Source organism: Mus caroli, unplaced genomic scaffold (genome assembly GCF_978045245.1).
Source record: "Mus caroli unplaced genomic scaffold, Mus_caroli_1 scaffold_16, whole genome shotgun sequence".
Classification (NCBI taxonomy): domain Eukaryota; kingdom Metazoa; phylum Chordata; class Mammalia; order Rodentia; family Muridae; genus Mus; species Mus caroli.
Window position 1 is genome coordinate 6,685,611 of NW_028227271.1, and position 288,358 is coordinate 6,973,968.

Here is a 288,358-nt window from a genome sequence, read left to right on the forward strand (position 1 = left end):
GCCTCTGAGTGCTAGGATCAAAGGCTCACACCACCATGCCAGCTGGCTAATTTTTTCACTACCTCAAATAACAGCGTATGCTGCCTGAGTCCAGTCTATATTTAGTTTCTGGTGCAAATGTTTCTAGGGAAATTTTTCCTAGAAGGGGAGTTGCTGAGTCAAAGAGAGAGTGTGTACTCTACATTTTAACAGCTATTGCCAAATGCCTTTAAAAAGGAGTCACAGAAATCTGTATTCTGTTAACAGTCCACGAGAGTTCCATCTCCCACACTTTCCAGTATGGTCAGAACTTTACGTTTGTAATTAAAAGTTGTATCTTGTTCTATCTTAACATTTCCTTGATTATTCAAAAGACCGAAAAGTGTTTTAGTATATTTATTGGCTTTTCTTTGTTGTAATGTTTGTTCTTATTTTATTTATTTATTTGGCCTATTTTTCTATTAGATTATTCTCTTTTTATTATCTCTGTTGCAATCCTTCAGATCTCTTTCTTTACGGGCTAAAGTAATTTAACCCTGCTGTGCAAACTGCAAACTTTTTTTTTTCTATTCTGCGGTTTATTTCTTAATTTTATGCTATTCTTAGCCCTGCCAAAAAATAGTTCCCCGCCCCCCTGCCCCCTTTGAGACTGACTCTTACTATGAAGCCTAGGCTGGCCTGTGACCCACAATCCTCCCACTTCAGCTTCTCAAGAACTGGAATTGCTGTTAGCAGAAAATTTGGGGTGCATTTGGCTGATTGCCAGGTGATACAGGGGAAATTAAGGCTCTCACTCAGGGTTCTTAGTGTCATTAAAACAAGAATTTAAGATGGGACTCAAAAAGAAGCTTGAGGGCTGGTGAGATGGCTCAGTGGGTAAGAGCACCCGACTGCTCTTCCGAAGGTCCAGAGTTCAAATCCCAGCAACCACATGGTGGCTCACAACCATCCGTAATGAGACCTGACGCCCTCTTCTGGTGTGTCTGAAGACAGCTACAGTGTACTTACATATAATAATAAATAAATAAATATTAAAAAAAAAAGAAGAAGAAGAAGAAGAAGCTTGAGCCGGGCGGTGGTGGCGCACGCCTTTAATCCCAGCACTTGGTAGGCAGAGGCAGGCGAATTTCTGAGTTCGAGGTCAGCCTGGTCTACAAAGTGAGTTCCAGGACAGCCAGGGCTATACAGAGAAACCCTGTCTTGAAAAAACAAACAAACAAACAAAATAAAAGCTTGAGGAGAATTTTATTAAAGCTTAAAAGAAAAATACTCAAGGCAGGCAGCAGCTCAGGAGGAGAATGGAGAGAAGGAAACAAAACAAAAGAGGCAGGCGGATTTCTGAGTTCGAGGCCAGCCTGGTCTACAAAGTGAGTTCCAGGACAGCCAGGACTACACAGAGAAACCCTGTCTCAAAAAAACAAACCAAACCAAAAAAAAAAAAAAAAAAAAAAAAAAAAAAGCTCGCTGCTGGGGTTAAGCTTGAGTGGAAGTCTGACAAATGGTGACACTTGTTGTGGGAAATGTTTAATCTCAATCCAGGAATTCTACCTGGTCTTTGGTCACTCAGTTCCCAGATAAAGGACACACACACAACCTTTATATTTATAATAAGCCTTAATCCGCACTAGAGCTGGGCAGATATCTACCCTCTATACTATTAGAATCTATTTCCCATCCATAACCCCAAATTATAATTTGCCATGTTCCATCTGGGCAGCTCGTAACTCTAATTGGCTAGCCCTCGTGGCTACATTTTCCTGATTCACCTACTCCATGGCGGCTTCCTCCTCTCTCCTCTTTCTTCTCCCTCCTTGTAGTTCTCTCCAGACTCCAAACCCCGCCTATGTCTCTTCAGCTCACCTATTGGCTGCCAGCATCTTCATTTAACCAATAGGAGATAACTTAGGGGGGCAAGGTTACATAGCATCCTTTATGCACGTGCAGATTCTCTTGTATTGTAAACACTAATATTTAGCATTATAACACAAGCAAACTTCAACCAGGGCTGACGTGGAGGTCAGTCTTACAGCGGACTGCTGACTGCGAGGTTTTAGAGAACGAGCAAGGAAGCCCAAAGAACAGAGAAAAGTGTACTTGCGTTCTGGCCAGCATTGGGGCAGGAGGGAGTTGCGGTGCAGAGAAGGGAATAGTCACATTGTTCTGAGCCAGGACTCAGCGGGAATAGATCCAAAACAAACCTCGAAGCAGCCTAACTTATAGGAGCTGTACTGAGGGCAGGAAATAGTTATCCTGTCTTATAAGTCTTCGGCCTGGCTTAAGATGGGCTTGCCTTCCTAGGGGCAGGCTGTCCTTCCTGAGGGGTGGTACTGTGACCCCGACGATTGACCCATTGAACTAGAATGGTAGGTCTCCACCTAACCAGAAGTTTTCCTTCAACGTTGCTTTAGCGTTAACAGTCATTGGCCATTACACTTGCCTCAGAAGCTATAGTCTTTTTAAAGGCTGATGACATGATTCACTGGGATAAGGCTGATGCCCTTAATTGGATCTTTTGAAGCCACAGCAGGGAAGAAGAGACCCGGCTAGGCTTGGCTCCTATTGGCTGTTCTCCGAGCTCCAGGTGCACCGCTTCCTCCCCACCCCACCCCTGTTTTAATTTTTATATGACTAAGGGTACCAATCTTGTCCAAGATGTTTCTCAATCTTTCCCAGTTCTAAATTAAGAGAAAAAAGGGGGGGGAGGGGACATTTTTCCCCAGCCCTGTTCTGGTTTTATTTGCATTTCAGCTACCAATCCATGCAGAATTTGGCCGGACACAGGAAGTGAAGCATTTTCGAACTTTTTCTTCTCCCTGAGAGTTTGCTTGCTACATCTCAAGTGTATCTGGGCCCGTTTCTGGGATCCGTGCTCTCTGTTTAAAAGCAACCTTATTTCCTACGACATCTCTGTAATGTTAATCTGCATTTTCTGTACTTTCTGAACCTGGAGATTGTCTTGGTGAGTAAACTGGTTCCCCCTCCTGATTTCGTGCGCAGTGACACTGGCTGTTCTCACTCCTTCCTTATTCCCGGTGAGTTTTGGATAACTTTGTCAGCCTCCAGAGAAAGCCAAGGGTAATTTGGTAGGACAAGCAGCACCGTCTCTCTCATTCATTCCTGTTTTCTTACACGTTCCTGTGTTAATCAGGATGACCCTGTCTACACTGTGAATACAATTAGGCCCTCAAATCTCACTAGATTATCTCAGTGCAGTTTTATTTCTCCTCCATGCTGATTTCAACAAGGAAGGGGATGTACCGTGCAGGTCGCTTTGATCAGACAGCTCTGCTGGACAAGAGATGGCTTCAACATTCTTACATCTTTCTCAAATGTCCAGCCCCCTCTGAGGTGGAGCCCTAAGCCTAACACCGGCCAGAGGGCTTTGAGCAGCTGTGATGTATCAGCTTGGGTCACAGGCTTGGAAATTGGTATCGGTTTTCTCCGGGATCGTGGATTGTTGAGATCATGGGCAGGGTTGACAGAACCAAGGAGAGATACTCATAGGCCCCTTCACCACAGGCTGGCACCTGCCTCGTGTCAGCCCCCCTGGGACGCTGAAGAAAATCTTTACTGTGTCAATTACTGAGCGGTTCTGGAGCTAAGTTGCTACTTCAATGTTAAGGGAAATGTCTACATTAACAAAATAATGTATACAAGAAAATTTCTGGGCTTGGGGAGGGTGAGACTCTCACATATCATACAGAGGGCATTGAGGAATATAATACCAGAAGTAGCCAGAGAGGAGGCTAAAAGGGCTTGGCTTGCAATCGTCTTGACCTTGGAGTTCTGTAGCAAAACACCATCAGACACAATTGACTCGCCAAAAACAAAAAAACAAAAAACAAACAAGCAAAACCCTTAAGTTTCCACTTGGCGGGGGCGGGGTTCAAAGCAAAGAAAGGTGTAGGGCTGAAAATCCACTGGACTGTGAGTAGTCCTAGGCTCTTCATGGGTTCTCCTTGAGATGTCCCTACAGGGTTCAAGTACCTACTCTCGAGACGCCCCGCCCCTCCTCTCCTCCATTGGTTCATGGTTGTGCATGCTACCTTTCTGGCACCAGGATTGGGTGGTCTCATCCTACTCATGTAGTAGCAGAGACGTGGCTGCTGGTAGCTGGGTTCTGCCACCAGCTGAGGTGGGCTCCCAGCACCCCCCCCCCCCCCCCCCCGCATCTTTGTGGTGTAATTGAGAAAGACAACTTGTTGCAAGTGAAGGAAAATGACTTACTCCCCTGCTGCCCCCCCTCCCCCCAGCAGCAGTGGGTACACAGGAGCAGCTCTCTTTTTGTGTTTAAGTTTGATTGCACCAGTTTCCGTTTCTTAAAAATCAAAAGCCCCTTGAGTGAGAAAGTTTCCATACTTTACCACTACAAAACATCTCCAGGAAGCCTCCCTCCACCCCACCCCAGCCCAGCCTGCCGCAGCCCTGCACAGGCTGTGGCCATGAGCACCTGGCTGTGGGATTTTTCAGCATCCTCTGGTTTTACCGGGATTACTGGGGATGAGGTAGCTAGAAATTGGCTTATGCTTTTATCCCCAGCCAAGGCTGGCCAAGCTTAGGGATAGCTGCTTTGAAAACAGCCTTGCAAGTGACAATACTGTTAAAGTCAAATATGGTGATCCCTACTCCAAGGCTAAGGGACCACCACAGAAGACAGCAGAGAGATCATAAGAGGCAGATGTCAGGGAAGCCTGGGAAACTGATGTGACAGGACACAGTCACTGTATTTTTGGGTTCCTAGCAGCTCGACCGTGGAAGTGGGAGGAGCTCCCCCGAGTCTACCGTTAACTAAGAAGCTATTGACAGTTCACGGCTTCTAGTGGGGGAAGAGTCAGTCAGAGGGGAGGGGAGGGGAGGGGAGGGGAGGGGAGAGGAGAGGAGGGCAGTGAGGTGAGGACCTGGAGGAATTAGGAAGAGTGGATATGATCAAAGTACATTGAATTATTAATTCTCAGAGAATTAACAAACTATTTTAAAAGATTATAAAAAAAAGAAGAAGAAGAACCATTGATTCCAATTTTTGCATAATCGGGCCAAGAAAAAGGAAAGCACGCCTTCATGTCCTGCTCTCTGGGAAGGTTCATTTCCCACAACTGACTCTCTTCTCAGACTCACAGCATCCCCTCCCCATCCTCACTCTCAGCTAATGAATTTTCTACCCTTTCCCTAAGCTGCACCCACGCACCTGGCCCTGCTCACTGCCCTCCCAGTGCCTACTGCTTCCCTACCCATGCCTACTAGAACTTTCTGTGACCATATAAGTGTCCTGTATCTCTCTCTCTCTTCTGTACCTTGCCACACAGTGGCTGCAATGATGGGGACCTGAGGATGTAGAGAAGTCTCGAGGTTAGCTGTGAAGGGACCAGAGACGTGGGGTGGAGAGTATAGAGGGAAGAAGTTCTCTCCATTTTGAGGGGGAAAGGATAGGAATGGTATTTTTCACGTGTTATGTAAATGCCCGTTCTGTGTGGAGCCGTGTCGTCCTGAGTCATCAGACCTGCTTGACACCTTCAGGTCATATTCTGACCCGCATAGTAGCTGTCCTTGCTTACCTCCCCAGCGGGGGGGTGGGGGGTGGGGGGGGGGTGGTGTCCTATCGCCTTGTCCCATGGCTCCTGAATATGCATGCTGATCCCTTTCCTGATGCCCTTGCCCATTTTGCTGTTGCTCCAACAGTAGCTGTTTGAGGTAAATGTCTGAGGATTGCCCCTCCGGTGTCTAGCCTTTGCTAACGACCCTGCTTCCACCATCTTGAGTCGGTTATAAGAGCATCATTTCTCATTGACTTCTACTTCCTGCTGTTGTTAAAGCGTCCAAAGCCATCCTTATTGCTGTTCTTTGTACGTTACCGATTTTCCCATGCCTTTGTGCCATGTGATTTCTGGATGGCATGGGGGCAGTATGAGGCATGCTAGGGACCCAGCTGAACTTTTAGTTTAGATTGGGCAGGTTTGCTTGAATTGCTCTTCTGTTTCTTCGCTTCTGTTTCTTTAGCTCCCATGTTCTCCACCTCCTATAATTCAGACACCAGGCCTCTTGGCGGATCACTCACTTTTTCTTTCTTTTCCTCCCCTCCTCCTGTCTCCTTTTTTGTTCTACTGTTTCAGCCGACCTACCTGCCAACCCTGACAGTGAACTTATTGTTTCAGCGACATATTTCCATTTTTTAAGCATTCTCCTTTTGTTTTATTAATGATCTATTTTTCTTATAGCATCTGATTTTGGCTTTCCAGATCAGAGAGCTTCTCTTACTAGCATCCCCTATAAAATCTAAACCTCTAAAGCACTTTTAATAATTTTTATCTTACCCTTTCATGTTAGACTCTTTCTTCAAATAGTCCTTGGCTAACCACGTATAGCCAAGAATGGGGAACTAAAAGGAGATGCCCAGAATCTTAGCATATGTTCAAGAATAGTGCTTGCAGACAGTGACGTCATCATCAAGAAAATGTCAGAGACCTTTTCTCTTGGTCTAGTCATAGCTTCTGACGTGCTATCCAATCTATAGTTCAGAAACTGAGCTGGAGCAGGCCAGCGATAGAAGTGGCGTGATCCCACAAGTCACTGTTAGATTTTTATCCAATACCAGCTCCTCTTCTCTGTGTCTTGTTCTTAGCCATCCCACGATGCCCTGGTTTATCCTGTTCTTATGCCTGGGTGGAAGGGCCAGGGTTCTCCTGAGAGAGATGGGAGGGGAAATGGCTAGTTATGTGCTTTGTAAGCCGTTCTTAGGCCCACCTACCTCTTACTTCCAGCTGAATCCGGATTACACGTGTCTGACCCCTGGGGAACCTGTACTGGCCAAGTTGTTTCCAGGTCTCTGCCAAACAGAGCAGGAAGCAGCTGTCACAGATCTCCACCAGTTGCACTGTCTAGTGGTTTTCCAGCTTCTTGATCGTGTGTGTGTTGGGGTTGGGCAAGCCATTAAAGAGTCTTTTAACTGTTATAGTACACAAGGTTGCAGAGAAAGCAGATCTAAAAGCATAGTGATCAGATAGCAAAACCCAGAAGTGCCCTCTCTCTCTCTGAGGGTAGATGAAAGCCTGGCTTAACCACAGTACCACACGACCCTCCCATTGGCCAGTCTGTGGTTGTGTCTTGGTCCTGATTTCATCTGATCTTTTATTCATATTTCACACTGCAGATGGCCTGAGTTCTGGGTCCCCACGGGGGCCTCATGTCTTCTTCATTTAAGGTTCTCTCTCTCAGTCACTCATGTTTTTAGCATACAAAGTCACAACTCAGAGAGTGGCATGAATGGAATCAGTGCGCACCTCAGGCAGTGCCCCACACCCTGGCAGGATACACAACATTCCATTCCTGCCCTTTTCCACTTGGCATCCTTTCCTGGTCACCAAGTGCTAGTGCTCGCATGGGCTCATCCTTGGGCTTCTCAGCTTTCTCTTTGATTCTGCGGCCACTGCTTCTCATTGTGTCTTTGGGCTGAATAGACCTATGCTGTCTAACACAATGATACCAGCCACACACGCTGTTTCCCCTAAGTGCTGATGACAAGGCTCTAGCCTCAATCTTCAGTGTCACTTGTGTGTGAAATTGCAAAAGTCTTCCTTGGCACTTTTATGCTTTGACATGGTAAAATTATGATATATATATATGGTTAAATAAAACACACTATCAAAATTAACTTTGCCTGCTCTCTCCCTTTTGAGGATAGGAGGGCTACAGGCACACAAGGCTGTATCATACACATACCAGACGGTGTTGGTCTAAGCACTGATGACCTTCCCAATCTCTCTGAGCACAGACTTCTACAAATGCCTGCTTGACAGACTCACACTCGGATGTATGATGAACTTCCCAAGCTTCACAGATCCCGAATGGAATCCCAGAACCTCCCCCAACCCAGTTAGCAGGTGGTTGGGGTCCTCTGGAAGAACATGAAGACTCTTAACTGCTGAGCCATCTCTGTCCAGCTCCAACGTTACTTAAAAAAAAAAAAATTTATTTATTTAATTCTATGTATGTAAGTACAGTGTTGCTCTCTTTAGACACAGCAGAAGAGGGCATCGGATCCCATCACAAATGGCTGTGAGCTACCATGTGGTTGCTGGGAATTGAACCCAGGACCTCTAGAAGAGCAGTCGGTTGCTCTTAACCACTGAGCCATCTCTCTGGCTCCCCAAAGTTACTTTTTAAATGATAAAATAAGTATATGGAGGGACTGAAGATGTTAGAGGGTTGGAAGCATGAACCAGTTTTTCTGTTAGTGGGACAGAGTTTTGAGGGCCCTGCCAGGGAGATGATGGTCAAAGCCTGGTACAGATCCTGTGGTCCTGCCTGCTGTTCTGGGTAGATGGGAGTCAAACCTCTATTTATCATCAGCTGGGTTCCTTCCCATGAGCCCTTAGCACAAAGCAGCTTCTCCTTAATCCTTTAATCTTGTTCCCATTGTGATTACAGCAACATCATCATCCATCGTCATCATTATCATTAGTCATGGATTATCAATTCTTGCCTCAAAGCTCAACTGCCCTGCCCCTGTGCTGGGTCTGTTCTGACTGTTCTGGGTGTGGCAGATAGTGGTCAACAGCCCTGCTCCTTGTTGGAAACAATGGATGTTAGACGACATTCTGTCTCTACCTCCTAATAGACCAGATATGATGCTGAGCAACACTGGCTACTACAGCAGTCTTAACAGTTCATAAAGTCCCATAGGTCTTCTAGGCGGACTCAATTACCAAAATGTTCTGGTTAGAAACATGTGCTGACTATATAGTTCTACTCAGTGATCAATCTTTGTTTTGTTTTGTTTTCCCAACAATGGATACATTCTAGGGTCTGGGTCAAAATGCATTTCTATAGCAACCTCTAGCTCTTTCGAAAATAAACTTTTATTTTCATTCCATAAGCACTATGTTTTAACTTCAGAAACCCGAGAATATATAGTTAAGGAAAAATGTAAAAGCCTATGATTTAGCTTCACATCGATGTGCACAGGCTCCAGGCTCACTTGGCAACACGTCTTTGATGCACACATCACAGTATTGATAAACTAGTGAAGACATAGGGGTTATGTGCAAGTTATGTGCCGACCACACTCAGACCTTCGTCAGGGCGTTCTAACCATCCAGAGCACACTCACGACTCACAGAGCCCCTCCTGTGCCATATCCCTTTGTTCAGACTGGATGAAAAATGTGTGCCACACTACCGGGAATCCGCCCCATTCTTCATAAAACACAGCACCAGCCAGTCCCTACAGCCACGTGTGTGGCTCCCTGAAATATTTACAATTAAGGATGTTCAACTGGAGAGATGGCTCAATGGTTAAGAGCACTGGCTGCTCTTCTAGAGGTCCTGAGTTCAATTCCCAGCAACCACATGGTGGCTCACAACCATCTGTAATGGGATCCGATTCCTTCTTCTGGCGTGTCAGCTGCTTACATACATAAAATAAATAAATCTTTAAAAACAATAAAAGAATGTTCATATCATCCAAAAGGAACTAATGTCCTTTAAGACTAATGGTAGGAATATTCAAGATTAGAGAGAATTAAGCAAAAATCAAATTTCTCAGTATTTGAAAAACAATTTCTTATTGCAAATATATTCTACACTCTCCCTTCTCTCTAACTCTCCTTAAAGTTAAGATATTTTAGGGAGCTGGGTGGTAGTGGTGCACACCTTTAATTCCAGCACTTGGAAGGCAGAGGCAGGCAGGTCTCTTGAGTTCAAGGTTAGCTTGGTCTACAGAGTGAGTTCCAGGCCAGCCATAGCTATAACAGAAAAATCCTGTCTCGAAAAACTAGAGGGAGAAAAAAAAGATATTTTAGGGGCTGGCAAGATGGTTCAGCAGTTAGAGCACTTGCTGCATACGCCTCAGGATGTGAGTTTAATCCCTGGAACCCACGAGAAGTTGGAAAAAAGATGCCACTCCACAGAGCTGCTCTCTGCCCTCCAAATACGGATCCCAGTACACACATACATGACACTAATAGCAAACTCAGTGATTATTTAAAGTATATTTGAAATAAATGAAACTGCAAAACTTAGGGCCGGTGCCTGACAATGACAACCCACACACTACATTATCCATTTACTTATTTTAAGACAGAGTAACATGCAAGCCAGTGCTCTGTCACTGTGCTACGCCCCTGCCTCATCATGGTTGGTTAGTCTATCATCCTATTCATGTTGTCACAAAAAACAATAAAATGTTTCTCCAAGCAGAGGACAAATGGCTTCTTGTCATCTCCCCTTCTTTGGTCTCTGTCTTGGTCTGCCATCACTAATCACACCAGAGGGACACCGAGCAAGAAATAGTTAAATATTTGGGATACAGACGCAAATATTTGGGGTATTGGGTACAGATACAAATGTGGGGGGGGGGCAGGATTTTTGTCTTTGTTTTTTGTTTATTTGTTTGTTTGATTGTTTTTGAGATGAGGTCTCATGCAGCCCAGGCTGGCCTTGAACTCACTATGTAGCCAAGGCTAGCCTCATTCTTGCGATCTTCCTGCCCACCAGCTCTCAGCTTTTTACAGAAGAGCATTTTCTTGGTTACATAGAATCCTCCCTCTGGCAACAGGCAGGGCCAGTGTAGCTGCTGCTGCCTCTTCTGACTCCATGAAAGTTTGCCTCCACCGAGGAGCTGCGTGAGCCACCTGAGCCACCTGAGACAGCTTACCTTGTGTAGGCGCAAAACAATGCTGTCAAGGTCATATTCTCCAGGCAAGAGATGACCTTGCAGTGCACACTCAGCTTTGCCTGGAACTGAGAACTGCTACAGGTCACTAGGCCTGCCTCTTAAGTGTCAGAATTGTTTCCATAGGGAGATGCTATGGTTGTCTTCATATTGTTACTTTAAAAAGAAACTTAGCAGCAACCATAGTGAACCTACTTACTCTGTAATCTAAATGGGATAAGTAGATTCCAGGGAGAGAAAAAGCTGCAATAGTAGCAATCTGGGTTGTCCAGCCATCTAACCGGCTGTCTGGCAAGGTAACAACCTCCCTCCCCGCCTGTACCACACCAGCAACTTGGGCATCCACTCTCAGGTTAGTAGACACTTTGAAGGGATCACACTTCTGGCCGATGCTGAATCAGATGAGTACAGGTGTTCCTTCCAGCTCTGATCGCCTGTTAGCCATTGAGTCAAAGGACAATTACACAAGCTTCCATTTTCGCCTGTTAGCCATTGAGTCAAAGGACAATTACACAAGCTTCCATTTTGCTTGGTTGTGTAGACCTAGACTTGGGATAACAGATGGGGAAACAGACTTTGAAACTAAAAGCCCAAGAACTAGTAGGCTATTTTTATCAGGTGGTTTTGTGTAAGCCTTGGGTTTTAAAAGTTCCCTGAAAAAAAAAAAAAGTTGTTTATAGGACTATGCTTCCTTACTCTAATCTGGTCGGCGGGATAGATCTCAGTAATCTATGGAGAACAGACACCGTGGACGCGTGCCTAGGTAGTCAGTAGCAGATCATTTATCAAAGGTTACTGCAGTTCCACAAAAACACCCCCAGGGGCTTTCGCTCCATTTGCTTTGTAAGGAAATATGGCAGGAATTACAGGAGCCTTCACTCCTACTTGTAAATTAGAGAGAGGCTGCTTCTGAACACGGATGAAATTCTGAACTCAGAATTGAGGTGAGACCTCTGTGGGATCCCCCTCTGCTGCACTTGGAGACTTCCTGGGGCTCAGAGTCCACCCACTTCCTGCTCCTATGCCCATCACCAGCCCTGGTGTGCTTTGGGGCAGTGCCGGTTGCAGATGCAGCCCCTTGCTCTCCTGCTGAGGCAGTCTGCTCAGCTGTGAAGCTGCCTTGAAGACCACCTCTGACCAGGCTGAGAGCTCTGAAGAAAGAGGCTCTGAGAGCTCTGACCTTGCCCCCAACCCTAGTCCCCTGCACTGACAGTGGAATCAGGGTGGAAGCCACTGCATCGGTTTGCCTGTGAAGAGCTTCCCTTGTCATGATTTTTTTGTTTTGTTTTGTTTGGGTTTTCCAAGACAGGGTTTCTCTGTGTAGCCCTGGCTGTCCTGGAACTCACTTTGTAGACCAGGCTGGCCTCGAACTCAGAAATCCGCCTGCCTCTGCCTCCCGAGTGCTGGGATTAAAGGCGTGTGCCACCACGCCAGGCCCTTGTCATGATTTCACCCTAATTATCACAATGATCGACTGTACCTGTTTGCGGTCCCACAACAACGTACACACATCCTTACCAGGATTTCTGGTTATTTGGGGTTTGTTTTTGTTTTTTGTTTTGTTTTTACAAAAGCTATTCTTACTCTAGTTTGAACCACCGGTCACCCAACCATGCTACGTCATTGTTCCTATTACTCTCTCTCACAGCCAAGCCATCAATCTGGGAAAGTAGAGCTCTCTCTCCCATGATTTCCTCAGTGCGCCCCCCCCCCCCCCCCGCCACCACCACCACCGGAATTGAGGGCACCTCACTCACCTATGTCTGCCCGGAGCAAGATGGGTTTTGTTTCTTTTCTCTTTCTTTTTTTTTTTTTTTTTAATGAGGATTTTTTTTTTAATTATTTCTTTGCCTTGATGGATTCAGGTGATGATGTCCAGTAAAGTTTACAATTTCTGTGGAGGGGGAAGTTGCTCTCCATTAAGTCAGCCAGTGTCCAGCAGGAATCCTTCCCATCTGCATATAATTGTGGAGATCTATGCCATTCAAGAATGGGATACTGGGGAGTACATGGGTTCAAGGCAGGGAATCTAGTGACCGCACCCCAGAGTCAGCAGGATCCTAACTCATGGTGTGACCTTGGGCCAACCAGGTTGCTTTCTCAGCTTATTTTTGCTGTTTGTTTTTGTAGAATGAATAGGCTGGTGGTTCCTGGGTTTGGGAGGGATATAGTCACTTCTCAATTTAGAAAAATTCATGGATGCCAATGATAGTGGTATGGAGAAGGGACAGAAAACTCCTGCACATACATCTGAGTCACAAGCCTGTTGACGTAATTTTTGAGCTATTTTATTGGGTGTTGGGAGCCATTAAGACAACACAATTGTCCTGATCTCTGAATTGGGCCTCTCCCCCCGAGAAGAAAAGGGGGTCAAAAGCGGGCCACCGACGCACTGCTCCGAGAACAACCACAGATTGTTCCAGCCCTAAGCCAGCACCGGATGTCCTGACCTCAAGATGTACCCTGTACCGCCTGCTTCCCCGTGTAACTGCCTAAAGAATGTGCAATTCTATTGCCCCACCCCTCCCGCTGATAAGTACCTGTACTTCCCCTTTTGCTTGTGCAATTCTACTGCCCCACCCTTCCTGCTAAAAGGTACTTCCCCTTTTGCTTGTGCATTTAAACCTTGGGTCTGGCTAATACAATGGAACCTTGATGCCACTCAGAATGTTTCTGTGTAGTTCTTGCACAAGGTTCTCGTCTCTCTCTACCCCCCCCCCAATTCGGTTCTTAGGAGAAGGTCCCCTCGAGACCCTCGAGACCTGCTGGGTCCTCATATCTCTGCCTCCCTTTCAACCCTTATTCTACCTGAATCCTTTACAGCCCCCCAACACAAGGTAGAAGAGAAAGAAGGTTAAAGAGGAAAGGAGTCATAGACCTCTATAGGCTACTTCCTGCTGATTGGCGTATCGGGTTCCTTGGGGCAAGTCAAATCTCTTCATAGTTAGAATATACAGCAACCCAGAAACCCAGGAACCCAGGAACCCAGCAAACAACCAGCAACCCAGCAATAGCAAATGGAGCAGCAGGGTGAATCAGCAGCAGCACGGGGAGCAGCTGCCACAGGCCCTCTCCTCGGGGCTCTCTCTCCCATTAGACCCTCTCCAGAGTCCCCAGAATTAAACTCTCTGCAGCTGGCAAAGCTCATGCCCCGGCTAGAGCACAATGCAAATCATAATCACCCACTGTGAAGCTGCAGCCTCTTAGCCCACACCTGGGATTAAAACGAAAACACAGTCACATGACATAACTGGGTCTTTACACTTGATCTTAGCCAAAAGGCTGAGAAGCGATATAACTGGGCTTTTAAAGAAACCAAAGTCTCCCTACAGAAGCCTCTTGTAACAATTTCTGGTGTTCCGCTTCAATCCTTGAGCTGGCTGACTTTGAGGGTCAGTCCTGACTCGGATTATTCTAGAATTCAAGTCACGGGGAATTTGGAGTTCTTAGAGAGAAAAAACCAATCCACTTATGTAAGGGGAAGTGAACAATGGTAGATTCTCAAGACTCAGAATCTGACCTGAGGGAGGAGATGGGACGATCAGTGCTGACCGCACCGGAAAGGTTGTGGTTGGCATCCCTGGGAGAAGGGACACATGAGGCCAGCCAAGAAGATCATCAGATGCTGTTAGTCATCGCAGGAGGAAGGCAGAAGACAAGGTGACCTGGGCTGCTAGGCAAGGTGAGCCAACCTCTCTGCTTATAAATAAACACATAGTAGATTTTCAGACAAAATACTGAAGGACAATAGTGATACACAGTAAATATTAACATCTGAAATCACCCACGTGATGCACCAGCTTTCCTCCCATGGCTTTCAATGAAATGGCACTTGCGGTGTACTGGCAAACCTTGCAAATTTCTCTCAAGACCATCACGAGATAGCAAGAACACACTGTGCTGACTTGGGATGACTGGGCCAATGTTATGTGCAGAAGATATGATCACAGAAAAATGTTTTCCATATCTCATCCCAGCACTGTCCTTGCAATATCTTCCAATATCATAAGCTTATTATGAGCAAGAGATTTATTCTTAAAGACAGTCTGCCTACAGCACTCTTTCTGAACGTATGAGAGAGCCTGAACTTGGCAGCTTCTATTTCCTAAACTTACACTTAGATCTGAGTGTTAGGTGAGAATATAAGGTCAAATGTCCACCCAAACACTATCTTAACTATACTATAAAACTAATTCAGGAATATTCTTGGCGATCCTCTTGCCACAGTTTCCCAAGTGTGTGTGTGGCAGGTGTAGATCAGCACACCCAGCTGGAGATCTGACTTTCTAGAAAGTTCTTTACATGTTCCAACACACTGTGCTGCGTAGCATACCGCTTTAATGTTGTATTGAAATTTCGCCCTTCCCCCTCACATCCCAGATGTGTTCTGTCCAGCAGTTCTGACTCATTGGCCAGTTTTGATCCGTCTCTTACTGTTTGGTTCGTGGTTAGCTTTATACTGTATGGACTGAGGAAGTCCTCTTCGCCTTCATTATTCCACCCTCCCTCACCTCCTTCTTCCCTCCCTCCATCCTTTCTCTTTCCGGTTAGATCACAAACCCTCTAGCCACCTTCCCCCTGTGCAGTGATTCCTCTGAGAGAAAGTTCTAGAGAAAGCATTCTTGCAGCTCCTCCCCTTGCCGGCGCTACTGAGTGCGGTCTCTGTGCCCCTTGGCAATTAGGTCAAGCCAGGCTAGATCACGTGGTATGAAGTTTGCCCACCCCCTTAAAAACCTGTAGACCACGTGGTATGAAGCTTGCCCACCCTCTTGAAAAACTGTCACATCTGAGACTCCCTGTGTGCTCTGGATTTGAAGAGAAGTTCCATTTGAGGCCGGCACTCCTGGTATATCAAGAACTGAAGGTCCTGTCTCCCACTTCAGGCCCCCACTATGCTGTACGCAGTGTTTATCTCCCTGTTCAGGGCCGCATCTCCTTACAAAGCCCCCTGGGGATGACCTCTTATCAGTTCCTTCCCATAGGGCCACCACTATTTTTGGTTAAGCCACCTCCCTCCTTCTGCCCCTCCTCCCTTTATACCGCTGTGTCCAGACATTTTTGTTGTTTGCTTAGTATAAATAAGATCATTTGGATATAAATTCTGTCCCCACTGTTATTATACAAAAACAGCTTTCCTATCTTTGGACTTTTTAAATTTACTGTCTGTATAGCCTTTCCATAACAGAACATAAAACCCTTCCTCTCTGACGTTTCCCATTACGTTTTGAGTGTAAACTTAAAAAAAAAGAGTACCCAGTAAAATTCATTTATTTGGAATCAACCTTTAATAAGATCAGGGAAATCTAGAAATTTGGGCAAAAGTTACATGGACAACAGGGGAGGACTTATACAGGGGGTGAGGCATCTGGATAGTGAGGGCTCTGGGAAAAGGAGGTAGGAAAAGTTTAATCAGAGAAATACTAGAAGAAAACTTGATGAAATCCTGGCTGCGTCTTCAGATTGAAAGGTTGTCTAGGCTGCCTTCCTCGGGGACTAGAACCCATCATCATGAAGCCCTTCTCGGTGAAATCTCGAAAGCCCTGGCTATAAAGAGAAGTTTCTAAAAAGCTTCAACTTCCTGTTTCCCGAAGGTTCACTCTGAGTTTATCTCTGAATTCTCCCATTACGGTTTCTCTTGTTCTTCCTATTGGAGATGGAAGTCTGTCACGTACTCAAAACAATATCTTCTCCAACTTCTGTGTCTCCCTTTTTGAAACAGTCTCTCTAGATAGCCCAAGCTGATCAGGATACTGTGATGTACCCCAGGCTGATTTTGAATATTTCATCCTCCTGCTTCAGACTCTCAAATGCTGGAATCACAGGCTTGTATGGTTGGGTTCCTCCTCTCCGCACCATTTCTAGATCAGTTTGTCTCAGACTGAGTATATATAGACTGTATATGCCGCCCAAAGAGCCATCTCTGCAGTAATCACCTGACCTGGGCAGTAGTCAAGCGTGGATCACATCTGCACTTGCCCACAGCCTGGCTGACCTCTGTTACCAGGCTGTCTGCAGAGACTGGCTCCTACTGGCTCTGGCTGCACTCAACCAGCAGCAGCTTCTGGCTTCCTCCTGCCCATGCTGTCTCAACCCCGGGTGGTGGTAGGAGGTGAGATTAACAGCCAGTCAGCAACTGCCACAATGCACACAAGACATTTTAAAATCGCCAACACCATTGTGAGAATTCTCGGTGATGAGTTCTTGATGGTACAGCCATCCATACTTAGCTACTACAGGGTTGAGACAGAAAAGACACGCAGAGAGAAAGAGAGGGAGAGGGAAGGGGAGGGGGAGGGGGAGAGGAAAGGGGGAGGGGGACAGGGAGAGGGGGGAGGGGAGAGGGAGGGGAGGGGGAGGGGAGAGACTGACAGCAGATGCAGGGACCAGCTATCCTGTCTGATGTTCTGTCTGATTCAATACCTCTCTCCCACCTCCTTTGTGTTGTAATGATGATTGTTGTTGTACTGGTTAGTTTTGTGTCAACTTGACACAGCTGGAGTTATCACAGAGAAAGGAGCTTCAGTTGAGGAAATGCCTCCATGAGATCCAACTATAAGGCATTTTCTCAATTAGTGATCAAGGGGGAAAGGCCCCTTGTGGGTGGGACCATCTCTGGGCTGGTAGTCTTGGGTTCTATAAGAGAGCAGGCTGAGCAAGCCAGGGGAAGCAAGCCAGTAAGTAACATCCCTCCATGGCCTCTGCATCAGCTCCTGCTTTCTGACCTGCTTGAGTTCCAGTCCTGACTTCCTTGGTGATGAACAGCAGTATGGAAGTGTAAGCTGAATAAACCCTTTCCTCCCCAACTTGCTTCTTGGTCCTGACGTTTGTGCAGGACTAGCAACCCTGACTGAGACGGTTGTGTTATGTTCTTCTTGGGGATCATGATAAACTCATACCTCTGGTTCCTACTGGAATTATTTCATTAACCAAGTTCCTGTGTCTTTACAGATCAGAGATGCCAGAAGCTAAGCCAACATTCACCTTTTGGTGCATAACAAATACCCCCCCCCCCAAATTAATGGCTCAAAATAATGACTTGTGGTTCTGCAGTTCTCCTCTTCCAGCAAGTTCTCCTGGGACTGGTCACACAGCGACTGTCTTTTTCCGAAGAAGATGAGAAGCCAGAACCTCTTCAAGCTCCGGCTTAGGCCTTCATTAGCCTTTGACCCGCTGCTATTGATCAAAACTGAGTGAAAGATTAGATTCAAGCGGTCCCTAACTTCTAGGAGGGAAACGTAAAGGTTTATTCTGGCCATTTTAACAATGCCATTGTTACAAGGTTTCAGTGGAGAAAAAAACAGGATTAGAGGAGGAGAGAGAGAAACCTTTGCTTTTCATTTATGCCGTCCTGTTTTTGTTAAGATATGAAAAATGGTGTGTGCTGAAATATACTTCAGCAACAATAATATTAAAACAGAATTCAAAGGATGTCTTGTAATACTTTAGTGAAGCTTAATAATAATCTAACCAGTTTACATTTTAAAGAGCCAAGACACTCCGTCTAGGGTATGTTTTGGGATGTGTTTGTTTATAAAGCCAAACAGATTTTATATGGAAGCCTCCAGCATGGAGCTTGGCCCACAGTGTCTGCTGTGACTGCCGCTTGACTCTGAGTCTGAATGGGAAGTGGGGGAGGGGAGTGTTGAGCGAAAAGACCAGAGTGGCAAAATCTGTCAGAGTGGCAAAATCTGTCCTAATGGCTCAGTGTTTATACACAATGTTCAGCATGGCAGCCTGGCCTTTAACAGTCGAGAGACTTGACGCCCATGTCATACAGGGTAAATTGGGACTTGGAGAAATAGCTGGGCCCCTGCTGCATGGGCAGCTGGAATTATCACCTTGGACAGAACCACCACTGTTCTTAAGCTTTAGTCCCCAAAGCAGCCACTCACTCGAAACTGTGTATCTTTGCTAAGCTTGTTCTTCATCAGAGTCAAGAATCACCCAGAAGAATTGTCTTCTGTTTTGTTTTGTTCAGCTCTTGGAACACAAAGTAGCAAGAGGCTGAGAGCAGCCACTTTATTACTTCTGATGTACTCCACGTTCAGTCTTATCGCTCACCAGTCTTTCCTGACTCCCCAGATTGGACGCTGATAACCTGAAACAATAGAATATGCCACAGATATTCTTACAGATCCATCCATGACTGATTTTTCCATCCGGAATGAGCTTTCCTAAGTCCTGCTTGTTAAACATTGGTAAGAATAAGCTGGCTGTTCATTTAATGGTCATTAGAAGCCACCCTGACCAGGAAGGTCAAAGAGTAGCTGCCATCCGATGGAAGCCTGATTTAACAGAACAAAGGAAATTGCTTTCACCGTTCACTCTGCCTTCTAATTGAACTGAATGTCAACTTTCCACTCCACGTTCCCAGCAAACACTCATGTCGCTAATGCGTCCAGATCATATCATTCTGCATCTGTCTATGCTGTGCCCTGGGACTGCATACACTTCGGATGCATATTTATTCTGTGGATTTCATTTCCATGTTAATTAGAATGCAGGTTCCTGGAATTTTCTTTCTGAGTATAATCACCATTTTCGAGTCAGTCTGACGGAGATGGCTATGTGCTGTTTACTTCATGAGAGATGATGTGCCTGCCTGGCTCTCCTAATCACTGGATATGGACTTTCTAGATCAAAATTGTACCCCCGTTCTTCCTAATAGAATAATAATGTTCATTTGCTGAGGGTTTTCAGACTCTATTGGCCTGCTTCAATGTTTTGACAAAGGCACTAAGCACAACAGGAGTTACTGGTCATCAACCATTGTGACCTCTTGCCAACAACCTCTGCTCTCTGCCTGTGTAGTCTTCTTGAAAAGAACTAGTTTTATTACCGAATTTATACATGTAGAATACCAAGGAGTGGGGAGACAGCTTAGTGATAGAACATGCATGAGGCCCCATGTTCAGCCTGAGGTAGTGGCACACACCTTTGACCCCAGCTCTTGGGAGGCAGCAAAGCAGGCAGATCTCTGAGTTCCATCCTGGTCTATAGAGTGAGCAGGACAGACCTGGATACACAGAGAAACCCTGTCTCTGAAAGACTCCAAAAGGAGCCCCTCGCTCAGGCCTCAGGACAATAGCGGACACCCAAGAACTCACGACAGACCGAGCTTGTTGCAAACCACATGAGGCTTTATTCGGAGAAAGCCAGAGCTCTGGGGACGACTCATATCCCACGCAGGGGTAGAGGAGTCGACACCAAGGGGAAAGAGGTCCCACTTTTTATAGGCCCTCAGGGGGGGAAGGAGAAGGGGGAGAGTAGGGGATTTCCAGATCTAAACAATGTCTATTCTCAAGAAATGGGTATGGGAGGGTACAAGGAAAGAGTCTAATGAAGGTGCAGCAATGGGCACACACCTGGTCAGAACATTGGCAGACACACAGGTTCAAGGAGTGGCCAGAGCATTGTGCACCTCTATTTTTCTAAATCAGTGAAGCTAGTTCTGCTAACACTGACGTCTATCTTGCCAATTTCAGGGCTTCTGTGTCCTTTTACATTCTGCCAGGATCTTTCATCTCAAAACACACACACACATACACACACACACAAAACAAAGGCCCTGTGTTCAATCCCCAGTACTGGAAACAAACTAACTGTGCATAAAATATGGAAATTATCATCACAAACATTTTGATGGCTTTCTCACACACATACATACACAAAGAATAGGTTTAAATTTTTTTCTTTTTATCTATGTGTGTGTGTGTGTGTGTCACACACATATTAGTGCCATACCCAGAGAGGCCAGAAGGGGACATTAGATTCCCTGGAGACGAGTCCCAGGCATCTGTGACCCACCTAGTATAGGTACTGGAAATTGAAGTGAACTTCCCCAGAAAAGCAGCGAATGCTCTTAACCACTGCACCATCTCTGCAGTCCCAAGAATAGATATATTTACTCTGGGAAGCAGGGCAGAGGGAACTCTGCTCAGTTTATCACTGTTGGGGTGCCCCAGGCAGGGGAGAATGAGTGAGAAGCTCTGCTGAGAGTAGGGTATCCGGGGACAGCATCTCTAGTGATGTGATATTTTAGCAGAGATCTGAAGGATCAGAGGACAGAAGGAGCCTGCCGCTGCCTGGAGAGAGGCTGATCCTGGCAAGGAGGGCAAGGGTTAGAACCATGCAGCTGGGGTGTGGCTGGGGTGTTCCAGGACCTTCCAGAAACCACTGACCTGAGCAGGAGGTGGGAAGAAAGTAGGTAGGTCCTGATGAGAGAACTACCAAGTCAGAAGCTACCTCAGGAGAACACAATGGTGGGAGGCTCGGGCTCCTGTTTCTATCCTGTTCCCCTCATGTTGGGTGATACAGGCTCTGGCCTGGAGCCATGACACAGCACATCCGGTTGGAAACTCTTGCTTGGTCCTGACCTTTCCCAGTTACTAGGAAATAGGAAACGGCTTGCTGTGTGGGGAATGAAGGGCTGTTGTGTTAACTGCATGGAATGTGCTGCTGTTTAGGAAAGTATACCGTAGTCCACCAACTACGGACCGGACCGCTATCTCTTGCTGCGACTGCAGGAGAGAAAATCTTCCCTCTGCCCTCCTACCCTCTCCAATTGGAAGTAAACTGACACCAGACATCGGGGCAAGGCGTACAACTGAATACTCTGTGTGTAACGTAGGTGTCTGAAGAAAGAAAATGAAGATCCCAAAACGGTAGGGCCAAAGCTTCTCACACAAAGAATAAACTCCAGAGAGACGACAGGACACTAGGATTTAGGTCAGAGGCTGGAAATTGTGGCAATTCTTGGGTTTCTTGTGCTTGTCTGCTTTGCTGTCATTTCCTAGGTTCTGATGAAAGAGGAGGGCATTTTGTCCTCAAGGAAAAACTACATGGTCTGTTTCTAGGACAGTGGTTTCTCAGCCTTCCTATTGCTGCAACCCTTTAACACCATTCCTCACGTTGTGGTAACCCCCCTGACCATAAAATTATTTTCAAGAAGAAAGCTGGAGGATAGTCTGTCCATCTGTTACTGGTTAAGTGCCATCAGCTGAGCATACTCACTGTGCCCATATTTTGTTATAGCTTCTCTGAGTCCCTTCACTCCTAGGGGAGGCTGGTATCTCGTCACCCAAGAGCTGAAGCAGCAGCAGAGACATTCTGGACTGAAGGCTCCAGATCCTGCAGGTCTTCTTCCTGTTGCTTTTGAGATTTCCATGCTATCTTTCCTGAGGAAGGACTTGGTGAAGGCAGCAGGCAGGCATGCTTCTGTCAGCCCGGCAGGAGGGGCAGTTCCACCCACAGAGAGAGCAGCCACCGAGCTAAACATCATAAGATAAACTTCATTTGCAAATCTGAGGAGTGAAATTACAGGGTTCAACTCTGAGAGACAGAGAAAGCCAGGCTCATGGTCGTCCTTGTGCTATTCCTCATTAGTGACTGGAAAATACAACCCTGCACAATGGCAGTGTTAAAGACACCAGCGAGCTCACTTCAAGACAGCAGAGACTAATCGCATAGTCTAGTTAAGTGGGGACGGCTTGATGATCACCAAAATGCTATCATGACATCATTTGTTGAGACTACAGAGAAAGTTCTTTGGGGGTGGGAGGGATCTGCTAATCAAAAGGAAACATAAACGGTCTTTCTAGTCTTTTTATCTTGCATAGGTCAGAAGAATGGACTCTGCCTGTAAGTCAAGAAGGAAAGAAGAAAGAAACATGAAGTTAGAAGCTGTCCCAGGAGAAATGTCACCTTTCCCTAATATTTCCATGGATGTTGATTTCTGAGCCATGGACATCAAGTCACGGGCGTGTTGGCTGTATTATAAGCCTGTGTTTCATATTCTTACCAGAAGACTTGGGGCAAGTTGATAAGATTCCCAAGTTTCTGTTTACTCTCACTCAGTAAGAGGAGGTAGCCAGAGAGACTGAGAGGCAGGCTGCGGTGAGGGTTAAACGGGTGGCTGTAAGTACGCACCGCACCGTGTTGGAGAAGTGTTAGCTTTGTATTGCTATTGGGAGGAAATGATACAAATAAGGCTTAAGAATCATTCCTAGGGGCTGGGGAACCGGCTCAGCAGTTCAGAGCACTTACTGTTCTTGCAGAGAACCCGAATACAACACTCAGACCGAGCACCTCACAGTCACCTCTAACTCCAGTTCCAGGGCATCCATGGGAATCTGGACACGTGTGTGCACACATACACATAAATGTATGTCTTTACAATAACATTTTTGGATTTCTATAGCTTACCCTGCATGAATCTACTGTAAGTTTTGGTGTACATAAACTTTATTTTCTTACTGGGCATCTTCCCTGAAAACGTTAGGAATATAGGAACAGCATGAATGGCTACAGCTCTCAAATTAAAACCATGGGTGCCAAAAAAAAAAAAAAAGTGGTCCACTCCAAACAAACAAACAAAAACAGGAAACCTATACTTCTATATATGCAGGGAAAAAAATTCCAAGATAATGAAATAAAGGTATTTTCAGATTAAAGAAAACTAGAACTATACTACTCATGGACCCCTATGAAACCTAGGAAGGAAAATGGCAAAGAAGCTCAGATCATTGGAGCTGAAGGAAGAATGATAAGAAGACAAATTTCTTGGTAAATATAATTTAGAGTTGAATTCTTTTTTTTTTTAAATATTGGGCAACTTAACTAGACTTGGTGATACATCCCTGTAATGCCAGCCCTCATGGACTATTAGGAACACTGTAGGTTCCAGTCTAGCCTAGGCTACATAGTAGCAAAATTGTCTCAAGAGAAAAAAAAAAGCTTTATAATTGAAAGTAGAGATTATTGTATGATAGGTTTTTTGAATGTATACATGTTGATACATAAGATAGACTACAATATTAAGGAGGGGGTAAATGGAGCTATAGGGTGGGAAGGTTACTACACCTACAACTATCAATATTCCAAAGTATCTAATTCGACACTGTATTGGTTAAGGTGAAACACAGTAACAGACTGGGATAGTTAGTTCTCCTTGCCAGTGTGACTGGATTTAGAATTGCCGTGGACACACACCTCCAGGAAGGTTTAATGGAGGAGGGAGGACCCGCCTTGAACGTGGATGACACCAACCCCTGGGCAGGGATCAACAGAATCAAAAAGAAACTGAGCAGAGCACCAGCCTTCCATCCGTGTCTCTGCTTCCCATCTGAGGGTGCAGGAGTCGGATTGTGTGTTCTTTAGGGGTGCGGATTCAGATGGTGGAACTCTAATACAAAGCAGGGGACTGTACTGATACATGTATCCATGCCAGGATAAGGAAAGGACTTGCAGTTTTGAGGCAGTAAAGGAGGTGTGGGGCAAGGGCCATCACTTATTTCTTATCCTAAAACTTGGAATTTCTTGGATAGTGTCTCAGTCAGGGTTAACATTACTGTGGTGAAACACCATGACCAAAAGCAAATTTCGGGGAAAGGGCTTAGGCTTCCACACCATTGTTCATCATCAAAGTAGGTCAAGACAGGAATTCAAACAGAGCAGAAACCTGGAGGCAGGAGCTGATGCAGAGGTCATGGAGGCATGCTGCTTACTATCTTGCTCCCCATGGCTTGCCCAGTCTGCTTCCTTATAAAACCCAGGACCACCAGCCCAGGATGGCACCACCCACAATGTGCTCAGCCTTTTCAATCAATCACTAATCAAGAGAATGTCTTACAGGTTTGCCTGAATTCTGATCTTACAGAGACATTTACTTAATAGATGTTCTCTCCTCTCAAGTCTGCTCTCCTCTCTTTAGCTCGTGCCAAGTTGATATAAAACTATCCATCACAGATAGGCACACCACAATGACTTGGTAAGTTGCATGTTATATTGGTTATATGTATTTCCCTACATTTCTGTTACATTTTATATTTTAAAAACTGAAGGAAAAAAGGTTTTGTTTTGTTTTGTTGTCTCTGTGGTATTGGGGACAAAATCCAGTGACCTGTGAATGGTAGGAAGGTACTCTACTAAATTATACCCCAATCCATACTTAAAATTTTTTTTTAAAGTTAGTCTTATGAGAAAAGATAATTTAGGGCTAGAGAGATGGCTCATCAGTTAAGAGCACAGGCTGCTCTTCCAGAGGACCTGGGTTCAGTTCTCACATAGTGGCCCACAACCATCCATAACTCCAGTCCTACGAGATCCTTCACCCCCTCTCTACCACTGGAGATGGGGTATATGCATACATGTGGTACACAAATATCCATGTAGACAAAACACCCACACATAAATTAATTAATTAATTAATTAATAGGGTTTTTTAAAATAGTTTAGTGACCTAGAAAGATGGCTCAGTGGTTAAGAGCACTGACTGCTCTTCCAGAGGTCCTGAGTTCAATTCCCATCAACCACATGGTGGCTCACAGCCATCTGTAATAGGATCTGATGCCCTCTTCTGTCATGCAAACATATAGAGTGCTCAAATAAATAAATACATAAAATAAATACATAAATCTTTAAAAATTGGCTTTGCCTCTTCTCATAATTTCTCATATCTTAATATTAAACTGTCAGTACTGCACAGAGAAATGAACTGCTCTCGAGGGCTTTATTCTAGTGGAAATAAGATTATGGTTCAGATGCTCAGCAGAGGAGAGTGGTCTCAGATGACTCCTAGGTTTTAGCTTTCTCATCTGTGTCGTGAGAAACAGGCTAATGAATGGTCCTGTCTAAGTCAACTGTCAGTTACTCTAACAAGATTTGAAATAATTAACTCTCAAGAGAAGAGGTTTATTTTGGCTTAAAATTCTGGACACTGCATATGTTAGTTTCTGTCAACCTAACACAAACTAGAGTCAGCTGGGAGGAGGGACTGTCAGTTGAGAAATTACCTCATGAAGCTGGCCTGTGGGCATGTCTGTGGGGGCCTTTTCTTGATTGATGATTGATATGGGAGGGCCCAGCCCACTATGAGCAGTACCATCCCTTAGTAGTCTTGGGCCATATAAGAACACAGGCAAAGCAAGACTCAGAAGGGGAGCCAGTAAGCAATGGTTCTCCAGGTTCCTGCCTTGAATTCCTGTCTTGAATTCTGTCAATGATACATTGTCATCTCTGAAGTGGAAACTTCTGGTCTCTTTGGAAAGTCAATTATGACAAATGATGTTTTGCTGGGTCACATGGGTGAAAAGATGTCTTGCTAAAGCAGACACAGGAGGGAATGTTGTTCTGAAGCAGACACAGGTGAAAAGATGTTTTGCTATACCAGACAGGTGAAAGGACCTGGGATGAAGGAAGTATAAATATGACCCCACAGACAGTGGGAGACAAGCACTGAGGATTGGTTTGCTCTGCCTCACTATTCTTTGCTAATGACATTCATGTATTGGTTCACCTTACATATCTTTATTGTGTTCAGCTTGTGGTAACACCAACATTGCTGCTTCCTAGCATTGCCACAAGACAATTGGTGAGCCTTGCAATTTCTTCAGAATTGAACTACAGTTGCTGGTTCTTGCCTGGTGTCTACCTGCCAAGAGGATTGGACTGCAGCTGTTGGTTCATATATGGTGTTTGTCTGCCTGGGAACTGGACTATAGCTGCTGGTTTGTATGAGGTGTCTGCCTGTCTAGAAGACTGGTCTGCAGCTGCTGGTTCATATATGGTGTCTGCTATGGGATGAACTACTGCCAAAGAAGATTGAGCTCACCTGCAAAGAACTATTGTTGAGCAGGTCTGCTTCCCCCATATCCTAATAACTTTTTTCTTCCACTACCTCTGCTAGCTGGTGGGCTAGAGGAGAGGTTGAACCCTTATTAAATTTATGCTATAAAAAAGTATGCCTACAAAATCTAAGAAAAATAAACCCTATCTTCTCCAAGTTGATTTTGGCCATAATGTTTGTCACAGCAACAGAAAGCGAATTAACATACGAGTTCTTTCCGTCTGTGGTTGACTGGCTTCATTGCTTTTGGTCTTCGGCTTGCTTCATCATAACAGAAGTTCATGGCTGAGTAAGGTCTCTGATATCATAAGCCAAGGAACAAAAGGGAAGAAGAAGAATTCAGGATCACATGACTTCCTTCTGGACATGATCTTAATGATCTAAGGGTCTCCCGTGAGATAGCATCCTTTAAATCCCAGGAGTGTCACCGTGAGGACCAGCCCTTTACCGCATGGGTCCCTAGGGACAAACAGCATCTACAATGTAGCGAGGGCTCTGGGTTGGGCCTGCAGCCCATCAGCAATCAGAGAAGCATCAGCTAGTAACCTCTTCAATCAGTTCTCAGCCTCCGTCAAAAATCTTCCCTGATTGAAAAACAATGTCGAAAATTAGCCTTAATTACCTAAAAGCTTTTCAATAGAAATCCCTTTGAAGATTATTTATAGCAGAGCCATTTCGTATCATTAAGATAATTCTATCTACATTTAAAGAAAACTTACTTTAAAATCCAGTAATGGCTCAAAATTCTTTTCCTAATTTTTTTTTTAGGTTTTGTTAACTTAAAATAGTGCTTAAAAATAAAAATTGGATCTAGGAGCTAACGGGAATTTTGAAAATAAGCCTAGATAGCATATTAGAGGTGGTAGGAAAACCTCCAAATTAATACCAACTCACTATGTGGAAAATATAGACCTATGTAGTGAGAGTCAAGCAATTGCAAGTCTGTTACCAGAGCTGGGACAGTGGCTCAGAGCGTGGGTTTTTATTGGGAGCATTGGTCACTCCAAAATTCACAAAGACCTTGCTTGAGGGAGAGTAGAAGCTTTTCCAGGACATTTACTCAGTAGCCTCTGCGTTTTTCTTGTTCATGTGAAAGTTTTCAACTTGTAAATTGGTAAATCTAGAATTCCCTTCTTCAGGGTTGATTCTTAATAAATCTCTATGTAGGTGGCTGGGGAGATGGCTCACAGGTGAAGGGCACATACTGCTCTTGTAAAAAGCCTGAGTCTTGTCATCAGTAACCACACTGGGTAGCTCACAGATGTTTGTAATTCAGCTCTGACCTGACACCCTTTTCTGGATTTCTCAGAATGTGTATGTAACCCCCAACATGTAAGAAAATAATTAAATAACACTTTACAATTTTTTATACTTAGAAGGTAGTTCTCCACTCGTACCGCTCACCTAATCTAATAAAATTACTTAAAGAGAGAATAGACCCCATACACAGACACCATCCTAGGTGTACCTATAGCTGAAAACTGTTTCCTGCTCTTGTAAAATGCATTTGTAGAAGTACGAGACAAAAAAGTGATATATTGTATATTATATTAGATGGTACTAAAGTACACTGGACAAACACAATTAGCATTGTATGGAGAATAGTAACAGCAGGAAGGGGGTTGGGAGGAGGCGGAGGAGTGGTGCAATCAGAAAGAAAACAGTAACACTGATTGTTTGAAGAATATTTAAAAGAGACGAGAGGATGTGACTCGTAGACATTTGGGGAAGACCGTTATAAACAAACAGAACAGCATTGCAAAGACTCTGGTGGCAAAACATGTCTGGATGCTCAAGGAAGTGTCTCATAGAGCTCAAGGAGTGCTCTGTGGCAAATGGACATGAGGTCCATGGTTGGAGTGGCCAACATGGCCTTTCTAATGTTGCAGGGACTCTACCGTTTCCTACATAGATGAGAGCCATTGGAGAGCCCTGGTCTCAGCTGGGTGTTGACAGGAGGATTCTGGCTCTGCAGATGGAGTAGATTATAGGGAGACAAGAACAGAGAGACATGTGAAGAGGATATCACAATAATCCAGGCGAGAGAGCATAGTTTATGCTGGAGACCACGGGATGACAGTGCATGGGGTGTTATATTAAATATAATGAAAGCATAACAGCAAAGGCTTGGCCTGGGAAGGAACCTTACATATAATTCATAATTCCCTTCAGAGATGAGGTTTGATAGAATGAAGACCCCAAGGCCATGTTCAAGGTGGAAGGGAGAGCATTAGAAAGAAACAGTATAGTGCATGAAGAATCTGAGCGTGGGCAGGACTTAAAGAGAATAAGAGGCTTCTGTAGGCTTATATATTTAAAAAACAAACAAACAAACCTATTTTAACAATGGTTCTTAAATGCTTCAACCTCCCTGTTAGCGCAACAACCAAAGATATGGGAGGAAGATGGCGAATAGGACAAGGGAGGCCTGTTTAGAAGGAGCTCTTTGGGGGGCGATTCCAATCCCCACTGTCAGCAATCCAGTCTACTAGTAAAACATCAACCATGAATCAACAGCATCAGCCTAATCCAGGAGAAACCTCGAGGCTCAGCAGGTCGGCACAAGTCCACTGAAGCAGCAAGAAGCAGCTGGAACACCATCAGAAGTTCTGTGGTGCACTTCTCTCTACAAAGTCACAAGAGGTGAAGAAAGCAAGGTGAACCGATGCAAGAGTGTCGTCGATGAAGACCAGCATCAGAGAAGCCCAACAAGGACCAGCAAAGCGAACCAATGCCAGTGCACCATCCACTGTCTGCTGGTTATACTTACACCCTTTCCAAACATCAAGTGTCCTCCCAAACATCCACTCCAGCGAAACATCACATGCCCTTTCATATGACAGCTTCCAGAAAAACATCACACGACACAACAGAGTCCCCAACGAAACCAGAAATTGCCACTTCAGCCTTCCCTTTAAAGCCTGGAGAGGGGATTCATTCAGAGTGAGAATAAGAGAACAAGCTATAGGGATGAGGAGAGAGAGAGAGAAAGAGGGGGTGATCACCACCATGAAGGGGAAGGGAGCAATCACCGGCATGAAGGGGATAGGGCAGAGGAGCCTCCAAAGCCATCTTCAGCAGTCCCCAGGAAGAGTCCCCAAACCAACCCCCAGGAGAAAGAAAAGAGCTAACATTTCATAATCTTTTAGTGGCGGTGGGAAGTTTCACATCACATGATTTAGTTCAGCATAGTTATGCGACAAGGAGCGTAAAACCAGAAACTAGGAGCTGTTGTTAGGGCCACAGAACAGACAACTTTTTAACACTCCTAGAGAGAGCTTCTGGTGAGTCCTGGTTGTGGCCTGAAGGTGTAGAACCAAGTTCTAACAGTAACAAGTGGTCAGATTTGGATACAGGTCAAACGTAGAGGCAAGAGAATACACTCATGGGAGGATAGAGTTCTAATCCACTGAGATGAAGAATACAGGCCCGAGAAGACATGAGCCAGACTGCATCTGTTTTCACATTTGAAATGTCTGATGACTGATGGCGATGTTGGCTAGTGTGCTTGGTCGTGCCCTCCCAAAACTCATGTCCTGAACCCTCGGAATCTGATTTTGTTTGTAAGCAGGGTTAGCATAATAAATTAAATAAATACGAGATTCCTCCTAGACTAGTATGAATTCAAAATTCAGGGACCAGAATGACCCTATGAGGGTCACTCTGAGGAACCATTGAGTTTATTGGACTTCCTTACAAAGCACAGGTGAGGGGGACTGGAGAGATGGCTCAGCGGTTAAGAGCACTGGCTACTCTTCCAGAGGTCCTGAGTTCAATTCCCAGCAACCACATGGTAGCCTTACAACCATCTACAATGGGATCTGATGCCCTCTTCTGGCACACGGGTGTATATGCAGATAAAATATCCATATACATAAAATAACTAAAAATTTTTAAAAATTTTTTAAAAAGCATAGGGGAAGGGTTGTTATGGGGGTGGGGCTCTTCCACAACAAGAGGCCAGACCTGGAAATCCTTTGCTGAGCAGGGATGAGGGCTTCCCTATAGCAGCTTATTTGGAGACTCCTCCTTCCCCTTGTCGTTTATGCCCCATATTCTTTATATATGTCCCATATACTCTACGTGAGGCCATGTACAATTAAAGCAGTTTCATATACGCCTCTGAAAAATCACGTGACCCTCACCTCTCCTCCGTGAGGGGACAGAAACTGTCAGCAAGCTCAGTGCGGACAATTCTTTTACAAAGGAGTGAAGATGAATTCCCCAAGATGGCAGTTGCTTGGATCAGAGGCTGGTCACTCATAACATGTTACATAGCTGAAATCCCAGCACCCTGGGACTTAGCCTGCACTACATAGCAAGCTTGAGACCATCCTGGGCTACAAAGCAATACCTGACTTCAAAATAATAAAATAGAGCCAGTGACACGCACACACACCACGGGGGGAGGGGAGAGGGAGAGGCATGCACACACATGCAAACATAATAACAACATAAAAACCAGTGCGGTGGAAAAAGTGGTTGGAGGGGACACGATCTGCAGTCTGCGCATGCGTAGCCATTCTCGCGGTCTGTGCTTGCATAGCCATACATGGATCTCTGCAGTATACACAGAGCATGCTCGCTTGCTCTGAGGGTAGATTGTTCTGCCTCCTTAGATCTAAAAGCCACCTAGCTGCAGTTTCTAGTGAGGAACTGTCAGCCTTCAACTCCCTGAAAACTAGGTAGGCAGTTGCGATTCTGAGAACCTACAACAGAGCTAGCAGGAGGCTGACGACGCATAGCTTAGCTTCCTGTCCTCCAGAGTTAGGGATTGTAAGAGTACCTTTTATATGCCTGATGTAATTGTTACATTGGAGGCTTACTGCCTCCATCTACTAACAACCTAGGCCGAGTTCTGGAAGCTTCTAGCCTCTGTTCTATTTACCTAGGCCTAGAATGTTTTCAGCCTCTGAGAGTTGGGCATCTCTTATTCTGTCACATCTGTCTCTGATTCCTCCCTTTGTCTGCCACTCAGTTAGACATCACTTGCAAACATGAGTGCTTCCTGCCAAAAACTAACTTTACCTTCACTGTTTGAGATTAAAGGTGAATGCTAAGGCTGAGCCCTACCACAAGTAGAAACAGGATTTTCCAGTAAACAACATAATCTCAGGGTTCCCAGTATGATCAAATATCCTGCAACAAGTGATTTTTTTTTTCAGCTATCAGAGGGAATTAACTAAGGGAGCTGTGCTGATTTGAATGAGCCTCCCCCCCCCCCCCAGGCTTATATAGTTGAAGGTTTGGTTCCCAGTTGGTGGACAGTTGGGGAAGGATTAGGAGGTATGGCCTTGTTGGAGAAATGTGCTGGCTGGTCTTTTGTGTCAACTTGACACAAGCTAGAGTCATCAGAGAGGACGGAGCTTCCGTTGTGGAAATGCCTCCAGAACATTTCCCAATCAGTGATCAATGTGGGAGAGCCCAGCTCATTGAGAGTAGTGCCATCGCTGGGCTGGTGGTCCTGGGTTCTATAAAAACAAAAAGGAAGAAGGAGAAGGAAGAGGAGGAGGAGGAGGAGAGGAAGAGGAGGAGAAGAAGGAGAGGAAGGGGAAGAAAAGAAAGAAAGAAAGAAGAAGAAAAACAAGCCTGTAGTAGCACCCCACATGGCCTCTGCATCCTCTCCTGCCTCCAGGTTCCAGCTCTGCTTGAGCTCCTGTCCTGACTTTTTCCAATGATTGACGATAATCTGGAAGTATAAGCCGAATAAACCCTTTCCTCTCCAACTTGCTTTTTGGTCAGGGGTTTTGTTGCAGCCATAGAAATCCTAACTAAGACAAGGAGGAGACCTGGCCTTGTGGAGAAGATGTGGCTTTACTAGAGGTAGTGTGTTACTAGGGGTGAGTTTTGAGGTTTCAAAAACCCAAGTCAGGGCCAGTTTTTCCCGAACCCCTTCGTGTGTGTGTGCGCGTGTGCGTATGTGTATGTGTGTGTGCGTGCGTGCGTGATTGAAACTTATAGGTGGTACCCATATGTGACAATATATACAGAGATCATCAGCCCAGAATGCTCTCTGAGCCTCAGGGTTCAGGTGTCAGGGCTCCACTCCATAACATGACTGGCTGATCTCTGACTTCAGGTCACTGGTACTGATAACCCAAAGCCCCCACTCAAAATCACATGGCAGGTCTGTCTGGTGAGACCATCCTTATCCATTAGGCTATCATGGAGTGGTCAGTCCCCATCTGGAGTTGTACTGACTATCACTATGACTTGAGACACTCAGGCAAAGAAAGATATCAAAGGTTATCTCCCAGGAGCCAGGGAGAAAGGCCAGACCTCTATTGGAGATTAATGATTCACTGCGGAGTGTAACTGGCCTTCCTTGGCTTCCTGTGTAAGAAGGGAGAGAGGGAACTCACAGCTTCGTTGGCCATTCCGTTTTTTTTTTTTTTTGAAAACCGCTCCCATTGTTCTATAAAATGTCTCCTCTCCATTCTCAAACTGAAAATAGACCCCATCCTTCAGTCGGGAAACAGCTCTTAACCAACCAGCAGCAGACCTAGCTCATCAGCCAGCCCCAGAGATAGCGCTGAGGAAATCACCCTTAATATTTCATCTAAATTTCACATAGACCCAAATGTTTCATTTAAGTGTAAAACAAAGATAACAGGATGTAGTTTAGTAAAATGTGCCTTGCTTCTAATCAAGATGTTCTTTTCAAGGCAGTCAGAATCCTCATCCCACCGACTCGCTACCATTAAATCACCTCCCCAGAATGAAATGTTCCCGGCAGAGAAGGTCAAGTGTCTTTCAAATGCTTCTTCAGTGCATTTCAGAGACCAACACTGGAAGCTACAGTGTCTATCAGCAGTGGGTCCTGCTCTTGGGGGACTCGGGGTCCAAGGGTAGAAAGAAGAGAGGAGGCCTTGCACAGACTTACACATAAAGGAAATGAGAGGTTTACTGTTAACAGCCTGGGGCTCAGGTCTCTGTACTTTGTCTTCTTCACCTTGGAGGAGACATCATGTGACGCGTGACCTGGAACATTGTCTTTGGCAACAGTTTCTTTTCAGAAGTCCTAGCCTCTGCACCCAATGCGGACCATTTCTACTCCCTGGACTGTCTTCCTACCAGATGTCAAGGTTTTGTTTGGTTTTTTTTTGGGTGGGGGTGGTTGTTGTTTTTCAGCCATTCTTTCCTCTGCACCTCTTGGGGATCAACAGCAGCAGGGGTGCATGGCTGGATTCAGTCCCACAACAGGCCTGGGGTTTGACCCGAGTCCTGGAGCTTTCTCTGGGAGCTTTGAGGAACTGTGAGCCACACGCTCTGTCAGATCGATCTTACAAGAAAGGACAGTACAGTGCACATACAAAGTCAGTCACCCCATTCTGGCTAGTCTGTGCTGTTAAATGGATGTCAACACATCCCATTTCCGTGGCCTCAGGCTACCTTACAAGAACAAGCCTACCTCCACACTCAGTTCCTACCACATGAAACAATGTTTCTCTACTCTGTGGCAGGATGGATTCTCATCTACCATCATACCCTCCAGCCCAAGGAACTCCCTTGTATGTGCGGAGTTCGTTACAGCAGAAAAGAACGTGCACCAGGGGATCCTGGAGAGGCTCAGCCTGGAGCATCTCTCCAGGAGGGTACTCTGGGGCTCCCAGGACCCTCTGAATTGGTGAAAACTTCAAAGGAGCAAAGTTTGCTTCTAGAATGGATTCTGTCAGGAGCTGGGGGTGGGGGTGGGGGTGAGTTCTAGGATTCTTATGTTAATAAGTGCTACCCAGGAGTTGGACACACAGAGGGATGCTGGGATGCTGACACTGCCCTCGGTAGTGGTCACTCATTGGTTGGTATTCTGCCCTTTGTTCTTGCTCAGACAATTGCTAAGTGACCTTGGTTCTACCTCCTGCATGGAGACAGCAGAGTCTCCGTGTCTGACAGGATGGCTGTGACTCTGTCTTCCTTAGAAAGAACAACTGAGCTTAGCTACCATTCCAGATCAGCCCACAGTGACACTAAGGCCAACTCTGGGTGTCAGGCTGTCCTCTCCTCTTCCTTCTCTGACCACACTGCTACATGGTCCTTGGAGCTGGGGCCATCGAGGCAAGTAGGAGGCAAACTCCAGGAAGAGCTCACTCTCAGGCACCACCTGTCCTGGGGAGGGGAGGTGTCACCTCAAACTGTATGCATTAGGCCCTTCAAGTGGGTCACCGTCCTGCACCGCAGAATCCTTGCATGTTGTCTCTGGCCCTCTTTCCCATTTCCCTTTCTCTGCCTGTACCACCTGTATACCATCACCACCTTGCCATGCGCTCATTAACGATTCTCCAGACACCTCAGGATTTGTGTGGCTTCTCATTCGCACTGTGGACCATGGTCTACATGACTTGTTGCAGAAAATATTTAAAAAGGCAACCCGCTTAATTCCAGCACTCAGGAGGCAGAGGCCAGCCTGGTCTACAAAGTGAGTTCCAAGACAGCTAGGGTTATACAGAGAAACCCTGTCTCGGGGGGGGGGGGGGGGGGGGGAGGGGGAATGGCAACCCGCCATCTCTCCTGCCTTGCCGATCCATGTGCTCAAGTACCGGCACTGGCGGGCCACAACACTAGGTCCAGTCAGGAGTGGAGTGGAGTGGAGTGGGGTGGGGTGGGGTGGGATGGGGTGGGGTGGGTGGGTGTGTCCAGCTCGGCGTTTTCTCACCACTGAGCTACTCCCAGCTAGCAAGTTCATCTCTCTTCCGCACAACACACACACACCCCACGATCAGCCATCTCAACACCTAGTTACCCAGTAGAAACATGACTCTTAGAGCTTAATTATCCAATCAGATTTATATAACAGTAAGGTCACAATTTACAAGATGCCAATTGATAACGATAGGCTTTAACCCAATTATTCTAACCTTGTGAAAAACCTAGCTATTTGTGGCTGCTTAAAACCACGTGGGGTCAGGATCATCTTTCGATTCGTCTGCCTCCATGTTGGTTTCTCTCCTTCTCCCCCTTAGGTTAACTCCCTGTCTCTCCCTCCTAACTCTGCCTCCCTTTTCCTGTCCAATCACAGGCCTGCCACTGCCCTAATGTGATTGGACAGAGAAAATCCTGCAACAATGTCTTTCTTATCATTCATATCTCCTGTCAAGTGGGACCCTGAAAGAGGCCTCCCCAACCCATTCAAATGAAAGCATCCCGTGGCAGGGCATTTCCTGTCTTTCTTTACCTTGTTTTAGCCTTCATCCATGTATCAGTATTTGAACCCTTTTAATGATTACATGTTATTTTCCATCTTCACCGGCGTCTGGATGTTTGTTATACAACACAGGCACAGGTTTGTCTGCCTTGTTCAGTTCTTGATCTCCAGGGACAAAGTGCAGAATACCAACCATCTTCTATACCAGCTACCAATGAGTGGCAGCTATCTACTGAGTGCAGTGTCAGCATCCCAACATCTGTCTGTGTGGTTACGATTTCATAGGTCAATACACATTTATCATGATCTTATGAAAAATAAGTAAACAAGATGTGTTGTTGCGCACCCGTGCATTCTCAAAATATGTGTTGGCAATAAGAGAAGGATACTGGCCTAGAATAGCAGAATCCTGGTCCTCAGACATAGAGTATAATAACCAACCTTAATTACTATATATTTGATTTGGCCCAGATTAAAAGCCCAGATTCACATATTCCTGCGTATCTATGTATATATATACACACATATATACATTGCTAATGGATGCCCTGATTGCCAATTATTTCAAAAGCTTAGCCTAATAGTTTCATTCAAATAATACAATTAATAATCATATTATACTTTAGAGGAGAAAGTTTGACATTCAGTTATTTTGTTTCCTGATTATTTCAAATCCATGAGATTTTAAAAATTAGAGATCAGCAAGGGTTCTATGCAGGGTTGAATTCCTGACTCAACTGTCCCTGAACCATCTTAGGAATGGGACTGCCATAGGTGATAGTTGGTAGAGGGGCCCTGATAATTGAAACCTGCCATCCCTCTCTCCCCTTGAAATCATTACCTCTGTCCCGGCCTCATTCTGCCACCCGAGCTAGATCACTAGCTGTGGTGGTTTGAATGAAAATGGCCCCCATAGGTTCACAGGGAGTGCGCTGTAAGGAGGTGTGACCTTGTGGGGAGGGGTTGTGGCATTGTTAGAGGAAGTGTGTCACTGGGGAAGGCTCTGAGGTCTCAAGACGGTCAGTCCAAGCCCAGGGTGGCATTCTCTTCCTGCTGTCTGCCAATCTGGATATAGAACTCTCAGCTCCTTCTCTAGCATGGTGTCTGCTTGTGTGCTGCCATGCTGCCCACCATGATGATAATGGTCTGAGCCTCTGAAAGCGTAAGCCAGCTTCCATTAAACGTTTTCCTTTATAAGAGTTGCCATGGCCACGGTGTCTGTTTGGAGCAATAGAAACCCTAAGTAAGATACTAGCTCATTAATTAATATGATTTAAAAATAAGGGCTGAGGGCTTGGGATGATAGCTCAGGAGTTAGAGTACCTCCTGTCTTGGAGATGACCCAGGGTCAGTTCCCAGCACCCACATGGTGGTTCACACTCATCTATAACTTTAGTTCCAGATGATCCAATGCTTCTGTGATCACCAACACATACATGCAAGCAGAGCAGTTATACAGGTAAAATAAAATAAATATTTAAAAAATTGTATTTCCATTCCTTTTTTTTTTCCAAGATAGAGTTTCTCTGTGTGGTTCTGGCTGTCTTGGAACTTGTTCTGTAGATCAGGCTGTCCTTGAACTCAGAGATCCCATGCCTTTGCCTCCTGAGTGCTGGGATTAAAGGTGTGCACTACCGTGCCCTACTTTAACTTTTTTCTTTTTTAATTATGAGTTTAAAGGCTGTGTCCCAGCCAATGAACCAGAACCAGAACAGAACTAATGTATATGCCACCCTCCAAGCAGAACCATTGTTCATTGAAACAGTTGATGAATGACTTCATGGATAGATCATCTTAATACTCACACTATTTCTTAAATGAATGTAACCTGTTCCCTGCAGGCTGAGAATGACGACAATCACTCAAGTCAAACAGCTTTGGCCATAGCAGGAAATATGTATCCAAATAATTGTGCCTACAATTCATTCCTTGGCGCAGCAGAACTGTCAACTCTTAGCTTAGCTACTGTGGAGGTAAAATCCTTTGGTAATGTGAGGGACATTGAAGTACAGCCTTATTACAATGAATTCCAATGTTCAAAACCTGTTCTTATTTTGTGTTTGTACCACAGTAAGAGCCAAGATTTTAAGCTCTACTAAAAACAAAACAAACAAACAAAAAGACCTTATCTATTTATGTTCATTAAAAAAATAATAGTGATATATCATTTTAAAATATCATACAGTTAATATATTTGAAGTTATTTGAAATTTATATTGAGAAAAACATGTATTTTCAGTATTGCTGTAGACAAACATCTACATAATACTGTTCAATTGATTGTTGTTTTATATCAAATAACTTTTATAATACTCATTTTTATTGTTACAATATTTTATAAATTTAAAAAAATATGAAAAAAAATGAAAGGTATTGCAGGTTTTGAAGGGGGGCCTCTCCGAGAGGCGTTGGGGTACAAAAGGGAAAGAAGAATGTGATGTAAGTCTATTTACTCAAAATATGTTTTTAAATGTTAACAAATTCAGATAAATTGAAATTATCTATCTTTTCTCATCTTAATTCAATAAACTTAAATCAAAGGGAAAGTTTTTTAAAAAGTGGCTGTGTCCTATGGCTTACTGCTGTAATCTAGCACTTGGGAGGCTGAGGGAAGGGATCTTTACAAGTTCAAGGCCAGCCTGAGTTATAGAGTAAGTTATCTTCAAATCAAAATAAGTTTGGGAGAATAAATATGTAATGAATATTATATCCTCAGTCTATATCAAGACCTGAAATAGAAAAAAACAAAACAAAACAAAACAGCACAAAACTTAGCTCTCTATATGATTGCATACAATTTTTCTAAGACTCGTGGCCCCAGGGAAAAAAAGAAAGGACCTGATCAAGCCCCCCTGAAGGCCTCTGGGGTCCCTGTGCTCTCAGCAAGTTTCTTACTGCTGGCCTGCCACTCACTCCCAAACTCTCTGTGTTCTCTAGTGAATATCTGTGCGTCTTTCTCTGTGCCCTCCTCCCCTGCCAATACACAACTGGCATCTGTTGTAGCAAAAATTAATTGGGGGTTTCCACCCACCTTTGACCCAGATAAAAGACACAAAACCTTTATATTTATAATCACCCTTAACAGCACTAGAGCTGGTAAGGCGTCAACCCTCTAAGTTATTATGTCTACTTCCCTGTCAATAACCCTGAGATATGACTTGCCATCTTCCACCTGGGCCTCTCTTACTCCAACTGGCCGGGCCTCATGGCCAGTTCTCATGTGCCCTTATTTCTTTTCACGGCCATTAAATGTTCTCAACATCACCAACTGCTGACAAATCAAACCTTAGACACTCTGAAAGGAAACAGATACTCAACAGCTCTTCCAGTGACTCGCCCTGGCTGGACTCCTTAAGTCAAGGGTAACAAATGTCTGCTGGCTGGCTGGCACCTTCTGAAGCACTCTGGCAGAAAAAGCCTTTGTAGATATGGTTATGGTGCCCAGCGGGAATTAGAGAGAAGAATCACCGAGCAGATGGGGAATTTAGTAGGGAAGGCTGTTAAAAATATGCACCGAGAAGGGGGCATTGAAGAAAAGCCTTGACAAACTTGACGTTGAGGGAGCGGCATACACAGACAGGCCAGTGCTAAACAAGAGAGGGAGGGAAGTGGACCAGACATTGTAGGGGAGCAAACACACAGAGGGAAGGTCAAATAGCTTAGCATCTAATCCCCCATCACTCCAGGCTCCGGAGGCTCTGACCTGCTCCAGTCTTGGTCTTGCTCTTCCTTGGTTCCCTGATGTCACAGTGAAAACAACATTACAGTTAAAATGGCAAAGTTGGGAACACCAGGGACCAGAAATACAAGGCCTGACAGCAGCGTTCAGAGAGCCAAGCTTCACAGACAAGGAGAAGGGTGGAGCTTGGAGGAAAACAGAGGATGCTGGTGACCACAGGCTTCATCTGGCTCCCAGGAAACTGTACTGAGGCATGCACACAACTCACTGTTGCTCTTTTGTGTATTCTTGCAGCAGATGCAGCTAATTCCTGCAAAATCATGGCTTAGAAGAAAGCCTTCATCTACTCCAGAAGGGAGACTACCTTGGCCCCTGGCAAGGAGTTTTATGTGAGGTAGCCCAGGAGAACTGTACTGTTCTGTTGTCTTGGCATCTGTGTTTCCTAACGGTCAGAATTTTCCTTTGTGGTTAGACATCCTTGATTCTGCATTAGATTGATTCCACTCTATCAGAAACTACAGTACCAGGGCATTCACCTACACATGTACATCAATGAAGAATCTGTACCCTTAACATAAAACTCAACATCGTGTTGGGCATTGGTAGCACACACATTAAATCCAAGCACTTGGGAGGCAGAGGCAGGCAGATCTCTGCGAGTTTGAGGCCAGCCTGGTCTACAGAGTAAGTTCCAGGACAGCCAGCACTGCACAGAAAAAGCCTGTCACAAACAAAACCAAACAACAACAAACTTCAATGTCATTATAGTATCTTGTAGTGTGACTTTGATAGCCATTTTGTGTGTGTGTGTGAGGAGTGGGGATCATGGAATGAAATGCTCTAAAAAAGAGATCTGGTCCACCATGGCTTGGGACAGAAAAGGCTCACCTTGTTGTGCTTGAAGGGGGTTAGTTCAACTGTCAGCTAAATGGCTGACTGGGAGTACAGATTATTGGAAGAGCTATTTGTAAAATGAATTAGAAATTCTAGCTAGCCCAAATAAAAACCACACAATGGGGCTGGTGAGATGACTCAGTGGGTAAGAGCACCTGACTGCTCTTCTGAAGGTCCGGAGTTCAAATCCCAGCAACCACATGGTGGCTCACAACCATTCGTAATGAGGTCTGACTCCCTCTTCTGGTGTGTCTGAAGACAGCTACAGTGTACTTATATATAATCAATAAATAAATCTAAAAAAGAACCAAAAAACCCACACAATGTAGGTGTTTTATTTACAAGCTGTCCGCCTAGATTGGGCAGGTTTGGGAGCTTTTCTAACTCACTTCCCGGCCATGTGTCCCTTGTTGCTTGCTGTTTCTCCTGGCCACGTGCTCACGGTCCGTGTCTCCTCTCATGGCAGCTTCTGCCTCTCTCCATGTCCTTTCTCCTTTCTCCCTCTCTACCTGAGACCCAACTGAAAACCTGCCTGTCATTGCCTAATCACAGGCTTTAGCCTTTTATTGACCAGTTAACTTGTGGAGCAAGGTTCACACACACAAAAAAAGGCTGGTTAGACATGACAATCCACAATCAGATCTTGGTTGGGGTATGGAATTTAGCACTTAAATACAAGCTACACCAGACCACCCTCCTACAGCTATTAATGCTTACACAGAAAGGCAGTAATACTGGGGGGGGGGATAGGGAGCAGGTTCTGAGGAGAGTTCAGACCCCCAAGGGAGGAGTCTCACAGTCTCTGTGGCAGAAATGGGTCTCTCAGAGCTTTCTGAGGATGGGGGTGGCAAGAGCCTGCCACCAGGCTCTCTGATTCCCAGGCAGGAGGCAGGGAATGGGTGGGAAGGGGGATGAGTGATATCAGTGCCACCTTTGATGCTTACACAAGTCCTCTCCACAGGTGAGAAGCCCTGTACCTGAAATCGGAAGCTGCGCTCTTCCAGCCGGACCAGCACCAGGGTAGCTAGAGCGCAGGGTCGGCTGACACCCGCCAGCCACCCAGGACCCCCGCCACAGGATTTTGAGACTGCTGGTGAGTGGAACACAGCTTCTGCTCCAGTCCAATCACGCGGGACCTGAGACTGCTTTGGTTGGGGAGGCAGAAATCCGGCCTACGTAGGGCCACAAGCCTCTTCCGGTCAGAAAAGCACCGGGGTAGCTAGGGCGCAGGGTCGGCTGACACTCGCCAGCTACCCACAACACCCGCCACAGGATCTTAAGACTTCTGGTGAGTGGAACACAGCTTCTGCTCCAATCCAATTGCGCGCGGGACCTGAGACTGCATTAGTTAGGGAAGCAGAAATCGGCCTCAGTAGGGCCACAGGCCTCATCCGGCCGGACCAGCACCGGAGTAGCTAGAGCGCAGGGTCGGCTGACACCCGCCAGCTACCCACAACCCCCGCCACAAGATTTTGAGACTGCTGGTGAGTGGAACACAGCTTCTGCTCCAATCTTTAAACAGTGACAACGACAACAACTAACCCCAGAGATTACCAGATGGCGAAAGGTAAACGTAATAATCTTACTAACAGAAACCAAGACCACTCACCATCATCAGAACCCAGCACTCCCACTTCGCCCAGTCCAGGGCACCCCAACACACCGGAAAAGCTAGACACGGATCTAAAAGCATATCTCCTGATGATGGTAGAGGACTTCAAGAAGGACTTTAATAACACACTTAAAGAAATACAGGAGAACACTGCTAAACAGGTAGAAGACATTAAAGAGGAAGCACAAAATTCCCTTAAAGAATTGCAGGAAAACACTGCTAAAGAGTTACAAATCCTTAAAGAAAAACAGGATAACATAATCAAACAGGTAGAAGTCCTTAATGAAAAACAGGAAAACATATCCAAACAGATGATGGAAATGAACAAAACCATACTAGACCTAAAAAGGGAAGTAGACACAATAAAGAAAACCCAAAATGAGGCAACACTGGAGATAGAAACCCTAGGAAAGAAATCTGGAACCATAGATACCAGCATCAGCAACAGAATACAAGAGATGGAAGAGAGAATCTCAGGTGCAGAAGATTCCATAGAGAACATCGGCACAACAATCAAGGAAAATGTAAAATGCAAAAAGATCCTAACTCAAAACATCCAAGAAATACAGGACACAATGAGAAGACCAAACCTACGGATAATAGGAGTGGATGAGAATGAAGATTTTCAACTCAAAGGACCAGCAAATATCTTCAACAAAATTATAGAAGAAAACTTCCCAAATCTAAAGAAAGAGATGCCCATGAACATACAAGAAGCCTACAGAACTCCAAATAGACTGGACCAGAAAAGAAATACCTCCCAACACATAATAATCAGAACAACAAATGCTCTAAATAAAGATAGAATACTAAAAGCAGTAAGAGAAAAAGGCCAAGTAACATATAAAGGCAAGCCTATCAGAATTACACCAGATTTTTCACCAGAGACTATGAAAGCCAGAAGATCCTGGACGGATGTTATACAGACACTAAAAGAACACAAATTCCAGCCCAGGCTACTATACCCAGCCAAACTCTCAATTAACATAGATGGAGAAACCAAAGTATTCCACGACAAAACCAAATTCACACATTATCTCTCCACGAATCCAGCCCTTCAAAGGATAATAACAGAAAAAAACCAATACAAGGACAGGAACCACGCCCTAGAAACAACAAGAAGGTAATCCCTCAACAAACCTAAAAGAAGACAGCCACAAGAACAGAATGCCAACTTTAACAACAAAAATAACAGGAAACAACAATTACTTTTCCTTAATATCTCTTAATATCAATGGACTCAACTCCCCGATAAAAAGACATAGACTAACAAACTGGCTACACAAACAAGACCCAACATTTTACTGCTTACAGGAAACTCATCTCAGAGAAAAAGATAGACACTACCTCAGAATGAAAGGCTGGAAAACAATTTTCCAAGCAAATGGTATGAAGAAACAAGCTGGAGTAGCCATTCTAATATCTGATAAGATTGACTTCCAACCCAAAGTCATTAAAAAAGACAGGGAGGGACACTTCATACTCATCAAAGGTAAAATCCTCCAAGAGGAACTATCAATCCTGAATATCTATGCTCCAAATACAAAGGCAGCCACATTCATTAAAGAAACTTTAGTAAATCGCAAAGCACACATTGCACCTCATACAATAATAGTGGGAGACTTCAACACACCACTTTCACCAATGGACAGATCATGGAAACAGAAACTAAACAGGGACACAGTGAAACTAACAGAAATTATGAATCAAATGGATCTGGCAGATATCTACAGAACATTCTATCCTAAAACAAAAGGATATACCTTCTTTTCAGCACCTCATGGTACCTTCTCCAAAATTGACCACATAATTGGTCACAAAACAGGCCTCAACAGATACGAAAATATTGAAATTGTCCCATGCATCCTATCAGATCACCATGGACTAAGGCTGATCTTCAATAACAAAATAAATAATAGAAAGCCAACCTTCACGTGGAAACTGAACAACACTCTTCTCAATGATAACTTGGTCAAGGAAGGAATAAAGAAAGAAATTAAGGACTTTTTAGAGTTCAATGAAAATGAAGCCACAACATACCCAAACTTATGGGACGCAATGAAAGCATTTCTAAGAGGAAAACTCATAGCTCTGAGTGCCTCCAAAAGGAAACTAGAGAGAGCACACATTAGCAGCTTGACAACATACCTAAAAGCACTAGAACAAAAGGAAGCAAATTCACCCAAGAGGAGTAGATGGCAGGAAATAATCAAACTCAGGGGCGAAATCAACCAAGTGGAAACAAGAAGAACTATTCAAAGAATCAACCAATCAAGGAGCTGGTTCTTTGAGAAAATCAACAAGATAGATAAACCCTTAGCCAGACTCACTAGAGGGCACAGGGAAAGCATCCTAATTAACAAAATCAGAAATGAAAAAGGAGACATAACAACAGATCCTGAAGACATCCAAAACACCATCAGATCCTTCTACCAAAGGCTATGCTCAACAAAACTGGAGAACCTGGATGAAATGGAGAAGTTCCTAGACAGATACCAGGTACCAAAGTTGAATCAAGATCAGGTTAATGATCTAAACAGCCCTATATCCACCAAAGAAATAGAAGCAGTCATTAATAGTCTCCCAACTAAAAAAAGCCCAGGACCAGATGGGTTTAGTGCAGAGTTCTATCAGACCTTCAAAGAAGATCTAATCCCAGTTCTTCACAAACTATTCCACAAAATAGAAACAGAAGGTACTCTACCCAACTCATTCTATGAAGCCACAATTACTCTGATACCTAAACCACAAAAAGACCCAACAAAGATAGAAAACTTCAGACCAATATCCCTTATGAATATTGATGCAAAAATCCTCAATAAAGTTCTTGCTAACCGAATCCAAGAACACATCAAAACAATCATCCATCCTGACCAAGTAGGTTTCATCCCAGGGATGCAGGGATGGTTCAATATACGGAAATCCATCAACGTAATCCAGTATATAAACAAACTCAAAGACAAAAACCACATGGTCATCTCGTTAGATGCGGAAAAAGCATTTGACAAGATCCAACACCCATTCATGATAAAAGTCTTGGAAAGATCAGGAATTCAAGGCCCATACCTAAACATGATAAAAGCAATCTACAGCAAACCAGTAGCCAACATCAAAGTAAACGGTGAGAAGCTTGAAGCAATCCCTCTAAAATCAGGGACTAGACAAGGCTGTCCACTTTCTCCATACCTATTCAACATTGTACTTGAAGTCCTAGCCAGAGTAATTCGACAACAAAAGGAGATCAAAGGGATACAAATTGGAAAAGATGAAGTCAAAATATCACTTTTTGCAGATGATATGATAGTATATATAAGTGACCCTAAAAATTCCACCAGAGACCTCCTAAGCCTGATAAACAGCTTCGGTGAAGTAGCTGGATATAAAATTAACTCAAACAAATCAATGGCCTTTCTCTACACAAAGAATAAACAGGCTGAGAAAGAAATTAGGGAAAGAACACCCTTCTCAATAGTCACAAATAATATAAAATATCTTGGTGTGACTCTAACTAAGGAAGTGAAAGATCTGTATAATAAAAACTTCAAGTCTCTGAAGAAAGAAATTATAGAAGATCTCAGAAGATGGAAAGATCTCCCATGCTCATGGATTGGCAGGATCAACATTGTAAAAATGGCTATCTTGCCAAAAGCAATCTACAGACTCAATGCAATCCCCATCAAAATTCCAAATCAATTCTTCAACGAATTAGAAAGCGCAATCTGCAAATTCATCTGGAATAACAAAAAACCTAGGATAGCAAAAACTCTTCTCAAGGATAAAAGAACCTCTGGTGGAATCACCATGCCGGACCTAAAACTCTACTACAGAGCAATTGTGATAAAAACTGCATGGTACTGGTATAGTGACAGACAAATAGACCAATGGAATAGAATTGAAGACCCAGAAATGAACCCACACACCTACGGTCACTTGATCTTCGACAAGGGAGCTAAAAACATCCAGTGGAAGAAAGACAGCATTTTCAACAAATGGTGCTGGCACAACTGGTTGTTAACATGTAGAAGAATGCGAATCGATCCATTCCTATCTCCTTGTACTAAGGTCAAGTCTAAGTGGATCAAGGAACTTCACATAAAACCAGAGACACTGAAACTTATAGAGGAGAAAGTGGGGAAAAGCCTTGAAGATATGGGCACAGGGGAAAAATTCTTGAATAGAACAGTAATGGCTTGTGCTGTAAGATCGAGAATTGACAAGTGGGACCTCATGTAACTGCAAAGCTTCTGCAAGGCTAAAGACACCATCAATAAGACAAAAAAACCACCAACAGATTGGGAAAGGATCTTCACCTATCCTAAATCAGATAAGGGACTAATATCCAATATATATAAAGAACTCAAGAAGGTGGACTCCAGAAAGTCAAATAACCCCATTAAAAAATGGGGCTCAGAACTGAACAAAGAATTCTCACCTGAGGAATACCGAATGGCAGAGAAGCACCTGAAAAAATGTTCAACATCCTTAATCATCAGGGAAATGCTACTCAAAACAACCCTGAGATTCCACCTCACACCAGTCAGAATGGCTAAGATCAAAAATTCAGGTGACAGCAGATGCTGGTGAGGATGTGGAGAAAGAGGAACACTCCTCCATTGTTGGTGGGATTGCAAGCTTGTACAACCACTCTGGAAATCAGTCTGGCAGTTCCTCAGAAAATTGGACATAGTACTACCGGAGGATCCAGCAATACCTCTCCTGGGCATATATCCAGAAGATGTCCCAACCGGTAAAAAGGACACATGCTCCACTATGTTCATAGCTGCCCTATTTATAATAGCCAGAAGCTGGAAAGAACCCAGATGTCCCTCAACAGAGGAATGGATACAGAAATTATGGTACATTTACACAATGGAGTACTACTCAGCTATTAAAAAGAATGAATTTATGAAATTCCTAGCCAAATGGATGGACCTGGAGGGCATCATCTTGAGTGAAGTAACACAATCACAAAAGAACTCACACAATATGTATTCACTGATAAGTGGATATTAGCCCAAAACTTAGGATACCCAAGATATAAGATACAATTTACTAAACGCATGAAACTCAAGAAGAATGAAGACCAAAGTGTGGACACTGTGCCCCTTCTTAGAATTGGGAACAAAACACCCAGGGAAGGAGTTACAGAGACAAAGTTCGTAGCTGTGATGAAAGGATGGACCATTTAGAGACTGCCGTATCCAGGGATCCTTCCCATAAGCAGCTTCTAAACGCTCACACCATTGCATACACTAGCAAGATTTTGCTGAAAGGACCCAAATATAGCTGTCTCTTGTGAGACGATGCCGGGGCCCAACAAACACAGAAGTAGATGCTCACAGTCAGCTATTGGATGTATCACAGGGCTCCCAATGGAGAAGCTAGAGAAAGTACCCAAGGAGCTAAAGGGATCTGCAACCCTACTGTCGGAACAACATGATGTACTAACCAGAACCCCAGAGCTCTTGTCTCTAGCTGCATATGTATCAAAAGATGGCCTAGTCTGCCATCATTGGAAAGAGAGGCCCATTGGACTTGCAAACTTTATATGCCCCAATATAGGGGAATGCCAGGGCCAAAAGAATGGGAATGGGTGGGTAGGGAAGTGGGGGGCGCTATGGGGGACTTTTGGGATAGCATTGGAAATGTAACTGAGGAAAATATGTAATAAAAAAAAAAAAGAAAAAGAAATCGGAAGCTGCACACTCAGGATCTCTGTAGTGCGCCTCTGAGGAGGAAGCCACAGATAGTGCGGGCTGAGCAGACGCTGGAGTTAAACATCACATTCTCACATGCTGCAAATTGTGAATATGCCACTCCAGAAAGCCTCATAAAAACCGTCTTCAGAATCTGCAGCTTAGATCCCCATCCTGGAGCAGCCAACTCCAAGCTCTGCTGCACTTCGCTGATTAAACTTCTGCTTTGATGAAGAAACATCTGCTCAAACTGTCTGTGTCTCTTGATTGACTTCTCTCAACATCTGGACCCGGTCATGGGGCTGGGATACTGCTTTCTCATTTCCAGAGGAACACATGCCAAACATCCTTCCCAGTTTCCTGCTACCCATTCTTACAAAACAGTGCACCCAGTGGATGCCCCTTCAATACAGAAGGTAGAATGGTACTACTCCATCAGTGTACCCTGGTTTGAGTTTTGATCTAGGGTTTGTAAAAAAGAGTATCTTTAAATATCTGGGGCTTGAGATTGCTACAGGAATGAATGATGGCTTATGCAAGCGTTTGGCATGGGTCCTGACAGACTTAGCACCAAGAGAAGCCGATGTCCCTTCTTGTTTTCACTGGTCACTTCCTATCCTGCACAATAAAGCCTACCTATTCACCCCTCTGTCATCATCACCAGTGGTCAAAACTGTCTGCTTCCTGTCTCATAGTCTTGCTATTTGATGGTTTTATGCGCACACATTTAAAAAAGCGGAAGTCATTCTTATCAAAGCTATACACCTAAGTCACCAAGCCAGTATTTGGCCCAGGAAGCCACTGAGGTAGTTCATCTCAGTTGTCAATTTGATGGGGGCATTTAGAATCACCATGGAAACCGATCTTTGAGCATCCCTACAGGGGATTTTTCAGATTAGGTTAATTGAGGTAGAAAGACCTGCCCTAAACTTCAGTGGCATCCTTCCATTTGGTATTGTCCCAGATCTTCATAAAAAGGAGAAAACAGAACAGGCAAGTTTGCTCAGGGGCAATGAAGAGGTCAGCTCAGGGACTTTGGAAAATTCCACTGGGCCTCTCCCCTCCTTGAAGACAAAGGTCATAGAGCACACAGGCACCCTTCCCCACAGGAAGGGAGAGGCTAATTTCATTCCTCAGACCACAGGGGGCATGACTAACTGACCAACCGTAGGCCACCTGCAGAGCTGTAGACACATTCCTCAGGGCAGACTAACCATTGGCCACCCACAAATAAGGGAACCTCTTGCTACCTCATTCCCTAAGGACCAATCAGTTTAAAAGTCACACTGTTCTGCCAATCACATTGTGCCTAGTGGCTGTTGCTCTATTCTATCCCTAAAAACTGTACAAAAACTCACCGAATGGGTTTCCCAGGGTCACCACCTCTCCTTCAGGTGCTCAATGACCCCAATGTGCTGAAACAATAAATTCCTCTTGCTTTTGCATCAATCCCCACCTCCACAGTGTTCACTCAGGGGTTCCCGGTGAGCTAAGGCTCAATAGAGTCTTACACCTGATAACGTAAGTTCAATTCTTGGGACCCACTCAATAGAAGTAGAACTGGTTCTTACACGTTATTGTGATGGCAACACATGGTTGTCAACTTGACTATGTCTGGAATTTACTAAAACCCAAGCAGCTGAGCATACCAGGGAGGGACTTTTTCTTTATAAAACCATTTGAAATTGAAAGACCTGTTTTTAATCCAGTTCTTTTAAAATGGAAGATCCACGTTTATTCTGGACCACACTCTCTGCTGGCGGTCTACATAAAGGACATGGAAGAAGCAAGCTTGCTTTCCTTTACATACTTTCTCCTCTCATTGCAAGTCCACCCCTTCACCGGCATTAGCGCATACTTCTTTCGGATTCCAGCTTATTACCAAAGAGCAGCTGGGACATCCATCCTTGTGGGATGAACGACTACTAGATTCTTGGAACTTCTGTTGGTAGACAGCCATTGTTGGAATAGCTGGACCACAGCTTGTAAGTCATTCTAATAAATCATATGTATACATATATTAATATATTGTGAATGACTATGATGAATAAATATATATATTCTATTGGTTATGTTTGTTGGGATTCAGGAGTCACCTTATAAACGACATGAACACCTATCTCAGTCATGTAAGAATAGTTTATTGAATATGAACACCCTAAGACTGATCCATGAGGGCCACAGCCCACAGGCTCAGGAGCTGGAAGGTGTGACCTTTAACATTTCTCACGGCCAGATTATAAAAGCTAAAACTGCAAAAACCACATTGAGTTCATACGCCAGTGCAGGAAGTACTGCCTGGTGGTCAGCCCTGACTCAAGCTACTTTAGAAGTAACAGTTCATATTGACCTTGAATCTGATGGGTCCTAAATGAAGCTTATGGTTGGGGAATGTCTCAAGATTAACACACTTCCTAACACACAGAATATAACTGGGTATGTTGTCAACAGGACCTTGCTCTGAGTCAAGTTATTTTTATGCATCAATGACTGGCAGGCATATTACAGCAACAATCTGAAATAGCTGGTGGACTTGGAACAAAATGGCTACAGCTATGCTAGAGGGGCAATAATGTTAGAGAACCCAAACTAATACAGTTATCCTTTGATCTCTATATTTTACTGTGGCACATACACACAGTAAGTAAATATGTCAGTCAGTAAATAAATAAATAAATAAAATATGGCAAGCAAGATATCTTAGTGGATAAAGATATTTGCTGCAGCTGGGTACTGGTGGCGCATGCCTTTAATCCCAGAACCTGGGAGGCAGAGGCAGATGGATTTCTGAGTTCTGAGGCCAGCCTGGTCTACAGAGTGAGTTCCAGAACAGCCAGGGCTACACAGAGAAACTCTATCTTGAAAAACAAACAAACAAACAAACAAAACACAAAAACAAAAATAAACACAAATACAAACAAACAAACAAAACCGATGTTGGATGCTATAAGCCCAGTGTCCTGAGATCTATTCCTGGAAACCTATTTGTAATGGTTAGCTTTAACTGCCACTTTGGTATGACCTAGAATCACCTGGGAAGATAGTCTCAATGAGGGATTATCTACATTGGGTTGGCCCTTGGGCTTGTCTGTGGGATAGTGTTTTGATTAAATTAACAGATGTGGGGAAGGGCTGGAGAGATGGCTCAGTGGTTAATAGCACTGACTGCTCTTCCAAAGGTCCTGAGTTCAAATCCCAGCAACCACATGGTGGCTCTCAGCCATCCATAAGGAGATCTGATGCCCTCTTCTGGTGTGTCTGAAGACAGCTACAGTGTGCTTACATAAAACGAATAAATAAATCTTAAAAACAAAAAACAAAACCAAAAACCAGATGTGGGGAAACCTAGTCCACTGTGGGCAGCACTATTCCCTAAGCAGAAAAAGCCAGCTGAGCATAAGCTGTCTCAATTTCCTGACACTGAGCTGAAAGGATGGACTAGATCTTGGAATTAGAAGTTAAATAAACCCATATCCCTAAGTGGCTTTTTATTAGAGTATTCTATTACAGGAACACCACATAAAGATAGAAGGAGAGAGACAAGTCTACAAAGTTGTCTTCTGACCTCTATGTCGCTCTGTAGCACATGAAACCCCACACACATGTTATATACATGCACAACACATACGTGTACACAGACAGCCAAACACAAGCCAGTAATAATACATAAAAATAATTTTTAAATGAAACTAAATAAAGAGAATAATCAGGCCGAGCAGGAGCTCACCGATCCCTGCTTTCTGAGGGCAGAGACGATGTGACTGGCTGTCTCATGCTCCGCTTCCGTGCCTTCCCCATCAAACCAGGAGCCAAAAGAAATCCTTTTTCCCTGAGGTTGTTTCTATGACAGCACTTTGTCACAGCAGTGAGAAAGTAATACATGAGACAGTGGACTGGGATAGAATTGTTACTGTAATGAGCTGTCCTGTGAGCTGATTTGTAGGAGTAACTTGGAATTGTGTGGAATTCTGGGCTAGAAATGCCCTGGATTCCATAAGAAGTCCTGAAATGGCCCACTCTGTTGGGAGAGAGAAATGCAGACAGTGGCAGCCCAGCTATGAGGTTTCAGAGAGGAAGAGGGGCTATCAGGGGGCTGGAGGCATTTTTAGGGCATTCTGGTGGAAAATCTGGTCACATTCCAGCCTTACCCTAAGACTCCAGTGGGGCTCCACTAGACACATTAGGTTGTGAGGTGGCTGCTGCTTACCTCTCTAATCCAGATCTACGGTTAGAGAGGGCAGAAAGTAGATCAGAAAGGATGGAGAATGTACAGCAGGGTGAGGAAAAGGGTAAGTTTAACTTTACAGGCAAGGCAGCCTTGAAAGCAACTGTAATTATGAAATAGTTGAATGTGCTACAGAGGAACATGGCCCTGTGCACTGGGCCAGCAGCACTGCTGCATACACAACCATCGGCTCTGGATGGAGCATTCGTGTCCCCCTTAGACACAGCTGTATCCACTTCTGTGGGGAGATGTGGGGTGAGCCTGGAAAACTCTTCCCCCGGTGGTTTGCTTTGAAGGCTCGGGGATCCCTGACACTGATGGTCTCAGTTTAGAAACCCTCCTTTCAAATACGTTTGCATGTTTACAAGATAGAACCTTTAAAATTATCTTATGTGTATGGGTATTTTGCCTGAATATATGTCTGTGTACCTACCACATGTATGCCTGGGACCCACTGAGGACAAAATAAGGCATCAGATTCCTTGGAACTGACATTACAGTTGTTATATGTTGATGGTGGTGGTGGTGGTGGTGGTGTGTGTGTGTGTGTGTGTGTGTGTGTGTGTGTGAGAGAGAGAGAGAGAGAGAGAGAGAGAGAGAGAGAGAGAGCGCTGGGAATTGAACCTGGGTTCTTTGGGGAAAGCTCCCAGTGCTCTTACCTGCTGAGTCTCTCCCCAGCCCCAACACAGAGCCTGAGTTCGAATCCCCAGCACCCATGTGTGGTGGTTTGGGTGAGAAATGTCCCCTGTATGTTCCAGGATTTAAACACTTGGTTTCCAGTCGGTGGCGCCACTTGAGAAGGACTAGGAGGCGTGGCTTTGCTGGAGGAAGTACGTCACCGGAAGTGGAGTTTGAGATTTTTAAAGACCAGTTCCACTTCCTGTTTGTGCTCTGCTTTGTGTTTGCAGTTGAGAGTGTAAGCTCTCGGCTTCCTGAAGCCACCACACCTGCAGCTTGCCACCATGCTTCCATGGAGGGGTGGGCTCTTATCCTTCTGGAACCATAAGACAAAACAAAGTACGTTCCGTTAGTTGCTTTTCAACAGAGCAGCAGAAAGGAACTAATACAGTAGATAAAAAGCCGGAGAGGACCACGCGTGTCTGCAATTCCAGGGTTCTTACAGTAACACATGCAACAGAGAACATGTGTCCCCACCCCCCACCGCCCCCACCCCCATCTCAAATAGGGTAAAAGGTGAGCGTCTGATATTCAAGGTTGCCCTCTGACCTCCACACATGTCTCATGGCAAGCATAGACTCTTACACACATGAACTCACAGACATCATACACACAACAACTTTAAAAAAGTTGAAAGAGAGTGGCTAGAAGATCATCTTTGGGACCTGTCACCTCGTGCGTTGAGTCATTACGATGTGCACATTAATGAGTTCAGCTATTTCTCACAATTAAATGACCTAGGACAGGGATCAAAGCAAACGACTTTCTTCACCTTTCCATTATTATTCATACACATTTGTACTCCCTCGTCCTCCTCCTCCTCTTCCTCCTCTACCACCTCCTCCTCTACCACCTCCTCCTCCTCTACCTCCTCCTCCTCCTCCTCACACATTTAAGAAATGATATGCTATGGTGGTGGTATATTCTAGAAATGCCAGACTGAGGAAGCTGAAGTAGATTGTGAGGTCATGGCCAGCTTGGGCTATTTGGGGTGGAAGTTGGGGGAGAGAAAAATCCAAAAGAAGACACTTGTGAGTTTCCTGAGATTAAATATGCACAAGGCTCTCTCCACAACCTTAGCTCTTGGCCTCCTTTTCTCAAGACAAGAAGCTACTCTGTTCCGGGAATGAAGGGGCCTGCCTGGGGTTCAGCAAGCTTTTGGTGACTGTCAGGCCTGAGGCAATCCCATCAGGCAGAAGCCATTCTGTAACAGAACCTTCTCTGCTTCTCTAGAACAGCCCTAAGCACATCCTGTTCTTTTGACAGAGAGAGATAGGAGCAAGAATACTCAAACTGACCCAGGCCCCCAAGTTCTCCGCTTATAGTTAGATGCTTCTCTCCCAGAGTCCTCTGCCATCTTTTCCATGACCATCAAGAAGCCATACTTGAACCACTTGCTCTGGACCCAGAACTCGGTCTGCTGTAGACACAGTAGTACAGTGGCTCTCAACCTTCCTAGTGCTGTGGACCTTTAATACAGTCCCTCATGTCGTGGTGACCTCCAACCATAAAATTATTTCATTGCTACTTCATAATGATAATTTTGCTATACCTATAAACCAGAAAGTATATATCTGATATGTGACCCCATGTGAAAGGATCGTTCTGCCCTCCTCCCAAAGGGGTCACGACCCACAGGTTGAGAACCACTGTCAGAGAGTCTCTGCTTTCCCTACTTGGAGAATTCTAGGCTTTTGCTCATTCCTCTCAACCTGGGCATGCTTAGAAATTACTTACTAATTAACTAATTAGTGCAATGATTTGTTAATGTGTCTAACATCTGTCCCCCCACCCCAACAGCAGAAAACAGAAAAGTTCCAACTAGCCCTGGGGCTTCCAAGTTCTGCTTGGTCCCCTCTGCTGATTCATCCTATTCAAATTGTCTTGTATCTGTCCATCTGTCCATCTAGATCTAGTCAGTGCCTTGCTCTACAGATCAACTCAACCCCAAGACCCAGCTCAGTCCAGTGACCCTGTAGCTAGGTTCTGCGCCTCTGGTCGCTCTCAACGGGCTACTTAATGCCTAACTTAATAACCAAGCAGAACACCTTCTGCCTTTATCAGCTTTCCTCCCCTGTCTCTAACAGAGCTAATGTAAACTCCTTGAGCACACACACTTAATTACTGTGTATTGTGGAATGTATGATCAGAGTGTTAATATTAGGAACTAAGGTTGAAAAGGGGAACTTGGCTCTGCTTGTCAGACTATAGTCTATGACACTGACATAGCTTACGAATTTGTTCTTCAAAATCCTGACATTGTCGAAAGATACCAACTGTCTAGGTCACTGGCCTTTGAGCTCAAAACAGTCCCTCCCCTGTTCTGACTAGATACCTGCCGGTTCCCTCTGGCTAAGAACTCTGGAGAGGCCATTTCCACAGAACTCTGTGGCTGACTCTCCTGGGCCTGTTCCAATTGTTTCCTCTGAGTTCCAAGTTTCTCCTGCCTTGAGACCTGCCTGCTGCATACATGTTTGCATCCTGGCTTGCTTCATGAAAATGTCCCCTCGTTTTCCCGGGTTCTCTTTCTGAACAACAAGAAACAGCTCTACGGGTAAATGTGATCCCTGCTCCCTCTAAGAGAATCCCTTCTGGAACGCGCTGGAGTTCCTGGAGATTCTTTGCAGCCTCCTTACGCTCAGCTGCTGTTTACATTTTGTGAATTGAATGTTGGCAATTACAGCGGAAGGATTTTTTTTTCCCCCTAGCATATGCTGAACACGATAAAATATTTAGCATATCTTACTCTGGACTCATAATTACACTCCATTCTTTCAGCCCATTTATGACTAAATTAGAATATTCAGTCGTGTTTGGTGACAACTCCCACACTTTGTAAGCACCAAGGGGGGAAAATAGAATTTATTTAATTGGCTTTCACTTGGGAGGGAAATAACCCCACATGAAACATTGCTGTGCTAGAACAGATATTACTGCATTGCCCACAAAGCTCACAGATGCTCGGAACTTTGGGAAAGTGACATATACCTTCCACGGGTAAGCTTGCAAGGACACTCCAAGTCTCAGCCATCCCTTCCTGGGTTAGCTGTGCAGCTATGTCCACAGCTGTGTCCTGCTCTGTCCCTCACATAGTTACAGAAGCCCCAGGCTTCAGGCAAAAGGATGCAAGCTACTGTTGGCTTCTAGGCTACAAAGGCAGACTGAATGGCATCTGTCATTCTGAAGGTCCTCGAGGGGCACCTGCTCCGTGACAGGCCTACTATGGGCACCTGCTCCGTGACGGGCCTGCTATGGGCACCTGCTCTGTGACTGACGGGCCTGCTATGGGCACCTGCTCCGTGACTGATGGGCCTGCGATGGGCACCTGCTCGATTCTGACATGAACGGAATGTGATCCTTTTATTGAAGAGATCATGGTCTAAGGGCAGGGACCAAAACAGAAAAGCCATGACTGACACTTTTAGAGAAGGGGCGCTTGAGACTGCTTAGCCAACCTGGTAAGAGGGAGAAGGTGAACAGGAAACCATATTGGCAGGAGCTTGCGGTGGGGGTGGGGGGTGGGGGAAACAACGCTGCCATCTTAAAACAGAGGCGAGAGAATATGGAAAGCAGGGGGAGGGAGAGAGAGAGAGGGATCCAGTGAAGGGAGAGGGATCCAGTGAAGGGAGAGGGATCCAGTGTGAGGGAGGAGGGATCTGGACTGGGGGAGAGGGATCCAGTGTGAGGGAGGAGGGATCTGGAGTGAGGGGGAAGGGATCTGGAGTGAGGGGGAGGGATCCAGTATGAGGGGGGATCTGGAGTGATGGGGAGGGATCTGGAGTGAGGGGGAGGGATCTGGAGTGATGGGGAAGGGATCAGGAGTGAGGGGGAGGAATCTGGAGTAATGGGGAGGGATCTGGAGTGATGGGGAGGGATCTGGAGTGATGGGGAAGGGATCAGGAGTGAGGGGGAGGGATCTGGAGTGATGGGGAAGGGATCAGGAGTGAGGGGGAGGAATCTGGAGTAATGGGGAGGGATCTGGAGTGATGGGGAGGGATCTGGAGTGATGGGGAGGGATCTGGAGTGATGGGGAAGGGATCAGGAGTGAGGGGGAGGGATCTGGAGTGGGGGAGAGGGATCCAGTGTGAGTGAGTGCAGCAGTCAGTGCTGAGTTTTGAACTTGAATTTCATTCTGAAGGCAGTAGCAATTCTGTATGTTGCACCTCTAGTATGCAACCCAGGAAAGTAGGCGCGAGGGCGATCAAGGCTGGTGAACCTGGCCAGGACAGTCACGGGAGAGTTTGAGGAGATAAGATATGTTCCAAGTGTATATAACCTTATTTCTTAGAGAGTCCTGGCAGAAAAACTGGGCTCCAACACTGTAAAGTATCAGGCAGTCTGCTCCAGTAACAGGTGATTGTCCCTGTGAACAAATCTGGTGCAGGGGGATCAGAACACACAGCCTTCAGATAGGTCACTTTGGCATAAGGGCTATTTTGAGCTGAAGACAAAGGACAGCGAACATCAAACGAGTTGTTTGCTTTTCTTCCATCTGCTCTAAACGGCAGGCATATTAGACACACACTTTGTTCGGTGAAAGCATTCTCCTGGGGCTAAGAAGGGAAGAACAGACCAGACCAGGAATCTCCCACGGAGTTCATCTAAAGACAGCTTATTAAAACCACTCTTACCGTCCTATTGGTCACTCTTCCGTTGCTGTGACAGAACACCAGGACCAAATCAACTTAAAGATGGCTTACAGTTCCGACAGGATAAGTGTCCATCACTGCAGGGGGCGTGGCTTACAGTTCCAACAGGATACCTGTCCATCACTTCAGGGGGGGGAGTGGGCGTGGCAGTAGACAGCAGGCTTGACGGAACAGGAAGGAACATGGAAGGAACAGGAAGCTGAGAGTTCACATCTTGAACCACGAGCTTGAAGCAGATAGAGCAAACTGAAAATGGCTGTAGTATTTTAACCCTCACAGCCTACCTCCAGACACGTACTTCCCCTAACGAGGCAGAAGCTCCTAAGCCTTCTCAAACAGCATCACCAACTAGGGACCAAGTGCTCACATACAGGAGCCTATGGTGGCTTATATTTTGGGTTGTGAGCTTAGCCTTTAATGGCTGAACTATCTCTCCAGCCAGGGACAATCTCATTCAAACCATCACACCAACCCTTAGTTCCGGGTCACTGACCCTTGATGTCTCTCTCCTGTCGGAACTGGTATATGATATGAGCCTCTAACACTTTATCAGGCTAGGGGACTCCCTTTCTACATGTAAATATTATTGAACGTTCCCGTTTGTCCATTAAGTCTTTTGTTTGTTTCCTTTGCAGCTCCTGGGAACGACACTGAAGAGGCAGGGGAGATGTTCTTTTTCCTCAGTACACAGCATCACCTCACTGAATCCTCAGCTGGCTTAGAACTGATGTTCCTGCTCTTACTCCACACTTGAGATTCAGAAACTAAACCAAGAGATGCTACGAAACCGATTCAAGATCACAGAGCAGAGCTGGGACTTGGACTCGTGCCTTCAAGACCGTACGGCCTAAGTACCTACCAACTATGCTGTAATTCTTTTTTTTTTTTTAAAGATTTATTTATTTTATGTATGTGAGTGCACTGTAGCTGTCTTTAGACACACCAGAAGAGGGCATGGGATCCCATTACAGATGGTTGTGAGCCATCATGTAGTTGCTGAGAATTGAACTCAGAACCTCTGGAAGAGCAGTCAGTGCTGTTAACTGCTGAGCCATCTCTCCAGCCCAATGCCATAATTCTTAACACGTGGAAAAAATATTTCCCAGCAGGGAAAGAAACAAATATCTCTGTCCTACAGTCATGTAGACATTTTCCATGTTCTTTGGTAGTTCAGATAATTAGATAATATATCTAATATAAAGGGTCATTTAACCTTTTTTTTTTCTTTCTTTTAAGACAAAGTCTTGTGTATTCCAGGCTAACCTCAGACTCAAGATGAATTCCAGGCTGACCTTGAACTTCTGTTCTTTCGGCCTCTCCCTCCCTCCTTGGGATTGTAGGTATGTGCCATCGTGTCCAGTTTATGCCGCATTGGGAATCAAACCCAGGGCTTCAGGCATGCTAGGAAGTACTGTTCCAACTGAGCTACGTCTCCAACCCAAGCCCTGTTTTAGCTTGAAGCTCATACTCTTTATCTTACGTCTACTTTGGAAGAGAGATGACCAGCATCGTCTTTAGTGAACCCACAAACTAAATAACGAACACCCCAGTTCTGATGGTCCCCAAGAAAATGAAACAGATAGTCTTTATTTGAATTCTGCTAAGTGCAAAATAAAAACCTATGCAGGCCTGCTGGTGAATGCAGGGACTACAACTGTCATCTGGGCTTTAAGCAGGGTAACTCAGGGGTCCTTGGCTATGATCCTGGGAGGCAGGAGAGTTGATATTTTAAGTACCGGCATACTGAGTATTTTGGGGGTGTGTGTATCACTTGATGAAGCTACACGTCTCTAGTTGCTTGTACAAATACTGTTCACTCAAGAGCCTGCAGGGGTCACTATGATGGTTTGTATATGCCTTGCCCACTATTAGGAGGTGTGTCCCTGTTGGAGTAGGTGTATCACTGTGGGTGTGGGCTTTAAGACCCTCATCCTTGCTGCCTGGAAGTCAGTATTCTGCTAGCAGCCTTCAGATAAAGATGTAGAACTCTCAGCTCCTCCTGCACCATGTCTGCCTGGATGCTGCCATGTTCCCACGTTGATGATAATGGACTGAACCTCTGAACCTGTAAGCCAGCTCCAATTAAATACTGTCCTTATAAGAGTTGCCTTGGTCATGGTGTCTGCTCACAGCAGTAACTAAGATACCATCTTAACTCCTTTAAAGCCTTGGTAATTAACTTCCTATTTAACGCTCGTTTTAAAGGCTAGCATTCATTTTGTTTTCCCAGAGGAACTGTGACTGTCTGGACAGAAATGAAGCTGTTCTAACAAGGTATTTGTGCTCCGCCCCCTCAGCTATTAGACGATTGAAACAATAGACTCCCATACACAAAATTAGAAGTTTCCCATGCCGGGGAAGGCAAAAGGTAGGACCCCAATGTCAGCCAAATCAGGGTCAGTGGATGGGGCGGGGGGTGGTGTTGTCTCCTGGGAAAACATCACAGTTTTGACCATTGGTTAAGCCACCAATCACTGGAGCTGAAACAATGACGTCAGTGATGAGTGTGACCACACCTTAATGCTCAGTTACCGCAATGCTTCCGCTCTATCTAAAGCTAAACGCCACTACACCAAAGGTGGGCTTGAGATGGAGTGAGTGATAGGCGGGCTGGTGGTCATCTCGGCGGAGGTAGGACATGGACAAAACCCTGCTCATTGAGGAAATATAGGAGAGCAAGCTACAGAGGAAGGAAAAGTAACAGCGCGACCCCTGGGATGGGAGACCTAAGGCTGCAACTCGGCCAGACTGACTCTGGCTTGGGCGCTGGGCATGGGGTAGAGGGCAGCCCCATCCATGCCAGGTCCTAGAGAGGAAGTAAGGAGTCAGAAGGAGAACTAGGTTGGACAGTAGAGCTGGGAGACCCTGCAGTTCTTACTAACAGTGCTTCTTCATGTACACAGGTCTCATAAAGCAAAGACTCGGATTTTCCAAGAGATACAGATCATGCCATTTTGTTGTCCCTGGACACGTGTTTGGTTTTTTTCATTGCATGTCCGGAGTCGCAGGTTCAATTACAGTTAGCAAGTATAGATAGAACATTTTGTTTCCGTTATCAGCCCCCCCCCCGTCACCCCATTTCAAAAAATCTACACAATATTTCGGCTAAAGCAAGCATACTTAATACGTGGCAGCCCGTTCACAGGCTGGCAGCATGTACTGGCTATTTTTGTGTCAACTTGACACAGCTGGAGTTATCACAGAGAAAGGAGCTTCAGTTGAGGAAATGCCTCCATGAGATCCAACTGTAAGGCATTTTCTCAATTAGTGATCAAGGGGGAAAGGCCCCTTGTGGGTGGGACTGAAGGTGGAAAATTACTGGCCACCTGAACTCTTCACCCCAGAGTCCACCTGAACTCTTCACCCCAGAGTCTACCTGAACTCTTCACCCCAGAGTCCAACCCCTCCCAACTGAGGACTGTGCCAGGAACATTTTTGAGATAAGGGTTTCCTGGAACAAACCTCAGAATGTTCCAATAGATCGGGTACATTGCCAAATATAGGACACGACCCCATGGTTACGTAAAACTCCCTTGGCAAAAACCCTCAGTTACGCAAACTTGTACTTTCCCCCCTTGGTATTTTCCTATATAAGCCTGTAAAAATTTTGAGCCGTGGTCGATCCTCCTCTACACCATGCTTGGTGTATGAGTTTCGACCCCAGAGCTCTGGTCCATGTGCTTTCTCGTTGTGGCTTTATTAAATCTTCCTTCCTATATTCTGAGTTTGGTCTCAGTGTCTTCTTGGGTTCGCGGCTGTCCCGAGGCTTGAGTGAGGGTCTCCCTCCGGGGGTCTTTCAGGACCATCCCTGGGCTGGTAGTCTTGGGTTCTATAAGAGAGTAGGCTGAGCAAGCCAGGGGAGGCAAGCCAGTAAAGAACATCCCTCCATGGCCTCTGCATCAGCTCCTGCTTTCTGACCTGCTTGAGTTCCAGTCCTGACTTCCTTTGGTGATGAACAGCAGCATGGAAGTGTAAGCTGAATAAACCCTTTCCTCCCCAACTTGCTTCTTGGTCATGATGTTTGTGCAGGAATAGAAACCCTGACTAAGACACAGCATTTGTGATTTCAAAGCACTAGACAAATAGAAAATATCTGAGCCAGTCCAGGTGAATCACCATGCTCTGGGCAATGTATCATTAACCCTTGGTGTTCAAAATGCTACCTGCAAGTCTGACTGCTTTGGGGACACCTGGGTCATCTGGATGATATCTAATCTACTTGAGTGTACGTGGTTTGAGTCTTTTCTCTAGGAGCCCCTAAGTATACCTGTCAGGTGAGAGACTGAGGCTTGGAAGGAAGCAAAAACAATGGTGTGGTTGATCCATGGACACACGTGAGCCCAGCCTGGGGACAGTGGTGTCCCCAAAGTTACCAAGGAAGAGAGTATAGTCCTCAGGCATAAAAACTGTGTAGCTGTCCTTCAGTCTGTGGTACAAATGTGATCTTTGCGTTCATGATCTGTATAAAAATCTATTTATTTAAGAAAATACTTTTGTTCCTAGTTAAATAATGTCACTGTAGCCTGGTGTGAATCAGTCTTTTTTATGAATGGCAAATCCTGTTACCTCTCTTTTTCTTATATCCTTACATCATCTATTCATGCTATTGTGTAGGGAAAGGGCATAATCTGTATGGCCCTCTGTCTTGTAAGCTAGATGTTTCAGGAAGCTCTGAGTGTATTGTGGGATGAAGCCTCCGATCTGTTGCCAATTCTCTTGGTCAACTGGAGCTCGTCAGCTTCTTCTGAGTTGATGCTGTTCTGATTGTCCTGTTTCTGAGTTTGCTTAGGGATAGATGTTCCGAGAGGATCCTGGAGCCATGGCCTCATAAAGAAATGTCTAGGGTCTTTGTGCTTTTCGCAATTCCCAGCGCATAAGGGAGACTCCCAGATAAAGTCAGGTAAGATTATTTCCCTGAAAGCAGACGGGATCGTATGTTTAGGACTTTCCTAAAGAGACTCGGACATGATTTGCTCTGGAAAAGACATAAAATGAATCATAATGCAGAAAGCCTTTCCCCTCCCAAATTTGACAGGCAGAGACTAAAACCAAAAGTGAGAGTCAGCGTGACAGCCATCACAGCCTTCAGCTCAGCTTTGCTGGAACTGGGTCAGACCACCGTGCTGGCTTCACACCTCTCACCAATTCTAGTGGCTATGACTGTTGCCACTTAGGTATTTTACTGCAGCCAGGCCCCCATTAGTCCTGTTAGACACTCATCCCTGTGCCTTCCCTCCATCTTACCTCACAACAGCTTCTGAGAACAAGAAGTCGCCATCTCAGGAATCCAGTCTCACCTTTCTCTGTCTACCTATGTCCCTCTAACCTTTCTTCAAGTTGTTACTGGACTGACTGACTCCTTGGCCACGGCCGCCGCAGACCAGTGGATGCTCGGTTTGATTTTAAGCCTGTCTGTTGGCAGCCCTCTTGACTGTAAGGATCAGCTGTACATTTCCAGCATGTCTCCCGCTGTAGCAAAGGTGGCACCGCCTCTCCTACCTTTGTTTTCTCTCTTCAACTTCTGGGACACCTGTCCAGGGAGAGGAAGGCTTTACATGAGACTTCCCCCTTCAAAGATCTTAGCAGTGCTCGTGAGTGCTCGTGGAGCTCAGTGCCTGCTGTGTCTACAGACAGGAGGAATGGAGAAAGGCTAGAAGACAGGACTAACCAGGCTCCACTGATTAGACTATGCTCTCTTCCTTGGTAACTTTGAGGACACCATCATCCCCAGGCTGGGCTCACGTGTGTCCATGGATCAACCCCGCCATTGTTTTGGCTTCCTTCCCAACTTCAGTCTCTCACCTGACAGGTATACAATGCTGTCTTATCCCTAACGCCATAGCTACTGTGGCCAAAATGAATGTCTGCCAGTACCGAATCCCCTCCCCTCCTCCCAGGTCCTAAGGCTCACACCTGCTCCCTTTGGTGGACCTCCTCCTGGGCTCTCCCTACTCCCAGGTGGTCTGGTTGCTTTGGGGACACCTGGGTCACCTGGATGATATCTAATCTACTCGAGTGTGCGTGGTTTAAGTCTTTTCTCTAGGAGCCCCTAAGCAAACGGAGGATTCAAAAGGTGTGCCAAAGGTTTTCCCTGAAGTAAAACCTCCAGCGGTAGCTGAGTCTTAGTCACGACCTATTTCAACACGCATTTTAAAAAGCTGCGCCTCTGGCGGAATCCTGCCTTCTGGACACCACCCGGACTCTTCCTTCAGCCCCCATGAACTCTCGTCAGCTGCTGCAGCTCTAGCTCTTGGAATGAAGTCAGACAAGAAAAGCTTACAGAAGAGCACATTTCTTCCTGGCTCTGCTGGAGTTCCCCAAGGCGGGCAGGATTCTGGGGTAATAGGTGGTCCCTGCTGTGGAGGAGGGTTTGAACAGCCTGCAGCCTCGTGGACTTGGTGGTCAGATAAAGGTTGTAATAATTCCACACAGCACGACATCGGTGTCCTGAGATTCTATGTGTTTCTAACGAAACTTCAGTGATGGGACAATTCAGCTGTGCGTTCTTCCTTCCATCTGGATCTTCCTCACAGCACCGGGGCCTGGTGCCCAGAAGAGGGGCAGCCTGGGCCCCGTGCACAGCAGAAGGTCAGCCAAAAAGGAGCTGATAAAGAGTGAATGAATGGATCATTTTAAAAAATTGTTTATTCTTCTCTCATAGAATAGATCCTGAGGGCTGGTGAGATGGCTCAGTGGGTAAGAGCACCCGACTGCTCTTCCAAAGGTCCAGAGTTCAAATCCCAGCAACCACATGGTGGCTCACAACCATCCGTAATGAGCTCTGACTCCATCTTCTGGAGTGTCTTAAGACAGCTACAGTGTACTTACATATAATCAATAAATAAATCTAAAAAAAAAGATTTAAAAAAAAAAAAAGTATAGATCCTGAACCCAACTTCCCTTCCCTCAACTCCTCCCAAACCCCCCACCTCCCTTCCCCCCACTCCTCTCAGTCCTCCCACCTCTCTCCCCCCACTCCTCCCAGTCCCCCCCACCTCCCTTCCCTCTACTCCTCCCAGCCCCCCACCTTCCTTCCCCCTCACTCCTCCCAGTCTCCCCACCTCCCTTCCCCCCACCCTTTTCAGTCCCTCCCACCTCTCTTCATCCCCTCCACCCAGTCCCCCCACTCCTCCCAGTCCCCCACCTCCTTACCCTCCATTCACCCCCTTACTTCCCACCTGACAAAAGCAAGCCTCCCAAGGACAGCAACTGCACACAGCAGAAGATGCAAGGAGACCGGGAATGTCCTCTCACAGCAAGGCTGGTAAAGGAAAAGAATTCCAAGAACAGGCAAAAGAGTCAGAGACACCCCCCCCTCACTCTCCCTGTCAAGAGTCCCTCCCCCAAAACACCAAGCCAACAACCATAACATATATGAAGAGTACTTAGCACAGACCCATGCAGCTCTGAACGGGTGATTTTTATATTTATAATTTTTATATGATTGTTTTGCCTGAATATGTGACTGTGTAACACGTGTGTGTAGGGAAGTCCAGAAAGGGCACCAGATCCCCTGGAACTGAATTTATAAATGGTTGTGGGCTGCTATATGGGTACTGGGATCCTGTATCCCACTTAATCTCTGCAGTATCTCTCCAGCCCATGAGTGATGTTGTAAGAATCTCCCGTAGCATCAAGATGCTCTGGTGCAGAAGACACCCAGTCTTGTAGGAACATGGCCATTCATCTGAAAAACGCAGATTCCCTTCCTTCACAAACTCTGATTCTGATACCCTCCTGGCCAATCTTTTTGTCTTCTTACTTTACCTAATTTCTCCCCCTGAAGACTGGTTCTCAACCTTCCTCGTGGTGAGGCTTCGATACAGTTCCTCATGTTATGTTTTGTTGCTACGATGTAACTGTGATTTTGTGAGTCATAGTGTAACTGATATGCAGGTCATCTGATATGCCACCCCCTGCAAGGATTTTGGTTTCCTTAAAAAAAATAATAATAAAGAAAAGAAAAATAAGAATGTGCTTTCGTTTTTTTTTAAATTTATTTATTTATTATATGTAAGTACACTGTAGCTGTCTTCAGACACTCCAGAAGAGGGCGTCAGATCTCATTTCGGGTGGTTGTGAGCCACCATGTGGTTGCTGGGATTTGAACTCTGGACCTTCGGAAGAGCAGTCGGTGCTCTTAACCACTGAGCCATCTCTCCAGCCCTGTGCTTTTGTTTTAATCCAGGTGTGGGAATAGGGTGGGGTTGTTGGCTAGAGCTTAGTAGGTTGTTTGCTGTTGGCTGTTGTTGGTTGTGGCTTGTTAAAAGGTCATGCACAAAGAAGAAACAACAACAACAAGAAATTAGATATCCTGATGGTGAAAATCAAACTTAGCCGGGCAGTAGTGGCGCACGCCTTTAATCCCAGCACTTGGGAGGCAGAGGCAGGCGGATTTCTGAGTTCGAGGCCAGCCTGGTCTACAAAGTGAGTTCCAGGACAGCCAGGGCTATACAGAGAAACCCTGTCTCGAAAAACCAAAAAAAAAAAAAAGAAAATCAAACTTGCTCCAAGATGCCCTCATCAGCAGAAAGTAGTCTAACAGTAATGTGCCCCTTTCCTTTCTATCCTTTTCTCTCTCCTATCTGTTGTTAGGAAGTGTAGAGAAGGGTAGGACAAAGAAGAACTCATGAAGTAGCAAGAGACAGCTACCCTGTTGTGACCCACAGGTTCAAAACCACAGCTCGAGATGCTTGTCATTCTAGAGCAGCAACTGCCTTGTCATTTAATGGAGAGGAGGGACGGGGAGTTCCCTGTCTCTTGGGAATTGGAACCCAGACAGGGTGCGGGGATATTTTTTGCTACTACAATCTACCTGCCTTGGGTAAGTTTCCTAGTGCCTGAACTTAAATTTATCACCTCAAAAAGTTTTCAGTGACAGTAGCTCTATATAGGTTTGTAAGGGCGATAAAGGAGGGGCTGAAAATACAATCTTGAAAGCTTAAGTTGTTTTATTTATTTTTACTTCTTTTGTGGATTGAACGCAGGGCTTAATGTATGCTAGGGAGGTGCTTTACCACCGAGCTGTCTCACCTACTCTGTTTATACTTTTACTCTTGAGATAAAGGCTGGCTAACTTGCCTTGGATGGCCTTGAACTTGTGCCACCTGGCCCAGCTCTAAAGCTCTGGGTTTTATAAGCAATCATTGTTCTGCATGTGACCACAAAGGGCCATCTGATAGCCTAGCACAGTGAGAGGCTTCACTCACTGAGGTCCACGGGTCTGAAGTGGTGTGGAAGCTCATAGATGCTTGCGCATGCTCTCATTTTCAGCGCTTCATACTTAGAGTGTGGGTCAGGAAGACTACCCAAGAGTGTCCGGAGGGTATTTCTGGAAGGGGAGGTAGCTATGGAGAGAAGCATGAGTCTTCTGAAAAGACGTGTGTGGTGTGGCTGTGGCGTTAGGGTGGACAAAGGAAAAAGGGACACTGGAGAAAGACAGGGATGGCTCTCTGTGAGAGTTGGGGAGGTGGTTGTTATGATCAGCCACGATAGCTGGGTTTTGGTGAAGAGCTTAACAACCAGCCAGGGGTTTTGCTTGATGTGTGACGACGTTTGTGACATCTCCCTTATCTCCCAGTGCGCAGGCTCCTGAAGGCTCCTGCAACTAAAGGCAGAGCTGCAACATGGCTAAAACCAGTTTCGACTGCTCCAGCTCAAACGCTAGTGGGCCTCCTCAAGTTGCTGAGGATGCTGGGAGCCAGTCGTCATCAAAAGAAAGAGAGATGAGGAAAAGCTAAAAAAAAAAAAAGATGGAGAGATCAAAATGTGTCCAGTCACTGGGATGTAGGGAAGAATGTTCTTTTTCTACTGTCATGTCTTCATTCCTCGGTGTGAATCTGGTAAGCCTTTGTGCAGTGACTGAATGTAAGATTAAATACTGAGTCCCAGGGACTTTTCTGAGGGTAGAGAAGAGAAAACAAAGAGCTTTGGGTCTGCTCTTTCCCCATGCCTCCCACATCTTGAAAAGAAATGTAAGGAAAGCATTTTGTGGCCCAAGGCGGTAAGATTCGGGTCAGTCATTTGGGAAATACAGCAGGGCAGTTAGCGGTGGTGAAGGGGAGCGGGGTCAGCAGGAAGCTCCTTTTCCCGGGCCTCTGTGAATTCATCTGAACTCTGAACGCTGTTCACCTGGGCAAGGACCCCTAGGGCGTCTTGATGATGCCGTATGACCTGTTATCCTCATCATATTTCTTATTAGCGACTTACCATATACTAGGTGTTGTATAAGAATTGTAGTGGAGAATTGTAATATCAATTTAAGTGACAGGGATGGTGAGTAGGTACAGGAGCCTAGACAGGTCTGCTCCTGCTCTGAATGCACGTCTTCCATGGAGATACAGCTCAATAGTAGAATGCTTCTCTCCAATGTAAAATATCCTGGGTTGGTTTCTATTTTGTCTTGTAATAGGATCTCATGACGGGGCATAAGATGCCCTGGAATTCACACTCCTCCTCCTCGATTCACCTTCTGAGTGCTGGGAACATCGGCATGAATTCCCCAGCCTGGTGGTAAGAACCCATTCCGTTGAAATAACTATAATACAATTACCACACCAAGAGTAGATTAAAAATTATATCAATAATATCAAATTCCCAATCAGTATTCAATTTTCTCCAAGTTGCGTTCTTTTTAAGAAGTTTTGTCAAATCAGTCTCAATAAGATACATACATACACAGTTGCTTTTTTAAATTTTAGGTTAACATAGAATATCACTATGACATTTTCATACATGTGTGCCACTACACTTTGTTCTAGATTACCTGCCAACCCCATTACCTTCCCCCTCTCTCCAGACTCTCTTGCTGGTTCCCACACTTGTGATTTCATGTCACAGGAATCCCATTACCCTTTCCACCTCCCTTATGCTTTCTACACACACAGACACCCACACCCACACACAAACACCCCTAAGTCCCGAATATGAGAGCAAACACAGTCTTTTGAGGGGGGGTTCCTACAAGTTCTCCTGCTGTCAGAGAAACAAATTGCAAGAGGTAAGACAGAACCCTGTTCAGTACAACTTTGTTGGCCTGGCTCATTCAAACTTCTGGAGTCTGACCCCAATCGATTTATTTTTGACATATTTAAATACAGTACAACTTTGGGAAAGGTTTCCTTGTGACAATGATCACAATAAAGCTTCGGGCATGGCTGCATTGAAACTCCTTTGCAAAGTACCTATGACTTCTTCCACAAGAATGGTTTCTATTGACTGGGAAAGGATGCTTAGGATAAGGCCAAGGAGGAAGGGTTTGTAATAAGCATAATAGCAAAACTCTTTTACAAGTGCAAGGGACCTCTTCCATAAAGGTGAGTTCTATTGACAGAAAACCAGTGCTCAGGCTGAGGGAGATTCAGAAAAGACTCTGCCTCCACAGGATAGCAGTAGACCACCAGGTTATTAAACAACATCCGCTTCAGCCTCCTAGGTGAACAGGTGTCAATGTCTTCCCTTGAAGAAAAAAGCCTGCGTGCTCAATAAGTCTGGCTTCTCTAGCGCTGCCTGCAAGCACATGGACTGCATGTCCTCTGTAGCCTTTGTCTGTCTGAGTCTGGCTTATTTTGATGAAATAAGTATTTCCAGTTCCATCCATTTTCCTGTGGGTGTTATAATTTCATTTGCCTCTGTGTCTAAAACAGTCCCATTGTGTCTATGAACCATATTATCTTTATCCATTCATCTATCAACAGACCTCCAAGCTGGTTCTATTTCCTGGCTATTGACTAGTCGGTCCCACAGTAGATACGGATGTGCAAATATCTTACCCTTATGGGTCCTCCAGGTGTGCCCCATTGTTGTACTGCTGGGCCAAACAGCAGGTCTATTTTAGTACTGTTTAGGAATCTCTCCTCATGTCCATGATGACTGTATAAACTTACACCCCTCCAACAGTGAATAGGGGTTCCTATTCCCCTACTGCTTTTTCAGCTTTTGTTAGTTGTTGTTGTTTTAAATGACAGCTGTTCTGACTGGGATGAGACGGAATCTCAGAAGTTTTAATTTGCATTTCTCTTATTGCTAGAGATGTTGAGCATTCTCCTAAGTATTATTGCCCAGTTTTATTTCTTACTAAGATTTGTGCATTCTGGAGGGCTGGAGAGATGGGTCAGCAGCTAAGAGCACTGTCTGCTCTTCCAGAGGTCCTGAGTTCAATTCCCAGCAACCACTTGGTGGCTCACAACCATCTGTAATGGGGATCTGATGCCCTCTTCTGGTGTGTCTGAAGACAGCTACAGTGTACTCATATAAATAAAAATAAATAAATAATATTTAAAAATGAAAGAATTTTGTATTCAGCTTGTTAGCCATTGGCTGATTGATTTGTGTGGGTTTTATATTTAACTTTTGAAGTTACTGATATATTTTAGGTATTAATCCCCTGTCTGGTGTGTGTTCAATAGTAATTTTTCCCATCTGATAGGTTGCAATTAATTTATAAGAACCTTTTGATCTCTGACTCTTTCCTGTCACCATTCTCATCCCCATCCCCAGAGAAATTAGTAAATACAATCTTCAGTTGGTCTGGATTTTTAACCAATCACACCTCTAATATGTAGGCATAAATTCTTCTCAGCCTACTTTAATAAGGGTGAGACCTCTCCTCTAGCTCACCACCCACCAGAGATAGTGGGAGAGAAAAGTTATTAGGACACAGGGGAAGTGGACCTGTTTAGAAATAGTTCTTTGGGGGCGAGTGCAGTCCATTAGCAAACACCAAACACGAATCAGCAGCTGCAGATCAGTCCACTGTGCAGACACCACACACGGACCAGCCAGGGCAGTTCAATGCAGAAGAAACCTCAAGGCTCGCTAACCAGCTGGAGGCAGCAAGGAGCCAAAGGAACCTCACGAGAAGTTCTTTGGCGAGTTCCTCTCGAGGGCGTCACCACCAGTGGAGCTCAGCAATGGATGTAAGGTGAACCAATGCATGCATGCTGTTAGTGAAGAACAGCGAGGTGGAGCAAAGCAAACCAACTCCCACTGGCTCTTATTTATGTTCCTTCATCACATAAAGTGTCCTTTCATGTGTCTGCTATAGCAAAAAATCCTTCACCTGTGTTTGCTTCAGGAAAACAGTCTTTCATGTGTCTGCTTTAGCAAGACATTCTGTCACCTGTGTGCCCCAGCAAAACATCATTTGACATAACTGGCTTTTCAAAGAAACCAGAAGTTTCCACTTCACTAATGTGTTATGGAATAATAGCTCTTGTTTCATCTGAGACGGGTATTTAATTCTAGGAATGTGAATATATTTCTTTAGTAGGATTTTGTTGTTGTTGTTTGAGACAGGGTTTCTCTGTGTAGCCCTGGCTGTCCTGGAACTCACTTTGTACACCAGCCTGGCCTCAAACTCAGAAATTCGCCTGCCTCTGCCTCCCAAGTGCTGGGATTAAAGGCGTGCGCCACCACGCCCGGCTCAATACTTTAGTTCTTGAAACCGTCATGGTGTCATCAAACTGGAGGAGTTTTACAAAATGGCGTGACCAACGCTCACAATAAACCCAATGTGTTTGCCATCATTAGTGATGTTATTTTTAAAAGTGGACCTCAGTGGATTATAGATAATGGCATAGTGTAACAAAATCTCCAAGGAACTCTAATGTGGACCTGGGAAGGGGAAGCAGAAGGTTTGAAGAGATGATGCTTATGGCTGGATTATGCTTTCACGATGGACGGGGGATGCGGCTCTGTTGGAAGGGTGCTTGCCAGCTTACAGGTAGCCAGAGCACCGCAGAAACTAGACACTGCGGAGCAAGTCTGCAATAGCAGCTCTTGGAAAGTGGAGACAGGATGGATACAAGCTCGAGCTTGTGAGGCTAGCTGGGCTATATGGGATCCTGTCCTAGAAGAAAGAAGGAAGATGGCCCAGGGACTGAAGCTTTTCATTTGTTCATCAAGAACACCCTGAGCTTTGTTCCGTCTACACAGCAGCCTCTCAGTGCTTCATTTCTCCATCAGAGCTACGACTGATGGTAGTGCACACCTACTAGATCACTGTCCTGCACAATGCCTGGCACACAGTAGGCAGTCAAATTTTAGTTATACTGAAAATTACAGCTCAGGTCAGAGTCTCATAAGCCCTGATAATCTCTGCCTAAAATTTTCTCTTCCTATAACCAGAACTGTAAACACGGAAATCCAAGGAAACTGTGTTTCACACAAACATTTGTAAGAAAGAGTTATGTGTCTGTTTAGAGTGATAAACAACTGTGCAGGGGCATGTTCCAGGAGCCCACAATATATTTTAAATGATATTTGGTGATCAAATAAACAAAGACCATTTGAAGCGCTGGGCCCATGTCTAAGTGGGTTTTCTAGCCTCTTGCTTCTGGCCTCTTGCAGCAGTCTCGGGTGTACCTTCTGTTCCACAGAGCTCAGGCTTTTGGTGTTCTCTGTATAGTCCAGACAGGGTTTCTCTGTGTAGTCCTGGCTGTCCTGGAACTCACTTTGTAGACCAGGCTGGCCTCGAACTCAGAAATCCGCCTGCCTCTGCCTCCTCTGCTTTTGGTGTTCTTATCTACACATTATAAATTGGGGACATTTCATCTGATATGCTGTGTGCTTTAAAGAGGCAGTATTTTGTCTTCCAGACGTACTGATTTGTCATCCATAAAGACTGCAGACAAGACAGTCTTTAAGAGACAGATGCTATGGAATGAATTATTGATCAAAAACCATGAACAAGTTAGAAGATAAAATGTTTACTAAATCCTTAAAAAAATATGTATTTCCTACCTTCAACTCCAGAGATCTGTCAACAGTAGAGAAATATGTATGTATACAGGTGAACACTGGTAGGGCCAATATGCAAGAGCCTTGAATTTTTTTTTTTGTTTGTTTTTTGTTTTTTGTTTTTTCGAGACAGGGTTTCTCTGTGTAGCCCTGGCTGTCCTGGCACTCACTTTGTAGACCAGGCTGGCCTCGAACTCAGAAATCCGCCTGCCTCTGCCTCCCGAGTGCTGGGATTAAAGGCGTGCGCCACCACGCCCGGTGAGCCTTGAATTTTAGACAGTGGTTCCCAATCTTTCTAATACTGAGATCTCATTATATGATTTCCAAACAGGCTGAACCAAACATCTGTTTGTGTGTGTGTGTGTGTGTGTATTTTTCCTAACCACAGTCATCTTATAACTGTCAATCATGGTGTCCTGGAGAGAATGCATTCTCCAGATACTTTTGCCCCTCCCTTTGGCTATCACACTTTTGAAACAATGATCCCTGTACCGGCTAGTTTTGTGTCAACTTGACACAGCTGGAGTTATCACAGGGAAAGGAGCTTCAGGTGAGGAAATGCCTCCATGAGATCCAGCTGTAAGGCATTTTCTCAACTAGTGATCAAGGGGGAAAGGCCCCTTGTGGGTGGGACCATCTCTGGGCTGGTAGTCTTGGGTTCTATAAGAGAGCAGGCTGAGCAAGCAAGGGGAAGTAAGCCAGTAAAGAACATCCCTCCATGGCCTCTGCATCAGCTCCTGCTTCCTGACCTGCTTGAGTTCCAGTCCTGATTTCCTTGGTGATGAACAGCAGTGTGCTAGTGTACACTGAATAAGCCCTTTCCTCCCCAACTTGCTTCTTGGTCATGATGTTTGTTCAGGAATAGAAACCCTGACTAAGACAGTCCCCAAGGAGTTGAAATTTCCCCCCAGGAAATTTCCTGGGAGAATGGTGTGCAGCAGTTTCTTCTAAGGGCAAAACCTTCCATCTTGGGAGGAAACTTTTTAAGACATAGGATGTGACAAGAGCAGGTTTTAAGCAGGGTGTTTACAGGGAGTGAAACAGGATGGTCTAAGGAGAGGCAAAGCCCTCCCTCTTGCTGGGAAGCTCATTAAGACTGGAAATAGACAATTCAAACAGCTTCAGGAAGTCCCTGAAACTGAACAGATTCACTAGGCTTCTCTCCTCTAGAGTATATAGGCAGTAAAGATTCCTTCAGTCACTCTCTGACAAGCTAAATTGTCTATAAGATCTTCAGACAAGCAGAGCTGCCTGGAAGATACGCAGAGCAACTGAACTCCCTGCTCAGCACACCTCCATCCTGTTGATCTGCCTGCAGGCTACGCAGTGTGCTCCAGATTGCCAGCTTTCATGAGCTGTCATCCATGCAAGCCTGGGCTTTGGTGATGGCAACTGTCTTGAGTCACTTCTGCTTTTGTAAGCCTCTTAGTGTTCTATTGCTGTGAATAGACACAATGACCAAGGCAATGCTTATAAAGGAAAGCATTTGATTTGGGCTGGCTTGGAGTTTCAGAGGCTTAGTCCATTATCATCGTGGCAGGAAGCAATGGTGGCACACAGGCAGGCATGGTCGGGCTGGACTTTGGTGGTATCCTCCCTTTGGACAGCTGTTGGCGCTCTGTTAGGTGTGAGTGGATATCTGTTTTAACCTCCCCACAAACAATGTCACACAACACACTAGGAAAAGGCTGAAGCCTGTTGTCAGCCAGAGGACAAAATTGCCTCCCTGGAAGAGATTTAACACAGTTGACAACTTGTCAGACCACCAGGTGAGAGAGACAGTGGTTGGCTGGACCACACCTTGTTTAGTTATTGGGGTCTCTTGTTATTTATTTTAACTCAAATCTTCAAGAAGGATCTGAAGGCAGAGCACCTGTCATGAGTTCCCCTGGAACCTACAGGCTCCTGAAGGTTGTTCTCTGACCTCTCTACCCCACCCCATCCTTGACACCCATGCGCCAAATAATGAGTAAAAACTTTTATCTCAGGTCAGTGCTTCAATGGTAACCTTGGGTTTGGGAGGGTGTCTTGATTTCCTTATTTGTTCCCCCTCCTAACATGACCACATTGGGCACATCTCCTCTCTCTCTGTTGACTGGCAATTACATCTTTAATTGGCCTATGGAGGACAAGTGGCGGAGCCTAGCTTGTTAGGGCCGCCAGGACCCGGGCTTCAACACTCATCTGGTACAGAATGAGACAGCCAGAATCACTCCCCTGGTGTATCAGAATTCCATAATTTGACTTCAAGAGTGTTTTGTTTTGTTTTTTTAGATGAAACCATCTTTAATTAACAAAGATAGAGTTTTCCCTAGTGGTGGGAAGACTGGGGTCTTGTGTGTGTCGCTCAGGAGTAGTGAGAACCTGGGCTCAACCGAAAGCATCAAAAATGACTGAGAGTGACCATTCTGACATTTCTCAGTTTAAACCCCTGCTTGGCAGAATACTGGCTTTTCAAAGATGCCCCCTCTCCCCACTCTCACTCACTATCACATGTAGTCCCTTCCCAGTGGGCTAGAATCATGAGCCAGGAGAAGCCATTTGTCCTGGTTTGTTCCCAAGCAATTGGTTACTCTGTAGCATGCTTTTCTCTTCTGCCCTACTTCTAAATTCTTGTTTGCATATACCTTCATTAGGATGAGGTCACCTGTGGCAGGAGAGGTTAATCTTGTCTGTTTTTTTTTTTTTTAACAAAGCAGAGCCACAACCTGTACTGTCCCTGCTCCTGCCCTTACATGTCAGCTTCCCCTCCCTAAGATCTGGGTACTGTTGTAGATATTTCTCTCTTCCAGGAGCATTCACTGTGTCGTCTGGATTAAAGGCAGTGTGAGTAGGCTGAATCTCCTCCTCCTCCTCCTCCTCCTCCCTGTATGTGTGTGTGTGTTTCTGAAAACTGGGCTCGAGTACTCACACATGTTAGCCAAGTACTCTACCATTGAGCCATATCCCGAGACCTTTATCATATTTTAAACCCCTGACAAGGATCATCTTTGACCTGTCTCTAAACCTACAGGACACAAGACAGTATATTTCCTACGCACTTATCGAAGTCTGCTGTATATGTGTACACACATGTGTATATAGATATCCAGAATAACCATATGCCTTCACGGGAAGGGATAAGAGAAAGAATACTGGAGGTGTTCCATATCCCATCATCCTCTGGGAGGACTGAGCTCTGGAGCAGTGGCCGAGGGGACTGGGGAGGTGAATCTGAACTGTGGAGAGCTGGAACTCAGACAATCTCTTGGATCCAAGCAAGGAGAACTGCGGACCACAAGCCACCGAAGCCTCGCCCATTTTCCTTTTGTCTGAGATCTAGTCACGAAACATCGATGCGATGTGTTCTCTTTTTTCCTAGGCTCATGTTAAACACCTTTCTGGAAAGAAATCAAGAGTGAAGCAAGCCAGGACATCGGAATGCTGCACGGACGCCTGCTTATGTCTTTCGATTCAAGGCCATCATTTTCAAAAAGCAAGGGAATGTTTTGTCTTCAGGCTAAGCAGCTTTCAGAGCTCTGCGCTTTCTAGGCCTGCGGGGTTAGAAAGCAGCCATTGATCCGGCTTGCTAAGGCGACTGCCCTGGCTGTCCTCTATCCTTGATTTTTCTAAAGCAAACGCCTGACCTTAAAATAATCGAAGGGGCTCTAGCAGGCCTGAGCAAGGTAAGCATAGCTCTGGCAGGTCTTCTCCTCCCTCCTTCTCTTTCCTTTGCTAAGCTGCAGATCCCATTCCTAAAGCTAGCCACCGAGGCTAGCTTTTCCCTTATTTGGCCAATAACCTGTCCAATGAAAATGAACCAGCTCATCCCAACAGGGTTTCCCCTTTCCCCTTATAAACTGCATTTGCCTATGGGCCAGGGCTGCCTCCTCTCTATCCAGAGGCAGTTCTTTGTTCCTCCAGGGCAAGTATCCTCCCTCCAAAACTCTTGTTCCTTTTCCATTCTCCCTTGTCCAGTCTCCTGTCTTTGTCCCTTATTCCTGCCCCCCCCCAACTGGGGTAGGGTGGGGGGGGGGCAATTAAACCTCCTTTGTGCTGAGACCTTGGTTTTGGTGTTTCCTGTGCCAACTCTGGCCCATTCAATAAACAGCCTTTTAAAGATGCTTCCTAGTCCAGGACACTTTGGGTTGCCCTTTTCTCTCTGGGATCTAGAAAAGACAATCCAGGGGTACCCTTTCAAACTGATTATATTTTAGCTGAATGAACCAGTTACTGTATGCTCAGACGTTATGCTAAGTGCTTTCCAGCTATTATACCATTTACAGGGAATAACCCCGGGCTGTAGGGACTTAAGAGTCCTTTTGTTAGTCGTAAAATTGTGTGTCCCTCGAGTACAGGTCTCTGGGGAATCCAGAAGAGGACACACGGTCCTGGGAACTGGAGTTAAAGGCAGGGTCAGGCTCCTGAGGTCGGTGCTGGGAAACAAACTTGAGTCTTCTGTAAGAGCGCTACTTAGCCTTAATGGCTGGGCCCTGGTAGTGTCACTTTAAAGTTTAGGTGTTTGTGCTGGGTAATTTTATGTCAATCTGACACAAGCTAGAGTCATCTGACGGGAGGGAACCCCATTTGAGAAAATGCTTCCATAAGAGCTGGCTATAGGGAAGCTTCTAGGGTTCTTTCTTTCTTTCTCTCTTTCTTTCTTCCTTCCTTTTCTTTTCTTTTTTTTTTTTTTCTTTTGAGACAGGGTTTCTCTGTGTAGTCCTGGCTGTCCTGGAACTCACTTTGTAGACCAGGCTGTCCTGGAACTCAGAAATCCGCCTGCCTCTGCCTCCCAAGTGCTGGGATTAAAGGCGTGCGCCACCACACCCGGCTGGGATTTTCTTAATCAGTGAATCTTGTGTAAGGATGCAGACCACTGTGGGTGGGGCTATCCCTGGGCTGGTGGTCTTGGGTTCTATAAGAATGCATGCTGGGCTATCAAAGCTGGTCTCTGAGTGATTCTCTTTCTTCCATCTCTTGAATGCTATGATTTTGTTTGTTGTTTCTATTATGACTGCTTAGGGTTTTACCGCTGTGAACAGACACCATGACCAAGGCAACTCTTATAAGGACAATGTTTAATTGGGGCTAGCTTACATACAGGTTCAGAGGCTCAGTCCATAATCATTGAGGCATGAACATGGCAACATCCAGATAGACATGGAGCAGGCGGAGCTGAGAGTTCTGCATCTCCATCTGAAGGTTGCTAGTAGAAGACTGTCTTCCAGTCAGCTAGGATGAGGGTCTTAAAGCCCATACCCACAGTGACACACCTACTCCAAAAGGGCCACACCTTCTAATAGTGCCACTCCCTGGGCCGAGCATATACAAGCCATCACAAAGACAGAGAAAATCTTGCTTGTAATCAGGCCACCCTGGAACTCAGCACGTAGCCCAAGTGCATCTCAAACTCTGTACCTGATTCTTCTTCTCAAGTGCTAAGACAGCAGGCAGGTAGCCCTATGCTCAGCTCTGCAGATATTTACAGTGATAACTGTACAGCAACCGAAGCTCTGAGGGCTGTTTTTGTTTGCTGGCATTATGGTTAACTGGGGCCTTGTGCATACTATCAAGCACTGTACCACTGAACGGCGGTGCCCGCAACCCACAACCTGCAACCCACAGAGCTTAGAGTCTTGACTCAAAGCTCATAACACCCCTAGAAGGTCAGTTCCATCATTCTCCTATGTTATAAATGGAAGCCTTGAATCCAACAATATTTTTAAAAATATCTTTTATTACTATGGTTTTTGTGTGTGTGTGTGTAGGTGTGTGTGCCACAAAACACATGTGAGGTAAGATGACAATTTGTCAGTTCTCCCATTTCAACACAAGGGAGCAGGGGATTGAATTCAAGCCACCATGCTTACAAGTCCAATGTTTTCCCCACCGAGCCAGCTCCCATCTCTAATATATTAGACTGTATTCATCCCCCACACTGTATTCATGTAGTACTTACTTCATCCGACATTTGGAGAAAGGTGGTATTATATACAAAGTAAAAGACATTATGTGAATACAGACTTTTAGTTGATATTTTAATGTGGCTTAGAATAAATTTAACCCTTTGGTAGACTATGAGGGTTTAGTGTGCTACGTAGTCATCTACCATGCAGGTTTAGTCTCCTTGTCGATTCCTGTGAGAAGGTTCCAGACCCCAGTGTTAAGGAATCGCTTAGCAGCAGGGTGTGGTGGCTGCCTTTTGGTGGAGGCAGAGACAGGAAGAGCAGTCAGAGTCCTCCTCAGCTACAGGCAGAGCTTGAGGCTTACCACATGAGCCTCTGTCTCAAAAACCCAAAGCCAACACAACCCAAAGGAAATCAAAGGAAAAAATGAAGAAATGCTTTAGGAAGGTAGACTCTTTCTCCCTTAAACACTCTTGTATAATGTAGGTTTCTTATCTAGACTTTACTTATCTGTATATCTTTGTATCTGTAGCCATGAGAATTAAATGTCTTTCTGGATACAAAATAATCTTTTTTTTTTTTAATTGAGTTAACAAATATGCATTGGCCGATAAACTTGTAGAAGACTGGCCCACTAGGATATCATGTGTTAACTCACACAGACATGCCAATAAATACCTTCAGTTGACTATGTAGACAATTGCTGGCTGGTTAGGAAAGATGAAGTCCCACAATGTAGATGATGTCACATGCAAAGGATGCCTCCCGGCTCCCCCTCCCCTGTCAGCATCCATAGTAAGGGATGATTGTTATAGTCTTATCTAATGGCCATCTATTGGCTACTTCTGATATCAAATCAAGAGTACTTACCCTCTATCAGTATTCTCCTTTCTGTGGGGCCAATGTCTTTGTCGCCAATCCGGTGTTGCGCTTACTTCAACCACGTCTGTGTTAACACTGGGACTCCTTCCTGGGTTGTTTCAAAGCCCTAGATTCTATTGAGAACTTCATTTCATACGATCACGATCAAGATGTTCATGTTCAGCGCCTGGCTCTTGTTGGTAGAGGTCAAGCTAACCGGAATGAGGTGTCTGGCCTCACTCATTGTCATACGTCATGGTAGCCAACCTGCTAGGCAATGCAAGGTTACCAGATAGCTCTGGTTAATGGAGGGGAAGATATAAATCACCACTTTTCTGCACACAATGAAATTATTGTTTGACACACGATCACCAGTGGCTGAAAACATTGCTCGAAAACTTACAGGAACTGGGATATTCACAGGGATCAGAGCATCACCTCACAGGACCCTCACTGCTTGTAGGTTCAGAATCACAACTGTAAGAGAGGCTTCCCGCTAGCCTGGCGTATTGATGATTGGTACTACCACCTACTGCTGAGCCAGTCTGCCAAAATGTGTTGCTTGACTCTACCTTGGCCTTTTGCTTGACAGAAAACACAGGCTGGCATGACAGTAAGATGACACAAGGAAGAAACCACTAGACAGACTAAGGGTGGGGCTTCCTGTAGGACACATGATCTCAGTGCATCGTGGCATTGACAGAAGATATTGTCTTGGGCTTTCTTCTAGAAGTACAAGATTTCAACAGCCATGGCAGCCACTCATCATGGGATCCTTTTCTGGCTCCCACTTTGAAAAGTGGCAGAAACCATTTTTTTGAGTGGTGTCTTAGTTAGGGTTTTACTGCTGTGAACAGATACCATGACCAAAGCATCTCTTGTAAGGACGACATTTAACTAGGGCTGGCTTACAGGTTCAGAAGTTCAGTCCATTATCAAGGTGGAAACATGGCAGTGTCCAGGCAGGCCTGGTGCAGGAGTAGCTGAGAGTTCTACATCTTCATCTGAAGGCTGCTAGCCGGGGTCCTGGCTTCCAGGCAGCTAGGATAAAGGTCTTAAAGCCCACACCCATAGTGATACACCTACTCCAACAAGGCCACACCTTCTAATCATACCACTCCCTAGACTAAGCATATACAAACCATTACAAGGGGAGAGGGTTGAATTTCAGATGCTGTCAGCATTGATGCTATTAGACACAGTATTAAACTTGTGCTTATGTAGGAAAACACTCATATTTACATACACATTTATATAACATATTAAAAATGATAAAGAAATGATGTATCTGTTAACAATGGCTAAGCCTGTATTATACCACACAAATTGGGAAACATGCCATGATAACCCAGACCTAGGTGTTTTGTGCGGTGATTTTGAGCACAGTCCTCTTCTGTGAGCTGCCTACCCATCAAAATTCTAGGGTTCCACTCTGAACACATGGAGTTGAAGCTTGGGATCTTGGGAAAGCCTTGTGACACACCAAATAACCTTGAGAACACTGGCATCAAAGATGGTGCAGATCACTGACCGGGACGGTCACTCTGGTGGTGGAACGTCATCGCTGAGGTAGAATACACGACCAAAATTTACTCAAGGGGCTGAAAAGATGGCTCAAGTGGCTAAGAGCACTTGTTGCTCTTACAGAGAACCTAGATTTCATTTCCAGCAGCCACAAGATGGTTCACAGCTATTAATAACTTCTCTTCCAGGGAGTCCAGTGATCTCTGACTTCTGCAGGCACTAAGCACACATGGGGGTGTACTTATATATACAGGCAGGCAAAGGACTCGTACTAGTAAAATAAATAAATCTAAAATCTAAACGACAAACAAACAAACAAACAAACAAGCAAACCAACCACTTGTTCAGACTAGCCCACTATATTTAGACTTGGGAGTAAGAAGTGACAATACCAAGTATCTTCACTAATATACCATGACTCCAAGGTAAAAATTCTTACTGTATCCTACACTGTCCAAACATGACCAAGGTTTTGCCAGCCCCTGCTAGAACAGCCTGCAGGGATAAGGAGATACATACCAAGATGTATAAAGAGACATACCAAATTCAACAAGTCCTGTACCAGCCAAGGCAGAGGCTGATGAGAACATGAGGGGACCTAGTCCAGAGCCCAGGTGGGGCAATCAAACCATATGGGTTTTCCACAAAAGCTCTGGGGTGCTCTTGGTTTATTTAAGATGGGCCCTGGCTCCTAAAATCCTGCTGTCCCGTGTTTAAGGAGGGCATTGTTGCTGATGACTGCTCAGCCTCAGAACATGCTCATTTGCACTCCTCAATACCACGTGCCATTGGGGTGCATCTTGGGACATTCTATGACCCTGATATAGGCATCCAATGCCTGGGACACTGTCATGGTTTGTATATGCTCTGCCCAGGGAGTGGAACTATTTGGAGGTGTGGCCTTGTTGGAGATTAGGTGTGCCACTGTGGGCGTGGGCTTAAGACCCTCATCCTAGCTACCTAGTAGTCTTCCACTAGCAGCCTAGAGCTTCCAGTGGGCTTCAGTAAACTGGAGAGGCTTTGGTAACTGCAGGTGTTAGCAAACTGGAAAGCCTACTCTTTTTTTTTTTGGTTTTTCGAGACAGGGTTTTTCTGTGCAGCCCTGGCTGTCCTGGCACTCACTTTGTAGACCAGGCTGGCCTCGAACTCAGAAATCCGCCTGCCTCTGCCTCCCGAGTGCTGGGATTAAAGGCGTGCACCACCACGCCCGGCAAGCCTACTCTTAATACACTTAAAATATTCATCCTTGCCAGGCGTGGTGGTGCACGCCTTTAATCCCAGCACTCGGGAGGCAGAGTCAGGCAGATTTCTGAGTTCAAGGACAGCCTGGTCCACAAAGTGAGTTCCAGGACAGCCTGGGCTATACAGAGAAACTCTGTCTCAAAAAAAACCAAAATAAATAAATAAATAAATAATAAAAATTAAAAAAAAAAATCATCCTTATGCTCTACGACTTCTGGTACCAAAATCTGTATTAGGGTTCTCTAGAGGAACAGAACCAAAAGAATGGAAAAAAAATATGCATATATACATGTACATTACATTTATTTTCATGTTTATATGTGTTTATACACACATATATACGTAAATAGGAAAAGTGGATTTATTAGAAATGGCTTACAGCATGTGGTCCAGCTAGTCCAACCATGGCTGTCTACCCAGCTGACCAGGTTTTGGTTAATCTCAGACATGGTCGAGGTGACAACTAAGAATAGCTGTCACACATGGATTTTAGACTTGTGGCTCCTCAAGCTGTCAGAGAGCATGGCTGTGTAGGAAAACCCCACCCACTGAGAAACAACTGCCAGTGACCGGCCATGACCGTTTAATCCATACCCCAGGAAAGTCATGCCTGATCCACCGTCTGGCTCTCAGCACTGTATCCAGGAACCTGATTCACGGGCACAGTGAGAGGAATGGGGATGAATACTTACCAATCTAGCTCAGCAGAGACACACTGGAATGCCAGTTTATTGGCTTACCCCTGAGAATACAAAAGCTTAGCATGACTCAGACAGGGAGTCACATGCTGTTTGGGAAAGAAACCCAGAATTAAGGTAACTGGGCATTGTGAGGGTTGACGGTGCCAACCCACTGCCAGTCATTGCCCCCCCATCCGGAATCTGAGGCATTCTAACAAATTCCGATTTTCCCCACATTTCTAGGGTCTTCAAAGGGCATCACCATGCTGCTTCAATGATGCCCCATCAGATGCGCTACGCTGTTTACAGGCTCTGTAGAAACTTGGGGTAGAGCCACATCCACATCTTTGAATATTGTATCACCATATTCATGGAAAACCATTCATCACAGCAGTTCTCGCCACTCCTAGGACCTCAGATACTGGGACCTCTGAGGCAAAGACCCTTCTCCAGGAATGTGTTCTCTGGGGCCAGAGTGCTACCCTATAACTCTGAACCCATCTGGTCTTGATTTCTGGCGTTATCATGAATCCCGAATAATATTATTATACTTAGAGATGGTGGGACCAGGGACCTACAAACCAGTCCAATCCCTCAGTAAACAATTCCCATCACTAAGGTTTTACCCACATCTTAGTTGAGTATTTTATCTGAGAAGGGGCCTAGCACTTAAAACACTTGGCAACTTACACTTAGTCTCACACGTAGAATACTAGATGTGGCGATCTCTCAAAGCTGACCCCGAAAGGGCTTATTTAGGACTGGGAGGGACTCCCTTTCAGTTTGCAGCTTTATTCTACAACGGTAACTCACAGGACCACCGTTGAGTGTGGCTGACCTCTCTCCAATTTCCTCACATCCAGAAACCAGGACTAGTGAAGGGACCGCCAAGCAGAAGGTAAGCCTCCCTGGAACATCCGTGGCTTGTTGTTCATCATAGCTTATTTGGTAGAATGCTTGCTTAGCATGCATGAAGCCCTGGAGTTTGATTCTCCATATCCTATAAACCAGACATAGTAGTGCCTATGTGTAATCCCAGCACGCAGGAAGCAGGAGGCGGAGTGCAAAGGCACGTTCATGAGACTAGCCTTACATGCCTGGGATATCCCCCCTCTGTCTGTGTCTCAGACAGACAGACAGACACACACACACACACACCTTAATGTAATGGTAACAAGTACTGAGTAGGAAAGGCTCAGAGTCATTTGTGTAGACTTCTCTTGCAAATGTTTTAGCTTTTACACCTCTAGCTTTTTCCGGTTCTAAAATGGAATGGTTCTTTGTGAAAATAGAACCCTTTACACCGTCAGCTGTTTTTGAGTAGTCTACTAAGCAGCCCTCAGAACCGCCCATTTAATACATACAGTCCTTGCTGAGCTAACGGCTTAAGAGCAAGGAGAGCCCGCCACCATTAAACACAAACACAAACAGGCACACATGTGCACGCGTCCATACACACCACACACACAACAGCAGAACCGCTTTTGGAAACAATTTCTGTATTTCAATTTTATTTTTACAAAAAGGCAACAAGAATAGCAAGGGGGAGGTAGTAAGAATGCTTGCTTGGTCACTCAGGGGGAAGAGATGGCCTCAGGCAGCAGGAGGGGGCCAGTCTGCTCTTCCCTGCCTCAGTTTCTAACAGCAATAAACAAAGAGAAGTCCAAGACAGGACTAGCTGGGGTTGGGTTAGCAAAGTCACTGTATTAGACCAACAATGAGACAAAAAAAATCCAAACAAACCAAAAACAAAACAGACAGACGTCACACGGCCCCATCCAGAGGTAAGGCTTAGTCGGAACACTACTGGGGCCTTGACTCTAGGCAGGCTGAGGAATGTTTTGGCGGTCGCCTGGGTCTGTCTCTCCAAGGATTATTATAGGGGCCACGAGCAAAATGCCTTGGGAAGCCCCTATGTACTATCGGGGCCTGACGCTGATGACAGGGTGGGCGGAAGTTGGGCACAGGTGGCTGGGGATAAAAGCTAAAGTCGCCCTCAAAGGCATATCCAGTGTGGGTAGGTGGGGGGCTATCGGAATGGATATAGAATTCGTCTGACTGGAAAACAGGGTCTGAGGAAAAATAGGAAACTTGAGGATAGAGTGGGAATGGGGGCATGTGCTGGGGCTGGGGCAGGGGACATCCTAGTAGGGGTGGGGGCCTTATGGGCAAGCCAGGGGATGGGAGAAGGGGAGGTGGCCTAAAAGGACAATGTGGAGACGGGGCAAACACCTGAGGGCCTAGGTTGTCTTGGGGCTGCCTTTCCTCTACCTGGCCTGAACTTTCCCACGCCTCAAAACCAGGCTCCCATGAGTCTCGCTGGGGCAATTCCACACCCCATGCATCGGCCATGTGGGCCAGCAGCAGGTAGGAGAGCTTGCGGTGCGCATGCTCATTCCAGTGCACGCCATCTCCCTGCAGGTGCTTTCTGGCTTGCCGGAAGTGGAAATTTAAGTCCAGCACATCGAAATAGTGCTTTGTGGCTTCCGCATGGCTATAGAAATTGGCTTGGGTCACTTTCTTTTTCAGGGTGGCTACCGAGATCCGGGGGTACTGGCCCTTACACTTCTGTGGGAGGAAGGCCGCCTTGATCTTGTCACCCAAAGGCATAGCAGTGTTCCACACTAGCAGGCACGACTTGGGCAGCACCTGGTCCATGCGCCCAAACAAGTTCTCCAGGTTCTGCCTGTAGCTACTCAAGGAATTCCGCCCATACCTGGAGACGTCCCAGAGGCAAGAGTTCATAATGATCACATCTGGGGCGTGATTGCCGGACTGGAGCTCCTCTAGGACGCTCTCCATGTACTCAGAGTAGACCCGCGTGAGGAAGTAGAAGCGCACCAGATGGTGGTCAGAGCAGAACTCGCGCACCTCGCGGTAGTCCGTGCGGTTGTGCAGGGTATCCAGCTCGCCTCCCATCTTCAGCTGGTCCTTCTCAAAGCTCAGCTCCCCCTTGGTCCTGAGCTGCTTGTTAGTGAGCAGGCAATCCTTCTGCAGCAGGAGCACCAGGTCCTTGTACACCGCCCTATGCACAGAGTCCCCAAGGACGACCACAAACTTGTTGTGGAGTAGCTGCTGTACTTCGGAGGCCAACAGGCGGACCATGGTGCCTGCGGTGTGCCTCTTAGCTCCCTCTTTTGCACAAGCTGGGTCTGGGAACTGCTAGAACAGAAGAGAGAGCGCTGGGAGGGACTCACCCTTAGGCAGAGCAGCAAGCTTTAAGAAAGATAGGGGAAGTACTGTTGGGAGCTGCCGCCTGAGGGTGCCGCCCTTCTCCCCCACCCCGCCCCCCATGGCGAGGAGGGAGGAACACTGCAGGCTTCCCGAAGGCTGAGCCTGAGGGCTGGAAGGAGGAGGTAGGGAGGGAAGAGGGCAGGAGCAAGCGGGAAGCCCTCCTACATCTGCAATCTCATTTAACTATTGGGCAGCTCATGGCTGCCCAGGCTCCATCCAGCCAAGAGGCAGGCACCACCTGTAACCACTTAAGACAAATTAACATGCAGATGCGGTGGCTTACGTTTAGATTCGATCTTCTCTGATGGGCCACATAGTTCCCTGTCACCTCCACCAATTACCATTTCTTGAAGCTCAAACCATATTTAATATGTTAATGATCCAAGCACTTGACTGGGGAGATAGAAGAACTGGGCAGGCTGCTCAAATCCCCAGAACTGACAAGCAGATCCCAGTTTACCTGTCGGCTTGCCTTGCCAAAATGGCAGGCTTCAGATTCAGCAAGAGAACCTATCTCAAAAAGTAAGGCCTTCGTGCAGGCAGCCTTGCCAGGTGATGGCCGTCTTTAATCCTAGCATTTGGGAGGCTGAGGCAGGCAGAACCCTCAGAGGCTAGCCATGTCTAGTACGTTCCAGATGGGCCAATGCTACATGGGGAAGTTTGTCTCAATGAACAAATGAATGTGAAGAAAAAGAGTGGAGACTCCGAAGAGGGAGGGAGACATGCCTCTGGCCCAGAAGGATGAAATTACATCTCCTCTAAAATAAATAAATAGCCAGGCAGTGGTGGCGCACGCCTTTAATCCCAGCGCTTGGGAGGCAGAGGTAGGTGGGTTTCTGAGTTCGAGGCCAGCCTGGTCTACAAAGTGTGTTGTTCCAGGACAGCCAGAGCTACACAGAGAAACCCTGTCTCAAAAAAACAAAAATAAATACATAAATAAATGAATAGGAAGATTCATTTGAGTGTACTTGTGTGTGCACACACCACCCTGCAATGCCACCCACACACCTACAATTAATTAAAGGACTCTTGAAATGTAGGCATCAGAGAGAGAGAGAGAGAGAGCTCTAGTTGAGTCCTCTTTCTTCACAACCAAAGAGAAACCTCCAATGAGTCTCAGTGTCTCACCTTTGTCCTAAGGGTGGTGTGGGTTTTTTTTGGGGGGGGAGGGGGCAGAAATGGGGGAAGACGTAAATATCAAACTTGATTTTCCCTTTCTCCTGTCAATCTAGTTAACCCGCATGTCCCCAGGGACTGAGCTAAGTAGAGAAAAGGTCTTGCCTTATTAAACACTTTGGATGAATGAAATGCTGACGGATGTGGGACTCGGCTTCAAAACCTCAAAATTAAAGTGCGATGGTGCACACGCCTTTAATCCCAGGGCAGCAGAAGCAGAGGCAGGAGGATCTCTGTGAGTTCAAGGCCAGCCTGGTTTACATAGCCAGTTCCAGGTCAGCCATGGCTATGTTATGGGACTGTCTCCAAACACACAAAACTGCAAGTTACCTTCATTCGACTTGCCATCTAGGATTCTTTTCCTGAGACAATTAAAGAGGTAGAAACACACTTCATACTACCAACAAACTGACCAGGAGGGGCACAGAATTCACTTCAAGTACTTAGTGTCGGCCACTTGAGAATGGCAAGATCATATAAGCATGTTAAGTAGGCACAGGTGGATAGCTGGCATGGTACTGTCAATCATTATTTTCTGAGAAAGGTTTTGCTGTATATTCCAGGCTGGCCTTGAACCCCCAATCTTCCCATCTTGGCCTCTGAGAGCTGGTGTTAGAAGTATGCACCACTACATCTGAAACTTCTGGGTCTTACGAGGTGGCCCCTCCTATCCTGGAATTCACTATATAGACCAGGCTGGCCTTAAAGAACTCAAAGAGATCGGCTGCCTCTGCCTCTCAAGTGTTGGTATTAAAGGAAAGAGACAACCGGGCTCAACTAACAAATTAAAATGTTAAGGCTATGCAGCTTGTGGTCCCAAGTATAAATTAAGAAAATAGGGAGAACAGCGAGTTCTCATAGAACAGGTAAAAACACTCACCTGTCTTTACCCATTATCACGTAAACATTATAATCAAAAAAAGTTTTGCAGGGAACCTTTATTCCCAGCACTTGGGAGGCAGGCAGGTATCTATGAGTTAGAGGCCAGCCTGGTCTACTTAGTGAGCTCTGGGGACAGCCAAGGTTACGAAAAGAGACCCTGTCTCAACAAATCCAAAAAGAAAGATCAAAAACATCAGCTCATCATCACGAGGCAGCAAACGAGGCGTTAATGAGGAATCGCACCCACAGGGCTGCAGGTGCTGCTCGGCTGACAGTGCTCACGGAGAACAGGCAGAGCCAAGAGTCCGATCCCCGTTCCCACATCACCAGGGGTGGAGGCAGAAGCTGCAATCTCAGGGCTTGGGAGGTAGAGAGGTAGGAAGATCAGAAGTTCAGGGTCATCTGTGGCTACAGAGTGAGTCTGAGGCCAGCTTGGTGAACACGAGACACTGTCTCAAAAGACACAAACAAGCAAGTCAACAAACAAAAAACCCAAACAAACAAAAACAACAGAGAGAAAGAAAGAAAAGAGAAAAGAAAAGGAAAAAAACAAACCTGAGTTAAACATTATTTGTCCTCTGAGCTCACAATCCCTGAGAAACTGGGCTTGGTATTATATCATAGGACTATGTAATGCTAGCTCTTGGAAGCACGAGGATAACCCTAAGCTCTTAGGCCAGCCTGGTCTACATAGTAAGACCTTGTCTCAAAATACCAAAAAGGAAAAGGAGGTAGGGGGAGGAACCTCACTGATAATTGTAATATAAGCCAGGTGCGGTGGTGCAAACAAACCTGTAATACAATATGGGAGGATCAGTGGTTCAAGGCCAGCCTCAGACAGAAACATACCAGATGACACTTCTTTGGAACCAAGATACTATATGGGGGGGGGGGGGGCGCGCGCAGGTATTGTTTATTCTCCTAAGTCTGCAGGTCTTCATGGAGACCTGAGTGTCAGATCCTGAGGCTGGAGTTCCAGGCAGTTGTGGTAGGTGCTGGGCTCTGAACGGTGGGGCTCTCAATCTGAGCAAACTCTCCAGCCAGGATGTACTTAAAACAACCCTGCCAAGATTGATTCTCAGTGAGCAAGCTACAACAGAACAGCAGTTTAACCATGTGCAATGGTTCATCTGCCATCGGGGTTCTACAAGACCAACGGAGGCGAGATAGCAGGCAAGGGTTTTGAACATAGTGCTGGTATTCACAGAATGGCTCTTGGGTGACCTACAGAAAGCATCATTCTCTCCATTCCTAATCTATAGGAAAGGTTATAGAGAGATTGGAACTAAGATTTACTCATTTTATTCCTAGGCAGCTAACTACCCAGAGCGGATGGTTGTGTGTACCTGGGGGCGGGGCTGGAGAGAATAAATATACCAAATCATTCAAGCTTGAGACACCAATATTGAACAAGGTGTTAGCATAACCCAGGAAGACGAAATGCCACAAGTTGTGACTTCCCTGTGGGAAAGGGTGGCTCCCGGTATCTTCACCAGGGCACCTTGGACCACACACTGCTCCCAAGGATCAGGGCCAAATCAAGCAGAGTTGTCTACAAGAATTCTCCACTGTCCTCCGGGGGAAGAAGGGGGAGATAGCATGGAGGAGGAAGAAAAGGAAGCGTTCCAGTGAGCAACTGAACCCAAAACTCAGAGAGGAGGAGGCAACAACCGGACCAAGTCAGACACCCTCTGCCCTGTGAGACAGAACAGGCTCCGCCGGAATGGCACTCACTCGATACACGGCAAAACCTAAATGCCGCTTTTAGTGGACAGAGAGAACAGTCAGAAAAAGGGTGAATCATCTCAGGTGGTTAACAAAGACCAACCGGTAACTTCCAGTTCCGGGTCTTATTTATAAGAACTGAAACAAAAACAAAAAACAAACAAAAAAAAAAGGGCGGGGGGATTTGCATACAGGCAGGTTAGAGAAATTTGCTAAACTCCCTTAGTAGTTTTTGGATGCTATTTTACACGGACTCACATAATGAGAAGGGAACACACAGTGGGTCAGCTGTTGTCTCAGCCGGTGTGGTGGTCAAACACCTATAATTCCAGCACAAGGCGCAAGGATGAATTTTACTCCAAAAGACTAAAATGAGTTGGCCTCTTCCCTGCAGGGGAGAGATAAGAAAAAGGCTACCAAGGACAGATAAGGTGGGAGCTGGTCCTACAGAGAGATGTGCACAAGTGCCCAAGGCTGTCTGAGGAGAGGGCGGGATTGGAGGCAGAGGGGTAAAAGACTGTCATGGCCACCTACAATTCCACTCTTAAAATGGGGCCCGCTTCCCCAAATCCTAATTACTTTCTGTTTTGCTGCAAGATCTGGGGCTGTAATGCTGTGGGAGCAATATGCATTAATGATGGCTACTGCTATAAAAAAAATGACTTTCAAAGAACTTGCTTGTATTTCTCAATTTGGGGATGATTAATTTTTCAGTAGCTTCATAAGGCATAAATTATAAATCTTTCACTGTTACTTCATAGCGATCCCAAGCCAAACCCAGAGCATTTATTTTTCATTAATCAATGTTTTATAATAATTAGGTTAGTTTTGGAAGACTGACAATGAGCTAGGCCAGTTGCCCTAGGGATGGGACAGAGGTTTTAAATCATACAGACAGACCTGACAAAGGGGTGCTGCCTGCCTGGGCTTCCTGCAGGAAAAACACGTAAGGAGTTTAATAATTTCATGCATCTGACTAAATACCTACTGTGACATTATACTAGGATTAGAAATAGCTCCTTTCTGTTTAAAGGCATTTTGGGAGAATCTAATTTATTATCTATCATATCTATCCATCCATCTATTTTTTTTTAAGACTGGGTCGCACTACGTAGCTTAGAACTCAACGATGTTTAGATCAGGTTGGCCTTGACCATGGGGAGACCTGCCTGCTTCTGCATCCTGAATGCCGAGATTTAAACATACCCATCTCAAATCAGTACTTTTGACTTTTCCAAGATCTCTTTCAATGTTAAGGCATTGCATGTATAGACAAGAAGGTGCTTATTTCTAAGGGTACTCACATACTCGACTTTCCTAGGTTCTGGTATTAGTTTAAAGTTGAACTAAATTTGTCAAAAAAAAAAATCCATGGCCTATAATGGGCCTACATTAGATTGGACCAGGCCTACTAAGACAATTAAGGATCCTAGGGTGGTCCACAAAGCCTGCCTGCCTTCCAACTACGGGCTATGGGTATTCTGGGGGAGGGGCAGTCACTGGACCCTGAACTGGGAAGTCACTAGACTTGATTTGAGGTAAGTTAATATCCACCAAAAATTATAGAAACAATATTTTAAAGGTGGCCTTAGGGTCATATCAAACACATAAAAGTCCTGTGACGAATGTGGTTACATGTGGTTACAACGAAACCACTGCTGGGGAACCACTGGCAGGACCCAGTCTCCTCCTCCCAGGTGGCGCTACCTGCTTACCAGGCCTCAGCGCTTTGGCCTAATTATTAAAAAAAACAAAAAAAACAAAAACCAAAACCTAGTTTCCAGTGTGTGTCAGGGCCTTGACAGCTGTCACCTTGCACATTTAACCTCGTTGACACTTGTGACATAAATGGAAATTTGAACCAGGAAGATGCCTGCCTGCCTTTCAAAGTGAGTTCCAGGTGACCTCAATACTGCTTAGGCAGGAGTTGAGATGGCCTTGCTAGCCTGTGGCTTTATGATACCTCACACTAACGCCTAATACTGCGATTCTTTTGAAAAAAAAAAAATCGATTACATGTTTACAAATTACAAGCTTAAAAACTCTTAAAGCAGTTAGAGCCCAGCCCAGTCTACAGAGTGAGTTCCTGGATAGACAGGGCTACACAGTGACGCCCTCCCTCGAAAAATCAAAAACAACAACAAAAAAAACCCAAAACAACAAAAACCCGACTGTTTCATATGGGCTATATAAAGAAATGTAAGGAATAAATTTAAGAATGAGACAGAAACCCCTAACACTTGATACGCAGACACTTTTTAGGGGAAAATAGATCTTTTGGACAATTTGGAGTGTCTTTTAATTTTTTTCGAGACAGAGTTTCTCTTTGTAGCCCTGGCTGGCCTAGAACTCGGGGAGAATTCCTGCCTCTGCCTCCCGAGGGCTGAAGATTCAAGGTGTGCACACCGCCGTGGATCTTTTAAACAATTCGTGAGAGTTTCATTTCAACCGCATACAGCGATGCGGAATTTTAACCTCACCATCTCGAGTCGTCAGTTCAAGTTCCCCTATAATCTGTCTAACAGGGGAAGGAAAATGCTCCAAGAAACAACAGTGCCATACTGGTCTCAGTCTGGAAACTCATTTCTCAGAGCCTCGGTTTCCCCCTCCAGTAACAGAGGGGATGAGAGGAGACCCGGTGTCTCAAAGGCCTAGTCACGCCTGCGGGACACCGGGCCCCTTTTCAACTCCAGCGCAGCAAGCTGGCCCCACTCTAGAGAAAGCCCGAGGACCCGAAGCCCCCACCCCACCCCCACCCCGGGGTCCCCCTTCCCACCGAGCGCAAAGGCAGACACGTACCTCCTGGGTTAGGTCAGCAGCCGAGTCTCGCCGGGAGCCACCTACATCTCAGGCTACCTCCCCGTGGGCTGACCCTGCGCTCAGCATGCAAGTCACTAGTCCTAAGGTTAGCTCCCACCCTTCTAAAGTCTCGCTGCTCCGAAAAAGAAAGGTAAGTTTCCTTGGCTCCACCTCCAGGCCTGTCCTACCGCCTGGCCTTCAAAGCCACATTTTTAAAGCGCTGTTTGCACAGCCTGTGTCCGGTCCTCTCCCTCCCACTCACTCCTCCTTTGACTTTAATTTGGCTTCCAATCGCATCAAACCCGAAGACGTTTGTCAGTAAGTCACCACTGGCTCCTTGGCTTCCTTTCAAAGGCCGATTCTCGTCCTTCCCAGCTGCTGTTGAACATACGTCTGCAACCTCCTGAGTCCGTGTCACTGGCCCCGCTGGGTCCTGTCCTCCCCTGGAGCCTTTGCCGTACCTCTCTTCTCTCCCAGGAGACTCCCTCAAAGTTGCTCTTTCTCAAGGCCCTCTTCCACCTTGGTCTCAATCACCCTCAAGCCTTGGAGCAGTCCCTACCTTACCCCAGAAAGTTCTGGCTTTGGCCTCAGCCAGATTGTAAATGGCTTCTCTTCCCTAGACTCAGGAGGAAGAAGACAAAGGACCACCCATCACCTTATCGATACTATTTGTATGCAGATAACTCAGAGTTAGGCAATAAAGCCACCAGGCTGAGAGGGAGGGCCCGGGATTTGGCCCTGGGGTTAGATCCAGCTGGAGTTCCCGGCCAGATCTGCACTCTGCCTGCTTTAGGCCTTCTGGCCCAGAGGGGAGGGCAGCCTAGTAAATTACTAGCGATTTCTCAACAGTTGATAGCTAGCAAGATGCTGCCACATTTTAAACCAGCCCATTCTCTACCCCGGAGTCGCCAGCTCCCGGCATTCAGGTGTGTAAAGTTCTTCCGTGGGGGAAGGGAGGAATAACAACAATGGCTTTCCAGACTCTCCAGGGTTCCTGATCCTCTCTCCAAACTGACAATTCCTAAGACCTTTCCCTCCTGACCTTTGGACAATCTTCCTCTAGGTAAATGCTGGCGGTGGACTGGAATGTCTGCTCTTGGTGTTCAGAACTTCACTTCTGGATGGAAATATAGGACTGGGTGGAAGGAAACTCCATCCCCAAGGCTGGTTCGAGTCATTTTAATTTTTCATAAATGGCTTTTCCCACTCTTCTCGAAACATCCAAATCCTTACAATGCTAGCTCAACTCAACTATTTCTATTTATTTCTACTTTATTGGGAGTGCTAAGGATTCAACCCAGGGTCTGACTCATGTTACACAAGACCTGTACATCTTCATTATATACTGTGTAACGGATTGCACGTTAATAATATTAATCAGCATAGTAGATAACATATGGGTATACATTCTCTCATTATATATGTAAGGTAGAACCACCTGCATATTGAAAATATGGTCTAGGATTTTGCAACATTTTCAGGAGGTGGTGGTGGTGGTGGAGGTGGTGGTGGAGGTGGTGGTGGTGGAGGTGGTGGTGGTGGTGGTGGAGGTGGTGGTGGTGGTGGTGGTGGTGGTGGAGGTGGTGGTGGTGGTGGTGGAGGTGGTGGTGGTGGTGGTGGAGGTGGTGGTGGTGGTGGAGGTGGTGGTGGTGGAGGTGGTGGTGGAGGTGGTGGTGGTGGAGGTGGTGGTGGTGGAGGTGGTGGTGGTGGTGGTGGTGGTGGAGGTGGTGGTGGTGGTGGTGGTGGAGGTGGTGGTGGTGGTGGTGGAGGTGGTGGTGGTGGTGGTGGTGGTGGTGGTGGTGGAGGTGGTGGTGGTGGTGGTGGTGGTGGTGGTGGAGGTGGTGGTGGTGGGTGTGTCCCCGATCATCTGGGATCAAACACAGGATCTGTTTAAGATCAGTTTTGTCAGAGATTCTTCCTCTGTCCTTCAGACAGCTGTCTCCTTCCTCCTTAATGCTTGGTTTGCTACTTCAGGTAACTCGCCCTGTCCTGCAGGCTGTCCTCACTTGGGTTCCTCCCGCCTCCACATGCCAACTGGTCTCAGGAGTCCTCTAATCCAGGTCTCCTCCATGTGCCCTGGCTTGCCCATCCATCGCCCTATGCCTCCTCACAGCGGACATTCACAGTGGGTCCTCACAGGCCAGTCAGGTGAAAACTTAGTCTACTTACAGAGAAATCAACAGAGGCTATGCAAAATAGCCCAAGACTGCTCAGCTGGCAAAAGCCAGAACTGAAGAAGTCTTCGGATGAATTAGATAAGATTGGTGCTTAGGTTTCCTTTCTTTGGGTTAAAAAAAATTATATATATATATATATATATATATATATATATAATTTTTTTGAATATATAATTTTTTGAAACCATATATATATATATGGTTTCAAAACCTGAGCTTTTAACCCAGCTATACATATTTGTTCAAATTAAAAGAAGGAAGTAAAATTATCTAGAAAGAAAAATATGCATGTGGTTTCCCTCCTGGTTATTCTCTGCCAGGAAAACTATTTTGCACGCTACTTTAAACGCTTCCACAAGGACACAAAGCAGGCACAGAGCTTCTCTGGTTTGTTATTACTAATTAGCCTTCTTACTTGCGGTGAAATGAAGCATTTCACCGAGGGTTTAGCAACACCAATCTGGTAACATTGTTTCAGGCTCCTCTGGCGATCTTTAAGTGTTTAAACTTGCTTATCCTTGTGTTCCTCTTAAGAAGCCAAGGAAATCGGTACTTTTCTTTTTACACACTCAAAAAACAAGGTTGACAGGGAATGAGCTCCCGGCTTGACAGTCACAGGCTTATGGGACGCAGGGCTGGGGTGCCAAGCCTCTGTGGTCAACCACAACAGACAGGATTGCATAGACAATAAATAGATACCGCACCTCCTTTTCCCTTCAACATGGAACTGGCTGTTTTACTGTATCTTTTTCTTTTTCTTTTCTTTTCTTTTTTTTTTTTTAAGGAGTTTAATTGTTTACCAGTGTAGACCACATAGCTAACAGCTTGTCCTTTGGTGCCACCAAGTCTGGTGCCTGGAGTTCCCCCCCCCCCCACCTGCTCGTTGACTCCTTACAGTAGAGATCTGAGAAACGATGATCGGTCTGAAAATTTAAATGTATATTTAAAAGAGAATGGGGAATCTCCCAAGATCTTACTTCCTTAGTTAGGTAGGGAGGAGGAGGGGGAGGAGAAGGAGGAAGATAGCCTGGGCTACAAGAGACCCATTATCGAAAGAAAAAAAAAAAACAAACCCGAAAACAGAAAGCTGGGGAGTACTTACTTATGGAAACCACTGGTGACTTTTTTAAAAAAGGTGTCTCTCTGTTGATTCTAGATCCTTCCCTAGATAGAGTCCTTTCCTGGCTGTAGATCAGAATGGCCCAGGCTCTGTCTTCGGGGTAAATAAGTTCAGCACTGGGTGCTGCAACTTTCACAAGGCAGTGTCTGGGGAGGTGATGCCATTTCCGGTGGCCTCTGGGGCAAATGACAGGATACTGCATTTGCTCTCTTGCTTTAGGAACAATAATGACCGAAGTTTTAAGACTGCGTCATTAACGTGGACGAAACCTGACGTGGTGGGTAGGCTCTGAATTCATTTTTATGTTGCCTTCCCTCAGTAATTTGAATGTGACCCTTTCTGTTCTCTAAGAGTTTGGGTCCTCCGTTTTTACTATGCCGGGCGTGGTGAATACGAAGCAGAAAGCATTAGGCGTGGGAAAGAGAAGTTGAGGGGAGAGATTTGGGGAGATGAGAGATTTCTCCCTTTACTTCTCATTTAGTAGCCTTGATCCTGTGTTGGGGGAGGGGAAGGCTCTGTTTTTAACCCAGCCTCCCTCTCGGTCTGCACGCAGCTCGGTAGGGGGGATGACTGCCCCTCCACAGCTGGGAGTCGGGATATAGGTCCAAGGTAGTCCAGAAAAAGTCAGAGCTGTGACCAGGAGCCAGGTAAATGCGGGAAAGGTCAGAGTCAGCCCAGTCCCTTCGACTCCCTCTCGCAGACTCCCACTGGAAACTGTCATCTGCTGTGAAAGAAAGGGCCTCTGATTCAGCAGATAAGCTCTGGCCTTGGGTTCTGCTGGGGATGATCTCACTGGGGGGGTGGGGGAGGGAGGGACTCTCACCTCCTACGAATACCGAGATGAAAGAAGGAGGAAATGAATCAGAAAAAAAAAATCAAAACCTAGGAGAAGAGAAACTTAAAAAAACAAAACAAAAAAAACAGCTTTAAAAAAAATAGTAGGGCTTTTTAATAGGTGTTCTAAACACTTCAGAGCAAGCATTAGAATTGAGGTTACTGTTTGGTGTGTCCTTTGTATGTCTGTGTGTAAAACTCCGGCCCTGCCCTCTCTCCCTCTGAGCTCCAGCCCCAGCTTCTAACCTCCATCACAATAAACAGTAGAAAGTATGGAACCAGAAATACTCTGCAGTGAGACCAGTGTAGGCCCAAGCTCACAATCCCCGCACTCGGTAGGGCAGTAGCAGGATCTACACAAAGCCCAGGCCTGTAACCCGACTTTTGTCTGCTTAGTGGGCTCCTTTTTCTTCCACCCTTCTCCAGACCCCTTCTACCCTTTCAACCCCAGAACTCTAGGCTGGAGAGAAAAAGGGGTGGAGGGGAAAGGAGTCTACAATGGCCTTAGACTACTTCCTGCTGGTTAGGGGCGTTCCTTGGGCAAGTTTCATCTTCGCTGTCAAAAGATCTAATTTCTTCTTTCCTCTCTTTGCATACAACTATTATCCAACCACCAGTCAACCAGCCCTTCTACTGGGGCTCTAGTGTTTATACATCCTCTGATTAATCCCCAGAGTTCCAAACGGTCACACACTGGCCAAAAACTATCAAACTATCTGCAGCTGGCAAAATCACCCCCCTCCCTGCCAGTGCACGAGGTAAGCCACAGCGAGCTGCGGTGCACAGTCTGAAGCAGCTCCGTATCCCACGCCTGGGATTAAAACAAAGCATAGTCTTATAATATTTCTGTGTTAAAAAACAAACAAACGGGCTGGTGAGATGGCTCAGTGGGTAAGAGCACCCAATGCTCTTCCAAAGGTCCGAAGTTCAAATCCCAGCAACCACATGGTGGCTCACAACCACCCGTAATGAGATCTGATGCCCTCTTCTGTAGCTGTCTTCAGACAGTGTACTTACATATAATAAATAAATAAATAAATAAATAAATAAATACTTTAAAAACAAACAAACATAGGAGGAACAACACAGTACCCCCAGAGCTCCCTGAGACTAAACCACCAACCAAAGAAAACACATGGTGGGACTCATGGCTCTAGCTGCATATGTAGCAGAGGATGGCCTACTCAGTGGGTCATCAATGGGAGGAGAGGCCCTTGGTCCTGTGAAGGTTCTATGCTACAGTGTGGGGGAATGCCAGGGTCAGGAAGTGGGAGTGAGTGGGTTGGTGAGCAGGGGGAGGGGGAAGACGATGGGGGTTTTTGGAGGGGAAACCAGGAAAGGGGGTAACATTTAAAATGTAAATAAAGAAAATATCTAATAAAAGAAAAGAAAAAAAACAAGGGGGGGAAGGGTATGGGGGACTTTTGGGATAGCATTTGAAATGTAAATGAAGAAAATACCTAATTTAAATAAATAAATAAAAAAGAAAAAGGGAAAAACAAAAAACAAAATAAAACAAATTTCTCATTACACAGACCAGAAACTTAAGGTCATCCTTGACTGTAGGCCTGCGTTTGAAGTGAGTCTGAATTACTTAAGACCCTGCCAGAGGGGAAGGGGGAGCGTAAGGGGGAGGGAGGAGAAGAATGTGCTCCCATCTGAGAGGGGCGGTAGGGAGGGTGGGGGAGGGAGAGAGAGAGAGAGAGAAGACTGTATTCCCAAGACTCTTCTCTAGAAGCACCGCCAGCTACTTTGTCAGAAACATTCTATACAGATATTCCATAGCTGAAGAGATTTCTATATTCTCAAGTCAGGATAGAAAGCAGAAATTATCCTGCTGACAGACAAGGTTTCTCTGTGTAGCCCTGGCTGTCCTGGAATTCACTCTGTAGACCAGGCTGGCCTTGAACTCAGAGATCTACCTGCCTCTGCCTCCCAAGTGCTGGGATTAAAGGCGTGCGCCAACAGTGCCCCGCTTTTTGTTGTTGCTGAAGTTCTTTTCTACGGCAAAGTGAAAATAATCCTGGATTTGCCTAAGCAGAGCTCTCCAAGGCTCAAAGGTCCTGGGGTTGACAATACTGTTCAGTGGTAAAGCCAGTCAAGTGACCTGGAGCAAGAAGGCAGGCAAAGCTATCCTGTGGCGCTGCAGCCAGGCCTTGGAGCACGTGACTTGGTCATGTGACCCGCCCTGGTCTATGGGTCTCCACCCTCCAGCATGGAGAGCTCTGAACTCAAGCTCCCCAGGTTCTTAGTGCACCGGTGGTGGGATGGAGAGTAAAGCTATGGTGTGGGATAGGTGAACCCGAGACCTCTGGCTTTGGCGCCAAGGGACTCACATTTTTTTTTTTTTTTACGACCTAGGTGGTCAGAGAACTCCTCAGAATCTACTCTTTCATTTGCAAAATAATGGCAATAATCACCGCTATGGGAATGCTAAGACTGGGATGAGAACCTGGCACAATATGTCCATAAGACCAAAAAAAAAAAAATTTTTTCTCTATTCTCTCTCTCTCTCCCCCTCTTCCTTCTTCCTCTCCCTCCCTTCCCCGCCCCCCTCAGTCTCAGTCAGTTACAGCCACAGGCTTGTATGCTTTAGGGAATAGCCCAGTAGACAGGGGAAAGATGATACAGAGATGGGGAAAGTTGCCAGAGCCAAGTCCTTGCCCTAGTAAAGAGCCAGGATAGCACGCGCGCGTGCCTCTGTGTGTGTGTGTGTGTGTGTGTGTGTGTGTGTGTGTGTGTGTGTAGCTGCAAGAGACTGGGTGGACACTCCCCCTGGATGAGGAAGAGACTGGCGGCACCTGCCAGGCAACTTGTAGGGCTTGAGTTCTGTTTTTTCTCTGGTCTATCTCAGCAAGGTGGGTGAAGGCATAGCGCAGGCAAGGAGCTATATTTAACCAAGATTGGAGCTAGATTCTATGCTTCGCTATGTATCCCTGACTGACCTGGAACCCCCATATGTAGATCAGGCTATCCTTGAACTCACAGAGATCCACCTGTCTCAGAATCTACTCTTTCATTTGCAAAATAGTGGCGATAATCACCTCTATGGGAATGCTAAGACTGGGATGGGAACCTGGCACAATATGTCCATAAGACAAAAAACAAAAAACAAAACCAAAAAAAAAACCCAAACAAACAAACAAACAAAAAAATCCCTCTGCCCCTGTCTCCTGAGTGTTGGGATTAAAGGCTTGTGCCACCATTCTCAGCCATTTGTTTATTTGGAGACAAGGTCTCACTATGTGGCTCTAGCTTGCCATTTTCCATAAGTAGACTAGGCTGCCCTCCCTCTGCTTCTGCTGGGACTTTAAAGGATGCTGCTGAAGCTGATGATGGTCATTTCATACGCATGCATGTATGTGGAGGTATGGGTCTTTGCACAGGAGTGCAGGTACCTGCAGGGGCCAGCGGAGGCTATCAGACCCCATGGTGCTTGAGTTGCAGGTGGTTATGAGCCGTAAGACGTAGGTTCTGGGAACCCGACTCAGGTTTCGGGCAGAGCAGTGTGTGCTCTTAACTGCGGAACCACCCTTCCAGCTGTGTCTTTGCCTTATTGGTGTTCATTCACGTAAGACTGATATTACAAATTCGTAATTTACTTAAAGTCATGGCTTACTTGAGTCCAAGTACATAAAACCAATTTTTTTTTTTTTTTAGATAGTAGAAAATATTTTTAATGTAATGGCAAAAATAATGTGTTTTCCTCCCTCCTTTTTTTTTTTTTTTTGGTGGTGTTGGATATTAAACTTACAGTCTCAACGATGCTTGGCAAACATCTGTACCCTGTCCAGTAGTGTTCCTTCAACATCAACAACCCTTTATTAGTTCCGGCCACAGCTTATCTTTTTGAAGGGACACCCACCTTCTCTGTTTGAAAGGACAGTTGATTTTTCTTCTCTTCTAGGAATCGAGTGCTCTGAGTGGGCCAGAAATCAGCCCATTCAATATTTACATAAAGATGCATTTACCTCAGTCAGCGGGTGCTTGCATTCAGACTTAGGCTTGGCTACGGTTAAGTAATGGCGGAATTTAGCAAATCAAAAAAAAAAAAGCATGCCTTTTTTTTTTCTTTGCTTGTATGGATATAATGACCTGCATGGTTTTGGTTATTTCTCTTCTAAGAACTTGTGATCTGTGCCTTTAAGTATATATGAGTAAGTCAGCTGTGTATTAACTCAGCATTGGGGAAGCAGAGGCACAAGGGTTGCTGAGAGACTGAGGCCAGCCTGGTCTACATAGTGAGTTTCAGGCCTGCCAAACCTGCATGTTTAGACTCTGACAGGCACAGACACACACACACACACACACACATGAATAATCTATCTCCTCTAATAGCATATTAAGAATTGTGAGGAGGGGCTGGAGAGATGGCTCTGAGGTTAAGAGCACAGGCTGCTCTTCCAGAGGACCCAGGTTCAATTCCCAGCACCCACATGGCAGCTCACAGCTGTCTGTAACTCCTGTTCCAGGGGATCCAATGCCCTCACACAGACATCCTTGCAGTCAAAACACTAATGTACATAAATTAAAAAAAAAAAAAAAAAAAAGAATTGTGAGGAACTGGGGATGTAGCTCAGCTGTAGAATGCACGTGAGGCCCCAGGTTCATAACAAACACCTTCCCTTACATTTAAACCTAACATGGCAGTATACGAGGTTGGCAATTCCAGAACCCAGAGGGCTGACAGAGGACGATCACGGTGAGTTTGAAGCTAGCCTGGACTACTGAGTGAGACCCTGCCTTAGAAAAACAAAACAATAACAAAAGGATTTTGAGGGGCCTGTGTTGGGGGCAGGTTCTGATGTTTTGTCTTAATTCGGTTCCCAAAAATCAACTGGGAATCCACATGTCCAGATGCTGAGGGCTCCTGTCCCCAACTGGGTTTTGATTAGCAATAAAGAGCAGCAGCCAATGGCTCTTTATAGGGTGAAAGAGGCGGGGCTTTTAGGATTCCCAGGCAAGAAATGCATGGGAGAAGAAGAAGGGATTCCACCATGAGAGGGGCACGGGACTGACCATACCATATTGGGGAAGCAGAAAGATCAGAATTAAGAGCCCTCTGACAGGTAAGAACTTGGGAAAGTGGTCCCAAGGGCCAACCCCCCGACTGGGTCTGGGGTAGCAGAGATGAAATGTAGATTTTAAAAGGTGTTAACTAAGGAACATGGGAGGAGAGTGTGTGCTAGCCACAGGGAGGTTCAGGAAGCGCCTAGCCATTGAGCTAGTAAGGTATATTTTTTAAATACCTTAAATTTAATTTTAAGCATATTTTAAGTATAATTTTAAGTATATTTTAAGTATAATTTTAAGTATATTTTAAAATACTCTGTGTGTGTGTGTGTGTGTGTTTTCATTCATGAATCCAGAGAGCTCTGGCTAGAAGCACAGGACCACAGAGTGGATTAACAATTCACTGGAGAGATGATACCTCAATGATTAGATTGTGCACTACTCTTAAGAGAGGATCAGTTCCCTGAACTCTCAGCAAGTAGCTCACAACTCCAGCTCTGAGGGAGTCCAATGTCTCTGGCTACCTTGGGCACCTACACACACACACATACACACACACACACACACACACACACACAAACATGTTAGACAAATCTTTCTTAGAAAACCGAAGACTCTGGAAGCCAGCTGTGGTTGGTGGCAGACACCTGTAACCCTAGTTCTTGGAGAACTAGACCAAAAGGTCATGAGTTCTAACCCAGTCTGGACCAAGACCTTGCCAACACATAAATAAACCTAACTTTGAGATCTGAATCAAAACATCTCCTGAGCTCTGCTTCAGCAAGAGAACTAAGTTTGTACTAAGTCAGTATATGTCAACTTCTCCTTGGTTGTTGCTAAGCAAGGACTTAGGGAGGTTTGAGAATGGACGAATCGAGAGACCCAAGATGCCAGTCTGTTGCTATGCCTTGAATCTGTCCACAAGCTGTCTTGGAATCCTTTTGTGCATGGGCTCTGCAGGTCAACAGAGTCCTCATCTCTTGGGCCACTTGACTCTTCTACACCCATTTCCAGCGTCAGAAACGGAATGTTCGGACTGAGCAGCAGAGCTTTGGATTTGCTCTAGGTCGTGGTATGTGCCGGGGTGCGGCTCCACACAACCACAGGCAGCTTGGCTCAGTTCGCCTATTGGGTAGTTCTGGCAGATATCCCGAGTCCTACAGCAAATAAAGTTGTTAGGATAGTCAGCCGAGCGTGGCGTGCCAACCACTGATGCCTGGATTGTTCTTAACCGATCTTTTGAGAAAGGACAATACATTCCTGTTGGCCTCAGCCCATCTCTGTGTAGCTCAGCATGGAGACACCATCCTCAGGTTTTACAATGTAGGGATCCTCTTGCCTTGTAGCTGCTCAAGACATCCTGTGCCCTTAAGTCTCCAGTAAAGTGGGCTGGAGAGATGGCTCAGCCATTAAGAGCACTCACTGACTACTCTTCCAGAGGTCCAGAGTTCAATTCCCAGCAACCACACGGTGACTTACAACCATCTGCAATAGGGTCTGATGCCCTCTTCTGGTGTGTCTGAAGAGAGCAATAGTGTACTTATGTACGTAAAATGAATGAATAAATAATTTTTTAAAAGTCTCCAGTAAAGTGTGATTTGTGCAGTCTGGGTCATTGGCCCCTTCTCCTTGGTATCTCAGGTCCCTTCTGCCTGTGGCCTCTGGCTCTAAACTAAGTGAGGTTTCAAAACAATATATGTTCATCCATGCCTTCTTCATATATATAAATAATACTCTGAATGATTAGCCATAGGTAAAATACAAAGGCTTATTATAAGCACCCTGTGTTATGGGCTGTGATGGTTTGTATATGCTTGGCCCAGGGAGTGGCACTATTAGGAAGTGTGGCCTTATTGGAGTAGGTGTGTCACTTGTGGGAGTGGGCTTAAGTCCCTCATCCTGGCTGCCTGGAAGTCAGTCTTCCACTAGAAGCCTTTAGATAAAGATGTAGAACTCTCAGCTCCTCCTGCACCATGTCTGTCTGGATGCTGCCATGTTCTTGCCTTGATGATAGTGGACTGAACCTCTGAACCTTTGAGCCAGCCTCAATATAACATTGTCTTTATAAGAGTTGCCTTGGGGGCTGGAGAGATGGTTCAGCTATTATGAGCACTGACTGCTCTTCCAGAGGTCCTGAGTTTAATTCCCAGCAACCACATGGTGGCTCACAACCATCTGTAATGGGGATCCGATGTCCTGCCCTCTTATGGTGTGTGTGAAGCCAGTGACAGTGTATACACACACACACACACAGACACACATTCACACATTTTAAGAGTTGCCTTGGTCATGGTGTCTGTTCACAGTGGTAAAACCCTAACTAAGACAAGCCACAGCTCCAGGCTGTCCTGAGAGCATCCCGTAGGAACAGACTGTGGGTGGACAAGAATGATGTAGGCTGTCTTGAGGCTGGGGAGGTTGAACAGCCTTTCCCATCCCAGCTAGGTTCAGTCGTGAGCTTGGCCGTGCAGCAGGCTCCCTAAAGTTTGTAACCCTTTACACAAACGATACTCAAACGGTGCCTGAGAAAAGAGGCCTTACGTTCTATCAGAAATGCATCTCTCACCTGTAGACAATACAGGGAGACGACAAGCCACTCGCTTAGTGTGTTCTGATTCCCGTTCTCCACACAAGTGAGAGGTTCATCCATATTTGATGTCACATGGTTCTTTCTCTTTCTGCAGACCTGAGCCTACACATCTCATTCCCTCTCCCCGAGGAGGCCCTCACCGCAGGGCCTCTCATTGTTCTCAGCTTGCCCTCAGCTAGTAGCTCTCCCGTGCTCACCACTGCCTCTCTTCCCCAGTCCACCCATATCAGAAGCTTTATCCTAGCCAGGGGCCGGGGCACACGCTTTTGACCCCAGACCCAGGAGTTAGAGGCAAGGCAGGAGGTCAAGGCCAGCCTGGTCTATGTAATGAGTTCCAGGTAATCTAGAACTACATTTTGAGACCCTGTGTTAAACCTCAAAAAACAAAAACACTTCATCCTTAGACCTAAAAGAAGGCCTGGGAGGGCACAGGCAGCAGGAGCTAACGGAGAACATGTCAAGTCTTTCAGAGTCATAACGTGCACTTCAAACTGTTCTCTTAAAAATATTATATTAGCCAAGCGGTGGTGGCAAACACCTTTACTCTCAGCATTGGGGAGGCAGAGGCAGGAAGATCTCGGAGTTTGAGGCCAGCCTCGGCTACAGAGTGAGTTCCAGGACAGCCAGGGCTACACAGAGAAACCCTGTCTTGAAAAACAAAACAAAACAAAACAAAAAAAACAAAACAAAAAAACCCCAAAAACAAGACTTTTAATTTTCATTTTTGTTTTGTACTTGTCAAGCCTTCTACTGACAGTTTTTTGTTTGTTTGTTTTGGTTTTTCTCTGTGTAGCCCTGGCTGTCCTGGAACTTACTCTAGACCAGGCTGGCCTCGAACCCAGAAATCCACCTGCCTCTGCCTCCTGAGTGCTGGGATTAAAGGCTTGCGCCACCACGCCCGGTTTATTTAAATGCTCTTCCCAGCTAAATCCTGGGTTGTGAAGCCGGTTCTGGTCAGGATGAAGACAGCTTGGTGTTCTGTGGCGCTACTCCTCCTTTCTCCTACCAGATAAACACCCCCCACCCCCGCACCCAGGCCCCCTAGGGCCTCTCACCTGTGCACAGTGCTCAGTAGCAGCCTTTAAAAATGCATGATAAAAAAACAGCAAAGAACAAAGAAACATTTCTTTTAAACTCCTCAACTCTAGGAGGACCTGACTTACTGCACATTCTAAACGCATGATCTCACTTTCCAGGTCTGATGTCCACAACCACCAGACTATCTCCAGTCAGAAGCCTCCCAGTCCTCTTAGCCACCCAGCACAGGCAGGGAGAGCATGTGGCAAGCTGCTCTGACTAGTCCAGTTCTCTGGCCACAGCCTCTACCTCCGTTCATAGCAGGAATCACGGTGCACCTGACACCTCCCCTCCCCGTCTCTCCAGTCTGTGTCCTAAGATGCTCATCTTGCCACTTTGCTGCCCTTCACAGACTGAGTGTGTGTGAACCTCAATAGTGTCTGAAGGCCCCGGCCTGCCTCCCTCTGTCAGGCATTTTAGCAGCCTGGGAGCCTGCAGGTCTCAGCCCACAGAATCTCCCTATTCTTTCAGGCTGCAATAGTCATTTTGAATATTCTAGCTCCAGTGCCTCTGATCGACAGAATCAACTATTGCAGCTGCCATTTCCTGAGCAGGACGCCCAGACGCCTCACACCCACTGTTACCTTTAGTGCCACCTACAGACTAGGAAGGAGTGTCCCGGGGAGGAAATATTTCCCAGAGGGCCCTGTTTGTCTCAAGTTGCAAGGTCGGGCCTGCCATAGCATCTAGCAGGAAAACTGAACCCTATTTCCAAGCCTACAGGGTGACGTCTACGAGGACTGAAACACCACAGCAAAGATGAGAGAGGCTGTTTTAACTTTTGATTTGGAGGGGAACAGAGGCTGCCGCCAGTGACTGCCAGTGACTGCCGTGGTTTCCGGTATGTCACGGGCCAGCATGTGTCTAGGGACAGTGGGTTTAGAAATCTAAGAAGGAATGGTGGACTCCAAGAATCAGAATCTTGGGAAACCCATTGACTTAAGGCTGTCTTATGATTCTATTCCCGGGAGACCCTACTAAACCCTGGGGGCTTAGAGAGCTGTGTTAGCCAGCAACGTCTGAGGGAGAAACTGTCTTTTGCAGCATTTGATTGACCACAGACTGATATTTTAGGAGGAAGTAGGCCAAGAAAACTGCAACCCTGGCCGCGCTACAGTGTTTGTTAATGAGAATTAGAGCAGGCGCTTACTATCGCTCTGAACAGAAAGAGGCTCCACACGTTCTGTGTGAGCATCAAGGTGGATATTGCAGGTCCGAGCCCGCTTTGTAGGTGGGGGGCTATGCCTAGTGTGTTCATGTCTGTTGTGGGGAGGGGCGCATACTTACATGTCTGTGCAAGGAAGATCCTATTGTCCGGTCCCTCCATCGCTGGGCGCCGAGAAGGAAAGAGGAAGGAAGGCGAGAGGAGAGAAAGGTGGTGATCTCCGCGTCGCCTCGTTGTTCTCATTGCCAAGTCATCCCGGGCCTGTGGAGAGAGCCAGCACTTCCTTCAGTGTCAGTGGGTGGTGCAGCTCTGGGGCCGCTGGGGCCGTGGTGGGGCTTCCTCTTTGGTGGAGCTCATAAGGTGCAAACTTGGCTCTTCTCTGGATGAGCCCCGGTGCCAGCTCCCAGGCTAGCCATGCCAATACAGATCAGAGCCGCCCGCCTGTTCTACACACGTGGGACGGAGCCCTAAGCTAACTCAGCTCCCCAATCACCTTCAGGCCTTTTTCTTTTCTGGGGGCCTGGACCATAGGCTTCATTAAGGTCCTGCTGACCATTAGGGCTCTCCCCACACTCCTGCCCTACTGAGATGCCAGAGCTGCCAGACTGCCAACAGCAGTTCCAATGCCTGGCAGAGACCTCTGACACCGAAGCCAGGGACACTGCTCCAGCTTCTCAGGATGAGTCTGTGGAGTCCATGATCTTACGAAGCAAACTACTTTTGGGGTCAGCAGACTCCGGATAAACCAGCTAGGATCAGTTTCTGCAGTTTGGGGATGCTAGAGTTTGGAGGAAGGGTGAACTGGAGCAGCATCCCTGCCTACCTCCCACCTGGTTCCTCTATTTCTTTTACAATGACCAAGGGCAGTGCTTTAAATGGGTACATTCCCCCCCCCCCCCCATTTTTGGCTTGATTTTTAAGACAGGGTCTTACTATGTAGCCCTGATTGGTCTGGAACAATCCGTGTAGACCAGACTGTCCTCAAACGCAGAGATCCACATCCCCTGCCTCCTGAATGCTGGGATTAAAGGCTGTGTCACTGTGCCTAGTCTCTTTCCTTTTGTGGTTGAGAACATTTTTGTTCCTGCGTTTGATTCCCAGCACTCACACTTCAGCTCTCCACCATCCATAATTCCAGGATCGTAGGGTCTAACACCTTCTTCTCGCTTCCATGGGTACCAGGCACATACGTGGCACACAGACATACATGTGAATGTAACGTTCATACATAGAAATCTTTCAAACGGTAAAAGAGCTGTTTGTCTCCTGGGTATGAATGTGAGTTAGCTTTGTCTTTCCACCGCGCAAGGTCTCAGGACCAAACTCAGGTCATGGGGCTGGGCAGCAAGTGCTCTTACCCACGGAGCCATCTTGATGACCCCCGAAGCTCACAGTTTTTATTCTATTAGGGCATGCTTGGTTCACGCCTGTTTCCAAGTGTGGACAAGAAGACCATGAGTTCGAGGCTAGCCTGGCATACATAAGATGAGTTGCTGTCTCAAAACATCAACAGACCAAACCCTGATTTTCCCCACAAGCAGAGTTTCATATGGTCCATGTGGAAGTCCCTCAGTAGCCAAGCCTTGAATTCTAATCCTCCTGCCTCCTTCCTACCTAGAGGCAAGAGCTCAGGAAGCTGATGTTGCCTTTGAATTCCTGATCCTCCAGCCTCCAAATCTTGGGATTGTAGTCATGTACCAGCTCATTCTGTCCAAAAATCTATCATCTATCTATCAACTATCTATCTATCATCTATCTGTCTGTCTATCTATCTGTCTATCTATCTATCTGTCTATCTATCTATCAATCATCTGTCTGTCTGTCTGTCTATCTATCTATCCCCTCCCTCCCCTGTTTTGGTGGGGGGTAGGGATTCAAGACAGGGATTTCCTCTGTGTAGCCCCCACCCCACCCACCACATCCTGGAATTTACTCTATAGACCAAGCTGGCCTCAACTCTGCCTCTGGGATTGATTGAAGGTGTGTGCCATTACCACCTGGCCAAATCTCTTATTTTTTAGTGATTAACTCTGATAAAGGAGGCTGAACAAAGGGGAAGAGAACCTTTGCCTCACTCAATAAGGTAAAACAAGTGCAGCTGAGAAGTAAACCAAGCACTAACCAGGCCTGACACTAACTAGGCACTGGTTGCCAGCCACAGCCCTGCCCTGCCCTCCCCCTCCCCTCCCTCCTCTGTTCTCCTCTCTCTCTCTCTCTCTCTCTCTCTCTCTCTCTCTCTCTCTCTCTCTCTCTCTTTCTGTTTCTTTAAGGTAATTGGCTAAATTAGTTCCTGGTTCTACAAGCCATAAGGAGTATGAAATGGGTGTTGGTGAGATGGCTCAGTGGGTAAGAGCACCCGACTGCTCTTCTGTAGGTCCAGAGTTCAAATCCTAGCAACCACATGGTGGCTCACAACCATCCTTAATGAGATCTGATGCCCTCTTCTGGAGTGTCTGAAGACAGCTACAGTGTACTTACATATAATAAATAAATAAATCTTAAAAAAAAAACTTAAAAAAAAAAAAAGGAATATGAAATGGTTAGGGAGCAACCGAGCCGGGGTGTTCTGATGCTTTTAAGTGAAGAATCACAGAGCGCACAGACAGCACTTATTATTGAATTAGAAACAAACACGACGGCCCATGTGTAAACGTCAGAAATCAGGACTGGTGTAGAGAGCGAGGCAGGCATCTCTGGAGAAGCAATTAAGAGCCACCTGGACAAAGCTGGGTGTGGTGGCGCAGGCCTTTAATCCCAGCACTCAGGAGGCAGAGGCAGGCGGATTTCTGAGTTCGAGGCCAGCCTGGTCTACAGAGTAAGTTCCAGGACAGCCAAGGCTATACAGAGAAACCCTGTCTCCAAAAACAAACAAACAAAAAAGAATGCTCTCCTGTCCCTTTAAACAGTTTCCCCGGTAGCCCCTGGCTGGCCTGGTATCCACTGTGTTGGCTTGGAACACATGCAGTCTTCTTTCCTTGGCTTACGTGCTGCTATTACCATGCCTGCCTTGATGTGATGCTTACTAGTATTATGGGTCAAACCCAGGGGTCACGCATGCCAGGCCAGGCAAGCACTCTATGACCCACCTGTACCCATAAACGGATTTTGTACTTTTTATTTTGAGACAGACTCTAAGTTGCCCAAGCTGGCCGTGAATACATCATCCTCTGGGTGCATGAGGTTATGACCCGCTGCTACCATAAAGATTTATTTATTATTATACGTAAGTACACTGTAGCTGTCTTCAGACACACCAGAAGAGGGCGTCAGATCTCATTACAGATGGTTGTGAGCCACCATGTGGTTGCTGGGACTTGAAATCAGGACCTTCTGAAGAACAGTCAGTGCTCTTAACCGCTGAGCCATCATCACTCCAGCCCCTATACCTGCCTTCTTAACCTCATGGGTGGCCTGTCTCCCTTCCCCACTTCTCATCCACACATGGGACAAGAGAACACTTCCTTTCTTATGAAGGCAGAGACATGGGAGGGCAGTGCTGGTGAATGGAAATTAATGCCCTGCTCTGGGAACAGCAGGGAACGGTCCCTGGTTTTGCTTGTACAATGGCCACGGCGCAGTCTCACAATAGAGAACATGTGCCCTGTAAGTGGCAGCAGCAGCAGCTCTGTTCTGACGGATCATGATGATTACCTCATGACGGATCATGACAGCTTCAGTAGCACCAGGGATTTCAGGGGAAAGGCTGAAGATAAAGGTATTGTGAGCAATAACCTGATAAAAAACACCGGCTTCAAAACAAGCATGCGCAAAACACAAAACAGCAAGCGAAAAACTAAGGACTTTAAAGCTTTGCTGATATTGCTTTGTGTGTGTCTGTGTGTATGTATGTGTGTGTATATGTGCATGTCTATGTATGTATGTGTATGTGTTTCTGTGTGTCTGTGTATATACATGTGTGTGTGTCTGTATGCCTTGTGCTGTGTGTGTGTCTGTGCATGACTGTGTATGTATGCATGTGTGTATGTGTGTGTATGTGCATGTCTGTGTGTGTATGTATGTATGTCTATGTCTATGTATGTATGTGTGTATATGTGTATGCATGTGTGTATGTGTATACGTATATATGTGCGTATGTCTGTGTATGTGCATGTCTGTGTATATGTATATGTGTGTGTATGTATGTGTGTATCAGCATGTGTGTATGTGTGTGTACAAGCAGTAGTCCAGACTGTGCAGACCCAGATCAAACTGGAGCAGTGGATAGAAGAGAAGCAAGCAGGAGGCCTGTGAAGCTACAAAAGCCATTAAGAGAGGATTCTGAGATGGCTCTCCACTTACCATTGCTCTTCTTGCTAAAGCAAAACCCAATAATGGTTTCCTAGGTAACAGACAGAGTGGCCCAGACTGACTGGAATCCCATGTGTGTCTCCAGTACAGCATCAATTTGATAGGTGAGTTTGGGCAGGATTTCTCAGGGTCTCTCTCACCAGTGCAGGAATGGATGCTGACAAGGGGTTACCTCCTAAATCTTGGCAAAGGACACTCTTCTATCCACTCGCAGAGTCCCTCATCAATTCTCATTTGCCTTTGTAACACACTGAAAGCATTTCTCCAAGCCCGGGTATCTCCCAAGTACACATTACCATCTACTTGTTAATCAATTTTATGTGTGGTGACTTTGGTGACTATAAATAATTGAGCACTTGTAACCCCAATTAGTGATCTGGTTATTGATCTTGCGGCTTTTAATTTCTGCAGCCGGGCAGAGCTTAGGGATTTAGTTTCATGTTGATACTGGAAACTAAATGTGTGGGTACACATATTACTCTCTAAAGCTGGACTTAAACACCTTGGCTTCCTGATGCTGGGACAGAGGATCATTGGAATTCAAGAAGTCTTGGCTACTGGGGCTAGAAAAAGAGCTCTATGTTTAAAAGCAATTTCTGCTTTCGCAGAGGTCCGGAGTTTGATTCTCAGCACTCAAATGTCAATCCACAACTGGCTATAACTCCAGTTCCAATGGCTCTGATTCCCTTTTCTAGCCTCTGGGGCCACCACACAAACACATGATGTCTAGACTGCTCCATGCATACAGGCAAAACACTCATGCATATAAAATAAATGTAAGGAAAAATTAAACAAGACTTCCAGGCTAGGCGGGATAATGCATTGTGACCCTGTTTCAAAAACAAAACAAGGTTCATATCCTTTGTCAAGGAACGACGACGATACGAGAACTCTGTCAGGACAGCATCAATAACCCGCAGTGTCTATAGCTTTAGAGATCCAGGTTGACATGACTACAGTGTTCATTGTAACTGCCATTCTGCCACCAGGGTAACCTCGACCTCCCCAAGCTTGAAGGACAAACCGATGTTGACATATTCAGAGTTTACATTGGGATTCAGGCTTTGTGCTAGCCCTGTGGTTCTCAACCTTCCTGTCGCTGTGACCCTTTAATATAGTTCTTCATGTTGTGGTGTGGTGACCCCCCCCCCCAACAGTAAAGTTATTTCCATTGCTACTTCATAACTGTAATTTTGCTACGGTTATGAGTCATAGTGTAAATAGTTTTGTTTTGTTTTGTTTTTTGTTTTTGTAGCCCTGGCTGTCCTGGAACTCACTCTGTAGACCAGGCTGGCCTTGAACTCAGAAATCTACCTGCCTCTGCCTCCCGAGTGCTGGGATTAAGGCGTGCGCCATGACTGCTCCACCTTTGGCAGTGCGTAACCAGCTTGCATCACAGTACACTCCAGAACAGTTTCATTCCTAGAAAACCCCTCGTGTTCTACCTACTTCCCTACCTTTCCTCCCTGGGAAATCCTGGCCGCCATTCCTCCTCCTCACCCCAGCCTTGTCAATGACCATACTTGCTGGGTCACATGGTAAGACAGTGTTTGGCTTGGTGGGGAACGGGCCAGTCTGCCTCCTAATGAGGTCATCATCGTCCCGTTGCTCTGCCTCCTCACCAGCGTTTGGTTTGTTAGGGCTTTGGATTTTAACCACTGTGGCAGGCGCGTAGCAGCCTATCAGTGTTCGAGTTTGCAATGTCCTAATGACCTATGGTGCCGGGGCTCTTTGCATGTGCTTGTCTGCTGTCTGTATGTCCTGCTTTCCCCAAATGTCAATTCAGGTCTTTTTCCTTTTTAGAAATCAGAAAGGCAAATTGACCAGTCAGAGAGGGCTTGACTCACATGCACAAAGCTTTGGGATCAATGCCTAGCTCTGTATAAACTGGGGACGTGTCTCATGCAGCCCAGGCTGGTCTTGAACTCACAGCACAGCTGTGTTCTTTCTTTTTTTGTTTTTTTGAGACAGGATTTCTCTGTGTAGCCCTGGCTGTCCTGGAACTCACTTTGTAGACCAGGCTGGCCTCGAACTCAAGAGATCCGCCTGCCTCTGCCTCCCCAGTGCTGGCCCACATCTGCCCCCACCTTTCAAGGGCAGGGATTACAGGCATGTACTATAATTATAATAACATAGTTGATGCTTGGCTCATTACTTGACTTTTGAACAAACTGAACCTGCTTCATGTGGCTGGAATCAAACCTTTTTGACCATGACATATAATTATTTTATACATTTGGAATCAACTTAACTAGTATTTTGCTGAAGACTCTGGCCTCTGAGTTCATAAGAGACACTAGTGTTGGGGTCTTTTTCTCTCACTGTCCTGTTTCTGATAACAGGGTAACAATGCTGGTCTCAGTGTAGGCTGGGACATGGCCCTTTGGCTTCTGTTTTCCGGAAAAAGATGAGAACAGTGGTATGCAGCATATATGACCCAAGAGCATAACCAGGCCTGGTCCTTTCTGCTCTGAAAGGTTGTCAGTGATAATTCAATTTACTTCAATGATGACGGCTGACTCTGTTTACCCTTTTTTTTTTTTACCCCCCACCCCCAATCCCATTTACTCTTGATACTGCCATACAGTAGGGCTATCTTCCAACATGACAAACTTGTTTGTGCACAGAGATCTTCGGCTTCATTATTCTTTTAATGTGCATCAAATAGGCTGTAACGCCCCTCTTTCTGAAATTAGCAATTTACAGCTTCTCTCTTTCTGATATACCACTATGTCTTTATCACATTTTTATTATGTATGAGGGCAAATATGTGCTCCTGTGGCCTATCTGATTTCTTTTGTAAACTGTCAGCTTGTGTGCTTTGTTCTTTTTTCTATTTCACCTAAGGATTAATAAATATTAGACAGATTAACCAGCTGGCCTGTTGTAAATACTGAGAGTGATTTTTTCCCCCAGCTTTTTTTTTTCTTTCTAATCTCATGCTTGAGATTAGAAATCTCCAATCATTTGTATTCACGGGTAAGTTGTACAGAATTCAATTGTTTTCTTTTCTTTTCTTTTTCTTTTTCTTTTTTTGTTTTTTTGAGACAGGGTTTCTCTGTATAGCCCTGGCTGTCCTGGAACTCACTCTGTAGACCAGGCTGGCCTCGAACTCAGAAATCCGCCTGCCTCTGCCTCCTGAGTGCTGGGATCAAAGGCGTGCGCCGCCGCCACCACGCCCAGCTTTATTTTCTTCTTTTGCTATTTTATTAAATAATACTTGGTATTTATTGAGCTCCAACTGTGTATCAAGTAATATCCATAGTGATTTTCTTGTATCATCTAGAGTACATCTCAAGGCCTTTGTTATCTGTTTTATGGATCAGAAAAATGAGGCACAGGTAAGTTGAGGACTGGGCTGGAGTGATGGCTCAGAGGTTAAGAGCACTGTCTGTTCTTCCAGAGGTCCTGAGTTCAATTCCCAGCAACCACATGGTGGCTCACAACCATCTGTCATGGGATCTGGTGACCTCTTATGGGATGTAGCCATACATGCAGGCATGCATGCATACAGAATGCTGTATGCATAAAATAAATAGATAAATCTTAAACAAACAAACAAACAAACAAACAAATAAATAAATAAATGTAAGTCGAGGACCTTGTTTCAGACCCACGTGGGGAGAGGCCAGGATCGGAAACGATTCATTCTGGGCCTGGGACCCAACCCATGAATCCTGGTCAAGTGTCAGTCCCTTCCTTAGACACGCGCGCCTGTCGTCAATATGCTCACAACCACTCTCCTTCACAATGTCAACATTTCCTCATCTGCTGTCACAGTGCTACACAAAAACCCCGTTCATCCGGGAACTGGGCTTGCTATGCTATCTTGTTAAACTGATCTTACAGAATCCTGGACAGACAGAACATTAGAAGATATGGAAGAATTATAAAGGGATTAGAAAAAAACCTACGCAGATTTGAAAAAAATAAATTAGATATATTCCTTTTTATTTTACACGTGTTTTGCCTTGCACGTATGTCTGTGCACCACAGGTGTGCCTGGACCCTGCGGAGCTTAGAAAAGGCAGCAAATGCTCTAGAACTGGAGCACACCATGTGGGTGCTGGGAATTTAACCCTGGTCCTCTGCAAGAGCAACCATTGTCCTTAACCACCGAGCCGTGTCTCCAGTCCCCGAGCAGACATTGAAGGGCAATTCCTGATTGAGTATTCCTTGAGACTAGAGTGTTTTGAACTGGGGTTTTCAAGGTTTGGAGAACTTACATGCTCATAATGAGATGTGTTAGAAGACAGTACTTGACAATAAAGTAAGAAATTCATATGTGTATTATAGCTGTAGCCTAAAGGTAATTTTATACAATATTTTTGATGATTTTGTGCAAGGAGCCAATTCTGCAGTATCTGGCTTGTCTACTGTGGCATTATCTTAGTATTCAAAAGAGTCCTGGAGTTTTGAGTTAGTGATGGCTAATCTATACCATCTACTTGGTGGGAGGGTGATAAATGATTAAAAAAAAAAAAATAGCCGGGTGTGGTGGCCTTTAATCTCAGCACTCTGGAGGCAGAGGCAGGCAGATTTCTGAGTTCGAGGCCAGCCTGGTCTACAAAGTGAGTTCCAGGACAGCCAGGGCTATACAGAGAAACCCTGTCTTGAAAAACAAAAAAACAAAACAAAACAAAAACAAAAAATGAAACCATAAGGCAACTTTAGTGTTTAGCAGCTGTTACTATACACATAGGCATGGTAAAGCGAACAGTGACTAAATACACATGCGTGCGCGTGCGCGCACGCGCACACACACACCCCTTTCATCTTTCATCCCAGCACTTGGGAGATAGAGACAGGAGGACCTGAAATACAATATCATTTTCAGTGACATAGCAGGTTTGAGCTAGCCTGGGCTACTTGAGTCCCTATCTCCAAATAAATAAAACATTCGGGTTGACTCTAGTGGACCGAGATCCATTTTCTGAGCCTTCTCCGCCTTGTCTCGGTATCTGATCCTAGACTACAGTCGCATGACTCTCACGGTAGCCTCTCACTCATGGTAACTATATTTCCCATATGCTCAGCCGCTACCATACTAGCAGGCTCAGAGGGAGTCACTACCTCTGTGTGAATTAGAAAGATACCAGAAGAGGAAACTGACACACAGGATGGAAAGGGAAGAGAAAATGACACACAGCCAGCATTACACCCAATGATTGTGATGATAATCTGAGCAGGAAACTTACTTTCTTTCTTTCTTTCTTTCTTTCTTTCTTTCTTTCTTTCTTTCTTTCTTTCTTTGTTTCCTTCCTCCCTCTCCTCTCCTCCCCTCTCCCTCTCTCTCCCTCTCTCCCTCTCTCCCTCGCCCTCTCTCATGATCCTCAGGCTTCCCTGGGACCAAGCTCTAACTTTTAGAAACCTTTCCCAAGACTATCTGCAGTAGACTGAAACAGGCTTTCCTTTACAGGAACACACTCTTCATTTAACAAGTTAAATATAGAACATGAATAAATAATTCACAGCACTCGAGATGAATTCAATAACTTTAAACAGAATTTCCAAACAGGGCAAGTGGCCAGCGTTGTTTCTGAACACAGCTCCATTTCCTGTCTCATTTCTGCCACGTGGCCACCTTCCTCGTCCTCAATGAACACCCTGGCCATACAGTGCTATTGCTCTTGTGTAAGGTTCATTCTTTAAATAGGACACACAGCTCCCCTGCCAGGGAGACCGTCGTCTTCTTGGCAGCTCATCTGAGAGTCTTCAGCAGAAAACTTTGTCCCAGGGTTCCCAGAAGAGCAGGAAATCTTAATATTCTGAGAAGCCTCACTGCTGAGTCCAAGCAGTCTGCCAAAAATAATTGGCTTTATTTGCTGTGTAAGTAGGCATCCAAGGGCCATTTGTGGTTCTATACTAGTTCTAGAACTTGTGAAGAGACCCAGGCTCACCTACAAGGCCCTGGGGAGACACAGCTAGTTGGCAATAAAGGATGGGGACTATAGGAAGGATGGTCGCAGCCTACTGCAAGCAGCCTGGTCTTCAGGGGCCAGTCCTTGACTTGGGACTGAACCCAAAGTCTCACACCTGCCAGGCAAGTCCTCTATGGCTGAGCTACATCCTCTGCCCCTCCTCCTTCTATATCTGGTCTCCCTGTGCAGCTAAAACTGACCTTGAATTTGGCATCCTCCTGCCTTGTTTGTCTTATAGGCCTGCACCACTAGGTCTGGCTCTCGGGGAAGTTGCAACACAACATGGCCACGTGTCCCTACAAGAGACAGGGCAGAGCCCCGTGCACCAAGAGCACAAGATACTTAATCAAAGTCAAAAGAGGAGAGCAGGGCAGGGTCCCAGCACAGGAAAGACAGCAATGAGCAGAATCAAGACAGAAGCAACAAGAGGGAGAGAGTGTAGTTGTCAGAACTGGGGCCAGCCTGGTATATTCTGAAATAAGCAAGTAAAATGAAATGGAAACAACCAACCAATCAACAACAACAAAACAAAGACCCCGTGAGACTCTCTGACTGCCTAATGTGGTTGGTGGGGCTATAGCAATGTGTGCTCCTTAATCTGCAATTTATGTTAAAGAACAGAAATCCAACTTCCTAATGAACAATGCATGAAGCTACTGTGAGCCAGGGGTGTGAGGTCTGCCTGTACCTTTAAGAAAGGTCAGAAATCAGCCCCAAAGGAGGGACAACAATATGAGCTAGCCAATACCCCCAGAGCTCCCAGGGACTAAACCACCAACCAAAGAGCACACATGGTGGGACTCATGGCTCCAGCTGCATATGCAGCAGAGGATGGCCTAGTCAATCAATGGGAGAAGAGGCCCTTTGTCCTACAAAGGCTCTATGCCCCAGTGTGGGGGAATGCCAGGGTCTCGAAGCGGGAGTGGGTGGGTTGGTGAACAGGGGGAGGGGGAAGGAGATAGGGGAAGGTGATTTTTCGGAGGGGAAACCGGGAAAGGGGATAACGTTTGAAATGTAAATAAAGAAATTATCCAATTTAGGAAAAAAAAGGGGGGGGCTGGCGAGATGGCTCAGCTGGTAAGAGCACTGACTACTCTTCCAGAGGTCCTGAGTTCAAATCCCAGCAACCACATGGTGGCTCACAACCATCTGTAATGAGATTTGATGCCCTCTTCTGGTACGTCTGAAGTGAGTTACAGTGTACCTATGTATAATAATAAATAAATCTTTAAAAAAAAGAAAAAAAGAAAGGTCAGAAATGCTTATAACTTATAATTGTTGGTTTTGTGGGTCTGTCAATACTGAAGATTTTTCTAGCTATTGTAATGGTGACCGTGGGGATGGACTGATGACAGAAGAGACCTCCCCCACCCCCTCACCCCGTCAAGAACTGCAAGCAGGGAATTACAAGAGCTCCCTGGTGTCCCGTCTGCATGTGCTGCAGCCGGGATGGCCACAGGTAGTTCCCTGGATGTAAAATATGGCTCCCTTTTTACTTTCTCTGGGAATGGAGCCAATTGCTTAACCTTTCTGAGCTTTTATCTATAAAGCTGAGAAGAGGGCTACTTTACAAAGCTGTCGTGAAGACTGAGTGAGGACACGTGTAGAGGGTCACACCTTGACACAGACATATTAGCTTCCGACCACCGACCCCCAGAGTAAGTGTTAACGTAAGGCGATAAGTCAAAGGGCTCTGGATAGTCCCGTGAGGCAGGAGAGACTGCAAACCCAGGGGACAAGGGGAGCAGGGAGCAAGCCCCAAAGTGTCGGGATCTCGTGTCTCAGAGCTGCCCCAAAGCACCAGAGCTACTTGCAAATGTGGAGCCAAGGAGAGGTGTAAAGTAGAGAAGAGGAATGGATATCAAAGCTAGCTAAATAAGACCGCATCTCACATTACCCTTGAACACCCCTCTCTCTGAGCTGGGGATGACAGCAGCCATCCTTAAGGAATGGCTCTGAGGATTAAATGGAACCCTATATGAAAAGTGTTCATACATTTTTGTGCCCACAGCTCTGGGCATATGTTGTCCCTGTGGAGACCCCGGGGCTCAGGGACTGAGCTGCAGGATGCAATGACATTAGCGGTTAGTCAGCAGCAGAATCTAGACTAGGGTCAAGGATGACTGGTCCTATGCTGTGAAATCAAAATCACACTTTGTATTCATCCAACCTCACTTCCCCGCTGGAGCCTACACTGCGTGCCTTCTGGGTGAGAGAGAGACTCTAGTGCATTCTCCTGAAGGATATTCTGGGTGAAACCATGTTCAGTCCCCACAGACCCAGTTCCACAGAGCTCAGCAGTCTGCACATTCAAGTAACGTCACTGTTGCTCACTGGACAGTTCTGGTTCCTCTCGCCAGCTAAGCTAAATATTTTTCTCACTTCACCCCTGAAAGTACTCTGTTTTTTAACAGCGTATTAAGTTTTTTTACCAAAGGAAAATTAAAGTGGAAAAAAAATTAAAAATTTAAGAGCCGGGCGGTGGTGGCGCACACCTTTAATCCCAGCACTCGGGAGGCAGAGGCAGGCGGATTTCTGAGTTCGAGGCCAGCCTGGTCTACAGAGTGAGTTCCAGGACAGCCAGGGCTATACAGAGAAACCCTGTCTCGAAAAACCAAAAAAAAAAAAAAAAAAAAAATTTAAGTTCTGGGCTGGAAGAGATGGCCCAGCACTTAAAATCACCATGCTGCTCTTGCAGTTCAGAACCCAAGTTCAATTTGGGGTACCCATACCTTGCAGCTCACAGTTGCCTGTAACTCTAGCTCCAGGGGATCCAACTCCTTTGGCCTCCTTGGGCACTTTGTATCACACACACACACACACACACACACACACACACACACACACAGCTACTTGAAAACATCTTTAAAAAACAAAGCAAAGTCCTAAGTTCTATTTGTTTTTTTTTGTTTGTTTGTTTGTTTTTTGGTTTTTCGAGACAGGGTTTCTCTGTATAGCCCTGGCTGTCCTGGCACTCGCTTTGTAGACCAGGCTGGCCTCGAACTCAGAAATCCGCCAGTCTCTGCCTCCCGAGTGCTGGGATTAAAGGCATGCGCCACCACGCCCAGCTTCTAAGTTCTATTTGTAATCAACAAACTGGTCTACTGCAGGCTACAGATCAAGTGAACTGGATCTATGTGCAATGCAATAGTATCTATTCTCTGTGAGCCGGAGTGAGGGGCCCTTTCTCACGACGGTTAAATTGTGTTCGCCGGGGTGAGGTAAGGAGGACAAGAAGGGAGACAGGTGCGATTGCTAAGCTTTGTGCTGGGTGTGTGGGGTGCAGTCTCTTGAGAGTCAGCTCCAGGAATCAGCAGGGGTAGGAACTGGCAAAGAGAAAGGCGGGGTGATGGTTCTAACAGTATCCCCAGCACCTCAAACCAAAACACGAACACCCTAAAATTAAAATACCGATGCTCAGGCCCAGGGATAGTGCTACAGTCCAGATCCTGGCTTGGGAGGGTGGGGGTGGGGGTCAAGGGATGTCACCTGATGAAGTTCCAAGCTCAGTCTAAGGTTTTAAGATAACCTCTGCTTTGGGGTGAAGATCAGATGGTGAGTCTTAGCTAGTCCTGTAAGCTCAGAAAGGCAGGCCTGGGGGAAATCCCACCTTCCTGATTGTAAAGAAATCATGGCTTTGTCTAGCATGCCTACAGTGGGAGCAGAAGCACTGAGCCGTGGGTGTGTAACATGCCTGGGGAAGATTAAGGTAAGGCTCGGGAGAGAAAGTCCTCCAAGGACCCAGAGCAGAGTTGCTGAACGCTAACACTAGAATTCAAAACTAAGAAGCAACCAGAGATGTTGGATTATAGCACTGAGGAGCCGCAGATGATAAAAAAAAGTAGAATGAGTCTGAAAGCGGACAGCTCTGGGCTTTGGGGTTAGCGTGCTGCCCCTGGTGAGGTGCACCTTTGGTTGGACCTGTGAGGGGCACATTTCCCATGCTACCTCTGTGTCACAGGGACACGTGCCCGGCCACAGGCAGCGTAGCATGTGACTTTCCATCATGCTTCACGCTGAGGAGAGGGAAGTGTTGGGCACGACTAGAGTATAGGCATCTCAGACTCAGGGTTTGGGTGTTTGCCTATGAAGGGGGGTTCTTCCAGAAACCAATGTAGGCATTTCTAGTATACAGAAAGAGTTTAGAACATTCCTTTCATTCTAGTCTGTAGGGAGTGGAGAGGAGGAGACGTCTCAAAGGGGACCAGAGTTAAGGTGTGGAAGCTAAGGTGGCTAGAGACCAGACCAGGAAGGAAAGAGTCAGAATGGACCGGACTGGGGTGGGTCTGTACATACTCTGAGACTAGGGCCCAGGGATGGATAATCTTTCACTTGTTCCCTTCTGACCCTTGGAGATTGAGTTGAAAGCCCCTCAGCCCCTGCCTCACAGGAACAATAATTACTCAGGTAAAGAACATGGTAGGATTGATGGCCTCCGGGATAACTGAGTTTTTGTTTTGTTTTGTTTTAATGACAGGGTTTCTCTGTGTAGCCTTGGCTGTCCTGGAACTCACTCTGTAGACCAGGCTGGCCTCAAACTGGTTCTGTTTTTTTAAGATTTATTTTTATGTATATGAGTATACTGTTGCTCTCTTCAAAGAGAGCATCGGATCCCATTACAGATGGTTGTGAGCCACCATGTGGTTGCTGAGAATTGAACTCTGGACCTCTGGAAGAATGGCCAGTGCTCTTAACCACTGAGCCATCTCTCCAGCCCTGACAATTTAATTTTACTAGTTTAAATTCCCTTTTGTAATTTATTCATTTTTTTATTCTTTGCTACCACTGGGGATTGAACTCAAAGCCATATATGTATGTCAGTCAAGAACTCTATCACGGAGCACACCCCCTAACGATCATTTTTACTTTTTAGATGGAAATCCCGACTCGGAGCTACATGATCTAAGACATCCAAAAGCCATTTTCTAAACAGTAAGAGTATGCATGAATAACATATTATTCTTTTTTTTTTTCTCTGTAGAGTTTAATAAATAGAAATGTGAGAAAATGGCACTGGGTGCATTTCCCTGCTGAAGAAAGTTCCTGAGCACAATGAGTTGACGTTAGACTTGGTAAGGAGGAGGGTGATGTCGGTCCAGGGATGTGCTGGGTGGGCTATTGGAACTGACCTGAACCATACTCAGCCTACTGCAGTAGGAAGCTAGGTGTAGAGGGTGGTCCTGATGCTGTTCTCCAATTGGTTCTTGACCTATCAATAAAGATGCAAGGGGCCAATTGCTGGGCGGAAGGAAAGAGACGGGACTTCTGGTCCTGGAAGCAGGCAAAGGGACACAGGAGAGGAAGAGGATTTTCATGTTGCTTAGGAGGAGGAAAAGCCAATCAGCCTTGTAAAACCTTTTGTTTTTTGTTTGTTTGTTTTTCGAGACAGGGTTTCTCTGGGTAGCCCTGGCTGTCCTGAAACTCACTCTGTAGACCAGGCTGGTCCCGACTCAGAAATCTGCCTGTCTCTGCCTCCCGAGTGCTGGGATTAAAGGCATGTGCCACCATTGCCTGGCAGCCTTGCGAAATCTTGGGCGGAGTGGCCATAGGCTGTTTCCCCAGGCTGGAGATTAGAAACGCTAGTGATGGGCGATTAGAAGCGCCCAGCTATTGAGCCAAGTAGGCAGGCTGAAATTGAGCACTCTGTGTGTGTGTGTGTGTGTGTGTGTGTTTCATCCGCAGATCCGAGGGAACCTGGGTGGAGGCTGGTAGCACAGCCTGTTTCTGGAGTTTAAGACAAGATAACAAAGCTACACGAAACGCCCAGGAGCTGGCTGGATATCCCTGGAACATTTTGCTTTTTACATCAAGGATGCACTGAAGGGCTAGATGCAGTCGAAGTGCCCAGCTGGAGGAGAGCAAAGCATCAAGGGTTTGTTCTCCTAATCCACGGTCAGGAATTGTTTGCCAAAATATGAAAGTGAGACGATGACTGAGCGTCACAAAGGAATGGCTCAGAAGATAAACCCATGGTGTGCTGGCAATGATGCTCTCTGCAGCGCAGAACCACTGTGTAGCATTGTGTGGTCTTTATGGACCACTAAACCATTGAAAACTGAGCGTGTTCAAGATCGCTCAGTTAGACTTTTCTTTTTAACTTGGGAGAACACTGTGGTAATGATTTGTTTAAGCAAGGCCACAGGCTCTTCTATAAACAGGGCACCTTCGGGCCAGGCCGGTTATTCATGGTAGTACAAGAGAGACACTGCTGTCTGCCATCCCTGTTTCCCCAGCCTGGCATGCTGGTGTGGAGCTGTACTTAGCCAGGTAAAGGGATGTGTTGCATGCGACTCATACAAACCAGGCATTGCAGTTTCAGACCATCTACCAACACGATCCTGCTCATTTGCTTAGATTACTTCTTAGGGAGATTGCCAGACCCTGGGGTAGAAAACCAATCAGTGTAGGGGGAAAACAACACACAGAGACACTGGAGGGGCTGTAAACACACAGGCAAGTGATGAGGAGAAGTGGATGATGCCTCTCTGGGGCTGAAGAGACCTCGAAAAGGGTGGCTGCTGTTGGGAACCCAGGGTTGGTTCCTGGCACCCAACGTGGTGGCTCTCAAGCACCTGCAACTCCAGCTGAGAGGAATCTAATGCTCTGATCAGGCCTAAGTCGGCAGTGGCCTAATCTACGGCAGAAATGAAATCGGAGTCTAGAAAGGTATTTTGCAATCAAGGCCTGAGGAGCCTGGCCCTTACGTACAACACTCGGACGTACGTGTCCAGGGCTGGGGAAGGCACTGTATCACCAGCAACATGGCTGTTCTGGGGCAGAACAAGTCACAGCGAAGGGTGGAGCTCTCAATTTCTTTTCTTGACCACTTTAACCCCCTTTGCCCTCTGCCTGTTCCAGCGTATTCATGGAACAGAGGAGCACAGCAGAGCTTTAGACCCTGCTGGGATGGCGAGGGCGTCCCCTGTTTGTCCCCCTCTGCCAGGCTCCTTCTCTACCTTTCTCTGCATCTTTCCCTTTCAGAAGCCCGCCCTCAACTCCAACAAGCATCTCAGTCCTAAAACAACCTAGGGAACGGCTCCTACTCAGCTACTCAGGAAGCTGAGGCAGGAGGACTGCTGTCTTGAGTTTAAAGCCAGCCTGGACTATGGAGTAAGGTCTTGAGAATCCTGATTGTTTCTTCCACTGTCTGGGGCCCTCCACGCTGGATTATCAAGTTGTGTCTCACCTTAGCTATGGTAAAAAAAAAAACAAACCCCCCCACACACATTTAAATACATTAATGGAAAGGGGTGTGGCGGGAGGTTGATACAGAAATCTGTGAGTTCAAAGCCAGCCAGTCTGAGCTCCAGTATGAGAGTCTCTCTCTCTCTCACACACACACTCACACACACTCACACACACTCACTCACACACACTCACACACACACACTCACACACACACACTCACACACACACTCACACACACACACTCACTCACAGAGGTAGGGCTGGAGAGAGTGCTCAGACACCCCCTGCTCTTTCAGCAGGCAAAACCTCAGTGCATACAGAGGGAGAGAAAAAACCAATAAAATTTAGAAAAAAAAATGCACTTTACAAAGTGGTTTGTTTTGAATTCACAGACTAAAGGTTAGGGACATGTCTGCAAAGTCTCCACCTCAGATTACACAAACGCCATCGGTCTCTGAATAGATCTCTATCTCTATCTCTAGTGCGGAGTCAGGAAGTCTGTCCTGGTGAGGATAGTGACTGAACCTCACTCACTGGGTAGCTCACTCAACTTGCTTTCTTACACAACTCAGGAAGGGACCACCTGTCACAGGGGTGGTAACACCCAAGGGTGTGGGACCTCCCACAGCAAGCAATCACCTGTCAAGAAAATGCCTCTGGGCCAGTTTGCAGGAGGTGCGTTTTCAACTGAGGTTCCCTCTTTCCAGGTGACTCTAGCCACTGTCACCGTGAAGAAAAGCAAACAGCACAGTCTTGCTGGGTAGTATGGGTTGGCCGCCAACCCCAAGTCCTGCAGCCTCAGTAGTCTCTGGATTGTTAGGATGACAGGTATGCCGCCATGTCAGCTAAAACACTGTTTCTCTTATAAAATGATGGTGCCTGAAGATTGTAATTTGTTTTATAGAGGAAGTGGGGCAGGGTGGGGTGGGTAGTGGAAGAAAATCCTAGAAATCAGTTTTTTTCCAGTTTTTAAATGTACTTTTTCTTAGCTCTTGACATTCAAAATTCCGCGTAGAGAAGAACATCTGCGGGACTCACCTTGAGGGGCTAGTACAATGGATCGCTTGGGCTGCTGGCAGCCGCTTGCAAGAGCAGATGGTTCAATATCCAGGAAGTGACTGTGGTGGCTGGAGAGCTGATGTGGCGGGGGAGGGGAGGTATTTGCATCATGAAATCCACAAATGTTAAAAATATCCCCTCCTCCCTCCGGCTGGCTGCTCACCAGAACTCTGCCACTGCGAACCTGCATCCCCTCTGTCAGCCCTGGGGAGGCACTCCGGGCGGCTCCCGCCACTCAGAGCCCACAGGAGGCTAACGTGGACTTTGGGCACTGACTTAGGAATGTATTCTGAAAATATCTTCCCACTGCCGTTTAAGCACGGGGTGGTCCATTTCCCTCAGGAAAATGTCTGCTCTGCCTGTCAGACAGACAAACATCTGTTATGTACTTGCATGTGGAGGTCAATGGACAATATGCAGGATTCAAAGATTCGGTTTTCTTTTTTCTACCTTGTGGGTCTGTGATGGTTTGTATATGTTTGGGCCATGGAGTGTGGCACTATTAGAAGGGGTGGCCTTGTTGGAGTAGGTGTGTCACTGTGGGTGTGGCCTTAAGTCCCTCACTCTAGCTACCTGGAAGTCAGTATTCTGCTAGCAGCCTTCAGATCTTCATCTGAACTGTCAGCTCTGCCTGGACGCTGTCATGCTTCCACCTTGATGATAACGGATTGAACCTCTGATCCTGTAAGCCAGCCCCAATGAAAAATGTCCTTTGTAAGACTTGTCTTGGTCATGGTGTCTGTTCACAGCAGTAACACCCAAACTAAGCCAGGTCCCAGGGGTTAAAATCAGGTTACCAAGTTCAGTGACCACCTTTACTTGCTGGATTCAGGACATGAATTGATGGACCAATAAATTGACTATTAGGGAGAGAAACAAATGTTCTGTTGCTCACACCTGTAAATCAACATGGGACGCCACCCTCCCTTCATCCCTCAGCTAGCAATCTCCTCCTGCTCTGGACCTCAGAAGGGAAACCTCAACCCAGACAGCAATGGCGCCCTGGAGCACTCTCTTACTCAGCTGGTCTTCTGTTTCTCTGGGCAGTACACCCAAAAATTGTACCTCCTCTTCACTTTTAATAAAACTGTCATTCTCTGGTGCGTACACCCTTTCAAACTCCTTGGTGCATCAGGTCCAGGCACCGACCTCCAGTGACCCCTCTGGAGGGCTGTCTTGTCCCTCGCTCCTTCCCCATCTCTGCCTCCAGCTGCACCTCTTGAGGTAAGATGCTGTGGTCCAACATCTCTCCACTGCCACATTCTGCATCACCTCAGGCTACTGAACTGTACATTCTAATTTGCCTGCCTTTGCTATGATAAGCACCGTGACCTACAGCATCTCTGGGGAAGAGATGGTTTTGTTGGCTCACACAGACTGATCTCTGTTCATTATTGAGTCAGGTCAGGAGGAGCCCAAGCACGGCAAAGACAGGGACCTTGGAGGAGAGCTGTTTATTGGCTTGCTCAGCTGCTCATGTTCAAGTACCTTTCTCCTGCAGCCCAGGCCTGCCCGTGAGGAAGGGCATGGGCCCACAGCAGGCTGGACCTTTCACCCACAATGGGCTGGGCCCTTCTACATTAACTGGCAATAAAATTAAAAATAAAAAGCCACCCCACAGAAACAACTACAGGCCAATCAGATGGAGACAAGTCCTCTGTGAAGGTTCCCTCTGCCCAGGTAACCAGGATCAGCCCTTATGCCTGCCAACCATGGACCAAAATGTCTAAACCCATGAGGTCAAACAGATCTTTCCTTTTCCCCTCCGCTGTCTCCCTCGAGTATTTGTCACCACGACTGATAAGTACATTTGACTTAGGTTTTAGGAAAATTTGAACTTTAGTTACATCATGTGTCCCTAATTGGCACAAGTTCCTATCCTAATGGCGCTGGTACCTTCCGGTTGTCTAACGTCATTTACTTGTGTGACCAGTCTCCTTTGTGTCACCTGTTTTCCAAGTGGCCTGAGTGTAAAACTCACCCCTTTCAGTCATGGCCCTAAAGAAAGAGACCCCCTAAGCCGTTCTAAATTAGCTTCTGGCGTCCTCGATACTTGTTTGAATTTTTTTTTTTAATTTTCCGTCTCGGGGTTGGTGGGTATCAAAATCTTGTTTATTCATGTCTACGTTTCATAGAAGTGTCTGTAGCAGCTGGTGCTTTACTCGCAAGATAGTGTGTGTGGTGATGAGGTGAGGGGCTCTCCAGCCAGCTGGGGCTCAAGGTCCAGCTCTGTTATTACTAGCCAACCCTGGGCAAGGTGTCATGAAATGGGAATAATGTGCTGCTGTCTTCTACGTGGGTATAAAGAAAGCAAAGCCCAGCATGGTCGAGCGCGCCTTTAATCCTAGCTCTTGAAAGGCAGAGGGGCAGAGAGGCAGTGAGGCAGAGAGGCAGTGAGGCAGAGGGACAGAGGGACAGAGGCAGATAGATTTCTATGAGACCCAGCCAACCTGGCTTATATACTAAGTTCCAGGTTAGTCAGGGCTACATAGTGAAACCCTGCTAAAAACATAAAAGCAAAAACAATCAAAAATTGTACAGACACATGGAATACCCCCAGATGAGCTAACAAACAAAAAACTATTGAAAAAGGTGCAGATCTAGGGCTGTAGTGGTAGTGAGACGCTAGACTCGGCCTTCAGCATGGGCAGGACACAGGCACGCGGGCACACACACACACACACACACACCCTCCCCCTAGCCTGTAAATAGTACTATCACAGCCTCAGTGCTGTGGGGTCCTGTGGCTGGGGAGCCACCCTGCCTTTCTCACTTAGATTTGGCTAAGACCTCTCCAGCTAATTCAAGCAAACACATGACATCCCTTCAGCATCTCCTTGCCAGGAGGGTACGATGGGTAATATAAAGCTGATTTCTCAGTTTGGCCGGATTGCATGGGCTTAGGGGATTAAGTCAAGCACACTTCTGGGTCTGTGTGTGGTGGCGCTTTCCAGAGCGGACCAGACTAAGGAAGGTAGGGGCAGCCTGAGAGCAGGTGGCCCCATCCCATGGCTGTGGCACCTGGAGGGAATAACAGCACAAAAGGAGGCCAGAGCTAGCTCCCACACACAGCCCTGTCTGAAGGGCTCTGGCAGGCCGGGGCATGGCAAACATGGCTTCGGCAGGCTTTGCTAAAAAAACATTCGATTATGTATCTAATGCTAGCCACCAAGGTCCAGCTGTCAAAGTATAGAAGTCCAGCAACCAAAAGGCGGCTCTGGCTACCTAATTCACCTGCCCAATCAAAATATAACAACTCAGCCTAACATGGGGTTTCCTCCTCTGCCTTTATAAACCACCATTTTCCTATGGGCCATGTCGGTCTCCTCTCTATCCAGAGGCGGTCCTTTGTCTTCCCTGCCCCCTCTCCCTTGTTCCCTTCTCCTTCTCCCTCATCCTCATCTCCTGGCTCTGCTTCTTAGCCCTGCTCTTTGTCTCTCTGGGGCAAAGAAATCTTTGTGCTGAGAACTTGAGCCTGTGTGGTTTTTTTTTTTTTTAAACTCTTTCTCTTCCTTTGGTTTCCTATCCTCCCCCACCCCTCTTCTTTGCCCCTCCCTGCCCTCCCCAACTCCCTTCTCAACTCCCACAAGTGAATTGCCCCTCCCCACTCTGACAGGCTGTAGGTCTGCAACTGTGAACCCCATAAATCCTTCTTCCTCAATCTCCTCACAGCAACACACAAACTGACGGACTGACGGACACAAAGGGCTCCCTAAGTTACTCTGGTCACTTCAACTGGTCTTTCCCCAACGGCCCTCAGTTACAGAGTTTTAACAGGGCTCAATCCTCCCCCCAAAAAAATCCTATCTGGAGGAATGGAACTATTTGTGACTTCACAAAGCGTATCAGCGCGTCCCCGGTGGGAGTGGGCTATTCTTAGCGTCTGGTTCTGTGCCCGCCCCGCTACCGTTCAGTTCTGATTCCGACGACGGAGAAGTTACAGGATGTCTCCTGGGACAGAAGGGACTCAGTGTTTGGTTATGATATGCTGTCCTTGATTAGAACAGACAGAATTGAGGGATTTTTTTTTTCCTTCAGGAGAAGAAGCAAATTAGATCGAGGAGAAGTCAGTCCGATCAAGGAGAACAGAAGCATGCGACGACCCAGCATTCTGTCCAATGCATATGGTATCCAGTCAAGAAAACACAGTGGAACGTGAGACCCATCCCATGGACAAGCACCAGTCCCTGACACCATTAATGATCCTGTTATGCTTGCAGATAGGAGCCTAGCATAACTGTTACCCTTCTGTCTAAGCTCTGCCCCACAGTTACCTGGCAACAGGCAGGTAGGCCTGACCCACTATGAAAGGGGCTGCTTGCCCCCTCCTTCCTCTTCCCTTCCTCTTGCTTCACTCTTGCCCCCTTGGGCTCTTCCCTTCCCTCCCCCCTTCCCCCTTCCCTTCCCCAATCTCTCCACGTGGTCATGGCTGGCCTCGACTTCTCCACTCTCTCCCTCTCTCTGCCTTTCTCTGCCTCTGCTACCCTCTTAACTCCCCTCCCCATGCCCTGAATAAACGCTATTCTATACTAGAGAGTCCCTTAGGTGGAAGGAATGCCTCAGCATGAGCCCGCTGAGACATCCCCTTCCTCCATACCTCACCACACCCCCATAGAACATAACCCCCATCTCTTTATTATTTTATAAACGCATCAGTAACTGTCCTCTGAGAGGCTCCACCCAGCAGCTGACTCAGACAGATACAGACACCCACAGCCAAACAGTGGATGGAGCTTGGATACTCTTATGGAAGGACAGGTGGAAAGACTGAGGCCCCAAAGGGGATAGGAACTCTACAGGAAGACCAACAGAGTCAACTAACCTGGGCTCTTGGGGCTCTCAGAGTCTGAACCACCAGCCAAAGAACACACATGGGCTGGACTTAGGATTCCCTACACATAGGTAGCAGATGTGTAGCTTGGTCTTCCCAAACAACTGGAGTTGGGGTTGTCCCAACAGCTGTTGCCTGTATGTGGGATATGTTCTAGCTGGGCTGCCTTGTGTGGGGTGTCAGGGTAGGGGAACACGGGGAGGGGGGGACCCAGTCAGGGGAGAAGGGAAAGAGGGGAAGAATTGTGGGAGGGGGTGACTGGGAGGGAGGCAGGATGTAAATTGAATAAGTAAAACATAAAATTAAATTAAAAAAAAAAAGAAAACATAGTTCAAAGTATTAATCAGGACCTAACTCCTCGGAAATACGGCTGAGTCTATAAAGACTTGTTTCTATATACTCTGCGTGTGTGTGTGTGTGTGCCTGTGTGTGCCTGTGTGTGCCTGTGTGTGCCTGTGTGTGTGCCTGTGTGTGTGTGCGCGCCTGTGTGTGTGTGTGTGCCTGTGTGTGTGTGTGGTGTGTCTACTTCATGAGGCAATCACAGCGACATTTCCGTTTCTGTTGTATCGTCTAAGTACAAAATTGTAAACGACTCTTAGCTTTTCAAAATTAACTTCATGGTTACTTCTGGGTTCTTTACGTCCAGCGGATAGATACACTCTTCTGTCACCAGCGTTTAGAGAGCTGGCGCTCAGACATGATGCTGTTCCGTCTCTTGGGGCTTGGGGGTGCTTTTGCCATTTTATGGTCCTTGTTCCTTTAGCTTTCTAAACCCTCTAACCGTGGCTGTTCTAGTTTGACAATGTAAGCCTGCTGCTGTCGGCTGGTATCTCCATCTGACAGTACCCCATCGTCTTAAGTAGGGATTTAGGGGCTCCCTGACCACTAAGCATTTATGTGGAGGCCAGTGCAGGTACCACCGATTCTGGGCAGAACAAGGCCCTTTCCCGGTTCCCTGGTCATGTGGGCCATCGAGAAACTGGGATCTTTTCTAGAGACTTTTCTATGCCAGCTGGCTTCACTCCATCTTAAGATACTGAGGTCATGAGAGTAACCCTGTCACAAGTCAGGTCATGAAAGTAACCTGTCTTAGTCAGGGTTTCTATTCCTGCACAAAACATCATGACTAAGAAGCAAGTGGGGGAGGAAAGGGTTTATTCAGCTTACACTTCCACATTGCTGTTCATCACCAAAGGAAGTCAGGACTGAAACTCAAACAGGTCAGAAAGCAGGAGCTGATGCAGAAACCATGGAGGGATGTTCCTTACTGGCTTGCTTCCCCTGGCTTGCTCAGCCTGCTCTCTTATAGAACCCAAGACTACCAGCCCAGTGATGGCACCACCCACAAGGGGTCCTCCTCCCTTGATCACTAACTGAGAAAATGCCCCACAGCTGGATCTCATGGACGCCCTTCCCCAACTGAAGCTCCTTTCTCTGTGATAACTGTTAGGTGTGAGGGTTCCATCCTCCTATTTTCTCAGTGAAGAAACAGACCCCCTCCTGCCTTGTTGTCCTCACATAAAGGATGGATGATCTTCAACTTACAAAAGGAATTACATCCAGGTGACGCCACAGTGAACTGAGATTGAGTCAAGGGAGAAGGCTCCTAGCATAGTGGTACCTACTAGTGCCTACCTAGTACACTAGTGTACTGCTTCCTATACTAACCAGGCACGCCCTGCACATTAGTATACTGCATCCCACACACCAGCCAGCCATACCCAGCATAGTAACCCATCACACCCAACACACCAGCCAACCAACCACACCTACCTAGTACTTTAGGGTACTGCACTGAACACACCAGCCAACACCTACCTAGTACATTAGGGTACTGCACTGAACACACCAGCCAACACCTACCTAGTACATTAGGGTACTGCACTGAACACACCAGCCAACACCTACCTAATACATTAGGGTACTGCACTGAACACACCAGCCAACACCTACCTAGTACATTAGGGTACTGCACTGAACACACCAGCCAACACCTACCTAGTACATTAGGGTACTGACCGTACTGTGTGTGTGCATCAGTTCTTACAGCCCCTGAAGCCACCTGTAGAAACATGCAGCTGTGACTTGGTTTCCCCATCTCCAAACAGGAGCATACCTCCTATCACTAACCTGCGAGGAGGATAGAGTATGGTTGCTACTGAATTTGTGTCACCTTCACATCACCAGAAAGCTAAATAAAAATAAAAAAAAGATAAATAAATAAATGAATGGAAATACATCAATCAGACCCCACACCCATTGTGGGAACTGTCTGGAAGTCCTTCAGTGCGTCTGTTATCCAGGCAGGCTCTGCCCGACGACCCATGCCTGTGGCTAGTCAGCCCTCCTTAGCATTTCCTCCCATGTCTCTAGATGACTGTGTTGGTTAGATACTCCAAATCATGTATTACCCCAGTATCCCCTTTGGCATCTGAATGTATCTCCACCTGTTCAGGCTGCACCAAAGGGACAGCCACCTCCCCTTTGACCCAGCCACCATTTTTTCTGCTTGCTGATCCTGTGGGAGAGTGTTTGGTTCTTGCTTAGGGAACAAAGCGATCTGTTTTTCCTCCCGTTGCTTCTTGTTCTCACACTTCTGTGAACAGATGTGCGAGTTTCCCAACACCAGGTGGCTGGTCCGCAACTTAATTCTGACATGGGGTGGTGTGTCGGGGCTACTTGTCAATCACGAGAGGGGGCTCAGGTTGCCCACAGCTTCTGTCCAACTTGGCTATAAATCCGATGTTCCCACAACAAAGGATTTGTTATTTTTATTTTTTAATTTATTTTTAAATTTTTTATTAGATATTTTCTTCATTTACATTTCAAATGCTATCCCAAAAGTCCCCTATACCCTCCCCCTGCCCTGCTCCCCTACCCACCCACTCCCACTTCTTGGCCCTGGCGTTCCCCTGTACTGAGGCATATAAAGTTTGCAAGACCAAGGGCCTCTCTTCCCAATGATGGCCAACTAGGCCATCTTCTGCTACATATGCAGCTAGAGACACGAGCTTGGGGGGGGGGTGGTGCTGGTTAATTCATATTGCTGTTCCATCTATAGGGTTGCAGACCCCTTCAGCTCCTTGGATACTTTCTCTAGCTCCTCTATTGGGGGCCCTGTGCTCCATCCTATAGATGACTGTGAGCATCCACTTCTGTATTTGCCAGGCACTGGCATAGCCTCACAAGTTTTATTTATTTATTTATTTATTTACTTTTGGTTTTTCAAGACAGGGTTTTTCTGTATAGCCCTGGCTGTCCTGGAACTCACTTTGTAGACCAGGCTGGCCTCAAACTCAGAAATCCGCCTGCCCCTGCCTCCCGAGTGCTGGGATTAAAGGCATGCGCCACCACGCCCGGCTACAAGTTTTATTTATTTATTTATTTATTTATTTTTAATGACATGTATATGTGCATGCAGAAGGAAGTGTCAGATCTGTGAGGAATTGAACTCTGGTACTCTGGAAGAGCAGCCAGTGTTCTTAACCGCTGAACCATCTCTCCAGCCTGCTACAAAGGATCTTTTAAAGATTACGAATGAGAGGCCGGCAGAAGAGAAGCACTTAACAAGCTATGGGGGTGGGGCTTGGGCCTTCCGTCTTTTTTTCTGGACAGCTGCCCTCAAATGCTTCCATGTGTTTAGCGACATTGCAGTGCTGGTTAGTTTCCTGTCAGCTTGATACAGCTAGAACCATGAGGGAAGAGGGACCCTCAATCAGGAGAATGTCTCCCTCAGACTGATCTGTAGGTCCTACCTTCGCTTCCCTCGGTGATGGACTGTGACCTGGGATGTGCAAGCCAAACAAACCCCTTACTCCCCACGTTTCTTTTGGTTGTGGTGTTTATCGCAGCAGGAAGCCAAGTGGGCCAGACAGCAAGGTGTAAACTCAGAGACTTTGATGGAGGCTTCGTCATGCACACACAGATTATTGTGCCAGTTCCTGCTCCTTCTCCCACACAGGAGACAGGGTAGAGTTAGCTGTGGTCTTTCTGGTGACCAGTCCCACCAGGGAGCCCACCAAGCGTTGCCTCATGAGAACAGAGGTGCTCCCACCACCGTAGGAAATCTGTGTCAGGATCCACAGCCCAAGACCAAATTCTAGACTCAAAGAAACATTTAGTACCTCTAGTGGTCAGCGCGAGACACGGGGATTAGGAGCAGTAAGCTGGGAACGAGGAAGGAATTGAGATGAGCGCACGTTTCCTGTCCACCACATCACACTTTACTTCCTCATGTTTTCCGTTTAGCTGGTCGGAAATCCAGCCACTTTAAAAAGATTTATCTTGATTATTTTAAAGTGTGTGTGTACTCTGTGTGTGTGTTATTGCATATGAGAGCATAAGTGCCTACGGAGGCTGGACACTGAACTCTGGAAGTGCTCCAAGCCACTGAGCTATTGTCACTCCCCCCCCGCACCCCCCCCCCAACACACACACACACACACACACACACACACAGGGTTTCTCTGTATAGCCCTGGCTGTCCTGGAACTCACTCTGTAGAACAAGCTGCCCTCGAACTCAGAAATCCGCCTGCCTCTGCCTCCCAAGTGCTGGGATTAAAGGCGTGCGCCACTACGCCTGGCTTTTCAAGTCACTTTGTAAATGAAGAATCTCAATTAGTTAATATTGAAAGAAACGCTGGCTGAAGGGGATCTACACCAATACTGGGAGGAACAAGCAGGTCATGAAAAGGTCAGCTCTGGAACTCTGGGAAGGTCATGGAACACTCGCCCTTCCCGGAGGGAGAGGCTAATTAGCATTTCTCAGACCACAGGGCAGGAACAGACCTGACCTGTGGGTGGGGACACATTCCGCACGACTGACGGTTGCCCACCTTCAGACAAGGGAAGTCCTTGTCACCTCATTCCCTAAAGACCAACCAGTTTAAAGGGTGCACTGTTCCGCCAGTCATCTTGTGTCTAGTTGCTGATGTTCTGTTCTGCCCCTGGAAACCATATAAAAACTTGCCAAACTGGTGCTGGGGGTCACCACCTCTCCTTTGGGTCTGGGACAACCCCAGTGCGCTAGAACAATAAATTCCTCTTGCTTTTTGCATTGATCCCGGCTCCATGTGGTTCATTCAGGGGGGTCCCCGTAAGCTAAGGCTCGCCAGCGTCTTACAGTATGTTTCTAAATTCCAGAATAGGATTTTTCATATTAGAAGGAACAGACTTGAGTTCCCCAGCACAGTGGGTGAGCACTGTTCACAAATAGCCGTACACATTTTAGAGAAAAGCCAAGAGAGGCCACCAAGGCACCCAACAGAAACAAAGGCTGAGGAAATTGATGCAGAGCATGCTGATTTTTTTCTTGTCTATATTTTGCAGAGTTTATGGTTAGACTTCCAGAGCCTAATATACACCAGGGAAGTTCTCTACCAATAACCCACAACCCCAGGACTAATCATTCTAATTTATATGTGTTGAAATAGCACAGAGGGCCCCACAAATATGACAAAAATATTTTAGAAACTCCTGTGATGTGACTTTTAAAAAAAATCATGATAATAGTTGAGGTAATAATGTAATAAAATTGATGATAAGGTTTGGCTCCTTTGGAAAAAACCCTTGAATAAATTTAATTCATGAATAGGAAAACGCTGTGCAAATTGATACTGATTTCCTAACTTGAATAAACATGAGAGCTCAAGAGAGAACTTGTTTTTATTGCCTGGATATAATGACACTTGGGTACTTTGTGTCTAGGATAAGATGATATAAAAATTTTTTTCTGTCTATATTTCTAATATAAAACTCATACCATATCTTTACTACAAATATTTTACTCAGCCAGAAATTCAGTTTTCTACCACACAATTCAATTTCCATATACTAAAAGCCAAAAGGATACAGTGAGAGAAATTTGAGGATGGATTTCAGAGAGCTTTTAAGGATAGATTGGACATGAAAATTGCATGTGTGTGTGTCTCTGTGTGTGTGTGTGTGAAAAATCTATGTCTGTGTGTGTCCTTTTTCTTCCCCAAGGTCTTCTGTAGCCCAGGGTGGCTTTGAATTTACAGACAAAGAAGCCCTTAAAGTGATTCTCCTGCCTCCAATTCTGATTGTGTTAGATTACAGGTATATACCATGCTTGGCTTCTACACGGGTGTTTTAAAATCATTATAATGGGTTAGCGAGATGGTTCAATGGATAAAACACTTGCCAAGCATGATGAGAGTAAGAGACAAGATGCCTAGAACCCATATAAAAGCCTGTCGTATGTGGTGGCCTGTGGGAAGCCGCAAACGCTGTTACAAGATGGCGCTGGCTACCACTGGCCACCGCCCATGATTATGGGTAAACAACCGATGTGCGCATGTGCATAAGAGTTTTTTTGCCGAGTCACTGCCTGTCCCGAGGCATATTAATGAGGTAATGGTAGCATAACCAATCAGGTATGGACATGTCACTCCTAGGCCTATATAAGCAGCGCCATTTCTAGGGTTCGGGTGTCTTTTCACATCTGTAATTGAGCTCTCCCAATAAACATGTGCAGAAGGATCCTATTGTGGTGTCGTTCTTGCTGGCGAGTCGGGCGCTCACAGTGGCCCACTTGTAATCGCAGTGTGTAATTCCAGAGGCAGAGACAGGGGACCCGCTGGGACAAGTTGGGTAGTGGGAGCATTTGAACTGGCAAGCTCTTAGTTCAGGAGAGATCAGGCCTCGGTAGATAAAGTGGACAGAGATCAATGAAGACACTGGGTGTCAACTTCTGGTACCCACACATACGTGTCGGGTGCTACACACACTTGTACTCATGCCTTCACACCACCCAAACATACATGTATACATGTGTGCTAGACACATGGGAACACACATACTACTCATGCTTGCATAGCACACATACATACATACATTTTTTTATTCACAAATATAGAATTTAAACAACAAGAAACTCAAGTGCCATAGTAATGAACTATGTATTCTCTCTCTCTCATATGTATGTATGTACGTACGTACGTATGTACGTACGTATGTATGTGTTACAAGCAACAATGGCTGTCATTTGGGAGGCTCATCAAACATCAGCTTCTGACAAATCATAACTTATTTTTGTTGATCACATATGAGGTTGATAGTCTGATACCCATTGCACAGATAAAGTTAATGGTCGATGACCTCAAGGCACCTGCCCAACCTTTAGATTCAGCCTGTAAACTCAATCAACTAAACTCTCTTTCATTACTTTGTGTGCCTGTGTGCCACATGTGTCCAGTGCCCAGAGAGGGCAGAAGGCGGCACTGGATTCCTGGAGAGCTGAGTTACAGTGACTGTGAGGCCCTTACCATGGATACTGGGAACAGAACTTGGGTCTTCTGCAAGAGCAGCTTAACCACTGGGCTATGTTTCCAGTCCCAGAAAATTATTTTCTTTATAAAACACATAGCTTTACATCTTTTGTTATAGCAAGAAAAAAATGAACTAACATCGTGGTCCAGAAGCTACTGTGGGAAGAGAACCATCTGTGGTTGCCAGTGGAGTGGAGGGTTTGGTCAGCGAGGAACAGCATTTCCAGCTGACAAGGCAATGAGGATGTAGCTCAACCCAGAGGGAAAGCTAAACAGAGACACAAAATAAGAACAAATGTGTCTGATGGGATAGAATAACATCTCTGCTATGCATAGGCTAGGTCTGTCTGATGGGAAACAGAGATGGACATACTGCGTTAAGTAGCAAAAGCCATCGATATCTGACTTTATTATTATCATTTTAGTATATCAAAGTGATTTTTTAAAGGCTAAGCAAAACAAAAGGATATCGCAAAAAAGAAAGCAGCGATGAGTACTGATAATTTAAAAACAGTGGTGCAGTCAGTGATGGGCATGATACAGCAGAAAGGACACTCTAGGAGTGTGGTGGTGCACAGCTGTAATCAGGAGGCTGAAGCAGGAGAAAGCGCGCACTTAAGACTAAACCTAAGGGGCTGGAGAGATGGCTCAGAGGTTAAGAGCAGTGGCTGCTCTTCCAGAGGTCCTGAGTTCAATTCCCAGCAACCACAATACAGAGGGTGGCTCACAACCATCTGTAATGGGATCTGATGCCCTCTTCTGGTGTGTCTGAAGACAGCACCGATGAACTCATATACATAAAATAAGTAATTCTTAAAAAAAACAAAAAACAAAAAGACTAACCGGAGGTCCACAGCCAGCTATATACCCTGTCTCAAAATGCCTAAGACAAGATGTAAAACATACACTGGCTGCCACCTTGGGTGTACTAGAAACCACAGAAGCTAAATGTATAAAGCACTCTGAAATAGAGAGAACATTAGTTAGTGTATTTTATTTGGAACTATGGAGATTCAGTGAAAGCCAAGTTAGCACTCTGGGTAACCAGACATTAGACAGCAGTGAGGCCGAAGCAGTGTGGTTTGAGAAACTCCACCCATGAGACAGTGCCTTGGCATGGGTCTGTGTGAAACTGAAGACCTGCGAGAAAAGGCAGATGCAGGAAGGACTGTCCTAAGGAGCACTACCTAAGACCCTGGTGTAAGTCACCCTACCCTGTGAGGGAAGGAACAATCTACCTCAAGATGGAGGTGGTGGTGAGGTAGGGGCAGTGTGAGCAATGGTAGGGTGGATGAGAACAGACCCCGTCTCCTGGCCCCTCTTGCCCACTGTCCCTGGCCTTAAGTCCCCTTTGCAGGATCACAGTCCAGGACATCTCACTCTGCATCCAACGGAGCAGGAAAATAATAGTTTAACTATTTCTGCCAGCCTCAGGACCATTTCCTCATGACGGCTCCCGTGGCAGCACAATAGTATTAATAACTGTGTGGGCTCTTCTTTTCTTCAGCTGTCTTTTGCTCTGAGGGCCTCAGCCAACAACTTAGAACTGTAGGAGGAAAAGATACTCTCTTCTCCTTTTTTAAACCGTAAGTTCTTAGAAAGTACCAAGTAGAAAATATTCATATATTTGTGCAATCGGGCAACATTACGAAATTCAGTCATATTCCCCATTACAAAAAAAAAAAAAAAAAGAATGATTTCTTTTAAAGTCAGATTTTGTAGACCATGCTTGCTGATAGAAATGGGAAGGCTGACAGGATTTCTAGGTGTGTTAAGAATAAGTCGGGGGTTGGAGAGATGGCTCAATGGTTAAAAAGCGCCTCCTGTTGTTACAGAGCTCCCCCCCATCCCCCCCCCCCCCGTCAGTTCCCAGCATGCACTGGGCGGCTCACAACCATCTGTGACTCCAGTTCCAGGTGATCTGATGCCCTCTTCTGACCTTTGTGGGCACCAGGCCTGCACGTGGTGCACGTATATGCAGTAGGCAAAACACTCAGATGTATAAGATACAAGGAAAAGCAAAACAGGAGCAAAAGTTTGGCCAAACTGTAGTCAACGCTTGCTTCCTAATTTTCTCTAAAATAGAGCAAAACCAAGGTGGTGTTTCTGGTGCTAGCTACCTAGTAACAACACTCAAAAAAAAAAAATTTTTTTTTTTAAGTAGAAAAAGAAAAAAGAAATAAAGTTATAAGATGCAAAATTTACGATCGGAAAAGCAAAGCGGTGAAGATAGTAGTGGAAACGGTGAGGTAAGGCCAGCAGGGTGAACCAACAGGAGCGCGGATGAGCGAGAGACAAGGAAGCGCTCGCTGGAAGCGGCTCCACCGAGTTAGTTAGGGGTAGCATCTCGCGGAGAGAAGGCTCAGTGGTTAAGATACTCTGCTTGCTCTTGCTTTAGACCCAGATTTGGTTCCTAGCACACACATGGTGGCTCACTGGGCCCCCTGGTGGCCACTGTAGGTACTACACATGCGCATGGTGCATAGACACACACAAAGGCATAATAACATCATACATAAAATAAATACATCTTTTTAAAAAACGTTTTTGTTTGTTTGTTTGTCTTTAAAGTAGAGACGTCAGTGTGTCTGGTCTAAAGCTAAATTATCTTGGGTTAACTCAGCTTCTGAATAACCAATTTCTGTCCCCTGCGTGTGTGACCCAACATCTTTGTGACGACAAAGGCTGAAAGTATCGTTGGGAAGTATATGAGGCCAATAACAGAGGTTTCCTGTTTCCACCTCCCGTTTGAAAAGTGCCTGAGTTATGACTTTCTTTGCTTTGCTCACTACAAACTCTGTGAAACAGTTTGGACATTGGAACCCAGTATTCAGATATACTGCAGCCGCATTTCTGGGCCATGATCCCTCATCATTGGCTCCAGAATAAACCATTTCCCCACTTCTTCGCAGCGACTGTTGGGTTTTCCTGTTGATAACGCAGAAGTGGACAATGACTTCCTTTTATTCCGTGAATCAGTCAATCACTCCCTTCACTAAGGGGCTCTTTTACTGTGAGCACAACTGACCAGTTAGCCACCCATTGCTTGGCTCATTAATTTTGCAGCAGGACTGAGTTAGATGGTGTTAGACAAGCCTATCCTCCTAGCCAAACTGCTGCCACATTCAGAAGCCCGGGCATATCTACTCACCATAGTCCATGAGTTGTCAGGAATCATGCTATAAAAGCATGGTCCGGCTAGAGAGATGGCTCAGAGGTTAAGAGCACTGACTGCTCTTCTGAAGGTCTTGAGTTCAAATCCCAGCAACCACATGGTGGCTCACAACCATCCATAATGAAATCTGACGCCCTCTTCTGGTGAGTCTGAAGACAGCTACAGTGAACTTACATATAATAAATATATTTTTTTGAGAAAAAAAAAAAAAGCATGGTCAATGAGAGGGAAGGCTAGTCCTGATGTAACCCACGGAAGTCACAGCCCAGCATTGATCTTTTGTTTGTTTTCCTTTTTCTTGTTAAAGATTTATTTATTTATTTTACGTATATGAGTGCACTGTAGCTGTACAGATGGTTGTAAGCCATCATGTGGTTGCTGAGAATTGAACTCAGAACCTCTGCTCTCTCCAGCCCCGCTAGTTCTGGCCAAAAGATTTATTTTTATTTCAGCTCCCTGGTTTTTTTTTTTGAGACAGGGTTTCTCTGTGTAACAGCAATGGCTATCCTGGAACTCTATCTGTAGCCTCGGTTGGCCTTGAACTCTAAAGAGCACTGCCTGCCTCTGCCTCCCGAGTGCTGGGACTAAAGGCGTGCACCACCACACCGGGCCACAGCATTGATCTTAACAGGTGCATTTATTGCTCCATGATTCTGCTGTGTTGATAAACTTATAATTCCATTTGGTAAAATACAGTCAAATCAATGCCACATGCTGGCCTTTTACACTGATTAGAGGCCCAGTTTGAAAACTGTGCTGTAAGAGCCCCTGAAGAGTTCTTCCATGTGTCGTCCTCCTCCTATGCCCCTTCCCTTGTGTACTGGCTGGTGTTGTGTGTCAACTTGACAACAAGCTAGAGTTATCAGAGAGGAAGGAGCCTCAGGTGAGGAGGTGCCTCCATGAGATCCAGCTGTAAGTGGATCAATTAATGACTAGTAGGGAAGGGTCCTGCCCATTGTGGGTGGTGCCATCCCTGGGCTGGTGGTCCTGGGTTGTATGAGAAAGCAAGCTGAGCAAGCCAGAGGAAGCAAGCCAGTAAGTAACATCCCTCCATTGCCTCTAAATCAGCTCCTGCTTCCTGACCTGCTTGAGTTCCTGTCCTGACTTTCTTTGGTGATGAACAGCAGTGTGGAAGTGTAAGCTGAATAAACCCTTTCCTCCCTAACTTGCTTCTTGGTCATGATGTTTTGGGCAGAAATAGAAACCCTGACTAAGGCACCTTGGTTTCTTTATCTTTTTCTGTACTGGGGACTGAACCTGGGGCCTCATGCATGCCAGATAAACATGCACCTTACTACTGAGCTATCCCACTGCCACACTAAAGACACTGGTAAGTCATAGCACACGCACACGTGCACATAACTGGCTCTGGGTGACTCTGTGTGAACTATCTGGAGAAGTGCTTTTTAGATGAAGGAGCAAAGCTTTGTGAATGTGTAACTCAATTAACTTTTACCTGACTTTACGTGTTGATAAAGCCACCAAGAATGTAGTCATAGAAGCCTACGCATACCAACCCTTGAAGATGGAAATATAAGATGTTGGCGACTGTTCATCTCTATGAATTTTTTTTCAGGTTTAGAAAATGTATCGAAGTGGTTGATGATGTCTGATCTCTCTCTGGAGCTGCCGAAAGGCTGTGTGTCAAGTCAGTTACCTGACATCTCCCTAATGTACGCACACTCCCTGGAAATATGGGCGTGAAAATGTGAAAAAACCTCCATGAAGCTGACAAAGATGAAAAGCAATTTTGGTAAAACGGCCATCGTGCAAGCATTGCTGATGACAACGGTGTCCTCTCTGCAATCTTGAGCAGCACCAGGTGGAATAATATTCTGGGGGAAATGGGGTGTTTTTCTCCATCGTACTCCTCTGGTGAGATTGCTTCAGTACTATATGTTGAAGAGCCAAGAGAAGGGGGGAAAACCCTATCTTATTACAGGTCACATTTGTGCTTGGAAGACGTCAGTTGATCATGATGAAGACAGAACATAATCCTGGTTGGAGATTTGTAGATTCAGAACCAAATATTTGGTCCCCGGCATGCAGAAAGCATTTGGGTAATGTAGATGGAGTTTTAAAATGTATATTTTAGTCATGTGCAAACAAAATGTTTGAGATACTGAGCAATGGTTATATTTTAACTGGTCAGTATTATTTTTTTAAGGGATCTCGAGAGGAAGGGCGTTTAGACTGCTCAGTTACAAAGTGGCCAAGTTAATGTCCCCCGCTCCCCAGTCTCAGACAGAGCACATAATTTTTATAGGATGCTTCCAATACCAAAGCCCCCTGGGAAAACGGAGCCGAGCTGAAGACAGAAGCAAGATCGGTAGGGTGACTCCTACGCCTGTGCCACTAGGTTTATAGCCCTCAAAGTCAAAGCTGATTTAAACCTCATTTAGCACAGGACTTAATTTTGTTTATTTGGTTTCTATGCCAACCAGTTAGCAGGCCTCTATTCAACACTAATTCCCTGGGGTAGACTCTTGAACCGATCAGGCTTTAAGAACCGCTAGATCCCACACTGGAACTTTGAGGCTGTTTCCTTTTAACCCTGGTCTCATCTGCTTTTGCATGGTTGTTTGTGTATCTCTCTCCCTTCAAGAGTGTGGGCCTTACCACGCCTTATTAATATTTATATTTCTCTTTACTTCAAAATCTTCCCCCAAATCTTTGAAGTCTAGGCAGAGAGCGATGCCTGATGAGTACAATGATTCAAAAATGGGGGTTCAGAGGAGGCGATGTTCCGTGGGGGCAGGATGGAGGCTGCCCGTGTGCGAAGAGAAGGACATCAAAGGCTCCGCGCAGAGAAAACCCCTGACCACTCAGGACCTCTCAGTGCAAGGACAAAGAGGCCCCTAGAACAGCCAAGGGACATAGAGGGTGCTCAGAAGGAAGGACCACGCCCAGTCACCAGAAGGGTTTAAACGATGAGCCGCATGACTGGCTTACATAGGGAGAGGGAAGATGCTTAATCTCTAAGTGGGCAATGCAAGCGAAAACCCAGCGATAAGGGTATGGCAGATCGGGGGTGCTCCTAAGTTGTGGACCATGCCTGGAAATGGAAGACACTTGGGACAGAGACTCTATGATGATGTCAGTCACACCAGTAAGGGAGAACCTCACAGATGGCTTCAGAAGCTGCCAGGCTGGGTGCAGGTGCAGCATTTTGCTTTTGGAGGCGTGGCTGGAGCGTTTCCGAGAGGTCACCGGCAGCTTTACAACAATCACATCCATCGAAGTGAAGGAAGGAAAGGAGGGGTCCCACAGGCTGACTAGAGAATGGCATCGTGCGAGCGCGCAGTCCAGGTACGACCTTCTCACGTGGAGCTCAGGCTGGAGCAGCGACACACGTGCCACTAAAGCACGGTCGGTTACAGAAAGCACCCGCAGCTCTTCACTAACCCTTGCCCCGTTCCTACTAAGGCCCATCCTCTCAGAACCCGGCTCACAATTAATACTTAACAAATGGTGACTGGCTAAGAAAAGAGGTACGAAAATGTATGCCACAAAGATCGCCGTGTTAACCCTAGTATACCTTAGGAAAATGCCAAATGCCAAATAATCTTTCCTCAGTATGTATAATTTGTAAGACAGAATCAATACCCCACCCCCGCCCCACGCCCGAAGTTTAACAAAATCTCTGGATGTAACACTCTCTCTCTCTCTCTCTCTCTCTCTCTCTCTCTCTGAACTTTTCTTATCTTAAACTTTTTCAACCCCCTCCTCCCCAACCCCCTCCCCACTAAAAAAAAAAAAAAAAGACTTAGGAAGAAACATTTCCCAATTCACGGTGTTATATTTTCATTACCTGAATACAGAAGCAGTTGAGAAGCCCTACATGGAAAGCGGAGGGCAGCGTTTGTCATAAATATCAATGCAAATGCCTGCAGGCGGTGAGAGGGGATTCTAAGCTCCCGCTTACTAAGGACTCAGCACCATTACACCAGGCCTCTCAGCAGGAGCCCCCACAGCCACGACCACGGGGACTGACACACTTCCAGCCTTGTGAATAAATACCAGGGCCTATATTCAACACAGCTGCTTTCAAAAATAATAGAAAATTAAGGTTAGTGAGTACAAATTAAAGCAACTTGGGGCCACCAACCCAGCACCACAGAAGATACTTAGAAGGAATGCCATGCACAGGTAGGGGTGGGGTGGAAATGGTGAGCTCTGTGTGTGTGTGTGTGTGTGTGTGTGTGTGTGAGAATCAGCCACAATCCTGACAGCCAGAGAGGAACCGCCTCCTAAGAGGGACAGATGAACAAGAGAGGGTTCAGCAACTCAGCAAATCTTTCCAGTGACCAAGGAAGGGGGATGAGGACAGCAGAAAGCCAGCTCAAGTGACACACAATACCTCTAAATGCAAATGATCCTGAAAGACAGTTCACAGGGCTGAATTAAAATACAGGACCCAACTGTTTGCTGTCAACAACAAAGACATCTGAGCAGCAAAGACCCAACGCAGACCACGAGGGAAAGCAGAGAAGAGGGCACCCTGGGAAACGTGAACCGAGAGCATGAGGCAGAAGTCTGACGCCCATCTGACACAGTCAAACCCCTAGCAGACATAGTCACGGGACAAGGGAAAGGTCCTGCATACAAACACAGAAAGCAGTCGTCCACCAAGGCCGGGGTACCAAGGCCTGGGTCGCAATCGTCAAAACATGCGCATTAACACTGGAGGAAGAGTTAGGGTCCAATTTCACAAACCTGACAGAGATCAGGGGCAGAGACGTCCAGAGACATTAGCAATGGGAGACTTGAACGCCCCATAGGAATTAACAGACAGGTCATCTATACACAGGCGCACAAAATTAACAACGACACTTCAGAGGGAAACTGTACCATAAGTCAAAAGGACTTAAGAAACAGCAGCAGCAGAGGACTGTGACAGTCCTGCTCTTCTCGGTCGGCCACAAAACCGCCTTCAATACTTGTTAGGCCACAATATGGGCCTTTTCTTTACTTGAGGCAGACTCATGTGTCTTAGACTTGCTTTGATGCTACACAGCTGAGGAGACTGAACTTCTGATCCTCCCGCCTCCTCTTGTGGGATTTCCCACCTATTCTACAACACCTGATTTTCTGCAGGGCTGGGGATAAACCCAGGATTTGCTATCTGCCAGGCAACCAGTCTACCAACCGAGGTACACCCAGTGCCCTTCTAAATTGTATCTTATCAGATCATTATAGAATGAAACTAACACTCAAAAGCAAGAAAAAAAAAAACTACAGAAAACATGCAAAAAGATGGAGAGATTCATCAGCATATATATATATTTTTTTTAAAAAAAGATTTATTTATTTATTTATTATATGTAAGTACACTGTAGCTGTCTTCAGACACACCAGAAGAGGGCATCAGATCTCATTACGGGTGGTTGTGAGCCACCATGTGGTTGCTGGGATTTGAACTCAGGACCTCTGGAAGAGCAGTCAGTGTGCTCTTAACCGCTGAGCCATCTCTCCAGCCCTCATCAGTGAATTTTTGAGTGGCCAGTGGGTCACTGAGAAAGTCAGAGGAGAGATCTGAAAATTCCTAAAATCAAATAAACAAGGAAACAGCACATACCAAGATCTGTGGGACACAGCAAAGATAATTTAAGAGTTTATAACGGCCGGGCGTGGTGGCACATGCCTTTAATCCCAGCACTCGGGAGGCAGAGGCAGGCGGATTTCTGAGTTCGAGTCCAGCCTGGTCTACAGAGTGAGTTCCAGGACAGCCAGGGCTACACAGAGAAACCCTGTCTTGAAAAACCAAAAAAAAAAAAAAAAAAAAAAAAAAGAGTTTATAACGGTGAGCGCCTATGTTAAAAACTCAAAGATTTCAAATAAATGACATAATTGTGTACCACAAGGTTTAGAAAGGCAAGCTAGGCTGGTCAGTCTTGGCTGTCAACTTGACTGGATCTGAAATCAACCTCGAGAAACACCTTAGAAGCAGGCCTCTGAGGACATTCCCAGGAAGGATTAACTGAGTAAGAAGGACCCTCCCACAAATTGAGTAGTACCTTCCAGCAACGGTCCCAACAAGAAGAGGTCCAATGGAGACGCAGTGTTGGTTTTGCCTGTCTGACTTCACTACTTGACTGTGATTGCATCTAACAAGTTGCCACTGCCAACTCCACTGTGAACAGAACTCAGCAGATCAATATCCTTGATAAGCCAAGACGTACAGACCTCCCTGAAATACTTGAAAGGAGAAATCAATTGACCTGATTTCATACTAAAAGTTTAACTATGGCTGAACTCGAGGAAGTCAGCAGACCTATAACCATACACACAGTAAAACCGAAGACCAAAATCAATCAATCAATCAATCACATGATAATTTTAACAGATGTGGTAAAATCTTTGGGCAAAAATACCAGACACATTATAGAGAAACTAAGATTGTGGGAAGCATACCCCCAAATAACGTAAACCACGTACAACAAAACTGCATGCACGTCACCAGCATGACACTAAGTGGGGGGATGCTAACAGCTTTTCCCCTAAAATCGGGAATGAGATGAGTATTTATGTATTCTCACCATTCTTCTTCAATCTAGTGCTTGAACTCCTGACCAAGGAGATAAAACAAGACAAAGACATAACAGAGATGCAGACAGCAATGGGAGAGTCAAACCATCCCTATTTATAGATGGCACGATATTATACTTAAAGGCCCTGACATTTTACCAGAGCACACTCTGATCTGATAAGCATGCTTAGCCAGGTAGCAGAATATAAAACTAGGGCACACACACACACACACAAAATCAACAATGTTCAACTCGGTAAGAAGGAAGCCAAGAAAACAACCTCATTCCAAACAGTCTCAAAACAAAACCCAAAAGCTCTCAGCATAGGCTCAATCAAAGCCGTTCAAGATCTAGGCACTGAAAATGATATAGAGACACAGTATATGTGTGAGGGCATTGTGCTACATAAAATAAGGCCATCACCAGATGACAGGCACTCTATAATCCCACTTCAGAGTTGAAAATAGTTGTGGAGATGGGTGGACGTGGTAGCAGTTGTATACTGTGGGCTTAACTGTGAACGCAGAGCTGCAAAGCTCATGATGGTTACTGTGATCAATCTTATGCTAGGTACATTGTATTATAATAAAGGATTTGGGGGCTGGAGAGATGGTTCAGTGGTTAAGAGCACTGACAGCTCTTCCAGAGGTCCTGAGTTCAAATCCCAGTAACAGCTCACAACCATCTGTAATGGGATCCAATGCCCTCTTCTGGTGTGTCTGAAGACAGGTATACTCACATTCATAAAAGTAAATAAACCTTTAAAAATAAAAGATTTGAAGAGAAAATTTAGAATATCTTGATATGATATAAACATATACCTAAATAAACAAAGGCATGGGTGAGGTACTACACTCTAACAGTATCACAAATGGTTTTCCTTTTTATAGTTTATAAAATTTTAATCAAAGGATATGAACTGGTTTGAAAAACAAGAAAAGCTTTTCTCTGTGTTAAGGATACGTATTACCTATGGGAGAATTCATTTGCCTCTAGAGAACCATTTCTCAACCACTGTGTGTTAGGGATTCAGGGAAAGTCCTCTTATGCCCAGTGTCAGGATCTCAGTATCCAAAATTAAAAGACAAGGTCCTTGTTGTCAGGAGGTTTGGTGTTAAAAGGACGTAAGTTTTCTGTAGCATGTGCTGAGTATACACCGGGCTGCATTTCAGTGTGAGTGCTACCTTTAATCCATAACTGCTGTGCAGCAGATGACATCACTTTACGCAGAGGAAGCTGATGCTACAGACGCCAGTCCTTGTCTAACATAGACAGCATGATGCTTCATCGGAAACACAGCAGAACAGAAAACCCATGCAGGCCGCCCCTTTCTCTGCTTCCCGAGAATGCCTAAAGAGAGCTATAATCACAGAGACATTTGACAAGACAGAAGTGAACACGGGGTGCTGTGTTCAACACACATATGGCCAGTGTTGTGTGGGAAAGGTTGTGGAAGGCTTCCTGGAGAAGATGGAGTCTCCACAGAATGGAATATGGATAGGTGCTAAATGGTGCTAAGGCACAAGCAACTGTGAGTGCCTGTGTTCAGAGAACCAAGAGACTGGGGCAGTATGGTTGGAGACTGTCACCCACAGCGCCTGACGCAAAGTTGGACCCTCTCATCAAAAAGACATTTACCTTACCCAGCAGTATCAAGCAAATGAAAACCTTCCCATCTCCGTCAACACGGTGCGGGGAGAGAAAGGGTTACGTAAGCTCTAAACCTCCCATTCCAGTTTGAAGGACTAGTGCCATGGCAACCCAGCAGCAGCCTCCCGTGTCAAGGCTCTTTCTTTGGGCACAGGCATAAACAGTGATAAAACATTACCTTGGGGCTTTATATTTTGCCATCAGTTAAAATCCTGTTCTTAGCTATGGTGAAGACTTCAAAGAAAAAGCAAAGTGCTTTTTCCCTCAGAAAGGTAAAGGCCAGCAGAGGGATGGATGACTCTGCACCTCTCAGCAGCAGCAGCAACACAAGCCATTTGCTCAGCCGCAATGATCTCTGTGGAGAGCGCGTGGCCACCCCCTCACTGCTCCCTTTCTTTACGCCAGCTAGAAGAGATGAGCAGAGTCTCACAATTACTGCTGTGTGACAGCTGTGTGATGGGTGAGAACTTGTTTTCCTAAAACAATCCACAAATATTTAGATTTGGTACCGATCTCCACACCACGCTCAGCTCGGGGGCAACTCCTTCAAATCGAGCGATTCCTAAAGTAGCTTTCGGGGAGATCCAGCCGGGTTCAAATCTCAGGAGCTCTGCTCTGCTGTGTAAAAAAGGGATTTATACCGACTTCTTACAGCCTGCCTGAGAAGACCTGAGGTCATGAAGGCAAAAATGTGCCAGGCACCCATTCTGTGTTCAACAGCTGGTAGCAACTGCCATCGTTTACCCATGGTCACAGACTCAAAAGATAGCTAAGATCATAAAGCTAGTGAATGGAATGGCAGAAAAAAAAAAAAAAAGAAAAAAAAAGTTGCCACCCCCCAGTTAACATATTGTGGTGGTTGAATGAGAAATGTCCGCATAGTCTTAAGCATTTGGACACTCGTTCCCGATTAGGGTCACAGCTTGGGGAGGTCTAGGGGGAGTGTCTTTCCTGGAGGGAATTTATCACTGGGGTCGGGCTTTGAGGACTTAAAAACTCCTGCCGCGCCCAGTGAGCTCTCAGCTGCTGCTTCTGTCCCCTTCATCTCGGACTCTATGCAACCATAAGCCTAAATAAACTATTTTGTGCGGAAGTTGCCTTGGTCACAGTGTTTTATCACAGCAGCAGAAATTTCAGTAACGAAGACATCATCTGTCATCAATTCTGAAACACAGTGCCAGGTTTTCATATCTCTGGATCTGGGAAGTGTCTTGCAACATATGCTTTTCCATCACTGAGTAGACAGCATCTTTTCTCTCTCCATCGATCCTAAAGTAACGGCGCATCTTACGGTGGCGGGACTGACGGAGCAGAGAACCTGGGGTAAGTAGTTCCTCCCATCACACAGAGCGCTGGGCTCTGGCTGCAGGCCGACATTTAAAAGAGCGAGCCGAGATTCTATTCCTACTCCATTAATCTCTGACAGAAAAGATAAGGCTACTGACAGGTCCCCATCTCATCTTTCCGAACTGTCACAGCCTGGCAGCACACCTGTTCCCAAGAGCCAGTGGGTCAAAATCATTCACCTATTCAGGTCTTACTGTGCCATCATCGTGTGTCAGCTGGGGCCACCATTCACGTTTCCTCAACCTCTCCTTGCTACATGGGTTCCTTTCAACACAAGGCAAATGAATCCAAAAACACACTTATGATTTTCAAAGTTATTTCTATAACAGAAACAGGAAAGAATGTAATGAATGTAATTTTTCAGGCTTGTAGAAACCTGCTGGTCACCGCAGTCTTACTGTGCAGAGAGGAAGCAGGAAGGTATTGAGGGAATAGAGGGAGTGGTGACCCCAGAGTTGCTGGTAATCACTTGCTTGGGAACAGGACAGACAGACAGACGGACACACACATACATACATTTAATGGCACAGACAGCAGAATCTGATTATAAAGCAGGCTAGGAGGCGTTTGCCTGGGGACCCAATCTCTAAGAGCACTGAAATACCAAACCCATAAATCAGAAATACGATGTCAGCCAACAGGTTTCTGAAAACACTTCTCTGGGGTGGCTGAGACTCAGGTTGGTCTTGTTCCCATTAAAGGAGACACTGACCTTTTGAAAAGTAGTTTAAAACTCAACAAAAGAAACCCCCAATTCCCTAAACCTATTTCAAGCTAGTTTTCTGTGATGCTTGTAAGCATCACACAGTGCGCTTAGGGGAAAGGCCACAGATCTTAAAAGCCTGGACCAGAAACCGACAGTCATGGTCTGAAAAGGGCTGCCAGTATCTGCCCAGGACCTAAGTTCTACCTTGATGTCAAGCTAACAGGGTGTCTGGCAGAAGCACAGATACTGTAAGAAGACTTGTAAGTCCTTGTTAGATGGTTTAGAACAAGGTACCATCAACACTTTGGTTACAATGTTTGCAGCAATGTGAGGAAGCCTAGAGAGTTGTCTCCCAACAGTGAGGTCCTGTGTTGAGGGTCAAAGCTGCTGCCTCTCCCACTCTACTAGAGCCACACATGGAAGCACATTTAGAAGGAACACAGTAAACACAGTTGTGCTCCAACCCGCAGCACTGCGTGTTTACTCCTGGTGTGCTTGAATGGAAAGCTCAACTCGAAGAAGGAGATGGGGGAAAAAGAAATGAGGAATAGATCTTTCCCTTTGTCTGGTGAAATCAGTATTCAGTAGTTTGTAATTCAGAGGTGAGAATAAAGTTGGATGTTTAAATGGAGTTGGGAAAATCTTTCCCTAAAGGCATTCCAAGAGTTGGAGGTTTAGTTCTGGAGAGCTACCCCCCACCAACCCCTTCGGCTCCTGTTTCTGCACAGAGACCCTCTCCTTTTCTTTGGGCTGTTATCCAACAGCTCACACCTTCTCTGTATACTTCAAAGACTTCAACAAAGTTACCAGGTTTCATATGAATGGAACTTGACTCATTTTGAATTTAAACCTATTGGGAACATTTTGCATGAAGTGTGTAATTCACTTAACTTGAGTTTCTCAGTCTTTAGGTTGGGGGGAAAAGTCCTCTTTCTACTTTTTTTTTTTTAAGATTTATTTATTTATTATATGTAAGTACACTGTAGCTGTCTTCAGACACTCCAGAATAGGGTGCCAGATCTTGTTACGGATGGTTGTGAGCCACCATGTGGTTGCTGGGATTTGAACTCTGGACCTTCGGAAGAGCGGTCGGGTGCTCTTACCCACTGAGCCATCTCACCAGCCCCTCTTTCTACTTTTTACAATGTTACATTAAACTTCGTAACTGTATTCATTGGCAGGCAGACTCTATTTTAGAAAGTAACATTAACACAACACCACTAGCCAACTGGAAGATGCCATTCATATTTCATACTTTGTGAATCGTCCTCTGGTTTAGTTTAGGGTCTTCAATTGAGTACAATTTTGTGACGCTTTAGGTTCCCCCATTAGGACAATTTCTTAGTCTTCTGTTTTACAGCTTTGGTTTTTGAAAAGCCCTTTAGTGTGAATTTGTTTGTTATTTTCTTGTGACTAATACTGAGCACCTGCTGAGCGAACCTGACTCATCTTTCCTTAAGAAATATCTTAGATGTTTTAGATGTCAATGAGAAGTGTTGGCTGATAAAAAGCCACAGGCACGTGGACGACCAATCTGTACCGCCCTTTGCTTCCGTCCGGACAATGCCTGCACGTACAGAGCGTGACTCAGTCTAGTCATGATAATGTTTGCCTTCAACACACTCCCCCACACCTGCTCCGATGGCTGCGAGCCCGTACGTATAGGGCACATGTCTCATTCCTCCTAAACCCTCTACGATGAGTATCATTCTTATAATCAGAGAAAAAGCAGAAATCGTTAAGCTACAAGTTCACGCGTTACAGTGTAACTCAGCGCCCACTGCGAGTTACTAGGATACTGATCCCATACCGTGTCCTCTTGAGGGGGTTTCCACATCAACGGGCTCCAGAATCGGCTTTTAAAGCATCTCCTTGAAAAAAAAATTTCAAAGCCTATTTGTACCCACAAATAGGCCATGTGTTATTATGTAAGCCAATCCAGAAAGGGAGTTATACCAAGTCAGTTAACAGGAAAGGCGAATAGCAATGATAACAGCAGAGAGCATTTGCTCTTGATGGATTTTTGACAAAGAGGAGAAAAAAATAAAAAAAAAAGAGAAAAAGAGAAAGGGTGGAGGGGCTGCTCCTATGGGGGTGGAGGGGGTGAGGGTGCCAAGGCTAACTCTGCATTTGCACACGGGGACGGATCGGAGGACGGGAGTGAAGTGCTGAAAATGCATGCTGCAGGTTAGAGATGGAAGACAGACACAAAAGACAAAGCCCGGAGAGTGGCCGAGGGACGCCTCAGCTGAGAGACAATAGCTATAAAGCTGTTTCTCCCAGAGTGCGGTAGACTCATTTCTGCAGATCGAAAAGACTCAGAGTAGCCAAAGGGATTTTTGAGATTAATGGAGTATCCTGATGAATTGACTGGGGGAGAAGTCTGGGCAGTCAGCTCCACAGAGTGTCACAGTGGAGGAAGAAATGGACCCGGGCAGGGGTAGGGAGGGTGAGGAGAAGGTGGTACTCCCATGGGATGTGGGATAGACTTAAGGGGGACTGAGAACAGCTGCAATTCCTCTGCAGAGGACTGTCTGAGCTGAGAGGGACTCTGCTTAAGAACATCAAAATCTAGACCAAGGAATGGACATACGTGCACCCAGGGTGGACCTGTTGGTGGAGAGAAAGGTGCGCCTCTGACCCAGACCAGTACTTTTGGTTGTGAAGAACACCTAGGCAAAATGTGGAGGAGTGGAACTTCTGTGAGCATCAAACACTGCTCTTCAGGCCTTTGTTTCTGTGTCCTGGGAATCAGTTACTCCAGGGAGTCCAGGCATTAACAGCCCAGGGCACCCCTGAAGACTGGAAGTTTCCCAGCATGGTGGAGAGTTCCCATGGATGCACAGCAGTTGGCATCGTGGCTCCTGCTTGGTCTCTTTGAAGGAGTGCACATTGTTTTTAGTATCTATTTCAAGGTTTCTAAGAAACCACAGACATTTAGGAACCCCACCCCACGGCCATGTCCAACGTTGATCCATGACTGTACTGCCCAATGGTCAATGTTTCTTCCTAATGCACATCTTTTTTTGTTTTTTGTTTTGTTTGTTTTTGTTTTTTGAGACAGGGTTTCTCTGTGTAGCCCTGGCTGTCCTGGAATTCACTCTGTAGGCCAGGCTGGCCTCGAACTCAGAAATCCGCCTGTCTCTGCCTCCCAAGTGCTGGGATTAAAGGCATGCACTACCACTGCCCAGCCCTTGTCAAGAACATCTTGACAAGAACAGTTCAAGGCCATAAGGACTGGAGGAAAAGCTCCTAGGGGAGGCTTCTGGGAAGGGTGTCCTTGTTTTTTTAAAAGAAACAGGGGCTGGCGAGATGGCTCAGCGGTTAAGAGCACTGACTGCTCTTCTGAAGGTCCTGAGTTCAAATCCCAGCAAATACATGGTAGCTCATCAGGGGCATATTTAAGTCATGAGTTCACCGTCCTCCTAAATGGGACTAGTGCCACCAGGATCCTTGCCATTTCAACCTTGAGTGTACACAGCAGGAAGGCCCACCTTGCCTGTGAAGCAACTGGAAGCTGACTCTCAAGAATGCCCGGCTCTGCTCAGAGCGGAGTAACTGGAAAGGCTCATGGCCTCTGAGGAGTCACCCATGAACCAGGGGATCAAATGGAGAATTTAGTTCTTGGGCTCCGATGCCTCCAGAGCTCTTGAGGATACCCAAGCACTATGCTTGCTTGTGCTGTAAAGCAGACCTGGTGCTTAACCCTTGCACATTCTCGAGAAAGTCCTGGCACTTACGTGGATCCCTGGAGACGACATCTGAATGTACTGACACCTCAGGCCACAGATGATTAAAGTAGCTAACCAGGATTCGTGGTGGAAACTACTTAATTGCCAACATCCAGAGGCAAGCTACAGGATTTGGTTCTAACAAGACCTAAAGAGAGAGCAGTTAGGCCAGCCAGTCGGCTATAGCATTTCTTCCCAACGGACCCTCAGAATCGGCTCTCAACATCAAAGCACCCTAGTTGGTGACAGTACCTTGTATATGTTCTCACACTTACTCCTGGGGGATTAGCATTTGCGTATGTGACTATCCCTCCCTGGTGGACAGCTGCGGCCGCGTGCCTGGACTCTCCTACACTCTGCCCTGCGCACTTTTGTCTTGCCGATTTGAATCTGATGCCCATCACTGATATAAGTCATAACCATGTGTTTCAGATTTTCTGCATTCGGTAAGTCCTTTGGGGGAATCACTGAATGTGGCAGTGGTCTTGGGACCCCAACATGGCTCCTACATAGATGGCTGTTGAGTCTCATGAGTTTCATGCACACTAGCCCTTTTATCATACATGCAGATTGCCGTGATGGCCTCCTACCCTAGGCTGCTTTCTCGTCTTGTTGTTTCCTTTGATGTACAAAGGATAATAGCTTGATACAGTTCCAACTGTTTACTATTGCTTCGCTGTCTACGCTTTAGGTACTGTGTTTTTCAAAAGCGTTACAAAGGGCTGGATAGATGGCTCAGTGATTCTGTCCTTGCTAGCACATGGCAAGATGGCAAGATGATGCCACACTAATATACCCAGGAAGGCCCCCTGCAGTGACTCCATAGTCCAAGTAAGCAGTGAACGTGGGCTCGCCCTTCTCAGTCTCCTGTGCATCTGGGATCACAGGCTGGCACCAGCAGCTTGGCTGGCAGCTTCCTCATTAATTTTCTATCTATAGGTTCTAGAATTATTCCAAGGGGTTATTAAGTAGATATATATATGTCTATACTCTCTCTCACACACACATACATATGTTCAATTCTGTTAATATTTGCTTCACCTCTCTAGATTCTACGATGTTGAATATATGTTTCCCATTATTATTATAATACTCTTTCTTTGAGACACAGGATCTCACTACATAGTCCTGGCCATCCTAGAACTCAGTGTTGACAAGATGGGCCCTGAATTCACCAAGATATAACCACTTCTGACTTCTGATAGCTGGGACTAACGGTATGACGTCACCATGCTTGGCCTACAAGTTCTTAGAAGTCGTAGGACGACAAGAACAGAGCTTCCCCTTTTACTGTCTTATTTTCTATATCTTGAATGGACACGGGTTGACGGGGAAATTAAGCAACAGCCTCTAGGCCGGTGTTTCTCAACCTGTGGGTTGTGATCCCTTGGGGGGAGTCATGCGACTTTTTCACAGGGGTTGCCTAAAGCCATCTGCATACCAGCTATTTACATTACAATTCATAACAGTAGCAAAATTACAGTTAGGAAGCAACAACAAGAATTTTGTTGTTGTTGTTATGAGGGCAACATGTACAACTATATTAAAGGGTTGCAGCATTAGGAAGGTTGAAAATCACAGATCTAGGCTCTGCAGCTCCAAAGGAGCAAAACTGGGACTCAGTGACTGACCAGCCACACTGATATGGTCCAGCTTTTTTTTTATGTACTTTTATGAATTTGGTATCTTAAGTGTGAAACCTCTGAGAGACATGTGTTCTGTCACCGGAAAGTCCCGAGGACATCTTAGAAACTGACCTTGGCTTGTGGCCACTTCGGGAAATACTTATCTCATGTTCTGTGTTGGTTTTGTTCAAACCAAACAACAACCCTAAAAAAAAAAAAAGAGAGAGCTTCACTCCCTTGCTGGGTTTTCCTGTTTCTGCATTTTACAGATTTCCTTTTGCTGTTTCAACACACCCAGCATGGCTAGAGAGAAATCTATTATGTCCTTTACTTTCTTCTGAGATCATGAAACCTCAGCCGTAAAGCAAAGCTAAGTATTACAGCCTTGGTGGCTTTCTCTATGTGGGTTAACGAGGATGCGGTGTGCCATCTCCTGTCACGGGCTGAATCGAGACAGAGGGCTTAGGTACAGACATTAATGCAGAAAATAAGGGCGACAGTGACAACATATTTTTCTGTCCTTGACACTTTGATATACATTCCGTGGCAGCCTCGGGTACCAGGGGCATAAGAGACTTAAAAAGAAAAAAATAGGTCAAGAATCCTCAGCTTCCAAAACTGCACAGATTTAAAACTATGAACGTCTTTAAAATGTGTTTGCGATTTTTTTTCAGCATCTGCACTTTGTTGCATTATATTTAGCAGTGCCAAAACATACTGGATCTGTGGTGTTGATGAGTGGTAGAGGTGAAGTAATGTTGTGTTTCAGAAAACATCAATCCATTCTGAACAATCTGGAGCAGCCAATAGCAAACCCCCTTTTTAGTATGCATTGGCATGCATAAGGTGGTCTTTAAATTTGGAGAGATTGTTCTGCAGAAAATAGTCAGAAGCTGAATATGTCTTGTCTTGTCTTTTCTTTTTTCAAGCTACAGTTTTTGATCTCATCAAATACACTCAAAGCGCTGCGCCCAAGGAGTCAACACAGAGTTCAGATTCTCTTCTCAAAAGTCAGTTCCTGATGCTGCCTACGGTGATCTTAAAATCTCAGAACACTAAGTTCTCTGAGAAAGTAATAATCCATCTACAAATGGGAGCCAGGCTTCTGCGAGCTGTCAGGAAGTCAAAGGTCAGCACAAGGCAGGACCAAAGTCAGACTCCCCGATCTACAAAGGTGCAAATTCTACTCCGCCTCCAAAGGGAAAAAGCCTCCTCCATGTACAGGGTGAGAAGGAGGTCCACAGCGTGGCCAAGAGAAGCAGACAGGATCGGAAGGAAAAGAGATGCCCCAGAGCAACCTCCGCCAAGGAGACAGCTCACCGGGCTCCCACAGCCCCGAGTGTCTTTTTTTTTGACATTCTGTCCATGCAGCAGGTACTAAACTGACGGCTATCTGTCTCCTGCTCTCTTAGCAGCATATTTTAGAGTCTTCCGCTCCTACATGATGTCAAACTCCAGAACGAGGGCACTTCCTTAAATCACTGAAATAGTCCAGCAGCAATTCCATCAAAGGGGACCAACTACACTGAAATCGTAATGCCCTCCTCAGAGTCAAGGTCAAACATCTGAAGCACTTCCATGTAAACACCTCTGGAGACTGACTGGGTTTGGGGGTTCCACAGCCCCTATAGACTGTAAGCCTCAAAACTATTCCTTCTGCTCGGGAGAGAAACACATTACAAGCGCTAATGCAAGGAAAGGCATTGTCTGGATCTTACTAATTGTTTAAGTATGTTTTCTGTGTGTGTGTGTGTGTGTGTGTGTGTGTGTGGTATACTGAATGCACATGTGAGTGTATGTGCGTGAGTGTATGTATGTGTGTCTTGAATGCACATGTATGTGTGAGTGTAGTGTGTGTGTGAGAGTGTGTGGTGTATTGAATGCATATGTGAGTGTATGTGCATGAGTGTATGTGTGTGTTGAATGCACATGTATGTGTGGGTGTATGTGTGTATGTGTGTGTGTATGTGTGAGTGAGTGTGTGTGTGAGTGAGTGTGTGAACAGGAACACATGCATTTGCAGACCAGAGCAGCCCTCCATTTCTCTCCACCTTAGCTTTTGAGACAGGATCTCTCACTGACCCGGAAGCTCCCCATGTGAGCTACACTGGTTGGCCAGTGAACTCCAGGGATCTCTCTGTCTCTGCACCATTCCACAATGACACGTGTCTGCAGACATGCCTGACTTTTATGTGAGTGCTGGGTATTTGAATTTAGGTACCCTGTTGTTACAGCAAGCTCTCTACCCACTCAGCCATCTAACACTTCCTCCTCCTCTTCCTCTTCTTCTTCCTCCTCCTCCTCCTTCTTCTTTTCTCTTCTCCTTCTTCTCTTTCTTCTTCTTTTTGAGACAGGGTTTCTCTGTGTAGCCCTGGCTGTCCTGGAACTCACTCTGTAGACCAGGCTGGCCTCGAACTCAGAGATCCACCTGTCTCTGCCTCCCAAGTGCTGGGATTAAAGGCATGCGCCACCACTGTCCGGCTTATAACACTTTCCTATTTTATTTCCTGTAGCACAAATCACTTTTGTCAGGGATTGCTTTGGGTCTCTGGATGATTCCAGTTTTGTGCATTATTATATTTGAAAATACATATACACACTGAACACGATCAAAAAAGACAAATGTCCACACTTTATCAAAATAGGTTATTAACTATTTAAATATTCAAGATATAAAGTAAGATCAAAGCTATTATTGTATAGGCCTCATGGAAAGTTTCACATCCCATTTTGTTGTGATCGCTAAACTCTTTCCACAAGCTGGAGAACACAGACCCATCAAGCCACCACTGAGGGAAATCCATAGACATCTTAGTTCTCAGCTCTTACAGCAAGTGGGAGAGCTCCACAGTTTGCACATTGCCTTATTTCAGTTCTTATGATGAGCAAAGCAATCCATTTAATGGGTAGAAGGCTATCATATTTTCATTCTATTGATGAAAAGTTAAGGTACAAAGAATCTGAAGGAGTCACCCAAGATTACTTGTTAAGAAAATGTCAGAGACACATCCAGAACCTAGTGACCCGAAGTGTAACCCAGTAGCCCCAAGAGTCCTCCAGTAGCCCTAAGTACAATGGCCTCTCTGTAGCATGCTTCTCTTGCTGGTCCTGACTCCCCTGCACACACCTGTATCTTTCACATTTAAAGACCCGATCACTGTTGTTTCATTCACAGTGATGTCAGATGCTCTAAGTGCATCTCCTGTCAGTGGCATCATTTCAGATTCAGAACACTTGAAAGACATTAAAGAGTTACATAAAAGAGTCAGCCTTTCCAAGCTCTGATATGCATGTCCACACAGATGATAAAGGCACGGACATTTGGTTGTTTTCCCAAGCGTGCTCACTCATATTCTGCTTGGGTACACCGTGTTGCCTTCTTTCTATTTACTTGCCTTCCAGAGGAGGGGACTGCTTGGCTCTTATTATCTCCCGCATCTCATTTTTAAATAGAATTGGGCTGAAAGTCTTTGTACAAAAGGTCTTAAGAATTCCATCTGTTGAGAAGAAGGGATGTGAATAATTGATTTCAACCATCACAAACCTTTGACAGATGGACACCTCGCTTTTTTTCTTAATTTACAAAGATCTCATTCAAATCACTTAAAAGTGAACAAATCAATAGGAAAAAAGGGGACAAGAGGTATTGATCAGCAGCTCCATGTACTAAGTAAAAATAGCAAATAGATGAGAGATGCTTTTAGTAGAAAGAAAGTGGATAGGAAAACATGAGGTTTCTATCAGCTTGGCAAGAAGAACGAGGAAGAGGAAGAAGATGAAAGAAGAAGGAGGGGGAGGAGGAGGAATGGGAGAAAGGGGGGCAAGGGGGAGGGAGAAGAAGGGAGGAGGGCAAGAAAGAGGGGAGGGAGAAAAAATGAGGGGGAGGGGGAGAGAGAGGAGGAGGAAGAGGAGGCTCATGGTTGGAGGAGAAGATGTGGCTCAGTGGTAATTAGTGTTGGTGAAGGTATGAAGGATGGACTCTTACACTCAGCTGGTGGACATGGAGACCAATTTATCACTGCCTATAAAAATCACAATTGTGTGTATCCCTGGAAGAGCCAGACTTCTTGTATGAACCTTACTATGTGGACACAGTAATGGAAGTTCACCCAGATCTGCGGATACAGACACCAGATCCACCAACAACCACATTATTTGTAATGACAAGCAACTGTAATCGCCAACTCTAATCAGCGGGAGCTGGCGAAATAAAACAGGGCAAGCCTGCGAGTGGAGAACACGGCAGCCGTGCAGTGGCATCGGCCCCTCAGCAGTGAGGCCGATGCTCATCAGTGTTTAAGACAGGATGACTCCCCAGCCTCAGAAGCCCATGGTTTCCTCACTCCAGTGATCCTGGAGATGTGGGCTGTCTTCCTCTAACCCAGAGCAGCTGGAGAAGGTAAGAGGCAGGGCCTCCCACCCCACAGCCTCACATTATACCCAACACAATGACAGACCCTTCTCTATGGAATGGAGCCTGGTGACTTCCCAGAGGCCCGTGCTGGGGCTGAGGAATTGCCATCCTGACAAAATAAAGACGGCATTCAAGCTCTGAATTATAAGTCTCTCCCCAAGTCATTTTATTCTCCCACAGCCTTGGCATACTTATTTATTTCAGAGAACAATTCCTATTAAAATGATATTAGGGCTTCATTTTCTGTTTGAATAAAACTAGAGCTCTAGACTGTTAAATGTAGAAACACACATGAGTAAAGATTAATACAGTGTTTTATGGGGGCTATTTCTCCCATTTTTATGTTTATGCGCACCTACTTTAATACATCAAGGCCCTAGCTCAAGCAACTTGTTTAGAAATTCACATGCAAATGAGAGAGTTGTTCACAAAAAGGGAAGAGGGATGGTACTACCTATTTGTAAGAGCCAGGCATGTCTTGTGTCTTTGTTTGTTTGTTTGTTTGTTTTGAGGATTTAAGATATAGCTACTGTATATACATCTTTTCTATACCCGCTTTTCTCCTTCAACTCTTCCCATGAAGTCTACTCCCTCTCAAATACATGACCTCTTTTTTCAGTGTGTGTGTGTGTTTTATGTGTATGAGTGTTTGGCTTGCATGTATGTTTGTGCACCACATGTGTGTAGTGTCCACGGGAAGACATCGGAGCCCCTAGAATTGGAGTCACAGACAGCTGTGCACGGCTGTGTGGGTGCTGGCACCTGAACCTAGCTCCTTTGCAAGAGCAGCAAGTGCCCTTCTCATGTGAGCCATCCCCTCTGCCCCTAAAATAATTTGTTTTTCATGGTGCTTTTACAGGGGTATGCCACCCTGATGTCCCACAACTGTCTTTATTTATCTTAACTTTTATGAATTTACTGTTGATCAAAATAATCAGGCGTATATCAATATTCGGCCACACAGTCCTCCATATTCAGACATCAAGATAATCATGATAAAGGAGATTTGACTAATTTTCCTACTTATCCTTCCTCAGAGCTTATTCTTTTTAATAGAAAAATGTGTAAGATATAAAGCGACACTTGTTTCATTAACTCTTACCATTTGAAATTAAGCAGACCCACTCTCTAAGAGAGAGAGAGTGTTCGGTGCTCAGCATGGAACTTAGGGCTCTGCACATAACAGACAAGTGCTGGACTTCTGAGCTATGACCCAGCCCAAGGACCACCCTGCTTTAAAAAGTTCTCCAGGTACAAGACCTTCTGTTCCTTTATCTCGGTGACTTGCGGACTCTTGTGAGTTCTATGATGCTATCTTCAAGTGAAATTTCACTTGAAAATCTAATACACAGAAGTGAATGATATGAAATGGCTGTGGCTAGAAGGGCACACAGAGTGCAGGGCCTGCCTACAAGTATCTCCTTAGGCCAGGCACAGTGCAGCACACAATAAACTGGCTCTCTGTGATACTAAGCAGGTGGAACACATGGAGGCTATACCATGAGTCCTGGCTAGGTTATGTCAACTAGACACACACTAGAGTCATTTGGGAGGAGGCAGCCTTAGTTGAGAAAATGCCTCCATAAGGTCGGGCTGCAAGCCGGTAGAGCATTTTCATTATCAGTGACTGATGGGGGAGGCCAAGCCCACTGTGGGTGGTGCCATTCCTAGGCTTTTGATCCTGGGTTCTATATAAGAAAGCAAGGCTGAGCAAGCCATGTAAAGCAAGCCAGTAAGCAGCCTCCCCTCCATGGCCTTTGCATCAGCTCCTGTCTCCAGCTCCCTATCTTGCTTGAGTTCCTGTTTTACTGCCCTCAATCAGGAACAGTGACGTGGAAGTACAAACCAAAGAAATGCTTTCCTCCTGAGTGAGCTTGCTTTGGGGCGTAGCGTTTCACCACAGCCATGGAAACCCTAACCAGTACACTGCTCTAGTGCCGAAGATAACTATAGAGATGGACCTCGTTCTACAGACTGGTTGGCATCTGATCTGCTGAAACTTTCTATAAATGCCCAAGTAATGCTCTGGAAACACAGCATGAAAATCCCTCCCCGAGGGGCACATCCTAGAAGGTTGTGAGGTCCTCTGTGGGAAACGGGGACTTGAAATACACACAGGGAGAAAGAAGCAAGAGGATGCACAGGAAGAAGGCAGAGAGCGGGAAGCTTTCAAAGCAGAGAGCCACAGAGACAAAATGACAGGGGGCAAGGGACCTGAGAAAGGAGAGTGATGGGCTGCTCTGGTACTCCCGGGCCAGACCACAGATCACTGCCGAGCCTCAAAGTTAATTCCAAGGTGGCTTCCTGCATGTCCCCACTTTCCTCATCCTTATCCAAGTCTCCACTACACAGTTAACTCAACATTCTCAGTCGGGTGGGCGCCCTCTGAGGAAGCCTCACTGACCCCCCCCCCACCACCACCACAAAGTCGGCCTGATTCTCAAATATTTGATCCTGATGAGCCGTTATCACGGGAAAGCAGGTTTGGATCCTGGATTGCTCTATTGTCTTAAGATCGGACAGACATCAGTAACTGAGCATTCTTGTTTATTCTGCTAATAAGACAGGGACCAACTTCAGGAAAAAGTAATCCACCTGTCCCCTAGGCCGTTGGCTGATCCATGTTGTTGACACAGGGTTGAAATCGATTTCCTTGTCTACTGCAGTAAGTAGCTGGAACTGGGTCATCTTTCTCTGCAAACTTAGCAGACGCCTTGGGTAAACCTAGGATTCTCAGTGCCCTTTGGCTGGGACGCATGCTGCATGTCTGCCTTTGGGAGGAAAACTTGCAGGTAAAGCTCAGGTAAAGATGCCTTTGTTCCAACCTTTGGCTTTTAAACACTTTTAGACAGTTAAGACATTCTCATCTGCTACATGTACCCGAGTCTGGTCAAATTTAACATAGCAAATGTTCCTGCAGCTATACAGTGAGTAAGAGTCACCAACATTATCACGGTGTTCGGAACGCTGCGCTCAGGTCTCTGGGCCATCTCGCAGACAGATATCTCTGTTCAAGAGCCAAATGATTCCAAGTACTGTTTGAGGTTATCGTTGACGAAGGATGCACTTAGGTAGTGATAATACATCTTCCTGTTGACATTCACAGCACCTTTCTCCTCCCAAGTGTTAATGAAGCACAAAAGGTATCACGGGAGCAAAAATACATGCACTTTCCCTTAGTAATTGAAGTGGACAGGCAAAAACAAAACAAAACAAAACAAAACAAAACAAAACAAAACAAAACAAAACAAAACAAAAAAACCAGCAAGCACATTGAGGTCCCGAACAGTACTATCAGCTAAACTGTCTCCTGTAACTCACCTAACACCAGCAAAACGACATTATTTTCAGGCCGTTAGCCAGGGACACAATATTCTAAGCCATACCATGCATCAAATTTTTGAAAGGACTTAAATCATGAAATATATTTCTTTACCATCACTGAATACAAATCATCGACAGGCAGCTAGCTACAAAGTTGCCTAATACTTAAAAATTAAATAGCTTAAATTTATACCTGGAAGCTGAAGAAATCACAGCGAAATTAAATTATAAAGTATCTTAAATTAGATGCAAGCAAAACACAATAATCCATGGGTCACTGCTAATGTACTTTTTAAAACACTCCTCTCTGTGCTAAAGAAAATGAATTGAAAGCTAAAATCTGCACACAAAAGTCCAACCTCAAATGACTTCTCTGGTAAGTCTAACCAAATATGAATTCCAAAATACTCTTCAGGGAAGTTACCAACTCAGGGTAGCATTATCCTGACAATGAAACCAAAGGTGTTACAAGAAGAGAAAATCTGCACAGCAAACATGTCCTGATGCAGATGGACTTTAATGCAGAGAACAGAACATACTTAACTTCAAAAGAAGTCGGGTTCATTCATGGTATCAGACCGACACTAGAATCTTGCCATCTTCCCAAACACAAAGACAGGAAAGTCCAAATGCCTTCCTTACAAAAATCCACAGTGAATTAGGAATAGAAGGGAAGGCATCCAGCCTGAAAAGGGGTCTTTAAAGGAAGTCTCACAGTTACTATCACCTCTCACGCTGACAGTGCACAACATTATCCCTGCAAGACTGAAATCAAGGCAGAAATGTCAACTCTCGCCGATTCTACTAGACGTTACGCTAGAGCTTCAACTATGCAACCTCTTTTTAAATGTTTAATTATATTTTATAATATAGAGCCATTGCAGTACATTGAGCTCTATAGAGACAGTGTTGGGGCAAGCGCAAGCCTGACGGGCACTGGGCGACTCTGTGCCTCTCAGAGGAAAATCAACTAAACATGGGCAAAGGAGATCCTAAGAAGCCGAGAGGCAAAATGTCCTCATATGCATTCTTTGTGCAAACCTGCCGGGAGGAGCACAAGAAGAAGCACCCGGATGCTTCTGTCAACTTCTCAGAGTTCTCCAAGAAGTGCTCAGAGAGGTGGAAGACCATGTCTGCTAAAGAAAAGGGGAAATTCGAAGGAAGATATGGCAAAGGCTGACAAGGCTCGTTATGAAAGAGAAATGAAAACCTACATCCCCCACAAAGGGGAGACCAAAAAGAAGTTCAAGGACCCCAATGCACCCAAGAGGCCTCCTTCAGCCTTCTTCTTGTTCTATTCTGAGTACTGCCCCAAAATCAAAGGCAAGCATCCTGGGTTATCCATTGGTGACGTTGCAAAGAAACCAGGAGAGATGTGGAACAACACTGCAGCAGATGACAAGCAGCCCTATGAGAAGAAGGCTGCCAAGCTGAAGAAGTACAAGAAGGATATTGCTGCCTACAAAGTTAAGGAAAACCTGATGCAGTGAAAAAGGGGGTGGTCAAGGCTGAAAAGAGCAAGAAAAAGAAGGAAGAGGAAGATGAGGAGGAGGATAAAGAGGACGAGGAAGAGAATGAAGAAGAAGATGATGAATAAGTTGGTTTTAGCACAGTTTTTTCTTGTTTATAAAGCATTTACCCCCCTGTACATAACTCACTCCTTTTTTTAAAAAAAAAAAAGATTTATTTATTATATGTAAGTATACTGTAGCTGTCTTCAGACATTCCAGAAGAGGGAGTCAGATCTCGTTATGGATGGTTGTGAGCCACCATGTGGTTGCTGGGATTTGAACTCCGGACCTTTGGAAGAGCAGTCAGGTGCTCTTACCCACTGAGCCATCTCACCAGCCCAACTCACTCCTTTTAAAGAAAAAAAACTGAAATATAATAAAAAAATTTATAATATAAAAAAGAGTTCACTTTCTCCAAAGGTTGTTTGAAAAGACTGCCATGGAAAAATGAACCTTTTTGAAGATGCGATAGCAGTCTGTACAGTAAGTGCTAGGAAGCTTACTTTTAAAAGTTATTAGAGGCCGGGCATGGTGGTGCACGCCTTTAATCCCAGCACTCTGGAGGCAGAAGCAGACGGATTTCTGAGTTCAAGGCCAGCCTGGTCTACAGAGTGAGTTCCAGGACAGCCAGGGCTACACAGAGAAACCCTGCCTCAAAAAACCCTTCAGACTATCCAACTCCTAGCCTATCCTCATTCCCAGTTGTCAGTTCCCAATACCTAGGAAACACAAAATTTTCCCCAGAATCTCCAGTGGCCACACCTATCAGGATCCTAGAAGAATTTCTTCCAGGAAACACACAGTCACTACATTCACCCAAATAGCAACAGAAACCAAGGAACAAAACAGCCATCCAACAAAGACAACATCAGGCATCAGCATTTAGAATTGCAACCTTCCCAAACCTAGATGCCAGCATAAAAACAATCAACAACGGCCAGGATAATTTTTTCACTAGAGCCCAGTGACCCTACAAAAACAGGTCCTGAAAACTGCAACACAAATGAAGCAAAGACCTTAAAGTAGCCTTAACGACTACCGTAGAAGTCCTTAAAGGAGAAATGAGTAAAGAAATTATTGAAAACATGAACAGTGGAAGGAAGAGAATGAACCAGCTCAAGACCTGGAAGTGGAAATAAAATCAATAAACAAAACCCGAAGGGAAGGAAATCTGGAAATGAAAATTTAGGAACTCGAACGAGAATCTCACAGGCAAGTCTAACCAACAGAATACAAGAGATGGAAGAGAGAATCTCGGACATTAAATAAACAATAGAAGAAATGAATGACTCTGTCAAAGAAAATGTTAAACCTAAAGCACCCCTAGCACAAGATATCCGGGAAATCTGAGATTATAATGAAAAGAGCAAATCTAAGAATAACAGGAATAGAGAAAGAAGAAACCCACAGTGAGAGCACAGGGAGAAAAAATATCTTCAACAACATCATAGAAGAAAATTTCCTTAAAGGAGATGCCTATCAAGGAACAAGAAGGATATAAAGCACCAAAATAGACTGGAGCAGGAAAATAAATCCCCCAGGGATTTATAATTAAAATAATAAACATACATAACAAAGAAAAACTATTAAGAGCCACAGGGAAAAAGACCATATAACACAGAAAGGCAGACCTATTAGAATAAATACCTGACTTCTCAATGGAGACACTAAAGGCCAGGAGGGTCTGGACAGGTGTGCTGCAGGCTCTAAGAGAGCACAGATGCCAGCACAGACTACTATACCCAGTAAAACTTTCCATCACAATTGATAGAGAAAATAAGAAACTCCATGATAAAACCAAATTTAAGCAATATCTATCTGCAAATCGAGCCCTATAGAAGGCACTAGAAGGAAAACTCCAGCATAAAGAGGTTAACCATAGCCAAGAAAACAATCCCCAAAAAAAACCAAATCAAAAGAGGAAAAAACACTAAAACACAAATACACATACACCCCCACCACCACAACAACAGCAAAATAAAAGAAACTAATAAACTCTGCTCACTGATATCTCTCAACATCAAGGTCTCAATCCCCCAATAAAAAGACACAGATTATAACAGAATGGATGTGAAAACAAGACTCATCTTTCTGCTGCACCCAGAAACACACCTCACCATCAAGGATAGACATCATCTCATGGTTAAAGGATGGAAAAAGATATCCCAAGGAAATGGACCTTTAGGAAACAAGCTGGTGTACCCATTTTTACTATCTGATAAAATAAACTTCAAAGCAAAGCTATTCTGGAGATAGAGGGAGGACACTACATATTCATCAAAGAAAAATCCACCAAAAAGACATTGCAATTCTTAACATCTATATACCAAACACAAAGGCACCCAAGTTCATAAACACTCCCACAGAACAAACCATATACTGACTATCACATACTGATATTAGGAGACTCTTGCCAATAGGCAGCCCATCCAGAGAAAAACGAAACAGAGAAACGCTGAAGGTAACTGATGTTGAAAGTCAAATGGCCTACCAGGTATTTACAAACATTTCATCTAAACACAAAAGAATAAACCTTCTTCTCCACACTGTATGGAGCCTTCTCCAAAATTAGCAACATGCTCAGATACAAAGCTGGTCATAACAGGTTCAAGAACACCGATATAAAACCCTAAAGCCTATCACATGACCATGTTAAAGCGGGATATCACAACAACAGAATCCACAGAAAGCTTACAAACTCAGGGCAACTGAACAGCTCTCACTACCAAGTGAAAAATGGTCAAGATGTGAATTAAAAAGAAATTAAAGACTTTCCAGAATTGAATGAAAATGAATACACAACATACTCAACATACAACATAAGTAAAGATCTTATACTAACTTTACTACCTGAAATCTCTAGAACAAAAAGAAGGAATCACCCACAAAAGGAGTAGACGGCAAGAAATAAACTTGTTAATGAAATCAATAAAATAGGAACAAACAAGAACAAATACAAATAATCAATCAAAACAAACATGATTCTTTGAGAAAGTCAGTAAGACTGACAAACCTTTACCCAAATTAACTAAGAGGCAGACAGAGAGAGAGAGAGAGAGAGAGAGAGAGAGAGAGAGAGAGAGAGAGAGAGAGAGAGGAGAGAGAATGAATATCCAAGTTAACAAAAATAGAGATGAAAAGAAGGAAATAACAGATATTGGGGAAATCCGGAGAATCCTAAAAACCTCTACTCCAAATTGGAAATCTAAAAGAAATAGATAACTTTCTCAATAGATAACACATATCAAAGTTAAATCAAGATCAGAGAAGCAATTTAAACAGACCTATAACCCCCTAGTGAAATAGAAGCAATCATTAAAAGTCTACCAAAAAAAAAAAGAAATAAAAAAGAATTCTTCCAGACTTTCAAAGAAGAGTTGATGCCAATATTCCTTAAATCACTCCACAAAATTGAGACATTTCCCAATTCATTCTACAAAGCTATAGTTACCCTGATACTCAATCAAAAGAAAGACTCAACAGAGAGAATCACAGACCAATTTCCCTTATGAACATAGATGCAAAAGTTATCAACAAAAAACTTGCAAACTGAATCCAAGAACACATTAAAAAAAAAAACAAAAACAAAAAAACCATTCACCATGAACAAGCAGATCTCATCCCAGAGATGCAGGGATGGTTCGACATACATAATCTATAAATGTAACCCATCATATAAACAAACTGAAAGACCAAAAGCACATGACCATCTCATTAGAAGCTGGAAAGGCCTTTGACAGAATCCAACATCCCATCATTATAGAAGTCCTGGAGACAGGATCTTAAGACTTCTGGTGAGTGGAGCACAGCTTCTGCTCCAATCCAATTGCGCGGGACCTGAGACTGCATTAGTTAGGGAAGCAGAAACCGGCCTGAGTAGGACCACAGGCCTCATCTGGCTGGATCAGCGCCGGGGTAGCGGGAGCGCAGGGTTGCCTGACACCCGCCAGCTACCCACGACCCCCGCCGCAGGATTTTGGGACTGCTGGTGAGTGGAACACAGCTTCAGCTCCAATCCAATTGCGCGGGACCTGAGACTGCATTAGTTAGGGAAGCACAAACCGGCCTGAGTAGGGCCACAGGCCTCACCCGGCCGGATCAGCGCCAGGGTAGCGGGAGCGCAGGGTTGCCTGACACCCGCCAGCTACCCACGACCCCCGCCGCAGGATTTTGGGACTGCTGGTGAGTGGAACACAGCTTCTGCTCCAGTCCAATCACGCGGGACCTGAGACTGCTCTGGTTGGGGAGAGAGAAATCCGGCCTACATAGGGCCACAACCCTCTTCCGGTCAGAAAAGCACCGGGGCAGCTGGGGCGCAGGGTCGGCTGACACTCACCAGCTACCCACAACACCCACCACAGGATCTTAAGACTTCTGGAGAGTGGAACACAGCTTCTGCTCCAATCCAATTGCACGCGGGACCAGAGACTGCATTAGTTAGGGAAGCAGAAAAACGGCCTGAGTAGGACCACAGGCCTCTTCCGGCTGGACCAGCACCGGGGTACCGTCAGCTACCCACGACCCCCGCCGCAGGATTTAGAGACTGCTGGTGAGTGGAACACAGCTTCTGCTCCAATCTTTAAACAGTGACAACGATAACAACTAACCCCAGAGATTACCAGATGGCGAAAGGTAAACGTAATAATCTTACTAACAGAAACCAAGACCACTCACCATCATCAGAACCCAGCACCCCCACTTTGCCCAGTTCAGGGCACCCCAACACACCGGAAAAGCTAGACACGGATTTAAAAGCATATCTCCTGATGATGATAGAGGACTTCAAGAAGGACTTTAATAACACACTTAAAGAAATGCAGGAAAACACTGCTAAACAGGCAGAAGACAATAAAGAGGAAGCACAAAAATCCCTTAAAGAATTGCAAAAGAACACTGCTAAAGAGTTACAAATCCTTAAAGAAAAACACGATAACATAATCAAACAGGTAGAAGTCCTTACAGAAAAACAGGAAAACACATCCAAACAGATGATGGAAATGAACAAAACCATACTAGACCTAAAAAGGGAAGTAGACACAATAAAGAAAACCCAAAATGAGGCAACACTGGAGATAGAAACCCTAGGAAAGAAATCTGGAACCATAGATACGAGCATCAGCAACAGAATACAAGAGATGGAAGAGAGAATCTCAGGTGCAGAAGATTCCATAGAGAACATCGGCACAACCATCAAGGAAAATGTAAAATGCAAAAAGATCCTAACTCAAAACATCCAAGAAATACAGGACACAATGAGAAGACCAAACCTACGGATAATAGGAGTGGATGAGAATGAAGATTTTCAACTCAAAGGACCAGCAAACATCTTCAACAAAATTATAGAAGAAAACTTCCCAAATCTAAAGAAAGAGATGCCCATGAACATACAAGAAGCCTACAGAACTCCAAATAGACTGGACCAGAAAAGAAATACCTCCCGACACATAATAATCAGAGCAACAAGTGCTCTAAATAAAGATAGAATACTAAAAGCAGTAAGAGAAAAAGGCCAAGTAACATATAAAGGCAAGCCTATCAGAATTACACCAGATTTTTCACCAGAGACTATGAAAGCCAGAAGATCCTGGACGGATGTTATACAGACACTAAAAGAACACAAATTCCAGCCCAGGCTACTATACCCAGCCAAACTCTCAATTAACATAGATGGAGAAACCAAAGTATTCCACGACAAAACCAAATTCACACATTATCTCTCCACGAATCCAGCCCTTCAAAGGATAATAACAGAAAAAAACCAATACAAGGACAGGAACCACGCCCTAGAAACAACAAGAAGGTAATCCCTCAACAAACCTAAAAGAAGACAGCCACAAGAACAAAATGCCAACTTTAACAACAAAAATAACAGGAAACAACAATTACTTTTCCTTAATATCTCTTAATATCAATGGACTCAACTCCCCGATAAAAAGACATAGACTAACAAACTGGCTACACAAACAAGACCCAACATTTTGCTGCTTACAGGAAACTCATCTCAGAGAAAAGGATAGACACTACCTCAGAATGAAAGGCTGGAAAACAATTTTCCAAGCAAATGGCATGAAGAAACAAGCTGGAGTAGCCATTCTAATATCTGATAAGATTGACTTCCAACCCAAAGTCATTAAAAAAGACAGGGAGGGACACTTCATACTCATCAAAGGTAAAATCCTCCAAGAGGAACTATCAATCCTGAATATCTATGCTCCAAATACAAAGGCAGCCACATTCATTAAAGAAACTTTAGTAAAGCTCAAAGCACACATTGCACCTCACACAATAATAGTGGGAGACTTCAACACACCACTTTCACCAATGGACAGATCATGGAAACAGAAACTAAACAGGGACACAGTGAAACTAAGAGAAATTATGAATCAAATGGATCTGGCAGATATCTACAGAACATTCTATCCTAAAACAAAAGGATATACCTTCTTCTCAGCACCTCATGGTACCTTCTCCAAAATTGACCACATAATTGGTCACAAAGCAGGCCTCAACAGATATAAAAATATTGAAATTGTCCCATGCATCCTATCAGATCACCATGGACTAAGGCTGATCTTCAATAACAAAATAAATAATAGAAAGCCAACCTTCACGTGGAAACTGAACAACACTCTTCTCAATGATACCTTGGTCAAGGAAGGAATAAAGAAAGAAATTAAGGACTTTTTAGAGTTCAATGAAAATGAAGCCACAACATACCCAAACTTATGGGACGCAATGAAAGCATTTCTAAGAGGAAAACTCATAGCTCTGAGTGCCTCCAAAAGGAAACTAGAGAGAGCACACATTAGCAGCTTGACAACACACCTAAAAGCACTAGAACAAAAGGAAGCAAATTCACCCAAGAGGAGTAGACGGCAGGAAATAATCAAACTCAGGGGTGAAATCAACCAAGTGGAAACAAGAAAAACTATTCAAAGAATCAACCAATCAAGGAGCTGGTTCTTTGAGAAAATCAACAAGATAGATAAACCCTTAGCCAGACTCACTAGAGGGCACAGGGAAAGCATCCTAATTAACAAAATCAGAAATGAAAAAGGAGACATAACAACAGATCCTGAAGACATCCAAAACACCATCAGATCCTTCTACCAAAGGCTATACTCAACAAAACTGGAGAACCTGGATGAAATGGAGAAGTTCCTAGACAGATACCAGGTACCAAAGTTGAATCAAGATCAGGTTAATGATCTAAACAGCCCTATATCCCCCAAAGAAATAGAAGCAGTCATTAATAGTCTCCCAACTAAAAAAAGCCCAGGACCAGATGGGTTTAGTGCAGAGTTCTATCAGACCTTCAAAGAAGATCTAATCCCAGTTCTTCACAAACTATTCCACAAAATAGAAACAGAAGGTACTCTACCCAACTCATTCTATGAAGCCACAATTACTCTGATACCTAAACCACAAAAAGACCCAACAAAGATAGAAAACTTCAGACCAATATCCCTTATGAATATTGATGCAAAAATCCTCAATAAAGTTCTTGCTAACCGAATCCAAGAACACATCAAAACAATCATCCATCCTGACCAAGTAGGTTTCATCCCAGGGATGCAGGGATGGTTCAATATACGGAAATCCATCAACGTAATCCAGTATATAAACAAACTCAAAGACAAAAACCACATGGTCATCTCGTTAGATGCGGAAAAAGCATTTGACAAGATCCATCACCCATTCATGATAAAAGTCTTGGAAAGATCAGGAATTCAAGGCCCATACCTAAACATGATAAAAGCAATCTACAGCAAACCAGTAGCCAACATCAAAGTAAATGGTGAGAAGCTTGAAGCAATCCCTCTAAAATCAGGGACTAGACAAGGCTGTCCACTTTCTCCATACCTATTCAACATTGTACTTGAAGTCCTAGCCAGAGCAATTCGACAACAAAAGGAGATCAAAGGGATACAAATTGGAAAAGATGAAGTCAAAATATCACTTTTTGCAGATGATATGATAGTATATATAAGTGACCCTAAAAATTCCACCAGAGAACTCCTAAGCCTGATAAACAGCTTCGGTGAAGTAGCTGGATATAAAATTAACTCAAACAAATCAATGGCCTTTCTCTACACAAAGAATAAACAGGCTGAGAAAGAAATTAGGGAAACAACACCCTTCTCAATAGTCACAATTAATATAAAATATCTTGGCGTGACTCTAACTAAGGAAGTGAAAGATCTGTATAATAAAAACTTCAAGTCTCTGAAGAAAGAAATTATAGAAGATCTCAGAAGATGGAAAGATCTCCCATGCTCATGGATTGGCAGGATCAACATTGTAAAAATGGCTATCTTGCCAAAAGCAATCTACAGATTCAATGCAATCCCCATCAAAATTCCAAATCAATTCTTCAACGAATTAGAAAGGGCAATCTGCAAATTCATCTGGAATAACAAAAAACCTAGGATAGCAAAAACTCTTCTCAAGGATAAAAGAACCTCTGGTGGAATCACCATGCCGGACCTAAAGCTCTACTACAGAGCAATTGTGATAAAAACTGCATGGTACTGGTATAGTGACAGACAAATAGACCAATGGAATAGAATTGAAGACCCAGAAATGAACCCACACACCTACGGTCACTTGATCTTCGACAAGGGAGCTAAAAACATCCAGTGGAAGAAAGACAGCATTTTCAACAAATGGTGCTGGCACAACTGGTTGTTAACATGTAGAAGAATGCGAATCGATCCATTCCTATCTCCTTGTACTAAGGTCAAGTCTAAGTGGATCAAGGAACTTCACATAAAACCAGAGACACTGAAACTTATAGAGGAGAAAGTGGGGAAAAGCCTTGAAGATATGGGCACAGGGGAAAAATTCCTGAATAGAACAGTAATGGCTTGTGCTGTAAGATCGAGAATTGACAAGTGGGACCTCATGAAACTACAAAGCTTCTGCAAGGCTAAAGACACCATCAATAAGACAAAAAAACCACCAACAGATTGGGAAAGGATCTTCACCTATCCTAAATCAGATAAGGGACTAATATCCAATATATATAAAAAACTCAAGAAGGTGGACTCCAGAAAGTCAAATAACCCCATTAAAAAATGGGGCTCAGAACTGAACAAAGAATTCTCACCTGAGGAATACCGAATGGCAGAGAAGCACCTGAAAAAATGTTCAACATCCTTAATCATCAGGGAAATGCAAATCAAAACAACCCTGAGATTCCACCTCACACCAGTCAGAATGGCTAAGATCAAAAATTCAGGTGACAGCAGATGCTGGCGAGGATGTGGAGAAAGAGGAACACTCCTCCATTGTTGGTGGGATTGCAAGCTTGTACAACCACTCTGGAAATCAGTCTGGCGGTTCCTCAGAAAATTGGACATAGTACTACCGGAGGATCCAGCAATACCTCTCCTGGGCATATATCCAGAAGATGTCCCAACCGGTAAAAAGGACACATGCTCCACTATGTTCATAGCAGCCCTATTTATAATAGCCAGAAGCTGGAAAGAACCCAGATGTCCCTCAACAGAGGAATGGATACAGAAATTATGGTACATTTACACAATGGAGTACTACTCAGCTATTATAAAGAATGAATTTATGAAATTCCTAGCCAAATGGATGGACCTGGAGGGCATCATCTTGAGTGAAGTAACACAATCACAAAAGAACTCACACAATATGTATTCATTGATAAGTGGATATTAGCCCAAAACTTAGGATACCCAAGATATAAGATACAATTTGCTAAACGCATGAAACTCAAGAAGAATGAAGACCAAAGTGTGGACACTGTGCACCTTCTTAGAATTGGGAACAAAACACCCAGGGAAGGAGTTACAGAGACAAAGTTCGTAGCTGTGATGAAAGGATGGACCATTTAGAGACTGCTGTATCCAGGGATCCGTCCCATAATCAGCTTCTAAACGCTGACACCATTGCATACACTAGCAAGATTTTGCTGAAAGGACCCAAATATAGCTGTCTCTTGTGAGACGATGCCGGGGCCTAGCAAACACAGGAGTGGATGTTCACAGTCAGCTATTGGATGTATCACAGGGCTCCCAATGGAGGAGATAGAGAAAGTACCCAAGGAGCTAAAGAGATCTGCAACCCTATTGTTGGAACAACATGATGTACTAACCAGAATCCTGGAGCTCTTGTCTCTAGCTGCATATGTATCGAAAGATGGCCTAGTCGGCCATCAATGGAAAGAGAGGCCCATTGGACTTGCAAACTTTATATGCCCCAATATAGGGGAATGCCAGGGCCAAAAGAATGGGAATGGGTGGGTAGGGAAGTGGGGGGCGCTATGGGGGACTTTTGGGATAGTATTGGAAATGTAATTGAGGAAAATATGTAATAAAAATATATATATAAAAAAAAAAAAGAAGTCCTGGAAATGTTAGGGATACAAGAGACATAACTAAATACAACAAAGGCGGTTTACAGCAAGCTCATAGCCAACATCAACTTAAATGGAGAGAAACTCACAGCAATTCCACTAAACCAGGAACAAGACAAGGTTGCCCACTCTCTCCATGCTGATGCAACAGTCTTAGCTAGGGCCATGAGACAACTGAAGGAGATCAAGGGGAAACACACTGTAAATGCAGTGAAAGCATCGTCATTTAAAGATGATAGGACAGGATATGTGGGTGGCCCTAAAACTTCCAGGAGACCAAAAAAAACCCCCAAGGCCCTGTAAATCAGCGTGATCCAAGACTTTATGAACTAAGAGACCGAGGCAAGAATGCTCAGGTCCTGCATGGACCTATACCACATGGGGCCCTAGAAGTGAAAGAATTGAGCACACCCCCCATCCCTAACCCGGAAGCTAACTAATTGATAATCACTACATTTAGGTTTCTCCTAGGGAGTCTCACTGGGCAAACAAGCTACTCTTTTTTTTTTTTTTTTTTTTTGCTTGTTTGTTTTTTCGAGACAAGGTTTCTCTGTGTAGCCCTGGCTGTCCTGGAACTCACTCTGTAGACCAGGCTGGCCTCGAACTCAGAAATCCGCCTGCCTCTGCCTCCCAAGCGCTGGGATTAAAGGTGTGCGCCACCACACCTGGCATCAAACAAGCTACTCTTAAGAGTAGGTAGCGGGGGGCTGGTGAGATGGCTCAGTGGGTAAGAGCACCTGACTGCTCTTCTGAAGGTCCAGAGTTCAAATCCCAGCAACCACATGGTGGCTCACAACCATCCATAACAAGATCTGACTCCCTCTTCTGGAGTGTCTGAAGACAGCTACAGTGTACTTACATATAATCAATAAATAAATCTTTAAAAAAAAATATATATATACACACACACATATGCATACACACACACACACATAAAATATATATACTATGGCTTCCAGTTTAGTGCTTTTATGGAATTCCTGAATATATATTTGTTTGTTGTGCCTTTTCTTGGGCTCTTTCCTTCTGTCTGTTTGTTTTGTGCAATTCTGATGTGTTGGTTTTTCTTTTATATATAATATTATATTTTATATTATAATTCCTTAGAAGCCTATCTGTTTTCTAATAAGAGGCAGAAAGAGGGAGAACCAGGGTAGAAGGGGAAGTGGCAAGGGATTTGAAGGATTAGAAGGGAAAGAAAACATAATCAGAATTATTACGTGAAAAAAATTCATTTTCAATAAAAGGGGGAAAAGGGAAGACCACAAAAGGCTGGAGTCAAGCCAGCAAGCAAACAAACAAGGTATTCCCAGCAAGACAGAGAAACGTAGATCAATGATCAAAATAGCAAATTCCCGAGTCCAGATCTGTGTGTGTGTGTGTGTGTGTGTGTGTGTGTGAGCACGCATGCACACACATTGTCAACGGATAACAAGATAATCCAGCAGGGAGAGTCCTTATAACCAGTGCTGACACAATCTCACCTATGTGCAAAGAAAAAGCAAAAGAGAGAAGCTAATTTGGATTTCAAAGAGTGCAAAAGAGATTGACACAAAATGGATCACGATTTGTAGCTTTTTTTTTTTTTTTTTTTTTTTTGAGACAAGGTCTTGCTAGGTAGCCTGGGCTAGCCTTGAACTACAATCCTCTTAACTCTGTCTTCCAGAGCTATAAAAGTAAGACACAGAACTGCACGTCTGTAGATCACATATTCAAGATCCACACACTCTATCCTTCCTCATCTCCTATACTCCAGACCTGAAGGTCTTTGCTACAGGCAACAGAGAAGCTTCACAACTCAGCAGGGGGAGATGCGCATACCTCAGAGAGGAATGTGCTGAGAGCAAAGGACCACTCCAGTTTCCCCGGCTACATCTTCTGGCTACAAGATGAAGCCACTACAAAATGTTTATGACTTTTTAAATTCATGCATAGAAATTATGGCATCAGATACACCAAGATGATGAGAAATGCCAAACATGAAAGGGAAGGGCATGTGCAGATCACTGGTCTCTGCATAGTTATGGAGAAATATGGTGCTGTATGCAATTAAAACTAAAGCAACTTTTCTGTAGCGTGGACACTTTAAGTCAGCGGTAAATCTCTAATGGTGCTTCACTGAAAGGGGGCACCAGGGTGAAGCGAGTCCTTTGGCTGGGCATTCTGACAGCACGCTCATTTGGCCATGTGATGAATGCCTACAGCCAGGATGCTGCTAAGCCCTTAAGCATGATTACTTACTGAATGTGAGGTCCACTTCGTTATCCCTGCGAATGCTTTCTTATAGCTTCCCAAGGACTGAACTCTGAGGACGCCAAATCACCAGGTGAAGGAAGGGACCCAAGCATAGTCTGCGACTGCGTATCCTGACAGCCAGGACTGAGCCAGAGTCTCTGGTGGGCTTGCCAAGCTCTCTGCCACCTGTCTCCGCCAGTTTCCTCAGGGAAGCTATCCAACCTCAGAACATACACAAAATACTACCTGGCATTTCATTAAAATTTTATCTTAATAAAAAATGGAGGAGCACATTAAATAGGCATTCTTGTTCTTACACACCAGAGAAAAACTGTCAAGATTTCTGTTTTATAATAAAAAAGCCACTAGGACTAGGAAGTGGCTCAGGAGGTAAAGATCTTGTTGTGAAAGCATGAGGACTGGGGCTCAGCTCCCCAGCACGCACGTACCTGCCAGGTAGGTGTGGGAGTTAACCTGCAATCCTGGAGCTTCATACACAGACAAAGGGTATCCCCAGAAGAGTGGTCAGCTAGACTAGACACATGGTGAACTCAGCGGAGAGACCCTGCCTCAAAGAATAAGGTGAAGAGTGACTAGAGAAAATTTCCCATGTCATTCTTGCATACATACATACATACAGACAGACAGACAGACACACAAACATTCATTCACATGTGTACAGCAGCACACACAAAGCACAGTTAAGAAGAATCACACACCACACATGCATGCACACACTGCATGAACATGTACATGCATGTGGACATCCATTTGCATATGTACATCACACATACAGAACACAGGTAAGAAAAAAAACATACACAAACACATGCACATGGACACACATGTAGACTTTCATGCACACATGTACAACACACACACACTCCTATTAGAATAAGCCATGTATAGCCTGTACATGTGTGTCACACTTGTAATTCCAGCATTTGAGAGCCTGAGAGTGCAAAGGTGTAAGTTTGAGGCTCGCCTGGACTGCAGAATAAGATACTGCCCCCCCAAACAAACAAACAAACAGCTTTTAAAAAAATATTCATGGTTGATATAGTCCAAAATCTCTCTTCTCTGATCTTGTCAGTAAATGTGCATATTAGTATTTAGATGCTTAAACAGTTTGACTCAAATGATCTGGTTACCCATCAAAACCTTGCACTATCCCAGTATCAAACTATTACAAAGAACTGTGCAGCCTCCTATGTTATACATAGAACTTACAAACGTAGGAACTGGAAAAATACTTAATAAAAACCAATCTATTCTTTTTTTAAAAAAAAAAAAATCACAAATCAAAACTAGCCTTTCACCCTTTAGATTATAAAGATGTCCCCTTCTGTTGAACTGTGACCCACAAAGCCTTTGCGGTACTAGGCTGACATCTGGAGATGAGGGGGACTTGGGTGCTTTGACGGGCTTTGCACATCCTGACGGGACAAACGATTATTGCTGCAGACAGAGGGTATCGGAACCTCTTCTGGAGTCAAGACTCACCACGCTGCGGGTGTGTCTGTAAACATTTATATCACAAGATGCTGTAATTGTGTTCCGGAAACTTGGCACTCTGTGGGAACAACGGAACAACTTAGTAATAAAGGTCATTTTAAAGAGAAACTCGAGAAAATAAATGACATTTTGAAACAAAATACTATAGAAATGTCCTGGCAGAAGTCCTAACACTTGATGTCCCTCAGTTGTGGAGAATCTATCTAGCACACACGAGGCCCCCGATCTAAGGCCCAGAGACTAGGAAAGATGGCCAAACATAAGACCAGCCCTTGGAAGGGGCAGGAAGACCAGAGGTTCTTGGCCATTCTTGCTTGGATAGTGAGTTTGGGGCCAGCCTGGGCTACATGAGAGACCCTGTTTCAAAAAGATCAAAATGATTGGTTCTGGAATATTTACTTTTTGGACATTCTTCGAATATTATTTATTTATTTACTCATTTGTTTATTTACTATGTATTTATTATTATGTATTGTTTTGCTTTGTTTTTCAAGACAAGGTCTCTCCCTGTGGCCTTGGCTGTCCTGGAACTCACTCTGTAGACCAGGCTGGCTTCGAACTCAGAGATCTGCCTGCCTCTGCCTCCCGAGTGCTGGGATTAAAAATGTGTGCTGCCACTGCCCATTCATATTTTACTTTTTGTTAAAAATATGCTTCTGAGCATAGACTTTCAGTAAACTGATTCCAAGGAACAAAGGTTGACTGATGTGAAATAAAAAGATCTACTGCTCTCAGAGGACAAAAGACAGTCCACACAACTTCACAGCACCGGAGCCTCGTCCAGAGGCTAACACTGTTGCACACGGGTGCTTTCTACATGCACAGAAGAGGACCTGCGTATAAAAAGACTATGTGAAGATCTAAGAGAGAGAGATCTACAGGATGATTCCAGCAATCACTGTGTTGCCACATCATGTGGAAAACACACGGCTGACAGGAGACCGAGGAACTTGGCCCCTGTGGTGGAAGAAGAAGAGCCAATCAATGCCATAATTTTAGATGCAAAGGGACTGATTATACTCTAATTTAAAATGTTTCTAGAAGGAGAGGAAGACTGGGGAAATTGAGTATTCACAACTTCCTCTTTAAAAGCAGTTTCTAGTTGTCCCATGAGCATGGCTGTAACTTAATGTCCCCATGAGCATGACTGTAGCTATCTAGTTGTCCCCATGAGCAAGGCTGCAGCTTTATGCCCAGACATTCTAAACTTGTCTTTGAAAACATAAAAAGTGGGAGGCTCTGAAAGACTGGAAACATTGGGAGCGGCAGGAAGACAGGAAAGCATCCACCCAGCAGGAACCATAGGAAGAAAGGATGCTGCCAACTGCTCCATTCCTGTGACATTGCTGTAACGGAGTTTGCAGAGAAGCTGGCAGCTCTCAGTTTAAGCGGGACCCCAGGGCCATTTATTTACTCACTGTAAGGCATTTTTTTTCATAATCGATGTGTCTTGCTCTGATGACAACCTTCATTTAGATAACACCATGTTTAATCAGACCGTAGTGAACTAGTCTGGAATTTAATTATGTTGCTGGACTTTCTCATTGATATTTTTTTTTTTTTTTTGAGACAGGGTTTCTCTGTGTAGCCCTGGCTGTCCTGGAACTCACTTTGTAGACCAAGCTGGCCTCGAACTCAGAAATCTGCCTGCCTCTGCCTCCCGAGTGCTGGGATTAAAGGCGTGCGCCACCACGCCCGGCTTTTTTTTTTTTTTTTTTTTTTTTTGGTATTTTTGAAGAAGCTCAACTGACATGCACACAGTTCAACTGCTAATGTGATGGTTTGTATATGCTTGGCCAAGGGAGTGGCGCTATTAGAAGGTGTGGCCCTGTTGCAGCAGGTGTGTCACTGTGGGCAAGGGCTTTACTGTTGGAGTGGTCTTGTTAGAGTAGGTGTGTCACTGTGGGTGTGGGCTATAAGACCATCACCCTAGCTGCCTGGAAGTTAGTCTTCTACTAGCAGCCTTCAGATGAAGATGGAGAACTCTCAGCTCCTCCTGCACCATGCCTGCCTGGATGCTGCCATGTTCCCACCTTGATGATAATGGACTGAACCTCTGAACCTGTAGACCAGCCCCAATTAAATGTTGTCCTTATAGGAGTTGCCTTGGTCATGGTGTCTGTGCACAGCAGTAAAACCCTGACTAACACAGCTTCCCTTCTCCCCACCTCTATAGACATTATGAAGTCTTACTCAGCAGCACCCATGGATTCAGACTTTCCTGCAAACGTGCTGTAAGACAGCTAGCTTGATGGAAGCCAGATGCTCCCTCTGTGAGGCTCACCCGAGCTCTGTGTGTCGGTGGCAGTGTAGGTGGCTGAGATCTCCATCCCTTCTGCAGCTGGAGGGTGTGGTGCCAGCAGCCCTAGGCTTCCGGGATAGGAACACATGCTTATTCCAAAGAAAGAAAGCGCTGCACACAGGGCGAGGAACAGCAAGAGCAGTGGGGAGGAGGGGTTGGGGCCGCAAATAAGTCAGGGCGGCAGACTTGTGCACTGGAACTGGTGTGTTACACAAAGGTTACAGGGCAGTCCCAGGCCTGTCCCAGGGGAGCGTTCTCTGGATACTTCCCAGAGTGCTAAGGTGACAGACCAGAGCGTGAGAAAGCAGGACTTTCAGGATGGAAAGCCAGATTTTAATGAGCTGAAATGCCTTTCCTCAGAGGCCAAAGGAGATAGACTTAAAGGCAGAAAGGCCTGGGCTTGAATCTAAACTCCTGAAGTTATAGTCTTTTCACACCTTGCCTCTCTCATCCAATGGGATCCGTCAGCACGCAGCTCCTTCTGCCCAGCTCGATGGCAGAAGGTGAGTTTCAGCTACGGTGTGTACAACGTGTGCACAGGATCTGAATTCTGACAGCCGGTCTGCACAAGCGTGCCTCTCATAAGAGCTCTACATCTCTCCCTAGCCCCAGAAAACCTTTAACACATCTCCAAAGACTCAAACTTTAGTGCTTATTTCTGCCTCCTTAACAGGAGTTTCAGAAGGGACAGGGAATTAGGAAAACAGGAAAGGCCTCCCACCTCTGTGCACCTCGGGATGGAGTCTGTGATTCGCAAAGCCACAGTCTTTGAGAATACATACTGAGAGTAATATTTCTCTATACACATGTCGTATAAACTTAAAGGCAGTTCAAGTCTGGTAAACGTGGGCTGTCTGGATGCTTCCTGTCTGTCTTTCCTTTGGGGTGTGGATGGGCTAGAACAGGAATGAGCGAGCTGCAACGTAGCCCAGCTCAGCTCTATGGAAGAGAGTCATCAAAAGTATGAATGTTGAGCAAAGAGTAGAAAAGCCCTCCTCTCGTTTCCACACAAGGAGGAAAAACATCTCACCATGCCCAAGTGTTGGACCCTGTCTGTGAGCTGCTATCACAGCACCAGGCCTAGTGTGTTTGTGTACGAAAGGCTGGACACTGAGACTTACCTGTGATTTCTAAATCCAGAGTTCTTTCCACCCTGCGACTTCCCACAGGTGTCTCTCAACCACATGTCTATATCCTGGACTGGGAGACTCCACCTCTGTCACAAGGATTCCCCGGTGTGCCTGGGCACATCCATGAGTCCTAACCCAGCACCCGCCACTCCTTCAGGGGATGAAGGAGACATTTCCAAACAGCTGGGCAGACACTCTGTGTTCTTAAAGAAAACTCCAGAACCCAGCTTCAGATACCAGACAGAGTGCAGGCATTTAGCTGACCCATCCTTACACGGGCTTCTACACGCAGCAGGGCAGCCACCTCTGTGAGGGCCTGGCTGTCGGCCTCTCCCACACAGAAACACTCCCAGGGCACGACAGGTTGAGACGCTTTGCTGTTGAAGGACACCTTGGTCTACCAGTTGAAGGGAAAAGACGCACCTAACTAACACCAGTGCTTCCTAGAGCCCAACAGAGGAGGGGGGAGCCTTTTAAAGGACTCAAGAATAAAGCTAGTGTAACAGTGACAATTACTATGACTTCTTTCGTTTCTATTACATTATTACATCATTAATCTGACTTCACACATTTCTATTACAGGATCATAACAGTAGAAGGTTGTGCTGATGGTGTCTGCCAACTTGACACAGACCTAAACGTACCTGTGATGAGGGACTCTTACATTGAGAAAATACCTCCATCAGGCCGGTCTGTAGGTATGTCTGTGGGGCATTTTCTTGATTAATGATTGCTGTCAGGAGGGTCCAGACAACTGCTTGAGGCCCTCCCCCTGGGCAGGTGTTACTGGGGTGTATTAGAAACAAATTGGAGATGCCATGGTGAGCAAGCCAGCAAGCAGCGCTCCTTCATGGTCTCTGCTTTCGTTCCTGCCTCCAGGTTCCTGCCTTGAGTTCCTGCCTTGGCTTCTCTCAATGGACTGTGATCCAGAGGCATCAGCCAAACTAAACCTTTCTTCCTCAAGTTGCCTGTGGTCATAATGCCTTATCAGAGTGGACTGGCTGGCTTTGTGTGTCAACCTGCCACAAGCTGGAGATATCACAGAGAAAGGAATATTTTCCCTGGAGGAAATGCCTCCATGAGATCCAGCTGTAAGGCATTTTCTCAATTAGTGATCAAAGGTGGGAGGGACCAGCCCATTGTAGGTGGTGCTATCCCTGGGCTGGTAGTCTTGGGTTCTATAAGACAGCAAGCTGAGCAAGCCAGGGGAAGCAAGCCAGTAAGAAACATCCCTCCACAGCCTCTGCATCAGCTCCTGCCTCCAAGTTCCTGACCTGCTTAAGTTCCAGTCCTGACGTCCTTTGATGATGAACAGCAACGTGGAAATTAAGCCGAATAAACCCTTTCCCCCCAACTTGCTTCTTGGTCACGATGTTTTATGCAGGAATAGAAACCCTTGACTGAGACACTTAGTAACAGAAACTACGTTAAGGAAAGGGCATTCTGGTGAAGCACTGTACATTCCTGAGGGGTGGGGGACACACCCAAAGTTTAGTATACTGAGGTGCAAGACATAGACTGTGACAGAAATCACAAGCAACCCTTCAGCTGAAATTATTGTCTCACAAATATAAACAGCCAGGGTAACCGATGGGATATGGAGATATGTATTTTCCTCCAAGATAAAAATTTAATGAAACAGAAATTTGCCTAAAGACTCCCAGAGAAATGGCACTTACTCAAAATAAGAAAACTCTAGGGGACAGCTTTTTAACAACAGAGACATCTCTAAAACATCAGGAAAAGAAGCTGCCCTTAGGTGACCTGGGAAGATCGCCCTGAAGTCAGTTTGTCAGAGGCATCCCATGAATAGCTGGGAGCAGATCGAATAATCACGCTGCACTGCAACGTTTCAGGCTGTGTGACAGTGGTAAATAAACTAACAGCAACACGTGACACGGAGGGTCTGAGTCTCCCGTTCTTACGGCTCTTACCCACATACCAGATGGCAACACACACCCATAATCAAGCACAGAGCCCCTGTGGGCTGGGGGCTGGCGGCAGCTGAGTCAGACTGGCCTCTGCAGAGGAGCTGATCCGCCTCCACAAAGGGCTTTTTTGCGCTGTCGATTCTCTGTCTCTCTCTGTCCCCCCACTCCCCACCAACAACCTCCAACCCCACCCTCCCCACACCCTTCTTTTTTTTTTTTTAAACAGGGTCTCACCATGTAGACCCAGCTAGTCTTAAATTTATAGTCGCCTGCCTCAGCCTCCTGCCTCAGTCTGAGGTCACAGTACGGATGCTCTTGAGGGCTAATGGTACCCAGGGATGGGTTCCAAGCACCTGTGAATGGCGTTTGCTTAATGCTATATGTAAAATTATATCCCGTCAGAATTAAGACGCTGTGCAAACACACTGAGACATCTTAGGGTGAGTAGACACAGCTGGACGCACAGGAGTCTTAGCTCTTTAAAAATGTCTCCTTTAAGCTAGAGGAAGTACCCAAGGAGCTGAAGGGGTTTGCAGCCCCCTAGGAGGAACAACTATGAACTAATCAGTACCCTGGGACTAAACTACCAATCAAGGAAAACACAATGGTGGGACTCATGGCTTCAGCTGCATATGTAGCAGAGGATGACCTATTTGGTCATCAATGGGAGGAGAGGCCCTTGGTCCCGTGAAGGTTCTATGCCACAGTGTGGGGGACTGTCAGGGCCAGGAAGCAGGAGTAGGTGGGTTGGTGAGCAGGGAGAGGGGGGTAGGGAGAGGGGATTTTTGGAGGGGAAACTAGGAAAGGGGATAACATTTGAAATGTAAATAAAGAAAATATCTAATAAATAAAGTCTCCTTTAGTCTAGTGTGCCAAGTGAAAGAAGGCAGTCAGAGACAGACAGACATGGTTCAGTTCAGAAGCAGGAAGTAGAATGGAGCTGTCAGGTATGAGGGGAGGGGAGGTAGGGTAAATGGTGAAGGGAAAGTTTTTATTTGGGGTACGTAAAGTCTCAGTTTTGCAAGGTGAATGCGCTCTGCAGGTGGATGGTGGTGACAGCTACACATCAATGGGAAAGCATCAATTCCTACACTTAAAAGTAAGATGCATGCTGAGGTCCAAGAAAAAAAGATCAGGAGTTCAAGGCCACCCCAGACTACATGAGACCCTGTCTCAAACACAGAGCCTATTTTGCCTTTGCATATTTGTGGTAGGTTGAATATGTTTGGCCCAGGGAGCGGCACTATTAGGAAGTATGGCCTTGTTGGAGGAAGTGTGTCACTGTGGGCGTGGGCTTTGAGACCTTCCTCTTAGCTTCCTGGGAAGACAGTAATCTTCTGTTGGCCTTTGGATGAAGATGTAGAATGCTCAGCTCCTCCTGCACCATGCCTGCCTGGATGCTGCCATGCTCCCACGTTGATGATAATGAACCTGTAAGCCAGCCCCAACTAAATGTTGTCCTCTAATAAGAGTTGCCTTGGTCATGGTGTCTGTTCCCAGCAATGAAAACCCTAACTAAGACAATAATTGAGTATAATCTAAAATACATAAATGAAAAACATGTAGAGAAAAACCCAGTAAGTATTTCCTCTGAGGTGAGAGAGGCCTGTGGTCACACTCTCACTGTCTGCCAAGCTGTCTTTCATGAGAATGCGGCTTCCTCTGCATCAAGGTGACACCCTCTTTGTTTCCTTGCGGCTTTGTGAAGGCCTTTCCAACAGGAGGCTCAGCGCAGGCCCGGGCCTCTATTATTAACAAAACTGAAATGTTAGTGGACTTTTCAGTTCTACCAAAAATCAGTTTTGTTTTTTTTTTTTTTTAAGCATCCTTCTAAAGCAACCGAAGTCAGTGGGAGGAGGACTGTATTTCTCTTAGATATGTGAAGTTACATAAGTCAAACTTCAAAGAACGCAGCACATTTCTTCATGCTGTGCATGGCTTTTGAACTGAAGAGCTCAAATCTCTGTGGTACTGTGACCTCGTCTTTCCCTGTACCTGTGGCCTGGGAAATCAAATTTCACAATGGACCAACCTCTCTGCCTGTGCCTGGTATCGACTCAACAGAGAAGGGCTGATGGGAAGCTGTCTGTAAGAACAGGCTGGTTGGATCTGTAACAGAAAACCCATGTTTTAATAATCAAAACAGCTTCTCAGGGGAACCTTAGGGATTGGGTCACTGAATGGAGACCCGGGGAGGTCTCGAACACTTCACACTGCAATTCGAGGTGAGACTGTCTCTTGCACTTTAGATCTTCATCGTGCACATAAGGAAAATCCAAATTGTCTTTGACCTTCAGGAGTTTTGCCTACTCAGAAATGTTCTAAGTCCTGTCTTCAGCATTAAAAAAAATGCTATATTTTATTAATAAGCTCAGGGCACACATTATGCAGTTACATTGTTCATGTCAACCACAAACTGGCACGGAACATCTCCTAAGGGAAACATATTGGATTTATTTATTTTATGTGTATGAATGTTTTGCCCACATGTATACACGTGAAGAGCCCCTGTAACTGGAGCTACGAAGAGCTGTCATGTGGATGCTGGAAATCAAACCCAAGTCCTCTGCAAGAACAACTGCCCTTAAAAACAAAAGGCCATCTCTACAGCCCCACTGTGTTTGTTGTTTGTTGGTCTAAAATTTGTTTGTTTATTTTGTAGGTAGGGGAGTGCAGGTGCCTTGGCACACTAGCAGAGGTCAAAGAGCAACTTGCAGAAAAGTCTTTCTCTTTTTCTACCACGAGGCTCCAGGAATCAAACAGAGGGGACCCAATTTGGGTTATCAGCTTGGCAGTGGGCATCTATACTCACTGAGCCATCTCAGTCAGCCTAGATAGACATTTACAGTCGATTGATTTCATAGATGATTGAGTAAACAACCATCCGTTAAAGCGGGTCTTCCTGTAACCCTACTGCGCTCGCCTCGTTATGGGCGGCAAACTACAAAGCTCACCTTGCATCTAACTACATGTTAAAAGCATCCCCAAAGTGGAGATGGGAGAAGAGGCTGCTGCCTGGGATGAGTGAGTCACGTGACTAACCACACAGGATTAGTTCACTCTGCCCTGACCAACGACTACTTGGCTCAGCAAAAAGCTCACAATACCGCTATATCTATGGACCATCATAGGAGTGGGAAACGCAGGTTTAAAAATGATTTCAGCCTCTAGCAAGCATTTCCAGGCCAAGCACTGAGCCCGGTTATCAATCCCATTACACCGCGTGGGAAAACAGAAACTCGGCCTCCCAGGTTAAAGATCACAGAAGAGCTTGATCTACTGCCCAGATTCTAACAGATGTTAGAATCTTAGTGTTGATTGTTAGGAATGTCAAAGACCATCGCACGCAGCAAGGCCCGTTCCTCCTGCACATGAGGCCCATCTGTGAAGTTTTTTTTTTTTTTTAAGTATCACTATTTAATTCCTAACTCCAAGGCACTTTGATTTAGCAGACTTGAGTTGCCTTTTTTTCCCCCTAAAGAAAATTTAAAATCATCTTTAAAGTGTTTTACAAGTATTTCCAATGTGTCGCTAGGGGCCATCACTGACATGGTCCAGTCGCTTCCCTGTCCCCATCCACGAAGAACGAAAAGACAGACAACTGGCCGACAGTGGCAGAGTGGCCGGTGGAAGCACGCAGCAGCAGGGATTTCTAGAATTCTAAATTGAACCTTCTCAACATCTTGGAATGTTCTTTCCTTCTTCAAAAGCCGGCCACACGTGCTGGCTGCCCTTTAGGCAGAGCAGAAGCGTGTTACGTGCTGTGCTGTGGGTGATCTCACTGGAGCCGGAGCAAGCTTGAGCTGAGGTGAATGGCAAATGATAAAGCTTAAATTTTATTTCTAGATTTGAGTCGAGATGAATCCAAAAGATGAAAGAGTTCCATCTAATGTAGGGGATCTTCCGAAAAAAGACAGACTAAAGGTGTGTGTGTGTGTGTGTGTGTGTGTGTGTGTGTGTGTGCCGAGAGACACTGCACAGCTGTAAAGTTAAACAGATGAACTAACTAACCAACTAACTAACTTAACTAACTAATGTGAAGTTTAAAGGAAACTAAAGGAAATGGTGAACGGCCATGATGAGCATGGGGTCCTGAGCCAACTCTTAAAGTGATTCCGTTTTTTAAAGTAACAGAATCCCAAGAGAACACGCGACTGGGTGATAAACGCAGGAGAAGATGTTTAATCTCAACGGAGATGGGGGAAATGGGAAACAAACTACAACTCATTGGATTAACAGAAAGTAGAATACTGATCATCCAGCTAAACAAAGATGGGAGAAAGGATGATCTGGGGTACACTGGGGGACTGCGTTGTTTCAGCATCAGGAATGTGTAGGTACAAAGGATTCTGGGAGAGGAAGTTGATAGATAACATTCTTCCCCTTCACCCCCCTTACAACTGACTTTCCCCGTGAAACTGCTAAATCAACAGAGCTAGGTCCTTGTTCAGGACGCACACAGTTCCCACATCAGTTCTGGGGAGCCCAGCAGGACCTGAGCTGCTTCCCTTGCCATCTGCCCTTGCCCTTCTCCAGACCCTTCTCCAATAGCAGACTCCACGGTTCTCAAGTTGGAGACCACGAAGCTTACCTACCCCACCCCACCCCACTCCTGGTAGCCAGGACCTGGCCAGCTTGGTTGCTAAACATCACCACGTTCTGAATGCTCACTGTCCAAGCAGTGTCTCATTTTCTCATACTGACGCTGTCCTCAAACAACCCTAGACGGTGATTATTATTCTTGTTTTCATTTTACATCTAGGTAACTGAGATTTGGGGGAGGTTAAATGGCTTTCCTGAGTACACTCTGGGGGCCTGCAACAGAAAGGGTCCTGCTTTTTCTTGTTTGAGAGTATCTTTTGTATTGAAGAGTGAGGTCTTCAGAGTGAAAATACAGTTTTTTTTTTTTTAACAGTTTCCCCTCCTAGGAGACTGACCCTAAACAGATGTCTGGGAACTTGCCTAAGGGCTGGAGGGTAGCCCAGGTCAGGGAACTCCAGCACTAGGCTGAATCCCACGGCCTCGCTCCTTTCTGTTTGGAGGCATTTCATCCTGCTCTGCCAGGTCACTGTCTGCCTATCTGCATGTTGGGCCTCGTGCTAACCGTGGCGCACATCATTGGAGAGAGAAGGCCCTGCCCCCAGGGATCCCGTCTACCAGGATCCAGCAGACACTGGGCTTACGTCGGGGGCCCTCTGTAATAGTTAATAACAACTGTCAACTTGACAGGATCCAGCATCACTTAAGAGAGGAGCCTCTGGCCATATAGACGGGGGAGCAGGCTGACTAGGTTAACTGAGGTGGGAAGGCCCATCCTAAACATGGCCAGCACCATTCCATCCCGTGGGCTGCGGTCCTTGACTGGATAAAATGGGGAACGCCAAAGGAGCATCAGCATCTCTCTCGTCAGAGCGTGGCTGCATCATGACCAGCTGCCCCAAGCCCTTGCCCTCATGGCTTCCCCACCGGGATGGGTGCACCCTCAAACCAACCCAACCAAAACAACCTCCCTTCCTTAAGCTGCTTTGCCCATTACTTTGTTATCTTCCCCCGTGCTCTGGATTTGGCTCAGTGTCTTCTGATTCTTCTGAGAACTGAGAAAACCCTGAACAAGTTCACCTCAGTTTGCCCTTATAAATGTGGGCCTTTCCGGCTGCCTTCTATCAGAGGAGCTGCAGAAGGGGAGAGAGCCTCCTCTCACTTCCGGCAGAGTGTATCATGGCCCTGTGCCACGGACCAGTCTGGAAAGGCAACATGGTAGCCCACAGAGGCGGGTAAGCCTGACCCCACCAAGATTCCAGCCTCTTGATCCAGTCACAGCTGCATCTTAACAAGTGACCCAGGAGCCGAGCATCAATCAATCAGAATGCTAGAGCCTTTCATTAATTAGCACGAGTTGATAATGAAAAATAGGAAGGCTGTTACTTCCCGTCCCTAAATTCAAACAGAGACTCAGGGTGCAAGGTATCACTAAGAATTGTCTCAAGGAGATCAACCAGGAAAACAAGAGCCTTGGCGGATTCCGTGTAAGGATTTTCTAAGCAGCTCTGCCACTGGTAACTTCTCTATCATGAGAAACATTTATACTCACATGCTCGATTTCTGCGTCAACATAGAGTTGCCATTAGCAAATAACGGCAATGACTCAAAGTCGCTACAGTGGGTATAAGAATTTAAAGTCTCCTATACCCATCCGCAGAAAAAGCCACAGAGGACTGGTCCTGGGGACGCCTGAGGCTGGACCGTCTGCTTTGGGAGTCTCCGTACTGGCCTCTCATCTCTGCCTCTCTCTGCCTATTGCTTTGTTCTGAGTTGAGGAGTTGGAGAAAGAGGGTCATCCTAGCAACAGCAGGCTGGACTTTTAACTTGTCTATCGCACAGTGAGCAACCTCTCAGGCCTGGTAGGGAAATTCTGGAGAAGGAGTCAAACTGGCTTCTTCTGGACAATGTGACCTTCTCTGATAACTGAGGTGGTCTTTGTTACCATGGAAACCAGGGAGAAGTGGGGCTAGGGTGTAGCTTGTTGCTACAGTGCTTGTTGCCTGGCAAGTGCAGAACCGTGGTTTCTATCCGCAGCACTGCATTAAACAAGTGCAGCTGGCTCACGCTGGGAATTCCAGTGCTCAAGTGGTAGAGGCAGGAGGACCCGAATCTCAAGGCCATATATACTATGTACAATGTACTAAGTACTGTGTACTGTGTACTATGTACAATGTACTAAGTACAAGGTACAACATACCATGTACTATGTACAATGTACTATGTACTGGGTACTGTGTACTATGTATAATGTACTAAGTACAAGGTACAACATACCATGTACTATATACTGTGTACTATGTACTGTGTACTGTGTACTATGTACTGTGCACTGTGTACTGTGTACTACTGTACTACATACAATGTACTATGTACTGTGTACTATGTACTGTGCACTGTGTACTATGTACTGTGCACTGTGTACTATGTACTCTGTACTGTGCACTGTGTACTATGTACTGTGTACTACTGTACTACATACAATGTACTATGTGCTGTGTACTACATAGTGTGTACTATATATACACGAGTCCCAGGCTCAAGAGGAGGGGTGGTAGGTAGTAGAGAATGAAAAACATATTATAATTCTACTTCCCAGGATTTGTTCAGCATCCATCACAATGCTGGAATCCACCATATCCTTTCAAGTCACTGGAAAAAGAACCACCTTTCGTCTCAATGCAAAACCCAGTAAAAGTGAGCACTGGGAGACTGTGAGGCTAGAACCATAAATTAAGAAACACCGTGAGGAAGAAAAACGAAATCAGGAAGTTGGAAGCTCCGACCGGCCTCACTGCTAACGGCCGTCCAGGGAATGCGCTCGGAGAACCGGCGATTTCAAAGCATGAGGCTGATGGCCAAGCACTAAAAACTGAAGATGTCATAAAATGAACTGTGTCTAGCTAATTCTAAAGCGCTGAGTGTTTGCAGGAAGAGTCAGCATGAATACTGCATGAAGGGCAGAACCAAGCTTGGGAGACTTACTACCCACCAACGCATTTGTTTGATCCAATTTCAAGATGGAAAGACCGTCAGGCCAGACACCCAGACAGATCTCTTAAGCGGCCTGTGCTTAATGAAACAGGGGTCTAATGAGAATCGCGCTGCGTGAGTACTTTCTGGCTTCTGCTAAAACCCTCCACCTCTAGGAGACTCAGTTGCACAAGTCCTTGCTTTGTGCACGTTTTACAGGACATCTGTCAGCTTCTGTCAGTGTGTCCTGACAACTTCCTGTGTCCTCAACAGGCCAGGCCTCTGAAGTGGCAGGAGGAGAATCTGCAGGAGAGAGGGTGGGTTCTGGGGCCTCCTTCCTCAGTATGGGGGATGCCACAGGGAGAAGGCTGCTGCCTGGGGACAGGCGCACAAAGCAGGGCCTAGATGTTTGCCTGAAGTAGAGACAGGCTGTTTCTCATGGGTCAAAGGCAGTGACTGAGAAGAAGCGAGTGTGACAGAGCAGGAAAGGGCTGTATCTTTACAGAATGGATTCTCTTCTCTTACAGCTTTATGTGGGCAGAGAGGGAGAACTGTATGGAGGGGTGTGTCCCACAGTCTTCTGTTGCTGTGCAAATGCCCAAGAGAAACTATCTAAAGGAGAAAATATTTATTTGCACTCACAGTCTCATCACAGCGTAATGGTAGGATAGATCAAGGTTGCTTACCTAATGGTGGCCACGGAGAGGGAAGAGGAGGGTCGGGGTGGGGGTGGGGTAGAGGAAGAGACAGAGAAACAGACAAGAGAGACAAGAGAGGCAAGGCACAAGGTAAGCTATAATCCCAGTGACCTATTCCCTACAGCTCAGCCTTACCTCTTAAGCTTCCAGAACCTGACAAAATACCATCACTAGCCACGGAGCCAGGCCTTCAACACACAAAACTGCGGTAGCAGGGAGAACAGAATGGAGGCTCATGGGTGCGCTGGCAGAGGAGCTCCCTCAAAGACAGAGAAGGGATTCCTGGGGGTGGGGACTGCTGGCCTCCCTGGATGTAGGCTCCCTGTCTCTGCATGGTGAGCCAGAGAGAGGCATTTGCTGACGCTTCTGCATGGGATTCGCCCAACCCTTAGTAGCACAAGCTGGGCGTTGGGGCTGCCTGAGTTCTACTCTTTCCCACAGGCACCTCTTTCCTTCCCTCTGGGCCACTCACGCCCTTGGGTCTTCAAAGACATCATCGATAGGAGGCTTACATCACAGCCAGCTAATTCTACGAACGGAAATGTAATGTTTGCAACAGGAGAGATGCAATGAACGCGCCCCCACCCCCACCCCCATTTTAAAAGTGTTTTACGTCATCTCTCCTATTTCATTTCAGCCATCCGTCATCCAGGGCTCTTGAGAGTGCAAGTTCTTACCTTCTAGCCGAGAATCAAACCCGAGGCTCTGGGTGGAGGCTTTATGCGACCGTCCTGTTCATTCCTCTGAAACATGATACAGTGAAATAGAAGTTGTCTGGGTTTGGCTCTCTGACAGTGATAGACATACACTGTTCAACTGAAAAAATCATACAATTTTCCAACTTTTCCACCACGCAATGCTTTCCAGAGACTAGAAACGTTTCCACCCACGGCTGAGGACGTGAGGTCGCTATGAGACCCGCCCGTGTGTGCAAGCATCCGAAAGGCACCAGCGTTTGGGCCCCTTCCGGTCACTGCTGCTCTCTTCCTCTCTGACACTCATTCTTGCAGGAACAGTTTCTAGACGCTGTTTTCCCTACAGAAGTCTAAGGCTGAGCATTTTGAGTAAAATAATGAATGACACAGCAAAATCTGAGGCTCAGCTCTGAGCGGAAATGGCCACGGTTTTCCATATAACCAATGACCTACTCCAACGCGCCTCACTGCGCTACCATGGCCTTGCTACTGTCTTCTTCCTGTTAAATTACTTCAGCCACTCTTGTAACCATGGCACTGTGCACTAAGGTTTGTTTTTCTTTTAGAAATTCTGCTTTTGCTCTCTACCATCTATAATGACTGACATGAGGAAAAATCCCAAGACCATGGTCCAATTCCTAGTCCTCTTTCCGCTGGCCAATCAGAGCGCTCCTAGCCACCATCACTCCTGACTGGAGCCAGTTTCTGCGCCATATTCCAGACCCGGATATATAGCTTCCTTACTAAAGCACCCTTCCGTTTCCTGACCTGTTCTTTCCTTTAGAGAAGGTTCCACGTCTTCGCTCAGCAAAAGGGAGGAACTACTAAGACACGGTGGTGTTTCTGCGCGGAAATAGGACAGGGCTTTCTCAGCAAGGCTGAGTACCCTGCTAGTTGGAACGAGCTTAAGGACCCTCAAAAAAATGTTAGATGAGGCAGGAGTCAGAGAGGTAGGGCCTGACCCAACTGGTCCCTGCAAAATAGTCCTGGGGTGGTCTAGGCTGAGTGGGCTTCTTGTAACAAGGAAAAGTTAAAGGAGGGATTCGGTGATGGATAGAGTCTGGCAGAGATTCTGATCATGCCCTGGAGTCTGATGTGGGTGGCTCTGTCTCCCCTCCACAAGGTGGCCTTGTGAGGGTCACATCTGCCCTCTTTTTATTTTCTGTAGCTTCAACCTTTTATTGTAATTGAAAGGTTTGGTAGAAGGTTGGATTTCCTAACACTGTAGAGATCTGGGTTTTTATCCGGGGGCCTAAGATAATTCACCCTTAGCCTTTAGCCCAGTGAATCAAAGGAAAATTGAACGCCCTGCGAGTGGACACTTGTCTGAGGCTGGCATCCACACTGCTCAGTTCATTGGTCTGCATCATCATCGTGAAGCTATTAGGTGGCATGAGCCGATCACCGACTGTGTTAGGCACGGTTCATTCACTCTGCACCACTTGATGGCACCTCTGCATATATGCATGTTCCCATGCTCTGAGAGAACAGGTATGTCAAATGTTCACTGCTCTTATGGTTTAAATACACAATGCCCCCACACAAGGCTCATGTGATGGTTTGAATATGCTTGGCCCAGGGAGTACACTATTAGGAGGTGTGGCCTGTCACTGTGGGCGTGGGCTTTAAGACCCTCGTCTTCGCTGCTTGGAAAACAGCTTCTGTTTGCCTTTGGAACAAGATGGAGAACTCTCAGCTCCTCCTGCACCATGCCTGCCTGGAGGCTGCCATGCTCCTGCCTTGATGATAATGGACTGAACCACTGAACCTGTAAGCCAGCCCCAACTTAATGTTGTCCTTATAAGACTTGCTTGGTCTTGGTGTCTGTCCACAGCAGGAAAACCCTAAGACAGCTCATATTTTCAGTTCATATTATCCAATTTTTGGTTCTATTTTGAAGACCATGGAACCTTTAAGACAGTGTCTCTCAACCTCTCCAGATGTTGTGACCCTTTAACACAGTTCTTCATGCTGTGGTGACCCCCAACCATCAAATTATATTCATTGTTACATCATAACTGTAGGTTTGCTACTGTTATAAATCATAATGTATTTTCCTTATCTGATAGGCCGGATATCTGATATGCAATCCCTGTGAAAGCGTTGTTGGACCCCTAAAGGGATGTGAACCACTTTAGGAGATGGGGCCTAGAGGGCAAGAACAGATCCCCAGGACAGGCCATTGAAGGTATACTCACTCACTTCTGGCTGAAGTCTACTTGTTTCTGCTTCCTAGCCTAGCACGACGTGAAGTCTGCTTCACGCTTGAGCTAACCCACCTCTCCTGCCAAGACGGACGGAGGCCTCTCTGAAACTACAATACAAATAAACCCTCGGTTCAAGTTGTTTTTGCTGGGTCTCTGAGAGTCAGAGCCAGGTGTAAAGCAGCGTTATCGTGTGGTCTTAGTTTAAGCAAAATATGTTAGCGGATGCGTTCTCACCGTAAGAGGCTAAACTGAAACTCACATGTTTGCTGGAGACTGGGTCTTCAGCACGATCCTGACTTCTTCTTGTAGGGTGTCCTCTGGGATCTGAGGGCCTCTCATTACCTGAAATATGAAAATGGCACACATTTAATTATTCATTTTCTATCACCCTTAATGAGGGGATTAACTGCAGAATGAAACAAAAGGAAATAGTCCGACCTTCAGGCTGCCAGGAAGTGATAATTAACTAAAACCTCAAGTCCCTTTAAACGGACAAATGAAAGGGCTTTACTGATCATGATCTGCAGGAGTCATCAGGGTCACTAATTGGAGTCGCATAATGGAGCAACAGCCATGAGGCAATAAACACGTGCTAAGGGTACGAGCTCTTAATTATGCACACCTGATGTTTGGTGTGGAGGGGCTATAATGTCGCTCGCACGGTGGACAGAGGGACAGGGTAGGGACGCCGCTTGGCAGGGTGTGGGGGTCAGTTAGATCTCCCGAGGCAGAAGAACTGCAGCGAGGTAGAGCTAACTGGGAGATGTGCTATTCACAGCATCCACGCTAATGGCTTGGATTTCCCTGACTTGGCCTATTAGTCTGACCAAACATTACCATGGCAATGATTCATAGACTCACTGCTGCCGCACCGCATGTAAACACAGCCTTCTAATATAGACCTTCGCTGTTACAATGGTCACAAATAGCTTCGAATTACTACTGCTACACAACCCGGGACCTTATCACAGCTTCTGGCCAAGCAGATGGAGCCCTGTTCCAGGTGTTGCATTAGTACCCGCCTTCCCCAGAGCCCTTAATGAGCACACCCTGGTAGGCGTGCCTCAGATGACAGAGTGGCACCTTCTTCACCCTGTTCTCTCCTAGAATAACACATTTCTTCCCAAAGACCATCAAGTCTTGAAAGTCTTCATACACCGATACAGTGAGACAACATACAAATGTGTGTGTGTGTCTATACTCAAAATATAGCAGATCGAGCCACGATTAATAACTCAAAGAATCGTAGGGATCCAGTCAGTCCAATCTCTGTGCCAAAAGTCCAGAACATTTGCTCAGTACTTTCCTTTTTTTTTTTTTTTAATCTGTTCTTGGTTTGCTTCAGTTCATTTCCTATTTAGACCCTTCACTGAGTATGTCAGACTTTAACTGTGACCTTACTAGGACATACCAGTGAATACAGGGATGGCAGGCCTTCAAAGCCTTGGGTTTTTTGTTTTTTTTTAAATTGTGCTTTCCAAACAAACATTTCCCACTTCTCCATAGCAACCATAGCAACCATCATCTTTGCCGTATATGCAGAAATGGCCAGAGGAAAAGCAAGGGAGCTCTGCGTTATTTTAGGTCGGCAACAGTACGCTGTTATTAACTATTTCTTGAATATCTAATACTCCCAGGCCCGGTATTTCTATATAATTGATAACCTTCCTACCAATCCCCACACAGCATGTGTTATTCTCATTTCACAAACCAAGGCTTGGCTCTTAACGAATTGGCCTGACACCCCACAGTTCATGGCTGTGGAGTTCAGGCAAGATTTCAACACCAATGCTCTTCATCGTGAACCATGGGAAGCTGCCAGGAGTCAATTATTTCTTACCCAAACTGACAATTTTATGGTTCGACCTAATAAATGTAATATGTTGACCTTAAAAGGAAACCGGTTATCCCCTGACATCAGAGTCTTTCTAAGCTTTCAGTGTGTGTGGATTGGAGAACTTTCTCATACAGTGTTGGGGTGGGGGCGGGGTGGAGGCAACGGTCAAAGGCCCTTTTGGATGCATCCTCTCTGGAGACCTCCACACGGAGTCATGCTCATTAGAGCTTTCCAGGCATTGAACTGATTTCAAGTATTCAAAGCTACTGATGCAAAATGTTATTTTGATAGGCCACTGGGCTAGTCGTGTATGAGCAGGTGTGTGGTCAAAGGATGAATTGGAAAGACAGCTTTAACTGCAGGGAAACTACGTGGGAATCAATACTAGGGTACTTTAGAAGGAAGAGACAAATATTTTCTATGAGTTTTCCTTTTGGGAATAATGAGTAATAGACTCAAATTTCCATTCAATCCACAGCTTCCTCTATTGACACAGTCAGGATGGAGGAAGTCATGGGAAGGGGGGTCATGATGGCTGCACTGGATATACAATACCTTCTAAGCTATGGGCTGTTCCATGCATCATGGCTGGGATGTGTGTGTGTGTGTGTGTGTGTGTGTGTGTGTGTTGCTTATCTTTCATCAAATAAGTCACAGAGTCATTCACCAAGAATTAAAGTGAGCTCCGAAGCCCTGGAGGAACCTTTTTCCTGAAAGGAAAGCTGAATCACAAGAGCTCCTCATCAGTGACAGCTGCTCCACACACTGGCACCATCCCCGTGGCCAGCATCAGTTCCTGCATCTACAGCCAGGGCCCAGGCCTAGGTGCCAACCTCAGCCAATCACAGCCCAGCTCCCAGTAGTAATTTTCCTCTACCACCTATACGTATTTCCCTGGAAAAGAATACGCATAAGCTATTGTGCCCTCAAATTAACATAATAAATAAAACATCCTAGACAGCTATATTTAAGAGTCTCCTTATCTGAAACAAAATGGTCAAACAACGTTTAAAGCCAACGTTTACTTAAACACCAAGCAAAGAGGAAAGAGATTCATTGGTGCATCCTACATGTGCTCTCTCCTACCCTCCCTTCTAAGCTTATCTCCCATTTGGAAAGCACTTGACTGACGCGGTGCTAGACTGGGCATGACTCAACTTTGCAAATCAATACTTTTCATAGGATCCGAGCCATGACAAGGTTAATAGCCACTGCACTGTATTACTCCCAAACCAAATAACTGAAGTGAAGGTGTTTTAAATAGAAGACTGCCTGGTGTCCTTTCTAATATAATGATGGGTGTATGAAAGAAAAAAAGGAAAATAAGGACCATGGTTGAAGGAAGAAAGATGGATGGATGATGGATGGAAGAGGATGGATGGATAGATGGAAGGAAGGATGGATGGAAGGATGAATGAATGGGTAGATATATGGAAGGGTAGATGGATGGATATATGGATTGATGGATGGAAGAAAGAAAGGATGGATAGATGGATGGATAGATGGATGGATGGATAGATAGATGGAAGGAAGGATGAATAGATAGATGGATGGATGGATGGATGGATGGATGGATGAATGAGTAGATATATGGGAGGGTAGATGAATGGATGGAAGAAAGGAAGGAAGAAAGGAATGATGAATGGATATATGTATGGAAGAAAGGATGGATAGATGGATGGATGGATGGATGGATGGATGGAAGGATGAATGGATAGACAGATGAAAACAAAGAAAGGATGGCTAGATAGGTGATGGAAGAAAGGAAGAAGGATGGGTGGATGGGTGTGTGGATAGAAGGATGGATAGAAGGAAAGGAAGGAAGGAAGGATGGATAGATGGATGACTCATCTGGTTCCCGACATCCACGGTGACTCATTCTGCAAAGCTGGAATGTTTAGAAAATAAATCTTACTATTGTACCAGAAAAGACAAGGACATAATATGGTAGAGAACAAACCGTGCCAAAACCATCATTTTCTTCTCCTTCTGTGTGAGCTTCCAAGTGTTCGGAATATTTCTCTCGCTTCTAACGATACAGGAAATAGAAATAAAAGGGTACTAATAGTCTGCCAGAAGAAGCAGTTCTTTATCAATGGAAATGTTTCTAAACAGCGCTTTAAGCATTTTAAGATATGTTTATTTATATGTGTGTGCACAAGGGTCTGTGTCACAGCATGCATTACGGAAGTCGGGAAAATCTGCCAGGGTCAGTTTTCTTCTCCCACCTTGTAGATTCAGGGATAGCACTAGAGTTCTCAGGCAAGTGACCTCACCCACTGAGCCATTCTTACCCTTAAAACGGTATGTTTGGAATAGTCCTTCATTTCTATTGATGTTCTCTTCATGAGTCTTTTAAATTGTACGCCCCTCCCCATGTTGCTCTTGGGTGGAATTTGTGCAAATGGACTGATCCCAGTGAATGTAACACCCTGCACATGACCGACCTTCAGGACCACTGTGTTAATATGCTTAAATCTGCACCAATGCTGATGTGCCTGGTGCTGCTGTTTTTTCACTGGAAAGCCTCTATGACTGGCTTAGGATGGATTCTGGCCTGAGGCGCTCCAGTAGCCAGAAGGCAGGTAACGCTGGCTCAAACGGGCCTTTCCAATGGCTGACAATGGCTTCCTTAATCAACACTTTGTGCATGAGGTTGAGCCAATGCCAGGTTTTCCATTTCCCTCCCTCCCTCCCTCTCTCCTTCCCTCCCTCCCTCCTTTTTGTCCAAGGAAAAACCAATAATGATTTCCTGTCTCCCTGATGCACCTTAAGCAGGTTCTAATAGGACTCAATGTTCAAGGGCAGATGACAGTCCAGAAAGTGTGGCAAAGGTGACAGGCATGTTCCTGAACATCAGGCTCAGAGGTGCACACAAGCAGTCAGATTACACTGTACGGATGGCAGGCATCCACCTCGTAGCTGTCATATTAAGGTGCAAAGTCCATGACAGACACTGGTCCTCATTGGTGTTTCCATGGCATTCCCAGAGGAGTCTGTATGGCATGCAGTGTGGAGAGTGGAGAACGGGTGGGTTCAAGCGGGATGGGAAGCAGCCTTTTCTGGCAGGATATGGGGCTGGCTGCTCAAACAGTAAACAAGAACACGTGGCTGTCAGTGTTGTGTGTGGCCTTCCCACACTCTGCTCCTGTGGAAGGCTCCTGGGAGGCCAGAGAACAGCCTGTAAGAGCAGTTCTCTTTCCTGTCAGGAGACAGTGCTGGGCCAACAGCCCTGGGTGGCCAGGAGAAGGGACTGTCCCTTAACCAGAGGCTGCTGGTTGCTAGGAATCAAATCTAGTTCTAAGTAACTGAAGTTGAAGCAATGAATTTACTGTGATGATAAAGCCAATGAGTTCGCAGAGTCCCACAGAGAAGAAGCAAAGTCCAGCCCAGCTCTGTGGCCACCTGAGATGGGAGACAAAGGTCCCTCACACTCAAACTGCATTCTGATTCAGTTACTGTCTTTGGTTCTTGACCAGACAGTTTTGTTCTTTAAAAACATGCCAGATTTCTTCTCTCCATAAACTTTGACTTCCTCTAGTTATAAGGGAGAAATGCTACGACTCTGGCTTGCTCGGATGCTAACCTTAGCAACTCCCTAAGCACGGGGCCATCGAGGCATTCACAGCCTGGCCTTGCCTTTATATCCTGCCTCAAAATCCTGAGAGACTCTGAGGGTGAATGTCCACAGGTCTAACCCCAGTGTGAAAAGGTGGGTCAGGACTGCTGAGTCTGTACTTTCTGAGACTATGAAAGGCAGGAATTCTCAAAGAAGGAAGCAGAGAAGGTCACACAGATGTGCCAGTACACATGAACTACTATCCCAGACCACGTACCCCCTTTCCTCACCATGTGGCATGGGACTGGGTCAGGAGAGAGCTACACTATGTTTTCCATGGTACATAATGTAGAATGATATTTTGGAATATGCATGGATATTTGTATTTGGTGTCTGTTTCTCCACCCTTCTTCTACTATAAATGTCACACATGCACACACACACACACACACACACACACACACACACACACACACACAGAGCTGCTGCTGCTGCTGTCACAGGGACAGCAGCCACCTCTACAGATGTGGCTAAGAGCAGCTAATGGGCATAAGGAGGAGGCAGAGACCTGGACTCAGACTGTCTGCATCCACTCGTGAACTAATCCACTGAGAGTCCTTTGTCACCACCTACATCACAACCTGGGCAAGCCCAGCCCTGTGCCCACTCCCCAAAGCCTTCTCTACCAATCACTGTCTGGTGTGCAGTTCTTGAGCTGTCCACAGAACCGCATTTTAAATACTTAGAACCTGCCCAAATATTCCTGAAATCTAGCCTTCCTAAAAATGTCTACAAGCAGAGCCTTAATACATTTAAATAAACAATGATAACTCCTGGCTCTGGATACGGAGTTCAGTTCAGCACCTAGAAACAGAAACCAAGCAGGAGGGCTAAAATCAACACCATAATCCAAGCCTCGCCTTCTCTTCTCCATCCTGGGTGGCTTTCGGGCCAGCTTGCAGAAATGCTCCTCGCTGTTTGCCTACGGCAGATGTTTATCCGCTTGGTTGTTTAAAATCTAGTGATTTAAAATCGGACAGGAAAGAAAAGAAATCAGCTATGCAGGAGATTGTAATTAGGCTGTGTGCTTGGACGGATGTCTTTTCCATACATTTATTCATCTCGAGAGACGTGCAAGTTCTGTGAGGCGGTTTTAGTGGACACAGGTAGGCCACTGAACCAGGCAGCACAGGACACTTGAGTTCAAGGTTTGACTCTGACCATCAAGGGTGTGCAAAGGTGAGTCAGCTCCTCGATCCCATGATCCTCCAGTGCTCTGTGTTCTTTCCCCATCTATCAAGTTATGGGAGCTAATCAAGGGAATGAATACAAACATTCTTCGGAAACTGTAAAATACCACTCTCCTGGTTGGATTTTTTTCCCCCCTCTGTGTCCACTTGATACTAACTAGGGAAATTCAACTGAGAAAATACCATCAGAATGCCCTGTGGGCAAGCCTGTGAACCATTTTCTTGATTCTTGAATGATAATTGATATAGGAAGGCCCAGCTTACTATGGGCAGCAGCACCCTGGGACAGACGGTCTTTGGAGGCATAAGACACCAGGTTGAGCAAGCTGTGGGGAGCAATCCAGGAAGCAGCCCCTGTCCCTGGCCTCGACTTCAGCTCCTGTCTCCAGATGCCTGCCCTGTTTATACTCCTGGTTTGGCTTCCCTCCATGATGGCCTGTGATGGGGAAGTGTAAGTCAAATAAGCCCTTTCCTCGCCATGTCAAGGTGCCTTTGTCATAGCGACAGGAAGGTAAGTAACTAAGGCAAGAACCTAGCAAGTCTTGTGTTTGAGCGGGTAGTTTCAGTACTTTACAAAGCAACAGATACGGTTGCCTGTCCTTACTGCGAAAACTATTTTGCACAAATGTACACGTTTATTTTTTTTAGTAGTATTTAACTAAATTTCATCTCAAATAAACTTTGTAAGTTCTGGGTATGTGGGAGTGCATCCGAGCTCAGGTGGCCTTGGAGGCCAGAGGGAACCCCCTGGGGCTGGAGTTCCAGGTAGTTGTGGGTGGTAACAGAGTTTGGGTCTGGCACAAGTGCAGTCTGTGCTTTTAAGAGATGAGCCTTCTCTCCTTCACAGCTCCATTACACAATAGGTAGATTTCAAGTTTATTTTCTAAAATATGCAGTAGGATGAACAAAAATAGTCATTAAGAAGCAGAGATCATCCCAAACAGACGACTAATCAGTAAAACTAGAAATGGTTACAATACCCATTGGAAAAAAGTCTGCTTTTTTTTTTCTTTTTTAATTTTGGGGATTAAATCTAGGGCCTCATGCACGCTAGGCAAGTGGTTTAGTCCTGGATTATAACAACAGCCCCCAAAGTCTGATTTAAAATACTCATTCTTAAAGCAAGAACAGATTTCTCAATTCAGCCTGACCCACAGACTAAGCCCACAGTGTGTCAGGGCAAAGAGCTTCAGAGATTGACAAGACACACAAGACTGGCTCTCTGTCCAATGATTGAAGAGAGAGCAAGACAGAGGGTAAGCCAAGTAAATACAGGTGAATTAAGTTCTCTGAATATATATATTAATATAGATATAGACTAATTAATATAGATAAAATTCTTTAGTTATAAAGATAAAACATAACAGCTTTAAAGATAAGTCGATTGTTGAAACGAATTAGCCCAATTAACTTAATAAGGTCTGTCTATATTTCCACGTCATGTTTAACCAGTGCACAATACAGGATACAGTCTCTCATCAATAGTGAGGCAGTCCTAGGACCCTACTAATACTGAGCTATGAAGCCACACAGAAATGGGTTTTCAGGGGGCTGGAGTGAGAACACAGGTCATGTGCTGAGACCTCAGGGACGCCGCTACACTGACCCTCTCGGCTTCTGTTGCCCAGCATGAGATACGGTCTTGCTAAAATAACAGCCCGTACCAAAGGAGACCTGCTTCTGTGAGCATCCTCTCTCAGTGAGGTTAAACACAGGCAGCACACACTCAACCCTGACCAGGGATGTGATGGTCAAGCGTAAGGCTGTGGGACACACACAACAGGAAACTAAGCTCTAAGGAGCTGGAGAGTTGGCTCAGCAGATAAGAGCACTGGTGGCTCCTACAGAGACCATGGGTTCAATTCCAGCACCCACATCAGCTGCTTCATAGCCACCTCTACTTCCAGGAGATCCGACTCCTTCTGGCCTCCTCAAGCACATGCACACAGGTGCACATACACACAAGGTGCACATACACACAGGTGCACATACACACAGGTGCACATGCACACAGGTGCACATACACACAAGGTGCACATACACACAGGTGCACATACACACAGGTGCACATACACACAAGGTGCACATACACACAAGGTGCACATACACACAAGGTGCACATACACACAAGGTGCACATACACACAGGTGCACATACACACAGGTGCACATACACACGAGGTGTACATGCACACAGGTGCACATACACACAGGTGCACATACACACGAGGTGTACATACACATGAGGTGTACATACACACAGGTGCACATACACACAGGTGCACATACACACGAGGTGTACATACACACGAGGTGCACATGCACACAGGTGCACATACACACAGGTGCACATACACACGAGGTGTACATACACACGAGGTGTACATACACACAGGTGCACATACACACAGGTGCACATACACACGAGGTGTACATACACACGAGGTGCACATACACACAGGTGCACATACACACGAGGTGTACATACACACGAGGTGCACATACACACAAGGTGCACATACACACAGGTGCACATACACACAGGTGCACATACACACAAGGTGTACATACACACGAGGTGTACATACACACGAGGTGCACATACACACAGGTGCACATACACACAGGTGCACATACACACAGGTGCACATACACACAGGTGCACATACACACAGGTGCACATACACACAAGGTGCACATACACACAGGTGCACATACACACGAGGTGCACATACACACAAGCAAGCAAAGCCAGATTCACATAAAGAAGAGAAACTTAGAAAATTTAAAAATGGCCTCTCTTCAAGGAAAGAAGGAGGGAGGGAGGTAGGGAGGGAGGGAGGAAAGCAGGGAAGGTGAAAACTATTGTGGGGCGATGGAGATGGTTTATCAGGTAAAGCACTTCAGTCTGATCTCTGGATCTCACAGAAAGATGAAGGATGACTCCACACACGCTCCTCTGGCTTCCATGTGACTGCCAAGGTACACGCATGGCTACACAGACACACACACACACACACATACCACATACCACACACACACACACATCACATACACACACACACATCACACCACACACATACACCACACACACACACACCATACACCACACACAACACATACACCACACATACACACACACAATACATACACCACACATACACCACACACACACCATACACACACACACACACACACCACACATACACACACACCATACACCACACACACACAAACATACCAGACACACATACACACACACACACACATACACACCACACACACACACACAAACCACATACCACACACACACATCACACCACACACATACACCACACACACACACACCATACACCACACACATACACACACACAACACATACACCACACATACACACACACAATACATACACCACACATACACCACACACACACCATACACACACACACACACACACACACACACACACCACACATACACACACATCATACACCACACACACACAAACATACCAGACACACATACACACACACACACCATATACACCACACACACACAAACATACCAGACACACATACACACACACACACCATATACACCACACACACACCACACATAACACACACATACCACAACACCACACACCACACACATACACCACACACACACCATACACCACACACATACACACACACAACACATACACCACACATACACACACACAATACATATACCATACATACACCACACACACACCACACACACACACACCACACATACACACACACCATACACCACACACACACAAACATACCAGACACACATACACACACACACACCATATACACCACACACACACCACACATAACACACACATACCACAACACCACACACCACACATACCACACACACACACACAACATACAACACACACAACACATACACACACACACAACACCACACCATACACACCAGACACATACCACACACCCACCCCCCTCACAAAATAAGTTAAATTAAAAAAAAAAGAAAAAAGAAAACCAAACAACCCAAGTTTCTTAGCTATCTAGCTCACATGAGCTAAAACTTCGTTTCCAGAAGAGGAAGGTAAAATACTTGTGATAAGTATGATAAAGAATATAAACAATTAACAAAGGGGGGCTTTCTCTAGAGATATTGATTTGAAAAAATTAAATGGTCATCCAAGGGCTCTAAGCATCTCGAAAATTATCTGAAATGAAGACACGAATCAGTTATTCAGCAGGCTGGACACAAGCTGTGTGCGTCTGAGGGCTGGGATTCCATCAGCAGAAAGCACGTGGAAGCAAAAGACACGAAAGAATAGAGACAGCAGCCAGAGACAAGCCACGTGGGACATTTCACATTCACGTGTGACTGGAGTTCCAAACACCAGAGATAATAAACAAGGCAAGGGCATCGCCATGTAGATTCCAAAAATAAGATAAACACTTGGAAAAATGCAAGCAACTACATCATAGTCAAAACAATGCAAACCAGAAAATTCGCAAAAGTCCTGAAGTTAGCCAAAAGAACAAAAAAAGAGACATCAATCTTCAAAGAAGCAACACTAAGATTTACAGTTATGAACAGACATAATGGATTCCAGAAGACAACACTGTCAACTTTAATGTCTCAAAGAAAGTAGATGCTAGCTAGACCGTATCTCAAGAAGCCATCTTTCATAAACGAATGGGGAGTAAGAATTTTTTTGGAGAATCTAAAAGATGTTCTTCAAAGCAGAAGAAAAATAAATAATCTCGGGGTGGGGGGGGACTTGCAAGAAGGACTAGAAAAGCACTGGAAAAAACACAGATAAATAGATATTTATACCTGTTGTCCAAACAAAATGGTAATTGCAACGCGCTTGGAAGTATAGAATATTGTAGAAGCAAGGGGCACTCCGAGAACCCAGTCCTCACAGGGATAAATGGCTTGAAAGATCTTGCATTAGATCAGGAGTACAAATGAATTGTATAAGTCTGTGTAATGGTCTGAATGTTTGTGCTTTCCCCAAATCCATCTGCAGGAACCCTGACCCCTGGGGTGACCGTCAAAAGGGCTGGGATCCTTGATAGGTGGTGGAGTGACAGTATTAACTGTCACGTGAGAAAACCTAGACTCCTCTGGAAAGAGAGGCTCAAGGAGGAAGTGGCCCGTGGGCATGCCTGTGAGAATTTTCTTAGTTGGTTAATTGAGGTGAAAGATCACTCAAATGCAGGTGTAGCATTTCGTGGGCTGGGCCTTGGGTTGAAGAGCAGTGAGTGGGCTGAGCGCAGGCAAGCATGCATGCATCCTTTCCCTGTGCAACTGCAGATGGGAAGAGCTGCTTCCAGTCCCTGCCACCCGTGACTTCCCCGCTAGAGACGATGACCTGGAGCTCTGCGCTAAAATAAACTCTTTCTACATGAAGTTGATTTCATCAGAGCCAAGAAACAAAACTAGGACATTAGATTATAAGGCTAGACAGTCTCAACCGGCCAAATCCTGTTCCCCCACTCCCGGAGCTCCCAGGGACTAGACCACCAACCTAAGAGGACACATGGAGGGACCCATGATTCTGGCCAGGTATGTTAGCCTTGTTGGACATCAGTGGGAGGAGCGGCCCTTGGTCCTGTCCAGGTTCGATGCCCGGTGTAGGGGAATGCCAGGGCTGGAAGATGGGTGTGTATGTGTGTGGGGGGGTGAGTAGGGGGGCTGTGAGGGGCTGTGGGGGGTGTGGGGGGCTGTGGGTGTGGGTAGGTGGGGGTGGGGGGTGGGAGCACCCTCACAGAGGCAGGGGGAGGAGGGATGGGACAGGGGGTTTCTAGAGGGGAGATCTGGAAAGGGGATAACATTTGAAATGTAAATAAAAAGAATCCAATGAAACAAACAAACAAACAAAACAGAGAGGTATCTTTGGCTGAATAAGGAAACAGCCAGCAGGTACCACAGTGAGGACAGGGCTGTGACCAGGGTCTCTCCAGCCTCCTAACTGTGAGAAACAATTCTGTGTAAAGCTATGCAGTGTAGGGTATGTTGTTATAGCATCCTGAACAGGCTTAGACATTCTGTGACAAGTCAAGACTGTCCTCTACAGTTTCTAGAATAATTACTTCAGAACAATAAAGTCATATATGACCCGCAAGTCACTAGACTGCAAACAGTAAATAATATTTTTAGTATTCCAAAAGAGGCATGAGAGATGACAAAAGAAACTGAAAGTGATAACAGAAAAGCTAATGAAAAGAGGATGGCTACAGACCCAAAACATCAGCTCTTGTGCCGAACATAATAGAACCAATTTGAAATAAAAGGCGAAGACTGTCACTCGGTTTTTAAAAATCCCAATTATATGCAATAAATATAATCAATGTTTGTTGTAAAAGGAAAGAGAAACATGCTCTCCCAAAGCTAATCAAAAGGGAAATAAGAAAGAGGGACCTACAATGTTAGCAGAGTGAAGCATAAGCAGGATGTTGCACACCTCAGCATCTACACAACTCGTAGCCTAGAGGAGAGAATCTTTAAAATGTCTAAACCAGCAGCCCCTTTGAGAAGAATAAACACATCTTCAGTAACTGGCAGACAAAGGCGAAAGGGAAAACCCAGCAAGGACACAGAAGACAGGAACGGCTCAATGAACACCTGATGTCAGTCCCATAGACGTAAAACTGTGGCTTCCAGTATCCAGTTCACATTCGCTTCATGCACATATCAACATATTAAAGGGCATATCTTATAACAAAGTCTCCACAATTTCAAAGTATTAACATAAATCTGAGAGCATCTTTCCCACGGAGACTAGAGGGGCCTCACTCCTCCACCCAGCTGTATGACATAAACCCCGCCCCCTGGTCAGCTGTGTGCGACAACCCTGGCTCCCTGCCACACCGTACGTAAGAAGCGCATGCGTTTCCAGGGTGCCGAGGGTTCTACACCACAGAGACCACCCTACCTGACCCCCAGATTTTTTTTCTGTGTCCATCTGTTGGTCTCTTCTTCATTTCCTCTCACAGCCCCTAGTGAGGCCAAGTACATAGAAGCCCTGTGAAGGGCGGGCTCAGCAGCCCCTATTTTAACATGTAGAAAGTGTTTGCATTTGTCTGTGGGGTAGCTATGTTAGGCAGAATTATTATTGCTTTCATTTGGAAATTAAACATATTACTAAGAAGATGGTGGACTTGGGATGTCTAACCTTCGCTGTCTTTTTTTTTAAGATTTATTTATTTATTATATATAAGTAAACTGTTAGCTGTCTTCAGACACACCAAAAGAGGGCATCGGATCCCAATACAGATGGTTGTGAGCCACCATGTGGTTGGTGGGATTTGAACTCAGGACCTCTGCAAGAGCAGTCAGTGCTCTTAACTGCTGAGCCGTCTCTCCAGCCCCAACCTTTGCTGTCAATTTGACTACATCTAGAATGGACTAGCTATGAGGGATTTTCTTGATTGGATCATTTGAAGTGGGAGAACGCACCCTAACTCTGGGTCCCACATGTTCTAGTAACAGCTTACATACAGGACATGGAAGAAGGGAGCCTTTGCCTTCTGCCCGCTTGACCCCACTCACGCTGGGGAACTCGTGTTTCCTGCTGCTGCACAGCCTTTGCTGGCACGAAAAGAACACTGAAGACCGGCAGCCCTCTCGGAATCCCTGGGACTCCCACACCAGACTGGACTGCTCAGACACCTACACAGAACAATTACTAGAGCCTTGGCAGCTTTGTCGGTAGACATCCATTGTGGGACGAGGCCAGGCCACAGCATGTAAGCTGCTGCAATAGGGTCCTCTCTACAGAAGCTCATAGAGACCGAAGTGACAACCAGAGAGTATGCACTGGATGGGCCTAGGCCCTCTGCATGTATGCAACAGTTCTGCATCTTGGTCTTCATGTGGGACCATGAAATTGGGAGCAGCGACTATGGCTGGCTGCACTGCCTGCCTCTGGATCCCTTTCCCCTAACTGGGCTGCCTTGTCTGTCACCAATAGAAGATATATACATATATACACACACAGACACACACACACACACACACACATCTCCATCCCTGACTAATGCAGGTAAAGAGCAATGAAAGAGAGAGTCTCACTGTGGGTCATACAAATACAAATACAAATACAAATACAAATACAAATACAAATACAAATACAAATACAAATACAAAAAGGACAATGAGAGGAAAAAAATAACTTTATGCAGAGGAATTTGATAATGTGGATAAAATGGCCAATCCAAAACTAAAGCTTTACCAAAGCTGACAGAGTACACAGAAAACATGACTATCTCAGTAATGTATTATAAATGAGTCCTAGGGTCAGTGAGAAGGCTCCGTGGGTGAAGGCTCCTGCCACCAAACAACCAAACCAAACCATTCGCTGGGACTCCCACGCTGGAAGGAGAGAGCTGACTCTTCCAGGTTGTCCATAGACTCTACCTATGTGCTGTGCACACACACACACATGCACTATTAATAATGATAATAATAACAGATGTAAAAAATTAAATGTAGCCTATCATTGAAGAAATTTTCTCCCTAAAGAAAATCCAGACCAAGAGAGCTTCCCAGTGAGTTCTTCCAAACATTCTGAAAAGAACCAATACCTGACTTCTAGAGTCCTTCAAGAAAATTAAAGCCTCTTAGACATTTTCAAAGTATTAAAATCATACAATATGATTTAAAAACTGGGATAAGCATTATGAGAAAAAATATGTCACTTGTCTCCACTTTCAGGAACATTTTTAAAATGTGTCAGCAAAGTATTAGGAAACCAATGTGAGTTTAGTTTAGCCAACGCATGTAAGGAGGTCTACCATTCAAAACCAGTTCACCCAAGAACACACAGGAGGAAAGCCTTGCAGACATCTCAAAGCTGAGTAGCACATGAGAAACTTAGGCTCCTAGTTTATTAGAAACTAGAAAAGTATATGATATTGCTGAGAAAATATTCTTGAGTCAAATAGATAGACACACTCACATTGCTGTGTGAGAAGTGTATTGTTACAGTTCCAAATGAACACACACAGCGCCCTGGTCAGATGCCTGCTGGCTTATTTGTTCTCAGAAATGGATAAAACTTTCTACAATGAACATGTAACTATGAAGGGCTAGAAGAAGCAAGGCGTTCTAGGACTGTCACAGGGGCTCACAGGACTCGTGGCAAGGCTATCGTTCCAAAGCTACTGATAATAATCAAACAAGAGTCCGTGGGTCCTGGAACTGTGTGTGTCCAAATGTAGCCAGGCATATCTACCATCCCATGACCTACAAGAATGTGACCCTGTTAACTCAGTAGGAAAGGTGAATGAAGAAAAAACACTTGTTGCTACACACAAAAGCCAACTCCTGGTGACTTTCAGAAATAAACGGGGAGGTGAAATAGCGGAGCCTCCGGAAGTAAACCTGGAGCCTTCAGAGGCAAACCTGCCTGTTGAGGTTTTGTCTTTTACTGTCTCTTCTTATGCTCAGTGTGGGCCCCGAGACATGGAGTCTGCAAGTAGCTCCTGTGACCTGGCCCCCAAGTTAATTCTGATTGGTGAATAAAGATGCCAACAGCCAGTAACAGGGCAGAAGAGAAGGGTTTTAGGTTTCATAGCCTTGAGAAGAGAGGTGGACCACCAAGAGAAGAGGAAGGAGAAGCTGCCAAGTGTTAAGGGTCAAGAGAGCATGGCCCCAGGGCTGTCCAGTTGGAGTTAAGGGCAGCTCAGATGAAATACAGTAAATAGTAATAACTCGGGGTTATTGATAGGAAAGTAGATTCTCACAGCACGGAGGGTAGGCAGCTGCCCAACCATTGTGCTGTTTAAGGCTTATTGTAGATATAAAGGCTGTGAGTGTGTCTTTCATCTGGGAACTCAATAACCAGGCAGGGTAGACACCCTGGGCCAGGATTTTAAATGTTTTCTATGACATAGAGGCAAACCTGGGGTCTTCAGAGGCCAAGCCCTCAGGGAGCTGGTGCAAACTGCCCCAAAGGACAACACAGGAAAACCAACCAACCACCAAAGAAACAATGGAACAAAGTCAACTCTAATAAAGCTAAGAACTTCTCTTCCCCAAAAGTGAGCGAGGCCACGGGAGTCGTTAATCTGTGGTGCGAGCATATCAGAGCCAAAGAATGGTAAGTGATACTCAGTGTTGGCAGGGATTGTCAAGAACGTAGGTTCCCACATATTCCCTGGGGGGGGGGGTGGATAAACTGGCAGAACCACTGAGGGAAGCTGGTAGTTGTGCGACTAGTCCTGACCATGACTGTAACCTCTCACCCTGCAAATCCATCCCAGGTATGTACTCAAAGGGAACTATGGGATTAGGTATGTCTGTAGTCCTATTACTTCAGGGTCATCCTCTGCTACAAAGTGACTTTAAGTACGGCCTGCACTATATGAGATTCTGCCATAAACAAACAAACATACCATCAAAAAAAAATATGTGCATGCTTAGCAAAGTCAAGTGACACGATACACACAGGAACCAGCTGAAAGCTGGCTTGGGATCCGGTTCTGTTGGCAAAGTGCTTGTCATGTGGGCATGGAGAGGAGAGTCCACCCTCAGCGCCAATGAGAGAGCTGGGCATTATCGTGTGTGTTGATCATCCCAGCCCTGGGGAGGTGGAGCCGGGAATATCCCTGGGGCTTGCTGGCAGACTGGCTAGTTAACCAGTGAGCTCCAGGCTCAGCAAGCAATTCTGTCCCCAAAATTCAAGTGGAGAGAAACTGAGAAAGACATCTGACATTGATTACCTTCTGGGCTGCATATACATGTATATACACACAAATACATGTATACACACACATACACAAAAACATATATATATATATATATATATATATATATATATATATATATACACACACACACACACACAAGTACACATATACACACAAACACATGCATACACAAATACACATACACACAAAAACACACTTATACATACACATAAACACATACATATACACACATACATGCAAAAACACACACACAAAAACATACACACAAAACCACACTTATACATGCAGGTATACACAAAACACAGTTATATGCGCACGTACACACAAAAACATACTTAAATACACACACACACATATAGAAGCTACACAAATGCCCCATTAATGAAACGGTTAAGGAAATTGTGATATTGCCACACAATGGAATATCATACAGGTCTACAGCTAACCACAAAGCCAAAACTACAGATGAAACTCTCTAATAAATTTAGCACCAAAGCAGGCAGAAAGTGTCAGACTCCACTACCATAAAGCTATTTGCACTGTTACAAGTCAGGAGGCTCTGACACTGGAGGTTGGTGGCCAGAAAGAAAACCCAGTAGACATCTGAGCTGGTGGAAGCCCTGTGTATGGGCTGCCTTTGAAGGGGTGTGGCTCTCCTGTTCACCCTGTTCTGTGAGTCTGGTCTAACGCCTGTCTCTTCCCCCATCAAGCTAGCTGGACATTTTATCGAGGCTCTGTGAAATGCCCACTTCTGCTGACTTAACTTCTGAGCCTTTGTCTCTTGAGGTAGCTCCTCAGCTTCCTGAGTTTCTCTGACACAAAGTCTCTGTTCTTTATCCACGTGCCTCCTCCTCATCACAAATCTACCTTATTTACATCGAGGCTCTTTCTCCTCTGCTAATGTACTGACCAGGGAAAAAGAGGAAAATTCAGTCTAAAGAGCCACGGGGATGTTTTTCAGTAGGGCAGAAACAGAGGCCATTGTCTTGCTTGCGTAATAGGGTTCACTGGGGCTGAGGGTGTAGCTCTGTTGGTACCCTGCCTAGCAGGCATTAAACCAGCCCTGGGTAAGTAAGAGGGAGTGGTGGCTTACTCCTGTAACTTCAGCATTGAGAAGCATAAACTGGAGGCTCAGAAGTTCAACAGCATCTTTGCTTACATACTGAGTTCAAGGCTTGGGATACACAAGACCCTGCTTCACCCAACCAACCAACCAACCAACCAACCAACCAACCATGACCCACCATCACCACCACCACCACCACCACCTACTACCACTAAACCTAGTTTACTGAAAACTAGGGAGTTAATATATGCTTATACTCCCTAACACAGGAACAGATGAAGCAGAAGGAGCACTAAAACCAGAATCTCACTCAATAAACCCAAAAGATTTCAACCATTACATGTGGTATCTCTCTTGTGTCATTAAGATTATAATAGCGAGACACCGAGAGGCCAAACCTACTCTATCTTGGAACTAGCCTCCATCTTAAAAGGAAAACAAAACAAAACAAAAGCCTGAGAACTTGGCCCAAACACAGCTAAACGCAAGCTGCCCTCACATAGGCTTGTCCTTGGCCAGAGTTTCTCCCTAGCAACTTCCTAGCAACGGATAGTCAGAGATTAGTCTGACTGTTTCAGAGGTACTTTCAGACCGTTCGTGATTCGTGACTGTATTCGGTCTTGCTTCAGAGCACCCACCTGTTGGCTTGCAATAGTCATTTGTAGTTAGATACTTGCCAGGCTGGGCCCCCTCTCACTTTCATTTTCTATAAAACCTTGTCCTAATGAGAGTTTAGGGCTGCCTCACCAAAAACCCTCCTGCGGGTCGGCGGCAAGCCCAAACTCCAGTTTGTAATAAAGAGACCCTAACGTGATTACATCAGAAATGGCTCCCTGGCGGTTCTTTGGGGTTCACGAACGCTTCCTGGCACAATAATACTGCTAGATATTAAACATACAGAACACTTCTATTTCACCCTCAACAAACACGGTCATGTCTGTGACTTTGGTTTCTCAAGGCTTTCTTTCACATATGCAGTACAGCCAGATGGAAACCGAGCTCTGATCCAGTGAACTCTTGCTATAAAGGAATAGGTAGATATTCACCTGGTTCTAGTTTACATCACTCTCTGTGGATTAAAGACTCCAAAAATATGACACTTCTAGTTTCGTAGGGAGGAGCCATGCTGATGCTCCTGATCTGGCCACCCCTTCCTGGACCACACCGCAAAACTGGCGAACATATTGACCACACACCGATTCAACAGCCAAGAAGCGGAGACTCAGCCTGTCTGCTTTCTGCTCGGGGGCAGCCAAGAAAGCCCACACCTTCTCCTACTGCAACTGTCCACCACAGTGTAGGAGGCCAGTGGCAGCCCCAAAACTCTTCTCCAAAGTGATTTCTTGTTTGTTTGTTTGCTTTACTTTGATTTTTCTATAGTGCCCTTTGGGTATTTTCCATGGAACACAAAGACGACCCCTCTTTACTCCTAACTAAAGGCCTCCACCAAAGAATTCACACTCGTCAGTCCCCGGGGGCTCCGAGAAGCCCAGGTGGGCACACCAGCTGACTCCTGTCATCTACAGCATCAGCAGAGGGAGCAAGGTGGGCTGAACAACGAGGACCTGCTGTACTCTGGCAGAACTCAGGGCTCGAGGGAGGCACATAATTGGCATAAACAAACTGCAGTGAGCCGCCGCTCCAGCTCCATTTATTTTGTACATAAACCTTGCCATTAGGTTCAACAAACATTTATTAAACATCTGTGCTATATCAAACCACAGCGAAGGCCAAGGGCACTAAGACAAATAAGACCCTTTTACAGTTTTATAGATCTCTGAGCCCTATTCACCTGCCTCAACCTTACAAACCCAAATTGCCTCTCCGTTACAGCGTCACACCAGAAGGTTGGAAACTGGAAGACCAACTTCTTACTAGAGATCACATAGGCAAGAAACAGCATTTGGGACCCCAATCCAGGATTTGACTCTTTATTCAATGGCCCATTTTCACATACCACCTATTTCTATACTCTGCCAGTTGGCACTTAATTACAGGATGTTTTCAGACCCACCACGCATGCCAAGAGAGATTATTTTCCTTTGCTTATAAATCTTCGTGGTTAATGTCATGGAGAAGAGGAATCTTACAGTTGTCCACTCCCTTTTGTTGTCAATCGATTCTGAGGCAATGTCTTATGAAGCCCAGGCTAATCCTAAACTTGCTACATAACTGAGGCTAGTCTTGAACGACTGACCCTGTCTCTTGGTTCCATCTCCCAAGAATCAGATTACAAGCATGGGTCGCTGGGCCCTACGTGGTCACTTAGTTCTGAAACCATTGTTCACCTCTGGTTACTTACTAGTTTATCCCAATTTATGCCTTAACTTAGACACACTTCACTTGGTTGAATCAGGTATTTTGCCAACAAAAATGAGTAAGGGCTGAAGTTCTGCACCTTTCTGGGGCGAGCATTTCGGCAATTGGTCACCCCCAGGTTGGAGTCACATTCTCTGTACTGATATTTATTTCCAATCGCAATACAGATTCCTAGAAGAGAGCAACCACATTATAGTTCTGGGAGTGTGGCCAGGACTAACAATATTTGCTGAATGGAATTTAAATCATGGCTAGTCCTGCTACTCCCTAAATGGGAAACATTAGCACTAATGGTTAAGCTTGCAACTGGAGTAAGAAAAGCCAGGGGAAGGGAGCGGGATCTACCTCCAATCTGGGGCCAGTTCACTAATTAAGTCCCATAGCTCTTGTTAGGAAATGGGGGGTGCGTAGTCCAGAGTGTGGTGAAGTGCTGTCTAGACTGTGTGCACTTGCTAGAACCACTTCCTGTGATCTTTCCAGAAGTCCTCCCCCCGGGGAATGTGATGTGACACCTCACTATTACAAACGGAAAAGTCAGAGCTCCTCAGCAAATCATCCATGGAGGACCAAACACAGAAGCCCGTGTTTGCTGAAAGTAACCGATGGAGCTCTGTGGCCATGACAGAGGGTCCCGTAACAGCGAGGTTTCTCTTTTTCTCCCTCAATGCTATCTTGTTTCATTTGTGTTCTTAGTGGGAGAGTGATGTTTGCTTCAAACTAGACGTTACTTTGAATAATCACATTTGCCTTTATACAACTATGGTAATTAATCCTACATGAAATTTTCAAACCTGGGAGTTTTAAATGTTATCAATGTGCATCTAAATGACAGCGGTCACTCTGGTTTTGAGGAGATAATAGCATTTAGGAATTCAACTAGATGATCCCTCCAGGCTAGGAATTCGAAAAATGAAAATTAGACCCCTGCCATTTATGCCCTCGACCCTAAGAGGTAGTCATAATAACGACAGACATCGTTTCGGCACACCCGAGTTTTTCCAAAACTGTCTATTTTAGTTGTTGTGTGCATTCTGTGTTTATGTGTGCGCGCGCACGCTTGCAGGGTGTTTACCCATGCATACGTTTGTGAGGGCCAGAGGTTGATGCCAAACATCTTTAATAGCTCTCTACCCCGCCCCACCCCTTTTTTGAGACAGGCTCTCTGACTGAGTCTAGAGTTTGCAGCTTCCCCTAGACTGGCTAGCCCATGAGTCCCTGGGACCCACTTATCCCGAGAGTGATGGGGCCACACTCTCGTGTGGGTCTGGTTTGTAAGTGGGTTGTGCACATTTGAAATCATGTCCTCATGCGTGAGCAGTAAACGCCACACCTACTGAGCCCTATCCTCAGCCCCACAGATCTTCAGCAGCAAAGTATTACCTGTGTATTCATCCCGAAGGCTGAATGTGGAAAAAAAGGGCATATTTTATGTTTATGAATATATTTATATGCACTCTTATAAACTCAACGTTTGGAAGGCAGAGGCAGGGAGATGGCTGGTTTGAGACCAGCCTGGGTTACATAGCAACAAGGGGAGGAGGAGGAGGAGGAGGAGGAGGAGGAGGAGGAGGAGGAGGAGGAGAGCTGGAGGGGGAGGAGCAGGAAGAGGGGGGAGCAGGAAGGGGAGGAGTAAGGGAGAAGTAGCAGGCGGGAGAAGAGCAGGAAGGAGGAGGAGCAGGGAGAGAGGAACAGGAAGGGGGAGGTGCAGGAAGGGGAGGAGGAAGGGAGCAGGAGGGGGAGGAGCAGGCGCGAGAAGAGCAGGAAGGGGAGGAGGGGGGAGGAGCAGGAAGGGGAGGTACAGGAAGAGGAGGAGCAGGAAGGGAGGGCGAGTTGGAGGCGGGGAGTAGGAGGGGGCTGAGTTACATAGTAACAAAAGGAGGAGGAACAGAAGTGGGAGGAGGAGCAGGAAGGGGAGGAGCAGGAAGTGGGAAGCAGGGGGCCTGCTTCTAACAGTGCATAACTGTGACAAAGAAGAAAGTCATTTTACTGACTTCACTCCAGTGGACTCATTCTTTGAGCTGAAACTTTAATTTACCAGCGAGATTATGGACGGCAGTTCTCTTGATTCCATTTCTTCTCCACCTTCCTGTCTTTCTTGCAGGAAGCACACAGCATTTCCACGATTAGGGGAAAGGTCCTTGATTACGATTTTCATTTCCCATTGAGAGCCAAATGGTAGCGTGGGGCAGGGGAGCGTGTGACCTTCTCAAAGGCTGGCCTTGGGAGGACTCACAGTGTTTTGCAGTGAAACTCAACAAAAGTTGTTGAGTCCTGACTTGGAGCTGAGAAGGCAGGAAGTCTGTTTCCACTGTGTGCCTCATTTGCATGGCGCTGGGCTGGAGTGGCTGCGAGATCATTTAGACAGCACTGTAATCCTGTAACGGGGCCCAGCACTCTTGGGTGCTTAGTAAATGATGAACAACTGTAGTGCTAACACAGGCGGGGTTGTGTCTTCATCCCTCCCCGCTTAGGGGTTATTTCACTGCCTGCCTAAGAGATACAGGAGGACCTGGCTCTCTGACATTGAAGTGGGTGTTTATTAAATCAGAACCCCAACTAACCAGAAACTCTAACCAGCGAAAGCTTTCTGTTGTGCTTTTCTCATCGTAAAATACTGTAGAATACTAGAACATAGAGATAAGGTAAGAAAGGGGGGTATTTTAAAAACCACTGGTGTAGGAATATGCTATGTTCACATAATGTATAATCTATAATTCATATACACAGTACAATCATAATAGTACCACTTTGTAATTTTGATGTCCTCAAATACTACCCTTCCGTTGTATTTTAGATAACAGGATAGCAGGACTTCTTAAGCTCTCTACTCACGACCCCATTATTGCCCTATATATGTTTAAAAGACGGCTGGTGTGCCTATATATTTATGTATGTATATATGCTAGCTATACAAACTGAAAACATGCTGGGATAAAATTTTCATTTTAACACAATTTTTGGTATATAATTTTACTATTTATTGGAGATGAAAGCAAACTTGCATTGCGATGAGATAAAGGGTGGTTGTTATTTTTACAGAAGGGTTGGAGGGATGGCTCATTGGTAAAGACTACGTGGTCCTCGGGCAGAGGACCAGAGACCAGTGGTCAGTTCTCAGTACTCAGACTAGATGGGTCACAACTACCTGTAACTCCATCCCAGGGAATCCGATGCCCTCTTCTGGCCTTTGGAGGTACTTCATCTTGCCCATGTGTAGGCATTCATGATCAGGCACACATATACACAATACACACACACACACACACACACACACACACGCAATGTAAACAATAACTGAATTTTCAAACCATGGCAAGTATTTGACACTAAATGACACTGTCACATAGCACTATCAATGGTGTCTTTTTTTTTGAGTTGATTTTTTGATTTTATAATCACCAACGATGATAGCAACTCTGCATAAACAAGCAACACAAAATGGCAAAAGTATGCTTTTCGGCTATTTCAGGAATTCAATCCTAATCCTAAATCGATTTTTGCTTAATGACTTTTTTTAAATGAAACACCAGGCTGCCATTCAGACAATATTTCAAAACAAACACGACATAATCCAAACATACTACGTCAGTATCTGCACACTGAGGAACCACAGCAGAGGAATATTAAATGCTTATGTTTTTCATAATTAGACCATTATGTTTCTGTATAAGCAGGAAGCCTTGTATATGCAGTAAAAACACTGCGGTTCATAGCATGGGGTCTAAACTAGGTGTTTCCAGCAGCTTTCATGGGTGCCACTTGGCATGACGGAAGAAGTGTGCACGCCTTGTGCTCAGTACCAAGGCTACAGTGACATCGCATAATGTAACACAGGTGAGCCCTACCAAACACTCCTCGCATTCCCTCTAATTCTGATGAATGCTTGGCTTTTAAATGTTCAGAAACCAACCCTGATATCCGGTTACTCTCCCTCTGTCACAGCCCACAGTCGAAGTGGCAATAAACGAGCGCGAAGCCAGCCATGTGCACTCGAAGGCATTTGTTTACCCACATGCCTGCCGCCTTAAGAACGTGCCCTGCCGTTTCTGTTAGAAAAGGTGCTGTCGCGAACACGTGATATCCAGCCACAGCTCAAAACCTAAGCCAAGTCTGCTGACACACCTGTAACCCCAACACTCAGAAAGCTGAGGCAGGAGGATCTCAAGTTTGGGGCCTGTGTGGGCTACCTAGTGAGATCTCCACCAGCCAGAGCTATATATGTAGACAAACATTGCTTCAAAAAAAAAAAAAAAAAGCCTCAACTAACTCACCAAATAAATAATTAAAAAAATACATACTTGATAAGACAATCTGTCAACTGCACACAACTGCCTTATATTGCTTCTGTTGAAGGAGCAAGAGACAGCTGCCAACCACTCCGGAGACCGAGGAGGCTATGTGCAATTGCAATAGCATGGGAACCTACGGAAAATGATACTCAGACCTGTTCCAATTACTCAATACTTGCTTCTTACAGCAGGTGTCCCAGGCTTGAGCAACAGAGGGCAGACAGACAGACAGACAGACAGACAGCTGTCCAAACCTCAGAATGAAGTTTAGAAGTTGAAAAGTTCCTTAAGAGAACAGTGTTTGTCACATCCCACATTTGATCCCTGGGAATTCCGGACAAGTTATGGGATCTTCAACCTCAGAGGGTGGAGTTCTATGATCACCGAGCGGTCTCAGACTTTCAGAGTTCAAACCTCTGAACAAATGGGACTGTACCCACTTCCCTGTTTTATGTCCAAGTACAGCTAAACCAACTATGCAGGGACTTCAACAGGCCGGTCCCAATGCCACCCAAACTTCTCAAAGGGTAAGCAAGTGACGGTATATGCCAAAGACTGCACACTGCACAAACCCTTTTAGGCACCTGGCTGGAAAAGACAAATCCCCAGAGACAGGAAGTGAGACAGATCTTGAAAGGGCTGAGAAAGGTATAGTAGCTAATTTTCTTATGGTTGTGAAAAAATGCCTCACAGGAATTAACTCAAGAGAGGGGTTCCTGGGCTTACAGTTCATGACTGCACACCCTATCCTGTTGAAGAGGCTCCGTGGCAGGAGTGTGCCTTCAGCAAGCCACTTCCTCTAGCTAAGCCCCACTTCAAGGCCTACACCAAGCAGGGGACCAGCTGTTCAAACGCACAAGCCTTTTGGGAGACATTTCACATCCAATCTTCAAAGGAGAGGAACAGGTTCAGCCTACTCACTGCCTACTGGCTCAGTGATGTGCAGTGCAGACCCCTGCAAGCACACCAAAATATGAACTTACAATTTAGGACAAGCTAGATTGTACAGTTAAAATGTTTTTAAAAGGTGACTTTTCTCTCCACTGACTACCAACAGCAGCCTGGAATGAAGAGGAAGCCCAGGGAATGGACCCTGGTCAGAGCTGACCACCAGGGCCCTCCCTGGGCAGGGGATGTGGTCCATTACAAGGCTGCTGAGAAAGCCATGTATCTCCCTTGGGTCAACACTTTAGGGAAAAAAAAAACTATTGTAGCAGTGAAATAAAGTTAGGGATAAAAGGGATATCAGAGGTGTTAACCTACCAAGCTGACCAGATGAGAGGAAGGATGGGGCTCTGAGCTAGTTCTGGCAGGCGAGCTGGCTCCCCTAAAGACCCTCTTTCCTGAAGGAGCATGCGCAAGGCACTGTTGCCTTCCGAATATTTTTATTTCTAACTCGGCCAGTTATAACAGGCTTCATTGCAGGTAAAACAAAACAAAACAAAACAAAACAAAACGGTTTTTAAGAAGCCTCCACCTGTTCCCGAAAGGGCACACCCTGAATATGGGGAGCAGATATGACATAACCAAGGAGAACAACAGTTTAGTGTCTGCAGCAATGAGAGTAGTTAGCTCTCACCATGGTGAAACTGCAAGCTGATCGTGGAAGCAAGAGAACAAAGAGAAAACAGAACACATAATGGCTGGCAGAGCCCACCAGGGTCCAAGACCACACCACCTGTAAGGTCTGCTGCTGCAGCCACTGCCACAGCAGCCAGGGCAAACTGCCAACAAGGTCAACATTGAACAAACAAGTCAAAGATGAAGAGGGGCTTCAAAGAGTGACCACTCTCCTAACTGCGAGAGCATCAGGTGTGCAGCCTGTGAACATCTCCCTGCAGGACACGCACAGAGTGTGAGGCCCCATTGGCACAACTTGTGATACATTCAGAGAATAAACCAACCATAACAGAAATGTCTTCCGTCTTTCTTTAGTTCCTGCCATCCTATAAAAAGCCCCTAGACAAACAGTTTAGAGGGTTTTCCCTTCCCTTGGAACCTCTCCCGAGCTCTGCTTTTTGCAACAGATCTTTAATCTCCTTCAAAGCTGCATCTCTATAATAAAAAGCTCCCTCCTAGGAGGACTCTTCTTGTCTTGTGAATTTCTTCCTTGAGCCTGTGAGACAAGGACCCAAGGTAGAGTCACTGACTCTTTTGTGTGACCCTTAGCATCCAATGCTCTGACTCCTGAATACTTAATGTATACTTAATGTAAGAAAACCCAATCCTAAGGACACTCCCACAGTCTGTTACCATGATTGCTACCTGGCAATGAGGTACACACACACACACACACACACACACTCACACACACATACACACACACACACTCACACACATGGGGGGGATTGATTCATTCTAGTGGATCACAGAAAACTTGTTAGATTCAAAAGAAATAGAGAACATGAAAACCCCACACAGGCTAGGAAGCCCTACTGAATGTTAGTATTAGCCAAAGCGACTATTTGTTATGGTTAATCTTGCTTGTCATACGAACTGGAATCACCTAAAAGGCAAAGCACGCTGGGCAAACCCGTGAGGGACTTTCTCAATCAGGTTATCTGAGATGAGAAGACCCAGCCTGGATGTGGACAGCCCCCCTTAGCACCCCCCCCAGGCAGCACTGATGAAAACTTTGCTTTTTGCCTGCTGGCCCTTGCTCTCACTGGCAAGGTCATCTACCCCACTGCTGCCATCGCTGCTGTATTCCTCTGTTAATACCAGAATCCAGCTCTAAGCCTTCAGAGGCAGGCTGGGTCTGCTGAGACATCCAACCTCACAGACAGCACAGCTACCAGGTCTTCAGCATGCCCAGTGTGGGACTGGCCAATGAGGGGCTACTAAGACAGTAGTCCAAGCCTAGCTGGTAAGTCCCCTCTTTATATACAGATTCACTGTATGAGGTCTGCTCCCCTAGAGCAATCGAATACACCACTGCTATAATCATGCCTTGCCCTTGATCTCTAACTCTTCAGGATTTTAAAATACAACCTGGGAAATTGGAAACCACAGAGCTAGAACCCGAGACCTCATCTCAATCGCACCCTCCAGACGGGAGAGCCTTCCAAAGCCAGGAAGGTACACCACGGCCACGCCCATCTCAGCCCACCAGATTAAAAATCAGATCATACCCTGAAGCCACTTCCTACAATCCACTGGAGTCATCATCATCAAACGGTCAAAAATACCAATAGAAAATACCACGCGGAGAGACCAGAGGACCATCCATCTGTCCCACTTTAGAGCCCGAGACGGCACTCAGCCATCTGTCTTGGTACTTCTTCCAAGCTGAAGGAAGAAACTTCTCTGTTCTGTTCAACTTAAAACTCTTCGTGCAGAGGCTCAAGTCCATTTCAACGCATTCCACTTTGAAACAATTTGGAGTGTGGCTGTTGATCGTCTGGGTTATGGGACAGTATCACTGTAGGGTTCAGTGAACAATGAATGAGCTACCGTATGCAGGCTAGCTCGGTCTGGCACATAAGAACACATAGACAACTCATACTTCCACTGAGGGCACCAGGACTAGGTCAGTCACAAGGGACAAAAGCACAACGCAGAACAGTGTACCCAAAACAAAGATCAGTAGAGAATACAGTTAAATGAAAGCATTTGGTGGCTTTCAGGCATGGCTGGTTCCAGGACTCTAACATTTGTCAGGGTCCCCTGCCTTAGACAAGCTTTATGAAGTGTAAGGGACAAGAACCAGAAGACTGAGACCATCGCCATCTAGAATACGTATCCTGTCACTCGGTTTCATTCATCAAAATGCCATTGAATGCCAACCAAGTGTCAGCTGGGACCCTGACAGAGAAAACGGCTGTCTTCACGGAATTTTCCTTATAGTGGAGATGGGGTGCTATGGTTTGAATATGATTTGAGTGTGTCCCTCCAAAATCCACTTGATAGAAGTCTGACCATATGTGATCATATTAGGGTGTGACGCTTCGAGGAGGTGGGGTCTATGTCGAGCCATTGATTCATGGAGGCTCACCCATGGACGGGATTAATGAAGGTCTCAAGGGACCACTGGTGCTAAAGTTGTTATACAAATAACAAATGTGGGTCCTGAACCTCTCTGGCACACTGTGCCTCTATGTTGCTCTCTGTCTTACTCTTCAACCATCCACCCTGCTGTGAGTACCCTGTGGTTCTTCTCTAGAGGCAGGACTGAGCAAGAGGCATGACCTTGGACAGCCAGTCTCTATAACTGTAGGTTCAATTTCATTTGAGAAAGGCGCCCCATTTAGGTATTTTGTTATAGCAATCGAACATGGACTAACACGGTGGAGATCCATGAGGCGATAAAGGTTATCAAATAAATAAACCTGAAAAATAAAAACATTACCTTCCGCAAAGTAAGGCCATACCTTTTGCTATTACTGAAGTCAGCTTTCTTGTCTCCATGCTATAACCACACACCTCTCATGCCTCTCTTGCCTTTAACATACATGGGAGTCCAGAGAGCTGGTCTTATATAGACCTGCCGCCTGCGAGTTTGTGTACAGCTGGTTTATGCTGTGGGGTGATGGCAAGATACGTCTGAGAGTCGCTGGCAGGTATAGCATAACTTCCACTCTCCGCTTCTTAAAATAAACACCCATTTTAGATCATTTTGTGATAAGCACAGGTTAACCGGCTTCCCAATTTCCTTCCATTTAGGACTGCAAAACCCAGTCACTTACTGGTCATTTAAATAACATGCCTTTGATTACCTGACTCCATTTCCAGGTGACCGCTCAGCTTTGTGACGTTGAGCCTTAAACCCGAGGTTTTCTTGGGGGAAGCCGGGGGTTGGGGGGGGTGTGTGTGGTCTGATAGGAATCTTAAACCTATTTCTCTGGGGAAGTGACGAATGCACCCCTGGAGCACACTGGGCTGGATGCTTGTGGTTTTAAAAGTCAATCTTTAGTGAAAGTGAAACTAACAGGAACCAAGTTGCCCTCCCTTGAAAACCCTGAATCGCTGAGCTCTCCCGGAACCAGTCCACATTAACGCAACACACAGGTCCATCAGATCCATGCCAAAAACTCACTCAGGAAGTTTTCTGCTAAATTTAAGGGTGCCACGGGGGGGGGGGGGTCATTTTGGTTTTTAAAGTTGTATTCATGTGCTCTGCCTTCACTGTCTCCCCAATTTTGTCTTCATTTCATTGGCTCCCTAAGCCCTTCTACTGTGGTTAGCATGGCTTTTTAGGGACAGTAATTTATTTCTTTTAATCCGTACACAACGGCCAAATGGATCACTTGGCTCAGTCAAATCCCATCGTTTAAGCCTTTAAACAAGAATGGATTTGTAATCGAAAAGCCCACCAGCTTCAAGCTCTCTCCCTCATTTTCACATGGCCTTGTTCAGCTTGTGCCTTCCGAGAATGCTAGCTCAGTCTACTGGAGCCCTGGTGGCTGTAGGGCCTCTAGGGGACAAGTCCTTCTGCGTAGCCACCCCTACCGAATTAATCCTAGTCCCGAAGCCGCCAGCACGACTCTGGATTTTTTTGGTTTTTTGTTTTTGTTTGTTTATTTTTTTAAGGCTAATGCCCTTATCTGTGCATTCCAACCGGAAGCCTTCTTTCCTGCCCCTTTGCTTCTAGAGCTGGGCCCGGTGCCTCGGGCCGCTGTCTCCGAGTTAGGAAAAGGGCTCGAACTTTCCCAGGGAACCGGGGGGCGTCCCCGCGGCGCCTCCGCACCCCCTCCCCCCGCAAAGCCCCGGTGGTGCCCAAGGAAACGCGCCGCGGCCCTAGCTCCTGTCCTCCTCCTCCTCCTCCAAACCCGGGCGGGGACCCCAGCAAGCACCCAGTGCACAGCGCCCGCCAGGCCCCTCGCCCCAGCCCCTAAAGCCAGGCTCCGAGATCGGGGTGGGGTGCCACCTGCGGGCCACCGCCCGCGGGCTCCGGCGCGCGGCACCCCGGCACCCTGGGCGGCTCCCTACCGGGCTGGGCGGCTCCCCCGCGGGCGCGGGGCGAGGGGCGCGGGGCCTGGGGGTGCAGAGTCGCAGGCCTCGCTGCGGTCCCACCCGGCCGAGAGGCGGCGCGGAGCCCGCACGGGGCCGCCTCTGCGATTGGCTGCGCCCCCCCACCCTGCTCCGCCCGCCGCGGCGCCCGAGGAGCGAGGACGCGGGGACCCGCCTCCCGCCCGCTCCCGACCCCGGGCGCACGGGATAAAAGGCGGGCGGCGGGCGCGGGAGCCCGGGCCCTGCAGCCTGCGAGCGCCACCGGCGGGCCGGCTTCCCCCGCCGCCCACCCCGCTCCCGGCGCGGCCGAGCTCCGGCGGTACCTGCAGCCGAGCGAGAGAGCCGGGGAGCCCGCGCCGCCGCCTCGAAACTCGCCAAAGTTGAGAGGCTGCCGCCCACCGGGAGCTGGAGGGAAGGTGCGAGCGCGCGGGGCGCGAACCGGCAGGCGGACGCGCGGACCTTCCGAGCGCACCGCCGTCGGCGGCCTCTCCGAGCCGCTGCGGCTTCCCAGCGCTGTGAGTGGTCGGCTAGACCGACGGCTGGCTAAGTATTTCCGTTCAATTGTTTATGGGATGCGATTGTGTGTTTTTGTGTGTGTCGGTGGAGGGAGTTAAGGCAGAATGCATCCTTTAAAAACAAAAACACAAAAAAGCCTGAGTTTCTCATGCTGAGACTGTCGCATTGAGAGAAGGTACCTGGAAATCTCACTGAGTTGGAGTAATCTAGGAAAAATGCATATAACAGGTTCTTTATTAAAAAGGCCCCCCTATTGGAGATGGAGCCCATTTCAAAAGTTAATTGGAACGAAAGCAATTACGGAATAACTCTAACGGGTTAACTAGTGGCAGTTAACTTGTACTTTTCTCCCGTTTTAAATGTTGTTACCAGATTGGTGGGAGACTGAGCTGATGAGAAGCGACTGGCAAGAGACTCAGAGGCGACCATAATGTCGTTAAGGTTCCACACACTGCCCACCCTGCCTAGAGCTGTCAAACCGGGTTGCAGAGAGCTGCTGTGTCTGTTGGTGATCGCAGTGATGGTGAGCCCCAGCGCCTCAGGAATGTGCCCCACTGCTTGCATCTGTGCCACCGACATTGTCAGCTGCACCAACAAAAACCTATCTAAGGTGCCCGGGAACCTTTTCAGACTGATTAAAAGGCTAGATCTGAGCTATAACAGAATCGGACTGTTGGATGCCGACTGGATCCCGGTGTCGTTTGTCAAGCTGAGCACCTTAATTCTTCGCCACAACAACATCACCAGCATCTCCACGGGCAGTTTCTCCACAACCCCAAATTTAAAGTGTCTGGACTTATCATCCAATAGGCTGAAGTCGGTAAAGAGTGCCACATTCCAAGAGCTGAAGGCTCTGGAAGTGCTCCTGCTTTACAACAACCGCATTTCCTATCTGGACCCCGCAGCGTTCGGAGGGCTTTCCCACTTGCAGAAACTCTACCTGAGTGGGAACTTTCTCACACAGTTCCCTATGGATTTGTATGTTGGGAGGTTCAAGCTGGCTGATCTGACATTTTTAGACGTTTCTTATAATCGAATCCCTTCCATACCGATGCACCATATAAACTTAGTGCCGGGGAAACAGCTGAGAGGCATCTACCTTCACGGGAACCCATTTGTCTGTGACTGTTCTCTGTACTCGTTGCTGATCTTTTGGTACCGTAGGCACTTTAGCTCTGTGATGGATTTTAAGAATGACTACACCTGTCGCCTGTGGTCTGACTCCAGGCACTCCCACCAGCTGCAGCTGCTCCAGGAGAGCTTTCTGAACTGTTCTTACAGCGTTATCAACGGCTCCTTCCACGCACTTGGCTTTATCCATGAGGCTCAGGTTGGGGAGAGGGCGATCGTCCATTGTGACAGCAAGACTGGTAATGGAAATACTGATTTCATCTGGGTCGGTCCCGATAACAGACTGCTGGAGCCAGATAAAGACACGGGGAACTTTCGTGTGTTTTACAATGGAAGTCTGGTCATAGAGAACCCTGGCTTTGAGGACGCCGGGGTATATTCTTGTATTGCAATGAACAGGCAGCGGCTGTTAAACGAGACAGTGGATATCATGATAAACGTGAGCAATTTCACCATAAACAGGTCCCACGCCCACGAGGCGTTTAACACCGCCTTTACCACCCTGGCTGCCTGCGTGGCCAGTATAGTTCTAGTGTTACTGTATCTCTACCTGACGCCGTGCCCGTGCAAATGCAAAGCCAAGAGACAGAAAAACACGCTGAGCCAAAGCAGTGTCCACTCGTCCATTCTCAGTCCTGGCCCCACTGGCGATACCTCTGCTGATGATCGGAAGGCAGGTAAAAGAGTCGTGTTTCTGGAGCCCCTGAAGGACACGGCGGCCGGACAGAACGGGAAGGTCAAGCTTTTCCCCAGTGAGACCGTTACAGCCGAGGGCATCTTAAAGTCCACCAGGGCAAAGTCTGACTCAGACTCAGTCAATTCCGTGTTCTCAGACACACCCTTTGTGGCATCCACTTAGCTGGGTGCCTGCGTTCGTCTGGTGTCGTGATTTAACGTCTCCCTGCTTTAACTTTGGTCCGAAGAATTAATAGCAGGACGGGGGAAAAAAAAAACCTCTGTTTTGTCTTTTGAGATAAAACCAAATGGTGTCTTTTTAAGATGGTTGCTAGGAAGTGAGGCAGAGCACACTGGTTGCTTCTTGGGCTGGGTCAGGAGGCGGCTTAGTTTGAGAGTTTTGAGTAACAGCATCTTAGCCTTCAGCATCGCCGAGGATTTCAAAGCTGCCTTGAAGGCAGTAGGACCAGCCATTATCTCTTTATTTGGTTATCTTGAAGGAAAAATGAAGCTGTGTGTTAGCATTCTTTAAAAATAGACTCTTTTTGACTTACTAGAACCAAAGTTGAGCTGAGCTTTTTTTTTTTCTTTTAAAGAAAAACATTAGTGGCTTCTTTCCCTTTTAAAAGATATAGAAGGAAGAATTGGCTATTTATAAAGCATAAAGTTAGCATAGAGGTTTTTTCAGCCAAAATCATCATTTCAGACCAGAATAGACAAACTTATAACATCCATAGGGTTCTGCCACATCCCATGTAGTGCAAAAGGGCATTTAGCTGTTTAGCCGTCTTCTCCGTCATCGCTGTGCTGTATACCCTGGTACAAAAGATCTCCCTGAAACATTAAAGGTGTCATTATTTGTTGCAAAGCATATGTGTCAGTACCGAAATGTCTGAGTGACTCCCTAAACCTGCATCGTAGCAGACTCACGGCTGTCCGTCTGCTTGTGTATCTGTAGAACCTTCAGTTATGTGAATGGCTGAGTAGACCCTAATGTGCTGTGTTTCAGACATTTAAATCCATGCAAATACATACATGTGCTCTGTGACTTGATGCTTGAGTTGCCTATTTACCGATGCAACCTGAGATGTTGAACGTGACAAGCCTGTGCTGTGTCTGTAAACCTCCATCACACAGTATCCACATTACAGCAAACGGCTCTCCTCCAGAATTCTTGTCCTGACGACAGGAACTTTAGCTTTTAGAGGGAGAAAAGCCACTTTAATGTGTTTCAAGTCAGAGTTTCTCTCTCTGCATCACAGTCTACTCCGATATTGTGCATTCCAGCCAGGTCTGGGAGACCCTTACATTCTAGTTTTAGGACAAGTGAGTGCCTGGGGGCGCAGTGGGGGGGGGGGCAGATTATTCTCCTGTCTGCCAAGAGACAGTCATGTGACTCTCTGGCACTGAAATGGAGGGCTCAGACCAGTTGGTGTTTCCAGTTCCTTTCATATTAGAATCTGGTTTCCCAGGCACCCCAGCACAGAATCACAGTGCCTTCTAACCTGTACCGTACACTGAGGGAATGTGGGGCTGGGATGAAGATAGGCTAACCAGCACAGCACCATAGATCACAGGTGTCTCAATGGAGGAGGCTCAGAGAGAATCATGGGCTGTGTATGACCAACAGAAGCAAAGGGGCTGAGGGAACCCAGGCTCAGCGTGCTCCCCAGAGATAAAGGGTCCAAAAGAATGGTTTCCTTAAACACCCACGGGCATGGAGAGGGATTAAAATCAAGAGTGACCAAAGGCAGAGGAGAAGCGGGTGGGCATCTTCCTAGGGAAAGTTGGGTATGGCCAATAGTGGCACCTTCCAGGGGTGTAGATGAGGATGGAGAGTTGACAGTGACACTGGTGACTTACTGGCAACATGGTTGGCAATAGTGGATGTGTGACAGCTCTCTGTGCTGTCTGGAGTTCTCTGCAGCAGACTGGTCAGCAGGGAGCTAAGGGGCAAGGACTCACCCTGGGGAGTAGGCTGCAGAACCGGGGCTCAGTACTGTGAACAACATTACACGGTGTTAGAAATGACCACCCTGCCTCTTAAATCCCTCACCCTGTAGATCGACTCCTTCAGAGCTGTGTTTCCAGCCAACATTTTATCATAGTGGCATCCATGTAAGTATCAAATGATGTATGGAGCTGGTATGGCCACAGGGGCAATCTTCTCTTCTTCTTTCATGTTTAGAGAAATGCAGACTTAGGGGTGCTTGATTAGTTAGGATCACAGCAGCCCTGAAGGCGAGGAAGGGACAGAGGGCAGGCATGGCTGTGCTGCCTCTGGGGTGCTCTGGCAATGAAATGGAAGAGGGTCCCTACACTGTCTCTCGTCTGGAAAAGATACCAAAGGCCTTCCAGCTGCTGATGCCTAAGAAATAAGTGTTTGGCTTGGCAGACAACGAAGGGGCAGTGCTGGGAGGGGTGGCAATGACTTCAACCACAGCTGCTTCTCATGCCCAGATGCCAAGTTAGGGCAGGATAGACTTAGGTAGAAACCAAGGTATTTTTAATCAGAATCAAACAAACAAACAAACAAACAAAAATCCCGAGTATTCTAAAACTTGTTTTGAGCGAACATAGGATGGCGGTGAGTCCTGGGACTGAATGCTGTGGCGTGGAGCCCTACATGCCTAGGAACATCAATTGTTAAGTAGGAATCTGAGCTCATGGATCTTAAATACAGGTACAAATTTAACGTGTGCTTTGTACGTTTGTCGCACGCAAAACTTTTATATAATTTTCCTTCTAAGCAATAACCTGGACTTATGCAACTGGGTTGCTCTCTTAAGCCAGTGGGGAGAAGTGGAAATGTATGGAAAAACCAAGTGACAAGCGACAGGCTCCGAAGTGCCATTCTTTTCCTTTTTTGAAAGATTCATCATCCTCTCCCTCTCCCTCTCCCTCTCCCTCTCCCTCTCCCTCTCCCTCTCCCTCTCCCTCTCCCTCTCCCTCTCCCTCTCCCTCTCCCTCTCCCTCTCCCTCTCCCTCTCCCTCTCCCTCCCCTCCCTCTCCCTCCCCCTCTCCCCCTCCTCCCCCTCTCTCTCTCCCTCTCCTCTCACTGCTGTGTGTGTGTGTGTGTTGTGTGTGTGTGTGTGTGTGTGTGTGTATAGACCATAGGTGCTGGATCCCTGGAGTTGGAGTTACAGGAGTCGTAAGCTGCCTGACTCAGGTCCTGGAGACTTAACTCTTGTCCTCTCTGTAAAAGCAGTGCACGCTTTTAACCTTGAACGACCTCTCTAGCCCTGACATGAACTTCCCTTGGGTTTGGATCATTTTCACTGAAATAGATTCCAGGTTCATGCTTTTCTGTGTGTGTATATATATATATATATATATATATATATATATATATATATATATACACACACACACACAGTCATTCTAATTTTAAGATAAACATTTTAGGGATTCAGGGGTGGGGGGATTCAGTAGGTAAAAGCCAAGCCCGATGACCTGGGTTGGGATCCCCATAGCCCAGGTAAAGAACTGTACCCCGCAGCTCACTGTCAGTTATCCAGAGCATCTCAGTGGCAAGATGAGAGGTAGAGAGAGGAGAATATCCACACGCTGGAAGGCAGCAAGCCTGGCTTGCACCGCAGTGAAGTGACTCAGACAAGGTGCAGCACCGGCAAAGGCCAGCTTGAGAAGGCTGTCCTTGGATTTCTGCAGGCCCCATGAGGCATGTGTGTACCCATTCCCCCTAACACACAAGTACAGCCCCCAACATACAAGTACACACAAGCATACACACAAGTACACAAATACAAGCACACATAAGTACACACAAGCATACATAAGTACACACAAGCACAAGTACACATACATGAACACACAAGCACACACAGACACACAAGTATACATACAAGTACACAAACCAAGTACAAGCACACATAACTACACACAGAAGCACAAACACAAGTACACAACAAGAACACACAAGCATACAGACTATGCATACACAGATACACAAATATACACACACAAGCACACACATGCACACATAGATACACAAGTATACATGCACAAGTACACAAATACAAGAACTCAAGACACAAGTGCACACACAAAGGTATACAAGTATACATATGTAGACAAATACAAGCACACACAAGTACACATAAGCTTACATACGTGCACACAAACACAAGAACTAAAGTACACAAGTGAGCACACACAAGTGTATAAGCAAGCGCGCGCGCACACACACACACACACACACACAAGGCTTTCAAAAATAACATCCTGTAAGGATGGCCTAAAAAGATTTTAGAATGTAGATTTGGCTTCTGCATCATCCCTCACTGCTGCCCAGTTCAATAATTTTTAATCTTGCTTGATTAAGCATAGAAAAGTGAATTTTATTTTTCCAAATCAACTTTTCTCCCCACTAATTAGAAAGAGGAACAGAGGACGCTTATGAGGGTAGAACATGAGAGGAACAGGCAGATTGACTCTCAGTCCCAGACCGGAGAAGAAGTGTGGCTGGGGAATCCTACCAACTGTTGTTGGAGCAGGCTCCAGCCCCAGCAGGCATCCTCAACACCACCATCCTTCTCTCTGCTGTGGCTGATTCCTGCCGCCCTCCACCATCAACTGCCTATCTGCTAGGCTAAGCAGTGAGCAAAAAACCAGGCTGCCATGTAGGTTCTCTGGGGAAAGTAAGATAAACAAAGCGTTCCTACTCTCCTAACCAGAGAGTCTTAACTTGGGAAGTTTAGGACAGAGCCTGCCGATCATATTTACAGTTTTTCTTACCATATGATTCTCAGTCTACCTGATTTGATGACACATGCTAAGTGGAACCATAGCAGGATTCATGGGGCCAGGCCCCGCCAAAATACAGTATTACTTGTTAATGGATTTATTAATAAAAGGGAATATCCTGGTCTCCCAAAATAGACTAATTAAAAAAACAACAACAAGATGTTGGTGTGCTGACGCTAAATGAACCCCCACATAAAGCACTGGCTGGAACTCAGGGCTTGCGTTTTTGTAAATTATGAAATCTAAAATTATTTTGGTATGGCAACATCCCCTATTCTTTCGTTTTTAAGCTATTTTTAGTCTGGAGGCAGCTACAACAGATCGGGTCTGTGACAATGAGCACTGAATGAGCTTTCAAATTTGATGAGCTCAGAGAGCTATCAGTGTATACGCCACGGGCTCCAAATGTAGGTTCCACTTACAGAGAACTGAAATGTCACCATTTTCCAACATACTAGAAGGTTCTTCTTTCTAAAACCCACTAGAGCTTTTCCCCAGCTCCCTCCTTCCTCCCCAAGGACAGGTCCACATTTCTATTTCTCATCCTGGTCTACATGAGGAGAAAGCTATTGGGTTGCTGTATAAGGTAGTTAGGTTGTTTGTATCACAGTAATCATTGAAAAGTAATCTCTTTAAATACTCATACAGGTGCCTTCCTGGAATGGCTTTGTAAGGCAGGGGTTACATAACCTTTCTCTGGGTCCTCGCCTTCCGTCCATTGCCTTGATCACAACGTGACTAGAGGCATGTTGCCGAGGGAAGGCCTTATCTGTCTTACGCATCCTGATGCAGTACATCACTGAAGAAAGTCGGGGCAGGAACCTTAGAGGAATGCTGCCTACAGACTTGCTCGGCCTCTTTTCCTACATAACCCAAGATTCCTACGTAGGAGTGGAGCTACCCACAGTGACTGGGCCTTCCTCCATCAGTGGTCAATCAAGGAAATACCCCAAGAGATGCCCACAGGCTTGTCTGATGGAGGCAATGCCTTCGTGATCAACTTTTCTCAGGTCTGTCAAGTTGATAAAAACTAACCAGTACACCCATTGTGTATGTCCTGAATAATTGAAAATATCGCCTATGGGCCATTGCAGATGGATTACAGGGAAAGCAACACTTTGATAGTAAGGACAGGGCTAAAGCAAATGGTTACACAGACACTTTAGAATGCAAGATGGACATTTATAGTGGGTTCTCGTTTTAAGCACCTACTGAATACCAGGCGTGCAACAAGAAGTAGTAGAGGTTTGCTGTCATTCCGACAGTCTGGGACAGATGGCAAGTCCAGCAAAGGAAGAAAGAAACTCATAACAGAAAAGGTACGTTTTCCAGGTGACCCAGTTAAGAACTGGTTTTAATTCATGTAACCACTAAACAAACAAACAAACAAACAAACAAACACTCTCCGTATTCTCACCTAGACACACTATCAATGACTTTGTATGTCACGAGTGGTAAGCAAACTTTCAGTTAAAGAGTGCAGAGGAGGCCCGGGAAGATGGCTCGGGCAGCGGAGAGCTTTCTGCGCATGCGCAAGGGCCTGAGGCATGGTCTCCAGAACTTACGTAAAAGGCTAACTCGGTGGCTTTCCCCTGTTCCCCAGCGCTAGGGATGGGAGAGCCAGGGTAGAGGATGGGTAACTGGATCCCTCTCCCTGGGCATCTGGTCTACCCATCTGGTGAGTTCCGGTTTTGTGAGAGATGAGTTCAGACAAGACGCCGAGGAAGACCCAGCTTTGACTTCTGGCACAAACACATACGTGTACATACAAACCCACACTCATGAAGAGTGTGAAGTATCGCTATTCAGGGAGAGCATGGAGGAGATGAAGAGGAAGCCATACGTTATAATACATGCGGACACGATTTTATTTTATTTATTTATTTTGTTTTATTTATTATTTTTTTTCTAGACATGGTTTCTCTGTGTAGCCCTGGCTGTCCTGGAACTCACTCTGTAGACCAGGCTGGCCTCGAACTCAGAAATCTGCCTGCCTCTGCCTCCCAAGTGCTGGGATTAAAGGCATTCGCCACCACGTCCGTCCATGCGGACACAATTTTAAAAACAAACCGCGGTACGAGCAGCAAAACCGGGAGTCTGCCTAAGAAGGTGTAGATTAGGTGGCTGTCTTAGTTCCTGACACAAATCATAACCTAGGCACGGTGCAAGCGAGAGCTTTTAATTTGGGGGTTCACGGTTCCAGAGACCGTGACCATCGTGATGGGGAGCATGGCGACAGGCGGGCATTGTGCAAGCTCCAGGCAGAGAGGAGAGAGGGAGGGGGAGGGGGGAGGGAGGGGAGGAGGGGGAGGGACAGAGACAGAGAGATGGAGAGACAGAAAGAGAAGGAGGGAAAGAGAGACGGAGGGGGTAGAGGAAGAGGGAAAGGAAGAGAATGCTAACTGGGAATGGCTTGGGCTTTTGAAACTTCCATGATATACCTCTTCTAAGAAGACTACACTGTCTAATCCTTCCGGAACACTTCAACCTACTGGGGACCAAACATTCAAATACAGGAGCCTGTAGGGACCATTCTTATTTAAACCATCACGGAAGTCCAGGCTTCCCCAGTTTACTGACTCATTAATCTGATTCTCCTTCTCCATGCAGTCACTGAAGATGCAAAATATATTTCTGCTTTGACACTATAAGCTGTATAACACGTTTAAATGAGCAAGAAGATGAACAAGGGATTAGCTTCCGTATTCTGAGAATTTTAAATTATTTGTGATTTCTAAAGTGTAAGTTTTATTTGAGGGAGAGCAGAAAGTTTCAATTTCCAGGAAAATCATGTGGGCAATTCAAACCTTTTTAGGGATTTTTTCCAAACTAATTTTAAAACTGGGTTTTAAAACCGAGATAATTTAAAAATTATTTTTAAAGTACCATTGCTAGCGTACTTCATTAAAAATTTCTACTAAGTAATATTCTGGCTGAGCACTAAAAATATTTTCAGAAAAATTTGTAACGTCCATAGCATCTTTGTATCATAGGGTGACAGGACAAAGGGCCTTCACATTGGGAATGACAACGTTCCTAAGCGTCGCCAGTGCCATGGGCCATAAGTATGGATAATCGCTCTAGTGTCCTCAATAGTGGTACAGAGAGCGACTTAGCTTGGTTTCTGTTGCTGTGATAAAACAAAACAACGTCACTAAAACCCACTTGGGAAGGAAAGGGTGTATTTGGCTCACACATGTCAGGTCGCAGTCCATCAAGTGACGCCAAGGCTGGAACTGAAGCAGAGACTATGTCTGCTTATGAATTGGCCCCTCATAGCTGACCTAGTGCACTGTCCGACACCACCCAGGGCCCCCTGCCCAGGGGTGGGGCGCCACCTACAGGCGGTCCCATGTAAACGCTCTCAATTGAATTTCCCTCTTCACCTAAGTCAAGTTGGCAAAACCAAAGGGGCCCAGAGGATAATCAAATAACCCTAAAGCGATTCAAGGGTGATCCAGAGGCGCCTGCTAGTGACGTTAACAGCCGACGGGAGGCAAAACGGGAATGTGATTGGCAGATACCTTGCTTTTGCAACCTGGGATAATGTGGGGGAAACTTGAACACCAGTTCAGCAGCCCCTAGATCGGTGGCTCTCGCCGTGTGGGTCGCAACCCCATGGTGGGGGGGGGGGAGATTGAAGATCAGATATTTACATTATGATTCACAACAGTCGTAAAATTACAGTTATGAAGTAGCTACGAAACAATGTTATGGTTGCCCACAACATGAGGAACTGTATCGAAGGGTCGCACTCAGCATCAGGAAGGCTGAGTGAGAAGTGTTGCTCCGGATGTTGTGGGTACCACCTACGGTGAATCCTCACCTGCTGATGCCTTACAGAGGCAGGGCAGGGTAGTTAATAGTCACCTAAAATAAGTGTCAGTGGGCTCATTTCAAGTTGTCCTACCTGTGGCTTATTCAAGACCCACAGGGAGGCCATGCTAGCCCATTGTCTACGCTCATAGCCCCAAGTGTCACCACCACACACAGCAGAATAAAGCTTTCTAAATGTGTGCTGGCCCTGCCATGAGGAAGAGAACAATATAATTATTTCCTGTGTGTAAGGCTCCATGCTAACACCCACATTCTGTCTCGTGCTTTATTTTGCACAAACCTTCTTTTAGAGGGCAATCTTGGAAGTGTATGGGGATCTGAACCTCGTGGTCTGGGCCCAGAACAACCATCAGCGGTAGACATTGTACAGTGCTTTGCAACCTTTCTAATGGGCCCTTTAATACAGTTCCTCCGTGCTGTGGTGACACCTGTAACTTTGTTTTCAAATCCCATTTTTAATGATGGTTCTTAAAACGCTTTAACCTCCCTTTAGCCCACCACTCACCAGAGGAAGTGGACTTGCTTAGAAAGCTTCCTTGGGAGCAACTCCCGTCTGTGTTGTCTGGAAATGGGCAGTTAGGTTCACAGGTCAGCAGGCAGCCGCAGCTCGATCCACTCGCAAACACTTCACGGGCACACCAGCATTTCCAGTTCGGTAGAGTCAGGTTAGCAACAGCGGTGACACGAGCTAGCAGAGACAGCCAGGCCTCAGCCTCAGCTCGACTGGCTCCAGGAGCCAGGAGGGACCTGGAGGGACACCAGAAGAAGTTCTAGGCTGTGTCTCCCTCAGGAAAGGGAAGATCAGTGAAGATGCGAGACCCACAAGCATCGCACAGGTAGCTGTAGCAACAAGCCAAGTTCTGTCTCTGTCCCTCCACGGAGTCCTATTAATACTCGCCTCAGTGTGGCACGTGCAGCCAATCAGCCCGAGTCCTCTGAGTCTGGACAAACGCAGCTCAACTACGCAGTGTAAGGCAGACCAATACAAGCGTGGTGTTAGCAAAGAATCCTTCGTCGCGTGTCCTTTCACGCTCTCGCTTTCGGGTGTTTGCTTCAGGGAAACACTCCTTCACGTGCTTGCCCCAGCAAAACGCCATCCAACACAACTGGCTCTCCAAAGAACCCTCAAGATACCACTTCAGATCCCCCGACGATAAAATTGTTTCCATCACTACTTTATAACTGTACTTTTGCTACTATTATGCACTGTAAGTATCTGATGTGCAGGATATGGACCCAGAGGTTGAGACCCATGACCTCAGCCCATTAGTCTGCAGTACCTTTCCTCTCCACAAGAGGGCTTTGCTCTTGCTGCATTTCTGTACGGAGGCTGCTTTCCCTTCAGTGGTCCGACTATATTTTCCAGCCTTGCAGAGACTGCCCTTTCCCACATCCCCATCTGAGTCTGCCTTCCATCACTATGGCCTTTCTTCTTTTTTTTATGTCCCCATCTTCCTGACTCGGTCCTTGTCCTGTCATCTGTCTCTTAAGCCCAAAACTTAGCACATAACGGGCATTTCTATTTCAATTTCATTCACCCACCCATCCAAGAAACATTATCGGAAACCTAGTTATGGGGGCTGGAGAGATGGCTCAGTGGTTAAGAGCACTGACTACTCTTCCAGAGGTCCCGAGTTCAATTCCCAGCAACCACATGGTGTCTTACAACCATCTGTAATGAGATCTGATGCCCTCTTCTGGTGTGTGTCTGAAGACAGCTACAGTGTATTCATATAAATAATAAATAAATTATATATAAAACCCAGTATGTAGCTTTCCTCATCCTCAACCAGAGTATAACAACAGTCAAACCACTCCCAGGCTTTGAAGCCATGCAGAGCTTTACTGTGAAGTAGATGTCTCATCGCTGAAATGCTCTGATGGGAGGGCAAAGAATTCCTGGAAGAAATAATGCCTGGGCGGCTTCCATGGGTGCCCAGCCCAATACAAAGGCTGGAAGTGTGGCTCAGACTTATAATGAGCCCTGTCAGTAGTGTGGGGGGGGCACTAGTCCCTTTGGAAGGGGTGCAGTGTAAAGACCCTCTTCACTTCACAGTCCTCCGTCTGTCCTTCTGGTCTGGAGATGCAGCCCCCAGACTGCCTCGTAGCTCTTCATGGAAAGTCTGCTAAAGTGGCTCACATAGAGCCGTATGTTCTGCTAGGCTAAAAAGAGCTAGGAACATTAACATCTCATTCGAAGCTGGATTGTGATAAGTAACCCTACTTAACTCAGTGGTCACTCTGTAGACCAAGAAATGTCTCAGAGACCAAGGAGTGTTACCCAAGCCTCATTGTAATTAAGTCTACATTGTGAGCCCATGTATTGACTGGACTAAACCGGTTTTGTAAGAGTGGCTGCCTTGGGTGGAAAGGGACAGAAAAGTGTGGCTTTGAAGGGTAGACTATCAGACTGACCTTCGTGATGAGTGCGAGTGCATGTGCGTGCGTGCCTGTGCACATGTGTGTGCACTTTGCCCCAACTCTGCCTGCTTAAAAACTTCTCCAAAGCATTGGTGCTTGAGCTGCACTCCCTCAAAGTCTTGTCTTACAGAACTCATGCGCATGTAAGAGCATCCATTTTTCATCGTGTTTCTTTTTCCAAAGAACTCAGCTCGCCTGGGGAAAAAGAATATAGTGAAATATCTGTGAGGAGTGAGTTTAAAAGAAGTCGATTGTTTTGTTTTTTTAATTTGCTCTCAGATTTTTAATATTCATAGTTAATTACAACCTTAGGGATGTCTTCAGCTTTCAATCTGACCTACTTCAAAACAGTGGAGAGAATAGCAAACATTCCCCCTTAGCAACCATTTTATAATAACTTTGACTTTTTCCCCAAACCCAGAGGAAACACTGCTTGATCCTGGGCCAAGTTTGTCAGGAGCTATTTGGGTTGTAAATCTCAGTCATCCTAGGATCCAACTGGAAACGCACAGCATTGATTGTTATATATAATTTGCAATAAGGGTCATGCTCTCCTATGATATATAGTGATCGGAAGGACAAGGCGTTGCTGGCAGGCATTTTGGATAAAACCATGCATTGCCCCATGCAGGGTCTTGGATTTTCGTAAAGAATCAAGTCTGTCATTACTTTACAGGGATTCTGCGACCAATAATCTGGCTGCCTGACTCCCTGCTCTTTGTCTCTTGGCCTGTTGGGCTTTAAGCACCACGCAGTGGGGGAGGTAGGAGTGTCACTTACAGGATGAGGCACCCTGCACTTCTCTTGAGTGTGGAGATAACGGGAGGATCCCTGGGAGGGCGTGAGGTCTCTTCCCACAGGGTGTAAGGATTCAGGGCTGTGGGCAGAGGCATTTCTGACACCATCATCTCTTATTCTAGAAACTACTTAGAACATAAGAACAAAGTACTTAGCTGCTATCAAACCACCCTAAAGATACTTAGCTACACTTGCCCCCCCCGGCTCCTCCCTACCTCAGAGGTATTTAGAACACACTCCCAGTCCAGGGGCATCCCCTGCAAGGGTTTATGCTGATGGCTTCTCGGTTCTACCCTTGTCCTTTCTTGTAGAGGAATTTTTTTTTTTTTCTGAGACAGGGTTTCTCTGTGTAGCCCCGGCTGTCCTGGAACTCACTCTGTAGACCAGGCTGGCCTCGGACTCAGAAATCCACCTGCCTCTGCCTCCCGAGTGCTGGGATCAAACGTGTGCGCCACCACCGCCCGGCTTTTAGAGGAATTTTAATCCAGCAATGTGGCTGCTCTGTTGAGGGATCGTATCCAAATGTCTTCTAGGTCTGTGTGTTCTGGCTGGAATACAGAACCATTCTTAGTACACTCCTCTAATCCCTAACAATGACCGTAAGGTTAGTTCATAGAGGGAAGCAGCCATGTTTGAAAGTGATGTCTAATTGAGTGGCAGATAAAGTGATGAATCAGAGAAAGATTTAACAGAATGAGTCAAAGATAGTATGGGCTCAACTTTTTCTTACCTCAGTCAAATGACAACTCCATCCTTTCCATGACTGAGGCCCCAGACCATCTTGGATGAGTCCCTTGCTCTTTTATCCTAGGGAACATTCCCTAGGCTCCATCTGCAAACTCCACTTTGCTACCCTATCTCATCCTTCATTCAGGCATACACTCCTTGACTGGCTGCACTGCTTCCATCTTTGCCCTTCCAGGGTCAGTCCTTAACACAAGACACTACAGGGGTCACCTGAAGTAAGGGGGAGTTCGCCTCATCCTCAGCTTAGAGCCCTGTGATTCCCTGTTATGGTTTGTATATGCTCAGCCCAGGGAGTGTCAGTATTAGAAGGTGTGGTCCTGTTGGATTAGGTGTGTCACTGTGGGTGTGGGCTATAAGACCCTCACCCTAGCTGCCTGGAAGTTAGTCTTCTACTAGCAGCCTTCAGATGAAGATGGAGAACTCTCAGCTCCTCCTGCACCATGCCTGATTGAATGCTGCCATGCTCTTGCCTTGATGATAATGGACTGAACTTCTGAACATGTAAGCCAGCCCCAATTAAATGTTGTCCTTATAGGAGTTGTCCTTGGTCATGGTGTCTGTTCACAGCAGTAAAACCCTAACAAAGACATGCCCTGTCTCCTATTTGCTCGCTCTGCACTAGAAACATGTACAACAAGATGCCAGAAGCATTCCCAGGCTTGAGATTCACACCAGAGACTCACTTGACTGAAAACCTTGCAGTCAATTGTCAAGTGCAGCCAAGCGCAAGTTCATCCCACAGCCTGCTGACCCTTACCCCAGCCCCAATCCCTGGCCAGCTTTCTGAGAACCAGACTCAGCCTGCACTCATCCACTGGCTCTGTGTGCTCCAAATGGTGATCTCCTTATTTAGGACCTTTCTGCTTCTCTCTCCTCTCCCTAAAGGCTTTCCTAATAAGGTTGGCCTCCTTTGCCCCTCGTAGGAAGGCTTCTAATCAGACCTGATTCACTATGTCCTGCTTTGCTTGATTGCTGCCTGTGCCCTGGACAGCTCTCCACCTGACCCTACCTGCCCTTGGGGGTTGGGGGTGAGGTGGCACAGAGTTAACGACACGGACTCTGGGAGCAGGTGAGAAATGCTGCAGCAAGCTCATCTGAGCACTGCTGCAAGCTCCTTTAATACCCTCCACTCACACCCCATTGGTCCCAAGAAAGCATCTCTTCTAAACAGTAGTTCCCGATTGGTTGGTGTTGTCTGTGCCAGCAACCCTTGATCTCTCAGACAGTGCTCAGTGAGTTCCTCCTGCAGGAGATGCTTTTGTGACTGCGAAGTCCCAGCATTGACATAGAGGTGGCCCCGCCGTTCCTGATCTTTCTCCATCACATTATCACAATCCTTATCCTTATTATCACAATTATCCTTAGCAAGAGTTCCTAGCCGCCGCCCCGACCCCCACCCGTGAGCTCTTCAGCAAGTTCCTCTCTGGTGTCAACACAGGTTGAACTAAACAACGCTATGTAAGGCGAACCAATACATGCCTGTCGTTAGCGCAGAATAATGAGGTGGAGCAAACCAAACCAATGCTCCCTCTCTTGCTGGCTGTGAGGTCATATTTATACTCCTTTATCACCTGCCCTTTCATGTGTCTGCTATGGCAAAACATCCTTTCACCTGTGTCTGCTTCAGGAAAACAGTCTTTCACATGTCTACTCCAGCAAGACATCCTTTTTACCTGTGTTCCTCAACAAGACATTTGACATGACTAACTTTCCAAAGAAACTAGAAGTTTCCACTTCAACCATGACCACAGCAACTCTTATAAAGGAAAAGAGTTAGTCGTGGCTGGTTTATAGTTCAGAGGTTTAGTACATTATTGTCATGCTGGGAAGCATGGAGGCACACAGGCAGGCATGGTACTAGAGAAGGACCTGAGAGTTCTACACCTCCACTGGCAGCCAACAGGATAAGACTGGCCAGGTTTGAGCTTCTGAAGCCTTAAAGTCCACTGCCTAGCAACACACTTCCTCTAAACAAAACCACACCCATTCCAACAAGGCCACACCCACTCCAACAAGGTCACACCTCCTAGTAGTGCCATACCCCTGGACGTCTGAGGCCATTTTTATGACCACCACACTGGAAATTCTGCAAGAATGAGGTTGTTTATCTGTTTTGTTTATCATTGTCTTCCCTGCATAGAACAGAGTCTGGCTCAGCAACTTATAAATACTTATTAATAAACGAGTGACTGTATGAACTTCCAGAAGGAGCTATCTGACTGCCCACTGATGTGAACCTGAGGGGTGGTCAGGCCACGGAAGCACATACTGTTTACAACACAGTTGACGTCCACTTCACTCATTTTCTACTCTGCCCTATAGTTTGTCCCCCTTGCCCCTCAAAAGAGCACACGATGAGTCTTGCCATATTCGTGGGGTGAATAAACTGTCTAAATACATCTAAGTGCCCATTTGGTGCTTCTGAGACGCTGTCATGCTGAGTACAGGAGAGGCAGGAAGCGTCTGCTAAGGGAATCATGCCAATTAGCATGTGTCAGGGTCCCCCCTTGCCCTGAAAGGCATCAGACCGGGTTGAAAAGGGATCTCAGGCAGCAGACCTAACACACAGTTAATAAGCTGTCTCCTACCTTTCCAGCGGGTTTTTTAGCATCTCATCCTGTCAGGAGGATTGCTGATGGATTAAGCAACACCAACTGGTGTGTTTACTTAGTCACGGAAGGCCAGCTGTCAGAGATGACCTCTGTGGGGGTGCGCGGTCTGACAGGCCAATTAACTGTTCTCCTGTCAATATGTGGCAACTTCCCGCAACTTCCATGGCAACATTTTTTTCTGAGTTAGTTCCTGGTACCGGGAGAGGTCTGTGTTATCACAGAAAGAAATTGAGTCAAAGAAGGGATCAAGTGGGGTGTGGGGTGTAGCATAGGACTGAGCCCTCAGGATATCTGCCCCTCCAAAGGGGCACCTGGGGAGAGGGTAGGCGGGATGATGGGTGGCCCAGGCTGTGGGAACTGTGAGGTGCAAGGCATGGGTGATCTTCAAGGATGCTACCTGGGACAGGATGGAAAGTCTGTCAGACCACAAACTCTCTTCTTTAGAGTCCCCGAAGCTCCTCCCAGCCATCGCCCCTTTGCTGTATGGTGCCACACCCAAGGGGACATGGGGCGGCATGTCACTTTTAGTAGGTCAGTCTTCTTGGAGGATTAGACAGGCATTTTGGTTTTTTCTCATATTTATGCCGGTTGTCATGGCCCAGTTTCTGGCTACTAATTAAACTAAAGAAAACAGCCTAAAATTTAAAAACAAAACACCAAGCAACAGTGATTGAGCGTTTTCCATAATGCCAACCCCTGTGCTTGGTGAGCTAACTGTTGTAATTTTCCCAATGACCCTGAGTTAAAAATCAGCGAAAATACCTGATGTGGTAGGAACATCAGGAGATACGCAGAAATGAGCCCAGGGTCACACAACTGGAAGTGGCAGATGATGCTTCATTTAATTTTAACAACACATCGAAGTAAATACTGTCATCCCACTGACATCAAGAAGATGAAGAGAAATTAGTAACTCAGGGCTGCTAAGTAGGGAGTTAAGATCAGAATCCAGATTTGTTTGGCTTCAACACCTAGGCTGTGTGTGCCCTTTAAGACACACTCTTATTGATCCATTATTGACATTCTGTGCTTGGAATTTCCACAACAAGTACTGTTGGAAGTTGGCATCCTGATGTCCCCCACTGGGGTTGGAGATCCTAGAACGTCTAGAGCTATTGGGGATGGAGCCTCAGCTGTAGGGTGTTTGTCTAGCATTGTGGTTTGTAGTCCCCTGAGGGCTGTGAACAAATGGCTGCTGTGAACAAATGGATACTGTCTTAGTTAGGGTTTTACTGCTGTGAACAGGCACCATGACCAAGGCAACTCTTAGAAGGACAACATTTAGTTGGGGCTGGCTTACAAGTTCAGAGGTTCAGGCCATGATCATCAAGGCAGACAGCGTGGCAGCATCCAGGCAGGCATGGTGCAGGAGGAGCTGAGAGCTCTACATCTTCATCTGAAGGCTGCTAGCAGAACACTGACTTCCAGGCAGCTAGGATGAAGGTCTAAAAGCCCATGCCCACAGTGACACACCTACTCCAACAAGGCCACACCTATTCCGACAAGGCCATACCTTCAAATAGTATCCGTCCTGGACTAAACATATACAAACCATCACAGCAGGTTAAAGGTCACTCACCCCTTTACCCTGGAAGGACATCATCTGAGAGCCCTTCCTCGCTCTGTCTCTGAAGACTAGAGGACACAGAGAAGAATCTGAACAATTGGCTCTGGTAAGTCCCCCATGTTTACCATCATTGAGTCATAGCCCTTGGTTCCTCATGCTTCTCTGTGATTAGTGACCTCCTCATCAAGCATGGGCCATAGCTGACAACAGCTTACCTTTTGGTCTTCATTTCTGAAGGTCTTCATGTAAGATAAAAACATATCAAAGATTTCCTGTCTTTTTCACTCTCTGTCCCTTACCCTACCCCCTTAAATTTTTTTTTGAGATCTTATTTTTATTGTATGTTTGTGAGTGATTGTCTATATGTGTGTCTGTGTACCAGCTATACGAAGTGCCACTGGGGTCCCAACTAGCTGTGAGCCACCATGGATGCTAGGAATTAAACCCAGGTCCTCTGGAAGAGCAACCACTGAGCCATCTCTCAGCGCACTTTTTCCTTTTCTTTTGTTCTCTTTTCTCTTTCTTCTCCTTCTTCTTCTCCTTCTTGGCAGTGCTAAGGGACCATCCCAGAGCCCTGTTTCTGCTAGAGAAGCATTCTAATACTGTCTGCACTCACAGCCGAGCACATCTGTAACTAGTGTGTCTGTCCTCTGTTGGGGGACACCTTCCCACCTCTTATAAAGCATTTATGAGAGATTTTCATCCCTCGTAAAAGATATGTGTGCACAGTTTCATCCCTTATAAAATACATGCAAAAAAATTTTATCCCTTATTAAGTGTATATGTGAACAAATTGGACTTAGCTTCTTCATCAGACCCTAACAGACCAAACCAAAATGGAGTCACTCATGCTAAAAATTCCATGAAGGTGAAATTGCTTAACTTCCTTCAAAATGTAGAAGGAAGAAGAGAGACAGGGAGGGAGGGAAGAAGAGATGGGAGGGAGGGAGGGAGGGAGAGAGGGAGGGAGAGAGAGAGAGAGAGAGAGAGAGAGAGAGAGAGAGAGAGAGAGAGAGAGAGAGAGAGAGAGAGAGAGAGATGCTAAATCCCCCAATAGGCCCTACAGTAAGGAAGTCCCTCTCTTTAACCTTAGAAGGAAACTAACTTCGGAACAACCCACTTGATTTTCCTCCTCCTTACTGTTGTTTTTCTGTTTTGTTTTGTTTTAGTTTTCTGTCTGTGGTGATCTCCCAGTCTTTTCCTAGTTCCCAGAGATGCCTGGTTTGTCAGTCATTCTTTGCCCAAACTGTTATTTATTTTGTCCGAAGCCTATCTTTTTTTGTTAAATAACATGAACATACACTTAATACAAAATAATTGCTTTGGTTAGATACTACAGTAACTAGTGGTTTTATTTTTTAAACATTTTCTAGGTCAATCTATATTTGTTATTTTCATATCAGGATGTTAAAGCTATGTCTTTGTTGTGAGATTGTGTCTTCCAGTAAGTTCAGAGGCTACACACTCACAACGTCTCCCCAACATGACTGCCCAAACAAACATGAGCTGAGCCAGGAGGACACCGATGAACATGGATGGGAGGGGTGGGGAGCTCATAAGGCCTCACCGCTACTCAAAGAACTACAGGCAACGGGGGCAGAAGAGATGACTGCCCTAGGAAGGGCACACTGATGGGTTATCCAGTAGTCATCCCAAAAAACATACATACAAGTAACATTATATTAACGCAACAGGTTATATTTAGGAATATATGTCTAGACAAATACATATATGCACACAATAACAATGGATGAAAAGAGGGTGTGAATTTGGTGGGGGGGAGGTTTCAGGGGACAGAGTGGTGGGAGGAAAGGGAGAAATGTCATGATTAAATTACAATCTCAAAAACAAACAAAAGAGTGAAAAGATACAGGTCTTAAGATGACGTCTGTGCACCCACTTAGCTCCTCCACCTGTGTCTCTCCTGGACGCTTTGGATGTTGCTGCCTTTGCAGTCACTATCCTTTGAGGGGCTGCCTGTGATCTGCCACTTCAGAAACCTTTCTTTCCTACCAACTCCCTCCCGTGTGTTTGTTAGTCTCAAGTTAGGTGCAGAGCCAGATTTCATCCTGCAAAAGGACACCGGACGATGCAGATCTTGGGCATCGCATTCAGAACTCTCTATAGTGGCTTACAGACAACTTCTCCGGTATTCCAACAATTTGTCACTTAAAAGTCCACTTCAATCTTATCTACACAAGGCCACCGAAGGGGGTTCTCTCTGTTAGGAATAATCTTAACAGGAGAACGCTCGCTCACTTACATGTAATCCCAGCATTCAGGAGGTGGAGATAGGACTATCGGGAGTTGCAGGTTAGCTTAGCTGTGATGAGTTCCAGACTAGCCTGGGATTCATAGTGAGACCCTGTCTCAAAAGAGACAAACAAATCAACTCTCAAATATTTAACACTGACCAGCAAAAAGTCTATTAATCTGGGAAACCTAGCAGAAGTCCCATTGGTGTGAAGCCATCTTTGAACTCACCCGTGGATTTATACATGAAAGCAACATTTTCAAAATATCCACCAGTGCCGATTCCTACCCTCCTTCCAAGCCTGTTCTAAGCAGGACAAGGCCACGAATCTAATTTCCATTTGAAGATGCTCCCTCTGGTAGTAGTGCTGGCATTGGCTGGGATGGGAGAACGCAGGAATAAAAATTAAACTACTTAGGTGGCTGGACAGATGCCCTGGAGCAAAACGAGGGCTGGACCTGGGGAGAGCTGTTAGCTTTCAGTGTTTAATAACTGGATCGGGTGGACCATTCAGACTCTTGTAGAGAGTCATAATCATAAATGCATGCACATGGCGCTACAGGAGAATGAAGAATGCTGGCCACCCAGAGGAGGTTCTTGTAAAGGATCCAGCACCCAGATGAGCTTGAGGGATGAGCCTAGAAGCGAGGGAATGTGGCGAGAGAGGGTGGAGGGTCAGCTGGAGAGGGCAGAGTGGTTATAGGAGAGAAGCAGAGAGAATACAGCACACAGGCTGACTTGTAAGTAGTTTGCCTCTGCCAGAACCACAGCCGAATCAGGCCGGATACATCTTTTCCATAGAGGGAAATCTGCCAAAGTAGTATGAAGGACACCATATAAGACCTGTCTTAGTTGGAGTGTCTATTGCTGCGATAAAAAACACCCGAACAAAGGCAATTTAGAGAGAAAAGAATTTATTTCGTCTTCTGTGTTGGCCATCATCCAGGGAAGTCAGGGCAGGAACTTGGTTGGAGGCAGGGACTGATACAGAAGCTATGGAGCCCTGTGACCACTGACTTGCTTGCTCTTCATGGCTTCCTCATTCAACTTTCTTACAGTACCCAGGTCTACCAACCTAGGGGTGGCACTGCCCACAGTGAGATGGACCCTCCCGTGTAATTCACCAGCTAGGGACACATACCACAGTCTCGCCTATAGGCCAATCTGCTTAGGGAATTTTCTCAATTGAAGTTCCCCCCTCCCCAAATGACTTTATCTTGTGTCAAACTGGCACCAAACTGACCGGCACAACACCACCATGTCATTTTAGACCTAATCTGAAAGCCGTGGTGTCCTGTGGTGGATTTCAGCGGCTGGAATGACGTACAAAGAAGCCAGCATTCTAGAGAGGGGGTTTCTGCTGCAGTCAAAGAAACAGAATATTCGGGGAACTCTAAGTAATCTCATAAGAAATGGTACTGGCTTGAACCGGATGTGGTAACAGAGATGGCTACTAGACACGTATTAGAGAAGCCTTGAGGTGCTAGCATTGACCAGATCGAGTGTGCAGAAGGAGCAGGAAGGGAACAAGACTGGCTGTCTGGCTTATTGTGTGAGCCACACAGTAAAGGATGGTGTTAATTTCCCAGACGAGAATATGTTTAGGAGAGAAGAAAGTGAGTTTTATGTCAGATGTGTTGCACTTGGACAGCCCGTGCCACATCAGCGAGGAATTGTCCAGCGCAGAGACAGATGAAGACGCCTGGAGCTCAGAAGAAAAGGCTGAGCCAGAGATGTGGATTTCTGCCGTGGGCGCTTAGTTAGGTGCAAGCCCTGGGAGAGGGTAAAATAAATCAGAGCGTATGTAACAGACGAGAGAAAAGGAAAAGAGTGGAGACATCGATCTTTAAACAGCTGGAAGGCCTAAAGGTTGGGGAGAGGGAGGGGGGAGTCAAGTAGGTAAGGGAACAGAGAGCAGAGCTGAAGAGTAGAGAGAGACCCCTTGAAGACAAGAGGAGAGGAAGGTGGCGCTCAGCAGAGGAACATTTCGAGGAAGACAAAGCCTGGAATGTGCCTCAGATTTAGGAGCAGGTGACCCTGCCAAAGTAATTAAGTGGGGGAGGAAGCCATATGGCAGTGGGCTGCAGAACGCTCCCAAAAGAAGGAAGAGCATCCATGCCTTCCGGAATTTCAGCTGGAGGGAAGGAAAACAGAAGAGGGTGCCCCAGCTCTGAAGATGCAGAATGTGGGCGGTCCAGTGACATTCAACAGGGTTGGGCATATCTCATATTAGGGTTGTTGGAAATTAGTGTTTTTAGTGCCAGAAAAGAAACACACAACGAAAATGAAGGTACCCCATCCCGCCCCAAAAGCGACCTTCCTGGGTCAGCAGTAGAATCCTGAGTGGCCAAGAGGGCCCCATCTTTTATTTATCTAACCTAATGATGCAAAGAGGGGTTGAGTTTTCCTTCTTGCCCAAGATTCGGCCTCCCAGTTTATCAGAGATTGGCAGGCTAATTCAGAAAGCAACGAAAGAGGGAGAGAATCCAGGGAGAACGCAGAGCTAGCTACACCTAGATTTTTAAACATTTCAGGAATTCCACAGCCGATTATACCTGGTCTAACAAGTTTATCTGACAAAGGATTAACAAAAGAGACTCTGGGAGAAGGTATGATGTGGCAAGTAGGCACACAGCCACTAACCTGTGTGTAAGAAAAGAAATGACTGAATGTGGTCACAGAGAAGCCAGTGGAGGGCGGGGGATGAAGGCCTCCCTGAGAGAGGGCATGCACAGTGGAGCACGGGCGGGCGTGACAGGCGAGACAGCAGTAGTCTGGGAAGTGGGTATGTCTGCACACAGGCAGAATCTTGAGGACAGAGAGGCACTAAAGAGACTTACCTGGAAAAAAAATCATGACTTAGCTGCCAATCAGCAGAGGGGGTCATTTGATAGAAACCTAAAGAGCCATGATAAATCGAGAGAGGCCTAAAGCAGTGGTTCTCAACCTGTGGGTCGCGACCCCCCAAACCCATCGGAAAACACAGGTGCTTACCTTACAGTTCCCAACAGAAGCAAAATTACAGTTATGAAGTAACAAGAAAAATAATTTCAGGGTTGGGGATCACCACAACATGAGGGACTGTATCCAAGGGTCTCAGCGTTAGGAAGGTTGGAAACCACTACACCAGAGGAAGTGACTGTGACTTAGCTACGGCTGGGATACAAAGACTTGAGAATAAAGACTTGTAATGTGTACACGATGCTTGTATTCACCGGATGTTGCTGTTGTCTCCGAGACTGACTGCTGAATAAGCTCACCCTTTCTAGTTATTTCTGACCTCTGACTGGCTGGTTCAACTCAGCTGTTCTGGCTCAAACTCCTCTCCAAGCTGACTGATTCCATTGGGCTTCTCTCAGCGTCTCACTGAATTGCTCTGCCTGACCTCAAACTGACTGGCAATTTGTTCTAATCATCTGGCTCCTTGTTACTCTCTCCCTGTAACCGCCTCTGCTGACCTGCACTGACCTGCACAGACTCGGGGAACAGACCCGACTCTCCTGCGCCACACTCGCTACACTGACCCCCAACTGAGTCCACTCCCAACCGACTCTCCTTTGCTGCTCCCTTAAATACCCTCCCTTTCCTACCAGTTCTCCTGAGAGTTGGGCATACCCCATCTCTGACTCATCCTGTCAAATCTTTCTCTGATTCGTCACTTTGCCTGTCCCTCAGTTGGATGTCATTGGTTGAGATTAAGAGTGTATACTAAGAGCATGTCTGTATTCCAGCCAGAGGATTAAAAGTGTGCCTGCGTTCCTAGAAGGTCTTTGGATGTGATCAGAGCAGCCATGTTGCTAGAGTAAAACTCCTCTACAGTAACAGGCTTAGATTCCTTCACCCTCATCAGTAGGTATGGGAGTAGAAACCCTGGGGAGGGGTGGCTCTATGGAGAGCAGAGCCCCGGAGGAGGTCTGCAATCAGAGTTTCTCCAGAGTGGTATGATGGGGGACAAGTTGTCAAGAGGGAGCAGGGTTATTCCTGTGACCTCCCGGGTAGGGAAAGATGTGAGTGCTAAAAAGGATAAGAGGGGTGGGTAGGAAAGCATCACCAGGCTGAAGAGCGATACAGCTGGGAAGTTCTGGGGAAAGGACGGGAAGAAGGGAAGCTAGAAGCTTAATGAAGTTGGAAGGAGATGTGAGGTGTGGACATCTGCAGTGTCACCCGCTCGGTGACATGTGTGCATGAGTCAGGAAAATACAAGACTTCACCCCTCCGTCCCTCCCCCAATGGCTATCAGTGACATTTGTTTTTGTGCATGCCTGTCACCGGCCAACTTGGGTTGGCCAACGGGGTTCCGGGCAGATGCTCAAACACTCAGAATTTGAGGCTTCTCCTCTACACGACTCCCTACTATCTTATTTGTTTCCGAGATCACCTTAAAACAAAGACTTGGGGAAAGAAAACGCCAACTCTGGTATATGGATGCAAACATTTCAATAAGACGCCAGCAGTAATAAAAAGAGAGAGAGAGAGAAAAAAAAATTACAGCATGACCTGGTTGTGTTTGCTTTAGGAGGAAAGGAAAAAGGTTGCGCCTACGTGGGCCCGGCGAGCTGGACGGAATGGAAACATTGGCTTTGCTCGGTGTTCCGCAGCTCATCCAAACATCCATATATCCCAAAGTCAGGAGTGCTGGCTTTATACGTCAACATCCAACAATGAGATAAATCTCCTTGACACCCTGAGTCAAAAGGTTCATTGTGGGAGTAGGGGGATTGCTATGCGCACAGCTTCTCCCCAGCCTGTCCTGTTGGTGTATCTGGGGGTGTTTAGGAGAAGAAGTTTAAGGTGTGTCACGGATTCTCTTTCCAGTCCTTAGCACCTGGTTGGGAAAGGTGATTTGTGAAGATAGGAAAAGAACATGCAGTTGTGAAGATCTAACAGAGCTACGGACAAGGGACGCGCCTGTTAAGAGGTGAGACTGTCCCCTGAGAACATGGAGGAAGGCCTGCAGAGCATTTCAGGCTATAGAATGTGAACGCTACTGTCAAAGCCCCAGCATTCAGCTACTACGGAACTAAGTGACCCATCCGAGGCTTCAGGAACAGAACCGGAATTTGTGTCCTAGGGTCTGAACTTCTTAGTTCCTAGAACAGAGATCATTATAGTCGTTCCCCACCCCACCCCCCAGCCCCAAGTTCTATTCTCCTTGGCCTTTTCCTAAGGCCTTATGTGTTAGAGATAGAAATCATTCAGACATTGCTCTCAGGGGAACTTAGCAAAATGGATTAAAGAGCTTCCCAAGGTTCCCCAGTCACTCTGTTAGGACTGTGCGTCTTTCTTTAGTCCCCTTCGTTGGTGATCAAATGAAAGTTCAAAGAACTGCAGAGTCCAAGATCTCATTTTATCTTCAAACTAACTTGCAAGTCAGCCATGACCCCTGGTTGCTGTGGAAGACATAAGAGTCCTGCAAAGAGATGAAGGGTAGTTTATTGTGAAGCAATAATAATCAAATATCATTTTTCAATGGGCACTATAAGAGAATTGACAGATGATATTTGTACATCAGAGGGTTGGCTTGAGAGAAGAGCTGATCTGAATCTTCCATGACAGGCTGTGATCATATCCATTCTTCGCTCTGAGAGAAAGCACTGTATTTATGTCATTACACTGTGCCTGACAGCAGACCTGCCTGGTTTTGCTCCAGAGAGAATTGCTATCTCTATTTACTAAGGTTGTTTTGCACACACAAACATCCTTGAAAAGACAGCCCATAACAACAGGCAATCAGTGCTTCTGCAAATGGCCCAAATAGCTCAAGACTCATGGAAATTTTTCTCCCAACAGCATGATTCTGTGAAAACCAGCCCTCTCCAAGTCACTGGCGATGGCTATTTTTATATTTTCAGAGTTCTTAAGGTAAAAAGCCACTTGAAAATTCAGACACCAGTTTCGAGTTGTTTCAGTAAACCTTCCAGCAAGAAAGCCGATTTTTAAAAAATCCACTCCGGCTAGAATAACTCAGAACCAAAAAGAACAGTGCAGTGCTGTACACAGGGAGATGGGCACTTCCTAAGTGTTCTGTTCTAGGAAGGAGGATGTTTTCCTAAATACACAAATGCATGGGAACTGCTTTCTTGTTTGGGAGGTAAAATGGAAGAGGCCGGCAGCAACTGTCTAACTTCTCAGTGTGTGTGCACGCAAGCACGAGCACACACACACACACACACACACACTGGGGGGGTGCTTCCCCCTCAATCTGTGCAAATTGCTCATCACGTAGGATCTTTACCTCTTTATGGTAAGAAGAAGAAATTATTAGGAATCTTCAAACCATGTGCATCCTCTGGAGACATATTTAATGGTTACAATGATTTGCCATGCATGTAGCGATTCCCCCATTCCCCCCCCCACACACACTGATAATACCAGCCATAACTTGTCACATGCTGCCATGTTCGAATACCATCATGGTTTGAGCTAAAATATCCTCAATAGGTTTTTATCTTTAAATACTTGGTCCCAGCTCGGGGTGTTAATTTGGAAGGTTGAGGAGTTTGTGTGTGTGTGTGTGTGTGTGTGTGTGTGTGTGTGTGTGTGGCTAGCTGGAGGAAGTGGTCCACAAGGGGGCAGTCTCTGAGAGTCACATACAGTCCATCCCAGCTTTTAGCAGGAGTCTCTTGCTGCTCTCTAGGATGCAGAGATATGAATAAGCGATTCCATGCGCCTCCCGCCCCCCGCCCCCCATGGAGCTACCTCCATACAGTAAGAGTAAATCCTTCCTACCTCAGATTGTTTCTTGTCAAGGACTTGGCCACAGTGATGAGAAAAGCGACCCATAGGCACTTGGCCTATGTCGTCGCGTTTGGGTTTTACAGAGGCGTGTGAAGGGATCAAGATAGACAGCTAGCTCCAGAGCAGCCAGGACTTGGAGTGGGCCTGCTTCCGACTGAGATGAGCGGCAGCCTCTATACTGTAGTATCTCCCACAGATGCTCTGATTACGTCCTGACTCGGTGCTTCCTAGGCAGGAAACCCCTTGTCTTAGTTATTGTTCTATTGCCGTGACAAGGCACCATGACCGTGGCAGCTCTTATAAAGGACAACATTTCATTGGGGCCGGCTTGCAGTTTAGACCATTATCGTCACGGCAGGAAGCATGGTGACACCGGCAGGCATGGCACTGGAGAAGAAGCCTAGTGTTCTACATTTGAATTAGCAGGCAGCACTAGGCCTGTCTTGGGCATCTGAGACCTCGAAGCCCACCCCTGTGACACACATCCTCCAACATGGCCACAGCTCTCAATAGTGCACACCTTGCCCAAAATCTGTTTTCCAGTATTTTCTCTCTTCTACTCAAGAAATCTGGGGCAGGAGTGGGGTGGTTCAAAGAGACACACTGAGCAAAGGACAAGAGTCTGTGAGGTTCTCTTTATACTTTTAAACATTACTAAAGTTAGAATACAATACTCCTGTCTCAAGTTCCAATTAAAATAAAATCATGCTATGAGGCACTCAACGATTTGCAACAGAAATGGTTTGACTGACAGAGTGGAATGCTTTGAAAGATATCAAAGCTGACAGCCATGGCAGAAGATCAACTATGTAGTTTGAGCGTGCCCACCTCAGCTGCACCTGTTAGATGCTTAACTCTCTGGGTGATGGTATGGGGAGGCTCTGCCTTCATGAACAAGTGAATGCCTCAATAGTAAGGTCTCACGGGAACAGGCTCTGTTTGGTCTTCTGCCCTTGGAAGAACAGTGTCCCACATCCCCAGAGCACACTGACTTCAAGCCACTCTAAACCCTCTGAAGCAGAGGTAAGCCCCTCACCCCTCATCAGACTGCCTGCACTCTGTTCTGGGAATTCACTTCTAAATCATGAGAGACCAAGTTCTGATTTTCTTGCTTTACTTTGGTTTTTATGCTAGGAATCAAACTCAGGGCCTCTCACCTGCTAGGAACCCATCTCCAGTTGATTAATGTCTTGCTTTGGTTTGTTTTTGATTATTTGGTCCCCAGTATCAGCATACAGTGGACTAAAGGGTCTAATACTGAGCAACTATTGGGTAAGCATCTAAACTCTATGGAGAGCCTGGTGTCACGCTGTATACCTTTAATCCCAGCATGCAGGAGACAGAAGTAGGTGGATCTCCGAGTTCAAGGCCAGCCTGGTCTATAGAGCTGGTTTTAGGATAGCCATGTCTCACTAGAGAAACCTAGTCTCAAAAACTCAAAACAATAAATAAAATACTCTATGGAGATGTTAACAGTTTTATTTATGTTTGTGCAACATTATAGGCAGTCATGATAGCAGTCTTGATAAGTACTTTTTCTTCCCTAAAGTCAGCACTGATGGCTCTCAGTACTCTCTTTCCTCTGATCTATCTACTTTTATTATTGGTGGTTGGAGTCTGGGCTGGCCATTTCCAGGTTCTTGGCCTTTGATTAAAGAATGAAATATAAAAGCCTCCACAGACCACAAAATAGCAAGGAAGGCTTATATAAAGTAAAGGGAAAAGTCAGAATATAGCACCAGAGAGCTGCAGGACTCTCTCTGTCTCTGTCTGTCTGTCTGTCTTACACACACACACACACACACACACACACACACACACACACACACACACACACAAAGGAGCCCAATTGTCCCTGATCACTGCGCAGGGCCTCCTTTTATGAAGCTCAAGAGAAGGAGGGGTTTGTGTTGACTTAGATTTTTCAAAGCCTACTTCATTTAGGATTCTTTACTACTTTAATCTTCCTTCTAGCCCACCGACCATAGGTCTGCATCATGTGACATATCCAAAAACTTCTACTTCAAGAGGTCGAGGAAAATGAACGTTAATATGAAAAGGGGGTTGTGAACCTGTTTAGAAGTAGTTTCTGGGGCTGGTGAGATGGCTCAGTGGGTAAGAGCACCCGACTGCTCTTCCGAAGGTCCAGAGTTCAAATCCCAGCAACCACATGGTGGCTCACAACCATCCGTAACGAGATCTGGCGCCCTCTTCTGGAGTGTCTGAAGACAGCTACAGTGTACTTACATATAATAAATTAAAAAAGTAGTTTCTGGGAGTAATTCCACTCTTCGTTGTCAGGATACCAGCCGTCCACACCAATAGCAAACATACACACAGATGCACGCACACACGCACGCACGTGCACTCACGCACGCAAACGCAGACACATGGTGGCATGATCCAGCAGAAACCGCAAGGCTTGCCCGAATCAGCACAAGTCAGTAGAAGTAGCTAGAATCAGCTGTAATACGAGAAGTGAAGACCAGCAAAGCATCGCTCAGCGGTGGCTTGCAAGGTCAGACACCTCTCAGTGTCTGTGGGCTTCCATTTATGTTCTTTCTAAACACCACACACCCTCTCGTGTGTCTGCCTCAGCAAACCATCCTCTCACAAGATGGCTTCCAGAGACACATCACGTGACCCCTCACGAGACAGCTGTGTGTCACATCACGTTACCCAACTGAGCTTTTAAAGAAACCAGAAATTTCTACTTCAGGCTTGGTTACTAGGGACATAGTGTGGGTGGTTTCTCTATCATGACTGGTAGATTGGATAATACCATGTATCCTAGTCAGGGTTATCATTTCTGGGATAAAACACCATAACCAGAGCAGTAATGTAAATCACTGTTCATTATTGAAGGACAACGTCAGGACAGGAACTCAAGCAGGGCAGGAACCTAGAGGCAGGAGCTGATGCAGAAGCCATGGAGGAGTGCTGCTTACTGGCTTGCTCCCTATGCCTTGCTCAGCTTGCTTTCTTATAGAACCTGGGATCACCAGCCCAGGGATGGCCCCACCCACAATGCACTGGATCCTTCCACATCAATCATTAATTAAGAAAATGTTCTAGAGACTTGCCCACAGCCAAATCTTATGGAGGTTTTACCCTCTCTGATGACTCCAGCTTGTGTCTAGATGACGTAAAGTGACCCAGCACATCCTGTTTCCACTCCACCATGCATCTGATTTTAGTCATATACATGCCCAGTTTTGCATGGACACTTGATGGTGAATAGGGGATTCTCACTAAAAGTTCACTTGAGGACAGTTTTCCTTTATTGAACATGTATTCTAAACTAGTTTAGGCTCTATAGGATATATATTTATTAATCCATATAAAGAGAATATAATTGAGTGGAATCTAAGTCTGGTGATTGTTGAGAGGAGGAGAAACTTATTCAAAAAAACTTGTTCAAGGAGGGATGAACATGCAGCCTGATACAGTGTTGTTAGAAGGTTGCTGGGCTTACTGTCCAGAGTAGGGTATGTGTGTACCGCATACTCAGATGAGAGTCTCAGGGTGTCAAGTGCATTCGTATCAGAAAAGGAGGATGCACGAAGCCCACACCAAGTGGAGTCCCAGGTTACTAAATTATTTCCTATGCTTGCCTGTATCACTTTTTTTTTTTAATTCAGTATATTTTAAAGTCCTTGGTTATCTCTGATTTAGACCAAAGTGCCAAGCAATTCAAAAGCCTCTCTTAGGAAATCCGGTTTGTTTTTGTTTATTTATTGTTACTTTTCCCCCTTCTATACCTTAGTATTTTATCTGGTACACTTTTGGAATTTCAGATAATTGGAGTGGGCCAAATAGCATCCCCCAGAAATTCACATCTTGAGATCAAAGAATCTTTTTTGTTTGTTTGTTTTGTTTTGCTTTTTGTTGTTGTTGTTTTGTTTTGAGACAGGGTTTCTCTGTATAGCCTGGCTGTCCTGGAACTCACTTTGTAGACCAGGCTGGCCTCGAACTCAGAAATCCGCCTGCCTCTGCCTCTCGAGTGCTGGGATTAAAGGTGTGTGCCACCATGCCAGGCTTATAAGATAAAGGATCTCGATTTTGGAAGATCCTGCATCTAACAGCTAACATTCTTATTTGAGGAGGGGAGAACAGAGAGGCACGGAAAGGAAGGCGATATAAAGACGGAGGCAGAGATTGGAATCACGTAGCCACAAGGCAGTGCAGGCAGAGATGCTCCAGCACTGCCCCACAGTAGAAGAGAAACAGCAAATGAGCTCTCTTCATTCTGGTTTTGGATTTTTAGTTCCAGAACTTCAAGAGAATACATACGTTTAGTTTATTCTCTCCCCTTTTCTCTCTCATGCATGTGTGTGTGTGTGGTGTGTGTGTGTTCTTGCACACGTGACCACATGCTCCTTGCATGCATGTAGACGTCAGAGACCACACTGTGCAGTCGGTTCTCTTCTTCCATCTTTATGTGGGACCTGAAGTGGCCAAGTGTATGGGGACAAGCACCTTTTATCCACTGAGCCGTCTCACTGGCCCATATCTGCCAGTTTTTAAATTACCCAGTTAGAAGTAAATTGTTATGACAGCCCGAAGAAACTAAAATAGCAATATAAAAACCATCTAAGAGAATGAGAATCGTGCTTATCAGTGAGTGGTGTGTTAATTAACAGAGATAAGTTGAGAAGAGCAGAAAAGATTGCCCAGAAGATGTCACTCGATTTGAAGCCAGGCGGCTGCTAGGACTGCTTTAATCCGGAAAGGTTTTTCTTGTTAAAAGCCTGTGAATGCAAAGAGGCCGCTCGCCCTATTATCTTTGTTATCCTCCACAATATGGACTCCGTAGCATGAGTTGTCATCCTCCCTGGGTGTCACGGACCCTTCTGATCCCCAGTCAGGCTCTGTGTTCCACGGGGATGGAGAGATGGCTCAGGAGGAAAGCACACCAGCTGCTCTTCCAGACAACCCAGGTCTGATCAAGCACTCACACGGGGGCTCACGATTATTTATAATTTCAGTTCCTAGAGGTCTGATTCTTCCATCTGGCTTAGCTGGGTACCAGGCATGCTCTTGGTACATATATGTAGACAAAACACCCATACTATACTGACTGGTTTTGTGTGTCAACTTGATTCAAGCTGGGGTTATCACAGAGAAAGGAGCCTCCCTTGAGGAAATGCTCCCATGAGATCCAGCTGTAAGGCATTTTCTCAGTTAGTGATCAAGCGGGGAGGGCCTCTTATGGGTGGGACCATCTCTGGGCTGGTAGTCTTGGGTTCTATAAGAAAGCAAGCTGAGCAAGCCCAAAGAAGCAAGCCGGTAAGTAACATCCCTCCATAGCCTCTGCATCAGCTCCTGCTTCTTCACCTGCTTGAGTTCCAGTCCTGACTTCCTTTGGCGATGAACAGCAGTATGGAAGTGTAAGCTGAATAAACTCTTTCCTCCCCAACTTGCTTCTTGGTCATGATATTTGTGCAGGAATAGAAACCCTGACTAAGACACATATGTATAAAAAAATAAAACATATATCTTAAAACAATCCTCTGTGTTCTAGTGCAGTGACTAGCATGTGGCCAGTCACAGTAGTTAATAACAGAAAGAGTGACAGTTCCCAGGTTTGTATAGGGCTGACTTGATTTTCTGACCTAATAAATAATAGTGTCTCCCTTCATTTTCAAAGTGTCTGAATCTCCATGATTGACTGAGTTGTCATCACACTGACAGCCATGTGTGAAGATGACATTAAACTGGTCTGTGGAGAAGTGGAGTCTTTAAGTGAGAGGGGGACATTTTCATCTCAGAATTTAGGGTGCCATGTGACCAGGGTCACACAGAACTTCCACCGAGTCAATGAAAGAATGGAATTCGGAGGCAACAAGAAAGGTCAGCTGGAAAGAGTTTTGTTACAGAGAGAAAACATGGGGAAGGACTTAAGGAGTCCTGAAAGAAAGCTAAGTTCCAGAGGGGGCCCAAAGGAAGGAGCACTCAGGGAAACTATGTAATTAGGGCCTTACCTGTGGCAGGTAACTGGACCAAGACTGAGGCTGTTTCTACTGAGATTGGCTAATTCTCTGAGCACATCGCAAGCCAAGCTCATGGAGAAGCCCCACACTCAGTGAGTCTTTCTCCACCCAAGCCGGGGGATGGTTGCAGGCTGTTCACTGATGCTCATTCAGCTAGGGTCAATGTTATGCTTGAAGCCCGATTTTTATCTTCAGTTTGCTTGTTACTTGTTGACCTTGACTGTCTGTGGGCAGTTAGCCATGGCTGTGGTTGCTACTGCGGACCTTGTAGCTGTTGCTGGTCTTGGACCCTGGTAGAGTCTTCTCAACCATTACTTACTCTGTACTCTTTCTTCACGTGTCAGTTTGAGGTTTGGCCATGGTGGGAGCTATCACAGCTACTAAGAAATAGCTGTTTTCCTTGGTTACTTTGTATTTAAGCGTTGGGTCTGCAGGGAAGTCTGGGGAAGTCTTCTTCCTGGAGTAGGTGGAAACCTTTATTTAGAAGCCAACCTTACCCACAGTGCTCAGCAATAGTCTGTTGCTTTAGAAGCAAGTGTCTGTAAACTGCAGCAGTGCCATTCGGGCTGGGGGTGGGGTTCCTCCGGTTCTGTGGAAGTTGAAGCCAGCCAGCCTGCAGAATCCTGTTTCCCTCAGAGCTCTGACCTTCCCCTTACCTGGCCAGCGTGGTTATCTAGACCCGGCAGAAAACTCTTTTACTCCCCAGCCCAAGTTGTCTACCCTCGTGTTTTCACAAATGTTCTAACATTCTTATTAACCCCAACCTCGGTTTCCAAGGAGAATTTCCTCCTCTTGGTAATTTTTCTTTGTGATGGTTTCAGTTTACTGCAGTTAGTCACATTCTGAAAATATGTGTGGAAAATTCCAGAAGTGACAATTGATAAGGTTGGATACAGCTTTGTGAGATATTTCAAGAGAACTTTCCCATAGCTTTTATTACAGTATACCGTTATCATTTTTATTTTATCATTGTTGGTGACCTTACACTATGCCTAATTATCAAATCAAGCTTTATTACAAATATATGTTGAAGAAAAATTCTACTATATATGTTTTATCATCCACTGGGGTGGTGTAGAATGTATCTCCTGGTGCTAAGGGGTGTGGAGGGGAAAGACTGCCTTACTCTTCTGGGTCTATCATTTGACCCAATCTCTTTCTTGCTTACCTGTTTTTAACCATAAAATCTATGCATGTATTACTGTATCTAGAATCATCCTATTAACATACATCAGATTGTATTGTATTTTTTTCTTTGCTCAAACTCTTCTGTTCTCCCCATGTTGTTGAAAGTGTAGTCAGCAAGTCTCTGCAGTGGAAAGATGCCACTTAAGGAAAAATACAGGGTCATACTAAAAACAGTAACAAAGGAAATAATGATATATTTTGGGTTAATGAATTTTATAACCTGTAGAAATTATACAAATTGATGATTTCTTCTAGTTTTCTTTTTAAAAAGATTTACTTATTTCTTTTAAGACTTATTTATTTATTTATTCATTTATTTAATGTATGTGAGTACATTGTAGCTGTACACATTGTTGTGAGCCTTCATGTGATTGTTGGGAATTGAATTTTTAGGACCTCTGCTCACTCTGGTCAGCCTTTCTCGCTCCTGCCAACTCTGTTCACTTAGTCCTTACTTGCTCTGGCCCAAAGATTTATTTATTTATTTATTTATTTATTCATTCATTCATTCATTCATTCATTCATTATACGTAAGTACACTATAGCTGACTTCAGACACACCAGAATAGGGCATTCTATCTCATTATGGGTGGTTGTGCGCCACCATGTGGTTGCTGGGATTTGAACTCAAGACCTTCCAAAGAGCATTACCCACTGAGCCATCTCACCAGCCTTCTTCTATTTTTCTTTTCTGTCTTTTTTTTTTTTTTTTGATAGGGTCTCATACAGCCCAGGCTGAACCTGATCCACATCTTTTATCCTTTTGCTTTTGGGTCCAGGCACGTTGTCCTCCTTCCCGATACTGAAATACACATGATGCCTGAGACAGAGGATCAGTTCTGTGGCTCATAAAGAGTGAGCTGCCAACATGTCAGGACTGCAGCTCACACAGCACTTGGCATTAGTATGCATTAGACATCTGCCATAGGGAAAAGCAAGCGAGCAAGTGAGCTGAGCATAGTGGTGCATGCCTGCAATCCCAGTACTCAGGAAACAGGGACAGGAGGATTGCCAAGACCAAGCTGGGCTACACGGTGCGTTCTAGGATAACCAGGAATATATGTCCAAGGGATGTCTCATAAACAAAACAAAATAGTAATAAACAAACAATAAATCATTGATGTTTCGGTTAAAATTCTATGAGCTTAAGTAAGTCATACTAAAAATGCTAAAATAAAGGAAAAATATCTTAAGATAATAAATTTAATCACTATAGATATGATTTATGCAAAGTGATCATTTTTCTGTGTTTCTAGTTGTTAGTCTTTTGCTGCTTTTTTTTTTTTTTTTTTTTTTTTTTAAGGATAGGGTTTTATGTAGCCCGTAAACTTGCTCTGTAGCAGAGGCTGGTCTTGAACTCCTGATCCTGCTGACTCCATTTTTCAGACGCTGGGGTTACAGACCATACCCAGCAAAACGTGGCTATTTGAAGGGACAGAAAATTCTAGCACAAAGGTATAAGCCAACGACAGGACACAAAAGGGCACAGCAATTAACGTTTTGAAGAGTACAGAGTAACAAAACCAATGATAACAATTTTTAAAGCATGGGTGAAATAGATAGTTTAAGAAAGGAAATATAAGTAAGCAGGAATCCTGGATGAAGAAGGTGTCTGTTACCGATAGACAGTGCTCAAAACGTTTCCTCCTACACGGGCGTCGAATGCCGAGACTCTCATTAGTGAGCAAAAGGCCATCCTTCTCTTCATACACGGCTATAGAAGAGAAGAGTAAGCTTATTTTTATGTAACATATAATTTTGATAGCAAAATGAGATAAAATAGCAGATGTATTTACACTTCAGGAGGCTATTTATAAAATGTGTGCACATCTTAGGGCTGGGCTGATGGCTCTCAGTACAGTGCTTGCTCTGTAAGTATGGTGACCAGCATCTGTGTTCACTATGCTTTCTAAATTATATAATTACATATATTTATATATAACATACAACTAGATATTTACATATTATATAAATTATAAACATATATGTGTATATATACACACATATGTGTATGTGTGCAATCTGTGTGCATATATGGTGCATGCCAGAAGGGGACATCAGATCCCATTACAGATGGTAGTGGGTACCATGTGGTTGCTGGGAGTTGCACTCAGGAGCTCTTAGAAGAGCAACCACCTCTCCATCAGTGGTCCACTCTAATCCCAGCACTGGGGAGGCAGAGACAGGAGGATTCCTGGGTTTTGTTGGCCAGTCAATCTAGCTGAATTGTTGAGCTCCAGATGCAGTGAGAGACTCTCTATGAGATGAAGGGCTGGGTAGCTGACTCAGCAGATGATGTCCTTGCTATACAAGCATGAGGATCACAGTCCACATAAAGCTGAGTAGTTGTAATCCACCCCATAATCAGCCTCCAAACACTGACACCATTGCATACACTAGCAAGATTTTGCTGAAAGGACCCAGATATAGCTGTCTCTTGTGAGACTATGCCAGGGCCTAGCAAACACAGAAGTGGATGCTCACAGTCAGCTATTGGATGGATCACAGGGCCCCCAATGGAGGAGCTAGAGAAAGTAATCATGGAGTTAAAGGGATCTGCAACCCTATAGGTGGAACAACAATATGAACTAACCAGTACCTCGCAGAGCTCGTGTCTCTAGCTGCATATGTAGCAGAAGATGGCCTAGTGGGCCATCAGTGGAAAGAGAGGCCCATTGGTCGTGCACACTTTATCTGCCTCTGTACAGGGGAACACCAGGGCCAAGAAGTGGGAGTGGGTGGGCGGGGGAGGGGGTGGGGGAGTGGGTGGGGGACTTTTGGGATAGCATTGGAAATGTAAATGAAATAAATACCTAATTAAAAAAAAAGCTGAGTAGTTGTAGCAGCCGTCCTCTAATTCTGTCCACATGCATTTGCTCACATGTACATATGCATACACAAACACACACATACACACACACACACATGCCCGCCACATACATATGCAAAAATAAAGATGGAGAGCAACTGAGGAGGCCTGGCCACAGTAAGCGTGCATAATTACATGTATCCAGACATACATGGACATATGCGCACACATAAACATATGCCCACAAATATTTCCCAATCAGATTGGGCAATATAAAAAAATCAAGTAGTGAATGGTTCAGCCCTAGAAATGCATTGATGTAAAATTGCTAACAATGTTGTAAGGAGAAAATTTATGTGTTAATCTTAGAATATGCAAGATTAAAAAAAACCCATTAAATTCAACCTTGTGAATTTTAAGAAAAAGCGTAAGTTCTACTAGTGATTAAAGACCGAGTTCTAGTAAGTATTTAATAAGTAATAGCAATTTTATGAAAACTTTTAGATCATAGAAAAAGAGGAACATTCCTCCAAACTATTCAATAAGTTTAATACAAGTACTAATAGACAAAACAATGGAAATTACAAACCAGTTCCACTCATAAGCAAAGATGTAAGGAGACTGGACCAACTATACAATGCATAATTTATTCACTGAATACATAGCAGATAATTAAACCTGTGCTCAGGAAGCCTGGCCTTTTGTCTTTGGCTCTAGGAAATGATCTAGCCCTTGGAGAATCAGGCTTGATTGGAGTGTCCCTACCTGGGAGACCTGGATCTAACAGGTCTAAGTTGATTTAAGTGTGATGTACCTACAGCCAAAGACAAAGAATAAAATTTAGCGTGAGAGTCCTTGGGTCTTTCCTTGGGGGTGAGAAAAGGACAAGTAACCAGAGGGACCTGCTGGCTGATGACTACAGGGCAAACATGGGGAGATTCGTGTTAGGCTTGAGGTCCTAGGGGAGAGCTGCAGACAGCCAGTGATGCCATTGAGCATCACCTCTGAAATCTCAGCCACAAACCTATCTTAAAGTTTATATGAAAGAGCAAAGCGTTAGGAATCACCTGGGTTTTTCCAAAGGTGAAACTGAGATTTCGCACAGTTTTGTATCAGGACTTATTACAAAGCTACTGCCATAATGCTTTGTCTTGGGCTGGGCTTTGTCTGTGGATAAAGTGCTTGCTACCACAAGCATGGTGATCAGAGGCAGGAAGGACTCCTGTGAGCTCAGGATGCAGGGGCAGAGGCAGGCTGAAGCAAGCTGACTAAACTATCTGGAATTGGGAGTGACAGAGGAAGAACCCTCTCACCCACTTCAGCCCTCCACATGCAGGCACATAGATGCACATGCATGCTTACACACATGTGAACACATATGCACATTCATACACACCACACACAAACACACGAGCAAAAGACCAAACTCTCGCTTGTAGAACATAGGTTTATCAATGAAACTCAACAGAGAGCTTAGAAATAGACTTGTCTATATTCTGACAATAGTCAATGCGAAAGAAAAAAATAGCCAAAGGAGAAATAAAACATAATCGAAGAAAACCCCTTGGTTCTGAAGCTGACTAGCAAGACATCTTAGACCTATTGGTGAGCTCTGGGTTGGATTGAGAGACCCTGCTTCAATGAATAAAGTGGAAGAGCCACCAAAGATGACTCCCAACCTCAAACTCTGACGTCCAAATGTCTGTACACACATGTGCATGCATGCCCGCATACATGTGCCCACACACATGTGTATACACATGTGCATACCACAAACAGGAAAAAGGAAAATAGGATTCTTTGATCTTTAAAAATGGGCAATGGTGATTTTGTTCACATTTAAAATACATTTGCAAAAGGATATGTAAAAATAAGCTGGGCAGTGATGCCACACGCCTATAATCCCAGCACTTGGGAGGCAGAGGCAGGCGGATTTCTGAGTGTACACAGTACATCAGACACATGCAGGCAAAATACTCATACACAAAAATAAATGTCAATAAATCTTAAAATATATCAAGAACAGTAAAGAACATCTGTAACTTACCATCTAGGTTAAGAAATCTGGAGGCTGTAAGCGGACTCTGTACAGGTGTCTTCCTCACTAAAACTACACTCTCTTTCCAGGAACAATTGATAATTTGATTCCTACCCCCCCACCCCCTTTATTAATGATTTGTTTCTTTTTTCTTTCTGTAACATCTTTGTGACCAAATACTACATTGTTTAATTTGGCTCATGTAAACTCAGTATAAAGAGAATCACCTCAATTGTACATCTGTGTGTGAGAGTCCATTTCCGGCCTTGTCCATTTCCGGCCTTCGCTTCCAAGTACATTTCTTTTTGAGAATAAAACACTATTTAGTGTCAAGTTTCTAGTGCTAATGGACACTCAGTGGTTGGGTTATTTCATGATCTCTAACATTTGGTACTTTAATCAGCCCTAGTTTTTGCCACTCTGATAGCTGAGAAATGGTATACTGTGGGGGTGACTTTTTTTTTTTAACTTCTTATAATGGTGTGTCCCTGTGTTTTCAATTGTTGATTCTATACTGAAAGAGAACTAAGCGCTGGCAAGATTTTGGTATTGCCATTTCTACGGGCCATCACTGGTTTTTCTATTTTATAAGTAAATGCTAGTCCTTCCTCAACCACCTGGGGGCCACCTAGAGCTAGAGCAGAGGTTGTGTCGCTGCTGATTGGTTATAATAAAGAGTTGGTGGCCAATAGCGGGGGCAGGAAGGAGGGGGGTGGAACTTCCGGGCAGAGGAGTGCCAGGGGAAAATTTAATAAGCCAGAGAACCAAGAGCCATACAGGAACAGACTTGGACAGGATCAGGGAAAGGTAGAGAGCTAACTAACCACGTGGCGGGTCAAAGACACGATATTTGAGTTAAGTTTAACCGGTAACTGGAAAACTGTTCAGAAAAATGTCTAAGCTTTAAACGCTTTTAGCAGCCTTCTTTCTTGTCTTTCCACTGGCCGGTCTGAGGAAACCCCAAAATAATATCCCAAGGCGGCCTAATTATAGCTTGCAGATTACAGTGAGGCTGCAGTGCTTTTCAAATGTTTATGAAATGTCTGTATCTTCTATCAAACACCTTGTGTCTTCTGTTAAATAAAGATAATACTTGGCTCTTATATACTCGGCAAAGGTAAAATTACGTTTGTCTGTTTTTTTTTTTAACCGAAAGAGCATTTCTAAACAAAACCCAACAAAACAAAAACTCCACAAAAAAACCGCAAGATAAAACCAACCAACCAAACAGCAAACCCCACACACAAACACAGAAAACCCCAATGAGTTAAAACCAAAAGATTTTCGAGACTGCCGCAGCAGATCCAAATGTGGCTTTTCTAGCCCTTAAAATTTGCATCTAGGACAAACAATGCTCTCTATTTTCTCCACTTCTTTGATCAGATATGCTGTCGTAACGCACAGTTTGGACCTTCCCCCCAGAGAAAGCCACAGCCCCCGGCCGGGTTCTGAGGATATGGGTGAGCGCTGTAACTGTTCTGTTACTCAAATAAGCTTCCCGTTTGCTGCTCTCGAGGGGCAGTCATTCACCAAACTGGAAGAAAAGCCGTTCCACGGAAATGCTGGTTTTATTTTAGCTTGCCTTGGTGTCTTTCTTTTTAACTGTCAAATACAATGAATAAACCAATGTTCAAGACAGGGTGACTATGGTCCGTTAATGTATTTTTTTATAATGCATGAAAATCGATCTTCTAGAATGGAGTTCAGCAGAACCGCCCTCAGAATTGGTTCTCATGAATTTTTAAAAAAGTCATCTCTACCTTAGAAAAGATTTTGGAACACACAAATGAACACCAGCTTCTACGATTTCGGAAAGAACAACTGGCTGCCTTTTATGTAATATTACAGCGCCCTCAGTGATGGTGCACCTCAGTCGGCTCTCTGTTCCCACTCAAGGTTAGACTTACACTGCATGTGGGTGTGTGGGGTTTCCTTACACACACAGTGCCTCTCAGGCTCCTTGGAATAAAATCCATTGCACAGTAAAATTTCCACAGAGACTGATTCACTCCAAAGAATTCCCATGCAAAGCGTCCTCAGAGTCCGAGTCTATGAATGACTATAAGCTATAATTATCTCCCCCACCCCCCTTTTTTAAGCAGAGAAAATGTCATAGGAGGTTTCAGATAAAATGTTTCTGCATGGCTTCTCACTGGGGGTCCTGTATGTGAAGTTACAGAGGTAGCTAAAGGAGTTAAAGGAGCGTGTGGAGGTAGCCTATGTTTGATACTTTTATTGTTTGTCTGTCTGTCTGTCTGTCTGTCTATCTGTCTGTCCTGGGGATTGGACGCCAGAGTTTTGCAATGCTGGGTGAGGGTTTGCTTAGCTCTGTCCTGAGCTCTCCTGTCCAATTTAATTCTGAAACAGGGCCTTGCTATGCTACCCAGGCTGGCCTTGAACCAGCTCAGCCGCAGCACTGCTGCCCTTAACCTTGTGATCCTCCTGCCTCACCCCCTCGAGTAGCTGGGACTTCAGGCCTGTGCCACTGGGCCCAGCTAAGCAATTTTTAGATGCACATTACTGTGGGTGGATTTATTTGACGGCATTGTAACAGATTTCCTGTCATTGTGTGTCAATAGCTGTCCCCTGAAGAAAAAGTCAATTTGTAATTTATATTTTCCATGGTTCTGTTCCACAGTGGCGAATCAGCTGCACATCTCTTGAGTTCCTTACCGCTCATTGGGGTGGGGGTGGCGGGTAGAGAATCTTCCTTACGTTCCCATCACTGTCCTTACACGTGGCCACAGACAGAGGACCTGGCTAATGGCTGGAAGAAAGAACTGGAGTAAGGGAACGGCGCCATGCTGAAATAAATGTCTTTTGACAAAATGTCCTGAGTCTGTCCATTTCTGCGTGCTAATGTGTTGCCGCTGTCGAGGGTTTCATAATCAGAGTCCATTGAGAGCCAAAGACCGTTGGAAACCAAGGCACATCCTAAGTGTTGGACTTGGAAGACAGCTCAGGGGTTGCTGCTTTTTAGGGGATTCATGCTTAGTTCCCAGCACCCCATTTGAGTGGCTCACAGCCACCTGGAACTCAAGCTCTGGGAGACCCTATGTGTTCTTCTGGTTCCCACATACTCCTGCATATACATACATCCTATATATATGTGCATGTATGTATATGTATATATCTATGTATATATATGCATTTATATGTGTGTATGTATATTTAGTGTATGTGTATGCATATATGTATATATACACATATATATGTAATTTAAAATATAAACTAAAAAGACTTTAAAAATAATTTTAAAAATTGCTAAAGTGACACTTGTAACGCAAAGCATTCAGGAGGAAGCAATAAGACTCCATCTCAAAACCAGGAAAACAAAACAATGAATGAATAAATAAATAAAACAGTGGACCTTTTTTTTTTTTTTTTTTCTAACTTGAACCACATTCTTGAGATAGCGCAGTCTCATGAGCCACTCTCGGACTTTTCTCTGTCCCCACGGCTGTGTCTTCCTGAGGCCATTACTCTGTTTACTTTCCAGTTCCAATCTGTCTACGTGGCGTTACAGTGCTAGAGTTTATTGGCCATTTACATGACTCCTCCCCCTCCTTCCCCTCCCCTCCCCCTCCTCCTTCGCTCTCCTTCCTTCCTCCTCTTCCTCTTCTTCCTCCTCTCTCTGCCCTTCTTTTTGTCCTTTTAATCTTCGTCTCCTCTTCCTTCTTCTTCTGCATGGTTTCTACCGAGCTTCTCCTCCTCTTCACCCTCCTTCTTCCTGAGCAGGGTGAACATGGATGTATGAAGGAGTGAGAAAGCCCCTAGTGGGGGCAGAACCTTCAGCGTTTGCTTTGTACACCGACTGCTCCACTCTGGGCTTCTCCTTCCATCTGAAGGATGAGTGTGGCCAAGCAGATATGACCCATGTCCCTGGAGCTGAACGGGTAAGTTATGCTTTGGGGGCTGCTTTTGAGTTGGTGTCTCTTACATTCTATTTAAAAATTGAAAACTATGAAGATATTTTTCTGTAATATTTTTCTTTTTTAAAAAAAGGTTTATCTATTTCATATATGTGATTACACTGTCTTCAGACACACCAGAAGAGGCCATCGGATTTCATTACAGATGGTGGTGAGCCACCATGTGGTTGCTGGGATTTGAACTCAGGACCTCTGTAAGAGCAGTCAGTGCTCTTACCCACTGAGCCATCTCCCCAGACCCCCTTTATTTTTCATATTTTTTTTTTGTTTTTTCGAGACAGGGTTTCTCTGTGTAGCCCTGGCTGTCCTGGCACTCACTTTGTAGACCAGGCTGGCCTCGAACTCAGAAATCCGCCTGCCTCTGCCTCCCGAGTGCTGGGACTAAAGGCGTGCGCCACCACGCCCTATTTTTCATATTTTCTTAATGTTCTTTCATTTCTCTTCACATTTTTTACCTTAAGATTTCCTGATTTTATTTACTTATTTTATTAGATTTATTTTACTTTATATGCATGAGTGATACACACACACACACACACACACACACACACACACACACACACACTGTACACTCTTGGTGCCTGCATGGATTAGAAGGGAATATCAGGCACCTGGAACTGGAGTTACAGACAATTATGAGTTGCCACGTAGGTGCTGGGAATTGAACCCAGGTCCTCTGGAAGGCGAGCCATTCTCCCCTCTACTGCTCTGTAGCATGACCTTTCTCATGAGCCAAATGTCTGCGTGCCTCCCTTTCTCTTTGCCTCTTGCTCTATCCATCTCATTACTGTGCCAATGTCCTTACACTGCAGCTCTAGGGCCTTGATCATCAGAAGTCCAGCTTTAAAACACTGGCTGCATCTTCCTGGATCTTAAAATTTCGAAGTGTATTTAGAAACAGTTCATCAGGGTGTATTTATGAGAAAAGAAACTATATAACCAAGGTTGCTTTTATTGAATTATTTAGATACATTCAGAAAGAATTATCCCAGGAAAGGGGGATGCTGGTGGGGATGAGGTGGGAGTAGGGGGTGAGGAGCACCCTTTCAGACGCAAAGGGGAGAGGGGATGGGATGAAGAACTCGGGGAGGGGGACTAGGAAGGGGGTAACATTTGGAATGTAAATAAAATAAAATACAATAAAAAGAAATTTAAAGCCGGGCGTGGTGGCGCACGCCTTTAGTCCCAGCACTCGGGAGGCAGAGGCAGGCGGATTTCTGAGTTCGAGGCCAGCCTGGTCTACAGAGTGAGTTCCAGGACAGCCAAGGCTACACAGAGAAACCCTGTCTCGAAAAACCAAAAAAAAAAAAAAAAAAAAAAGAAATTTAAAAAGTATTATTGTTTACTGTTTTGATATCTTCAATGCGTGAATTCATTTCTTATCAGTTTTTAGGCCTCATTGTGTTTATGTTAATAATGCTTTCCTATTTTTTACATAGCAGCCTGGCATATTTTTATAGTTTTTTTCTTAATTATTATTTCATGTATATGCTAGCTAGTTTTATGTCAAGTTGACACATGATAGAGACATACCTGAGACCAGGGACCCTTTATCAGCAGCTCCCTAAGATTGGCCTAAAGGAAAGTCTACAACCCATTTTCATGATTGATGTGGGTGGGCTTCCCCTAGGAGGGGTGGTGCAAACCCTGGACAGAGGGTCCTGAGGTGTATAAGAAGCAGGCTGAGCCTGCCGTGAGGAGCAAGCCAGTGAGCAGCACCCCTCCATGGCCTCTGTATCAACTTCTGCCTCCAGGTTCCTGCCCTGACTAATAATGAACTCTCACCTAGAAGTAGAAGCTGAAATAAACCTGTCCTCTCCAGCTTGCTTTTGGTCACAGTGTTTTGTCACAGCAATAGAAACTCTAAGAAGGACAACGCGTGTAGGTGTTTTGTCTGCAATGCATGTCTGTATACCACATGGGTGCCTGGTGTCCAAGGAGACCAGAAGAGGGTATTGGATCCTAGTCCTGCCTTCAAATTCACTTATTAATTCTTTCATTATGGCTGTAAGTTCATCTTCATTGTCTACATACATAATCATACCATTTGTGAATAATATTTTTACATTTACAATAATTATATCGTGTATCCATTTTTCTCTTCATATTGCTCTGGGTAGGTCCTTCAGTGTCATTTATACATTATATATATATATATATATATATATATATATATATATATATATATGTGTGTGTGTGTGTGTGTGTGTATGTATACATGTATATATGTATATATACACACAAATTATATATAAAATAGATTTATATATTTTCTTTTTGAGACAGAGCCTTGGACGGCCTGAAATTTACTATATAGTCCAGGCTAACATTGAACTCACAGAGACCTTCCAGATTCCAACTCTAAGTGCTGGAGTTAAAGGCAAGCACCACCATACCCAGGTCAGTACCATCTGCCCATCTATCTAGCTATCTTTTCTGTTTGTTTATTTTTTCAGACAGGATTTTTCTGTGTAACAGCCCTGGCTGTTTGGAACTCAGTTTGTAGACTGGCCTCAAACTCAGGGAGATCCTCCTGCCTTTGTCTTTTGAGGGCCAGAACTATGCTCAGCACTAAATATCTATGTATCTATCTATGTATATATGTATGTATGTATGTATGTATTATGTACCTATTTATATCTATCTGTGTGCAACCCCCTCTGTGTGTGTGTGTGTAATACAAGAAAATGTCTTGTAATCTCAAAAAAGAAACTTTGCATTTTATCATTAAGTTAACCAAAGACTGTTTTGTTTTATAAATATTGCTTATTATGCTAAGAAAGTTCTTTGTGAAATTTTGTGGTTTTTGAAAACTTATGACTGCACACTGAATTTTAGCAAAACTTTCTCCCAAATGGTGAGATACGTGTTTTTGCTTTTTTTTCCCTGTTAATTTGATAAGTTTATTCACATAAAATCAAATTCAAATCTGCATTCCTCAGACTGAATTCAGTGTGGCATAAAATATTCTTGTTTTCTTTCTTTAATGCCTATAGTAATAATAGTATAGTAATCTATAGTAATAGAACCAAAGTTTAAGAAGGTGAGTTTATGTTGCCACTGCATCTCATGGCAATTGCTGAGTGAACGGTTAATCTCTCAGGATCATATCACCTCCATCATTGATCTGCCTAGCTGCTTGGATTGAAGCAGGTTTCCTGTCTGGGCGGGGCTTCCCAAATTTCAGCCACTTCTCAGAGCGCATGCTCAGAACCTCTGGCATCCCCTATGTATCCTGTCTGTCTCCTCCCTCACCAAGGGGGCTCTGCACCCTTACCTGTCCCCCTGTACCAAGGCGACAAGAAATCTTGTGTTCTACACCCAGGATTTTGCAGTGATCGCTTGACCCCATGAAATGGGCACACACATCCAGGTCACAGAGACAAGGCTGAGAGACCGAGCAGCAGTCTTGCCTTCACCCAGAAGCCAACGTCTAAAATCTCATATCCTGGCAAGAATTCTAATCTCTTCCCTGAAGGTGCTCTGTGAACAGACTAGGAATTGAAATCCGTGCCTTTTTGTCTGTGTTCTTGAAATAAGGATGTAGGCCAACGAGTATGTGTTAGATAACAGGTATTTATCTTGTTCCCTCCGTCCAGAGCATGAGCAATGCCTTTGCGCATTAAGGAATTTATTGCCAAACATTTTGAAGTTAATGAGAAAAAAAATCCTCGTCGTTTTTAAATGCTCAGCCTACCGTGGAGTTAACAAGCTGCCAAGGAACAAAGTGGCAGGAACTCTTGGCATGGTCTCATTAGCGATTCCGTGATTCTGCTTACAAAAAATCAAATTCGTAAACCAAACACTCAGCCTTAGTTGTCTTAGAAGGTCGCAGCTCTTCATGACTCCACTGACCACATCTTTCCGCTCCTACAACTTCTGCCCTGAGAGTTTCATCTTTCATTCCAGTCCTGCACTAAGCCGGGACAGCTCTCTATCAGCTTATTTTAGCCAGTGCCAACCCTGCAGAGTGCTTCAATACTACTTTCCCTAGAAGCCTTTTTCTGACCTGCTCTGCCACTTAGCCTCCTCCAGTAGGAATCTCCTCTCTGTGACTCCGTGATGTACTGGTTTTTGTTGTTTTGCTTTGATTTTGTTTTTTGCTTTGTTTTGCTTGTTTTAGATTTACTTGGTATTGTATGGGTGATTTGCCTGCATTGATGTCTGTGTATCATGCGCAAGCCTGGTGCCTATGGATGTCAGAAGAGATCAGATCTCCCAGAACTGGAGTTGTGGATGATTGTGAGCTTCAGTGTGGGTACTGGGAATTGAACCCTGGTCCTCACCAAGTGCAGTAAATTCTCTAACCCCTGAGCTATCACTCCAGTCCCTCCATGATGTACTTTTACAGCACCTTGAGTGTTTCCAGTGGCATCATTCCATTGATATTATGTGTTTGCCTTCCCTGGAGACTAAGCACTCAGGGAGGGGCCAGGTTCTCTTGCTCGTTGTGGAATCGCAAGGCTCTGAAGCAGTACCTAGACACCGCAGAGGCTCAACAGATGCTGAGTGGAGGAGCAAACAGTTACAACCTTAAATTCTTTATATTCCTGCATCACTAGCTCCAACCTAAGCAGACCTGCAGTGGCCACAAGGTTCCCACTGTCCATATCCACAAGAGATGCAGGGAAATGTTATCTTCCCTACCATTAGGAGGAATGATTTAGGGCTAAGAGCCTCTGCTCAGTTCCCAACACAAAGCAGAAAGTCTGGGCTTAAATCCAGCTCTGATGCTAATATGTGGGCTGGAACAGGTGACAGTTTTTGTGTACCTTGGCTACTTTGTAGATGAACTGTCGTATGGTCACTACTACATGTCATATGGTCACTGTTGAAGGATCTGAGGAGTTTAGTTCAGTGCCTGGCAAGCAATGAATGGCTAAAGGACATTCTCTACTCATGGAATCATAAGTTAGGCAATACTTATCACTGAGGTGAATGGCTTTGGTGAGGGACTACTCAGTCTTATAATCTGGTCTTGGGAGTGCCAAAGGGGGTATGTGAGGTGTCAGTCACTGCTTTCAAATCAAGTTGGGTTACTGGGTCCTTAACAGCCTAAAAAAGACTCCAAATCCTGGACAGTGGAAAAGCAGATGTACTTAAGGAGGCAAGTGAGTCCTCTTCCTTGAATTTCTGGCCCTACACAAACACAGAGTGAACAGGGTTGTCTTTTGAAAGATGAGCTCCCTCTCGCTCTTCGTCTTGTTCCAGACAACTACACTGAAAGACCAGTAGTCACAGACTTAGCAGGAGCCCTGCCCAAGCCTTCCCTGCCAAGGCTCACAAGACCTAGGCTCGGAAGGGTTTCACCAGTGGATAGGAGAAAGCCTTGGAGATGTATTAGCATGCCCCACACTGTGGAGTGGCTAACATGATTCTGATCCCAAGATGCCTCTTTACTTTATGCATATGAGTGTGCATATCTGCATGTACACCTGCGTGCCAGAAGAGGGCATCAGATCCCATTACGGATGGTTGTGAGCCACCATGTGGTTGCTGGGAATTGAACTCAGGACCTCTGGTAGAGCAACCACTGAGCCACCTCTCTAGTCCCGAAGATCCCTCTTACTAGCAGTGTACCAGTCAAGGTGGACCCATAACAGAACTGTGACAGAGTAAATGTAAGATAGCAGCCATGTCCTGTGTTCTCTGGGATTGATTTTGAAAAAGAGAGGGACAAAGTGAGGGATGAAGGGAAGGGGAAGGAGGGAGGGCATGGCTAGCATCCCTCCCTGTTCATCCTCCTTCATCTTCCTTCCCGCCATCTTGCATGACTGCCGTCTAACAATCACCAGGAAACAGGTATGATCACAAATCCTTCCAAGCCCGGAAGACCAGTGGGAAGAGAACAAAGCCCAGGTTGGATGTCATCACAGAGCAGATGCACCTGGCTTGGGCTGCCTACCTGCCCTTTGTGTTGGAGGACACACAGAAGGACACACAGACGGTTGCGGTCCCTGTTGTTTGGGTTTCCCAGGCCTTTGTGTGGACTCCTCACTAAGGAACTTGCACGTAGCCCAAAGCTTTAAACTGCTGTGTCCATGAACACGGGTCCTCACTCTGCTCTGCTGGGTCTCTGTTCCTTGCAGGTGGGGCTCTAGGCTTGCTCATTTCTATAGCACTGGCATACAGTGGGTCTCCCACAGATGCTTGACGAGTGAGTATCGGTGTCATCTGAGATACACTGTGACCGGTGAGACTGTCACCGCTGCTGCTGAACATCTCCAGGTGCCGGTGTGACCGTCTGGAATGCCAGCTACCTGGCAGCTTTAGAATTCTCACAATTGGACATTCCTCGGGGACTCATGCTGAGAGCAGGAAAAGACCAATGCTTGGTGCCAGCCAGAGGGAGAGTTTGTCTCCCAGGAAGAGATCTCAGAGTTCTGACAACTTGTCTGACTAGACTCTCCCCTGAGAGACTGGAGCTAAGGCAGTGATGGGCAGGACCAGGCCGTGGCCAGAACTGCTTAATTATGCATGCATCCTTGGCGAAGAATATTATCTGTGCACGCCCTTTTCTGCACTTCACTATTATGGCCCATCCCAGTGTGTTCACACTGCCAGGGTCCAGGATGTGACCCTAACAGTCTGGTGATGTTGGGTTTCATCAGAGAATGGTGTGATATGCTTCAAACTGGGTGCTTGTGCAGAGGTAAAGTCATGATCTACAAGCAGACTGTAGGTCCTTCATTTCTGCATGCATCATAATGACAAGCAAAGCCTCTAAATAGACAAACTAGGGCTCTTCTGTCGATAACAATGTAGCTTGACTGAAACGCAGAAGTAGCCTCAATGAGAGAGGAGTGGGGTGGCAGAAAGGACCCAGCAAAGGGAGATGGGATGGATGGATTTTCTCCCTGACTCCTCGGGACTGTCTTTCCTCATCTGCCTCCTCCGTTGCCTGTGGCAGTTTCCATTTCCTTCAGCCTGGCTAGCTACTGAGCCAATTACCCAAAGCCTTTCTTTCTGTCATCTGCGTCAGCTCTCCTCGTTCCTTCACAGTTTCTGCGTTGCATAAGCATTTTAGTGCTTACACAACAACCTTAGGTCTGTTGGGGTCTTTGAACCTCAGAAGATTGTAATACATTGGCTTGAATACTCACCTGTGGAAAGCCTGATACCTTCTTTTGAGATTTCTTCTGATTCCCAGCAGACTTTCCTCTGGCTGGGGAAAGGGATGGAGGTGGGGAGGATACAACATAGACAGGACACTCCCAGCTTCTACTTCCTTCTAAGAAGAGTCTGATTTCTCACCATGTGTGTGCTAAGCCCTTCCCAACATTGTGTTCACAGAATCAAGGGCAGCAGGACCCCATTCATCTCTCATTGTCAATTAGACAGTTTGTATCACTAAATATTAATAACATGTTAACACTTCCACACAGCCCATAAACATGGCCTTAGTGAGTAGTATGTCCTAAGCATTTATTCTGTGCTGGGCTTTGTCAGGCAAAGGATACTTGAGTGACTTACTGTAGTAGTGATGGAGACAGAAGGTGGAACTGCAGAGACATAGTCGGTATCCTTATAGAGTTCTGGCAGGTGTGGTGGTCCTGTGTGAAGGGCCACAGGAGCAGGGACACACTGTGTACTATGCAGGCACAAGGTTCTGAAAGGATCCGTGTGGTGTTGCTTCTTATGCTGATGAACAGAGATCCCTCCTTCACAAGGCCTTCCTCTGTCACGGAGGCCCAGCCAGAAGTTCCCCTAATTCCATCCGCACTGGAAACAAGCCACTTGTGCATCTGCACTAGGAAAGGTCAGCCACTTGGGTTGAAGAGAAGCTGATGATGTCCCCATGTGGTCCCAGGAAGGGAATGCCACTGTCTCGAGGGTTAAAGTTCACTCTGTCACACAGGTGAGTAATCTGCAGCCAACCTCACGCCTTTTCATAACTCCCCCCTGGATTTTACACGTTAGCAAATGGCTAGCTTTCTTCTGCTAGAGGTCTGCTTGTGTGTGTGTGTGTAAAGGTGGGCTTTATCGCCATCTAGTGGCATCTTTTATCCTTGTGGTTTCTTGAGTATAAAAATACTAAATGTTACCATTAAGCAAAAGAAAAAAAAATTCATTTTAAAAATTGATCCCTAGGAAAAACAACAATATCAACCAACCAGACCTCCCCCCAGAGTTCCCAGGAACTAAAACATCAATCAAAGAGTACACATGGAGGGACTCATGGCTCCAGCCGCATATGTAGCAGAGGATGGCCTTGTCAGACAGGGGAAGGCTCAATGCTCCAATGTAGGGGAATGCCAGGGCAGAGAGGTGGGAGTGGATGGGTGGGTGGGCGAGCATCCTCATAGAAGCGGGTAGAGGGAGGATGGGATATGGGATTTCTGGAGGGGAAACTGGGAAAGGGGATAACATTTGAAATGTAAATAAATAAAGTAACCAATAAAAAAGAAAAAGAAAGGATATATATAATATATATTATATATAATATACATATATTATATAATATACATATTCTTATATTATATTATAAGAAAAAGAAAAAGAAAGGGTATATGTATATAACATACAACATATAATATAATAATATATTATGTATTATGTGTTATATATTATATATCATATTATATTATAAATATTATATTATATATTATATATTATACATCATATCATGTTATGTATTATATACATTGTATATAGTATATTGTACATTATATATTTATTATATATATTATATATTATACATTATACATTATATATTAATGTACACACATCACACACACACACACACACACACACACGATCCACATATATAGAGGGATTTGGTACCCTGACATCCAAGACTGTGCTCCAGCTTTTGCACTTTCTGTGCTACCCAGTTTTGAAGGAAATAAGCCTGTGGCTGTCCTCACATGTCCAGTGGCATCTGACGATTCTAAAGTACGTTTACGGTTTCTCTCAGCGCAAGCCTCCTGAGCTAGCAAAAGCTGGCTCCCCAGATATCAAGAACACAGCCTGCTGGCTAGACAAGCCTTAGTTTGTTGCTCACCTCAGAACGTTGTTATCATCTCAGCGAGGGTAAGGGGGATACTGGGGATATCAAGCATTGTGTGAGAGAGGAGATTTCGGCTGGGCTTTTCAAAAAGAAGGCTCAGGATTGGGTAAGAATCAGAGTAGAGAAGTCCAAGGTTGGTGAAACCATCAAGGCACAGGACTTTTAGGTCCACGCCGTCAGGTGACAGTGTCTTTAGAAGTGATGGGCTGTTGGGAAACCTCCTGGAATAAACAACCTAGCCCAGGGAGAAGATTTGCAGAAAAGCAAATGGACACTGGCAAGGCAGCACCAGGAAGTTCTGTTAATACAGACAGGGAAGTGGCTATGCCTCTTATTACCCAGGCTGAGTATCGGAGTGGCCATTTCTGTTCTTAGTGGCCATCCACAGTTAAGATGCCGGCATAACATCAAGCAGGGTTAAACAAGGAAACGCCACCATAAACTGTCACAAGCAAGGCTGGGGATGTGGCTCAGTGGTGGAGCATTTGCTTAGTGTGTGTGTAGCTCTAGGTTCAATCTCTGACACTACAAAAAAAATTAAATAAGTTAATTGTGTCCCTGTGTCAGGGGCTGGAGAGATTGGCTCAGCTGTGAAAGGCTCACAGCCAAAACAGAGTCCTTATGTCAGGATGCTTAGGCAAAAACACGTTGAATGGGCATGGTTTTAAAGTGATACGTAGCGAGGGTACATAGTTTTAGAGACAGCGTAACAATATGATACATGCATAGCATAGAATAGTTGGGTGAGGACAGTTAGCATGTCTGTCTCCTTAAACAAGTATCATTTCTACGTGCTGGGAAACCTTGAACTCATCTCATTTATTGTCTAAAGGCATACTGAATCCTAGTCACCCCACTGAGCTGTAGAACACTAGAATGTATTCCTGTACGGATGCATTTGGGTATTTGTTATCCAGCCCCTTTCTGTCCTCTCACCTTCCTTCTCCTAGTATACAGAGAACACTGTTCTATTTTCTACTCCTATGAGATTAATTTGTTAAAATCTCCATATATGAATGAAAACCATGTAGTATTTGTCTTTCTGTGCCCAGCTTGTTTCACTTAACATAATGTCCTCCAGTGTGTCTATCATCTGGACACAATATCAGGACTTCATTCCCCTATGTAGAACACTATCTTCTTTGTGTACACACTACAGTTTTGGTTGTCATCTGTTAATGGACCTCAGTTGACTCTAATTTTAGTTGTTGTGAACATTGCTGTACAAACCACAGGAGTGCAGACATTTCTGTGATAACTTAGTCTCATTTCCCTTGGAGGTAGACCAGTTGGACAGCTGGATGGAGGTAGACCAGTAGGACAGCTGGATGGAGGTAGACCAATAGGACAACTGGATGGAGGTAGACCAGTCAGACAGCTGGATCCACAGCAGTTTCATTTTCCATTTTATTGGTTTTTGGTTTTTTCTGTTGCTGTGGTTATGTTTTGAGGAGACTTCATAAAATCTTTGGTACTGACTGTATGAATCTTCATTTTCACCAAGAGTAGAACAGATTATTTGGTGAGCTTTGTTGATGGTCCAAGGTAAAGAGGAGCAGGCTGGGGAGATGGCTCAGTCTGTAAAGCACCTGCCACACAAGCATGAAGACGATTTCAGATTCCCAGCACCCGTGGGAAAGCTAGATGTAGAAGCTTCTGGCTATAATACAAGACCAGGACAGATGGAGACAGGAGGCTCCCTGGATTTGTCGGCCAATCTGGCCAAACGAGAGCTCTGGACTCAATGAGCAACCTTGTCTCAAAAGGTGAGCTGGGCGCAGGCGGAAAGACTGGTCAGCGTGGATGAGCATCTATTTTTCTTGCAAAGGACCCAAGTTTGATTCTCAGCACCCATGTTGGGCACTTCACAACTGTCTATAACTCCAGTTCCTGGGGTACCCAATAGTTCTGGCCTCCATAATCACATGCTGCATACACACACATGCACACACAATTAAAAATAAAATAAAGTAAACATTAACAAACTAAGGTGGAAAACAATTAGAGAACCCAGGATGACCCTGACTACATACACACACACACACACACACACACACACATACACACACACACACACACAAGTGCCTATGCACCCATCCCACACAATAATAAGATATTCTGGTCCCTGTGTGCACATACACATGTATATGTGCACAAACATGTACACATGCATGCACATACACCCACGGTAGAGAGATACAGTAAGAACAAGAAGTTGGCAGATGAACAGAGGCCACAGTTCAGGGATCAGGAACTGCTTGCTGGAAGACATATGATTTTCAAACTGAGCCTTTGGTCCTAAGGAATGCTGAGAAGAGGGAGTGAGATACCGACTCCACTATCCTCAGTGCCAGCCTTTGCTCTCAGAGATCTGTGTGCGGTTTTACTGTGTGGTAACCTCACTCTGGCCTCCTGGTTTCCTTTCTGAAGCTCACGTTCTTTTCAGTCTTAAGTGTGCTTGTGTTTTTTTGAGAAAGAAAGAGTGAAAAATGTCAAAAAGAAATGGCACCGTACACTTTCTGAACACAGCCAGGCAGGTTTCCTCTGAGCTTGTACAGCACAAGGGACATCATCAGAACTTTGCTCTGACCCAAGTATCCATGCCTGCAGCTTGCTGCCATGCTGCCGAACCATGATGAACTTTTTTTGTTGTTATTTTTTGAGACAGGGTTTCTCTCTGTAGCCCTGGATGTCTTGGAACTTGCTCTGTAGATCAGGCTGACCTTGAACTCATAGAGATCTACCTGTCTCTGCCTCTGCCTCCCTTGTGCTGGGATTAATACAGCTAGAAAAGTATGAAAGAGGCCACAGTAGAGTTCAAGGTATTCAAAGAGGCCTATGGGGGAGGGGAGGGGGGGATGGTGGCAATGCTGAGTGTCACTGCAGATGCTTAGATAAAATGATAGCCCAGCTGGAGAGCCACCTCATGACCATGGCCAAGCTCAGGGTCGAGTCAGGCAGCAAATTGAGATAATCTAGAGAGAAATAGGCTGCAGAATGTGGAGGCAAAGTGCAGAACCAATCTGGATGGATGGACAGACAGATGGACAGATGGACAGATGGAAGCTTGAGTGGACTGTGTTCAGCCGTGGCATCTGTTGTACCCTTTGTTGGTCTTGTGTTTTTAGTTAGCCCTGGACCTAGCTTTTGCTGTTTTCAAGTGTTTTTAGTACACTCATGTGCTCACATGTTCCAGTCTACTTTGGTGTTGTCTATATGGAAACATGTTACTGCTAGGAATACACTCCTCTTCATTCTGAGCCTTGTGAGTGATGCTGGACGAAGGGTGGCTTCTAGGTAGATGCACAATGAGGTGCATCCCGCCTTCACATCTGCACTCAAAATGGAGCCAGATTCTGTTTTATAAAATGGAGTCTCTCAGGTCAAGGTACAGCAAGAAAACTACGGTTATACACACTAGGGAGTAACTTACAGCAAGGCACAGACTGAAGGAATGTTTAAAAACTAGATACAGTGGAAGGAGGGAAAAGGATACAGTGGTGGAAGGGGGAGGCAGGGGGATAGGAGGAAGGGGCAGGATGTGTGTGTGTGTGCGCGTGCGTGTGCATTTGTGTTATTTGTAACCCTGTGTGGGACGATTTATGTAGGTCTTGGGCCCCAAATGGAAGACAAATACTTCATCTTCTTTGGCTGCAACAGAACTGTCGCTGCTTAAGAAGCCAACAACCAGTGAAAATACAGGGTTTTTTTTTGTTGTTGTTGTTATTGTTTTGTTTTTCTCTCTTAGAAAACAACTGATGGAGTTAGGTGATAGAAGAGATAGTTTGAAAAACCTCACTTGAATTCAAGTTTGGGGACTCTTGACTCTGCTCGAAGATTTCTCTTTCTTATAAGGTCTAAACAGATCAAAAGACATACATATATTGTCAGTTTCCCCAGCTCCTAATTATGTGTCTTTCCTCGGAGCTTTGTCTAATCCCAAGAAAGATAAGGGTTAAAACAAGTAATCGATCACCCTCTAAAAGCAGCTCTGACTTCCACGCACTGTAGCATAGTGTCCCAGCCCTGGCACAGGCAGTGAGAGGCGTGCTGGAGCTGCTGAAGGAGCCAGTCATGACAGCAGACATGTGTGTTTAACTCTGTTCAGTGACCTCCAGGGGACACACTGACACGGACACAGGAGGAGGAAGCATAACACATACGTTGACCAGTGAGAGTTGCCCCTCCGCTACACGATTTTGCTTACCAGCACGCCATTGATTGAACATCAAGGATCCTTTGGCCACCTCCCCCCCCCCACCCCGCCTCTCCATGCTCTCTAAGTGTTTTCAGGTGGCAGTATTGGACAACGAGGTTCGGACCACTGGAGAAGTCAAATGGTTTTGAATGTTACATCAATACAAAAAAATCGGTGGGATCATATAAAACTGCTTATCTTTACAATTTTTGACTTACAAAAACGGCCATCCTGTACATCTCGTATATAGTCTGATCTAATAAAGAAGTTCAAGTTAACAGAAAAACGTACAATCAGCAATTCCTGGAAATAGACCTCTCCGTCATAGGGAGGAACCCAGAGTCAGCATCCGCTGAGAGACCCCTGTCCTTCCGCAGCTGACCTTTGCTCTCACGCTCTCTGAGTCAGGGTCACAAATGTCCGATGTGCTCTCCAGAGATAGGGCCTTTGACCTGGGCAAAACAGTAGGAAAGACAAAGGGTTTTTTATTGTTTTTTTTATTGTTGTTGTTTTTGCATATCTTCACCCAAGAATACTGGATGGGCTTAGTCCAGAGACAATCCATCCCTGGCCCCAGGGTTGGCGTCTGCTTGCCCAGGGAGGAAGAGACTTGAGCAGCTTGCAAGGATCTGATCTTCAGAATACTTTCAACAAACTCTACCCAAGTATTCTCTAGTTGCAATGCATCAATGCATTCTGGGCTACTTATGATCTTTTAAGCCAGTGGCTTAGCATGGTGCTGAGCTAGTATGTAGCTTAGAAAAGCATGCAGTACAAATTAACACACTTTATAAGTTGTACATGATCACAACATAGAACTTTATCCTTGAGGTCTCAACCTTCAAACTTGGGCCATTGCATGGCACAGCGCTCGTGCCGGGTAAAATTACTAACCTGACATCTTGGTCTAATGGACGTTGGTTAAAACTGTTGTACGGTAATACATGTTATAAGACATTCTGGATGTTGGTCATTGGGAGGAAACCTGAAGGAGTAAATATGCCCAAATGGTGATATCTACATCCTTTAAAACCCCTGGCAAAGCATGTATCTACCTCAGCATTTAAAGATTATGTTTCCCCGGTGATTGTAAGCCTGACATCAGCAGGTCAGCCATTACTGACCCAATCAATAGCCGGTCCAGGTTAACTGCTGCGGATGCTCTGCCCACCTGATGGCTTCATTGCTGCAATTAGGAAAAGTCCACTTGGCTCCCCGGCTCCTGAGTGCTCGTCATTGAGAATCACACACAGTGCGTGCATCCGGTACATGGCTTTAAGGTACTTTTGGCCACATCTGTGAACAGGGCCTCTGGAATCAGACACTTAGGTCTTACTCAGGAGTGGGTCTTACTTAACTCCAGACACTTCACTTGTCAAAGGCTCTCTGCCAGGTTACTGACAAGATCAAAGGAGGCCAAGCAGCAGAGTGCTTCCCCTTCCCCACATTAACAATGTGAGTGACAGGTTCCGGTCTCCGTTTCCCAGCGTCTACTTAAAGGCGAGTCTCCTGCAACAATTGCATACGTGACAATGGTTCCTTAATAATCATGATTGCAACATCTGTCATAGTAAGAGCCACACAGAGTCTGCTCTGTGTCTGGGCGAGCATGCGGCCACCCATTCTTATGCCCGTTCTCCATATTACCTTTACATGGCCGCTGCGCACGATTTTGTGGTTTTGTCCTCGCATACAGCCGCTGTGCCTTCCCTCATACGCTGTCTGTGAAAGACCACGTTGCTGCGGAAGGAAGCCCCTCCCCCTTTACGTAGCGATGGAAAAGCAGAGCTCTGAAGGCCAGTCTATAACTAAGAAGCACAAATGGCTCTCATTTATCTCTGTCTTTATTGAGTATTCAGTACTAAACGTCAATATATAGATAGGAGCGTGTGAAAATAGGTATAGACCCGCAAAGGGTCAATTAAAATGACAAACGCACCGTCCTTCACACCGTGCTCCTTGACAGATACAAGATCATCCTTTTTAACTTTAAATTTTAAGCAAGCAGAAAGCTCAGAGACACATCTTGATTCTATAGCATAGAGCATATCTATTCAAAGAGTAGATCTATGGGGACCTAAAAGTATCCTTTCAGATCAAGAATAAAGCTAATTATAATTTACGTGTAGTGTCAAATGCATTTTACTGTATTTAGGCTTTAGGTAAACTGTTGGTGTACAGGTGATTTGTGCCTTCTGTATGATCACCAAACGAATACGTTGACTTGTTCTGATCTTTCATTCTTCAATTATATTGACTAAGGATTTCTGTGGCTCTCTGGTAAATTTTTGGATAATTCAACATTTTGCCATTGTCTGTGTTATACAACAGTCTGATCCCCCATGTTCTTCCAAAGAGAGCTCATTGGATCGTTGCATTGAAAGCCTCTTCTACCCCAACAAAGCTTAAGGAAAAAATAAAAAATAAAAAAAATAAAAAAATAAATTAATCATGCAACATACCCACTAGATGGCGCACTAACAACAGTGATTCTCCAGCATGGGGGAACCAAAAATCAAATTTTTGAAATCTACAGAAAATTAAAACAGTAGATAGAGTGGGTGTACTATTATGCTGTTTTAAAATTATTTTTTTTAATGTGGCTTATGCGTACGAGTGTGTGTGTATGTGTGTTTTTATGTGTTCTAAACTCAGAAGTTCTCCTTGTTTGCTCCACAAACATTTTAATGACAAAGCCCCAGCCCCTACATCTCTATTACGGAACAAGTGCAAGTGTCGAAAGGTTGACTGTGGAGCCTGCAAGATTATGGCTCAGAAGGAGAAGGCACTCGCCTCCAAACCGGACAACCCGAATTCAATGCTCAGAACCAACAAGCCGGAAGGAGGGAAGCAACCTTGCAAGTTGTCCTCTGACTTGCACACGTGCGCTATAACACGCACACACACACACACACACACACACACACACACACACACACTAAATAAAAGAATTAAAGACTAAAGTTGACTGCAGATGTGAATTTCTATGAAGCAAATTTCCTTTTCCCGTTGATTCCTATTATAAAGTCAAAGATTCCTCCCCGCTTGGCCCCCTAAAAATAGGGAATGTTGATCAAGGAGATGTAATAAATTGTCATGGAGAACAGTAACAAATCTTTTGTATTGACTTATTTGAAAGGAAATTCTATTTTTTGGCATGTTAAAAAAGGTGTCAAAATGTCACCCTCGAGTGCTGTGTGGTGAAGATTAATTTATGGTTGGTGCAATGTCATGCAGGCCTAGAGAAATAAATGACATTTTCTCTGCACTGAATAGATGGGTGATAATCACTGAGCTGCCGACTGTTGCGACGAAATGAGTCCCAGCAGTCATGGCGGCAGGGGTGGGGTGGGGGGGGTGAGGGATCATGGGGTGTGCCGGGGAATTTAGAGAGAGATGGTAAGGGTCGGAAGAAAGGAGAATAATCAAGAACTTCACAGGCAGGAATGAACATGGATGGCAGTCCACCATCCCCAGCAATGCTCTGAAAGTCCACCACAGCAGTCTGACAGCACACTGACTGACGGAGAACTGGAAAGGCGGTGAGGGTTTCATGAAGAGCCCTTAGTGACGCCACGGCTCCTTTTTAAAATCATGAATTTCCTTATTAGGAAGGCCCGTGGGACTGACACTTCTTTCAAGGTCTAATTCATGGCTAACTCAAAGTAAAATTCTTTTTTTTTTTTTTTTTGGTTTTTCGAGACAGGGTTTCTCTGTGTAGCCCTGGCTGTCCTGGAACTCACTCTGTAGACCAGGCTGGCCTCGAACTCAGAAATCCGCCTGCCTCTGCCTCCCGTGTGCTGGGATTAACGGCGTGCGCCACCACGCCCGGCTTTCAAAGTAAAATTCTTTTTTAAGTAGTAGGCATGAGTCTTCCTCTAATAGCCACCTGCCCTTGTCTACCTATTTTCCTCTGCCACAGACGTGATTTCTACGACAAGCCTGCTCGCTGTCCTGGGCGTGGTTCATTTCTCCCTTTGTACTCTGCTATAGCAAAGATGGCAGACTGTCTTTCTGACAGCACACACAAATCTCAACCTGTTTTTCTAAGCCCAGCCCTCCCTTACAACCAGATGGAGCCGTGAGTAATTCTTGTCAGTGGAATGTGACTTGAAGTAATGGCACGCTCTCTGGGCTTTCGCCCTTTGCAGCTGCAGGGGCCTCCTGGATGATCTTAGAGGCCCCATAAAGAAAGCCCTAGAGACTCCCACTTTAGAGTTTCAAATGACAGGATGGGTAAGGGTCTTCCCCCGTCTCCACCCCTCTTTTGCCATGCAGCCAGAAAGCCTTGTTTTGGATTTTATGTGAGTGAGAAATGAACTTTTATCGTGCTAAGACCTGGGCTTCAGTTTACCTCCAGTTTCAAACCAATCATCTGTACCCCACATCCCAAGGGACTGGCTGGGCACCAGGAGGAGCTCGAGGCTTTGACAGGGTTGAAGGAAGGCAGTGGGCAAGCGAGGGTAAAGGGGGACTCCACGTGAGGCTGACACAACCAATAAACCCGTGAGGGAATGGGTTAGGTTTCATAAATGAAGTTTGATACAAAAGATTTTTTCAAAGCTTTGTGTGAAGAGCTTTTGGGGCTGCCTTCTAGGAATTTGGCAGGAATTTTGACATCAGGATAGCACAAGGAAGTAGGCTCAAGATGAATCCAGCTGAGGACTGTGTCCTTTTATCTGGATGGGTCTTGTTATCATGGGACCTTTGTTTATGCTTTGCTTGTTCCTTAACTATTCTGTTTATGTCTTAGGACTGACTATATATTTTGTATGTACCTAAAAGCAGACTGGAATAAAATAAAATAAAATAAAATAAAATAAAATAAAATAAAATAAACCCACTTCAGCCTCAGCGTGGTTGGAATCATGTTATAATGTTGTCTGATTGGCTCTTTCTTTTCAATCCTCACTCCCTCCCTGGAGACCCAGTTGACTGACTGAGCTGGCTTGGTCAGGTTTGTTTTTATTTTCGTGTGTAAGTCTGTTTACACTGTGTGTGTGCTCTTTGGGGGCCTGGGGGGGGGGTTAGATTCCCTGGAGTAGTGGCTGTTGGGAACCAAACTCGTATTATCTGGCAGAACATCGAGCACTCTTGAACATGGAGCCATCTCTCCAGCCTGCGAATTTGGGTTTTTACACGCATCCACACCAGATGAAAATTTCAAACAGTATTTAAAAATTTTTCTTCCTTTCTACTCTCAGGTTTCCATGTCAGCCCCCTATACCTCCAGATCTGTTTTAGATTTTGCATTGTGTTCCAGTGTACATCTGTTTAAAACACATTTCCTTTTATAAATATGATTTTAAAGGAGATTCTTCAAACTCAGGAAAGATTA

At 45.6% G+C, this 288,358-nt stretch overlaps 2 protein-coding genes and 1 pseudogene across 7 annotated transcripts; 2 read left to right on the top strand and 1 right to left on the bottom strand.

The window, feature by feature from the left end:
* Positions 1–83,269: 83,269 nt before the first annotated feature.
* On the bottom strand, positions 83,270–226,221 carry Pced1b (PC-esterase domain containing 1B). 5 transcript variants are annotated; one of them, XM_021183719.3, is made up of 5 exons: positions 226,116–226,221; positions 195,050–195,132; positions 192,566–192,631; positions 105,690–105,828; positions 83,270–84,934 (listed from the first exon to the last, which is right to left on the bottom strand). In XM_021183719.3, the coding sequence occupies exon 5, from the start codon at positions 84,878–84,880 to the stop codon at positions 83,579–83,581; it is 1,302 nt and encodes a 433-aa protein (XP_021039378.1). In that variant the 5' UTR covers positions 84,881–84,934; positions 105,690–105,828; positions 192,566–192,631; positions 195,050–195,132; positions 226,116–226,221; the 3' UTR covers positions 83,270–83,578. The 5 variants fall into 5 exon arrangements, with proteins under 5 accessions (XP_021039378.1, XP_085687504.1, XP_029325497.1 ...); XM_085831378.1 differs by lacking the exon at positions 226,116–226,221 and adding an exon at positions 225,772–225,849; XM_029469637.1 differs by lacking the exon at positions 226,116–226,221 and adding an exon at positions 225,772–225,849 and having other exon boundaries at positions 83,270–84,937.
* Positions 163,634–164,264, top strand: LOC147000709 (high mobility group protein B1 pseudogene; annotated as a pseudogene).
* Amigo2 (adhesion molecule with Ig like domain 2) lies at positions 226,116–228,982 on the top strand. 2 transcript variants are annotated; one of them, XM_021183718.2, is made up of 2 exons: positions 226,116–226,307; positions 226,681–228,982. In XM_021183718.2, exon 2 carries the CDS (start codon positions 226,739–226,741, stop codon positions 228,296–228,298), a length of 1,560 nt encoding a protein of 519 aa, XP_021039377.1. In that variant the 5' UTR covers positions 226,116–226,307; positions 226,681–226,738; the 3' UTR covers positions 228,299–228,982. The 2 variants fall into 2 exon arrangements, with proteins under 2 accessions (XP_021039377.1, XP_021039376.1); XM_021183717.2 differs by having other exon boundaries at positions 226,251–226,339.
* The last annotated feature ends 59,376 nt before the right edge of the window (positions 228,983–288,358 follow it).

Excerpts from the sequence above, each read along its gene's own strand:
- Pced1b (XM_021183719.3), bottom strand. The coding sequence starts at position 84,880 with ATGGTCCGCCTGTTGGCCTCCGAAGTACAGCAGCTACTCCACAACAAG.
- Amigo2 (XM_021183718.2), top strand. The coding sequence starts at position 226,739 with ATGTCGTTAAGGTTCCACACACTGCCCACCCTGCCTAGAGCTGTCAAA.